The sequence below is a fragment of the Pteronotus mesoamericanus genome, unplaced genomic scaffold, assembly GCF_021234165.1.
Source record: "Pteronotus mesoamericanus isolate MK-2021 breed Mesoamerican mustached bat unplaced genomic scaffold, CSHL_Meso_final scaffold_232, whole genome shotgun sequence".
NCBI lineage: Eukaryota > Metazoa > Chordata > Mammalia > Chiroptera > Mormoopidae > Pteronotus > Pteronotus mesoamericanus.
In genome coordinates, this window is record NW_026555311.1 from 25,293,129 (window position 1) to 25,581,486 (window position 288,358).

At 36.5% G+C, this 288,358-nt stretch overlaps 2 protein-coding genes and 2 pseudogenes across 2 annotated transcripts; 1 reads left to right on the forward strand and 3 right to left on the reverse strand.

Moving 5' to 3' along the window:
- The first annotated feature begins 2,588 nt into the window (after nucleotides 1–2,588).
- On the forward strand, nucleotides 2,589–27,015 carry SLC10A6 (solute carrier family 10 member 6). The gene is made up of 6 exons (XM_054591558.1): nucleotides 2,589–2,965; nucleotides 16,135–16,253; nucleotides 17,805–17,893; nucleotides 20,370–20,545; nucleotides 23,064–23,221; nucleotides 26,480–27,015. Exons 1-6 carry the CDS (start codon nucleotides 2,589–2,591, stop codon nucleotides 26,692–26,694), a joined length of 1,134 nt encoding a protein of 377 aa, XP_054447533.1. The 3' UTR covers nucleotides 26,695–27,015.
- Nucleotides 27,016–28,477: 1,462 nt separating this feature from the next.
- On the reverse strand, nucleotides 28,478–32,438 carry LOC129085269 (cytochrome c oxidase subunit 6B1-like; annotated as a pseudogene).
- Nucleotides 32,439–33,243: 805 nt separating this feature from the next.
- Nucleotides 33,244–231,594, reverse strand: PTPN13 (protein tyrosine phosphatase non-receptor type 13). Its single transcript, XM_054591769.1, has 48 exons — nucleotides 231,505–231,594; nucleotides 188,071–188,190; nucleotides 160,410–160,588; nucleotides 158,312–158,377; nucleotides 151,617–151,802; nucleotides 147,668–147,755; nucleotides 137,139–137,711; nucleotides 121,843–121,938; nucleotides 121,385–121,478; nucleotides 114,799–115,021; nucleotides 111,362–111,436; nucleotides 111,065–111,239; nucleotides 109,360–109,513; nucleotides 108,953–109,091; nucleotides 108,058–108,210; nucleotides 107,342–107,524; nucleotides 104,342–104,504; nucleotides 99,201–99,618; nucleotides 98,961–99,058; nucleotides 97,344–97,400; nucleotides 87,608–87,697; nucleotides 87,193–87,300; nucleotides 86,892–87,023; nucleotides 81,134–81,597; nucleotides 79,988–80,119; nucleotides 78,738–78,831; nucleotides 75,199–75,284; nucleotides 74,344–74,506; nucleotides 72,473–72,687; nucleotides 72,258–72,356; nucleotides 70,733–71,097; nucleotides 69,621–69,795; nucleotides 68,180–68,338; nucleotides 67,471–67,642; nucleotides 67,160–67,370; nucleotides 64,274–64,344; nucleotides 61,717–61,778; nucleotides 59,319–59,412; nucleotides 58,258–58,395; nucleotides 58,071–58,159; nucleotides 48,807–48,862; nucleotides 44,822–44,925; nucleotides 43,196–43,344; nucleotides 41,623–41,713; nucleotides 39,335–39,672; nucleotides 37,387–37,602; nucleotides 36,265–36,327; nucleotides 33,244–33,710 (listed from the first exon to the last, which is right to left on the reverse strand). The coding sequence occupies exons 2-48, from the start codon at nucleotides 188,183–188,185 to the stop codon at nucleotides 33,618–33,620; spliced, it is 7,464 nt and encodes a 2,487-aa protein (XP_054447744.1). The 5' UTR covers nucleotides 188,186–188,190; nucleotides 231,505–231,594; the 3' UTR covers nucleotides 33,244–33,617.
- LOC129085374 (proteasome subunit alpha type-1-like) lies at nucleotides 46,947–47,689 on the reverse strand (annotated as a pseudogene).
- Nucleotides 231,595–288,358: the final 56,764 nt, after the last annotated feature.

A 288,358-nucleotide genomic window follows, 5' to 3' on the forward strand; every position in this document is an offset into this window, starting at 1 on the left:
TGTCAGTCTTTCAGCGTGATCATGCTATAGACTGCTTTCCAATGCTTCCACTTCAGTGTGCTCCAGGGAAGTGAGAACAGGCTGAGAATTAGACTGGGATTTAAATATTGACGTTAAAATTTGCTGGCTTACTAACCTTGGACAAATCACATAGCCTCAGTAGGCCTTTGCTTCTGTATCTGTGAAGGGGAGAATGATGGCACTTACCTCTTAGAATGGATAGGATTAAATGGCATGTCACGACCCACCTCACTAGCTTGGGGTAGAGGTTTGGTCATACCTTTTAAAATTTTGTAATTGTTGAATTTCTACAAGCCAATAAGTTTAGAATCCCCTATTTAAAATACCCTTTACAAATTAAGCAAGAACCCCGGGGACTTACTCTTCCCAAGGAATCTCCTTCCCAAACCCACATGGAGAAAAACTTGGAAAAGCCTGACCAGTCCTTGGTAGACCCTAGTTTCAGCTCTATTGTTTTTATGGGGATCTTTTGGTCCCACCAAGTTCAGCGGGCCCTCACCCGCTGCTCCCTTCTCAGCCAGATCTGGCCTTTCACGGTTACTTCGCTTCGGGACACCATACACTTGGTCATTGTGTCCTCCATCACCCTATGACAGCTGTACCAGGGTGGCTGGATCCAAAAAAACTTGTTACCTGTCCAGGTATCCCTTTCATGGTGCTTATCAGATGTTGGTATCTTTTCCTGACAGTGGATATCAGTTGGAATCATCTTAATTCAGTTAAGAAATTCTGATAACCATATACGTCAAAAGGGCAGCCACAAAGGTCATCTTTCCCTCCAGGAGGCTCCTTCAGTGCAACATGCAAATGCTGGCCCTTCCTCCAGCTATCAGTGCTAAATACCAAGCAAGTCACTCAAGCTGCTATATTGCCTTTCCTCACTCAAAAATGGAGGCGTTTGTTAAATTTAAATTTGTGTACTAAAGAAGGGCCGTTAAAGTGACTCTTCCAGGAACAAAGGTTTGCCATGGAACTTTTTGATGTTATCCAGAAAGAAATGTCTGACACCTTCTCTTACTAAATAATTTTTTAAAAAGTTCTGCTTCATCAGACACAGCCACAAAAGCATAAAGCACCTGGCATGCCCCGACGCCCTCCTCCGCTCCACTTCAGCTCTACTGCACGTCTGCTTTATTCAAGCGGGGAACATGTAGCTTTCCAGAGATGAAACCATTTCTCTGCTTGACCATGAAGAAATACACCACAGATGGTTCTGGGTTGCCTTCTGACAGGCTCGCCAAGCTCGCTGTAAATGTTGGCTTGTTCTCAGGCATAAAACAAGAATTGATGGCAGCAGCTCATTGCGCTCACCTCTGGTGGCCTCCAGCAAGGTTGCACCTTCAGAGCTGCCTAAGACAGTTTATACTTTCTTCAACTAGTTTAGGTTTTATTTTACATTTGCATTCACCTTGTATTTTTATACAGTAAATATGCCCATTTAGTCATGAAGAATAATTTGCTAATCAAAAAATGAAGAATACATAGCTGATATTCCTTTGAAGACAGGCAGAGGTATTTATGAAGGTAACTTGTCACCAGCTTTTGCCCCACAAATAACCTTTCTGCTCTCTGTGAGAGAGGGCGTGGCCTCTGCGTTTTTGGAGGTTTACTTTCACAGAACCACATTTTCCTTGTCTGGTTTCGCCAGCAGTGCCTCGTTGGTTCACACAGTGGGGCCCCTGGGCCATTGTGGCGAGAGGCTGACCTCAGACTGTTTTCAGACTTCAGACAAACTCTTTACTACATTCCCTTGCGGAATTCCCAGACCTCACCAGGAGGCCCAAGGGTGTGGCCTCACAAAGCCAACTGTATATTCCAAAAGAAAGTGACAGCTCCCTTGAATTACTTTGGGTACAGAAATGAGTTTCCGTGTGTTTCATGAGACACAATCAGGTGCCCTTTATCACATTCTTCTCACAGGTGTTTCATTATTGTCTTTAGAAATAAATTCTAGTAGAGGGAGAAAGAAGAAAAACTGAGACTAATTCTGAACCTCTCTTGAAATTATCCTTAGTTCCCCTGCCATTTCCTTAACTGGCAGCCTTTCGCTTTAATATTTTTAACAGAAATGCTTTGCTAATGCTATGATGCTGGGCTTCGGCTTAATTGCCTTTGTTTATTTCCCAGAAATTAGCCTCCCCCTCTCCAAACCATTGCATCTTGGCTCTTTGAAATCCCCATGGAATTTGGAGAAATTTTGTCTTGGTATCCACCCTCCTTTCCTGGAACACACGATGTGATCCTGACAACAGCCCAGTCACTCCACTTGACAATAAGCTCACTTGTCTTGTTTCACTTTAATGTTCAGCAGTGAGTAAGAACAGAAGTGGAAAGCCTTACTTACCACATGCAGTTTATTATACATGCCATGGCCATGATAATTGCTTTTATAATGACGGTCGTAAAGAAATTGATCAGATTAGGATGAATCATCTGGCTGGCCAATAGCTATTGGAATGATTCTCCTCACGTGACTTTGTTGCATTGTTACAAAACGTGGCAGGACAGATCTGCCCAGCCATCTCGGCAGATGATCATTTGTAATGTTGCCTTAAGGAGAAGAGGAGATGAGAGCGAATTGTTCCAACAGCTCAGCCTGCCCTGCCAACAGTTCAGGGGAGGAGTGGCCGGGGGTGCTGCCGGCACCTGGGAACCTGGCAATTGTTTTCTCAGTGCTGTCAGCTCTGATGATGGGCATGCTCATGTTCTCGCTGGGGTGCTCTGTGGAGATCAGGAAGCTGTGGTTGCACATCAAGAGACCCTGGGGCATTGCCGTGGGACTGCTCTGCCAGTTTGGGCTCATGCCTCTTATAGCCTATCTTCTGGCCACCAGCTTCTCTCTGAAGCCCCTCCAAGCTATTGCTGTTCTCATCATGGGGTGCTGCCCAGGGGGAGCCATCTCTAACATCTTAACCTTCTGGGTGGATGGAGATATGGATCTCAGGTAAGTCATACTGCTCAGGCTTCCCTTGATAGCTCTTTCCCTGGGGGTGGGAGGTAACTGACATCTTCCGTGTTGAAAACATGGCCAATTTTTAGGTGGAGATCCGAGTAGGAAATATTTTATAAAGACTTGTTCAGTCTTGGAAGGACTGTCTTTTCCGAGCTTAAAATTGACTTGGCTGTGATTGTCCTCTGACTGGCAACTACTTTTCTGAGTGGTGGGGCTTGGTTTACATGTAACAGTGGAAGCAGGTCCCCTCCTCACCCAACAGCCCTTCCTAGGCACGAACTCATTCTCACCCTCACTGGCAGCTTTAACAACAGGCTTCACAATCTCCCAGGATGGAGGCTGAGAATCCTTGGAAGCTAACACAGTAGCGCGGAAGCAGTTGCGGTGGTGGCGAGGGCCATGGTGGCGGAGGCGGCGGTGGCATACCCAGAGCGAGGCCCCGCAGCTCTAATCAGCAAGTGTTGCCTGCACACCTACATTACTAAATCCGTGTTTTGGGGGACTGACTGCAGGAGTTTAGGGTTCTGTGATTGACATATCCTGTTTCAAGTGCTGGTGGTGGCCTAGTGAGTTGACTTGGAGATCAACATAAAGACTTATGACTAAAAAGTTCTTTCTTGTTGCTTTTCATATGCTTAACGTTCATCAGGAGAATCTCATTTCTTTTATTTAGGTCAGTGGCTTTATTCCCAATCACAGTGTAAACAAATACCCTTAGGAGACATTAAGCTTTATCACTCATTTATGTTTTAATGAGGATAAATTAACCACGTGTTGTGATGGAAACAGAAGGGAGCATTTAGAAAAGAATAGAGGAGTCAAAATTGGAAAAATGAAAGAGCTAAAAACAGTGGTCTTTCTAGATTCTTTGCTTGGTGATGAACAAACTGTTTTACATTCTGCCCAGGGAAAGAACTACTTATAAATTTAAATCTTCGTTTGCTGTGCATGTCATTTAGCTGAAATTTATTATTCGATGAATGAATGAATCGGAGGTGCTGACTGTGCTTTGTGCTGGGAGTTGTCATTGGTGAGTCAGCTGCAGGTATGGGTTTCTGGTTTCCTGCATGTGCTGAATGTGTAACATATGGAACATATTTCACCTATAAATGTTAATGGGTGCAGACCAACAATTAATTTAATACAGCAATGTTTTTAGTTACTCACCTATCAGAGATTTGAAAAGAATCACTTGATGCATTGCTAATTAAAAATAAGCCCCACTGATACGAATTGCTAATTCAAATTCAATAAAGATGATCATTAATATAATCACTGGGAAATGATAAATATTCTGTATAAAAAGTTCATAAGTCATCCATGAAGTCTGGGATTTTAATGTTTTAGGGAAGAAAAAGGAAACATTGCTGAGTACCTTGGTAAGCATGTGGTAGATGCTTTCATGTATTCTGTTTCTCTCTCTTTTTTTTAAAGTCGTCATCTCCAAAACAATGAGAATTCTTATTATTGACCCCTTTTTCTTCCTGGCTCTCATAATAACCTTGTACATGACCTTTTTTTATGCTGAATTCTACAGCTGAGAAAATTGTGACTAAGATGGGCTAAATGGTTGCCAAATGCTACAAACGAGTATGGCAGAACTCAGGTTTGAATTAACATCTGTTTCTCATCAGATTGTGGTTCAGGCACTTTATTCCATACCATTTGCTAAAACGCTAGCTCTTGTGTTCTAAATAGGAGCGTCAATCTTTTACTAGTGTTCTCAACCACTTCTGTTCTGAGAACGAGAACATTTATTACCTTCATTTCTTATTAGCCAACATTGTAATGAAAACACCAATGAGTAGGAAGTCTATAAAAGATAAAGTTCATTTAATTTCCATTAATTAGCTTTAACTTTGATCAAATTATTTAACCCGTAAGCCTCATCTCCTAATTTTTAAAATGGGGCTAAAATTACTTATTCCTCACAAGATTATATTTTAAGGAAAAAATATATATGCAGAATGTCATGAATATAGCGGGTATGAAATAAATATTAGCTACTCTACCATTTTTCTTTTAAAATTTTGATTTTGAGTCTTAAGACAAAAAAAACAAAAACAAGCAAAAAAATATGTAAGAAACATTTTAAAATGGGGACAATATTAGACTTTCAAAAGCTTATAGATACAAGAGTAATAAAATCTTAAATCTCAGCAAAATTGCAAAAAGGAGAAAATTCAGTGTTATTAAATGAAATAACATCCAAATTCATTATGCTTTTTCCTCTCGGTTACCAATAAAAATAACTCTTCAGCAAAACTTAGTATATTATCATAGAAATTCTGTTTTGCATGCTGGATAAAATTCAGCATTTAGAACAACTTCATTTCACAAATGAGGAAATTGGGATCTGGCTGCCTGTAGATGACCCCAAACATGTTTCTCGTGCCTTAATTCTGTGTTCATTTAACCTACTTGCAGGTCTCCACGTGCTCACCCCACACAGGGCATTTCAGAATCAACATGTTTGAACCAGTTTCTGCTCTCAAGTATCTAATCATGATACCAGTCATTTTTCCAGTCACCTGGGCTCATCATCTTAGCATTCCCCTGTCACTCCCTTCATTCTTGACCTTGGTCACTCAATCTGCTGTCTAGTCCTGTAGCCCATCCTCTAGCATGTCACCCATAGCTATTTTTTTAAAAGAGTTTATTTACTTATTTTTAGAGAGAGGGGAAGGGAAGAGAGAAAGAGAGGGAGAGAAACATCAATGTGTGGCTGCCTCTCGTACAGCCCCTACTGAAGACTTGGACCACAGCCCGGGCATGTGCCCTGACTGGGAATCAAACGAGTGACCCTTTGGTTTGCAGGCCAGCACTCAATCCACTGAGCCACACCAGCCATGGCTCACCCATAGCTATTATTTCCCATCTCTCCCCACTGCCATTACCTCAGGTCAGGCCCTCAGAGTTTCTTTCTTGGCCAGCTGCAATATCTTTACAATGTTCTCTCCACCTTCAATGTCTCCATCAAAGTTTTGTAATAAGTGGATAAGGCAGGCTGTGGGCTCTGATTGCCCATATTTAAATCCTGACTTGGGACCTCTTTCCTGTAACTGGAAATCATAGTACTTTCTTTATGGTATTGTAAGGAGAAAATGAACATGTGATACATATAAAGGCTTCTCAACACCTACTAAGCTGGGTGGAAACTAAGCCAGGTCTAACCTACTTCTCAAGGTTTACTTCCCATTGACCCTTTAAGCACAATTGATCTATTGTCTAATGGGCTACTCAGTGTTCTCCAAACATACCCCACACTGTTCCAGCTTTCTTTTTGCCCATGTTGTTCCTACAGCCTGGAAAGCCAGCTGGCCTCATTCTGTCCCAAGTCAAATGTTTTCCTTCATTATGATTGTACCAGAAATCAATTTTCCCGTATTTATGGGCTGCCCTGGGACTGAGCTCAGCTGCTCTTGCTGGGCTCTATCACATATTGGTGGACTGGTTAAATGTAGACTGGTCTTGGCTGGCCTCAGCTGTGACATCTGGGCTCTCCTCCACGTGGTCTCTCATTCTCCAGCAGGCTCACCTAGTCCTAATCACATGACAGTGGCAGGGTTGGGAAAAAGAGGAAGCTTACAAGGCTTCTGGAGGCCTGGGCTTGAAACCCATTTATCTTTACTTTCATTGCATTCCATTGACCAATGCAAATTTCAAGACCAGCCCAGATCTGAGGAATGGAGGGGTATGGCAGGTCTGCCTCTTGATGGGTCAGCTGCAAGGTCACACTGCAGAGGGCGTGAACAAGAGAGGGGCGAGCTTTTGGATATACTTTTGCAATCTACTAAGGATGGACAGAATTCTTGCCTTTGAGGGTAGAACATGAAAACTAAGATACAAGAAACTACACTGTACTTGGCTTAGGCAACTAAGCCAGTAGTTAAGGGCACCACTCTGGAGCCAGTAAGTAGATCTGTCACTTACTAACTGGGTGCTCTTGGTACATTATGTAAATTTTTTATGCCTCAGTTTCCTCACTTCCAAAATAGGGAGAAACATAACCTACCTTGTGGGGGTTTGTGAGGATTGAATGAGTTTATGTATGTATATAAGTATATATATGTATAGATGTGTATGTATATACATTGCTTAGAATCTCACCTGGCACAAAATGCTATATGAGTTACTCTTATGTGGGGTAGGCAAGAGAGCGCTGTGGTAGGGTCTTTGTTTTAGTCTCTGCTCAAAGAGCTGTGTGTCTTTGAGCAATTTCCCTCTCTGCATATCAGTTATCTCCTTTGTGAATCAGTGGGTTAGACTGTCTGAGGCCATTTTTTTTCTATGGTGGTAAAATACACATAACACAAAATTTACTATTTTAACCATTTTTAAATGCATAGTTCAATGGCCATTTAATACATTCACATTGTTGTACAATAATTGCCACCATCCATCTTTAGAACTTTTTCATCTTCCCAAACTGAAACTCTATTCATTAAACATTAATGCCCCCTTGTCTTTGGCCCCTGGCACCTACTATTCTACTTACTGTCTCTATGCATTTGACGACTCTAGGAATCTCCTATAAGTGAAATCATAAAATATTTATCTTTTCGTGTCTGGCTCATTTCACTTAGCATATATAATGTCTTTAAAATAGATCAATGTTGCTGCATGTGTCAGAATTTCCTTTACTTAAAAGATTAAATAATAATCCACTGTATATCAATCCAATGTGTCACATTTTGTTATCCATTCTTCTGTCCGTGGACACTTGGGTTGTTTCTGCCTTCTGGCTATTGTGAATAATGCTGCTACGAACATGGGTGTGTTAATATCTGTTGGAGTCCCTGCTTTCAATTCTTTTGGGTATAAACCAGAAGTATTAAGTATCTTGTGACAATGGGAAAAGAAAAGCAAATTATAAAGTCTAAGTGTTCCCCACTCCCCACCCTTACTTTGAATGTTTCTCCTGAAAATATTTGCCAGAGATACCTCTCCTCTCCATTCCCATAGGGCCAAATATGTAACTTTTTTTGTCATCTATTGGAAAGCCTTGCAATAGTTGGGCCACTTATCTGCCTCACCTACTAGGTCTGTAAATTCCTTGAGAGCTTGTTCATCTCTGCATGCTCAATGGCAACCTAGTGGTGGTATATTCTTGATAGTCACTGAGTGAATGACTGAAGGAAAATTTCTGACTGCCTGTGTGTTATGAAAACTCCTCTTGAAATGAAATGAGTTTACTGGTGCAACTCAGGACAGCTCCTATGCTTTTAGTGTGACAACGTTTGGAATATGAGGTCCATATTTCCACTGCGCATGTATTTGTGTCCTCTGCTGCAGAGAAAGGATCCTGACCACAGATGGTGGTGGAGCCTGAGGGGTTCTGTGACCTTTGAACTTTAAAGATGCTCTTGGTTCTTCAGCGGAGACTCTGGAAATAGGACTTCAGATTCTTCAGGCTTCTCTGATGTGGTCTGGTGGAGAACTGAAGATCATTTTAAGAGACAAAACTGAGATTGAATCCATGTGACTTTGTGTAAGTTTCTGTAACTCTTTGTACCTTAGTTTCCTCGTCTATACAATGGAAAGAATACCTACACATAGGGTTATTATATACATGAAAAGAGAAAATGTATCCAAAAACATGAGGTATACTACGTAGCAGTTGGTGTTCAATAAATGCTAGTTCTTGTTATTGAGAGGCAACAGATAGGAGCAACATGTGTATTTGGAGATGGAAAACCCGGCCTTGAACTATTTTCTAGGGCGAAGTCTGTTGACCTGATCGTACAGCATACTCCATTTTCATCTGGCTATCCAGATAATTAAAAATTTTTTTCTAGCGGAGAAATGTGTACTTTCATAGTTTTTGAAGTTCAGAATTTCTGATTTTATTGGTTTAAAACTAAAACATCTTAATTATTTAAACCCCAATTGCAAAATGGTATACTTATTGACACTATATTTTAACATAATATGTGTGCGCACGCGTGTGTGTGTGTGTGTGTGTATTGCATGTTTTAAGGGAGGCTCAGAATTTATTTGTTTGTCCAGATTTGCAGAGTCTGTCTCATTATTTATTCTCTATAATAGTTTGGGGACGGTGATGATATTCTTAATGCAAGTGGAAACTCGCTATATCAAAGTCAGATTTTTCCAACAATTTATATGTGAACAGCTGAGAAACCCAGTTAGTCATGTCTTCTGTTTATACTCCGTTGGGATTTCATGGTAGCATAACAAAAGATGTTACTTTCCATTGTGCACACACATGTCCACTGTGTGCTTTTCCAGTTTTGTTGTCATTAATAAGAGTTGGCGGAGGCCCAGGATCATCTGTCGCCATCCTTGACCATTCCTGTGAGCATGATGGGCTTAGACGATTGTATATGGATGGAGGCAGTAACCTACATAATCAAGGATATAGAATCAGTCTTATGTAAACCTTACACTTTCCACAGTCATGAATCTTACCTTTCTGCTATTTGAGCCAAAGCCATTCTAGGGGAAAATGTGCAAGTTCTCCAAAAGTTCAAGAGTAAAATCATGACATATGGAATTCTTTACAAGACTTGGTCAAATGAAGAGCCAAGGAGTGTAGCATTATCACAGACTAAGAATTTACAAAAGCTTCCCAAACACACACTTTTCATGGATACAGAGGTTTGAGAACTGTGGCAAACTGCTTGTCTTCCTTTATCTGCTAGTTAGGAAGACATTTTTGCTCAAAGTGAGCATTTGTAATAGGATAAAATAATTTTAAATTTCATATGGAATAAAATATATGCAAGAACTGCTAAGAAAAATTTGAAGAGAAAAACTTATATAAAACACTGTAAACAATTTGGCATTTGTTAAGGAAAAAACATTTTGAATACACTTGAACACTGAATGGCTAATGAAGTTGGCACTTCTAGGGGAAAATTGTTTATTTAGTAAATAGTATTGACACACTTGCTTCTCAATATAGAAAACAATAGATTAGCTTCATACCTTACATCACAGGTAATGCATGTTTTAGATGAGTTAAAAATATAAATATAAAAATATCAACCTGTTAAAAAAAGTAAAAAGTGGGGGCAATATTTGAATAACCTCAGGATGGGGGAAATCTTTACAAGAAACTGAGAAGCCATAAAAAATGGGCAGATTTGATTGTCTCAGTGTTAATTATTTATTATGAAAAAAGTCATAATATATCTATGTGACTTCATATAAGCTTCTGAAACTTATAATAATATACAATAAGCTTGGCAAAGATATTTGTATTACTCATGATGCTATGTACCCCAGTTTTAAAAGAGCTCCTATAAGAAAAAAGAAAAAATTAGACAAGCAAGATTTTTTTAAGTATATTTTATTGATTATGCTATCACCGTTGCCCTAATTCTTCACCCTTTGCCCCCCTCCTCCAGGTACCCCCATTCTCTCTAGCAATCTCCCTCCTTAGTTCGTGTTCATGGGTCATGTATATAAGTTCTTTGGCTTCTCCATTTCCTGTACTGTTCTTAGCATTCCCCTGTCTATTTTGTACCTACCAATTATGCTTCTTAATCCCTGTATCTTTCCCCACCATCTCCCCTTCCCCCACCCACCGATAACCCTCCAAATGCTCTCCATATCTATGATTCTGTTCCTGTTCTAATTTTCTTAGTTTGTTTTTGTTTTTGTTTTTTAGATTCAGTTGTTGATAGTTATGAGTTTGTTGTCATTTTACTGTTCATAGTTTTGGTCTTTCCTTAACTAAGTCCCTTTAATGTTCCATATGATAAGGGCTTGGTGATGATGAACTCCTTTAGCTTTACCTTGCTTGGGAAGCTCTTTATCTGCCCTTTAATTCTAAATGATAACTTTGCTGGATAGAGTAATCTTGGTTGTAAGTCTTTGCTTTTCATCACTTTGAATACTTCTTTCCAGCCCCTTCTGGCTTGTAAGGTTTCTTTTGAGAAATCAGCTAATAGTCTTATGGGAACTCCTTTGTAGGTAATTCCCTGCCTTTCTCTTGTGCTTTTAAGATTCTCTCTTTATCTTTAACCTTTGGCATTTTAATTATGATATGTCTTGGAGTGTTCCCCTTTGAGTCCAACTTTTTTGGGACTCTCTTGGCTTATTGGACTTGTATGTCTGTTTCCTTCTCCAAATTCGGGAAGTTTTCTGTCATTATTTTTTCAAATTAAGTTTTCAATTTCTTGCTCTTCCTCTTCTCCTTCTGGCATCTTTATGGTTTGGATGTTTGCATTTTGGGGGATGCCCCAGAGTCTTCTTAATCTCTTCTCATCATTTTTTTCCTTTTTTGAATTCTTGTTTCTTCATTCTGTTCTGGTTGATTGTTTATTTCTTCCTTTTGTTCCAAATTGTTAATTGGGACCCCAAGTCCTTCCCTTCACTGTTGGTTCTCTGTGAATTTTTCTTATTGCACTTAGTGTAGCTTTCTTTTTTTTCCCCTTATGCTTTTGCCATACTCAATGAGTTCTCTGAGCACCCTGATAACCAGTGTTTTGAACTCTGCATCTGATAAGTTGGTTATCTCTGTTTCACTTAGTTCTTTTTTCTGGGGTTTTGTTCTGTTCTTTCATTTGGGCCATGTTTCTTTGTCTCCTTGGTATGATAGTGTCCCTGCATTTCTTTCTATGCATTAGGTAGAGCTGCTTTGACTCCTTATCTTAGCACACTTGTTAAGTTGTATGGTGTAGAATGTTAGGTATTTGCCAAAGTGGGGCAGCCCATTTCACCATTTCGTGGCTCTGTGTTGCAGGAGGACTCAGAGAGAGGACAGTGCCACTGCCTGGCTGCTGGAGGCTTGCTCAGCACTGGCTCCATTTCCAGTCACTTTACCCTCTTCCCATGTACGACTAGTGCCCTTCCAGCTGTTGCCCTGGTGGTGGTTCGCAGGGTAGGCGGGTTTGTGTACATGCTAAGACCCTGTGGACCCTTTAAATGGACTCCCCTTAGAGACTGGCAGTTTCTTCCACTGCCCCAGCCCCCACTGGTATTTACAGCCATAGTTATGAGGTGTTATTGGAGCTGGAACCCTAGGCTGCATGATCTGGCCTGGGGCTGGGATGGCTCACTCCCAAGGTATCCCTCCCAATTTTTATCCACCACATGTGTATGTGGGACTGTCCATTCTGCTGGCCCTTGAGGCTGCCGCCTCACCTCCATCACACTGCATCCTGTTTGCCCCAGGTCCCCAACTGTGCCTTTCCTCCATCTGGATGACTATGGCTTCTTTAAGTCCTTGGTTGTCAGGCTTCCATACAAGTTCAATTTTCTGGCAGTTCTGGGTGATTTTTGTTTTGAAGTTAGTTGTGGTCCTTCTTGATGTTGTGCAAGGAGGCAAAGCCTGTCTGCTTATGCCTCCATCTTGACCAGAAGTCAGCAAGACTGTTTAGAGAGGACCTCTAACATGCCAGTGAACATGAAAGAAAACCTGACCTCGGTGAGACTGTGTGTAATAAAATAACAGTAAGATGCATTTTTCCGTACAAGTATGCTTACGAGACTTAAAAGGAATCGGTCACACCCAGTGTAGGCAAGATCGTGAAATGCAACAGTCTTTTTGGAAAATACTCTGGTACTATCTTATAATAAAGAACGGACTTTTGGCATAGCAATTCCAATTTTGTAAACCTATTCCACAGAATTAAAAGAATGGTTTCAAATGAAATATGTAAAAGAATGTTTATCACAACATTGTGTTTGTAATAGAAAAACACCCAAAGCAATTTATTCATTGTTAACAAGGTGATTGAAGAAATTACAGCATATTTATATTATGGTGTATTCTGCAACTTTTTAAAATAATGACCTTAAGCTATACGTGTTGTCCTGAAAGGACATCTATGATATTAAGAGGAGGGGAACAAAAGTAACCCAGTTGCAGAATGATGTGGATTGTTTGATTACTTCAAAAAGAAAAAAAATAGAGAATAAATCTCTATTCTCTGAACAAATATGTATGAAATAGGACTGCTTCATAGAAAAATAAGAGAGGGGAAGGAATGGACACAAATACTTGCAAATTACCTAAGTCTGGATTTCTGAAAAGGGCACCGATCAGATAAATAGCTGCTCCTTAAAATGTTATTCACATTTGTACGTGGAAGAGCATGATTTTAGTTCTGTTCTAGTAGAAAGTCTCTATTCCTCTGGATAGCGATGGAGCTGTCTGCCACTGAATTCACTGGAAAGGGGTCATGTCATGAAGATTTTCAAGACTCACCTGTGGTCATATGACCCATGAAGAAGGCAGAGAGAATATTTTTCTGGCACCAGTATTTTGACATACTGGTTCATCCTTTGATCCGTGTGTTTATCCAGCAAGGATACAATGAACTTCTCCAGTGCTTTATAGCAGGAGGCTGTGCTAGGTTCCTAGGGGTGAGGAGGTCACTAAGCCCTTGCCCTCTGCAGCTCACAGTCTGGGTCATATCGACAAGTACGCAGCTGTCCTGCAGAGTATGGTATGTGTGCAGCACATGAGGTAACATGACAGAAGATGTGTCCAGACTGCAATGGCAGCCGCCACCCAGGAGTGAACACTTGAAGAGCAGATAGGTGCTGAGGCGCTGAGCACCTATACAGCGGTGCTGAGGACGGAGATGCCCACGGCTGGCCAGGGTTGGCAGGGGCTGCTTTAGATGCCCCCACGTAGTGTATGCATAACACTAGATGCAGGACAGAGCCCATCCAAGTAAAATATGACAGAGAAAACTTCACCTAAAAATATTGGTAGCAACAGTGCACTGTCCCCCACATGTTTGGAGGTAACACTTATTTTTATTGTAGAAAACTTCAAATTTTTGTGGAAGTAGATAGACTAGCATAGTGAACCCCAATGCACTTCACCCAGCTTCAGCGGTTACCAACATCTGATCAATTCATTTCATCTCTACTCCCCACTCACCCAATGGCTTATTTTAAGGCAAAATCCAGCTATTATTTTACCTGTAAACATTTCAATATTTATGATAGATTGCAAAACATGGCCAAAAGTCCTTCCATTCTTGCATGACCTTCCTTTGCAATGTAATCAGGCTGGTCTGCCCCTGTGGGGATTAGGGGAGCATGTGTCCCAACCCCTTGAGTCTGGGCTTGTCGGCTGACTCACTGTGATTAATAGGATGTGGCAGAAGCAGCACCATGTATCTTCCAAGTAGAAGCTTCAAGGGGCCTTGCAGTTTCTGTTTTCACTCTCTGGAATGCTGCTGCCCAGAGACTGCCAGGTAAAAAGATATATGAATATGTATCTCATAACTTTGGGCACCTGTGTTTTCATAGTTTTGACAGCACATCTTTGGGATAGGTTCCCAGACATACGCTTACTGGCTCGAAGGGCAAATGCGTGCGTAATCTTGCTAGATATTGCCAAACTCTCGCCAGGGGTATCCATTTTGGCTTGTTACCTGCCATGAATGAAAATGCAGATGGTTATATTCGATATCATAGAAGTAAAATAAATTCTGCTTGGTGGAGAGTATAATAAACATTTTTCTGATAGAAAGTGTCAAAGCGAACACAGATTGTTTCATAAGCAGGGGAATAAGATGGAAAGGTTGGTGAAATGCATTATGAGGAAGGATGACATGTGACCCACAGGCCCGATGATAAAGTGCTGGAAGACCCTCGTTACCTCTGCAGCAGACCTCAGCCCTGGAGAGGCTCTCCTTTCTCTGCTTGGTGTGTGCGGGGCGCTCTACTTCCCCATCTCTCAGCTGTTTGGGCCATGGGAACAGACTGGGCCCATGCTATGTAAGGCAGCCTGGCACGGAAGCTTAAACAGTGAGTACTGGGAAGTTCCCAGACTTTCAAGGCCTGCTGTTTTAGTGAATGAAGTCTTGCTTTACCCTTGGGTTGTGTTGTTGTGGTGTGCTATTTGTGTCAGCCCATCAGGTTGAGCAGCATTCATAGTGTCTGTAAACAGTGTGAACGTGTGTAAACACATTGCGTAATTTTTCCAGCAATTGAAAGAAAATATTTAGTTGGCCTGGAGGATATCTCATTTCCATTTACCTCATTTTCCCTAATTTTACTGATGTATTCTTTCACTGGTTCTACCACCCAGATAGGGAGAAAAAACAGCTTGGGAGTTGGCAGTGGGGGTGGGAGAGGGAAAGGGTCAATTTGGGGTGGAGACACAAAAAATTGCGGGAAAGTTGGATGGTACTAGGTCAACTTCTTTGGTTCTCATCCTCCCTGATGTCTTGTTGGCATTTTACCTTTAGTTGGAAGCTCTCGTTTCTTCTCTTTCATGGAAGGTGCCTCCTGGCTCTCTACCACGTCTCTGCCTGAGCCATCCCTACACTCCGTGCGCTCTTCTCCTGCTTCCCAGGTCAGAGCAGGGGGCCCTTCAGAGCTCTGCTCCCCAGTTCCTGGTCTCTCATTACGCATGCGTATGCATTGTATGTATACTAATGCTTATGTATTTTAATGTGTAACCAAGTGCTTTTCTACAATTAAATAAGCAAAGACTTAAAAATTAAGACCTCGCATATTTGGAAAAATAAAAACAATGTATTACAAATACGTGAAGCAATAACTTATTTCATACAGTGCAATAAAAGTACAGCAATCAAGATAACATTCAGTCATAAAAGGATTGAACTACTGGTACATGCTAAAACATGGCTGAACCTTAAAAACAGGCCATGTGGAAGAAGCCGGACACACATATAATTGAAATCACGAGAAATGTCCAGAATGGGCAATTCTATACAGGTAGAAAGTAGATTGATCCTTGGTTGCCAGGGTCCGGGGAAAGAAGGGAACAGGGGGTGGCTGCTGATGGGGTGCATTTTGTTTGTTTTTTGATAAAAAAATATTCTGGAAATAGGTAGTGTTGTTTTTGCACAATCTTGTGAATATACTAAAAATGCTTTAAAATGATTATTTTATGGTCTATAAATTGTATGTCAATAGAAAAGGACTGTATAAGGGAAAAAACTCTATTAATATAATTAACAAAATGTTTAGGGCAGGTATATCCTGAAATAAATAAGGGTTAATTGACAGATGTCAAGAACTGCTGGAAATCTTTTCTAGACCACAAGTGCAGCCATCATTTATTGAATAGGAGAGGAGTGAGCTTCTAGTTAGTTGCCCCATGTCATCTCTAAGGTGCTGTGTCCAGCAGTTGCTTTGGGTGTGGGACTAACCTCTTCATTTCGAACGCTCCTTCTTCCACATTATTTTCATTTTACTTTCAGCATCACTATGACAGCCTGTTCCACCGTGGCTGCCCTGGGAATGATGCCGCTCTGCCTTTATCTCTACACCTGGTCCTGGGACCTTGAGAAGAATGTCACCATTCCATATCAGAACCTAGGTGCGTATGAGCTTGTGGAATGAAACAGCCACAGGAGTGGCGATCGGAAGGATAATGGCTAATGTTCACTCTGGGCCTCTTTAGGCAGGGGCTTTTATATTATCTAATTTAATTCTCTAAATAACCCCACAATACAGATTCTATTACTAGTTCATTTCCTAGCTTTTTGGGATTAGGGGGGTTAAATAACTTGGCCAGGGTTGCGTAGCTGGTAAGGGCAAAACTGGAATTCTGATTCAGGGATCTGACTGCAAAGGCCAATAATAATAAATAATAAAACTTATTTATTTAAAAAAAATTACCTAATTTACTCTAAAGCAGTTGGGCTCATTATGATCAGAAAGTTAACTAGATCACAGTGGCTCAAATGAGACCTTGGTTTCCACGGCTCCTGACTTCTCTACTGATCAACAAGAATGGTTACTATGGATTATTATTAAAGTGCATCTACACGTCATAACTGCTACTCATATCTTTTTCTTTATCTCTGTTCCTGAATATCATTTCTCATTAAGCCCTGCCCTTCTCCAAGAGATCTCTGTGGACCCACTAGGCTTGGAAGAAAAATTTGGTGAAATTATCTGCCTGTTCTAGTTCTAGTTTATCCAGAGACTTTGGAGAACTGGTAGAACCTATGATTCTTAAAACTCTAACGTGTCAATCTGGAGTCTCAAGTAAGCACCTGGAGGTCTTACAGCCCAAGGTCCATATTTCCAAACCATGACTACAGCCCTCTCCTGATAACAGCTAAAGACCAATGAATTTGTAAAATCTGAGGGAAATCTTCATGATTTCATGTGCAACCTTTTCTGATCAGTAAGTTACTTGATATAGTCTGTTCTGATAACATTCTAAAAACCACTCATAAATGATTAAAACCCAAAATATTGTGAGCAACTTACATAGCTTTGGAGCCAGTATTGCAGGCATTTGCCCCAGTTTGGGAATCGGCCCTGGAAATGTCAGTATACGGATGCTGTTGGCAAGCTGATCCCTGCTCTACTGAGCCTGCCTTCAAAGCCTTTATTCACTTGTGTTAATTAAAAGGCATTTTGTTTTTCCACCTGCTTTTGGGTTACCTAGCCACACTTGGGAATATGAGAAATTGCTTTGGCACGCCTAACAAATGCTCTTTTTTTAATGTCTGAAACAGGTATTCTTACTTTGTGAAGCAAATGACCCATTGTCTTCAAAGAGGGAATAAGAGCTATGGTTGTAGAGGGTGAGCCCAGACATAGAAACAAAGGCTACCGCAGATTAAAAAGGGTCCTCCAGTTTTCTGACCTTTCCATTTCCAGTTGTGTCTAAAGTTCCATGTGACTGTCAGAGGGATTCTGAGAAAAGTGAGGGCCAAGTATGGTGGCATCAGTAGTACCATATGCCCTTCAAAAACTGTCTTCCAACAATTAAAAAAAAAAAAAGAAGGAGGTGGATGCAGAAAAAGAATGCATCTTTAATTAAAGCTTTTTATCTAATTGAAATAGAAATCGTTGAGGACTGGGCGGTGAAGGGGAGAGGGGACCCTGTCTGACCGATTTTTCTTCTCTTCAGGAATTTCCCTTGTGTGTCTGACCATTCCTGTGGCCTTCGGTGTTTATGTGAATTATAGGTGGACAAAACAATCCAAAATCATTCTCAAGGTAAGCAGCTCCACCTGGCAGTTAGCTCAGCCTCAGACTCAGAGACCTGACAGGCAGATGGAGCAATGACTGGAACAAATGAGCCAGCAAATTGCAGTCTCACAGCCAGCAATATTCCTACGTGACCTACATTTTAGATCCAACTGCCATTATTTCCTCCTCTTCTCTAAGCCTTGCTGTCACTCCCATAGATCCATAAACCGGGCATTATGACACCCTGGAAACCGCGGGACTCTTGCAAGAGTGACAGAAAAGCTAAGGCCTGTGTGTGGTCAGAGAGAACCCAGGGTCCATCCACTCCCAAGGCTTCACAGGGGTGCTCTGAAGGTGAAAGCCCTTCAGGTGTGTGTGAGATGGCGCCCAGTGTTCAGGGACTAGAGCTGGTTTCATGGAAGAGCAGGGCAAGGGGCTGTCTTTCCAAAACTTTCCTGGGGGAGTGTCTAACATTGTAGTTTGTTCACAAGGGCAAGGGCTGCTGACCACATGAAGAACTTTCACAGTGAAATCACCCAGGATGCCTTGGGGAATATGGCCATGGAGTAATGGCAAACAGAGCCTCCTATCTCCTCTTGACTTTCTGGGGTTGTCTTGGTCTGTCCTTGTTAAATGGCTTTTAAAAATACCTAGCGGGAGAGAAGACAGTCTCAACAGGAATGTTAATCTCCTGGGCTGCTTTCTAGACTTTTTTCAATTATATATTGTTTTAGAAGATATAGGATTGTCTTATGTGCTACTTTCATGAAGAGTTTAAAAAATGTTTTAGTTATGTTTTATATTTATAAAGAAACATTTGGGGCTGATTGGAGGTTCAGCAAATATATCCGAGTTCACCTGAGTTTGGGGTTTACGGTTTGGTTCAGTTTAAGCTCTTGGTGTTTGGCGGCACCTGGCAGAACACGGCCGCTCCACATGCCTGCACAAATGGGTGCTGCTTTCCCGGGGGGCACAGAACCGAACTGCTCCCACTGTTCCCCCAAGGAGATGAGCGTGATGGGGGCGGGGGACAAGCAGACAGAGAGCTGGAGGAAGGCTTCTGGGCTGTGCATTTGGATGACAAATGAGTGATCTGTTATTTCAGAGAAAATTTCCAATGTGGTAGTTTATAGTTATAATTTTATTTGTAAAAAGAGAGAAGAAAATATGTTTATGGGAACCTCTTACTTTTCAAGTTCTCTACCTTTGATGATTTTCCTTAAAAGGCATCTAACAACAACAACAAAAATCATTATTTTGGTGTTTCCTGACCCTCTGATAGTCTGTCAGTGTCGATGGAGGAATCAGACATATTTTCCATACATCAGTTTTATAATCTGTAAGGAGCAGGTTTAAACCCCCTTTCCTTTGGCTAGCCCATGGGAATTGTGGCAGAAAATATTAGATAACATGCATAAATATTCTAGATCACCTTAGCAAAAAAAAAAAAAAAAAAAAAAAAAAAGGAAATGGTAACATAATCAGTATTTTGGTACATCTTCAATTTCTGACCTTAATCCTTTAATTTTAGATAGATATTTTCTAAACAAATTTCTTTTGGTGAATTTTAAACTTTTAAATCCCTGTCTTGGTGGAAAGATGCAGAGGGATTTTGTAGTCAGAAGTCGTCTCTGTGTGTTCCAGCATCTTCCTGTGCTGGGGGGCCCAGTCAGGCCTTGTATTTGGGTAGCAAAAGTGACTAACTCAATGGTACATTGAGTGGGTTTTGTTACCCATCACTACCTCCTTCCACTTCCAAGACTGATGCTGTAACTAGGTGTATAGTTTTCTTTCTACATAGTATGAATAGGAGCTTGCCAAGATCCTGATTTTCCCCAAACATTCTAGGCCTTGCTTCTTTCCTATCTGATCTAAAACTCAAACCACTGGAAACTTTTTTTGTTGATTTTTCTGTTTCTGCTAAACAACAAAAGAAAGAAACAGTACTCATTTGGGAGAGGATGGAGGTAATTGTTGGCACCTCTCATATTACATTAATTAGCTCAGATTGTCCAATGAAGAATGGGTAAGTTTCATCTGGAAGCGAGAATCAAAGCAGGGATCAAAGCAGTAGAAAGCCATTGTGGTTGAAGGGGCAGTGGGAAGAGAGCGGAGGGTCGTCAGGCCGGTCAGATCTCAGATTAGGGGTTACCAGCGAGGTGTCTGAGTGGTATACGTCGGGGTGCGGGATGCTTGTCAGGTTTCACTTATTTTACAAATATGTCCTATCCAGGGAAAATACTACCCAATCCTTCTGGCCAAATCTTCTACTTGAAAGGGAAAAGATACTGGTCGTAAAACAAGAAGACTTAGATCTGTGTTTCACTTTATCAGTTTCTAGCAGAGCCAAGTCGCTTGGTCACATTGGATTCGGTGGTCCCTAAGTCCTCTCTTTGTTCTAAAACATCTAGGGTCCAAGCTTTTTAGGGTGTTGGTGGACTTCGCATCATAGAACATAAAGACCATGATATTTACATGAACTTATTTTACTGGTTTGCTTTAGATTGGGGCCATTGCTGGTGGGGTCCTGCTTTTGGTGGCCTCAGTCGCTGGTTTGGTGCTGGCGAGAGAGTCCTGGCATCCAGACATCACCCTACTGGCTGTCAGTTTCATCTTCCCTTCGACTGGCCATATCACGGGCTTCCTGCTGGCACTCCTTACCCACCACTCTTGGCCGAGGTATGGTTAAATTATCCATAAACTTTGTTGATGAGACTACATTAAACACACAGCCTTCGGCTGGCTTTGCTGCCTAGCTGTGTCTGGAAACAAAGAGTTTTGACTTACAAGGTGGATGGAACAAGACAGCTCATCATAAAGAGGGTGAAAAGATTAGAGTAATTCTTTATATAAATGAAGCACAGACCAACTTGATAGAAGTTGTAATCTGTGAAATTAGGATTGGGGTGTTAATACCGTGTGTAGTCTGGACACATTTGTCCTCATATTTTAGTACATAGGAGAGGTGAGATGGTTACGCTAAATATAGAGATCACTGTATGACACGGGCAAGTTCAAGAGATTAAACATATATGCATTGTTTGTGCCCATTTTTCAAAAAGTGCTACTTATGCGGGGCAAGAAGAGAAAAGGCAAACTTGAGAAATAAAATAGAAATTTATCTTAACTATTTTCATTACAAGTTGGGGAATATAATTTATAAATGCTGTGAAATATTGAAAACGATAATATTTCGTGTTATTGGAATGGATGAGATGAGCATTAGTTTACACTGTGGGGGTAACATAAATTGGCATAAACTCTCTAAAAGACAAATCTTAGCAACAACCATATGAATATTTATAGTTAACTCAGTGCTTTTGCTTCTAGAACTCTGTCCTGAAGCTATCAGATAAGTGCACAAATGTTGATGTGCAAGGATGTTAATTGCAGTGTTATTCATAAATGTAAGAAATAGAAACAATTTAAATATCTAATACAACAGAGATATTTAATTCTTTATGTGGCTATGAGATGGAGTATGAGTCAATTTTAATGCTCTTGGAAAATATTTAAGAGATAAATTTGAGATAAAAAAGAGTAGAAAAACAGTGTGCATTTTGATTGCCACCTTGCAGAAGGAAGAAAAAGTATTATATGAATGGAAAAAGCACTGGAAGAAATATATGATGTGCTAACAGTGTTTGAGTAGTGGGATTAAGACTAATTTTAGCTGCTTAATATTTTTTGGTATATATTTGATGTTTTTCATTATGTATTACTTTTAAAATCGAAAAAGAATTATTGAAGAAAAGTAAACTATGCACTTGAATTCCAAAGGTGGAGCTTGGGAATTTTTAAAATTGGCTTTCTGATGTTTCCAGGTAACTTGGGAACATTTAGATCGTACCAAATACTGGGTGGGGCTCCACCAAAAGTATCATTTACTTACTGAGCCTGAGAGATAGATATTATCAGTGCCCTCATTTTGCAGATGAGCAAACCCTTCAGAGAAGTTAAATAATTTGACCGAGTTCCTTGAGCCAGAATGTGGTAGAATTAGGATGTGGATCTGGGTTTGTTTCCAAAATTAGGAACATGACGGTTGAGTGGCTGAAATATAATTGGATCTGGAGAGAAAGTATTACTACAGAGAAGTATAGTCGACAATCTTGTTTTTTACACAACTGGCAGCTTAAGTAGGGTCGGGACTGAGATACTGCATTCGGGCAGTGAATGGCCTAGGTGTGAGGCCCAGCCTGTAGCTTAATCATATCGTGTTATTGACTTGAGTCTGGGGAAGTGGGGTTAGCCCCAAGAAAGCAGAGCAAGCAATAGCGTAACTAGAAATAGAGTGAGTCACAGAACTTGTCCTACACCAGTGACGACATTTTCACTCCCACGTCACACACCCACATTCCAATCCAGTTTGCATAGAGATGCTGGTTTACCTTCTGAAGCACCTGTCTCCTCTTCACTTCTGTCTATAAAAAACCTAAAGGCTCCCTTTGTGAACTAGAGACAGATGAAACTGCTTCACCCGGCCCTCTAGGTGCTGCTGACGTCTTCCTTTCTTTCCCTCCTGCTTTTTCTTTTTCAAGTGAGGTTTCTTTTATTTCTTGAAATTAAGAAACTAATAAAAGATAAGAAAGTGGAAAAAACTTATTACTAAACCTTTCACCAAAGAAACCATTTCAGACATTTTTTTTTTTATAAAATTAAAGGTTTACTTTCAAGTGTTGTTTAGCGTCTACTGTTTCATACCTCTAACTCAACCTTCCCTTCTCATCTCCTCCAAGCCTCTGCTCCACACAGGCTGGCTTCAGCCTGTGCAATGCCTCCAAATAGGCCAAGCTCACTCCGGGCCCTGGACCTTTAATTTCAATCTTTGTCCCATATTAAATGCCTCTTCCCCTCTTTCCATCCTTTAATCCCACTTTTCCTTTGTGAAGCCTTCTCTAACCATTGACACCCTTTTTCTACATTTCTACAGCATCTGGTGGTGTTACTGAGCTTTTCCTGTGTGTATAGCTTGACATTTCGAGCAGATTCCCAGGGCAGGGTTCATAAGGCCCTGCTCCCAAGTGTCTCTCAGGAGACCACCTGTAGCGTAATCACTTAGCAAATAAACAATCCTTGAATGAGTAATCATTTTTAGTGGCCTCCACTCATAGCTGACATTTATTGCTATCTGTAAGGGAACATTTAAGAATAGTCATTGCTAGGCTGTAACTTCTGACAACAATTTTTATTGTAGGTGCAGGACAATTTCCTTAGAAACTGGAGCTCAGAATATTCAGATGTGCGTCACCATGCTCCAGTTATCTTTCTCTCCTGAGGAGTTGGTCCAGATGATTAGCTTCCCATTGTCCTATGGACTTTTTCAGGTGTTGGATGGATTTCTCATTGTTGCAGGTGGGTAGAGGCCTCATTGGATACACTTGATTGAAAACTGTTGACCCAACTTACCGACTCCTTTTTCAATCCAAACGTGCATGTGCTGCCCTTGTGATACATTTTTAGCCTGACATTTTAGAGAAAAATAAAGCACATAAACAAGATCCTTTGCCATAAAGTGGAAGTTTCACAGAAAAATATTAAAAAAGCTATGGGAAAGTGAGCTTACAATGATAAGCAAGTATGCTTCACAAGAGACAGTGCACTATCTGTACTTCAATTTCAGGACTTGTTCAGTCTCCATGAACAACCATTTATCTTAAAACTGACATTTACTATGTTTCATCAAGAGCCAAATGTCGATAGGTAGAAACACTTTGCCGCCTTGTACACCCAAAGAAGGACAATAACGAAAAATAACCAGACTGCCAGAAAATCGAACTGTAAGGAAGTCTGACAACCAAGGAGCCAAAGAAACATTCATCTAGATGGGTAGGAGGGGCAGAAGTGGGCAGCAGGGGCAGAGAACTCATGGCAAGGCGGCGGCTGGCGGACGGGGCGGTCCCACATTTGCGTGAGGATAAACCGGGAGGAATTGCTGGGCAGCGAGACAGACCACAGAATCCAGGGTTCCAGTGCGGAAAAGAAAACCTCAAAGCCTCTGGATGTAAAAACCTGTGAGGCATGCGACAGTGGGAGAAACTCCCAGCCTCACAGGAGAGCCCATTGGAGAGACCCACAGGGTCCTAGAATGCACACAAACCCACCCACCCGGGAATCAGCACCAGAAGGGCCCAATTTGCTTGTGAGTAGCAGGGGAAGTGACTGAAAGCCTGCCGCAAGCCCAGCAAAAGAAGCGTTGTTCTCTCTTGGACGCCCCCCCGCCCCCCGCCCCACACACAGGATCACAACACAGGGACTGGGGTTGCCCCACCCTGGCAAATAGCTAAGGCTCTGCCCCTCCCAATGTAGCAGGTGCACTGAGACAAAGACATATGGTCCAAATGATAGAAGAGATCAAAGCTCCCAAAATGGAACTAAGTGATGAAGAGATAGCCAACCTATCAGATGCAGAGTTCAAAACTCTGGGAATAAGGATGCTCAGAGAAATGCTTGAGTATGGTCACAAAATAGAGGAACAAGCAAAGGCTATGCAAAGTGAAATAAAGAAAAATTTACAGGAAACCAACAGTGAAGGGAAGGAAACCAGGACTCAAACAATGATTTGGAGTAGAAGGAAGAGATAAACATTCAACCAGAACAGAATGAAGAAATAAGAATTTCAAAAAAATGAGCAGAGGCTTTGGAGCCTCTGGGGCAACTTTAAACGTTCCAACATCCAAATCACAGGGGTGCCAGAGAGAGAGGAGGAAGAGCAAGAAGTTGAAAACTTATTTGAAAAAACAATGAAGGAAAACTTCCCCAATCTGGCCAAGGAAATAGACTTCCAGGAGACCCAGGAAGCTCAGAGAGTCCCAAAGAAGTTGGACCCAAGGAAGCACACACCAAGACACATCATGATTACATTACCCAAGATTAAAGTTAAGGGGGAGAATCTTAAAAGCACAAGAGAAAAGGAGACAGTTACCTACAAGGGAGTTCCCATAAGACTATCAGCTGGTTTCTCAAAAGAAACCTTGCAGGCAAGAAGGGGCTGGACAGAAGTATTCAAAGTCATGAAAGACAAGGACCTACATCCAAGATCACTCTGTCCAGCAAAGCTATCATTTAGAATGGAAGGGCAGATAAAGTGCTTCCGAGATAAGGTCAAGTTAAGGAGTTCATCATCACCAAGCCCTTACTATATGAAATTTTAAAGGGACTTATCTATGAAAAAGATGAAGATCAGAAGCTATGAACAGTAAAATGAAAACAAATTCACAACTATCAACAGCTGAAACTTAAAAAACAAACAAACAAACAAAGCAACCAACTAGAACAGGAACAGAATCACAGAAATGGAGATCACATGGAGGGTTATCAAGTGAGGAGGTGGAGGGAGTAGAGTGAGGGAAAAGGTACAGAGAATAAGAAGCATAATTGGTAGGTACAAACTGGACGGGCGATTAAGAAGAGTACAGGAAATGGAGAAGACAAAGAACTTGTATGTATGACCCATGGACATGAACTAAGCGGTGGGGGGAATGCTGGTGTGATGTGGGTTGCCAGGAGGAGAGGAATAAAGGGGGGCAAAAAAGAGCCAAATGTCAAGTTATTTCACAGTGTTTTTGTGACTAAAAGTTGTGCTGAATGACTGTGACATATTTTTCAACTCTGAAATATATATACACAAATATTGAAATTGACTATATATATAATATATATATATACACACACAGGGTGGGGCAAAAGTAGTTTTACAGTTGTTCATGTGGAAAATAACATAAAAATAAATAAATAATAATGTAAGAATAACTGTGTTTTGTGTACTCACAGCTGTAAACCTATTGTACTTTCACCCCACCCTGTATGCTTACTTATCCCTACAAATATACCTCATTTTGGAGTCAGTCACTATGTAGATTCACAGAAGGTAAATTAAAAAATTATATATATATATAGCAAGGATTGACTGTGGGATGGAGGTAGTCTGGGCATAGGTGGGCAAAGGGGGAAAAAACTGGGACAGTTGTAATAGAATAACAATAAAAAGTTAAAAAGAAAAAAATCACAGAATAGGTATAAAAAAGAAATTCCCATTGATGAGACATATAAAAAATACATATATGAACACACACTTGTATTTTAATTTTGGCTTGTGGTCATTTTTATTGTTGTCAGGGAACAGGCTCTGAGTAAGTCTCAGTGATTGCTGATATAACTGATTATGTACTGATTACTGATATAACAATTAATATAAGGAATACTTGTGGTTTAATTTTCCCACAAGACAAGAGACTGTGAAGGAAGGAATGCGTCATTCCCTGCAATGTCCCCGGGGTCCGGGAAGCGGGCGGGTCATTGGCCCGCCGCAGGAGGCGCGGACAGACTGACAGACTGAGTGAATGGCTGAATAAGCGGATGGGCCGTCAGTGACCTGAAGACTGTCTAATTCACAAAAGATCCTTTCCGGACAGAAACTGCCCTTCTGACACACTGAATTATTTCGTTTCATAGTTTCCTCTCATTTTCCTTCCCCCCTCCTTTTTTCCTGTGTGTTTATACATACGTGACCCAATGCAAACATACTTGCAAATTATTTACCTGTGCACAACGTCACCAAATTACTGTTCTTACTAAAGTGATTTTTTAATACTTGCATGTTTTAATATCTAGCATATAAGATATACAAGAGGAGAGTGAAGAATAAACACAAGAGAAAGAACCCAGGTGGTGCAGAAAGCTGCCATAACAAGACATCTACCTCTCCCAAAGAGACCAGTGCTTTCTTGGAGGTGAATGAAGAAGTCGCAGTAACTCATGGGCCATCAGAGCCTATGGATCCCCCCATGACTGCCGAGCCAACGGGCCACATCTCTTCATGTGCATAGTAGGGTCTTGCTGGCCTGACTGAACACCGGCTTCCTCCACAGCCAGGAAAGAACGTGCAGGGCTGATGCGTGGATCTCATTGGCAGGGTCTGTGGAAATATTTTTATTTTTGTGGGACTTGTAAATTGTCAGGATCCCCTTTTGAGAATGTACTCTGCCTATTTCAGGGAGTCCTTCTGGGGTTCACACAACATATTTACTAGTTGCTGTGTCTTTGTCTCCGGTGCAGTGAAGAGTAATTCCCATTGTTGTGTGATGTCATCCTCACGTGGACTTTAATCTCTCAAGAGTAGGCAGATGTCACCTCATACTTCAGGGCAAGGACAGAGTCGGAACCCACTTGACTTTGGGAAGGTCCTTTGGAGCATTGGCAAAGAAGCCTACAGCTCTTATTAAAAACGGGGTCTTTTCTCAAATGATTCAAGTCTTTTTGGATCATAGATGTAATACAAATTTAGAGGCAATCTAACGAACACTGAGGTTAAAAGGTGAATGTCGTGTACTTTTCACTCCTCAGTGATAGGCGCATGTGCAGCCTTCTGCTTTTTGCTTACACATTATATCACTTTTAAAATATTGGGATTATCCCATATATACTGTTTCATAAGTCACTTAATGACACGGTATGGAGCATCTTTACATGTCAGTCTGTGTTATCTACCTCATTCCTTAGAACAGTGGCTTTGTGGAAGTGTTTCACTGCATGGAATGACTAACTTATTTAACCATTCCTTACTTATGGACATTTAGATAGCTTTCAACTCATTGGCATTATAATGCTGCTATAAACATCCCTGCCCTTCTGCAAGTATTTCTGTAGGATCACTCCCTACAACTTGAGTTGCCAGGCCAACTGCGCATTAAAACGTTGGCCAGATTGCTCCCGGCAACGCTGTTTGCATAGCCACGCCTGTGAGGGCCTGGTTTCTCCGCAGTCGCACCATCTAAAAGATGGTCAGTTTTGATTTATGAAAATATCTCATTTAAAATTGCATTTTAAAAATTATAAGTAAAGAATTTTCATGACCACTTGCCTATTCATGTCCCTTGCCTCCTCTTCTGTTTTATTTTTCATTTTTGATTGATAAATTTTAACACACATGGATGGTGACCCTTTGTCTTATGTTTTGTCAACATTCTACCTAGTCTTTTATCTTTTGTTTTTCTATAATGTCTTTTGCTGCACAGGAATTTTATATTTTTCACATACTAAGCCACAGTACTCTTTATAAAGATGTGTTTATCCTTGATATCTGTCCAATGTTAGAATATTTATATTTGTATGTGGATTGTGAATTGTGAAAGGACTCCTTTTTGAGAGTGTATTTGGCCCCCTTTTGGGGGTCCTCTCTGGGGGTTAATATGATGTGTGTACTAGCTGCTGTGTGTGCTGCCTGCCATTATAGAACCTGCCCTCCTTCTCTATTCTTATATTAAAAATATTCCCCATATAATTTCTCTGACTTTTATGGACTAAATATGTACATATTTTATTCCATTCTTAATTTATTTTTTCTATATGCTGTATTAAGAATCTAATTGTCCCAATATCGCATACTGAATCATTCATCTTTACTAATTTGAAATGCCACCTTTATCACCTAACTTCCTATATAAATGTGTTTTTGTCAGGACTCCATTTGGTTCTGCTTTCTTCTGTCTGTAATTTTATTTTTTCCAACAAGTATTTATTATTCGTTATGCCATGATGCAGGATCCCAGGGTGGGATGTGCCCAGGTCCCCCTTCACCTCCTGGGGAGAAAGAGGTGGGGTGGAGCCAGTTCAGCTCTTCCCAGGAAATGTGCCCTCTGCCCGGCGGTCATCGCAGGCTGACACCCAGGATATGGGGCAAAGGGACTTGTACACACACCAGCAGCAGTCACACACAGAACCATCACCCCCTTCAGCAGTCATTGCCTTCCCACAGCAGGGGAAGTCCAGATAGTTCTGCTAACAGTTCCTGGTCTGGCTCTGGTTGGGGAAGCAGCTCTCAAAAGGGGCCGTCTTGTAGTTCTTGATTTTGATCTTGACGTCTTCTGCTATGTTGCTGACTCCTCAAGACGCCCCTTGAAGCCATGCGCAGCTCAGTGTCTTCTGTCTATTCTTATTTGCAAGTTTTGAAATGTGTGAGAAAGTGTATTGTCTGAGATAAATCTTTACAGTTTTATTTTGTAAGTATCCCCAAGAACTTGTGGGTTAATACAATGACAATGATTATTATGGTACCATCACAACAATTAAGCCCACCTTTGTGACAGTACAGAAAGAGCCTCATTAGGTGTCACAAGTATATTTATAAGGAAAAGAACTACACAGACTTGTGACATGATTGTTCCTTCTCAAGTGCTGCTTGACCACTTGGGGATCCCCATGTGCCCACCTGACAAACACGGCCATACAGAGAAGCTGGTCTGTGCTGTGTACCAGTGCCCACCCAGCACAAGCAGCCATAATGAGGCAGGAAGGGTTCCTGACCTCATGGGTTATAGTCCAATGGGGAATAGATCATCACAGTGAACAGACTAGGGTTGTGCTTCAACAGATATCCCCAGGTCTAAAATGAGCATTATCATGCATTTTAAAGACTCCACACACAAAAAATGAATTTCTAAGTTGTTTCTCTATGGAGGAACCTAAATAAAATGGTAACATCCAACACTCCACTCTGAAAGGATTAACTATGGTCAACATGGTCAGCATTTACCATAGTCAGGACAATCTGGGGACAGGTCCACCAAAAACCATCCTTTAAGACAGAAACAACACAAATCAATGTAAGGGTGTGAAAGTAGTTACGTCAGAAGACTGTCAGGCCATACAGTAGCTTCAGGGTGAAGAATGTAACTACAAAAAGCTCTTCCTGAATAAACTGCATTCTAACTGAAATAAATAATTATGAGTTCATAAAAGCCAGCGTCTAAATGAATCTCAGAATAAGCTGGGCCAAGAGAAATAGGGTTAAGCAGAATGAGTCTAGCTCCATGTCTGCAAAAGAGCCAGATGGGTGCTTGGGGCAGCATGCTGTCGCGGAAAGAACATGGGCTTTGCCAGGGCTACTTGCTGTCTTCCACCTAAAGAGCTGGAATGCCTCTGGAGTGTAGGTTGAAGTCAGGCAGATCTGGAATCGAATCCCAGCTCTGTTATTTGGGCAACCTTGGGCAAGTGACAGTCCCATAGACTTCATTTTTCTCTCTGGAAAAAAAAGAGACACTCAATCCTAAACACCCTGAAACATATTAGGTAATGTGAAAATACCTGCTGTGATGCGTGGGAAGTGAGCAGTAAGTGTTACGCCCCCTTCTTTTCCTTGTGTAGTCCCAATGAGCCCTAGTATAGAAAGGGCAATTTAGCCTAAGCCAGTTTCATGAATCACATCTTAACTTCTAAGCCAGTTCTGACCAGCCTCTTTGTGTATGTACTTCCCCACCCGGAAGAGCCCCACCTAAATGCCTGGGCTTAGTCATCCTGCTTGAGAGCTAAACTAAAAAATTGGCAACATGGTTTATCAGCGAGTGTGCTGAGTTTGCTTAGCCTGACCTTTAGAATATAATTTTGGGTGAATGGAAAAAAAATGCAAGTTTCTTAACTTGCAATGCTGAAGATTACTTTCAAATACTTCCTATCTATGAATGTCTTTTCAGCAACTGCAGGTTTAGATAGTTCTGGGGTCAGGAAGATTTTAAATATTGACATAGCGTTAGCTACTAAAGAAATGGTGGAAACTGGTAGAACTGGAAAGGCACACAATGCTTGCTGCTCCCCAGTATTTGCTGTTTCCTCTGTCATCATTAACAAAACCAGGCCAGAAATCTGGCTAGCTAAAAATAACTTTTTGAAGCTAGAGGTGGCCATGTGACATAGTTCTTGCAAGTAACATGTGGAAGGCTACTTGTGATTTCTAGAACATTCTGTTTTCTTGTCCTAACTAGGCACTGACTAATCCTTTCTCATGTTATTTCTTCCTATTTCCTTTCGGAAATGTGGATGGAATAGCTGGAACTGCAGCAGCCATTTCCAGACCATGGAGGAAAGGCCAGGATACTTGTTTCTGTTGACGTTCTTGAACCATAGAATCAATCCCAGAAACTGCCTGTTTCTAAACATGGTTTTTTTTTTTGAAAGAAATTTCTAATTTGTGTAAGCCCATGTGCTTGGATTTTAGTTACTTGCAATCAAATGATCAAACGCAACTCCAAATTGATATATTAACATTTATAGTAGCTTAAAAATATGCAGGTGAACGCATCATTTGTCACATTTTTCTCCACCATCATAAAGTACCTTGAATATTTCTGAATTATATGAAACAGGAATACATTCTCTTACTGTCAAGGTATCTATGACCAGAGAATAGTTTTGGTGACGTATTTTTTTTTTTTAAATTTCTTGGAGTCATAACATTGCACTTAGTCATTTTAAAACCAAGAGATCTAGCAAGAATATCATGAACTACAGATGTGAGCACCTGATTTTTTTCTCTCATATCCTCTTCTCTCCTTTCTGTCATGATAATTCAGAAAGATTTCTGTTAATGACATCTACTGAAGTTTTAACTTGGAGGCAAAATGTTTCTAGTCCTGCAATGCTCAGGACTATACTAGGATATCATTCTTTAGAACATACCACTATAGTTCAGTTTGATAAATACTTCCATCTGATGTGTGTTTCCCCTTCTATAGCAGAGTGGCCTGGTCACAGGGAAACACCTGGTTGTTCCAACTCATTTCCCAGCTTCCTTGTCCCGAGCACTGTCTGACCAGTTCCTGCTGCTGGAATGAGCGGCAGTCATTGTGCTCTGCTTCCAGGCCTGCCCAGCTCATACAACCCTCCCACAGGCAGCCCTCCCTGCTCTTTCCCCCTTCTGGCTCGGGGAAAGGAGAAGATTCCCAGGACAACCTCGGAAGCTACGTGCCAATTACAGAATCTCCATCAGGCTGGGCTCCAGAAAATTGGAAGCAGAGCTGCCCTGCTGAGCTCTTCTCCTCCAGAACTGTCAGGCTAGAAATGATTATGTTGAGGGTGTATGTTGTAGTACTTAGTTACTAATGTGGGTTAAGAGCTCAGTTGTATTCATTCATTCATTTGATATATGTATGCCTCCATGTGTCACCCCGGCCCTGTGGCCTTGCCATGCTTTCGAACCAGCGTGCCCCTGGCAAATGGCTCATCTCATTCGGATAGTGGAGCCAGGTCCCAGATGAGGATGGTAACATGTTTACTATCATGACATCTCCAGGGCCTGTAAACCCAAACCTGCATTTTCCTTCCCCAGTTTCCATTTCCTAGCTACATTCTTTCCAGAAGAGGGATCTTTCTTCAGTTTTTCCCTCTCCCATCTCTGTTGACTTCCGATGGTGGATAATCACCTCCAGCTGTACTGGCTCCTAGGGTCCAGCTGGCCTAGCATCCTGTGCTTATGACAGGAAATCAAGGCCTCATGACTCCAACTCACTCAAAACAGGAGTTTCCAAGTATCTTTTAAAGCAACAGAAACTTTTTAAAAAATGAAATCCTCAGCTACAACCCACGTTATAAAAACTGTTCTTAATGAAATGAATATGGTGGTGGTGGTGCCGCTTTTGCCAGATTTGAAGCCACTTCTGAGGTAGGGCTCAAACCAGCTACCTGATGAGGAGTCAAACACATCACCCTTGGGCGCCGTGCATTGGCTGCCTTTGGCTTCTGCCCTCAGGTAGCTCAGGTGCAAAGGAATGGGTCCCAGCAAATTGCTGCACTCGGGCATGATCAGGAATTCAACTTAACCAGCTCAGAATTGGTCGATCCTATGAGGATGAACCGTGCAGTTTCCTTGGTCTCGGGAAGGCACCTGCCGCTCACACTGAGGGGAGGAACGCTGTCAGGAACGGATATAGTAAGATGTGTTCAATGAGGAATGAAGCAGGCTCTTGAGGTGGATCACCTTCCCTTCAGGCAAAACCAAATGTAAATCTCCCAGGCAGTGTGATAGTTATCTTTCATTATTCCTTGCCATCTGAGATATTCTGGGCTTTACCACATCTAGAACTTTAAACTATTCTAATTTTGGCGCAGGAAGCTGGCACCAGTCTCCGGGAGGCAGCAGGGAGACCGAATGTCTTAGGTACGGCCAATCAGTACCTGCCCCTGACGCCAGACCTTGATCAAGACCTACTCTGGTTCCTGGTGACACTGGGTCCCTGAGGTTGGCACCCTTTGGCCCAAGGGGAGAGATGGATATTTGGGGTCCAGAAGTCCTTGCCTTCCCAGGGGACTGGGCATTGTTGAAAAAATAACACACTGAAAACATTTAATTTGTCTGCACATGCTTTGGGCTTGTTCATGTTTTAAAGTGTATTTTTATTTACAAAGTGAGATGATATATAATAAATGGATGATGCAGTTACAAACATCTGATCACTCCATTTTCATGAAAAAGTATATAAATATATTACAGTAAATTCTATATAGTAAACATTAGAAATGGATACAGTAAACATTTGCTACTTTTTTTCCTATGCCAATACTACTATCATTTAAAGCTTAAATATTGGTTTTAAGTATCCCTATAAAATAACTACTTTATTAAAATACTGGAAAAGAATTTTTCTATAAACAAGATTGGTACATTAAAAATAGACTCAGTGTGTCCTTGTAGCAATGTCCACTATAATCAAATGCTGCCTTAATTGTCCCTAAGAGCTGCATTATTCAGTTAGTGTTAATTTTTTAAAAAAATAACTATCACAGGTTAAAGTAGCTGTAAAAATACAGCATTTCATTATTTATTGTCATGAAGAATGCTCCTCTAAGGTAGAGGAGAATGAGCATAACGATACTGTATGGACTTGCTGTCCTGCGGTCTTTGTTTTTAGTTGGGTAACAGGAGCATCTGTTGGAAGCTAAGGTGGGAACCGGAAAGGCACCCAGAAGGCTGGTTTTCAGGTCATTTCAGAGGCTGCGGGTACTCTTTTTCTTCTTCAGCTTGGAGACGTGTCAGGACATAAAGGATGACTTGGTAGCAGAAAATATATTGATCCTATAGAGACAGAGAAGACTTTAGATGTATAATGTGAATATTTTATAAATATAGCATCACCATTATTTGATGTTTGAGTACTTCAGTGTGAGAAGCAGGATACAGAATTGTGCAGTGTCATAAAAATGATTAAAAAACAAAACAGACTGGTAAAACGCGAAGGGAATAGGCCTTGGGGTGGGACGGTGGGAATGGATAGAAATATTTCAGGGTGCTAGCTGAAGGTGTCTCTGATCAGTGGGCTACTTCTATTTTTCTGTGTGATTTGTTTTTCTTATTTAAAAAAAACTTTCTACAAAATTTCTTCTAGATTTATTGAACTTATCTTGATATTTTGAAATATCAAGAAGTTAATACCCAAGAATCTACACAAAATGCTTCTAATATTTGGAAGAGAAAAAGGCAGAAATCAATGTTTTTTGAAAATTAACTTTTTTTGGTGAAATTATTCTTCTCTATTAAGTTGATGGTGCAGGGATCTGAGTTTTCTTGTTATTTGGCAAGGAATTAATGAGTCTGAAAAGAATTAAAATAAATTCACAATCTACTACATAGAAAGTAGAGCTGAATTCACTGAAAGTAGCTGCGTGCGTGTGAGCATGCATGCCTGTGCACTCATGCCTAAAGAATGTGAGAATGTTGCCCAAACACTAACAACTTGGAAGTGTAGAAAAACAAGAAACCCTTTTCTTTTTTTAAAAGATTTATTTACTTTTAGAGAGAGAGGAAGGGAGGGAGACAGGGAAGGAGAGAAACATCAATGTGTGGTTGCCTCTCATACGCCCCCAGCTGGGGACATGGCCAGTAACCCAGACATGTGCCCTTCACTGGGAATCCAACCAGCCACCCCTTGGGTCACAGGCCGGCACTCAGTCCACTGAGCCACACCAGCCAGGGCACACACAAGTAACCCTTTTATTTACTTGCTCCTATGTCTTCCATCTGTCCCACATTTTCTACAAGTTCATCCTTAACCTTCTTTCATAGCACAAACAATGCCCTCGCAAACCCACTTATCTTCTCCCTCTATCCACACCCGCTGCTCCAGTCTGGACCACGTCGGCTGGCCGCCTGACTGATCCCCCGACTTCTACCCTGGCGTCCTCCCCACAGCAAACTGGGACTTGTCTCAACACAGCAGCCAGAGTGGTCCTTTCCAATGTAAGTCAGATCATGTCACTCCATCCTGACAATCCTGCCATGGCCCCATTTTCACTCAGAGGAAACAGACCTGGCTCCATCGCCTCCCTGTCACCTGCCCTCTCCTCCCTCCACCTCAGCCACAGTGGCCGGGAACTTAGACACACAAGGCCCACTCCCACCTCGGACTTCCACACAGGTGGCTCTGTCAGCCTGAAAGGCTCTTGCTCTCGGATACCTGCATGACCCCCCCGCCCCCCATCAGTTTCTCCAAATCTTCGTGCAAGTGTTGTTCTCAGCGGTGCCACCTATTTAAAACAGCTCCTCAACATGCCATGACTCATCCTCTTTACCCTACTCTACATTTTTTCCCTCTAAAGCACGTATAACTTTCAAATATCCTATATAACTTACTTATTTAATGTGTCTATTATCTGCCTTCCTCATCACTATCCTACTAGGGGATCTTTTTTATTCGCTGATGTGCTTTGTGCACCTAGAAGGGGCCTGGTACATGCTAGGCCCTGAGTCGACATCTGCCAAACCAGTGAATGTCCTGGGTCTGAAGAATTGCTTATATGGATCAATGTTTTCTTTGCCTAAAAAAATGTGACTGTAAATCAGCTCAATATTTAGAAGATTTAATTTGAACTAAAAAAGTATAAGAAGGAAAGGTAGGCAAACTCTAATTTTAAAAATAGTAAACTTCTATATACTTCAAGAGGTAGAGAAATGTGAATATATAGATACATGAAAATAGCTTCCACATCCCTCCCCCCAATACAAACAAAAAGGGCAGCCAAACTGCTCAGAGCAGGCAGACACTCTAAGCAATGCAGTTCCTGTGAAGGATGCAAGGCCATAGGTCAGTCGGTGAGAAACTGGTTTGATTTCAGGTGAGTGAAATGAAAATGATCGAAAGAGAAGACAAGCAGACCCACGCTTTCACTCTCTGCACGGGCGTCCTGTCCAAGGCAAGCAACTCAGCCTGCTTTCCTGCCCGCTAGTCAATGCTGCTGAATCCATTCCTTCTTAGGGGATTTCCGTAGCAAGAATGCTGCCTTCTAGTTTTTTGGCTGGCTATGGGGAAAGAATGCCACTAATTATATACGATGTTGTTCCACTCCCCAATTTTGCCCCCAACATGCCAGCTCATACTCTGTAATCTATTTAGTGCAGATACGGTATTTCCTCATTTTTTAAAATTAAAAGGCAACATTTTAAAAGAGAGCCTAGAAATATTTTCACTTTTTTCTGAATTAGCCCTTGTGTTAAAAAAAAAGTGCCTTATTACCATAAATCTTTGGATTTATTCAATAACATGGGGATCCTCAAAAGAGAAGTGGTTTAACTGGAACTTTTAAAATACACAGACACTTCATGGAAATCCTCATTAGAAGATACCAAGACTCACCTCTGTCTGAACCATTCCATGTCTTTGCAGTCTCATGCAGCGCACTAAATCAGAGATGTCAAACTGCCAAAAACAAAACAAGAGTCCATGTGTTAGGTAAAAAGGATAGCCAAGTTTGAACCCCAAAGATTCACAGAGCAGTGGCTTAAACAGATTTATGTACCCCATTCTTCTCCCCCTTCTAGCAGTGTGGGGAAACTATTCTGGACAAAATAAGTTTGTGAACTGACTTTGCCATCATTTGGTAATTTTATTTATGATCTTTCAAGAATTAGGGAAGATTATTCTATCTAAAATCCTCAACAGAAATTCTTGTCCCTCTGAAATTTGGCTAATTTCTAATTTAAAAAAATTAAGTCAATAAAATTCCTGATCTTTTTTATTTTCATTGGTATTTAATAGTTTGAAGCAAGGAGAAGTAGACTGTTTTGTTTTGTCCTACTTAAATTATTCTGGTAGATATAATAGAGTGTGAAGTGCAAGACAGAACTGTTTTTAACTAAAATTCTTTAAAAGGCAAATATTTTAATTATATATTATGTACAATTCTATATTTTAATATTTATGTAAGGCTTATACTAATTTAGGTTTTAAGCAACATCATGCATATTAGCTTTGTTTATTTAGAAATAATTTTTAAATTGGGAGTAACTGTTTAGAGGTAGACTATTTAGCATCAATCTGTTTAAGAAAATTTACATTTCCAACCTATAGGTAACAATAACAACAACAACAAAAGGGTATAAACCTGTTCATTTCAAAATGTACTTTCTTTTGTGCTTCAATATTTCTACCCCTAAAAGTATGATAACAATATTGACTTTATCTTATAGAAGCCTAAAGACTATAACTATAAAGAGTAAAATGCGATACTGCACAAGGGGCTTTAGGGCACATGGTTAAAAAAACCCCAGTAAAACAAATATAAAATTAAGTTCTTTCTTTCTGATTATGGTCTATGCAGTTTTAGATATTTACTAAAATACAATTCTACATAGTAAGAAAATTAAGACATTCATACAAATTGATAAAAAATATTCCAAGATTACAACACATTATTTAAAAATTAGATTCCCCTGTCATTTCTGGTCAAATGCTCACTCAGCCTATAGCTGAACTCACCTCAAGGTCTTGACTGATTAATCCCAGAACCACGTCTATGCATATCAGGGTCCCTGAACGTCCAATGCCAGCGCTGCAGTGTGTGATGATTGGGCCTGATCTGTGAATGTGTCTCATGTAAGAAATAAAAGTGAGCAAGTCATCTGGCTGCGAGGGCGTATCATGGTCTGGCCAGGCAGTGAAATTCAGGTGAGAAATGTGTCGCGCCTCTCCTGTCTGAAATTATACAATAGAATAAGAATATAAAGGCACACTATACTGTACACATATATTTAGTTCTTAATGTTTTGTCCTTTCAAATTTTGACTTTTTCATTGGATCAAATGAAAGGAAAAGTAAAAAGGGACAAAAAGACTCCATGAAACAACAGAGAGATAGAGGGCCTTTATCAAGGAGGCTGCTAGATCCATATTTAATTGTTTTAATTGCTTTATTTTTATTGATTTTAGAGAGAGAGAAGAGGAGGAGGAGAGGTAGAGAAAGAGCGAAAGAGAGAGAGAGACACTGATTTGTTGTTCCACTTATTTATGTATTCATTGTTTGATTCTTGTATGTGCCATGACTGGGGACTGAACCCACAACCTTGTTATATTGGGATGATGCTCTAACCAACTGAGCTACCCAGCCAGGCTTAGCTAGATTCACATTTTAAATATTGGTAAAAACTACTTTTTGGAAATCCTAAAAAAAAAAAAAAAATTTTTTTTTTTGGTAACGACCTTTTTTAAATGACTCCATTTCAAACTCACCCCAGATAAAAGCCAGAGTCATTGCAATGGCTTAAAAACCCTACATAATTTAGCCCAGCTACCCCTCTGACCTAACCTCCTCTTCCTGGCCACTTTGTTCCAGCCATAGGAAGCTCTCTGTGGTTCTTCATAAATAGGCAACACAATTCAGTCTCAGGGCCTTTGCACTCACTCTTCCTGACTGAACTGCTCCCCAGGTATCCTTGTGGTTCATTCAACACCTTCATGGTTTTTTCCATAGCACATTACCGTCTCATCAGGAAGTAGGTTCCATGAAGTCAGGGATTCCTTTCTGTCTGTGTCGCTAAATGCTGAATCCTCAGATTCCCTAACAGGGCATGAGCTCTATAACCATGTGTTGATTAAATAAATAGTTTAAGGAATATTGAACAATTGTGTTAGCATGAGAAATGTAAGCTGGTATAATGAAGAAGATATAAACTTTAATTCTTTGTAAAATCAAAAATCATGAAGGAAATTCTCAGGCTATGTTTACCTGCAACCAGTAGAATTGAGTCAATATGACAGTGTGCTTTGTTTCTGTGAAAGTAAAATTACTCTTTCTTTAAGAAAGCTAATGCTCCAAGAGTGAGTAACACATTTCTCACATCTAGCTAGTATTACTGGGTGGAGGTGAGGAAGCAATAGTATCTTTTCTGAGGTATACCCAATGGTCTAATTCAAATGGTCTAATTCAAAATTAATAAATTCTAAATTTATTCAGTGGTTCAATGGCCAAGTAGGAATTACTTGAATGACAAACATGCTACAATTGTCCATGTATTACCAAAGATGTCTTTATGGAGGAATATCTTCTACTTAAAGATTAAAAAAAAAGTTTTATTGAGTCTACCTAGAGGGTTTGATTTTTTTAAAAAACGGGTTTCCAGCACAAAGCCTCTGAGCCATTCTGCACTATCACTAAGTAAAGTGATGGACAGCCACATTCAAAGACCTGTGTTCTCATTTCCATTTTAATAGAGTACATACAGGAGGAAACGGGAAGAATTTATGAAGAGGGTCACATTTAAACTTATATTAGATAAAAAATAATAGGTGGCATTAGCTCCAATGAAATGGGAACCAAGAAATCACTGGCTTTTTCTGAGAAATACATTGATACAATCATGGCACATGTCCAGGCCTGCATTTCAACTAGGAGATAAGTCTTAGTAAAAGGAAAGATTTAATTCCCTTACCTGAATATCTTCTAGGGTCAATGCCCTCACTACGAAGCCCTTCAGTGCCTGCATTTTCACAAGAGCCAGACGAAGCCTGTCGTTGACCATTGTCGTTTTGCCTAGGACATTGGGCCAATAGCGCTGGCATTTGATTTTTTCCCCCTCTACTTCTTGGGTCATCATGGCTATCACTTTGGATTTTTGTTCCCAAATCATCTGCCAGAAATCTCCAACAGTTGTAGGGAGAGGTCCTTGGCAGGCAATATAAACGAACTCTTCTTTCCCCACTGGCATCTTAATGAAGCTGGCGTTGATATATCCACCTTCATCTCCAAGAGGCACTCTTGTAGCATCATCTGTAAATTTCCCACCACAAAACAGAGCTATGTATCTTATGCATTTTAAACAAGCGCTTTATAAACAGGTTAAGTCAAAGATTATAAAAAATTCCTCATAACCATAGATGAAATCATAAACACTTTAATAAAGGCATATTTTCAAATGGTAGTCACAAGTATATCTAAGATGGCAACTCAGTTTCTGACAGAACAGTTGGTATTATTTACATAGATTTGACTGCAAAAATGAAAATCAACAAACTAATAAATGCATTTAGAAGTTCCTAATAACTAACTAGAGAAAAATACAACTTTGTTACTTGTTTTCTATCCTTATTTTTAATGATGACAATAATGCATTTAATAATGAATGACATGCAGAAAAATTATTCCATAAAACGAAAGTTAGTATCACAGTGAAACTATTAAAGAACTTATTACAAGTGTAACTGACATTAACTCCTGCTCATCTAGTGAAGTTATATCCCTTTCAATAAGCAGCCAAAGTAATAAACACAATAATAAATACAAAGGGAGCTAACTTTATTCTCTAGTCAAACAGACTCTTGTCTTTGTTTAATTCTAATTTCCTATGGTCGAAATACTAATTTTCAAAACAGGCTGCCCCGGTGAAAAGTATATACAAGCTGCTTCATGCGTAAGAATTAATCTGAATGTACTTATACATTAGAAGTCATTTCTTTTTTCAAATATTTATAAACTTAACTGGTAGCTTCTGTGATTACCAAATTATGACTTTAATAATGGGTTTCAAAATCCTACATTAACTGCCTATTACTTGATTTATATCTCTTAGTCCAGAGAAACAAACTTGCTTACTAGTTTTGGATTTATGGCTTATCCTGCTCTGACTCTGAGATAATAGGTTGGCCTCTTTTTTTTTTAACCTGAAATAATTCCCGCCTAACTTTATGCCAAGCCATAACCTATTCCATTTTAAAATGCTAAGATTCACTTGTTACAAGAAGTTTTCCAAAATGAATTGTGTTTTCTACTTTGATTGAAAAAAATGCAATTGTGTTACTATTTATTGCATGATTTGTCACTATCGGTTCTGTTATTTATCTTTAGATTTATGACTTCCTGATGGAGACGGGACAGTGTGTCACATAGTGTAATCCGCTGTGCTTATGCGCGCGCGCACACACACAAATACGGCTGATAATTTTTAGAAGTTGCTAGACATTAGTATTTTGGCTATGTACATATATTCATATGTAATTGTAAAAAAGCAAATGTTTGATAATATGGGTATAAAACATGGGTAAAAAGACTTGCTTTTTTTCCCACTTCTAGTACCTAAAATAATTCAAAGTATAATTCAACCTGGCGGTACCACTATAGCCACATGCATGTAGCCATGTACCATAGACATTTCTCTCAATATAATGAATGGAATAAATAGATGTTCATTGTGACGTGTGAACTAAGAAACTGTTTATGCAGAAGACAATTTATATTGCTAAAAAGACTTTAAAAATACTGAAATGGTATTTTTAATTTTGGTAATTTTAATTTTTTTGGAAGATTTTATTTATTTATTTTTAGAGAGAGAGGGAGGGAGGGAAAAAGAGAGGGAGAGGAAACATCAGCTGGTTGCCTCACACACTGCAACCCAGGCACGTGCCCGCACCGGGAACAGAGCCAGCGCCCTGTCAGTTGGCAGGATGATGCCCAACCCACTGAGCCAAGCCAGTCAGGGCATCACTGATTAATTTTTAATACATTGCTAGTAATAATTCATGAGTGTCTAAGAAATATTTAATATATCTCCAATTGATTTTCACAATACATAGATAATTTTAAAAGAATTCACATTGTATACCTAAATTTGTTACTAATACAAATCTTTGTGCGCTTATGTGAGAGACAGATAAGGTAAAGTAGCATAAAAATTTTTAATCGGTTTAAATTATACATTTGATTTGAAGCCAAATTGGAACTTACAGGGAAGTATATTTTTATATCGGTTCTTCCTTCTGTTTTCCTTAGTTTGTCCAATTAGACACTGATCCAAAGGTTTTAATTCTTGAAGATTCTGAAAGCAAAAATGGAAACAAAGTTAAATCTGTCAAGATAAGCAGTAATTCAGCAGTAACAGCAAATGCTTTAAATGTTCAGGGTGCAAGACTGGCTATTAATCAGGACAGACTTTGAATTAAGAAATAAATTTGTTTTGTCAAGATAAATAAGTCTAAATTCCCAATACTAATTTGATATACCAGTTGTTAAAATATATTGCTGCAAAATCCTTTAGCTGTTATCCTCAAAAACTTTGTGGGGTACCACTTTGTAGCTTAGTTTTATTTTTTCTATTTTTGCCTCAAATATTTATTAGTTGGTTGAATGAATGAATGCATGCACATTAAAACTACAAAGAATCTTGAATACAATCTACATAATCTCCTACAATCACCTGTAAGTACCGGCGGCTGCTGTAACAAATTTATAGAAACTATGAAGCATAAAACAACAGGAATTTATTCTCTTGCTATTCTGGAAGCCAAAAGACGGCAATCGGTTTCTTGGGGCTGAAATGACAGTGTGACCAGGGACACTCTTTCTAGAGGCTCCAGGAGACACACAGACCCCTGCTTCTTCCATCTCCGGTGGCTGACAGTATCCCTGCCTTGTTGCAGCATTCTAATCTCTGTACCTTAATTTTAAATTCAGATGTCCATAATTATAATTTAGAAAAAGATACAACTCATAAGACCAACTTTGGCTTGAAGTCATAAGCAGGAGCAGAATTTCCTGACAAAATTGTCTGTGGGGTCACAGAATATTCCATGTGGTAGAGCTGTAGTCAGGCAGTATTACATTCTAAAGTCAACTATTTTTCACTTTTCATTCCTTCCAACCTCCCATCCACCCATCATCCATCCACACACTCAACAAATATATACTGAAAATGACTTCTATATCCGTGAGGCTCTGTAATGAGTTTTGGGAATACAGATGTGAGGAAAAAAGGTATGATTCTGGCTCTCCTGGAGCTTATACTCTACTGGGAGAAAAAGGCAGTGAAAAAGTAAATGAGCAAATATTGTGATATATGCTTTGAAGAAATTAAGAAGCTGCTGTGATAGAGAAAAATAAAAGATTTACTTTATCAAAGGTTGTGACGGAAGCTCTCTAATATTTAAACCTAAGACCTTAAAAAATAAATCATTTTTGCAAAATTGAGGGGAACAGTATATTCTTGGAGCTTTGTTAAATTAGAAACTGTTCCTAATGAGGAATCATACCAACAGTGTGTTAAGTATGAAGTTTAGTGGATGGCTGGAATTGATAATTCACTTTATCCTTACATATGAAGCAGGGAGAATAATCATCAGGGAGATTTTACCAGGCTACAAAGTGGCTAAAGAGATCCCTTTAAATCAATACTATGTATTAGGATCTTAATTAAAAAAAAATAACTTATTGCTAGGTATTATGAGATGGTGCTTCTATAGCTTGAGTTCTAACTTCTAAAATTTTGTTTGAGAGAAAAATGCCAGTGGCAGAAGATACTTACCTCCAGCTCCTTAGAAGGAATTCCTTGATCTAGTAAACCCCTCAACATTCGAATGACTGATTTCAACTTGCTACCAGTGTATTTACCAGAGGGAAGCACTTTGACGATGGGAAGTGCAGCAAGTTCCTCATTTGTCAGAAAGGGATGACCTAACAAGAAGAGAGCAGTTGATTAAAAAAAAGAAATTTCCCCCAGAGCTGATTTGCCTGGGAGCGAGGGAACTAAATTTAGTTTATTCTCACCTCATCTATTTTATAAGAGTGAGAGAGTGTTTAGAATTAAAAAGGCACTAGAATTAATAGGTAGGCAGATAAGTACAATCAACACAGGCAAATCCTGGCCACAGCAAGGCCCTGGTACTCAGCTTTCAAGGAAACACCACACCGACTGCTAAGAAATTCTTAAGGCTCCAGTGGCTGTTTTCTTGATGAAAATGTATCTAATCCTAATATTACTTTGCATTTAAATTGCGTTTCCAAGCAAATGGGGAAAGAGGGAGGGAAGTGCCTCAGAAATTTGCACAACGGGGCAATACACCAGAAATATCGATCTGCCCTCATCTACCTGCTCCTGGTACTCAGTGCCAGTATCTCTGGTATTTGATATCTCTGGTATTTCCTCCATGCAAGTGAAGCCCTTTGAGTCTTCAGGAGTTTATCAAACAGGTGATATCTAGTCTTAGAATAGACGTGCCTAATTTAGTACCTGCTCTGCAGAAACTTCTTATAACAGAAGGTAATTATTATCCTGAAAAAAAGTAGGAGAGAGATCTTGCTATACTCTGCACAAGTGCAGCTTAACTTGTCAATCAGCTGATTAAAGTATTTTGATGATGCAGCTACTACACAGACAGCAGTAATACGAGGCACTGTGGGGGATACAAAGCTGTACGAGGCACTTCAAGCAGCTTAACAGCTGGCTGGTGTGAAGGCTAGTTCTGAGCACAAAATCCACTCATGAAATAATCACAAACTCTTACAGAGCTGCATGTGACTGCCACAGGAACTTGAGGGTTAAGGAGGAGCTGGTGGGCACTGTCACTGGGCACAGTCTCCCTAAGTCCAAGATTCATTTGGCTTCTTTAATTCCTTTTAATTAAGACTTCAAATTACAAAACCATGCATTTCACTGCATTAGTATAACATTTCCTTAAATGAAAAAAAGAGAGATGAAACTCTGGACAAGAACTTCATTTTTCCCTTGGCTCCGTTATAAAATGAGAGAGGCAGTAATAGGAAGGACAGACCCAGTGACTCCCGCTCCTAAAAAATGAGGTTGAGGTTCAAGGGTAATAAATTCCTATCTTTGAGCTATTCTACCTATCTCACTATAAATAAAATGTGCTCTTTGACTTCTCTGTTCCAGAATGGCAAAATTGTTTCTATTTAACTAGTATTTGTTTGTTTTACACCAAGCCACTGAAAATCTTAATCTACAACTGTGTAAAGTTCTGGTTATAGAAATGAATGCTGATGTTTGCCTGTTAGGTGATTTAACTTTATGTACAGAACCAGATAACGTATACATTTGGTGAAATAACATATCCGCATATTTTGAAAATTATAAAATTTTTAGACCCTTTTTTCTATCCACTGTTTTTGAAAAAAACTGCTAATAAATTCTTGCCTTTATTGGAATCTTTACGGTTTGTTGTTTCTATTGGCAATTCATCGCTTCCCCACGTTATCTCATCATCATCAATCTTCCTTTCTTGTGAGTTTTGAATTAATCTATGAAAATAAAACACAATTGTAAAATGGTAAAATCTTCTTCAGTTTTGTCTAAAGTAAATAAATATAAACATTATGTCCTAGAACCACCAATTTTCTCTATAATTACAGTATTTTTAAATGGGTTATCTGATGAAAAAATCCAAGTTTAAAGTTCTTTTTTGAGATTTTATTCATTTATTTTTAGAGAGTGGGGTAGGGAGGGTGAAAGAGGGAGAGAAACATCAATATGTGAGAGAAGCACTGGTCGGCTGTCCCAACCAGGGACCAGGCCTACAACCCAGGCATGTGCCCTGACCAGGAAGAGAACCAGTGACCTTTCAGTTCGTGGGATGTTCAACCAATTTAGGCAGGCTGGTCAGGGCCTAAATCCATGATTCTTAAAATTCCTCAAACAAATCCCAAGTCTTTGAACCTCAGACCATAGGAGTCTTCTTGGAGACAGAGAAGATGGTTTGTCTCTCCTTCAGCATGGTTGATTGATCGCTACTGTGTCAGGATAGCTCTCTTGCTTTGTAACAAATGCACCTTTAGTTTACTTACAGAAGCCCCTATTGATGAACATTATTCTTTTGCTACAACTGGGAACTAGAATAGCAATCCTGTATATGGGCACTCGCTTAATGTAATGAAACTCAATACAAGTTCTCATTATTCTAGGGGTGCATAGCCAATGCCGTCTTCCTGGTAATGTGGATGGCTAGAAAAGACAAACTAGGTAGAAGAATAATGTTTAGTACTAAGATAGACGAAAAATAATATGAAAGCCTGAATATAATACATTTTTTTACTTCTTTGATATTCAGGGGAACAAAGCAGAGTACATTTGTCCAGCGCTCCCAAAGTGTCAAAACAGGGCAAGTATGCTGCTTTTAGGGTGGATGTTTTCCTCTGCTTCAACTAAATGTGGGTCACAGTTAACATTTAATTTGCAAGTTCTGCATTCATGAGGTTGCTTTTGTTTTCTCCTAAGTATGCCTTGTCTTCAAGGATATATTTTGGAGATCCTTCCATCCGGCATTCACTTCTTTCTTATTCTTTTGAACAACTCTTAGTATTTAATTGTGGAATATACCCTAATTTATTTTGCATCTATTACAGTTTTTTACTACTATAAACAATGTTGTAAAGAATAGTCTTAATGAAGTATCTTTGCACACATATGGTACTGGGACCAATTCTTAGAAAAAAAATTGCTAGGTTTAAGGGTATGTACCACAGTTCTTTGAATTTATGACATCCATCATTTTAAGATGCTCTATTATTATGTATGCATTAAGGAAGAATTAATATTATTATAACTGTAGGACCCTTCATGATTTCAGATGTTAAAAAAGTACACCCAAGAATTAGTAACATGCAAGTAAAATTTATATGTTAATAGTGTTTCTAATTTCTCCCTAAAGTACATTAATTTACCCTTACTCCTTCCTCCCCTTCCATTGCCCAACAGGGTACAGCTGGTATCTTTGTAATTATTGGTGGTTTCCTCAGACATCTGCTATTCTTTTAAGTATAAAACTGTATGCATTTCTACATTAATATGTACCTCCCTGTCTAACTTTACATTGTGAAAAATTCACTGTTAATTTGCTTTTCTAGGAAAATGCAAATAGCTCCCTTCGGCTGTTTGGTTAGCATCCAATATGAAGCAAAATTTATATAGCACTTTGTTGGCCAACCATATATTCAGCTTTTTTTTTTTTAGCAGATGAACAAATTTATTTCAGCTGTCTTTAAAACCACAAAGACACTATATTCTTCACATAAAAACATTAGTACAGGTAACTATACTTTCTAAAAAATGATTATATAGACCCTCTCAAAGAAAAATGCATCCCATTATATGGTTTTAGTCAAATTGCTTGGAAAAACCTCAGAAACTCATATCCGGACTGATTCCTGAAACATACTATTCCATGACTGCATTTTTTGGTTCAAAGTATAGATTATTGTCATCAGTACATGTTCCTGCATTTTCGCACATCTGATAATACACATATGGACCGGGGGATTATCACTTAATGTTCTATTGGTTCACCAGCCTTTTCTGGAGGTTCACCAACAGGTTGGGCAGTCTGCGACTTTCTCTGTGGCCTTTCTTCAAGACCTTCCAGGAATCGAGACACATCATCATCATCATCATATTTTAAGTTCAATTCCAACAGGAACATTCTTTGTAGGTAGGTCCTGTTCTGTAGGAAGTGTCCCTCTTAAAGCCAGCAGACCATGCTTAACCAGTTCATTCAAACTCCACTCCATAAACTCAGACAAAATGTCTCCAAATAGGGCTCCAATGGACATTGCTCTGCAGTCAAAATAGTTAACAGATGGACAGGTTTGGAAAATATGAGGACCCATATTGCCATAACCAGCAATAAGCAGCCGAACACCATATGGTCTTTGGCCATATATTTGTATTGGTATCTGGGTCTTGCTTCCAATTAGAGATGCAAGTTGAGACACAGGAAAAGGTATGTCAAATTCAAATCTGGAGTCCAAAAGCTCCTGCAGCATAAAATTACATAACAATCTAGCATCAGCAGTAAGTCCCACAATCGAGGTATGAATAAGGTTGTCAACATGGAGAATTTTATTCTGATGAGCTGCAAGCTCTGACTATGCTCTCTTCACTGCATGGGTTTTTGATTTCAGACAAACTGGTGGAACCTTGTTTGACAGCTTCCATTGCATATTTGATTTGATGAATCCTGCCCGGAAGGCTTCAAACGGTGACACCACTGTCGTGCTGGCTGCAAAACATGCTCTATGTGAGCCTGGCTGTCACATCCTACAAAGCTAAACAGGGTGGGAGAACCCCCCAAAAAGACCAGAATTATCTTCTGGAGGGTGGGCCCCTTGTAGTACAGGCTTTCTCTACTAGATGAACCCATCTTTCTCGGAACCCATCTGTATCAGTGGACCAGCTGGTGGTGGTCTGAGAGGCTGCATTCAGCTTCAGTGAATTTTTTTTGAAAAGTCTTTTGACACCTCTGCCCATTTCATGATGAGCGATTTTGCAAGCACACCTGCATACACAGCGCTGAGTGTTCAGCAGTTTTTGACCAAAAACTGGCATGTTCTGTACCCTACCCTCCCTATCCATCCGATCTTGCCCCAAGTGATTTTCCCTATATAAAAAAACTCTTCAAAGGGAAATATTTTGCTGATGTGGTAGAGGTGAAACAAAAAACAGCAGAAGCACTAAAAGGCACCTAAATTGATGAGTTCAAAAACTATTTCGAGCAGTGGAAAAAATGTCTTGATAGGTGTATTGCATCAAATGGAGAGTACTTTGAAGGTGCCTGAAGTTTAAACATGTAAGAATAAATGCACAATTTTTAGTAAATTGTGTTTTTAAGGTCCCCCTTATATACAACTGTTCTTGATCCATCATTTGTTGTTACAGAAAATGTTATTTTATATTAGAAACTGTTTTTAAAAAGAAAAAAATTAGTAGAGTTTTAAAATGTTCCTTCTTTGGTTTCATTTCCTTATTAAAGAAAAAAATGTATAAGGTGTACAGAAATACAGAAACAGAAAAACAAGTTATATATATTCCTACCAGAGAAGATAATCAGTATCATCATTGTTGGCACATTTCCTTTTAGACATTTTTTCCATTTTTTTCCCATGCTCAAGAGAATACTGCTTTTTTGAAGCAATGTTATTACATATTGTCACATGTCACTAGAACCTCCTTGTAACAGTATTTTAAAAAAATTCTTAATATTCAGCCATAGTTCCATAACTTATGCAACAATTCTCTTTTTACTGGAAAAGAACAAATTTTTAAAACCAACATCTAAAAGGAAATCTTCAGAGTACTTATAAAAAAAGAATGCAATTGTTATAAATACTTAAACAATTCTTTTTCTTACCTTTCAGTTTTTACTTTTTCTTCACAATATCCTTCACAGCCATTCATTTTGGTAGACTACATTAAAGAGAAATCAAAACCAAATTAGTCCATTGTAAAAAATAAAAAAAAATTTAAACAATCTCATAATGTTCAAATTTTTCCTGTTAATTATTTCCTCTATGTATTATTACTATTCATCTTATTACAAATTCACATATAACATTCAATTAATGCATGCCAAACTGTGGCTGAGGCATTTCCAGTGGCCCAAGAGATTTTGCTGGAAGTTCACCTTCACACTCATCTTGGCTTTTCATTTCTTATGTAAGGGATATTAATGGTATAGCAGTAAGGAAAAAGCAAGATGAAAATCTAACTATTATTGAGATATACACTTTTGGCATATATTTTTACACTACTTCAATTTCAAAATCTGAAAAATGGGCTATCCGGAAAAATCTTGGTAATTTTCGGTGTGTTAAGTTGTCCTCCCTTTTTGTTATTAAAGTGAGGGGTCTCTCCATAGGGAACATGGATCAACCAGTTTTATTGTAAACTGAGTATGGTGTCTCTAAGACCCAAATACTACAGGAGCATTTTGATGCAATTAGAAGATGCTGCATTCTTACATGGATAATACATCTTACATTTCAATCTTTATCAGGGCAAATTGTCTTTTTTCCCCTTTATTTTTATTTTTAGAGAGAAGGGAAGGAGAGAAACATCAATGTGTGGTTGCCTCTCACACAGTCTCCACTGGGGACCTGGCCTGCAACCCAGGCATGTACTCTGACTGGGAATCAAACCAGCAACCCTTTGGTTCACAGGCCGGCACTCAGTCTATTGAGCCACACCAGCCAGGGCAGGACAAATTATCTTCACAAATGAAAAATTCATTTCAAGACCTTGAGTTATCTGGCCTGTCTACCTCTACCATTTATCTGGTTGTACTTTTCCCTCTTTCACTTATTAGGCTGCAAACTCACAGGTCTTTCTTTTAGTTTTTCAGATTCACTCATCTCCTTTTATCACAAAGCTCTTCCTATGGACAGTACTTTTCCTTTATTCAATGTAAGTGTCTTTGCCTTCTGAGACTGCTCCCTGAGTACCTGGTCTAAGGTAGGTCTCCTTGGTCTCTCTTTTGTAGCACTTAAAAAAAATACCAAAACTTCATAGACCTTATCACAACTTGTAACTGTATGTTTATCTGTGTTTATTTGATTATTCTCTCTCCTCCATTAGACTGTAAGCTCCATGAGGGCAGGAATCAGGTCTGTTTACCACTGCATGCCCACACATGCTTATGTCTGAGACATAGAGGGTTGTCTCAGTTAATAAAAATATTAAAAACCTTTAATAAGACTCTTTAGTTACAGACTTTGCAGAGTTAGAAAGTATCTATAATTAAGTTATTCTGATATCAACTTATTTGAGTGAAATGCAGAACTTCTAAGGAAAAAAAATTTGTTTTTATACAGTGACAACTAAAAGGAGGCTTCTTAGACCTTCCCTGTTTCTAAAAGCTGGTCATTTTTTGTCTGGGTTAAAATTTTTCCCAAGTAAACTCATTTGAATTTCCGATTCTCCATCACAATCCTGGTCTAAAAATCAGCTATGTGTGCAATGACTTTGAAAAGTATAAAGTCTTTTATAAGAGTCAAGTGCTATAATTAACATTAAGGTGGGGAGATAAAGACCAACTGGAAAAAAAACGCTTGAGTGATATTTGTATTAAGTAATTTCCCACTATTTTTGCAAAGTTCATCTGTATATGCTAAGGGTATGGTTGGGTTAAGGAGACTGACGTTCAATTTCCCTTCTCATTATGGATTACTAGCTCTTTGGAAGAGAAGACAGCTGTAGTATTGCCTCAAGGAAAACATTTAAGATTTTTAGATTTTCGGTTAAGATGGAGGCATAAGCAGATGTGCATCACCTCCTCACGCAAACATGGAAAGAATTACAACGAGATCTCAAAACTAATAACACCCAGAACTGTCAGAAAATTGAGCTGTATGAAAGTCTGACAATGAAAGATTTAAAGAAGCCTCATTCATCCAGACAGGTAGGAGGAGCGGAGTCCTGGAGGCGGGTGGAGAGGCGGTGTGGCGTGGAAAGGAGGCAACTAAATGAACGGGAGGGAATACCTTGGGAGCGACCAATCCCAGGCCCAGGCCAGCCTGCAGAGCCCAGGGTTCTAGCACCGGGAAGGTGGACACCCATTACCTCTGGCTATAAAAACAAGTTAGGGTTAGGGTGGCAGAAGAAACTGCTGAATTTTCAAGGCTTAAAAAGTGAGCATAGTCTTAGAACATACACAAACCCTCCTACTCTGGGATTCACCACTGTGGCAGCAGCTGGAAGGGCACCCGTTGCACATGGGAAGGGGGTGAAGGGACTGGAAACGGGGCAAGCTCTGGGTGAACAGCCAGAAGCCAGGAGGCAGCATTGTCCACTCTCTGAACCCTCCCCGCACAGCCAAAAAGTGGTGAGGTGGGCTCCCCTACCCTGGCAATTACCTAAGGTTCCATCTCACACAATTTACAGGTGCCTTTTCTACATAGGTCACAATACTAAGCTAGCGAATAAAAGCAGTTCTACCTAATACACAGAAACAAACACAGGGAGGCTGCTAAATTGAGGAGACAAAGAAATATGGCCCAAATGAAAGAAGAGAACTCCAGAAAAAGAACTAAGTGAAACAGAGATAGTCAACCTATCAGATATGGAGGTCAAAACACTGGTGATAAGGATGCTCATAGAACTCCTTGAGTATGGCAAAAAAAAATGAAGGAAAAAATGATGGTCACACTACGTGAAATAAAGAATAATTCACAGGAAACCAACAGAGAATGGAAGTAGCTGGATTCAAACCAATGATTTGGAATCTAAGAAAGAGATAAACATTCAACTAGAACAGAATGAAGAAACAAGAATTCAAAAAATGAGGAGAGGCTTAAGAACTTCAGGGACATTTCCAAATATGCCAACATCTGAATCATAGGGATGCCAGATGGAGAAGAGGAAGAGCAAGAAACTAAAAACTTGTTTGAAAAAATAAGGAAAGAAAACTCCCCTAATTTGGTGAAAGAAATAGATGTACAAGTCCAGGAAGCACAGAGAGTCTCAAACAGGTTGGACCCAAAGAGGAACAAACCAAGACACATCATAATTAAAGTGTCAAAGGTTAAAGATAAAGAGAGAATCTTAAACGCACAAGAGAAAAGTGGATTGTTACCTACAAAGGAGTTCCCATAAGAGTGCCAGCTGATCCCTCAAAAGAATCTTTGCAGGCAAGAAGGGACGGGCAAGAAGTCTTCAAAGTGACAAAAAGCAAGGACCTACATCCAAGATTACTTTATCCAGCAAAGCTATCATTTAGAATGGAAGGGCAGGTAAAGTGCTTCCCAGACAAGGTAAAGTTAAAGGAGTTCATTATCACCAACCCATTATTACAGGAAATGTTAAAGGGACTTATTTAAGAATGAGAAGAAGATCAAGCCCATGAACATTAAAAAGTCAACAAATTTGCAACTATCAACAATTGAATCTAATCCCCCCCCCCCCAAAAAAAAGCCGCTAAGCAAATAGAACAGGAACAGAATCATATCTTAGATATGTGGATCATTTGGAGGGTCATCAGTGGGGAGGGGTGAGGGAAAATGGGGAAGAAAAGGTACAGGGATTAATAAGCATAAATGGTAAGAACAAAATGGTCAGTGGGAAGTTAAGAATGGCATAGGTAATGGGGAAGCCAAAGAACTTAGATGCACAGCCCATGGACATGAACTAAAGGGAGGGAAATGCTGGAGGGAAGTGGGTACTGGGTGGAGGGAGGCAAAGAGGGAAAAAATTGGGACAACTGTAATAGCATAATCAATAACATATACTTTAAAAAAAGATTTAAGATTTTATCGTGGCCAACCCATTTGAAAGTTACTTTGTAATCCAGCAATTTGAAGAGGAGGGGAGATTATCTTCTAGATCCAGGACAGCTACATTATTTATAGTGCTCAGTGCCAAATGAATTTATGGTATCTTAGTGAAAAATTATTAAGAATTTCAAGATGGTGATGGCACAACATTATTTTTAAAATTAGTGTGGGGCTCTTCTAAGCACAGGGCTCTGTTTGACTGCATTGGTTGGATACCCGAGAAACCAGCCTTGTCTGGACACTACAGTCAAGCCTGAATATCTTATAGCTGATGGGAAGCCACTGAAAGTTTAGAATTGATTTTTGATTAAAAAATTAAAAACTTTTTTTAGACTAACTAGAATTAGAAGCATATTGATGAATTTCAGCACAATAATGCCATGTCTTTGATGGACATGCCTTTCTTCCCTTTGTTTTAACTCTTCTGGCTTCAGGATAAAGTGCTTCTACCTCTTTCAGTAAAGAAATCTGCCAAGAGATGTGGAAAGACAAAATTCCTTGGCATGACATATAAGTTACTTCATGAACCCATCCCTGCCTATCTCTAAAGACTTAGCTTTCAAGATACCATGTTATACCCCACTTGCAAGGATTTAATTTCCTGGATGGTCCAGGCTGATCCAGACCTTCATGTCTTTGCTAAGCAGCTACTAAGTATGGAATGCTCTTTCCCATCTTATCTCACCCATCAAATACCTTTAAAATGCTAATCCTCTAAGAAGCCTTAATGACCATACCTATCTACTTCTGTGTAGTCCTTATCATTCCCCAATTCTTTATAACCCTCTCTTCACTCAATATAAATATTTATCCAGACCTGTTTTTGGCATAGTTTTTAAAGTTACATTTACTTATTTTACATTTCCAAAATTGATCACTAGACTGTAGAAGCAAATTTAGGACAGAAACCCTGATATCTGTCCTTACCCGGTAATCCCCAGCATAAGCGGAGTCAAACAAGTTCAGCAATAGTTAAGTGAATAGTTTTGAAACTTTCAACAATAATTTACAATAGTATATAGCTATTCATAGACAATAGTATACGACCAGTATCAATTCTTTCATTCATAAATAAGACACAGACATTGGCCTGAAGTACTTCAGTATGAGGTACTGAAGCGTTGAGACAAAACAAAGTAGAGTGCCAAAGATGATGACTTTGAACAAGTAGCTACCAGAAGGTAATTTTAAAAAAGATGTTTCTATACTTTTTATAATACTAATGGTTAGCAGCTTAACTTTTGGTACATAATTAATTTTCAGGGTTGCAGAATATACTATTAAGAATGAATTCGGTATATAATCTACAATTTGTTTAGGGTGATCCCAAAGTGGCACACTTACGAAAAACTATTTTCAGAAGTTCTAAGAACTATTAAAACTATTCAAATGTAGGCAATATTGTAGAAATAGGAGATAAAACTGCAAACTTTTCCAGAATATTGGCGTAGTCTTCCTTTCAGCTAAGGGGGAGATTAGTCATATTTGTCTCTGGAATTTGTCTGCTTCTGGAAATAATTTCCATAGTGATTTTAATATTTAGAGCTTGATACAAATTAAACCTTATCATGATTTATCTCAGTACTTTGTTTTCTCCTTTCCCAAATTTGTTTACTTTCCTTGTTGGCTTACCATTAGTCAAAATCTCTCCTAAAGCAGGAGTCCCATCAATGCAAGTTCTAATTTATTTTATTTAAGGATGGACTGGCCCAAAATATTTCATCCTAAACATTGTGAATTCTCAAAGCACAAATTTATGGGATCTCTCTGTACTTTGATGGCAGGAGAATTTATATAATTTTTCCAAGTAACTGGAAGGAATATTCTCTCTCCACAAAAGTTAATTTTTAGATTTGTTCTGGATAGTTTTACATCCCAATTTTTCCATGTGAACTTTAGAATCATTTTAACAGACAATCTGTGCCTCTAATGTAAAAAAAACAGTCAAAATTTATGGGTGAATCTAGAAAGAAATTAATTTTTGGGTTTTTCTATCAAAGAACAAGGACTGATTTTCTTTAATACTTCTTTTATGCTTCTTTGTGGAGTTTTAAAGTTTTCCTAGTACAGATCATGTACATTTTTGGTCGAATTTATGTGCAGAACTTTAATTTGTTTTGTAGCTATTATGAATGAATTTTTCTTTAATTGTATTTTATAATTGGTCAAGGAAAAGACTGTGCTATGGACTGAAATGTGTCCCCCCAAAATCTATAGGCCAAAGACCTAAGCCCCAATGTGACTATATTTGGATATAGTACCTTCATGTAGTTAATTAAGGCTAAATGGTGCTCTAATCCAAAGGGACTGGTTTCTTATAAGAAGAGGAAGAGACAACAAGAGTGCACAAACACAAGGGAATGGCCATGTGAGGTCACAGTGAGAAGGCGGCCATCTACAAGCCAAGGAGAGAGGTCTCACAAGAAACTAACCCTGCTGGAACCCTGATCTTGTATTTCTAGCCTCCAGAAACGTGAGAAATAAATTTCTGTTTTTTAAGCCACTCAATTTATCGTATTTTGTTATATAGCCCAGGTGAAAGAGGACAGACTTCAAACTCAAATGCATGGGGAAACCAGTCAAATAATAAAATCCTTAGAAATGCCAGGGTTCAGGAGCAGTGGTGGTGAGCAAGGCTGAAAAATAGGAAATGGTGGGGTCGCTGGAGAAACAGTCATAGCGTATAATTAATTAAAATTTGTAAAATTAATTTTGTCCTGTGAATTCTGAGAGCTCACAGTATAAACGGAAATCTTTGTTGTATTGTTGTTTATACAATAAACTTAAAATCATTAAGATCCAATTTAATAAGTAAAGGTAAATCTGTGCAATAGAATACTGAGAAGGCATTACAAATTAAGAGGCAGATTTTTTTTTTTTTTTAGAAAAAGGATTTTTTAAAATCCTCACCTGAGGATATGTTTTTATTGATGAGAGAGACAGAGAGACAAACATCAATGTAAGAGAGAAGCATTGTTTGGTTGTCTCCCTTATGCACCCCAAACGAGAATCAAACCTTCAACCTTGGCATGTGCTCCGACAGGGAATCGAACCCATGACCCTTTACTGCATGGGATGATGCTCCAATCAATTGAGTCACCAGGCCAGTGTTACAAGGCAGATTTTTAGGTACTCATGTGGAAAGAGGATAATAATTGTAAAGTAAGAACCACATTTAGAACTGTGCATTACAATTTATATTTAAAAAATTGCATATGTGTATATATATAGATATAGATACCCATATCTATATCTATATATATCTATGTATTCATATGCATAATGGATGGGTAAAACCCCTAATTTTAATAATAGCTACCTCACATGAAGATGAGGAGTGGGTAAAAAAAAAAATGCACTTTTAGATGATTCTGTTTAAAATCTTTTTACGATGATAAAATATTTTCATTTAAAATAAAAAAGCAACTTGAATAAAATTTTCTGATATAAACTTGTTACTATAGCACATTATAAATGAGAATCTATGTTATGTTGACAAGTTTTTTTTAAAAAAGGAAAGACATTGGATATGACATTTTTGAAATGGAGATTAAAGATTGTTATTTGTTCTCTTAGTTAAAAGAGGCTTCAGTGCATACATTTTAACGGACACTTTTAATATTAGGAAAATATAATTAAAGTTAGAGTAATTTAAGATGTTCAGAAACCCTATTTTCTGAAACGGGTTTGTTCTATAATAATTAATATTTTTTTTTTGAGAGTTGAATTTTATTTTATTTTTTTAACATATATTTTTTTCTGTAAACATTTTTTAAAAATTTTATTCATTTTTTTAAATTTATTTTTTCAAATACATTTGTCTCTGCCTACCCCCCACCACTTTCCCTTGCCCCCTCCCTCCTTCCCTCCCTCAGCTCTTCCCCTTTGGTTTTGTCCATGAGTCCTTGCTATATGTTCCTTGGCTTGCCCCTTCCCTTCCTTTTCCCCCGCCCCCCCTCTCTCCTTCCCTCTTGTCTCTGTTGGTTTCTTTTCCTTTCAGTGTTGCTGGTCTTATTTTCCTTGCATCTTTGTATTGTTGTTTAATATTCTTATATTATGAAATAACATCTTAAATAAAATCACTATAGTATGATACATTTTGAGATATCCAATATTTATGTGATCATTTTTTTCAGATTAAATACACACTCAACAGATACACATTTCTGTATACTTATACACATTAATTATTTATAAGTGTTTAATAAATTTAATTGTGTGTATGAGATTGTGTATGGGTACATGCATGCTAACTATTATAAGAATCCAAACCAACTTAGTTTTGACAATTTTGAAGATGTTCAGTAGGAAGAGTAAGAGTAAGAGGAAAATTATCCTAGATTACTGAGCACGATCCAATTCATATAAATAGAATGATGCCTAGTTTGAGTAGCTTTACATATAATTTATCTACTATATTGCACTTTTTCTTAGCTCTTAAAGTCTGGTCTTAAAGTCTTATGTAAGAATTTGAAAAGTCCATCATTATGCTTTTGAATACTGCTTCTTCCTTCTCTCCCCCTCGCACCCTTCCCTCCCTTTTCCTCCCTGCCTCTGATTTGAGGAAGCTTGAGTAATGACTGTTTCACTGGGATAGGAGTATTCTTAAATGTAACAAATGAAATTAACCTTCATTTTTACCCTAAATATAATGTTTCAGCAAAACAGGCAATAATGTCAGATGACGTCAACTTCATTTTTTTAAAAATTCAAACTAATTTTTAATAATATATATCGAGCACCAATTCTTGTACAGCTTATTCTTACAAGTTTGGACCCAACCATTCCAATGTATTATGAACAAGTCAGCTGTCCAAGTTTTTTAAACAAGTCTCAACTGAAACCTCAAAGTAATCATAGCAAAAGCCATGTTATAATTGGAAAATTAGATGTTCCCATGGTAATTAAGGCCAAGGATCCATGAGAGGCAGAAGGGAGCTTTCAAAGGCCAAAGCCAAGTTTTCTACCTAGGTTAGTATTAACTGGAATGGGATCCTGGAATTCTCAACTTTTATTTGATATAAAAATAATGACATACCGAAAAAAATCACATGGATTTTTTTTTTTGACACCTTTTTTCTCGAATGGAAAATTTCACCAAAAGAAGTTTTAAGATTTAAAGGCAAGTTTTTCCTACAAAATAAGTAAATGACATTATTTCTAATTCTTACTGAAGTTTGCTAAGCAGCCATCAGGATATTATCGTCATTTCATGTCTAAAAGGGAAATTGGGAGATAGGGAGAGGTAAGGCCTTGGCCAAGAAAGCAAGTTTTAAAGTAGGAAGATAATAATATGCTGCCCAGATATAGCATCTTATGGTGTTTATCTATCTAGGTATTATCCTTACCTCTGTAAAATCTTCAGGTAAAGGTGATCCATCACAATCTGTATCTTCTGCTCTCTCTTCAGGTAACTTCCCATTGGTTTTCAGTGAACCTGGGAGAGAAATAAAGAAGCCAAGAGGAGTTAAAATGCTCTCTACAGGGCTTCTTGTACTCCTTAGTGTACCAACGTATTCCTTCTGGCTCATCTACCTGGAACACAGGCACCTCCTGCCGCATTATTTTGGTTTAAAAGATTCTGGGCTTCCTCATCCACAACATCCAGCAGAGACTGGATAACTTCAGCTTCTTGAGGGTCATCATAAATATCATCTTCTTGTACATCAGATTCTTGAAAAACAGTAATTTACATGGGATTTTACTTTTAAAATATTGGTGTAAGAAAAAGACAATGTTTCGAATAGACTGTACCAGGTCTTTTAAATTTTAAGCATCCACTTTGAAAAGCAGCCAGGACTTGGTAAGTAGTTCACACTAATGGGGCCTAATCATTTTCAGTTCCAGAACTACTCTGGCTGCTCTGACAAAAGGCCACACAAGGCAAATAACAAAGAATAAACCAAAATCAGTGTCTGTGATACACCTTTTTATGAGACACTAATAATTCAATGCTTATTTTCCTAAATTAATCCCAAATTATTAATTCATTAAAGAAACTCAAATTATGTTGCAAAGATTAAGGATATGATAAAGCAGCCGAAACATCTCCAAGAAAAAAATGTCTGAATTACTGTGTAGCCTATAAATTGCTCCTTTAAAAAAATACAAGAAACACTATCAAACAAAACAATTATCTTTTTAATTATTAAAAAAAATTTTAATCTTAGAGATGAGAATGAATCCTGGACATTTGTACAGTGATGCAGTTAACAATAATTACTTTTACATTGTCCTTTTGTTTATTTGAACAACAATCTTTCCTTTTAAAACCAACTATAGGGCCCTGGATGGTGTGGCTCAGTGGACTGAGCACCGGCCTGCAAATCAAAAGGTCACGATTCAATTTCTGGTCAGGGCATGAGCCTGGGTTGCGGGCTGGGTCCCTGGTTGGGGGCTTGCAAGAAGCCATGATGGTTTTCTTCCTCCCTTCCCATCTCTCTAAAAATAAATAAATAAAATCTAAAAAAAATTAAAATAAAATCAAATCAACTATAGGGATATGTAAGGCAAATAAGAGAGGACACCTAATATTTCTTTATTACCTGAATAATTAGGGCATTTAGAGAAACTGGATGACTGATTTGGAAAACTACCTTTGGAAAGAATCAAATTTGTTGATCCCTTCATCTGATTAGTAGAGCATTTTTCTTCAGGGTACAAAACTTCAATTATTTCCTCCCCATTAACCTAGAGTATAAAACCAAAGCAAGTCATTAGTTTACTATGTGATTAACTTCCAATGTTAGCGAGGGGCTGTACACTGCCCCTCAGTATCCTTCTCCCCACCTTTCTTAGTACAAAATGCATTTTATATCTCCCAACCTCACAACTGTTTTTAGAAAATACCAGTGCAATAGAATGTGCAAAGGGGATGGAACTTTCTATCGTCAAATATGTCTAAATACCCTAGATTAAACATTACATCAATATTTTTGTCCTAAGATTCTCACAATGTTTACCAATATAAATTCTGAGTTGCCAAAAGAGAGCTCTATTATACAGTATTTCCTAAACTCACTGGACTGCAGAAAACTCTTTTCTGAGGCCTATTTTATAGGACTTGTCTTTCATAGAACTTTTTAGAAAAGTTTAATAGTACTACTAAACTTAGAAAGTGAAGGAAAGGGGGGAAAAATCAACCTTTTAAGTATTTGTCAAGGTAGTATCATGGTCATAAATTCCAGTTTAGAGACCTAATCAGTTGTTAGGTATAAAGATTTTCAAATCTAGTCTAAATCTCATCTCAGTTTAATGGGCTCATAACTATAAAGTACAATAACTATTCATAATAAAAAATAATAAAATACAACTTTCTAACTCAAGGGTAAATTATGAAGTACTTCATGATGTATATAGCCTACTGGAAAAAGAATGACTCAGCAAGAACGCAAACTTAGATAATTAGAATAAATTAAAATAACTTTATGCAAATAAAGGTGTTTGCTCTGAAGATTTTATTCTTTTTATTAAGATAAAAAGTAGAGGTAATAGATGCAACCAAATTATTTCTCCATAAATCATGGTCCCATGGTGTCAAAAAGTTTCACCAGATTGTGAAACCCCAATCTTTATGAGAAATTCATAGTACAGACATTAGTATTCAAGGAAAGAATATTGTTTGAGCAACTTCTTTGAAGATTTTAACTCCAACAAAAAGCGTTTGTAGCTCTGAATAACAAAAGTCATAGTTTCTAGCATTTTATGTTAATTTAAATAGAAACTCTACCTTCTCCCTTTCAACAACATGCTGATATTTAAAAAGAAAATAAGCACCATAAAGCATGACTAACACTCAAAATATATAAAAATTCAGTCACTTCAGCTATGTTATATTGAAGGCCTTGTGAATAAACAGAGAACAGTGAGTATTGCTGCATCTCAGTCCACAGACAAATACCAAGAAGTTTTTATTTTTGTGTTCTAATCATTTCTGCCGTAACAACTCTTCTGCCGCACTATACGCGCAGGCATTGCTAAGCCATTTCACAAGTTTGAGATAACACAGTAAGATGAAAGGCATAGAATTTGGGCTTCTGGCCACTAAACTAAATTCATTTTCTCCTCCTCCACTCATTCCAGTTCATGTCCAGAAACTTTGTTGAAATGAAGATTTTCGGATTACTAGGAGAGTAATGCCTCAGCTGTGGATTTTACTTGGGAAGACATGCAAGTAATGTGGTTCAGAAAAGGCTGGATGGCCTGTGTGTGGGACTAAACAATCACAACAAATGAAGACCCAGCAGTGATTATTTTGGAATGTACATTACATGTCAAAAGAAAATTACTCAACAAAGTGTTAGCCAAACAAATGGGCATACATGGAGCCTTAAGGAGAGAGCCCAAAGCGAAATTTAGCTATGTGATAAAATAGTTTTATTAATGATTGCGGAGGGAAGCGGTACGGGTGGAGGTGAAGAGGATACGGGGGGATAAATGGTGATGGGAAAAAACCATTCTGTTCATCACCACGAGGTTTCTCGGTGCTGATCTTAAATGATTTAGGCCCTCTCCTTTTATTACTGGTAAAGCATTTTCTATGTCTTTCAAGAAGCAAGTAAGCCTATTTCTTCTGCCACTACTGTTTTTTTTACTAGTTCCAGAGATTCATCATTTGATAGTCACTGCTGATCAACACTAACCCACTGGACCAATTTCATTCTTAATTACATTCTTCTCTTCTCGGTATCTAAGACAACCAAAAGAATTGTGCACATGAATAAAAAAATCCCAGCACTAAAGCTATCTACTTAAGTAACGAGCTTATTTAGAGGCCAAGTGTGTGCAAAACGAAGTAGGGTTACTGGTGTGGGCCTTGACAATGTGAGCTTTACTTAGCAAGGCCTATCAGTTCACTGAAATATATTCCTATTATCAATATATGTTTCCAAACAAGGCAAATAGTTAAACGTGAAATCAGTTTGGTTCAAGACACCAACGAGCTGGTTATTTAGATAAGGAAGTAGGACATAAAAAAGGCAGCCTTTTACTTACCTTGGAGAATGAATTATTAGGAGTGAGGGACGGTTTGCCGCAAGGTTCCAATGTGTGGTGACCTCAAAGGGACGACATAGAAAGCAAGCGATAAGCCCATCGGAGGCACAACAGGGACATCAAAATGATGAAAGAAAACCACATATCTGTACATGCTCTTATTTTTATTAGCACATTAAAAAAGGTCATGTCACAAAGTGATTTAAAATCAACTAGATGGAATCAAGTATTAGAAAAGGATCTTTCCCAAGAAAAAAGCCAGTTTCTTAAAAGAAAACAGTTTGCATAAAAGCTCAGTTCAGGCTGAATGGCTCTGGTGTGAGGTATGGAATATGAATTATCTCAACCAAATGAGACATCACAGGCGATAAACTACATTCACTTTACTATTTAAGAGAAGATAGCAAGCATTTTGGACTATCGATTTAACACAGTAAAATAAATTTTGGATATAACTGGATAGGACTTTTAATATGTGTCTAAATCAAATGTTAATTTGAACTCTTAGCTGTCAGTACAAAAATTCAATGCATATATTAAAATAAGATTACGTTTTTCTTACAGTTAAAGTTGTATTTAAAAGTAATTTGAGTCATTAAATTGTATTTTAAAGAGATTTTGAAAGATATGGAAAGATATAGAAAGTTTGGAAAAGTTAAAAAGAAAGAAAGAAAAGAAAAAAAGAAAAAATACAAATAAATGTATTCAAGGACTTCTACTTGAAAATGACCTAACAATAATACCACCTAGAAAGATGAAGATTGAGATAAATCTTTTGGGATAAATTTCTATAATTTTCTGTATGATGTCACAAAGAGCCCAAGAATGCCTTTTATTTTTACTTCCAGGAGATACAGTATACTATTAAACTTCTAGGAAAAATAATGAAAAAACAGACTAATAATAAACCACTGGTTCAAACTAATCATATTAGAATAGTATAAAACACAATGGTTTATTATTTGTAATTGTTTCCTCCTGTTCCCTGAACTGCCCTCTTCCCTTCTTTGTCTCCAGACAGCCACTGATCTGCTGTTACTACAATTAGCATTGTCTATAATTTTGAAAAAATAGGATAACACAGTTTGAATTCTTTTTTGTCTGGCTTCTTCCACTCATAATTTGAGGTTACTTTAATTATGTTGCTATGTGTATCAACAGACCATTTTTATTGTTGAATAGTATTCTGTTGTTTGGACATATTACAATTGGTTTATTCATTCAACAGTTTTTAGACAGTTGAGTGGTTTCTGATTTGGGCTATAACAAAGAAAGCTGATAAAAACATTCCTGTACTGGTTTTTGTGTATGGATAAATGCTTTCCTTTCTCTTAAGTGAACAAATAGGAGTGAAATGGCTAGATCATATGGTAGGTGTATGTTTAAATTTTGAAGAAACTATCAAAATGTTTTCCACTATTTTATATTCCCCTCTCTGTGAGTTATTATTGATATTATGTGATTTTTCAGAATTCATAAAGAGATTAGATACTATATCCAAAAATGTAAAAGTTCAGTTATGTATGAAGTACTAAGTTTACATTTCAAATAAACTAATTTCAACCACTTTTCCCTGTGCTTAACATTCTTATTACATTAATACTAGCATTAAAAGTTAGAATTACTGCCGTAGTTGGTGTGGCTCAGTGGACTGTACACCGGCCTGAGAGCCAAAGGGTCATGGGTTCGATTCCCAGTATAGGGCCTATGCCTGGGTTGCAGGCCAGGTCCCCAGCTGGGGGCGCGCAAAGTGCAACCACACATTGATTTTCTCTCCCTCTCTTTCCCTCCCTAAAAATAAATAAATAAAATCTTTAAAAAAAAAGTTACAATTACTGTCCTGACCAGTGTGGCTAAGTAGGTTGGGTGTCACCCAGCAACAGGCAAGCTCTCTGGTTTGATTCCCATTCAGGGCACATGCCTGTGTTCTGGGCTCTGTCCCTGTTTGGGGGTGTGAGAGATGCAACTGATCTACGTTTCTCTCTTTCTCCCTTCCTATCCCTCTCTCTAAAAATAAGTAAATAAAACCTTTAAAAAAAAGTTACAATTACTGAGCCCAATTATGTAAATGAGAGTATGGAGTCAGATATCCTAGGTTTAAATTTTGGCTCTACTATTTACTAACTCTATGAACTTGGTCAAGTAATCAAACTTTTCTGTGCCTCAGTTTCCCCTTCTATAAAAGGAGGATAATAATAACTGCAGCGTAACTGTATGCCACGCAACTACTAATACTACAATCTACATTACTATGCTAAAATATAAGAGAGATACTTTGTTTACTCGTGGCCATATTCACGATGCCCAGAGTAGTGCCCAACAGATAAAAAATTAAATAACTGACTGAATAAATTTTTATGTGACCATCGATGTGATGTTTCATATATATTATTGCATTTACGCCTCATTATAATTTTATAAGGCAGACAGAGATCTTGCAAAAACACTTTGGAAAGGCAATAAAAACACTTCTAATGACAGTCTCAATACCTGCTTTTGAGAAAAATTTATTTACCTCTCCATAACTACTTGTGTTATAAAATGACTGTATCCTTACCATTGGCTTTGCTTGATTCTGGAGTTGAAACAGCAGACTTCTTGGAACTTGGGGCCACTGGCTGACCATCTCTGTGTTGTAAACAAAACGAAAGGTCATAGTTCAAAGGTAACTTAGAAATCCCAGATCACTAAGTTCTATGACCTTAAAGCTCTTGATGTTTTACTTTTAAGTTATTTAAAGTGAAAATCTAGAATACACACACACACACTCTCACACACTCTCTCTCTCTCACTCAAAGGATCATAAGAATAGTACCACCCAATGTGAAAAACAGTAAAAAAGACCGCACCTTGGAAACAGAGGACTAGCATGCAATCTTATTGTTGCTAATACTTGATAAAAAAGGGAGGCTGCCTAACACACACAGTGATGGGAGGCAATTTACCATAGGCCGTAAGCATCCCCGCACATTCTTCCTGGCTACCCCAGAAACACAAAGCCATGACCACTTTTTATCCGGGCCAGTTCTCAAGGCTATGATTGTAGTGAGCAAGTCTGAGGGATGGCACAACCTCTTTTCCCAAACAAAAAGCATGCTTTCTGCCAGGATGCCATACTATGGTCAGAGATGCCAAATGGAGTTTCCAACCTTTTGGCATCTCTGGGCCACACTGGAAGAAGAATAGCTGTCTTGGGCCGCAGATTAAATACACAACTCTAATGAAAACTGATGAGCAAAAACAGGTTTTAAGTAAATTTATGATTTTTGTGTTGGGCCACATTCATAGCCATCCTGGAATGCAGGCTGGACACCCTTGCAAGAGTCAGGCTTCTGGGATCTTCTTAACATATTCCTCTCCTGTCCTACAACCCCCTGCATGGGCAAGAACCCACTGGGCCCACATATGTCATCTCCATGGGACTTAGAGGACATATAGAAGACACCAATACCATCTGTATAAATATTTTGTCTCTGATCCAGGAGTTTCATATTCTACCTGCATGCAGGAAACAATAAGTGGCTAACTTACTAGTTTGCAAGCAAGCTAAAATCAAAGATCCTTTACAGTTCTTGACATACAGATAATCACCATAAATACACACCCCTGCACTATTGCTGCTCTGTGGATGTTAAAGCAGCAGATATACAGAAGAGTGGAGAGAGAGCTGGGAGAAAAACAGAGAGGGAAGCAATTGTGACTACCACTGCTGTATCTTAGTGACCGCAGAAAAGAAAAAGTAGAAAGAAAAAGAAAGTAATTTCAGAGCTAGGGTAAAGGGTACTCTACTGATCTTGAGGCAAAAATATTCAGCTAGATCTGTGATTAATGGAGCTGTTAATTTCACAAACAGATTTTCCAGGTTGTTTGAATCCTTTCCTTCACCACTAATTAATATTCAGCTACATCTATGAAAATAACTTTATGACAAAACTATTTTTTAGAAATATTAGAAAATCCAGTCAAGAATTACATTCAAGGAAAAATGCACACAAACCGACTTAAAGGTTTAGAAGGAGCAAATAAGTTTACTATCAAATGATTTAATTAATAGTTCCTATATTTTGAAAGACACACTGTAAAACTCACCATGTGTTACAGTTATACACGTGCAGTTTCCCCTTGTAGAGTATAGGCCTGTAATCTAGAAAGCCTGTATTTATATACATGGTGGTAGGCAGAATAACGCCGCCCCCTGGCAGGTGTACAATGTGACCCTTGGAACCTGTGAATATTGAACCTTACCAGGCAAAAGGGATTTTGCAGATGTGAGTAAATTAAAGATCTAGAGATGAGGAGATTATTTTGGATTATCTGCGTGGGCTCAGTGCAATCACAGAGTGCCCTGTAAATCAAAGAGTGAGGCAGCAAGCCAGATAGCGAGATGTGAGGACAGAGCAGAGGGTGCTGGGATTGCTGGCTTTGCATATGGAGGTGGGTCCGGGTCCACCCGGACGGGCTATCTCTAGAAGGTAGTAAAGGCAAGGAAGTGGATTATCTCTTCAGGCCTACAGAAGGAATGCAGCTCTGTCTTGATTTTCTGCCCATTTCATATTTCTGACTTCCAGAACTATTAGGACAATAAAATTCTGTTGTTTTAAGCCACTCTATTTGTAGTAATTTGAAACTAATATACACATTTTTTCAATTTATTTCATTTTTAAGTGAAAGAAAAGTTGCTATTAGCATTTCTTACAATGTGAAGTTGTTATGAGGTATATTACCACATTCACTAATGTGGTAATTCTATGCCTCATTGGTTGCAGACATGAGGTTCAGGTAGGACTAACTGTCCCAACACTGAGAATGGGCCAAGACTGGCCTGGGCCAATCAATAAATTCTTATCCTTTTGCTTCAGTTCAGAGACTGGCCTTAATTTAGACAACCTAAATGAAGACAATCAGCACACAGTCCTTGCTTTATACCACAGTGACCAGTGCGACTTTTGGTTGAAGATTGCTCTGGAGGGTGTAGGACGGAGATGTGAGGCAGGAAACTGACAGACATGTGACTATGATGACGGAAACACATACACAGAGCAGAGAGTAACGGAAAACAGCAAGGAAGTGGAGCCAAAGGCCTAATCAAATTTTACCTGATGACTCCATAATCTTTTTAACCACATAAGGCAGAAAATTCCCTTTCTTGTTTAAAACCAAGTTGTGTGGTATTTTTCGTTACTTGCAACTGAAACCATCCTAAATGACAAATGTAACCACCCGGTTAATAACTGCAAATATGTATCCAAATGCTAATCCATTTAAAGTGCTCTGAGAATCTCTTGTCTATCAGAAGGTTTGTTAAACTTCATTAAATCCTGCCAGTTTAGTCTGTGAATTACTAATTCAGTAATAATCTTTTTTAAGAGAACATAAGTAAAACAACAGCCCAAAATGTGAGAGCATGTACAAGCAAAACCCACAAATAATTGCAGGGTGGTACCTTGTTGCTTTTAACACCACTGAAGGAAGTGACATGTCTAATACTCTCTTAGCTTCTTCCAAGGTCATGCTTTGAGTGCTGACTCCATTCACATAGTGGATGACATCTAATAGCTGGAGATTTCCCTCAATTGCTGCAACTGACCTTGGATTGATATCACTAATATATATCACTTGGTGAAGGCTGTTGTGAGCTCCGGATAAGGAAAAACCTTCAGGGAATAAAAAAATATTTGTTTTCTTAGCCTTAAGAGTACTTATTTTTAATCCAGCCAAGAAAAATCACACTGTACAAGCTTAAATTTGCATTACCCAACTCCTCTTTGTGACATGTTATTGTAATGTCAGGTAGCAAATGAGGCAGCACTGGCATCTTGGGTAATTCTAGAACTCGTCCAAGAACTAATCTGACTGTTTTGGGTGCAGTTCGGAGCAGATTCACGGTATCTGTGTGAGTCATGTTTGTAACATCTGTGTCATTAACCTAAAAAATGAAAAACGGGAGAAGCAGAATTAAAATTTTTGGAACAGAGAAGTTTCCAAGATAATACAGTAATCCCCCTAACTTTTTAAAACACGTTATGTATTAGCCAGTAAAAGACTCACAATAAAGAACAGTTTCTAATTTATTGGTAATTCCTTGTACTGTGGAAATCATAAACACAATGATCAAGTAAGTGAAATAATAATGTAAATACTTAACAAATGCATCATACTTTTGCTAGTATAGGAAATGTATCCTCATAGTAATTTAAGAAACTTTTTGTCCCTGAAACCCAAGATAGCTTGTTTAATGCTTTAACTGAGATTAGAAGGACTTCCAGATTAAAAAGATAACTTTAAGCATTTCTAAAATGTTTAATTGTATAAAGGCCTTTATTTTTAAGAGGTGGAGAAGGAAAACATAAACCAAACAGAGAAACAGAGTGTTACGTTAACTCAACCTTCTTGTTCTTCCTTCTCTCACCCTGGCTTGCTCTCTGGCCACATTTACACAAATTCATTCCATTTAATGTCTCACCTTTATGAGCCGGTCCCCAGGTTTTAGCCTTCCATCACTTTTGGCTGGATCCTGAATGACATCATGAACATAACAGCCAATACTCTGATTGCCTTTGGTTACTGTAAAACCCAGGCTTCCTTTTTCTGATTTAATTAGGGTAATGATGAGTTCTACTTCCTAAGGGAAGAAAACAGTGATTCCTTTAGGATGTCTATTTTGCCTTACAAACAAAATGATGACTATTACTTCCACTGAATAAAAGAGGAGGAAAACCAACCTTAAAAGGTTACTTATCTCATCCAAATGAAGAAGCCAGGTCTATTCAACTCTAGGTAGAATGCCTTCCAATGTAAAAGTTGGGTTTAAATACAACATTATGTGTGTTTTAAACACAACATTCTGTGAGTTTTTGGAAAGAACTCACTCATGCTTCAATTATTGTATTTTCAGGATAAACAAGGATACATTAGTGGTTATACCCTGATCATCAAAGAACACTTTTTGAAGAGAAGGTTCAGAAAATTCTTCATATATTTCTAGACAACCAAGATACATGCCAAGAACCACAAAAGAAAGGTTTTTGTTTTGTTTTTTTTTTAAAAGAAGACTTTGGGTAATTAAATAGTACAACTTCATGTATTTGGTTGTATAAAACAATTTTTTAATAAGAGATTTTAGCTGAGATATAAAGCCTGCTTTATAGGTGTGATGACAGATTTCTAAGGGGACCATTCAAAGACTATTTTCACTCTATTGCTGAGAATAAAAGAGAAGATATAGATGACCACACACACACACACACACACACACACACACAGGCAAAAAAAGTATTTGCAAAAATTTACTCCCAAATGTTCATGGTTTTTGGGTGGTGAGGCAATAGTTTTAATCTTCTTTTTCTTTTCTAACTTTCCTACAATAAATATTTATTACATGATAATAAAAACAGTACTAAGAAGATTGCCTTTCAATCAGTGTAAAACACATTTTCTTGAAAATTTGATTTCCAAACTGAATTTGGAGGATTAGAAGTTCTAGGGCTATCAGTATAATGTAAAGAAGTATATTTAAGCACACAAAAACAAGTGTGAAGGGGGAAAAATTACATCCAATCCTGATTAAAAATTAAATAGGTAATTCATCAGAATTTAGCAAATAGCAGATATTTAATTAAGTTCTCTATTTGTACTATGCCATTTAATCCTTACCACATTGCACGAGGTTTCTGGCCCTATTTTATAGCCAAAAGTACTAAGACTCAGAAGAATTATGAATTTTTCCACTGGTAACTATCAAATGGCAGCAAGTCAGTATAGAAACAGGATTTGCTCCTAGGTCTTTTTTGCCTTTGTCTCTTTCCTGGACGTGGATATGAAGGTGCTCTAAAGGACAGTCTTTTCCTTAAAGGGGAATTTTATGTGTACTATGGAATTTTCTTAATACAGAGGAAACAACTCACCAGCTCTAAGTCTTCCAGGTGGTTTTCCAAATCATTTTTCAAGGATGTCAAGCTTTCTTGTCTAGTTGGTTCAGAAGTGTGATGTATATAATATTTATCTGTTAAATTAGTGGAAACAGATTCTGTTTCTGCTGGCCCAGGAGTCACATCCGGTGGTAAAGGGGAAGGAGGATTACTACAGAGACAAGGAAGCAAGAATTTTTTCAAATACGTTTCAATGTTAATACGTAAGTTTGTGCCTCAGACAGAAAATGTTTAACAAGTATTCATGTTTGCTTTTGACTGAAATCCTAGCTGCTTTTTATTGAAATCTAGACTGGGAATTTATTTCACACTTGTTATATGGTAACATTACCAATTTTTATTCTCTTTCTAGGTTCTATTTTGAAGCTCTTTAAGATGCACAAATCAGTAAGACAGATTAAATAAATATATTTTTGATCCCTAACTGTTTATTCAAGGCCAAAGCTAATGTTTTCAGAAGCCCAATGTTTGTTTCAATATGGGAGAATAGAAAAAAATTTCTTATTCCTGTGGTTATTTTGGATGCTATAATAGAAAAAAAATACTTGAATAAATATGATTAGACCCAGATATATAAAAGACATAGCCAAACAATAAAATATATAAATAACTATTAGAGGTATAGATGTAGTCTTTCTCTTTTTATTCCTCTATGCTTTCAATTATTTCTTCTTTCCCCATTTCCTGTAGTCTTCTATATCCTACCGTTTGCAAACTCTCTATCCTTTCCTCCATACCACTTCCCTTTATATTTCTGTTCCCTACTCTCCCACCCTATCACTGTCTAAACAGGTTTCTTCTCTTTCTGTTAAGTAAAATGAATGATGGTGAAATACAACTTCCCCAATTTTTAGTAAATATGCTGAAGAGAACAGTAAGGTTCAGGTTGAATGGCTGAAGAGCTTACTGGTTTGCTGACTAAAACTGTCAGTTACAACAGTTAGATCATCAATAGAGTCATGATCTACTTAATCACTGAGAAGTTCACATACAGACACACTTCATTCTTAGAGAAATGTGGGTTGCTGCTCCTGTTACTGACAACAACCAGCTGCTTTGAGTGCTGTGCATGAGAATACTGACAATACCTGTGCTCGAGCCCTGGTTTACTGGGTGTTGTCTGAGGATAGTAAAACATGGTGCAATTGGTATCTTCTCGACTTTTGGTCACTTCGTGTTGATTTTGTGCCTGTGATACCACGCTGCCTGCAGTCTGCTGCAAAGCTGAATTCCAGCTCGTACTTGGCATCTTTGCGGGAGCTTTCACTAAGTCTTCTTCTCCACTCCCGCTGCTGTCACTGTAACTGTCTCTCCTGGAGGAGGACGTGCATTGTTTCTTGGTTTTGTCAGACATTTCATTTTCATCCGAGCTGGTGCCTTGGCCCACACACGCAGGCTGAGAAGGGTCTTTACTGTTGTTTGGAAGTCCCTGCGCTGGAGAATGCAGTGGAGTCTGTAATAGACACATTTAAAGAGATCAGAATGAGACAACTTAGGTTAACTTTAGGTTTTTATGAGTATTTTCTGAGGCTCTTAAATGTGCTTTGAAAGCAACTGCATAAAACTGTATAATAATCATACAGATGGCTATACTGTTAATTTATTTCAGAATCCTCCTAGTGTAAAGTTTTTCTAGCTTTACACCATTAATAGAAATCTAGAACTTCTTTGTATGTAGATTTTCACTTTAGTTTCTCAGTATTTCCTTGTAATTTTCTATATAATGGAAATAGAATTTTCTACAATCAGCACATAGGATGTTTTTAAAGACCCTGTTAAATAGTTTCAGATTGCTTTCCAGAAAGATCGTACCAATTTAAATGCTCATCAAGAGAGTTCCACCAGTTCCCAGGTGGTGTCTCAAATCAATGTAGTCTCTTAAAATGCTACTTATAATGAATCTTAGAGAAATGTTACTTTGATATTTATGTCCTTCTAACACCTTCCTCACACCCCCTGATATAAGGGCTAATGTTTCTCTGGCCAGACACTCCTGCCTTTCATACCCAGGAGTTGTGTTCACTGGTAATGGAACACTATTTTAAGTAGACAGGACAAAAGCTATCTTTCTTCATTTGCATGATTGTTCATCTAGGTATGGATTCTGACCCAGCGGTATGCAATTTATACATAATCATCAAAATAGATTTTGGATCCCTTAGCTATTCTTTGACATAAGAAAGGGAAATGAACAACTATGTTGCTTACTCTGTGATTTCAGTTATTAAAAATAAAGGTAAAAAACCTTAAATAATTCTCATTTTTCTCTAGCTCAGAAAGAGCATCATATTTCCCACTTTGGTTCAGTGAAGACATAAAAGATTTTTCTAACCATTATTTTATGTCTGTTTCTACTTATGCTTAGAAAACACATTTTTAAAATTCTAGAATCCTGGAATTCTATGACTGGAAGGGAGAGAAGAGAAGGTGAACTAAATTATATTACAAATATAGAATGTGCTCAGAGGTTAAGCGATACACACAAGATAATACTCTTAGCTGAAGTAACTGGGATAAATCCCAGGAAATCATGCAATGATGAAATCACTATAGTTGAATTAATCACTCAATTGATATTCTATAAAAACATAAATGACTTTTCACAAGTCTCACCAAAAGAGCAGGGTCGATTTCTGGTAGCACACCAGGTGGAGGTCTACAGAGAAGCAAGGATACTTCTGGAGATGTTCCTCTGAGAGTAGATATAACTTCCTGGGGGTACAATGAATGACAAATGAAGCTACAGTTAAACCACCATAATCAAATCATTCTGAAAAGCCGATCAATCTCACTATTTATATGATACACTTCACATGCTGGGGGCTCACCTGCTGAGACAGTCCTTTCAAAGAGGCTCCATTCACTTTCAAGATAACATCTCCCACATCAATTTTTCCACTTTCAGCTGCTGGCTGTCCAGGAAAGAGCTTTTTAACCCTTACTATGCTGGTATTCATTTGTTCAGGTATAACATTATCTTCTCGAGAAAAACTGAACCCTAGGCCTGAGCTATTTTTAAACAATTTTACCTCAAACGTATTCTCTGCAAAAAAAAAACCAACAAAAAAAACATATATATATATATATAATTTAGATATTCTTAACATGCTATCCATACATATGAACATACAAACATTATATCCTTTTTAGACACATTTTTAAAAGCCCATTTTCCCACCGTATTTACAGTTTTACATATACTTACTGAACTATTATTTTATAATCAAATCCTATTTCATACTCTTTTATCAATGAGAAACTAAACCTAATAAACTAAGCTCCATGGCTAACTGCTGGAAAAGAAAGTAAGATTTTGAAATCAGATTCTAAAATGAAATTAAGCTTTAATCACATGTTTTTAGACTGTAGAATGAGCCCTGGCTGGTGTGGATCAGTGGACTGCGCGCTGGCCTGTGAACCAAAGGGTCGCTGGTTTGAATACCAGTCAGGGCACTTGCCTGTGTTGCAGGCCAGGTCCCCAGTAGCGCGTGCACGAGAGGCAACCACACACTGATTTTTCTCTCCCTTTCTTTCCCCCCTCCCTTCCTCTCTGCCTAAAAATAAAATGAAATTTTAAAAAATGCTGAAAAAAGAATGACCACCATCTCATATCATATAATTAGATTTGAAAAATAAAAGATTACAATGACACAAAAAGAAGGAAAAAATATAGGAGAGAAAAAGAATAAGAGGAATTCAAGTACACCATGGGAGACAAATAGTAAGAGCAAAACAAACGTTAGAGGTGGGCATGGGAAAGGTGGCATTCTAATGTTTTCTAATTTTCTTGTACAGTGTAATATAATCCAGTAAATTGCAATGATATTATGATAAAATTCTCATCAACAACAAAAAAAATTAAAACCATAACCAGAGAATAATTTTTAAAAAGATATTTAAAAGAATGATAGAAGAAAAAAAGAATATAGGGCAGTGAGATTAACTGGGTATACTAATTTTACTTTCATAAACAGGAAGAATATAAGCTGGCTTATCTTTGGGACTAATTCAGAGTTGCTGATATTTGTGTAATCAAATAAGAACTTGAAATAAAAGACAATCACTATATATTACCATCATTATTTATAAAGTAAATGATATTTATGTCCTTGAAAAGGAAGATAAATGGAATCTGAGAATACAGAAGACTTCTGTACTATGAATATATTTGGCCTCAGGAAAAACTCACTATTAAACTATTCTTAATTTTCTTATTTTACTATCAATTAGTGGTATGTCCAAGGGCTGTCAAAGTTTATAAGAAAGACCAGTATCTGGTATCTATTAGGTTAATTTCAGCTCAGGGTTAGCTTGACAAGTCCATGAAGTTAAATGGAAGGAACTACAGAAAATGTAAGAGTCAAGGTTTCAATGTGTTAGAAGCCATTTTCAGCAATCATTTATACATTTTTGTATTTTTTCCCTTCCAAATATGATTTTGAATTTTACAACTATTTCAGGCACTATTATACGATGATAACATGTTTCATGCATGACTTCATTATCCAAAGTCTTGCAGACTCTAAAAGCTGCAAAAATATCTTTTAAAAAATTCAGTGTAATGCTGCATTAGATTATTTACATTTGACAAGAATAATTAGAGGCATGAATTTTGATCCACTATGCAAATCTCAAATTTTGAATAAGCCAGGAATAAGTGAAAGCTGAGATGGCAGTGTCCCAAGGCCACTTTTGTTACCTTCAGTAACAAAGCTGTAGTCTTTGACAGGAGTCATTTTCTTCATCATTCTTTCTGGGACTTGACCTTGGCCATCTGATTCCAGAAGGGTGCACTGTGAGGTTACAGGGACGTGTTCTTTGGATGCTGGAGACTGTCCCTTTTCTAACAACAGATGGACCAACTGAACAAATGAAAAAGCACTTCATTAACTAAAAAGAATTATAAAAAAGTAGATAAATTTTCAGGACTTTGTACATAATTGATGGTATAAAGTCATTTCAAGTAAATACCTAGTCTACCAAAATATAGGTAGAAAAAAAAAAAAAGAGGGACAAACGCAAGGGATTAAAAATTTCAAAATCAAGTTTGTATTATTTTCAGTATAAAAAGATAAATGATTAAAAAGAAAATATTCTATTATAAAAAACATATTATAAAAAATTTAGGTATTAGAATAAAATCAACACTGTACTATAATATATAGACCATTATAAATAATGTGGTAAACTCCGTGACTCATAATGTAATTGAGCAAAAATGAATTTAGCCTTTGGGATAAAGAATGACTAGAATTAAAATCACTAGATATTTGTAGACGCTGATGGAAAAAAAATGCAATCTCCACCATTCCTCCTGTCAGTTCTCTGGTAATAGTAGGGCTAAAAATGATATAGAAAGCCAGTTTCCCTAGTACAAAACAATAACAACAATAAAAACAAAATTTTGTCATAGTACTTTTTCTTTGGAAGGAAAAAAATGACTAGGATGTGTGTGTAAATCAGGCTTGGTTTCTTGACTAACAAATGTGGAGATCTCACATGTTGTTATGTTCTTCTAAGGTATACGAAAAAATTTAGCATAATGATCTATTACCTGTCCTGTATTTCTCAGTGTTTCCACAGCTTGCTTATGGGTAGCTCCCTCCAGGCTAACTCCATTGACAGCTAGGACACGATCACCTATAAATTCGGAAGCCATTGTGAAAGAAGCAAATCATAAAATACAATCATGTTCTTTCTTACCCTATGGTCTTATTTTGTATTAATTTGTTGAGGAGAGACTCAGACAAATTCTGGGTAACACTGTGGCATAGTTTCTTTAATGTGTATTTAATTTATTTCCCAATTCTATGGCCAGTTTTAGGTACATTTTAGTTTATATTTTTGTAAAATTTTTATTTTAATTATTTATTTTTCAAATATATTTTATTGACTACGCTATTATAGTTGTCCCAACTTTCCTCCTAGCTCCCCTCCTCCTCTGGAATATCCATTCTCTCCACCAGTCCCTTCCCTTAGTTCATGTCCATGGGTCATGCATCTAATTCTTTGGCTACTTCATTACTTATACTGTTCTTAACATCCCCCTGTCTATTCTGTACCTATCCGTTTATACTTAATCCCTGCACTTTTCCCCACATTCCCCCCTCCCCCAACTGATAACCCACCAAATGATCTCTGTATCTATGACTCTGTTTTTGTTCTGCTTGTTTGCTTAGTTTTTTTTTAGGTTCAGGTGTTGTGAGTTTACTGTCATTTTACTATTCATAGTTCTGATCTTCTTTTTCTTAAATAAGTCCCTTTAACATTTCATATGAGTGGCCTGGTAATGATGAACTCCTTTAGCCTCACTTTGTCTGGGAAGCACTTTTTCTGCCCTTCAATTCTAAATGATAGCTTTGCTGGATGGAGTGACCTAGATTGTAGGTCCTTGCTTTTCATCACTTCGAAGACTTCTTGCCAGCCCCTTCTTGTCTGCAAGGTTTCTTTTGAGAAATCAGCTGATAGTCTTATAGGAACTCCCTTGTAGGTAATTGTCTTTTCTCTTGTGCTTTTAAGATTCTCTCCTTATCTTTAATTTTGGGTCATGTAATTACGACGTGCCTTGGTGTGTGCTTCCGTGGATCCAACTTCGTTGGAACTCTCTGAGCTTCCTGGGTCTCCTGGAAGTCTGTTTCCTTGGCCAGATTGGGGAAGTTTTCCTTCATTGATTTTTCAAGTAAGTTTTCAATTTCTTGCTCTTCCTCTTCTCTTTCTGGCACTCCTATGATTCGGATGGTGGAACATTTAAAGTTGTCCCAGAGGTTCCTAAGCCACTCCTCATTTTTTTTTGAATTCTTGTTTCTTCATTCTGTTCTGGTTGAATGTTTATCTCTTCCTTTTCCAAATCGCTGATTCGAGTCCCGGTTTTCTTCCCTTTACTTTTGGTTCCTTGCATATTTTTCTTTATTTCACCTTGCAGAGTCTTCACTTTTCCTCCATTTTATGACCATACTCAACCATTTCTCTGAACATCCTGATTCCCAGTGTTTTGAAGTCTGTATCTGATAGGTTGGCTATCTCTTCATCACTTAGTTCTGTATTTGGAGCTTTGATCTCTTCTTTCATTTGGGCCATATTTCTTTGTCTCAGCACGCCTGTTACATTGGGAGGGGTGGAGCCTTAGGTACTCACCAGGGCGGGCCAACCCCAGTCTCTGCACTGTGATGGTGTAGGTACGGGAGGGGTCCGAGAGGGAACAATGCTGCTTGCCAGGCTTGCGGCCGGCTTTCATTCACTTCCCCTGCTTCCCACAAGCAAATTGGGCCCTTCTAGTGCTGATTCCCACGTGGGTGGGGCTGTGTACATTCTAGGACTCTGTGAGTCTCTCTAACAACCTCTCCTGTGAGGCTGGGAGTTTTTCCTGCTGCTGCATCCCCCACTGGTTTTTACAGCTAAAGGTTTTGAGGTTTTCTTTTCCTGCACTGGAACCCTGGATTGCATGGTCTGTCTTGCTCCCCAGCTGGTTCTCTCAGTTTATCTGCACACAAATGTGGGACTGCCTGGCTGCCAGCTGCCACCTCTCCTGCCTTGGTCCTCCAGTAGCCGCCTTGATGCACATCCTCTCTGCCCTGGCTCCCCGTCTCTGCCCCGACTGGTGTGGATGAATGCTTCTTCGTTAACTCCTTGGTTGTCAGACTTCCTTCCACACAGTTCAATTTTCCAGCAGTTCTGATTATTTTTTGTTTTTAAATTTGTTGTTGTCTTTCTTTTGGTTGTGCGAGGATGCACGCATGTCTACCTACACCTCCATCTTGGCCAGAAGTCATAATTCGTGTTTTGAACTTTACATCTGATAGACTGCTTATCTCTATTTCGTTTAGTTCTTTTTCTGGAGATCTGTGCTGTTCTTTCATTTGGGTCATATTTGTTTGTCTCCTCACTTTGGCAACCTCATCATATTTGTTTCTATGTATTAGGTAGAGCTGCTTTGACTTCCTGTCTTAGTAGTGTTGCCTATCATAGAAAAGCACACCAGACAGTTGGATGGGGTGGAGCCTTAGGTAATTGCCAGGGCAGGGCAACCCATGTTGTTACTTTGTGTCCCTGTGAGTTGGTGGGGGGGCTCTGAGAGGGGACAATGCCACTGTCTGTCCTCTGGAGTTTTGTCCAGGAGGAAGCTGTCTCCCAGCATTCGCCCTGATGCCAGTCACTTCAATTTCTCCCCGTATGTCACTGGTGCCCTTCCAGCTATTGTCCTGGTGCTGCAGCCCAGAGACAGTGAGTCTGCATAAGTCCTAAGTCTGTTGTAGGTCCTTTAAGAAGAGACTTCTGAGAATCCTGCAGTTTCTTCCACCACTGTAGCCCCCACTGGTTTTTACAGTCAGAAGTTATGGAGACTTATCTTCCTAGTGCCAGAACACTGGACTGGGTGGTCTGGTGTGGGGCTGGAATCCCTCGTTCCCAAGGTGTCCCTCCCAATTTTTATCCACCACACATGGGTGTGGGACCAGCTGTTTTGCATGTTTGCCTCTCCTACCCGCCTACATGAATGTGGCTTCTTTAATTCCTTGGTTGTTGGACTTCCATACAACTTGATTTTCTGACTATTCTGGGTGATATTTGTTTTGTAGTCTATCTGTAATTTTTGCTGTGGTTGTGTAAGGTGGCAAGCAGTGTTTACCTACATCTCCACTTTGATTGGAAGTCTAATCTTAGGTACATTTCAGAACAAGATATTGTATATATTGTGAAATTTTTAAAAATCATGGTAAAAGATAAATTGAGCTACAAATGTAATGTAGAGCAAATGGAGGGAACTAACCTAGTTAGTTCTTATTAGAAATGTAGATGTCAGTGTTTTTATAAGGGCACTATCCCACTCCCATTCTCTGGTAATTTGCATCTTAGAAAGTACAAGACATGAATTAAAACACTGTCAAGATAGTTTCTGATACTAGAGAATGAGCTTGAGAGAAGCAGTTTTGGAATGATATCAAGTAGTGTTTTAATGCAGAAGTCTTAAAATAATTGCGCATGTTCTTATTTTATATTATGAATAATTTGAAGGTTTTTACCAACTTTCTAATTTCTTATTTAATTATTGAAGCTATAGTCCTATATATAACTCCCATACACACACAAATACTCTACCTTTGTGAATTCTACCATCCAACTCTGCTGCTCCCTTGGGAATAACAGCTTTCACATAAATGCCACCATGTCTGACACTGGTATTCACACCTCCCTAAGTAGAAAAGGACAAATAAAATAACATTTTGTAATACAAAAAGGTTTGCAATCCATTTTTCAAATCAGAGAACTAGAACACATTCAATTTATCAGCAAAAGCAGCTGCAGCATGTCAGCACATGCAATTACTTCAAACCCCAGGAATATTTCTAGCTAAGTTTTCCAAATGTTAAAGTAGTTACTTTTTAGGAAAACTCCTTATTCAGAAAATAACAGACCTTGACAATATAAAGAATTATTTTTACTTTGTAAATCTACACCATGCATTATAAGCAATCAGAAAGCACAATCCATCTTTGTAAAATTAGTGTGAGAACTTAATAGAAAAAATAGCATATGGAATAGAACATTTCTGATCATATATGCTAATCTGAAAGCAAATCTCATGAATTAAGGAAAAATTTTTTTTTCATTTTGAAAGATTTTGAGAGAAGTTTGCTTATATTGCAGATGAGTGACGATAAAATTCTAAAGAAGTGCAAAAGGAAAAAGTTATATTTTTATAAGTTCTACACAGTTATGTCTTTTTGATATTGGTATACTAATAGTTCAATTTCTACAATGTTTCTAAACTGCGTTTCATAACCAATATCCTTTAAATATCGTGATACTGTTACCATTTAGGGTATAGGATATTCATTAAAAGAATTCTAAAGTAATTTTAGCAAATAGCCTATGCTCATATTTATAACTACCTTAAAAATATATATATTCCTTGGGAACCTCTAATTTTAAAATACTAACCATGTTTACAAATTAAGATATATTAGAGAAAGAAAGGGCATATGTATTAGACTTGAACTGTTTATGATTTATGTTAAAACATACTATTCCATGCTCATATAGAAGCTATTAAATGTCTGCAGAGCATACTTGTTAATTTTATATTTTCCAAGTTTTACGTCAGATTAAGCAAGTATGAAATCTATGGGGGGAAAGGCAGCATTTGTCTAATTTCTTTAAACCACAGTAAAAAGTGACTAGCACACTCAAGTTTTTCAAAAAGTTTTAAGATATGGTTCAATTTCTGATTTTGAAAGTATTTGACAAGTTTCTTTTTTGAAGCAAAATAATTCAATTAATAAATTGGAATACAATATGCTGCTGGAAATGGAGAAGAGAAAACATTTGAAAACCTTGTCAAACAGTACCGTGACACTTATCCCCAAGCTGTTATCATTTTTAGTCAGTTCAACCTCAAAGGTATCTCCAGGTTTAGGAGGTGATGAAGGAAAAGTTTTAAAATTCATTTTGTTGGATGTATTCACTGAGGAGGAAGATTCCTTAACAAAGAAAAACAAACAAAAGGATTTCTTGTTAGGCTCAAAATGAATTACTACTGGAAGATTCAATATGTATTTTTGGGGAAGATTAAGAAAAAACAAGATATTAAAGGGTAGAGTGGATTAAAAGATCATGAAGGTTGGAAGTGATCTTCTAGATCATCTAATTCAATGCCTTCATATTTTATGTTTTGAGGAAATTGAAAGTCTGGAGATTAAAGGGCTTGCTTCAGGTCAAACAGCCAGACATGGCAGAGGGAAGCCCAGAACCCAGGTCAAACCTGGCTTTTACATAATCCTTGTTCAAAGCTTTTTGAAAAGCATTCCCATTTCTTTTAAAAATCAATATCTATTAAGCAATAGCTTCTAATTTAGAAGATTTTAAGATGAGTAGGCTTTGTGTTTACTCTATGTTTATAAATCCAATATAAACATAGGCACAATAGCTGAGTCCCATTTATAAGGACACAACCCTCTTATGAAGAATGTTGGTTTTTCAGTAAAAAAAAAAAAGGCTTAAGGTTCTTTTCTGAATTGGCTTGTAAGTGTTAAGTTTAAGTTTATATCATTTCTAGGAAATGAGCAATTTTCTATGTTGTTGTTCTTACTGCTACACATCAAAACTTCAGAAGGATTTAGGTTATCTATAATAAAGTCAACTGGCCATTCCATGAACTATTTAGGAACACTATTTTTCAGATATTAAATTCTCTTCTAACAGGAAGTATGCAAGAGATAAATAACTTGGAGAAAACAGTCATACTCTGATTATTAAATTCCTTTGTGTTATCAGGTAACAAGTTCCCAGAATAATAGCCATTTTAGAGTTAGTATTCAAAGCTGCTAATTTCTCTGAAAGTTAGCATCAAATGCAGTAGCAGTTAGTAGCATAATATATAAATCATTCCTTCTTTCCAGAATAATGTAAGTAGTTCACAGCAGGTTGTCCTGCTCTACAATACATTTTCTGTTTGTTTTGCTAAATATAAAATAAAGATTCAAATTAAACTATGCCTTTTTTGATGTTTGATGATCCTGGCTGCTGGAGTAAGTGGCTTCATCCATGTCTGAATCTCCACGATCAGAGTAATCTGTTGCATCAGAAATGCCTGGTTTTTTAGCTTTGCTTTGGTTACTGTCAGTAGAAGTCCTTTTCTTTTCAGTTGCTTTGGATATCACAGAAGGGGAAGGGCTGCCATGCTGGGATTCTTGCCAGGTTCGGTCACCTACATGGCTCGCAAAGAACCCATTGACCTGGCTCTGGGACAAGCTGGCACTCTCAGTCCTGGAATCTTGAGAACTCAGGCTTCCTTCCCGCAGACCTCCAGACAGCCCAAAAGAGCTCTCTGAGATGTGCCTCAGGGTACCACGTGGCCAGCGGTGATCCTCGGGAGAATCTACAGCACTGTCTGGCATGTAGGAAGGTTTCTTCATGTAATTTTTCATGCCGTTGGCGATGTGCACAGGGGTAGAAGGCACTGAAAGTCAAAATCCATCAATGAAAATAACGGGTTAATGACATATATCTGTGCTTACACACCTGCACAATGTTCCCTAATGATTGATGGGAGGATTTTACACAGGATATCACATACACCACACCTGACCCAGGGCCTATTTTCATGACAAGAACCCAACAAATGTTGCAGATGCTTTCTATTTGCTTTGCTCCTCCTTCTGGTCATTCTTGAGGCAAACTTTATTGAAATGTGTACTCCCTTCACCTTAAATCTCCACTTCCACCTATTTCAAGTGAGTCTCCTCTGCAAAGAATTTATTGATTCCCTAATTTGGGTCTCCAAAAATCCTTAGGGTTTTTTGTTTGTTTGTTCAATAGTATTTTATATAGTCACACGACTGCATTTCTTGGACTCCAAATAACCATCAAGAAAGACAACTCTAGATTTCCTATATATGGTTCTTAACAAAAGCAACTTAAGAAGGTTTTCCTAAGATACCAACCATATGGGACATTTGCAAAAGAATTACAGGTGCAAATTTATAAGAAACTAAAAGTTTTCTGTAGCAATCAAAGTCAAGGAAAACTAAAGAGTAATGAGCAGCTAGAGAGAAAATATTTGGAACAATAAAAAAATAATCAAAGAGTTAGTATCTTTAATATACACAGAGTTTCTAAGTCAATAAGAAAAAGTCTAGAACTCCTTTGGAACAAGAGCATGCTACGTAAATTGGAAATTAGGAGTAAAATCCTCATAACTAATAAATATATGAAAAAACATTCTCCTTGTTGACCAAGGATATGCAGTTTAATGCAGTTTTCTTCCTCTTTGCCTAACAAGAATGGAAACGATAATTTCTCACACCACTGATGGTGTGAAGAACACTATCATTATCCAGTTGGTTGACCATAAACTGATAAAACTTGGGCAAACTGATAGCATTTGTCAAAAATTTAAATGTGCTTGAAAGACATAGGGTAGCTGAATGGGTAAGAAAACGTGACCCACACATATGCTGCCTACAAGAGACCCACCTCAGAACAAAAGATCTACACAGAATGAAAGTAATGGGATGGAAAAAAATATTCCAAGCAAATGGACAAGAAAAAAAGTGGGGGTAGCAATACTAATATCAAACAAAACAGACTTCAAAACTAAGGCCATAAAAAGACACACAGAAGGACACTTCATAATACTCAAAGGAAGAATCCATCAAGAAGATATAACCATTGTAAACCTATAAGCACCCAACATAGGAGAACTCATATATATAAGGAAAATCTTGGAGGACTTTAAGAAAGATATACACAGTAATACGCTGATAGTAGGAGTTTTTAACACTCTGCTGACAACAATGGATAGATCTTCCAAACAAAACATCAGCAAGGATATTCTGGAACTGAACGATGCATTAGATCGAATGCACATAACTGACATATATAGAACCTTTCATCCCAAAGAATCAAAGGACACATTTTTTTCAAATGTACATGGAAAATTTTCAACAATAGACCAGTTGATAGGATACAAAACAAGCCTCAACAAATTCAAGAAAATTGAAATAATAACAAGCATTTTCTTGGACCACAAGGGGCTTGAAACTAAAAACCAATCTCAAGGAAAAAACTGAAAAACATTCAAACTCATGGAGACTGAAGAGCATGCTATTAAACAATGAATGGGTCAATAATGAGATCAAGGAAGAAATCAAAATGTTTCTGGAAACAAATGAAAATCAACACACAACAGTCCAAAACCTAAGGGACACAGTGAAGGCAGTCCTGAGAGGGAAGTTCATAGCAATAAAGGCCTACCTAAAAAAGATAGAAACATTTCAAATAAACGACCTAACCCTACAGCTTCAAGAACTGGAGGAAAAAACAGCAAATGAAGCCTAGAATGAGTAGAAGGAAGGAAATAATCAAGATCAGAGCAGAACTGAATGACTTAGAAACAAAAAGAACAATTCAAAGGATCACCAAATTCAGGAGCTGGTTCTTAAAAAAAAAGATAAACAAAATTGACAAGCCTTTAAGCAGACTCACCAAAAAATAAAAATAAAAAATAAAATAAAAAAATAAATAAATGAAGGGAGAGGACCCAAATAATATCAGAAATGAAAGAGGAAAAATTACAACTGATACCACAGAAATACAAAGGATTGCAAGAAATTGCTATGAACTATATGCCAAGAAATTTGAAAACCTTGATGAAATGGACAAATTTCATGAAAAATATAACCTTCCAAAACTGAATCAAGAAGAAGCAGAAAGTCTGACAGCTGGTGAAATGGAAGCAGTAATCAAAAAACTCCCGGCACAAAAAAAGCCCTGGACTGGATGGTTTTACAGGAGGATAGCTAACTCCTGTCCTTCTCAGACTATTCCAGAAAATTCAAGAAGAGAGAAGACTCCCAAACTCTTTTTATGAGGCCAGTGTCATCCTAATCCCAAAACCAGATAAAGACACAACAAAGAAAGAAAACTACAGGCCAACATCGCTGATGAGTATAGATGCTAAAATCCTCAACAAAATATTGGCACACCTTATGCAGCAATACATTAAAAAGATCATCCACCACAATCAATTAGGACTCATCCCAGGGATGCAAGGATGGTTCAATATCTGCAAATCAATAAACATAACATCACATTAAAAAAAAGGAAAGAAAAAAATCACATGATCACATCAATAGATGTGGAAAATGCATTTGATAAGGTACAGCACCCATTTGTGATAAATAACACTCAGCAAAGTGGGAATAAATGGGGCATACCTCAACATAATAAAGGCCATATATGAAAAACCTACAGCCAACATCATACTCAATGGGCAAAAACAAAGCTTTCCCACTAAGCTTGGGAAGAAGACAAGGATGTTTGCTTTCACCATTTCTATTCAACATAGTATTGGAAGTCCTAGTTACAGTGATCGGACAAGAAAAAAAAAAAAAAAGACATCCAAATAGGAAAGGAGGAAGTAAAACTATCATTGTTTGCAGATGACGTGATAGTGTACAGAGAAAACCCCACAGACGCCACCAAAAACTACTTGACATAATATGTGTATTTGGCAGAACAGCAGGATACAAAGTCAATATTTAAAAATTGAAGGTAGTTTCGTACACCAACAATGAAATATCAGAATCAGAAATCAGGGAAAAAATCCCATTTGCTATAGCAACAAGAAAAATAAAATACCTAGGAATAAACGTAACCAAGGAGGTAAAAGACCTGTACACATAAAACTACACAACACTGAAGAAAGAAATTAAGGAAGACACAAATAAATGGAAGCATATACCATGTTCATTGACTGGAAGAATTAACATCATCAAAATGTCCATACTACCCAAAGCCATTTATAGATTCAACTCAATCCCAATTAAAATACCAATGATGTAGTTCACAGATACAGAACAAACATTTCAAAAATTTATATGGAACGACAAAAGACCCTGAATAACCGAAGCAATTTTTAGAGAGAACAACGTAGGAGGGATCACAATATCTGATATCAAACTATATTACAAGGCCACCATAATCAAAACAGTGTGGTACTGGCCTAAAAACAGACACATAGATCAGTGGAACAGAATAGAGAGTCCAGAAATTCAGGCAGAAAATGAGTTTTTTCTGAATTCATGTTTCTTTTGCCAGAATAATGGCGAGTAATGGAACCCAGTGTTCTGCTTTTTTGGGTCTTGGTGGCTTAAAACTCAGAGATATGCAACAACATTTTCAACTGTAATCATCTTCCTTTGCTTGAGATTTAGACTACAATCAGATTACAGGCTCTTTTGGGCAGTGGTGGTTTTTTTTTTTTACCTGTTGTGTGTCCACAGTAAACAAGTGCTGAAAATATTATTTATATATGTACATATTATATGCATACCCACAACAGACATGTAAAATTTAGTGAATAAAAGAAGAACCCAGCCATCTGCATCTACACTTGATCTTCAGCTAATATATTACTATTTTTTATATTTCCCAGTATCTTTGGAATCCAAGAAATTTACATGTGTCTAGTATATTAATGTTTTTGAAAAATATTGCTAAAAATGACAGCTGAAACCCACATTTAAGTGCTCAATATGTACCAATGTGACAAGTCTTCACATGCATTATCTTATTTAATTTTCACAATCTACAAGATAAGCACTTTTATATTCACCATTTGATATAGGAGCACAGTGAGGCTTAGCAAGTTCAAGCCATTTACTCCAGGTATGTAGTGCTAAGTGGTGTAGACAGAATCGGATGCTAGACTCTAGCCCTTCCCATTGCCCACTGCATCGCGCTAGGCTGGACAACATGTGCAGTGTGTGCTTCTTTCATAGACACCCTGTACCGTTTGACCCTCATGATAACTCTGTGCCAGGCAGACAAGGCAGGCCCGAGATTGTCTCCTCTTTAAAGACAAAAACTACTGTGGCTCAAGAGGACTCATGTCATCCAGCTAACAAGTAGCTCAGTCATGGCTCAAACTTAAGTTATCTGATCCTCATCAAGTGGTTTTTCTCCCACAATATGCCAATGGCAGGGATTGAGACAAAATCATATAATTGTTTTGAAATTTTTAGTATGTTGTTATCCTTTCCTTTCTATAACCTGGTTGAGAACAGGATTTCACAGACATTATATTTCTATCTGTTGTGTTTTGTATTACATAGGCAATGATAAAGAATTCCATTTCTGATTTGGCCTAAGTGATGGAAAACACCAAGTACTCAGGAGAATTTATTCAGTATTTAAGTGCCATCAATTTTGTACAGCAAACCCATTTTTATTCCGATACAGTTGACCCTTGAACAACACAGGTTTGAACTGCATGGGTCCACTTACACAGAAATTTTTTTCAATAAATACTTGTACCATTTTTGGACCATGACTGGGAGTTTGCAGATGTGGAGGACCGATTGTATGCATTGATCTATGCCATATTATAAAAGGGACTTGAGCATCTGTGGATTTTGGTACCCATGGGGGGCTCTGGAATCAATCCTCTAAGGGGAGACAACTTAAATTTTTGGGGAGTCAAAAGTTAGACAGGGATTTTAAATTGTGTGAGTGGTTGGTGCCCCTAACCCATGGGTTGTTCAAAGGTCAACTGTATTACTAAAGAGGAATGAGATAGAAAATCTTAGAATAAATCAAAAAGTTATAGTGACCCATAAAATTAATGCAATCAGAACTATACGTCTAAAATTTCCAGAAAGGAAATAAGGAACTTAAACCTAATTATTGGACCAAAGTACTGAAGTTCTTAAGAAAATGAAACAGAACACAGTTAAGCAACATTTATATTACCTTTAGATAGCTTTTCTTTTGGCTGAGAGATAACAAGTGTCACATCTTCAGGTGCATTTTGCAAAATTTCAATTGCAGCATGGTGGCTGACCCCCTCTAAGCTCACACTATTTACGGATATCAAACGGTCTCCTGTAAAAACAGACAACCAGTATTTTCAATAACAAAGAGAAATTCATTCTAAATATTGGAAATGTCACTCCTCTCATTATTTTTGTTTTGCCCAAGTTCCACTTTTGACATCTGTGTAAATTGGTGCCAATCAGTAAAATATTCAGGAAATTACCTAAATGTAAAGTACCTGGCTTTAAGCTTCCATCCAAGTCAGCTGGTCCTCCGGGAGTAATTGAACTAATAAATACACCTAGATCCAGTCTTCCCATCTTCTCCCCACCAATAATTTGAAATCCTGTGAAACAGCACATTTTAAAAAGATCTTCATTATACTGGTTGTTTTCAATGACTAACGATTAGCCGGTCTGATGCACAGAAATGTGGAGACTGTCAAAGCAAATGTGATTAATAGGTCATGTATGTGAGATGGGACCACTAAATTTGGTGAAGGTATTGCTTGTAAGCATTTCATCTTTGGTATTTCCTGACTGGGCAAGTGGGGTGAGGTGTTATGAGTGGGCAGCCAGTGTCCTGATCAGAAGTATGTTGTGCCTCTATGCCAACTCTATACTATGGGCTTTAAGAATTTCACAGTGACTCACCTAAGCCATACTTTGCGTCTTTTTTCAGGTTCACCAAGGTGATCTCTCTTTCTGGTGAAGATGCTATGCTCCATCGTTTGTGTAGTCCATCTATTGAAAATGTTAATTTTAAGAGAAAATAAACATAACATGCTCAGGCATTAAGACTGTTTGTTTGTTCCAACTTAAATGTTAACAAAGCTCATTAATAGATTGCTCATTCATTATAAATTTATATTTTAAATAATATAATGCCATCATCTTATGTTTGGATTGAGATTCATAGTTTACAAAATGACTATGTTATCACATTAATTCCTTATGATTCTCTGTGAAATAAATTATTTGTTAGAAATTAGTAAATAAATCAGAAGTAAATAAGAGGTTAAAGAATTTGAGTGGGCTTAACTCAGCTAGTACTGGCAAGAACTGAATCTTAAAAGCTAGGTTTTCGGACTCCATGTCTTTTCTGCTGCTGTTGACTTCCTGAATTTGACAATGCTCAATCACTGTTGACTTCCTGAATTTGACAATGCTCAATATCTATGGAATTTCCTATTAATAAGTAACAATTAATAAGCAGTTGACATTTTTGTTTATGAGTAAAATATTCATGGTAATTTGTGGAGTTAAATAGCAATGAAATGATTTATTTTTAGAAATTTCAATAATGACTTGGCTAGCACATTTACATTCTCCAAGAACTTTATTTCTTATTTTATTTGTGGAACAATCTCATGAGGTAGGTAAAGAGACTTTGAATCAATATTTTGTGGATGAGGAATAAACAATTCATGACTGGTTCAAAATCACAACTAGTATCGCTGCCCAGCAAAATGTCATCAGTACTTGATAAATGCTAAATACTACAATTAACTTTTTATTTCCACTTGGTTTAAGCAGGTAATCATTCATAAATAGCTCCTAAATTAAACAAATGTCACTTAATTGTCATTTTAATAACAATTCATCATCTACTTAGGAATCCAATAATTTGAAACACACGCACCCTCCTCTTCTTGTTATGAGCTGAATTGTGACCCTTCTCTCCCATGTACCCCGCAATTTATATGTTAAAGCCCAAACACCCAGCACCTCAGAATTGAGCAATTTGCAGACAGGTTTTTAAAACAGGTAAGTTAAGTTATAACTCAGTTAAGTTATAATGAGGTCTTTAGGGCAGGCCTTACTCCAATATAACCTGTGTCTTTATAAGAGGGAAACTGAATACAGACATGTGAAGACATGTGCATACATGTGAAGACAGAAAGAAAAGATCATCGCCTACAAGCCAAGGAGAGAGACCTTAGAAGAAATGAATGTTGCTAACACTTTGATCTCAGACTACTAGTGTCCAGAACTGTTAGATAATAAATTTGTTGTTTAAGCCACCTAATTTATGGGACCTTGTTATGGCAGCTCTAGCAAATACATACCTTCTTAATGTCAATTATAATTTTATAGTTCAAACTGAATCTGTGTATGTGGTGGTGGTAGTGGTGCTAAGTGAGTTCAACACATTCAGAAGAATATTTTTGTAAACTAAATCTTCAAATTCATCTCTACACAGTTCCTAAATATATTTGAGCTTTATAAAAATTAGAAATTACCTTCCAACATATGATTCACCCATGGTTTAAAATTGTACTGTTATAAACAAGTAGTAAGTTTACTGTACAATATATATATTAATGCTTAAATGATATATCTGATACTTCATATTCTAAAAATAAATTCCTCTAATTTCAGAAAATATCATTTGCTCTCTGAAGTAAATTAACCTTGTCCCTTAAACACCAAGCATCAGTGCATATTTGCTAACTCCCTGTAGTATACATGTCCCTGTTTTGTTGTCCTTTGACCAAAATTTAGTTATAAACTTAGTTATAACCAATAAGAATAAACAGTAATTGAGTATTCCTAACTTATTAAAATACCTCCCCCTAATCACTGAACAATGTTGTGAAGAGCCTTAATATACATATTAGGTATATATGTATAAGTATAAACTCTGAGTTACTTAATGCCTAGCTTAATATTATCATCTAAACATCCACGATGCTTTTATCCTAAAATAGACAATTAACTCTAATTTTCAGCTAGAATCAATACAAAATACAGCAGAACGAAACCCATAAAATAAAATAAAACAAATAAGGGAGTGAGGTCACATTAGGTATTTAAATGGGAACTTTTGTGCCCATTGTGAAGACAAAGTTCATTTACTTTATATAGAGTGTTTTTGCCTTCAATTATAAAACTGATAAATATTCTCAGTGTTCCTCAGGAGTATGTGCTAGAAAGTCAGAGATATCAATTCAAAGAATAAAAATGCCATTTTCTTTTCCAACATACACACTAATAAGATTGGTTATTAATATTGCTTATTTGGCTGGTAAGTGTGTGTATGTTAAGATATATCCTAGGTAAACATTACTGGATTACACACAGACACACACAGCCCCCCCCCTTACTAAATCTGCACTATTTTTGCATACTTAGTTTCTTATAAAGAAACAATGCCTAAGCTCTCTATTATACGAGGACTCACCAGTGAGATTTGAGTATTCATTTATTCAATTATTCTTTCATCCTTCAAATGTTTACCAAACAATTTTCTTGTCAAAGTCCCTCACTAGGCAATTTGAGAACATAAAATGAGATAATGTACATGAAAGCCGCTAGCATAGTAAATGTGAGCTGAATCAGACCAAACCTGTGCAAGAGCAAAGATCTAGCCTGACTGACAAAGAGAATGTTGTTCAGACTGTTAGTGAAACAGCTGCAAAACAAAGGCATGAGTAAGGCCTATAAGAAAGTAGAGGCTTCTTCCTGCCAGAAATAAAGATGTCAAGAAAATGGAGTCAGATTTTAATAAAAGGATTATGGAGATGGTTCTACAGCAAAAACTAAGGCATTAGCAAAAATTGAGATGGAAAGAAGGCAGGGAGAGTTCTGGGGAAATGCCATTGATGAGTTTGGCGAATATAAGACTTGAGTAGGGAGGAGCTGACTGTTCTCTTGGAAACAGAAACTTTGCTATTCACTTGTTAACGTGAGGGCAGAAGGAAGGAAAAATGTTGGTGTGCAACTACATGTTACTAGGTAGTACTGTGCACATGCCAAGTTTTTATTTATCCTTGTATTCTACTCACATAGATTTTCAAATATTTTTCCATTGGTTTAAAGAAAGAGGGAGGAGGAAGAATCTGAGAGTATATAATACATGACAATGAAATTTAAAGGTATTTATAGACTTCAATGAAGACTGAATAGAATTTATGGATCTCTGAAACTGAAGGTAGATATTTCAAGTACCAAGGCATTTCTGAGTTAATTACTATATGGAAACAAACAGTAATATTCAAGGAGTACCATACTGTGCCATGTATAATGTGCTTCCATGTATAATGTGCACCCATGTTTTTGGCCCAAAGTTTCAGGAAAAAAATCTTTTAAAAAATTTTTTTAATTCAGTTATTTATTTATATATAGATACTTGTTTTTTGTACTATTAAGGAATTTTAGCATTTATTTTTGAACATAAAAAAATTTGTGGTACAAGAAATTTTATGTTACAAATAACTACAAAACACAAGAACAGATGAAAGGTATTTCAGGTACTACCCATGTATAACACACATGCTTATTTTCCCTCAAAAATTTGGGCACAAAAGTGTGCGCTATACATGGAAAAATACAGTACTTATCTTTAAATCCTTAAAATAATTTCCTTTCTCAATTAATGTGCTATATGATCCAGCAAATTCTGCAAATATTTTAAAGTAAAAAAAGAGCCTCAACTTGAAATTTCCACTTCTCTGAGTGTTTTTCCACTTTTCCTGCTGTATTACCACGTTACTATCAGTGTCATTTTCAATAATGTACTTGGAAAATATCTAAATCTAATAGATGCATAATTTAGAGACAAAATGTATACCGTGTCTGCATTAGACTGTTGTTCCAATGCTGCCTTTCTCTTCTCTCATAAGGATCATGTGGACATCTAGTCCCTAATTAGAGTAACCATAGATACGAATAATACATTTATCTATGAGTAAATTAATTGAATTTTCTAGTAAGATCATCTCTAATAAGGCCAAAGCCATACAGGATGGGGCAAAAGTAGTTTTACTATTGTGTGTATGGAAAATAATACAATAATAAGTAATACAAGAATAAAGTGTTTTGCATACTCACAGCTGTACCTACTTTTGTCCGACCTTGCCTAATCAATCTAAGTATGAGTCAACATCTATTTTTTTTGCAAGAGAAACTAATTTCTTGGTTATAGATATAGACCCTGGTCAATTATAGGGCAGCTCCATGTCATTGATTCTAAGCTTAACTGGACTACAGGTAGAGAAGACTCTGGATAAATCCATCACTTACCCTAGGGGGAAAAACCCATTTCAAATCCTGGGGATGATGGGTCAGTAGCACCATACTGGTGTATAAACAAAGAGGTATTTTTCATTGTTATACTACTAATACAGTAACTGCTCTGGTGGTAGTTAAGGGGATCATAATGGAAACTTTGGTGTTTTATTTCTGCCAGTACTAAATATCTGACTGTTTGGGGCCATATAACATCTTGGGGACTCATTTAACTCATCCATAAAATACAAAGACTTGGTTTGGATAGACTTTTAAGTTCCTTTTGGTCCTCAATTTAGTTGATTTTATTTTTTACTTCTGGTTAATTCCCATATCTGTTGAATCTTTTGTGAGCACTTTGTACTTTTTATTATAATTTTTAACTTTTTATATATTCTAATTAAACCTTAGGTGGAAAAAAACAGCATTTAAAATCACATTGCTCCTCAACATTTGAGTAAACAAAGTATGTTTTACAATCTCACTTGTTTGTACAATATTTTATTACTTGGAATAAATATTTACCGTAAGAAGATGGAGGTGTAGATAAAAACGGCTTGCCTCCTTGTACAACCACAGCAAAAATTACAACTAAACTACAAAACAACTATCACCCAGAATCATCAGAAAATCGAGCTGTATGAAAGTCCAACAACCAAGGAATTAAAGAAGTCACATTCATTCAGATGGGTAGGAGGGGTGTAGATGCAGAGATGTGGAATGGGTGGTCCCACACCCATGTGTGGTGATAAAAATTGAGAGGGATATGCCAGGAGCAAGGGAACCCGGCCACACATCAGACCACCCAGCCCAGGGTTCCAATGCCTGTAAAATAGGCCCCCATTAACTTCTGGCTGTAAACACCAGCAGGGGTTGGTGCAGCTGAAGCAGCTATGGGATTCTCAAGCGCCTCCTCCTCTTAAAGTGTCCACAATAGACTTAGGACTTATGCAGACTCACTTCCTTTGGGCTGTAGCACCAGGGCAGCAGCTTGAAGGGCACCAGTGTGATACAGGGAGAAAGTGAAGTATCTGGTATCAAGGTGGGTGCTAGGAGAGAGCTTCCTCCCAGACAAAACTCCAGAGGTCAGGCAGCAGCCACTGTTCCTTTTCTGAGCCCTCCCCCATACAGAGCCACAGAGTGATGACACCATATCTGAGACTTCATCAACTTGGTTCACATGGGTTGCTCCGCCCAAAGATTACCAAAGGCTCCACTCCACCCAACTTACTGGTGCACTTTTCTACAGTAGGCCACACCACTGAGGGCATCAAGGAAGCTCTACCTAACACATAGAAACAAACACAGGGAGGCTGCCAAAATGAGGAGTCAAACAAATGTGGCCCAAGTGAAAGGACAGACCAAAACTCCAGAAAAAGAACTGAACAAAATGGAAATAAGTAACCTATCAGATGCAGAGTTCAAAACGCCGGTAATAAGGATGCTCAAGGAACTCACTGGGTACTTCAACAGCATAAAAAAGACCCAGGCAGAAATGCAGGTTACACTAAGTAAAATAAGGAAAATTACACGGAATTAATAGTGGAGTGGATGAGTCTGAGAATCAAATTGATGATTTATAACACAAGGAAGAAAGAAAATTCAATCAGAACTGCAAGAAGAAAAAAGAATCCAAAAAAGGATAGGCTAAGGAGCTTCTGGGACATCTTCAAACATACCAACATTCACATCATTGGGGTGCCAGAAGGAGAAGAAAAAGAGCAAGAAATTGAAAACTTATTTGAAAAAATAATGAAGGAGAACTTTTCTAATTTGGTGAAGGAAATAAACATACAAGTCCAGGAAGCACAGAGAGTCCCAAACAAGATGGACACAAAGAGAACCACACCAAGACATGGCATAATTAAAATGCCAAAGGTTAAAGATAAAGAGAGCATCTGAAAAGCAGCAAGAGAAAAGCAGATAGTTACCTACAAAGGAGTTCCTGTAGATTGTCAGCTGATTTCTCAAAAGAAACTTTGCAGGCTAGAAGGGATGGACAAGAGGTCTTCAAAGCGATGAAAAGCAAGGACCTACAACCTAGATCACTCCATCCAGCAAAGCTATCATTTAGAATTGAAGGGCAGAAAAAGTGCCTCCCAGGTAAGGTAAAGCTAAAGGAGTTCATCATCACCAAGCCATTATTAAATGAAATGTTAAAGGGACTTATTTAAGAAAAAAAAAATCAAAACTTTCATTGAACATTAAAATGGCAATAAAGTCACAACTATCAACAACTGAATCTAAAAAAACTAACTAAGCAAACAAGCAGAACAGAAACACAGTCATAGATACGGAGATCACTTGGAGGCTTATCAACTGGGCGGGGGAAGAGGTAGAATGGGGGAAAAGGTTCAGGGATCAAGTATAACCTGGTACATAAAGAACAGACAGGGAGATGTTAAGAAGAGTGTAAGAAATGGAGTAGCCAAAGAACTTATATGAATGGCCCATGGGTATGAACTAATGGGTGGAGGGTGCCTGGAGGGAATGGGAGGTACCAGGTGGGGGGGGGGCCCAAGGGGCAAATGTTGGGACAGCTGTAATAGCATAATCCATAAAATATATTTTAAAAAGATTGGCCATAAAAATAACCAGATTTAATATTAGAAGAAAAAACTTATTTTACTGTCTGTACTAAGTTCCTCTGCACCAGAATAACCTACTTCACATGACAGTTTTGTGTTTTACATTTTAAAAAAAGATTTTATTTATTTATTTTTAGAGATAGGGAGGGAGGGAGAGAGGGAAAAAAGAACATCAATGTATGGTTGCCTCTTGTGTGCCCTCTCCTGGGGGCTTGGCCTGCAACCCAGGCATGTGCCCTGACTGGGAATATTTGGTTTGCAGGTTGGCATTCAATCTACTGAGCCACACCAGCCAGGGTGCATTTTGTTTTTTGTTTTAAGAGTGTTTGACCCCATTTTTGTGGTTTGAACAGGAAAATCTAGATAAAAATTATTTTCCAATTGTATAATCCTGAATTATAGTAAAATGAGAAACACTAAAAACCATTTTTACATAATTCTTGCATAAGTTCTACATTTTTGTTTTTACTCTTAGTAGGAAATACAGTGTGTTTTTTGAAAGATTAAGCAACTTTTTAAACAATTACAATAAAAAATTGGAATCCTTTCTGTATCTGTTTCATGCAATTAGAAGATCCATGCCATTTTAATTTTCTTTTTCAAGTTTCACCTTCTTTAAAGGTCTCTGAAAGTCGTAAGTTTAAAATTAAATTTTATTTGTTGGTCTTTATATTAAGTGATGAATAAATCAATATTAATTGATGCTGATATCTAATTTTCTTCTAATACTCTTGACTAGTAAGGAAGAACATTGACAATAGAATAAGAGGCCATACATTTGACTCATGGGCAAGTACTTAACTTTTTGATCATCGGTTACCTTATCAGGAAAAACACGTTTGCCGTGCTTTATTATGTGAAAATTCAATTCTCAACAGAGTACTAACTCAGGCCTAACTGGGAAGATTCAAAGATAATTTTGAAAAAACCATGTACCTTGTGTGCAAAGCAACTGAGGCACACATCAAGCAAACCTCTACAGGAAGGCAGATCAACCCTTCTTCTGTAGGGGACAGGTGGGAAGACAAAGTTTCTAAAGGTATAAACAGAGAATCTACTCTGCATATACTCTTCATATGGTATACAATATAAATTCATACTCTTTTTCATCAGAAGCTAGGTTAAAACACTTTTCAAGTTCTTACCCCTGAATAAATTATTATCCAGCTGCTTTAAAAAGCTTAGCTGTTAGAATAATACCTATAAATATAATTAGGCATTACTATTCTAGGAGACAGTTTGAAGAAGAATGAAAGCATTGGCTTTGGAAATAGACTTCCTGCATTCAAATCACAGCACGGGCACTTGCTAGCTCCATGACTTCCTGTACAATTCAGCTTCTCTGTGGTTTGGCTTCTCATTTGTGGAAAGGAAAGAATAATTAGCACCTGCCTCATAGGGTTGTTGTGGAGATTAAATAAACAAAGCATTTGGTACATAGTAAGCACTCAATAGCTGTTCGTCAATAATTACCACCATTACGGACATTTTAATAATTGAGCTATTTAGGTACACAGGTATTCTAAATTCAGTCCACATAGGATACTTGATCATCACAAAGATATATACCAGGGTCTCAGTAACTAAGGCCCAAGTATAAGTTTTTTCTTTAATGATATGCCCCTCAGAGTTTTCAAGACTGATATATTTTTAAAAAAAGAAGATGAAAAAATCCTACATTTGCTATGAATATGTAAGATATTGTGTGTATTTTTATGTTATGACACAATTTCACTTCTAAGAAAAATTTTTCTCTCTAAAAGAACTAGTATGTGTATTTCTATTAGAGAATGAGAATTATAGAAAACAGCACTCTTGCTTGACAGTTTTGACCTACAAAAACAGCAGTTTCATATGGTTCAACCTACTCTCATGCATACATTTTTGCGTTGGTGTTCAGGCAAATTAGGACTGAACTTAAAACATCATCAAGTTTAACTATATTAAAATATTTGATTAGCATATTTGCTTCTTTTTCATCAGGCTTCTGATTATTTCAGGTTCAAGAGTTTGAGGGTAACACTGAAGCATTTTTGGAGGAAACTAGTGTATACACAGTAACAAAACATTCTTTCTACCCATGAAATGTGCTAGAAAAAAATCAAATAAGATAATGTCCATGAAAGCATTTTGTAACCTGAATTCTAAAACTTCTGAATCCACTGACTTTGAAATCACTGCACAAAGTTTCTTCCCATAACTTTGTTTCTTCTTAGACTTCTAAATATAAATCTCAACATTTTACATCTTCAAATTCTTCCCATAATACTTAGGATAAGATTCAAAGCTGGTCTATTCTGCTCTTGCGCTTCAATTTTGTCCTCACACGCCTCCGTGCTGAGATTCCTGCAATTCCCTGAATCTGTTATACCTTTCCACATGTCTCCATGTCTCTGACTATACTGCACTCTTGGTCTGGAATGCTTACCCACACCAGTCTATTTGAATAAATCCTTTTATTCCAAGATTCAGCTGAAGCATCTTGTTAAAAAACCCACTTCAGTTAAAACTCTTTTTAATCAAAATGACCTCTCACCTGAATTATTTTAGCCTCCCAATTAGTGTCCATATCTTTAACCTGCCATTTCTCTAGTTCATCAACATTAGCCTAAATTACAGGTCCCATCACATCACTATGATGTTGCAAAATACAATTCTACTTTGACTCCAAGGTAAGGCCTAAAATCCTTGGCACAGATTTGGAGAAACTTCATTATTAGGTCTAAGACCAGCTCATAAGGTACAAGAGAAAAGATGATGGAAAGGAGGGGGAAAGCATTTTATAAACCTACCATTTTCGTTTAAGGGTACTTGGGATGAAGAATTTCCAGAACTATGCAAAGTCATTCCTGTGGTATAAATTAAATTATTAGTTTATAAAATGGTCAGATACTAGATATATAAGTAATTTCTTCTGATAAATTCATGAAAAGCAATAAAACATTAAGGTGCAATGTTTTTTTCTATTTATACTAAAAAATTGTGTCTTCCAACAATGGGCTTACTATCTTTAATGTTCAAGTTAAGCATATCAACTTGTATTGCAGAATAAATTTAAACACACATGTATTATTTCTGACAATAACACTGATATGCCAAATATGAAATGATGAAACTGACATGAGTTAAAACACATTTCTCCAAATGTTAAAAGAAAATCAAATATTCAGTAAGAATAACTTAGTCAAAAAATAACTGCAGAAAATAAGTTTCCTTTCATGGGTGAGGTTTATCTGTGTTTTTCTATGTAACATTACTACTCTACACCTGATATGTGATGGTTTTTTACATAAACCAAAGCCTTCCTAATGAAAATAGCTTTGACTTGATAAGAGATCCAATATTACTGAATATACTTTGAAAAGTGTTCTCTAAAATACTGAGTCAGTATCTTCTTAGGCTATTTTTAACACAAAAGGGTGATGTACAGGATGAAATCTTGCCTTTTTACTGTTGAAAAGTTTTTTTTAAAATCAATTCAATTAAAATTGATGATAGTATAATCTCTGAAAGTTGTAGAAGCCTATATTAATAATGTTACTTTCCATAAATATTTATCATCTAGTGTAAAGTTCTCTTTTGACTTCACTTATTTTACATATCCCCAATCCAATTACAGGGTGAAAAAATACTACTTTCTTACTTTGTGAAATTAGAGTTAAATGATCAAACTTGGGTCTAAGGGAGAGATAATTAGTATTGTTTGGTTGAACAAAAGCAGAAGAGGGTTATTCTTGTTTCCCCTTTTTGTCTTCCCAGTTGTTCCCTATTTTAAGTAATTTTCCAGACCTCTCTGCTTTAATGTCTACTTTTCTGAAAGATCGATTCTGTGCATGTCCCTTTTAAGATGGATGAAACAAGAAGAAACCTGAATTATTTACCTTACAAGATAGTAAGTGTTTATAAACACACAATCTCTCCACTTATATTGTTAATAGGCCCCAGCTAGCTGGAAGAATTTGAAAAACTTAAATCAATTAGGAATTTCTACCTACAACAGTAGCACATTCATAAAATTATCCGTTTTTAGAGACAATTCCATTCATGCTAAGCTGAAAGTACCCTAAATAGACCTTTCTTCAAAAAATACAGCATTAGTGGAATCTACTCTCACAGGCTTGTAAGGAAAATCCAAAGCCATGTGTTCTCTAAGTTCTCTTGGTAATACTGTCACGGCTTTTAACTACCACCAAGAGAAAGCTAAGTCTGTGCTATGAAGCAATCATTTGCTAAATCATTTTTTGATTTGACTTGGCATTTTAAGTAGCCTAAAGTTTTATATTTGCAAATAGTTTTGGCAATTGGGACACAGAACCAAAAATTATTTCTTGGTAGATTACACTATCTTGTTCACTTCACTATGAGCACCAGGTATGGGGGGAAAAGAAGGTAATCTTGTTTATGCTGACCTAGAACATGTGCTTGACCAGGGTCTTCAAAAGATGAGAAGTCTGATTCATGTTTCCTCCTTTCAGGACTTCTATTTAAACTTGCAACAGACTTTGAACTAAAGAGGGAAAAGGAAGGTAGGAGGGGGATGTGTCAATGTAAAAAAAAAATATGGTGAAAATAATAAAACGCCAAAACAAGAACAAATGTATGAAATGCAGAATTTACAAATATGTAGTCTGGGTTAATTATGTTCTTACTTATTAGGTTTTGTGACTCCTGTCAAAGATTCTGTATCAGATCTTGTCATCTGGTGAAATGGTTTTCCTACCAGCTCCACAATGGTTTGTGATGGGGACTCCAGGTTAACAAGAACATTTTTCCGATGAGGATAGAGAGAGGCCTGACTGAGATCGTGGTATGATTTACTCATCCCTCTAGGCTTTTCCTCCCATGAAGATTTCTCACTCTTCTCTTTTGCACTTTTTTGCAAAGGCTGGTAAAGCGACAGCTCTGAGCAGGATAGCCTCTTCAGAATCTCAGCTTGAACTGACAGAGGTCGAACGGCAAGTTTGTTCAGGGTGCTGCTGGCCAGGCTGCCAGTGCTGACTGCTCGTCCCATATTAAATCCTCTAACGGACTCCGCTTGGAGATTCAGGCTCCTAAACGAAGCTCTCTCTACAAGGAAATAGGATTGCTTTACACGATGGAAACACTGCAGTACCTTTATGAGAAGAGTTATTTTAATAAATAAAATACAGCATGCAGTTTTTAATCATTTTGATTGTCAGCATAAGTAGAGAGCTTTCAAACTGTGCCAATCCAGGATTTTAAAAAGGAGGTTCGCAGTTCTTGGTTTTCATACCATCTCTCCATCCTTGTAGCTTTCTTACATCCAGGGCCTGGTCAGCATTCCCTAGTTCATCTAATGATTCCCTTGGATCCAATAATGTTTGGGTTTCAGGCTTGCTGACCCCAAATTCCCAATTATGGGTTTCAGTTAAAAATGAGAATGATATTTGACAGAGAAATTTTCAAACCTTGTGGTGTGTCTGCTAAAATACCAGCAAACCAAGGATGGGAGAGGGAGAAATGAAACCTGGATAGGCCAACATGGTGAGGCGATGCCTAAAACAGAACCTGTGCCGAGGAGTTCTGCCCAGAGATAAAAAGTTCTTGATTATTACATTTTTTAAAGCTTACAGCAAATTGTGGTGATGGTTGCACAACTCTGTGAATATACTAAAAACCACTCAACTGTACACTTTAAGTGAGTAAATTATATGGTATGTGAATTATATCTCAAGACTGTTACCAAAAAAAGGCACTTATGGTAAATTATTTCTTGTGTTATTTTATTACTATGCCAATCCCATCATGCAACCCTATTGACTTTTCATGATTTAACTGAGGCACAGGAGCCATGAGAGTGTCAAATATTGCTTTCTCAAGCTTGGTTTCTGTTAATTAACATGATCAAGGAGCTGGAGTCTTCTTCATTCTTAAATTCCTCTCACTCTTAAATACACATCCGAAGTCTTCTCTTAGAGGCTAAATTTAGAGATTCCTTCTAACAAGTGCTTAGCTATTCTACAGGGTCTGGCACAAATAACGCCCTTTTTTTAATTAAAAATTTCTTTTTAAAGATTTTATTCATTTATTTTTAGAGAGAGGGAAAGGGAAGGAGAAAGAGAGGGAGAGAAATATCAATGTGTGGTTGCCTCTTGTGCGCCCCCTACTGGGGACCTGGCCTGCAACCCAACGATGTGCCCTGACTGGGAACTGAACCAGCGACCCTTTGGTTTGCAGGCCTGCACTCAATCCACTGAGCTATACCAGCCAGGGCCATGTTACAACATCTTTTATTACAAAAGCATAAGCATGTAATTCTGTAACATAACACTATCAGACTCAAGCACATTATATGAAATTTTAGGTGAAATGTTCCAATTCAAACTATAAATTATTACACCCATATTATTACCCCATCGACCATACTCAAGCAGGCGTTACTTCTGCCTGACCCTGTATTTTGTACAACCAGTATGTCATGAAAGTATTTGAACATGTGAGGCTATTAACAAAAGCATTGCGTCACAGAATTTTTGCATCAAAATCCTTTCATGTAAATAAAGGACTGGGAGCACAGAATTTTAAATGATTTAGTTGTTCATGCATTAGTAATCCACGTCAAAGGTGCCCCACTTGCCACCCCCGTGTCAAGTATCAATGCTCTTGCACTCTAAGGAATACAGCTTGACTATTATGTAAAATGGCTATGAACCTTCCTTTTAAAAAGAAAATGTCAATTGTTGCTGGCTTAGATTTTCAGATTGTTTCATTATCTTCTAATTCCTAGGAAGATTAATAATTAGTACTTCATTTCAGCTGTATACAGATAGGAAAACATTAAAGGTTTGTAAATAGTATTCATGCATTAGGATGGAGTTTAAATAAACATTTCTCCTTGTCATCAGAAAAAGCCAATGTTCTCTCTGAAGCAGAAATGGACACCAAATTAAAACACAATTTAAAAAAACAAAACAAAAAAATCTTTGGTTTAAAGATTTCCGGAAGGATCTTCAGCTTAAAACAGAGTTTTTATTAGAGCAGACAGTATTATTTCTATTTTCTTCTATTTTGAGAACAGACTAAAGATGCCAAACTGAGTCTTCCAAAGATTCAATTACTAGCAAATACCTTTACAGCCAATAGATTCTTTACCCTTAAGGAAAATGTAGACTTAACTTTGGCAGGAATAGGGACAGTTCATTTTAGGATATATCTCTTTTGTAAACATCAAGGATTATGCTATTCAAATATGCTCAGCCTACTCTAGGGTAGCACTTAAAATATTGCCAATATCTATGGGATGGAGTCATACATCATCCAGTTACCTGGTCTATCCTACTGCTTTTCACCTGGAAAAAACTGTAACATAGATCCGATGGGATAAAACATTAGAATGAACCTACATATTAATATTAACGTTTCAAATTTGAACTCAAAGACTTGCTAGTTCTACACTCAGTTTGCACTCCACACTTCCTAAGCTTTGTCTGTGCTATTATTCAGTGCCTTTTACTGTGTTGTAATTCCTTATTATGTCAACTTAACCATATGATCTTTTGAGAGGGACTCCGGTTATTTTTGTTATCCCACAGCAGTGAGAATAGTGTCTTACAAATAGTAAGTGCTCAACAAAATGATTATCTCAGTTTAATTCCATGCAAATTAGTTCTTTGGAAGATCTTCAAAATAGAAAGAGTAATTGGATTAGGATTTAAGAGATCAAGGTTGTAGCCCTGTTTGACCTGATTCTAAGGCTGGGTGAAACACTATCTCCTATGAACCTGTTTTGTCATTAGTAAAATTTTGGACTTACTGGCCTCTAAAGTTGTTTCTAGCACCAAAATTCTGTAACTCCAAAGAAGTAATACACATCTGTTAGCCTTTCAACATCCTATAGAAAACATCAGTAATTTTCCCTTATCTAGTACAGATAGTTAAGTGAGAAACTAATTTCTTTCAAGGCTTAACAAAATCTGGGGGAAATGTGGATAATACCCTCTTAAAGTGCTTTCAGAAATGAGTTCAAGGATCCACAGCTGTTGTGTTCCTAGGGGCAAACCTGTGAGATACAGAGAGCATTCATTCCCCCTTCATGGATGAAGAAAACTGAGACTCCAAAAAAGTTACTTATTTTCCTATGGTCATACTACCACTACTACTGCTGCTGCTGCTGCTGCTATGAGTAATAGTAGTGGTAAAACAAAGTTGACAGTGGTCATGATGATAATAAAATTTACTCTATAATATGCCAGGCACTTTTCAAGTATGTTTATTTTTGGAACAACCTTCTGATGTAGGTATTGTCATTAAAATAATGATTTTACAGATGGGGAACGAACACAGAGTTTCAGTAGCCTGCCACTTGTAAGTAGCAGAGTGAGGTTTGAATTCTGACAACTGGCTTTGTTAAGATCTAGACTATATTGTTCTTCAGTATACGAACAGTTAAGCATGAAAAGCTGGCTTCATAGTTTGTCTTCTGATTCTTTTTTACTATAGCACACTATACCACATCTATAATGATGCAACCTTCAATTGTTCAATTCTGGTTTGTACTGATCAGAATACGAGTCCACATAGACATACTGATAGCCCTAGGAAGTTTGATATTTCTCTATACTTTGAAAATATGTAAGAGCACACAAATTTTTAAGCAGAGCAAAGCAGGGAAGGAAAAGGAATAATGAGATTATAGCAGTAGTTATCATGTTTTAGCATGCATAAACAACATTACTGAGGAAAGCCTGTTAAATTACAGATTCCAGGAACCTAATGCCCAAAGACTGGGATTCACCACACTTCAGGTAGGTTTCTGGAATCTTCATTTTTAATAAGCATACGGTCCCTACCATCCTGATTTTGAAAGGCTGGGAAACATCTATTCATAGGTTGCCATCACCTCATTCTGATCTCACGAGGAATGTATTATTTGTACGATTTCAGGATGCGAGAAAGTTCGAATAAATGTGCAGAGCTCTGTTGCATAAGATCATGAGTGCTACTCCATTAAAAATTTTAAACAAAGTCTTCAGAGTGTTTAACTTGAAATCTGTAACAATATACTATGCAGAAATACATTTTGTATAACTTTAATTTCTATGTGTTGTCTTGCAAAATGACCTTTAAATATCTTGATTCTAACTGAGATATTCTTTCGGAACTGAATTAGTTTCTCCTGGCTCCTTTTCAAAAGAAACTGAAACCCCTCTCCTGACCATTTAAATTGGGTACTGGGGTTATGCATCTCAGTCTCAGAACAGGGATGCACCCAAGCAAAGCTAACAGACAGGAAACGTGCCACCCCCAAAACTGTTATGGTATGTTACTTCACCCTGCTGAGTGCACACTCCTCCCGCCCCCTTTAAAATTCCACTTCAAGTGCCACCACTCAACTACCCTAGTTTCTGATCTCCCTCTCCTCTTGGAGTGGTCACAGAGTCTGTACAATATAACCTGTTATTCAAGTTTTGGCCCGCTATTGCGTATTACTTATTGTTTCATGCATATTAGTCTTACCTTCCCAAATAGAGTTTAAGTTTATATGGTAGAGAATATGATCCAAACTTTTATAATATTTACATCAGCCAGTCTAATGATAAGCACAAAATAGACATTTCAACAGGTATTTTCCCTGACTGATTTGGGGTTATGTTGTCAAAATGAACATGAAGTTGAAATCTGGGCTTCACTGGTGATACTTTTATAAACTTGACTTAGACATTTAACATCTATATATAATTTTCATCCTAAATATGGAATTCTTTTAAAATTTGTGGCAAAAATCATGCATATATCCTGGAGTCATCTGTCATAGGTTGCTTCTCCTTACCAATGTCTTGGGCATCTTGGTTGCTCTGTCTTGCTCTCATCTGCAACTGGAACTTATGCTGGGAAGAGCAGAGGTGCAGCAGGTACTGGCATACCTTACTGTTGTCTGTCTGGAAGGCATGTTTTATTCCATCTGATGTATTCTGCAATGTGATTTTCTTCTTCTACAATATTAATCAGGGGTATTAATAATTAGGATATTTTCTTACTACTTCATAACATCACTGAATTCTGTAAAAATATTAATATGTAAATACTATTTTTATTTCACATTAAGTGTTAGTATTCCTTCACCTACATTTCATACAAGTATAGAAAAATATAAACCTGTATTATTACAAATTCAGGAAGTATAAGATATTAATATTATTTGCTAGTTTCAGAAATTATAGCCTACAATAGACTATACACCAGCCACCAGCAAGGAGTGCATACATTCCTTTAATGCGATTTTTGATGTTTTTATTTTACTGCAATGTTTACAAACACCTAAACTATTTGAAAATGAAAGTACAAGACATGTATGTTCTACTCTCTTGGATCAAGAAAATTAAATAATAAAAAATTAAAGAAACTGCTTGGCTGAAAATGAGTATGTCAATGTTTAGAGACAGTGATTCTTGCCAAATTCAGGGAAAGAAGGACAACCTCAATTAGTCTTATTTCTCTGAGGTTTCTTGAAAAACTCTCTTATCCGTAAGAGGGAATCCCAAAATGTTACAACCTATGTGGTGAGGCCTGAGGTGATGTGTGTGCCTTTCAGGTCTAGCAGTCAGCATGCCAGGATCTAAGACTGATGTCCCTGGAGAGCTGCTTAAGTCCAGCTAGATTCTACACTAGCTCTTGGCTTCTTTTATGGTGCAAATTATTTTCTCTACTTCAAGTTCCTTGTCTTTACTTCAAATGCAGAAATAAGCAGAAAAAAAGTCAAATTTGGTGGGCTCACCAGATACAACACAGTATGTATTACTCAAACTTCATTCATGCGGATGCCATTTTCATAATTTCTGGACTTTTTAATAAATTTTTATATTGACTTTGTTTAGTTATATAAATTCACTTAAAGAAACTGTATCACAACTGTAAATAAAAAAACCAGTACCATAAAAAGAATCCAGTTATAAAAATATGTAATAAATGCAATAAAAACAAAATAAGATGCTGTTGCCATTTGAAATCTCTAGGATCCTGTTCTCTTTATTAAAAAAGGAAACAGGCAAGTATTAGAGAGGATTTAAAGATGTAGTACCACCACACTAGTACCTTGACTATCAGCAGCATACCTAGTAATTCTTTTTTCTCCTAACATTCCATGTAACCACTGTTGAGTAATTTCCAAGGATGTTGACTTCCATAGCTATGAAGCTACTGAGATTTGAAACAAATTATAAGAGTAATTGATTCTAAATGTTAACTGATAGACTGGACAAGAAATGTGCCCAACAGTATTCAGTAGTGAGAGATGAGAAGGGTATGAGAAAGGTGATGTTTTCACCTCCCCAGAGGCTAGTGGAAGAAAAGAAGGAGGGTAAAAAAGAGAGCTCTGTGTAAGGGCAAGCACTTTAGATGAACTGGCTAAACATAGGAATAGTTTGCATGGGAATGTGGTCTGGTCTCCATTACTGGAGATCTTTAAAAATAAGCTAATCAGCCCTGGATGGTGTGGCTCAGTGGATTGAGCATCAGCCTGACAACCAAAGGGTTGCCAGTTCGATCCCCAGTACAGGGCACATGCCTGGGTTGCAGGCCAGGTCCCTGGTAGGGGATGCGTGAGATGCAACCACATCGGTTTCTCTCCATCTCTTTCTCCCTTCCTTCCCCTCTCTAAAAATAAATAAAATCTTAAAAAAAAATAAGCTAATCATGGCTAGTTCTATATATGGCAGAGCTGGTGTGATAGTTCAGCATAATGACAGAGATCTGAATGATGAATGATTATTTGATTTGCTTTTCAAAACTGATCAAGATTTGTATTTAATTAATCTAAGGTTTCCTCCAGATACCTGCTCTGTTAGCATTTCCACCGAGGAAAGTAAATTAAACCCAGGTAAGTTTTTGGTCTTGACAATCCTGAGAAGATGAGAATGGTCTGGGCTTTCCTGAGAGAACATATTATTATCTGGTAATCTTAGTGTTACAACCTTAGGGTTTCAGAGGAAACCAATCAACTAACCATCAGTTCTAGAACTGATTCCAAAAGTCTATAGTTTGAAAACTACCCATAGTCAGTTGAGATCTCAACATTGATATTTTTATAAACAACTGTCCTAGTGAGACCATATTTCAGCTCAACTATAAACTAAAGATGTCAGTAGTTCCTGAATGCTGTTTGGAAAATAAGTACCTAAATATATTTTTGATTCACTTCTAGGTTTTGCCAATTGCATCTCAATGTTCAGATTTTGCAATTACATTCAGAATCACAGTATGGTTTTAGATCTGACTATCTATTATAAACATTATTTTCTAAAAATCATTTTCTTAACTTCATGTCTACGGAAAGTATACACTAAAACTTAAAACTGCAGAAAGTTCTGGGATTCATTCATAAAATCCAGTAAATCTCTGGACCACTGAGATTCAAATACAGTTGCTATGAGAGACCTATTATTGAGCAAGACAAAGTTCACTGTGATTGAGATAGTTATCTTTGTTAAACACATTAAAAGGGTTTCACCATGTGAGAAGTTAGTACCCTAGAATAAGTTCTGAATTAACAGAGAAGTCAACTAGGTTGTAATTTAACCTAAGTTAATTGAGCATGTAACCAGCTAGGAATGTGTAATATTTTTTTAAAAAATCACCTCCTGAGAAAACCAAAAATAAATAAACCTCCATAATACTTCCTGCAGCTAAGAAAGAAGAGCAAAAAGTATTAAGACATATTAGCCCTACTGAATAGGGTTTAAAGCTTACTGAGGTAATGTCAATTAATATGTTACATTTAAAATTGACAACACTTATTAAAAAACATAATCAAAAGGGGTTAAATTGGACATACTGAAAAAGAAATCTTCTTGGTTTCCCTCCATGGAAAGCGAAGGACCAGTGTGCGAACTCCATTGTGAACCTCAAACACAAGGACACCTTTAGAACAGACTCCTAGCAATATTCCAGTTTGTGACTTTTTCTCAGGGTGCACCCGATGAAAATGAACTCCATATTCTGTCAGTCTTTGGCAGACCTGTTGGAACAATACCATACACCTTGCTAAAAGGTGACATAAAGATATAGAACCTGTACCTATGTAGTTTAATATAGAAAGGATAGTCTTTTCAACAAATGTTGCTGGAACGATTGAATATTCACATGCCAAGAAAAAGAATCTCGACCTCACTTCATCCAATATATGAAAACTAACCCAAAATGAACCACAGACCTAAATGCAGGAGTTAAACTATAAAACTTAGAAAATCTCTGTCATTGTGGGCTAGACAAAGATTTCTTAGATGGAACATTAAAAGTATGAAGCATGGAATTCATAGCTGCATTGATATGGGTTCAAATCATTGTTCTGTCCCACATAACAGTCACTGACTTTGTGAACATTCCATTTCCTCTTTGGGCCTCAGTTCTCTCTTTTACAAAATCAGAATTAAAATAACATGGTTTTAGTCAGGAATAAATAAAGTGAGATAACACATAGTGTTATTTATTGGCATCTTGCTTACTATGATAAAGATACAAAGCTTATCATTTGTAATGTTACAGCCTTACCTTTAAAAATTCTAACTCTGTCTCTTTTTCAGAAGCTCCCACATAGGTATTATGCAATTTGGGTAACTCTTCTTTAACGTAGGATAAATCAAGTTTCTCCATCACTCTGGGAGGCAAATAATGCTCCAGTCTGAAATAAGACACACCGTGAACCTAGAAAGGAGAATGATTCTATAAGCAATTCTGTTTGCCTTCTTCCTCTTATTGTAAAAGTTTTGCATCGACCAAAAGATAAGATACTTCTATTTATAGTTCTCTCTGAGGAGTGAGTTTCAGAGGAAATGCATTGGTCTTTCTCTTTTATTCAGTGAGGCAGAAGGACTGAACTGACTGGCAAAGTTGAGGAGAGACTGACAATCAAGAACCAAGTATCACTACAGTTAAGGGTTAATGTTGTGAAGGATGCTGCTTGAGTGGCACAGTCTTCCTGCCTCTTATTTCTTCTTAGATCACTTGTATTCTAGAACATTTGGATTTAGACATCTCTTCTCCATACAGTGAGCTCTGAGAGGTTCTCAGCTCATCCCTACTGCATGGATCTATATGGAAAGTAGAAGACTCTTTTAATCCAAATCTGGCCAGTAACCCTGTGTCTAGTATCTATCAGTTAGAAATTAGGAACAGAGAGGGTAAGTGCTAGATATCCCAAAACTCTGAAATACAATAATGGGAGGAAGGGAGGGAGGGAGGGAGGAAAGAAGGGAAACCCCACATTGTATGATTTTTTATAACCAATGTACATAGGGAACTTGGTCATTTTGAAGTATTAAACTAGCCTCAAAAATCTCTAGATCTAAACAGCAAATACCTCAAACAGGTTTAGTTTAGTCTTTAATTATGCTGAGGATAAGAACACCAATTCAAAAGTGGTCCCAGAGAAAACAATAAATCCCACCTCTGGTTGATAATCTCCATACTCAGCCTGGAGAGCCAAGGATGCCAACAGTAAAGAAGTCTCATCATCACAGTGCATCTTTTCCTCTAAGATATCTTTTCGCAGCTGGAGATAATACTGATGACAGGTCAGAGTATGTCTGGAAAATAAATACAAAAAGAAGAGATCTAGGCTTTATCCTCAATCTTGGGATAATTTTTATTATTGACAAGTAAGTTTAGTTTCCGAAACAGTTTATTATTAAGATTTTAAGCCACAATAACTTAATAAATTATGTTGAAGGAATTCTTTTATGATAAAGAAGGCATCATCACTGATCAGCTCAACTAATTCAATGTCAGCATACTAAAGGGTCAAAAGCCCAAGGGTAAAAAATAAGAGAAAAATAGAAACTCTTGTGTACTCACTGTATTAGACTAACATCATCCATGAAAAATTTAATTCGGAAAAACAAAGTAAAATTAACAGTGGCTTTGTTCTTTTTCTTTGGTTCTTCTTTCCATCCCTCTGGGGCCACTTTGGTTAATTTTAAATCGGGATCAACAAAGAAATATTCATTATCTAGAAGAATATAAAACATCCAGATAAAATACTTTAATGTTTTCTTTCAATTTTTTTTTTTTTTTTGTCATACTGGCACAAAATACTCTCACAAGAGAATAAAATAAGATTACACAGAAGTACGACAGTGAGCTCTGAGGTGCTGAATACGGACGGGAGGCAATAGAGCTCAGCCTTTTGTAAGAATGTACAAAGGTAAGAATGAGGGGTCTGCAGACAGACAGACTTGGATTCAATAACTGGCTACATCACTTACTATCTGCATGACAATGAATATATTTAACCTTTCTGGACATCAATTTTTTCTTGCCTGTAAAATGAGGTCAGTGCTATTTCCTGTGACTCCCACTTTATAAGGTTGTTGTAGGAATCGAATGGCGTAATAAATACAAAACATTTGGTAAAATATTTGGCACATGGGTAAGCATTCAATAAATATTAGTTATTATTTATTATTATTATTGAGCTATCAGCTGACATCGAGGAAGAACAATAGTCATCACTTTACTTTTATTTTTTTAATGTCATCACATAAGTATTATGGACTCTCTCAAAATAAGATTATTCAGTTAAATCTGACTTACCCAGAATGTGTAAGAAATTAGGTGAATTATAGAAATAGAAATTCTAGTTAATTGACTATTTAGATAGTATTACCTGTTTAATCTAAAATTGTAATTAGTAAAGTGACAGGGCATCAGTAGGCATTAATTGAATATTTATTAAATGACCATACAAAATGAACCATTAGTTTTTAAGAAAAGAATTCAATTAAATAAATTGAAGGAAATACTTCTCCTATGAAGATATTATCCTGATCTTGTAGGATTTCAGGATGATTTGATCCTTCAATTATAATTTATGGTACTTTCTTGTCTAGATTTCTAAATTAAATTTTGTGGTAAACAGGAATCTAAATATTAAAGAGTACTTTATAAATATAATAATTTAAAGAGATTTATTAAAGCCCATTTACAAAGGACTTTTTATTGATGTAGACAATCTAACCAACAAACAGGAGCAGCTGCTACTGAAGCTGTGCTGTGAGACCACTGAAGATGTGCTAGTCACAGAGTTCAGGGGATGTAATGCTGAAAAAATATGCAAAATGATGTATTTTCAGTCATCAACTGACAACATTTTTAAAAGACAGTGTATATTTTTGGATATAGGCTAAAGAAGTTGATGTGAAATTCAGAAATAGGGTCCTGTTATATATTCAAATTCATATTAGCAAGATATTAACTTCTAGAGTACATATGTAGGCATTTGACATCTACAATTTTGCCCAAAACATAACAATTAAAATCTATTTTTATATTGCCAAAGCCAAAGAAAAAATCTTCACGGTCAAGTGCAGAAGAGGCAAAAAGACACAGCTCTTAAAACAATGCACCTAGTTACAATAAGGAAGGGAGTTTCTAACTCCTACTTCACCATGCTGTGTGTTCACGTAGCTACTATCTTCAAAACAAAGTTGGACGAAACGGGTTTAAGAAGTCAACTTGTCAAGTTTTCATATTGTACCCTGAACTTAAAATGTCTTGGTACCTTTGAGGGTAGCTAAAGCAAACAAATGATGTTCCACTAAGCCAATATGGGCCACAACCATATCAAATACATCTTTACATATAGTTTTGGTATCACAAGTTAGTTCCAGTCTCTGCCCACTCAGAAGCATTACGTTTACTTTTCTTCGGTTATCCTCATTCTTCCCTTTCTTGGTCTGTAATTGAAAAAAAGTGAATGGCATCTATTAAAGTAAACTTTTTAAGAATTTCAATGGTTTTTAAAAAAATCATGACAAATTATTTTCTAAGAGTGAAACAAACTGATTTTATTACTTACAAGGATAGACTGTGGCAAATCCAAAGATATAAAAGGTTCAATCGTCATTTTCACAAACTCAGGGCCAAAGAAATTCTGCAAATCATATAAGTAAAATTAAACTTTTGTTCTTTTTTTCCCCAAAAGATTTTACTTATTTATTTTTAGAGAGAGGGGAAGGGAGGGAGAAAGAGAGGTAGAGAAACATCAATGTAGGGTTGCCTCCTGTGTGCCCCCTACTGAGGACCTGGCCTGCAACCCAGGCAAGTGCCCTGACTGGGAATCAAACCTGGAGACCCTTTGGTTTGCAGGTGGGCACTCAATCCACTGAGCCACACCAGCCAGGGGAAGTTTTTATTCTTTATTCTAGGTCTTTCCTTGAAAGTAAATTACGTAATAATAAAAATAAACTACACGTAAAGCCACCTGATTAGAACTAGGCGACCTGAAACACATGTAGAAACTTTTAATAAAGAAGTACAGTGGTATTTACCAAGAACAGGAATGGAAGGTTCCTTACACCAAATGTGAACAGCTCTGTTTTCTACCAGTGATGTCAAATGTAAAGCTGCGTTTTATACTGTTTTACAAGTTTTTCATTTTCTGGACTCCAGATAGGCTCAACTCTCAAAACAAGAGTAATCTTAATTGTTGAAGGAATATATACAGTTATCAAACTCATGAAGAATATGGTTTAATATTGCTAATGTGTGAAGCGATTGCACAGAATCTCACTGTTTTAGAGAGTGATATTCAACTTGTCCTAAAACAAATCAAATCATAATTAAAAAAGAAAACATACAAATCCATCTGTAATCATGTTCTTGGCACCCAGTGACACTGTTCTTTTATTCTAAGTAGTGACAACTACGGATGGAATAAGTATCACAGTCTCTGGCTCCCACTGTTGCCTCAAGTAAGAAAAATAGTTATCTCAGGGGCCAGCAGGGTGGTGTTCAGGAGTGGGAGAAGGTGGAGTCTATACCCTGTCCTTACTGCTGCTCAGTCTACTATTTCCTTTGACCCCATGTATATCCAGGGATTTCAGCCAAGAAGGAAGAACTGGTTGAGGAGACAACTTAAAACAAGATAGACTCCAGGTGGGAGCAGGATCAGAATAGACTGGAAAGTTATGTGCAAATGGGCAAAACGAGGAAGAATGCAGGGCTAACCTTGAGGTCAAAGGCAGCTGGTGTGTGGTTTTGAACTAATGGAGGTTACTGAAGTTTTATTTGTTTCTTCTTTGCATTTGGCGATACAGCTCATTTGGTTAGTTGATGTGGAAATTCTAGCCAATTAACCAAGTGTGGAACATGTGACAGGTATCATTTAAGTAAAAGTTTAACATTATGGGTTTGTTAATAATCAACCAACAAGAATAGAAATAGAGCAGCAAAAATGAGAATGGTGTGCCATGGGGCAACAGGGTATGAACAAGTTAAAATGTATCTGCACCAAGAGTAACATAGAAAAAAAATTAACTACAAATTTATGTGTTGGGAAAGAACATTAATTCAGTTATGAAATTGTTCCTCCAAATTCAGCACTCTTCTTCAGCTCCCAAAACATACCCTTCCTGCTCTTTTCAGAAGACAACAATAGAAATACACCACTATGTGACCCTTTAATGACCAGTAGTTCAAATTCTCTACTAAATTTGAGACATAAAGCATGTCTCTGATAATGAGTTTTTGAAATAGCCAGATACTAGCTGCCTGTAAGAAAGCACAGGTTTTTAGAGAGAAAACACGCAGTAACTGGCATACTGTCTGTAAAGGTATGGACTACCATTTATGAATCTCTAATGAGCCAAAGTTCTGCATTAATTCTATGATTTAGGAAAACAATGTGTATTTATGCTTTATGTGTGCCTTTAATTACTGGAAGCCTATGCTAGTATGACATCCTGCCTATTGCTTAATTTTGGCAATTAATAATAGATTGATGAAGTCTTATTGAGTACCTTTCACCCTAAAACAAAATCAGTTATGTTTTATTGGAATTTAATACCTTTAAAACTGGACAGTGTCTTTTTTTTTTTTTTACAACCTAATTCCACATTTTAAAAATTAGCACAACTGAGGCACGAACAGGCTTATAAGTTTACATAAGGTCATAAAGTAGCACTGTTAACAATAGAATTCAAGTACTCTAATTTGTACTTTGAACCAATATTTACCATCCAATGCTGTTTCTTCTGCATAGAAAACAATGAGGGGAATTTGAATTTTATCAGCATCAGGGCATACAAATATGCTTTCCAGATAATTCTTTAAAACAACCAACAAAAAACCAACAATACAGAACAGGGTAATACACTTTCTTAGGGCAGAACAAAAAAAAAAAAATCATTCTGAATGTTATCACTTTTACTAGTATTTATTTTGCTTTTAAAGAACTACTTGTAAAGGAACAATACTAATGAGAATCTTCATTAGTAACTGAATTAGTAATTGAATAGAATTCTCATTAGTAATGAGAATACTAATGAGAATACCAAATTAGTGACTACAAAAAAGTGTATTATCTAGAATAGGTAAGAATATGGTGAGACAGGCATGAATTGGTACAAACTTTTTGAAGAGCAATTTGGCAGTATGTGTCAAATGTCTTAAAAGGTGTTTCCCTTTGACTTGGCTATTTTACTTGAAGGAAGGTATCTACAAAGTATGAGATATAGAGGTGTGCATCAGAGCACTGCTTGCAATAACAACAAAAACAGCAGTCAATTAGAAAAAAATTTAAATGTCCAATAATTGGAAACTTATTAAAGAAATTATGGTACATGGTAAACTCACTAAGCGGAGTGCTTTACTGCCATTAACAATAATATTATAGGAGTTGTAAAATGTTCAAGATATTTTACCTGAAAAAGTCTGCTCATTTTGAGCCTATGTTTAAAACAAAAATAAACTAATCACATTAAAAAAATCCCCCACACTTAATGTAAGATAGGAGATGCACATTGTTTTTTCCTTTTGTTTGGATATTGTAAGATGAGGCTACAGTGCTTGGAGCTAACATGACCATAAAGCGAATTACTGTCATAATTATGAGAATGACACAGCAGAAAAACGGAATGTCTTTGATAACATTCTTGACCTTCTGAACCAAACTTCAACATCTATCTCTGATCTTCTTGGTTTGTTATTATTAAAAAATAATCCCCACAATACTGAATAAAGCCAGTTGACTTTAAGGATCACACAAATGCTTTTAAAAATACAGTTAGGATACTTTAAACTCATCTAATGTTATTTTTAAAATTAAATAATAAAAAGAGCTAAATGTTTATTTTAATATCAACCTACAAGCTACTTAACACCTATAAAACTAACATGTGATTTCAATGTTATCTACAGGCAACTTTAGGATACCTGTAGAATATTTCAAAGTTCTTTGCAAAACATTTCCCTGTGAGACCAAGTTCCGATGCAGTAATTTGAAAATCAACTTACTCTCAGTTTTCTTTGGGTCATGGCTGTTTCTAGGGCCATTTCTCTTAAAGGATCCCTGGTAATATCAAGCATAGAAGCTTTGATTGTGTCTCCTGGATACAGGCTCAATCGAGACTGTCTAAGGGCCATTCTAGCCTGGAGCTGCATCATTTCTTCTTCTTGCCTTTTTAGCATGATCTCTTGATTAATTAAGTTGCCTTCAAGGGGTGTTTCATATTGTCTGCTATAGAGAAGAGAGCAGGATAGTTAGGGTTGGAAAGAAAACAATTATTTCAAGTCTAATCAAGAAAAAACCATATGAAGTAAGGAATCAAGAATTTAACAAATTTTACTTTTGTCATGTCAGAAGAACCCTTGCAGTAACATTTCAGTTCTACTTTTAATTATTGATATAATATGCTGTCCCACTCTCAGTGGGTAGATCTATTTCTTCCACCTCTTCTCTGAACGTTCAGTATCCTATGAAAATTGCTTCTCCTGCAGTTCTCTCAGACTGGGGATTTTTATTCTTATAGTCCTGAACTACTGGGCCTGGGGATGGGTTTGAGATCCCCCTTAATACTTACCGTATTTTCCTGTGTATAATGCACACCCATATTTTTGGCCCAAACTTTCAGGAAAAGAACTTCCATTTTAATTTTTTAATTTTTTAATTTGTATTTAGATACTTGTTTTTTGTATTATAAAGGAACTGTAGCATCTATTTTTGAACATATTATGGTACAAGAAATTTTATGTAACAAATAATTACAAAATGCAAGAACATACGCAAGGCATTTCAGGTACTACCCATGTATGGGTACATACATACCCACGTATGATGTGGCATGGCAAAATATGGTATTTCAGCTCCCACGTGATTGTCAACTCTCCTCCCATAGCCCCTAGCCTCTCCGAAGTACATGCTATGAATCGTACTATCCACTACTCTGCTTTGCTCTAGACATTTATTGTCCTTTTGGTCAACTCCTCCCTTACTCATTAATGATTGAAACGCCTGGCTCAGTCTCGTTCTTCACCCCTACTTCTGTCACCATTCATGGTGTCACACAGACAGGCTGAGGAGTCCTCCAACACTCCAGCCTCCTCCACTGCAGCCAGCAATCTACTCCCATGGTCATGCTGGGGATGAGCAGTAACACCCTGCCTCTAAAGTTTCCTATTTCTATCCTCCAATACCCTCTTTATATAATCTTTATTTTTTCTAGTTCACTTCCTCTAATAATCTTCTTCAAATAATTCACTGACTCTATCAGGAATTTTAATCCATTGACACCATCACTTTCTCTCTGGCTATTACCCCTCTCTAGCCCTTGCATTGCTTGAAATCGGAGGCCCATCATTAGAATCACACTTTTGCATAAACTTGAACTCTGGTAAAACTGCAGACCATGCTGACTGATTTCACCTGGCTCTCATCACTACCTGGTGACTCATTTTCTTATGGAGAACTATTTCATATTGTCTTCTTTTCCTTTCCTTTCCTTTTTTTTCCTTTCAAAGCTCCAATATTACCTCCCTTTTCCTCCCTCAACTGATGACTTTTCCTCAGTTTTCTTGGATAAATAGGAAGCAATCAGGATATAACTTCCTCATCCTTATACCATCAAACTCCTTAAATCTACATCCATATGTTCTGCCTTCTCTTCTTTTACAATGGATGGATGCTCTGTACACTCATGCAGGCCTAAAGCCTATATCGTGCATGGGATTCCACCTCCTTTCCCTACTCAAAGGCTTCTGTGCCTGCAATTACCCTCCCACGTGCATCAACAGTCTGGTACACTAGGTTATTCTCCTCAGCATAAAAACATGCTGTACTACTTCCTACTCAGAATAACATCCTTTTTAGACTCTATCCCATTTTCCTGCTGCTGCTGAGAGTAAACCTCTTCAAAATTGTCATTTAAATTTTATCTCTACTTCATCTCCTACTCTCTCAGACTCTGATCAATAATTTTAGTTCTCATTATTCCACCGAAACTGGTCACAAAAACAACTGACCTCTACATTATCAAAGCCAAAGGATAATTATCTACTTTTACTTTACTTGATTTCTAAGCACCATATGACATAGTTCTTCAATCCTGCCTCTTCTTGAAACACTGACCTCTAGAAACCACACTCTTTTTATTTTCCTTCTGTTTCACTGGCTCCTCCTTCCTCATGTCTTTTGCTGGCTTCCCTTTCATTTACAGTCTCTTAGTGCTAGACTACAACAGTGCTCAGACCTCCAGATTTTCCTACTCTCTTCCTGTGTTCCATACCTATATCTCATCTAGTTACATGGCCTTAATTACCGTATGTGCTCCTAAAACTCCAGGCTCTCCCCTGATTTCTAGCTCTATCACTTGCCTAGGTGAGTGTTCAACTTTGATGTTAAAATACATCTTTAGCCTAATATGTCTAAAACCAAATTCTTGATACTCACCCCCCCCCCCCCCGGCCGGCCGCCCCCCTCCCCAACCTTTCTCTCAATCATTCTCTGGTTGCTTAGCATACAACTTGGTGTCATTCTTGATTCCTCTTTCTTGCAAATCCCACATCCTATAGAGCAGCAAATCCTGAAGGCAAACCTTAAAGATACCTTTTCTATCACTAAGGACACTGCGCTGCAGCCATCTCCCAGGGAGTGCTGTGATTGCCTCCTAACTGCTGGTTTACTCCTGTAAATCTGTTCTTCAAAGAACAGACCTACTAATGCCATTAAAATGTAAATTAGATCCTAGTTCTTTCTGCTTTCAAACGTTATACTTAGAATAACATCCAAAGTGCTCATTTCAGTTTCTGAGGTCTGCAGATCTGGGTCCTGGTTACCATCCACTCTGCCTTTCTCTTTCTGCTATAGCCACGCTGCCCTTCTTGCTATTCCTCTGATCTGCAGCACATCTCCCACGCCTCAGAGCCCCTGCTCTTTCTGTTCCTTTTGTCTGGAACCCTCTTGCTCCTGATATTTGCATGGTTCACTTTCTCGCTTCAAACAGTTTACGATTCAAGTATCACCTCTTGGGAGACACCGCCTCTGATCACCCTGCGGTGTAAAACAGAACACACATCATACTCCTGCACTTTCTATCCCTTTATTTATTTTTCTTCAAAGCAGCAACACTATATAATGGTGTGTTACTTACTTGTTTTTAAAGGGTTTATTGGCTATGTCTCAGCCCTAGAAAGATCCTTGGGAGACTTTTTAAAAATTTTGTTCATGACTCTATTTCTAGTATCTGTAAGTGCCCAGTACATGGTAGGTACTTAATAATCATTTATTGAGCAACTGACTCAATATAATTTTATTGTTCATGAATCTCATTTAATGGGAGTCAAGGATAATGAAGAGAATTTGAATCTAAACATTTTAATTCATGCCTATTATTTTTCATCAAATAGTATCCTTCTTCAAATTATTTTATACTGAAAAAATATAAAGATTAAATTAAAAAAGGAAAGAAAACATAAAAAAAGTATTTTATACCAGAGCTACAAATAGGTAGCAAAACACTGGTTATCATTTATCTCTCCCAACACATTATTTGGTAGAAGTTCCTATAAAGACTGAAAAGTCTGAGTAACAAACAAAACAAAAAGCTCAGAAAATCTGAATCATTTAGGAATGAATAAAGAGGTTGTTTTGACTCAGAAAAAAAAATGTTGCCTCGTCAAGCAGATAGGCACAGAAGCAGTGGGAATTGTACTATGTATGAACTGTACTTCAAAAGTTAACAGGAAAAAACTTAACGATGCTCTTTGGCAGACAGCTTTGAATATCCTTTCTGATCACTGAAAGACACTTTTGATAGCTCAGAATCCAAAAATTACTCATTCTGTGGCATCTGACTCATAATTTCCTGTTCATTTCCCTCCACCCCCAGTTTTACAAATCAATAGCACTGTCTGGATCTGTTTTTCCATTTTATTCTAACTAAAGGGAATGGAAATTTTTATGAAGAACCATGCAACATGTTTAAATACAGCACTATTTATAGATCTCACAAATATGTGACCTAAAGAACAAAACAAGATCTTCTGATATGTACCAGCATGTTAAGGATATTATCAGAAACTTCAGTACACATTCAAAAAATTCTGCACTTGAATAAGGGCAGTAGTTTAGTTAATGTGTTTTTTTTTTTTTTGTGGGCAAAATAAAGGAAATGGGTAATCTCATTCTAAAAGTAGAGTTTAGCATCTTACATTAAACATAACATATACAGAGACCTAAAATCTAACTTCTTGAAATATTTTTATTTCACCTATACCTTTTGTCTAAGGCAGATACTATGAATACCACATTGGTATTCACCACATTTCACACTCTTAAAGTTTGAAATGCAAGATATCAGGTTGGCCAAAATGTCCGTATGGTTTTTTCCGTAAAATAAAAGACACATTTTTTTCATTTTCACCAATAAATTTATCGATTTGGATATTTTTGTTATGTCGACTATCTCCTGCTACTGGCTTCTACTGGAGGCCAGGGGTGCTGCCAAACACCTTCCAATGTGTAAAACAGCCCCACAGAAAAGAATTATTTGGCCAAAATGTCAATAGTACCAAGAAACTTTGCAAACTACTTTTGGCACATTTGATCAGTCACAGCATCTTCTCCATACATTACACAAATCTTTTCTTGAGTTTCAGCTGCGTTTTTATGTTTCTTGAAAGAATACAGAATAATACACTGAATATGTTGTATCTTTATCCACCTTCAAAATTAAAATGGCTGCACAAAACACTGATTTTGACAAGTTTTTTTAAATGCACGCTGAAATGACAGTGGTCACTAATAGAATCTAACAAAATTGTTTCAAATGAAGTTAAAGACAACTAAGCACTACTAAAGCCATCATACAGAACAAATATAATGGACTTTTTTGGCCAACCAAGTAGTTTACCAGTAACACATGATTGATGAGCTAAGATGCCTTAATGTTTCCTATATAAACCCTGGAAACAGCATAACTAAGATACTCTCTTAATCTTGATATTTTTGAGGTACTTTATCAAGAAAATGGAAATAAGACACACAAAATGATTTAATTTTATTTGGAGGAATATGTTTTTATGTGACTAACAGACTCTATAATCAGTCATTTTTAAACACACAATTTCAATAGTTCTTTCAGTTGTTTTTTTTTTTTTTTTCTACTCCTACTTTTGGTCAAGCTAAACAGGCATTATATTAACTATGTATAAGTTTTCTCCAAATTACATCTATAGACAAGGCTGATTTTCTCAATTCAACAGAGAGCTTAGTGCAATCCAATATTTGCTTCTTACTGGTGTTCATATCTAAACACTTTTGCTTCTTTGAGAAAACTGTGTAGTGTCAAGCACAGATCTGTCTTTGTCTCTTACTTCTTTGTTCAAAATTACCAAAATGAAGTCATCAGGTTACTATTACCACATGGGGTTATAGTAATATAAAATATTATTATGCAAATATAACATCACTTTAGGTAAATGAATACTTATTAGAGCTTTCCTCAAGTAAAATAAAATGCCATGGACCATTTTAAAAAGTATGAGAGAGAAGATAAAATTACATGAATTTAATAAAAACTGGAACATTAAAGATAATTTTAGTGCAATGTATTTAATTACCGGGAGTCTAAACCTTTAATCACATGGCTAGGGTTACCTGGTCTATTAATAGTTTATGGGAATGAAACAGTGTCTGCCAGAATTAATTAGCTAAGGGGCAGGTTTTTGTTAATTTCCAAATGATTCTTCTGTAGATGGTGGCACTTCAATTAAACAAACTGAGATATTGAATTTAAAAGGATTCTCATAGTTTGGAAGTAAATTCTGAAGCAACCTCTGGTTGTCTAATGATCATAGTACAAATTTCAAATTAATCCTTAACATCAACAACATGCTTTTTTTCATGTAAGGGACCTGGGCACATATGAAAAGAAAACACATCAATATATTCACTATTGCCTTGACACTTTTTCAGTTTAAACAAAGTAAATCTATACACAGCTACAATACCATCATCCTAAGTACAGAGCAAGAATAATATACTGTATAAGAAAGCTGAGCATTTCAGTATGAAAATGAACTCTAAATAGCCTAAACTGGCCTTCAAAAAAAATACAAAATAACCTATTTTAAACCAGGAAAAATGTAGTAAATAATTAACTTTTCACATAATAGATTACTCAATAGTAGCCTACTTATTATTCATTCAACAAATAATACTCAGTGAAATCTTGCTTGCTGAACCTGTTCAACCTTTTGAAAGAGGTATTAATCTCTACCTTCTCACATATGTTTAATGCCATGCTTTCAGAATTTCCTGTTGAAAAATTATTTTATATTCATGTTGACATTTCAAAAACCAAGCACAGACTATAAATAATTAGAGCCAATTCTACTTTTAAAGGATTCCAATAACTCAAACTTGAACTACCACAATGCCTTTCACGTAACTGAAGACATTTTTGAGAACTTAAAGAGGATGAGTAGAAAAAGGAAACTTGAGAAAATAGAGAAAAGAGGGTAATTTTTAATAATTCTACTTGATTCAAACTTTTTAAAAAACCTGTCATTGGAAATATGTTGTTACTTTTTCAATGTTACCTACCTTGGTCTGTGTGACTGGCCTTGACCTGGAGTTTCATCTACTCCTGGGAGACCACTGTTGGATTCAAATCTCTTTGAAGCTTCACTTTTTCTCACTGATTGTAAATGAAAAAGGAATGGCACAGATGATAATAATATGAAATAATCTTATTTGAAACTCAAGCATTTCATAGTCAAGTCATATTCATATAATAAAATTAATGACAACAGCATAACACTGAGATAAGTCATGTTATTTTTAAAGGCAATGAATTATTTTATATATTATGAAAATGAGTACATTGTTGTTTGATGAACCTGCTATAAAGCTCCTATAATATTGTTAAAAAGAATAACTGGCAGCTTTTTACAATTCTTAAACTTTATATAGAATTATTCTTTTGCCACCTTGTATTTCAACATCTGAAGAAGAACAACCATGGTTTCTTAAAAACATTTTGTTTTTGAGATGCCTCTTACCTTGTCTGAAATCTGATTCAGAGGAAATAATAGATGGACTTTCACTGGAGGTACTAAAGATATCACTGTGGTAAGTTTTGTATCTTCGAATTGGTTCTAGAAGGATTAAAACAACATTAGAAAGCAAACTCATTAGCTGTTCCACACAAATCAAATAAGATATTATGTTTATTCCTGCGAGACTAGAACATTTTAAATAATGCTTTAAATTTAGAGATTCAGACAATGTGATTTCAGTTTTGAGGCAGTTTGGACTCCAACACCAGGTTACGTGGGGTTGACTCTCACTCCACTAATTGCTAGGTGCATGGCCTTAGGCAGGTAATTAACCGTTCCTGTGATTCATCTTCTTTTCAGCTGAAAATTGGGTAAATAATAGCCCACACCTGGTAGGGTTGTTGTGCGCATTAAATGCATATATGCAAAGCTTTTAGAACAGAGCAGGTATTATATAAAAATCATCATTAATACCCAGTTTTGAATGTTTACTATGTGTAATTCTCTGAGTTAGGTGCAATAAGGGAGAGAAAATCCAAAGACACAGTATCAAGCTCAAGTAATTTTAAACGTAGAAGAACAAAATTCTTCATTCAAGATAGGATGTTTAGTTTCACCAGGGTGAAACGAATAAATAAGCATTAGGAGTAAGGGAGACGGTATAGGTTTGGACAGTGTGTGCTGTAGGAGGGGGCTGGACCCAACTAAAATCTCAATTCCACCTTCAAAATGTTTCTTCCTTGCCCCCTCTTCTGCAGACTCACCATAGCTATCACAGACCACTATTTATCTCATACCTGGACTACTCTGTTGTCCTAGATTCCCATTTCTGTAGCCTTTCTCATCTCATATTATAATCCACATTACAGAAATTGAACTTTTCAGGAAAAAAAAATTTGAGCACATTGCTATATTTCTTAACCTTCTTCAAACTAGAGTCTTCAAGATAAAATAAAAAGCTCCTTAGCTTGATATTCAAAGCCTTATATAAACGGCTTCAATTACATTTACAGATATTGTAAAGTCACAGGTTCACTTGCTAGAAACAGATTAAAAATTTAGACCTCTTTCTTCCTACTCCTCAAAACATACATTTACACAAACATTTAAACAGTACTTTAAAAACTCAACGCAGGCAAAACCCTTGTTTCAATGGCCTCATTGCCATCCACTTCCCCAGACAAATAATGCACTCATGTTCCAAATTCGCAAATATATAACCAAAAGCATATAAACTTTTAGGTTCCTTCCTGAAAGAGACCCTCTCTGCTAGAAATGCTGTCACTTACCCCCCTACCCACCTTTTTTTTTTAACCTAGATATTTGTTCTTTCCCTTTAAGACATGGGTGTTCAAACTTTTGGCATTTCTAGGCCACACTAGAAGAAGAAGAGTTGTCTTGGGCCACACATTAAATACACAAACACTAACAAAAGCCGATGAGCTAAGAAAAAGGTCTGTGCATAGTTTTCATGATACCTGCCACCAGAGGTAAGCAAAAATGGCCTCATATTAAAAACCCTAATTATGCAGTGGCACTTTCGATAATCTTTTAAAATCGTTGAGCAGGTCCCAAGTTTGTGATCGTCAATATAGAAAATGTACATATCTAAGTAATAAAACTAAGTAACATTTTAAGTAAATTTACAGTTATGAGTTGGGCTGCATTCATAGCGATCCTGGGCTGTATGCGGCCTGCGGGCCATGGACTGGACACCCCTGTTTTAAGGTAAGCCTTACCTTCAACACAAAAGCTTTCATGGCCACCTAAAGGCCGAGTTGGACAATGCTTCCCTCATTTTCATATTGCTTTACACGTAACTCTTCTACTACCTAGGAATTCTCGAGTTTATTTCCTTTACCTAAATACTAACTCTGACAAAAAGGACTGTCTTTTTTAGGAGTGCCTCTAGTATCTATGAAGTGTCTGCTAGCAAGCACAAAGTAAATATTTCTTGAGTGAATATGAATGAATGGGTGAATGAATAGATGAATATCAATGTTATACAAAAGTCACTGATGACCTTTGAAAGGGAGTATTATTTCCATTGCACAGACAGGTCAGAGGTCAAATCAGAAAGGGTTAAAGAAGGGCCAGCTGGTAAGGAATTCAGTAAATGAGTATACACTATTCTTTCAATTAGTTTAGAGGTTTGAGAAAGGAGAAAAATTTTTAAAAAAGACAATGATTACTCAGAGTCCTTTTGGCAGAGTGAAACGTCTGAGCATGATTTTTGGCAGTGGTTAATAAGCCTGTAGACTGGGGGAGATTGATATTGTAAAGGACAGTGGGAAAAACTAATGACAAAATGTGAAAACATTTTAGATGAAAAACTGAGGAAAACAGGAGATATGAAAAAACCCAAACACATGTGGGATGGTTAGATGGCCAGGCAAAAGAACCTTAGCTTCTTACGAGAAAGAGATGATGGACAAGAGAAAAGTGAAAATATAGAGGGAATTCCAAGATACTCATCTTAGACAGTTGGCTTACTCCTAGTAATAGAAAGTGAATCACTTCCTGGGAACTTGTTTGGCTGGGAGCTTGAAAAGAGTGTAGAATGTAGTAAGTCAGCAAAAACCACATGAAAGATTTTATATAGTCATGAGAGTTTAGGCTAGAAAGTATGAATTGTATTGAAATCAATGAGAATGATTTTGTGGCTTTTCTTGGCACTGAAGGAAGTAGACCATGGGAAATACCTGGATCTGAGGAGTGACGGAATGTATGGCAGCAGATAATCAAGATATTTGAGGGATCTCATATCACTATTTTGCAAACTGGAGAGCAGGGACTTCACAAAATGAAGTATTCCTTGAGCTACAAGTTGTTCAACAGAGATTCTTAAAAGGAAAGGAGATGAATGAATGAATGAATTAACTACTTAAAAGACACTGAAAGAATCAGGCTTGTAGAACAAGGACTGAAATAATGGCTGGAAAAATTGGGAGATCATGCTGAGACAAAGCTTTAAATGAAGAAGAAAAGAAGGATAAATGACTGGCCATGGATTTGATGGCAATGAAGACAATGTTTACCTGGAGAGGTAAGAATAACACAGCAGACTCCTCCTTTGTCCAGCTTTGTATATAGAGTCAACATGAGTATCAGATAATATTATAATACATGGAAAGAATGTTAGAATTGAAAATCCAAGCATGTACTAGTTAGTGTTTTTTCAAAAATGATTCCCTTGTACCACAGAAAAATCTAGAAAAATACTAATTTTTAAAAAAATCTTCCGGTTTAAGATGAGATTTGAAAGGACTGTAGATTTCAAACAATAATTTTATCTAATACTATTTCATTTTAATGAATGTAGTTAAATGATTACTTAAGAAGAATGGTTATGTTTTCCAAGGGGCATCAAAGAAGTTTTTATTTTTACAGAACTCCCATGCTAAAATTTTTGAAGAATTTTCCCAAGGTAATTTAACCAAATTACAAAGCCAGCATTGCAACATGCAGAGCAGTAAAACCAACAAGGCCAAGGAGAGGCCCAGATGTGCGGAGGCAATATAGTTTCATCCAACAAAGTAAAACAGGAAGTCACAGTGAGTCTACTATACGACTGAAGTAGAAAACTCCAGTCACTGGGATGTTATACCATGCTACCATAATTTTACATGTCATATTATATGAATTTACTGTTTTATTACTATTTCTGCAAAGTGGCTGTAAGATAGTAAATAAATTTTAATTTCCATACTTTGGTGGTGCTTTAGTTGTTCTTATATTATTTTATGTGTCCATATTTCCTCTCTCCTGCTAGCCTGTGTTTTGTTTCTTTTTTCTTTTTTTAGTTTACTCTGACAATACTAGTAAACTTCAATTCTTGCGTTGCATCTGTAAGACAAATTAAGGTAACTTTGACTATCTCCTCTTAAAAGTATAACAATAAATCATCTTCCCTTGATGAACTATTGGTTTGTAAATGTTCTCAGTACCACAGCTGGGAGCAGCAGAAACAGAACTTCCTTATGATGCTTTACTGCTTTATAGAAATAGGGCACCAGCACTCCCAAAACACAAACTGAATGACTAGCTTGGCAGGACTATTAGCGGTAAGAAGACATTTTCCTCCCTAAGACTGGGGTAGGGGTGGGTATCTTTGTTCATAAAAGTAGTAGGAATATTTTTTGTGAGCTTCTGTATTCTGAAATGTATCTATCAAAATGTTGTTAGCCACGTTCCTTTCATGTAATGCCATGGCAGATATAAGCAAATTAAAGTTCCCAGGCAATATTTACTATTCAAGTCATGCTTGTAAGAATGTTATAATCAGACTGACATTCTCAGCTAAAATTTACTACTTACTCATGGTTAAATGAAAAGTTGGCCCTTGTAAGTATAGGCTTTCCATTTCTGAATTAAATAATAAATTAATGATTTCAGAAATTATTATAAAATTAATGTCATTTACTCTGAGTATCTTGCATTACTGGTGCAGAAAGAGTAGCATATTTTCATGTTTACAGACCATTTGTGCAAGAACATTTACTGGTTTTTTGAGATGTTCCACGTAAAGGCATCCAGTAGACACTAACCAGAAAGTGAGCAGCCTTCCTCCTCTGTTCTGGTCTGCAGAAGGGTAATCTCTAATTTTCCATGAGCTGTCCTAACATTACTAACGACTTTTCTTTTTGGAGGATCCAGATACCACAAATGTTTTCTATCTATATTTAAATGTATAATATTAGCACTTCAGATTTGTCCAGATCCCAAAAATGTGCTATTAACTGAGTGATTAAACAAACAAACAAACTTTTTATTGTAAACTCCTGAACAGACAAGAATAGAAAGCAATAAAGTCCTCACATAGCCATCTCCAAGCATCAACAAAACCCAGTGATGGTATTTTAATTAGAAAGTGTCAGACTATTTTTTAAACAAAGAGATGCGCCTAAGTATTTATATAGCATTACAGTTTTTTGAATGCCAAAATTCTTAAACACGTACAATGCCTGTATTAAGAATATTCAGATACACACTTTATAAATTTAAGCTTTCATTATTACAATTGCAGAACTGAATTTATTTGCCTCTTTTGTGATAAAATTAGACTCAATACCTAATTTTGGCTTGCAAATTTCTTAGCCAATAAATATTTCAATGAATCCTACACTGTACAAATCAGTGTACTAGGGTCCATTTAGGATCATAATCATTCTTTATTTCACTAGACAATTTCCTTCTCGACCTCCAGTGAGTACTTAGGTTGCAGACGTGCTAAAGGAAGTGGTAGGAAAGAATCTTAATGTAGAAATAATAAAAAGTGCAAAAGAACAAATAAAATCAGTCTGGACACATATCACCAAATCAGAAGCATGAAATTGGGTGTGTGCAAATATATGTATATAAACACATATAACATTTGGGAACACATTCTCTCCAAAATACATTTTGTGGAATAGTGGTGAGAAAAATAGGGACTACAGAAGAATGGCTTAAAGAATTAACATTTGGATAGGAATCTAGTAATAGAGATTTCATAATCATACATTGATATTTAAAGATATCTTTTTAATTTCTTCTATAATTAAGACAATACTAATTGTGTCAAATACAAGGCGTAAAAAACCCTGACATTATCCTTTAACTGTAATCTGATTCCCTAAACAAAATTCACTTCAGCTCTAATACTGTAATGACTCCACTTAAATAGTTACAATAAAAAGCAGCTTTTCAGTAGGCTAGAATGGTTTGTCCTGAGTCCTTGACAACTAAGTCATGATTTCCACTACCATTTAACAATAGTATAAACATACAAAGTTGTGGCATGTGATCATAAACACTATACTTTTAATGTTTAGATTATAAAGATTTGCACAATATCCTAAGCTTACATAAAACCATTTCAGATGAAATATTCAAATCTACAATCTTCACATTAAGAGGAATATAAATCAGCAAAAACTGCAATTTAATACCACCATTTCCTTTATTTAAAATATATTTCAAATATAAGGCCAGCTTTTACTTATGTGACTAATTCGTAAATTAGTTCTTAATCATGTAAGCAATATTCACAAATCCTTATCCCTCCATAAATGCTAGAATTTTGACAAAACTCTGCATCTAACCACAAGGACATCATCTCCTGTCTCAATTCCCACCCAAGGTAACCACTAGGCTGAATTTCATGTTCATTCCTTCCTTGATCTCCTTTTTTAATGTCTTATTGCATCTGTATACAAAGGGGGATGCCTCCCAAATGGGAATTTATTTATAAAAAATTGTGTATGTACTTTTACATGTTTACACTTCAGTCACCTTCAGCGCACTATCCATTTGAGACAATACACCTATCGAGACATTTTTTTCCAAAGCTCGGAAGAGTTTTTGAACTTGTTGATTTTTACGCCTTTTAGTGCTGCTGTTTTTGCTTCACCTTTTCCACATCAGCAAAACGTTTTCCGTTGACTTTTTTCATCAGGGGGAACAAAAAGTAGTGTCTTGATGAGAGATCAAGTGAATAGGGAGGATGGGGCACAGGGGTCAGGCCATTTTTGGTCAAAAACTGCTGAAAGCTCAGAGAGGTTGTGCGCAGGTGCATTCATAAATCACCCATCATGAAATAGGCAAATATGCTGAATGAGTCCTAAAAAAATTCACTGAAGCTGAACACAGCCTCTCACAACAATGCCAGCTGGTACACTGACATAGATGGGTTCCTAGAACACTCACCTGGCAAGGGAAGCCTGTGTACTACAAGGGGCCGCCCTCCAGAAGATAATTCCATTTTCTTGGGGGTACCTCCTAATTTTTTCCTAAAAAGTATGTATTTTTATTTTGACTGTTTTTAACATCATAAAATGAGTAATCATGACATAGGTGGTTATTTAGAACATTCTTTACTTAACATTGTAATTTAAAGCTTGTCCTCATAGTCTATGTCACTATAAAAAAATAAAAACACCACTTACAAATGACACATATTCAAGCTCAGACAAGAAACATGCAAAAAGTAAGACTGCCAATTGCAACATTAAGAATTATATAACCGCTTTTTTCTTGGAATTTATTTATCTTTAATACATGACTCCAATTACAGATAGGAGCTTCAAAGAAAAAGGCACAAAATAACTAGTTTTGTAGCTTAGAATTATAAAAATTTAAAACTTTGCATATTTTAAGATTATGGACCCTAACAAATAAAATATTTTAATTTTCAAATAAAGCAGAGAAACAAAAATAATAACATTATGTATTCACATATGAAATGTTTTTGTATACGCTTTCAAGGAATTAATCTATGGAGATTAGAAATTGTACCTTTTACATGTTCACTGGAGTCCACTGCATTTAATTATACCTTGCTGCAAGATATATGAATAGAATACTCTAAATTCTTTGAGAACGAGACAAGATCAGTAAAAATTTTAACCAGGAACATAGCTTATGCAAGTATTAATATACATAAATGATGAAGAATATATGGAGAAATGCTCAGTGAATCATACTTTATGGATATAAGATTTGTGTAGAGTAGAAATGGCAAGAAGAATGAATAGCCTCCAAATTCCTCTTCTCTATGGGAGTCTTGTGTAATGTAGTAACCATGAGTCTGGGCCATGACTTGCACCTGGGCTGGCTGTACCACTTTTCTAGCATCCCCTAGGATCCTCTGTTGTTATGACTTCTCTGCCTTTTCTGAAGCTTCCAAACAGTACAGAGTTCTAAAGGAAACTGCATTTTTTTGTCAGGCTATGATGAGTATGTGATTTTTCTCTTCGAGTAGGACAAGAAAGAGGAGGAGGTAGATTTCTCCTCACCATAATTCATCAGAGAATATTGTTGTATCCCATACTGAAATAGCACCACTGAATATACTAAATATTTAATATTAATAGCCACAATGCAATACTAAGTTTATATTAACAATTATAGGTAGGGGGCAGAGGCTGGGTGGAGGTAGGCAAAGTGGGGAAAAATGAGGAACATCTGTAATAGTGTCAACAATAAAAATTTTAAGGAAAAAACAGTTTGAGTATCTATTATATGTAGATGCTAAGGACACAGTTATGGATTGGACTAGGCCAAATAATTGATGTCCTACAGGAGGTGAAACAAGCTCTTCAAAATAAATAATTTCAGTGAAAAACATAAGCCATCATCCTAAATTGGGAAGCTGAGAGAAAGCTTCCTAAACTAGGCAATGATTGAAAGCTTTGATAGTCTCAAAGCGTAGAGCTGCATGAATAAAGGCACAGAAATATAAAATTGCCTGAATCAAGGGAGGGGAAGACGGAGAGAAGAAGAAGAGACAGAGAGAATGTGTACAAGGTGTTGGTGTAGGATGTGTGGCGGGAAGTGCTGAAGGATGAGACTCAAGAGATACAATCATGGAAAGCCTCATACACCATGATCTAAAAGGAGCTAACATTTTATCCTGTTCAGGTGATGGAAAATTATTAAATGACTGAAGGCAAAGAAGAAATGCGTGGCAGGGACACGGAGGACAAATTGTAGCTGTGAGATCAATTGAGAAAGCTATTTCCATAGTCCATGAGAAACAGAAGGTATTGACAAAGATGGAATAAAAAAAATATTTTGGAGATTAAAATTGCTGGGTCTTAAAAAACATAATGATACCTACTGCTAGTAAAATCCATTTTAAACCTGTCTTAGAACATATCAATCCAAGCTTTTCAGCAGGTATTGATATCAAAGCTAAACTGGGTCTATGCTAACTAAAGAGTCTGGAACCAATAGAGCCCCTTTTTATTACAAAATCTTTTATGACAAAATTGTAAGCATGTAGTTCTGTAACATAACAATATCACACAGAAGCATGCCATATGACATTTTAGGTGAAATATTCAAGTTAAAACTATAATTATTACACCCATATTATTACCCTACCAACCACACTCAAGTAGGCGTTACTTCTGCCAGACGTTGTATGTATGAGCTAGATTCAAATTAGGTCCTTAATTTCTGAAAATGTAGTCTATGATTTCTGTGGACTTCAAAATCAGTATTACGTGACTATGAATATAGACAATGAAAAGTTTGTACTAGTTTCACCTCTAATGTTCTTTAGTTTCAAAAATGCAATTTAATGCCCTGGCTGGTGTGGGTTAGTGGCTGGAGTGCTGGTCTGTGAATCAAAGGATTGCTGGTTCAATTCCCAGTCAGTGCATATGCCTGGGTTGCAGGCCAGGTCCCCAGTAGGGGACGCACGAGAGGCAACGACACATTGATGTTTCTCTGCCTCTCTTTCTCCCTCTCTCCCCCCCACCCCCTCCCTTTTCCTCTCTCTAAAAATAAATAAAAATCTTTAAAAAAATGCAATTTCATTTTTTCCCCTTGGATAAATCAAAAGAAGTAAATGTCTATTCTCATTTGTATTTTAAGTAAAAAATAACACTGCACAACTCAAACCACTCTTTCCTCAATTGAACATTAGCATTTTATACTGGAGTAACATGACATGAGAATGCTCTGAACCTGCACTATTCTAATGCAGTAGCCACTAGCCACCTGTAGCTATATAAATTTAAATAAAATATTCAGTTTCTCAGTTGCAGTAGCCAAAATGCAAGGACTCAATAGTCATATTGTGGCTTGTAACTACTGAGTTGTACTTGGTAGACAGAGAATATTTCCTCCACTGAAGGAATTCTATTGGATGATGCTGGTCTAAACCATAAAACTCTTTATAATTCAGCCCTGGAAACACAGTAGGCACTTATTTCTGGCTAAGATGTTGAATGCATCTGTAAGAGTGTGCTCTTTGGAGATACAGAATATATTTGTACCTTAGTAGTATAATAATTAAATCATTAATATCCCTGCTTATTCATTTTTACTTCTGTGGAACTGATAGCTAAAAATAAAATCTGAATATTAACGTTATGTTAGTTCTTAGAGCATCCAAGTAACAAATCAATCGTATCTTTTTTTCCTATATAAAGGGAAATAAGGGGAAGAAATACAAACTGAATAGTTTATCTTTACCAGTTCTGAATTTTTAGAAGTTCTGAAAAAATTTTCCTTCTCTGTAAAATGTCACTAGACGTATCATATATGACAAACTGTAACATTTATGATTACATCTCTTGCTTTTCTCAAATGTAACTAACAATGTATGAATTTTCAAATTCGATCATCTCATGGAAACATTAAGATACCTCAAAAATGAGAACAGACTCACCTACTTGAGTGTTTATATGTTCCAGCTGTAGAACACAGCCTTGAAGCTGTATTCACAGGGCAGTCACAGAACTGCAAAACTAGGCGAGAGCAGAGGTCACCGCATTGAAGGAAAGGAAATAATACTTTGATGTAAACTAGATTGCCTTAAAACTCCTTAAATAAGTATATTTAACAACACTCACTTTTGTAGGATTTAATTATATCTGTTATTCATACTTTTCACTCCAGTATTATACAGAATACAGTGAAGTTTCAACTACTGGAAGCAAAATGCTATTCATGGTCCCCACTCAGGGTGTGGAGTGCTGTTCATGCTACACTCACAGTGCTGGTTCCAAGTCACTGTCTCATAACCAGGAATGTGTTGCCACCCCACAGAGCAATGGATAGGGAGAGTATGGTAATTACATCGCAGGAGAGATGACAACAAACACTCCTATTAGAAAATAGACAGTTGTCTCAGATCATGAGATGAAGTAGAGAAAGGTAGAAAAGAAAAAAGAAGAAAAAAAAAAGAGTAGAATAGGACAGTCCCATGGTAAGGTGAAAAAAGTGGAAAAGAATAAAGCAATAAAAGAAAGTGACATCAAGCTTTCACAAGAGAAATCTGATATGTTTCTTCTTGACCCTTCCCTACTGCTTTATGTATATAGAGAAGTATCTGAGAATTTAACTTAATCATGGTAATAACGTTATATTTATAATCTTTATACTTCAACTATTGTTTGTTTCCTGGGATCTTTTTTGTTGTTAACTGTTATTTTGTTTACAAAGAAATCAGAGCACTCAATGCCAACCACTGATTTCAGATACCTTAGTCCCTTATCTTGCCAGCTACAGGATATCCATCTTGCAGATCCTACCTTAGTAAAGCCCCAACAAAGCACTATCCACCGCAACATAGCATGCGTCACAACAGGGCTCCTTCTTAACCCCCACCCAGTGTGGTTTACTGTTGAAAGAACCAAAAGTGCCTCTGTTCGAACCTGTTTTTCATAATACCATCATGTTTTCCTGCATTTGAAAAGATACACTTTTATTAGATTAGAAAGAAACTTAAGGGGTTCGTTAGGTGGTTAGTTGAATGTCCAGCTTCCCTGACAGTAAAAAAAGTTTTTCTGACAAATGTATCTGGTTTCTGCTTGAAATAAGAGTAACAATGGAAAAAATCTTATTCTGAGGTTTAAGAGACCTGAATTCCAAATACAGCTCAGTTATGAATTATTCATATTCTTTGGCAAACAAGTTTACTCTGGGCCTCTGAAAATAGGTGTTTGGTTTAAATGCTATCCAGTTTCCTTCCAGTACGAAACTCTTTGATTTTAAGGCCTATTCTCCCCCTGATGGCCTATTAGCTCAATGAGCTTCCTCAAACTCCCAAAAGGACGAAATAAAATTTTGTAATTTCATTTCCTCTGATTTTTATATTAACCCAATGAACACTGGTATTATGCTAAGTGAAATAAGTCAGACAGAGAAAGACAAATACCATGTGCTTTCACTTACATGTGGAATCTGATAAACAAAATAAATGAACAAACAAAACAGAAACAAACTCAGAGATACAGAGAAAACACTGATGGTTGCCAGATGGGAGGTTGTGGTCTGGGTGAAAAAGAAGATGGGTTTGGGATGTACAAATGGGCAGTTACAAAGTAGCCACCGGAATGTAAAGTAGAGCATAGGAAATATAGTTGATAACATTGTAATCACAATATATGGTGTCAGGTGTGTAAGACTTATGGGGGGCAGGGGAATCACTCTGCAAGTTATATAAATGTCTAATCACTATGGTGTATACCTGACACTACTATAGTACTGAATGTCGACTGTAACTTAAACTTTTTTTTTAATTAAAAAAAATTAGGAAATGACATGTAGTGGGAAATCCTTAGATTGGAACTCTGAAATCTATGATGGAAATCTATAATATCCCATAATGATGAAAACTCTATCATTAACTTGTTATGTGATCTTGAGTACATAATTAAATCTTCACAAGCTGAAGAACATGTACTCTAAAGCCTCTTCTCATTCTAATATTACTGATACCCAGTAGCAAATGCCAAAGTTGAAGATTACAAAAACTGTACAGAGCATAAGCAATATTTTAAAATGCTTTAAAACAAGAATATATACATTTTAATTTTCATTCTGGAATACAAAGCTCTTTTTAATTAAAATGTAGTTGATTTACAATATTATATTGGCTTCAGGTGTACAAAATAGTTACTTGACATTTATATACCTTATGAAGTGGTCACCTTGAGAAATCTAATAACTATCTATCACCACACAAAGTTACTGCAATATTACTGACTATATTCATTAAGCTGCACGTTACATCCCTGTGACTTATGTTATAACTATAATTAAGTCTGTACCTCTTCATCTCCTTTGTCTTTTTTGCCCATCCTCCCACTGCCCACCTCTGGCAACTATCAGTTTGTTCTCTGTATCTATGAGTCAAACAAGAATATTTTTTAAAAAAGAAATGTGTACAAGAAAATGTGTACATTAATAACATCCACTGTTCTGCTTGATACACCACACATAAAAGGGATCTGTGGAACCTGCCTTTCATGAGAATTAAATGGGATAAATGGGATATATATTATTTTCTGTTCTTTTCCTATATGCTAGCTAAAATCTTCTATTAACAATCTGCACTTTTGTTTGCACAACAAATTATCTCACCTTTAGAAAAAGAGCACAGTACAAAACCAACAAGTTACTCAACTAAATAACTAAAAAGAATTACTGCTTTTGAATTCCAAACATCAAACATTCCTTTAGAATAAAGCAAATATAACTTAATACAACTTGCAAGTTTCTATATAATAGCAGAGTTTACTTAAAGTAGTGTAAGCATTTCCATTATAAACCAACATTTTTAAGGTGTTTTATTTAACTTGGTTATAAAATATATTCTGCGAAAAATACATAGGTTCTTTGTGGGAGCAAATGCTGTTGACAGCTCTTCAATAGCAAAGAAAGGTTTCAGGATGACAACTGTCTTGTATCAAACAATTCAAAGCATATTTTATTTTTAAAAATAATATTTTTCCTCTTCTCATAACTCTTGCAATGAATCTGAAATTTCTAAAACTGGAAATTGTGCTTTATAACAAGCTACCATTTTTAAAAAATAAGGGTCTACAAACATTATACACCATCCTTGCAAATATATATGCATATTTGGAAACAATTTGGTTTATTTCAGTTTCCCTAACACACATGCATGCACATATAACCTGAGGAAAAAAAACGCTTTCTCAAACTTCACTAATCCCCACTACCATTAAGTTACCAAGCATTAAGTCAATCTTTTGAGAACATTAAAAATTGTGATTTTATTTGCAATATTCTCATGTTAAGAAAATATATTATTCAACCCCTTAAATGTTATACATCGTAAGCTAGATTGCCGTCTAGCTTCACTATTTATATTCTGAGACTATTATGGTTTATCTATTTAAATAATTTAGGTTTTGTTTTTTTTATTCCACAATGGGCAAGATTTCTTTACATAAATGTATCCGTGAGAGCATGCTCATAAGAAAGTCAGGCTAAAGTACTGTTCATATGCTAGCTGTTGTGCAACAGTAAGCAGTCATGAAATACAACTTCTGAAAGGGGAGAGTGTTTTAAGCTACAGGATGTGCCTATTCTTTAATGTCAAAACTCTACAACTTCACTCATCAAAGTTAAACAGTGAAATCTGCATAAAACAAACTTCTAAGTTTTTATTTTCTGAATTTGAAAGTTTTCAGATCAAGGTTATATATGACCATCTCATAAAGTTAGCTAATGTGTTTTAAAACACAGTATATGCAAACGTGTAAGAGCAATTAAGGGTTCAATAATCTGCTGCAATTTAAAATTATTTACTCATTTGCAATTCCTGAATTTAAAAAACAATCGTGAAGCTTCTTTTACTAGAAGTAAGAAGTAAAGCACAATGTGGGAAGTATGTTCACTTCCAGAAATATGCTTAAAACTTACAGAACGAACAAATGTTTAAAGGCAGAGTATTTTAAAGGCAAGCAATGAGTCAGAAATACTCTACGAGAATAATCACCCTAAAAATGAGTATGACCCTTGATGATGGGACCACTCTCACAAAACTAGAAAGCTCCTTTAAGTTCCCCTTCATCAGCTATGTCCCAGAGTGTGTCGAAGGCGAAGGGTAGTTATAAAAGTTTAATCCTAAAAAGGTAGAGGGTGAGATCAAAAACTCTGTCTTATTTTGTTTTCTCTTTCATCTATCTATAGTAAAAATAGCCTCTATCCATACGTATGTCTAGAACACAAGTTTATTCCATTGAGTATATTGAGCTTTTTATGTGAATCGGATATTGTTGAAATAGAACTTTGCCCTGCGAATAAAAATTGATTATTTATAAAGATATTTTTATGCCTCTCATAATAATGTAATAATATGATTATTAGTCATTTTACATTCGTTACCCAATTACTCTATTTTTGTTAAGAACATTTTACAGATGGGGTAACTTAAGAGTGATTAAGCCCAACTGCTAAAATAAGGTTCACACAGCTATTAACTGGAGTAAATAATTTACACTTAGGCTGTCTGTCTCTAAATCTATAAAATCAAATACTATGATTTAAAAAACATAGATTTAAAACTTCATTTTAAACAAAACAAATTATAAGCTCCATGAGTTGTATCCCAAAATTTCTTTTCTGAAACTGGTGGTTTGGGAACCACTGCACTATCTCCGCACTACTCTGCCTCCACCTCATTTTTATGAACCAGACGTTTATGGAAGGCTCCCACAAAACATACAGTATTTGGAGAATTAAAAAGAAGTAAAAAACATGGTGCCTGTCCCCAAGAAGCTTACAAACCAAAAATATACTACCCAAAACATTGAGACTATAAAGCAACTGGACTGGGCATGCTTGGTAGGGATGACTTTGTGGAAGCAGTAGTCTTTGATTAGGGTTTTGGTAGAAGGGAGAACAGAAACTGATAGAGAAATAAGCCTGACCTGGGTACAAAGATTTGGCAGTGGAAATAAGACTTGTGGAATGGTTTAATAACCCTCTTTATTTCAAAACACAATGTTAAGTATTTCAATTCAATTCTCTCTCAAACACACAAAATTACTAACCTTCTACATTCATGGCTTCTCTCAGAACCTGAAGTTTCTTTTGCCTCTCTCGGATTCGGTCCAAAGCACTTGATATGGCTGAGGAGGTGGGGAATTCTCGCCTGTGAAACACAGGATCCATTTTCTGAGGGCCAAAGATATCCAAGGCTATGCTTCCATCTGAGTATCTTGCCTCCTTTCTTCTAGGAGCAGTTGAAGACCGCACTGTTACTGCCTCAGGGAGACAGTGTTGGTATCTGCCTGTCTCCCCAGGAGAGAAGTCTCTGTCAGCTGTGCAAAGCAAGTCCATGGACGAAGCCCAGACCTTCTTCTTGGGAAGCACATCAATGCCAGGGATAGCTTTTGTTTCTGGGCCACTAGTTTTGAACTGGTAAGGAGAGCAGGTATTTTCAGAATCTTCATGTCCAGAATTATGATCTGACAAAAGGTCCTTGAAATAATCTTCCTCATCTTGTGTGTCTCTGATGGACAGAAATCCCATAGATTTACTAAGCCCTTTGTTAAGAAAGGTCTGATGAGAGAATGGAGAAGGAGACTTGTGTATGTCTAGTACATCAGAAGTAGAGCTTCTTCCTGGAATGATAAGAATCTATCATGTATGCACAGAATTGTTAGAAAATAACTGGAATGTAACCTTCCTATCAATAATGAAAGTGGTGAAAATTTTCTAAATTCTCCAAACGGAGGATCAGAGGTGGGATGGTGATGGGATGGAATGGTCATGGTGGCGTGACAGTGGAAGTGAAAAGCGATGCCATGCTTGCATAACTTCTCATAGTCCAACGTTTCTTATCTAATGAAATCACTGTTTTGAATTTAATTTTTTGGGTATCATTTGATATTCATCAAAGGCGAATTACTGGTTTTTTAAAAATAGATAAAAGCTTCGGATACTATCCAGTTTGGCAAAATATTAATTATCCATGAAATGATTTGGGGTAATAGAATGTATGGTTTACTCCTTTAACTTGTAAAGGTATAACTCAAACATGTATTACTTCAATATGAAGCCCTGGTATACTGTGGTCATTTAAATCAATATGCTTAAAGAAGAAACAAAGAGTCTTGCTCTATTCTAAATGGAAAAAAAAGATTGTAGCATTTGGAATTCTTTAATATCAAAGTTTTATTAAAATTACATGTATATTCAGAAAATTTGATTGTATTTGAAATCCAGATAATCTGATTCTGTTTAAATTATGTAAAAAACTTATTTTCTTTCATGGTAGACTACCATGTACTAACATTTTCCTCTCTCTAACATAATGTATCAATTATTTGTCATTGAAATAAAATATACCAATTCTTACTTATTCTTCAAACTTTGATAAAATTCAAACCAGTAGGCCATTCTAATTTTTTAAGGTAGTAGGCTGTAAATGCATTGAGACATGGCAAAAATGCCCAACCAGGATTAATTTTCTGAATCTATTGTTCAACAACAACAAAAAATCACATACATGGTCTACTACTGAAAAAAGAAACATAAAAGAATACATTGTAGTTACTAACCCAACAGCCCATAAACACTGAAGATGTGCTGTGCGGCCACCTGTGATCATGGTTTGATTACTTCTTTGCTATGTATACAATACAAAATAATGACTAAAACCTTCCCAGAAATAAGGAGCTTATTAATTGATTTGAATAAGTCAATTGCTTCTTCAGGGTAACAGTTACAAGCTTTAATTCCCCAATCACAAAATTTACCTTGGAAGTCTTAGAAAAGTGAATTCATTTCAGCATGGTAACAAGTATTTGCTTACTTGAGAATCTGAAGGTTCAAACATTTTACTTTCCCTACAACTAATCCTTTCCTGCACATGGATCCACTTAAGTGCAAATAAGGATAACGACATTTGGGACATGTCATGTAAAGAATACTGAGAAACACACCATGCCACACCCAGACACATAGATGTGTGTTTATAATTTTAAAATTAGGCTAGAAGCTAGAGTCTGTGACAGTCTACATTACACTATTTTAGGGGTAAATTACATTCTTAAACAGCCACATATTGAAACTCAATTTAAAATTTTATTTTAAAATAGAGAACAGAGATATTCTTAAAATTAATAGATAAAAAATAAGAATTGAAAGGATTTAAGGCTCATACCACCAGAGATAAACTCAACAAACTGTCTTCTTTTACTAATTGATTACCAACATGTAGTCAAAACAGAGAAAAATCAAACAAGTGAATATACTGGCAATATCATAAATTCATGGTCAACCACTCTAGACAATTAACGTCACGTGTTAATAGTAAGTTCACTCACTGCCCGCAATGACTGCTTCACTTTTCCTCATTCTTCAAGTTTCCCACCTCAATTCCCTCTTTGCTTTTATCTGATGATCTTGTCTCATATTCCACCAAAAAATAGAAGCTCTCAGACTTAAGAAGAGGGCTTTCTCATTTTTTCCATGACTAATTCTACGCATCTGGGTGGGTCTCCAAATCTTTTGCCTGTAGCCTCAAAGGATGACATTTCCTATCAACTGAAGGCCAGTTTCCAATACCTGTTCAATCCCCCACCCCTTTATTTTATTAAATATTTCACTTCTTCGGTTAACTTCTCCCCTCTTTGCTTCTATCGTCATTACTGCCCTTTTCTACTGAGTCATTCCCATCAGTGAACAAACTTGTGCTAATATCTGTGTAATAAAAAAAAAAACAAACTAAACAAAACCTCTCCCTAAGTTACAATACAGGGATGGGCAAAAGTAGGTTTACAGTTTTGAATATGCAAAACAGTTTATTCTTGTATTATTAATTATTGTATTATTTGTTTGTTACAACATAAAACTTCTTTTGCACACCGCTGTATTTCCCTCTAGTCACTGCTGTCTCCAGTTTCTCACTTTCCATTCATTACTCTACTGTAGTTAACTTCCAACTCTTCCACACCTTGGCAACGTTTATCATGTATCACCATTGACCTCCATATTGCCAAATCTAATAGACATTTTTGTATCCATATCTTACTTACCAGCAATAACTGTTAGTGATGACAATTCCTTAATGAATCACTTCTCTCTTTACAAGTCTAGTTTCCTCTTACTTCTCAGACTGCTCATTCTTAATCTGCTTATTCCTCTTCCTCTACTGCACATCCAAATGTTGGACCCTCAGATTCCAGTTTTAGAACCCTGTCTTTTCACGGTTTCCTTATACAATCTCATCATTAGAAGGCTTTTAAATATTATCTACACACTGACATCTCCCAAATTTATATTCTTGCTACTGACCTCTTTTGGGAGCTCTAATCTTACATTATTCAAACTGCTACTGGTATATTAACAGAAGCACCTCAAACTGAACATGCTTAAAACTAACCTTTTACTTCCCACATCCAGAGATGTCCATTCTACCCCAGTCTTACCAGTTTCAACAGGTGGTACAATCACCAAACTGACTACTCAAAACGGAACAATGTGCACCACCCTGAAATCCTTCTTTCTTATTCGCCACATTACATCCATCAGCATACGCTGGCCATTTAAATCTCAAAGATATCTTGCTCCTTGTGTTCCTTCCAATTCCACTGGCATCACCCTATTCCCAGTCACTTGACTAGATAATTGCAATGGCTTCTGAATGGGCCTCCCTGCCTCTTCTACTTTCTTCATCCAACTGCCTTTCACTCAGCAGCCAGAGTTATTTTTCAAAATATAAACTGCATGATTCCACTACCCTGTTCCATAAGTCTCAAAGGCATACAATTACATTCTAAATAAAATCTAGACTCCTTTTTGGTCTGCCACTTGAATTCTTTTCAGTTTCATTTCCACTTCTCTTATTCCATCCAGGTCACAGGTTTTTCTCTGTTAAGTTTTCTTATATGTTAAAGGCCTTTGTACACACTTTTTTCTCTGCCCTGAATGGTCTGCTTTTGACCTTTCTCATGGTTAGTTGTTTCTTATCCTATAGTTTTATTTTAAACATGACTTCCTCAGTGAATCCTACCCCAACCACTACTGAAACAGAGCACTTGCCAAATGTATCATAAGTCAATTCCATTCGTAACAGGCACATTTATCATTCTCCTCTAAGTCATTTCTAACAATATATCAGTGGGCCGTGGTATCCTGAAAGAACCATGTCTTCTCACTGTCATGAGGTCTAAGACTAATTGTTAATAAGGTGTCTCTTGGATAACTACTGCTTTATAAATGTTAGGTTTTTATTGTCATATTAATGATAGTCACTATTTTTACTACACAACTAGACAGTAATTGTTTAATACTTCACAGGTGGATACCATATATAGTATCACATGGAGCAATATAGTATCATGGTTGCTTCATGTTGCTACAGCATGAGGGAACAAATTTCACTAATCTGAAAATTCCAAGTGAGAGTTCCAATATAGAATCTGGCCAGATAAATGAGAAACATGAAACTCTAGGTTCATTTATTAGATGCTTAGGTCCACTAGTCCAGTGAAACCATGTACTTAAGAGCAGTATTTGAGACTAGATAAGATGCAATGTCTTCAACTGATTTTCAGATCTTTCCAAACATGACCCAGGCTATTATAATTATTTTAATATAATAAACGGCACTGAAATCATTAATGAAGTACACCTACCTAATGGCTGTGCTCACTATCCATTTTCATCAAGGGAAATGTTATTTCTGAAAGCAGGGCTGTTGAAGCTACTCTTTAAAAGATTTCAGGTGAAAACTTCCCTGATATTCCCCCATCCTGGTAGAGTTAGTATCTCCTTCTTCTATACTCACAGAGCATGCTGGACCTCTATTAGAGCATTTCTTTCACTATATTAAAATGATCCATTACGGTGCGCCTTCCCTCGCTGGTGCGCTCGCCTTTCCCTTCCCCCTCACCTTCCCCCCAGGCATGTTACCTTTGCCCTTCTCTAGTCTAAGCTCCAAGGGCCCTTCTTTTGCTTCTCTAACTTGTTCTGTGAGCCTACAAAGCCTAGCTGGTTCACTTCTACTACCTCTGTAGCTTTCTAAATAAACTTTCTCATAATTTGAATGAATGAATGCCTGAATAAATAAATAATCCATTATATTATAAATCTGTCATTGCTCCCACTCGTTTCCCGCTCCCACCCCCACCTGGAACAATAACATAAGGGGCCAAATTTTATTTGTTTTTGTATTTCCAGTTCTTGATAAAAGATTTCAAAAGAATGCTGTGGGATCGTGACTGATTACATATTTTTTTGAAACCTTTTAAAGCAATAGCTTAATCCACCATAAAAATTGCTGTCAAAAAAACCTGGATTTTAATTCTATCTTTACCATTCAATCCATGATCTTGGACAAGCCACTTAATATCCATGTTTTACACTTCCTTCATCTACAAAAATGTGGTCATAATTTGTTATGCCTTCTTCTTGGAGATGACAGAATAAATGAACTAACTAATATAAACTATTATGAGCTCTTCTCAACAAGGGCAACATAAAATTCTCATTTTGTCTTCCTTTGTTTTTGTTTTATTTTACTCAGTATATAATTATCTACTGAGGGGGAATTTAAAAGTTCTTTTGAAGGAAGTCATGAAACCTGAAATCAAAAGATCTACTACAAAATTTTTAGGTTTATCCTACAATTTTAAAAATTCACACTAGTCAAAATAGAGTAAGTGGTGATTATGGGTAGATTCCTATGTCTTGATAAGACTGAGTTCAGAGTGAGTTTACAGACAACATTAGATTACATACAATTATAGGCATCCAAATTTAAAATGAAAACATTTTCCTTTTGGAGAGTACAAAGCTTGCTAAGAACTAAGTGGAGAACAATAAATACATTTTGAAGAACTATTAATAAACAAATTCAAGAACATAATGGAAAAAATCTTCCTTGTAAAGTACATTGTATTTTAACTATTTTTTCTTATAAATGATTAACATTGTCTCTAACTGGATATAATATCATCATTTTCACCTTTCCCTTCACACACAGACTCAAAATATTCATAGCATCTCTTAGAAGCTAACTTCAAAATGGCATTTCAGTATTAAAAGAGGCTCCTCAGTTCCCCATCTGTCTTCACAAATGTGTTCAAGTACATAAAAAAAAGAAACATGATATTATCAATACTCCCAAGTTCTGAAGCTATATCATGCTGATCTGATCATGGTGTAGGTTTCCACCTTAAGCTTGGCAGGAAATGTTTGCTTTCTTTCTGCTTAGTGAAGCCATTTTATCAGCATTGGCAGTATTAAATAACAAAGTGGGGGCAGACAGCCCACTAGTTTGGGCCTTAGCTCCTGTGACAGACCTCAGAGGTAACATATAAGGAGTGAACCTTTAAGGTTGTTTACTCATAGATAAAAAATTTTAAGTTTTAGTTGAACAATCAAATTACATAGATACACGACATTATCCCTAAAACTATTTACCTCTTTTAATCTAAATCTGTGTCTCACTGGCCTCACTGCTCATTTTGATATTTTATTTATTAAAACTTGTGGTCAGGAGCCTAATTAATAAACTAAAGCTATCAATATATAAAGGTTTTTTCTGGTTTATGTCAAAGTGAATATTTCACCACTAATCTAGTATGACATGGCTGCTCTGCTGCAGGTGACCACTGACGGTTGACAAGTGGCACCGCCCAAAAGTAACACCAGTGTCCTAGAGGAATATTTCTTCTTCATTAGGCATTTTTTCCTTTAATCTTAAAGCTTTTATATTATTACATGCCATTGACTATTAGCTACTCATTGCTTTTGCCTGGTAATGGCTGTCATTGCTATATTATTTCGATTCTGTTTCTGAGATGTGGTTTTATAAATTTGTTGAAGGTAAATAAAGTCCTTGAGGAGTACTATTGTAGAAAGCTATGGGTAAGACAAGCTGAGGAATCTTCTTCCATTATACTGGATCCAAAAGACTTGTTTCTTTATGTACAGGGTTTCTAATTCTACCCAAAATATAAACATAAACATAATTTGGTTTATTCTGAGTGACAATTAATTCTCTTGAATTTAGATATAGGAAAGATTTCATTCTCCAACAAAGAGATAGGATTATTAGAGAATGAAATCAGTGGAGAGTCTATTTAAAGATTTCTGTTAATTTTAAAAACATCATTACCATTAATCCTAGATTATCTGCATTTGGACAGTCGATTAGTCATAGAATTTTAAAGAGCTGTTAAAAAAATAATACTCATAGTATTAAATCTTTTTCAATATTATATAACAAAGTCAGAAATAAAAGACAATAATTTGGTTTAAAACTTCTGATATATGAGTCAATATGGTGAACTCTAGTTTTTCTTTTTACTTTGCATATGACAAGGTTTAAAAAATAAATCATAGAATCATATATATTTCTTTATGAAACCATTAAAATTATATTACAAACGTATTACTGTATGAAGTATTTTTTAAAAGCTTTTCTCCACACCCACTCAACCAATGAGTATTCATTAAACACCTACAAAAACTAATGTACTTAATACAGTAGGTTTTCCCTATCCTTGGCATCTACATGTCTAGTAAGCTTTACTTTTATATATGGCTTTTATTTAAAAATATATGTATATATGTAAGTGACAAGTAAATAACCTGCTATTTAAGGATGTTATACAGTAGGTACAGATTCAGCTCAATCTCTAATTCTTACCTTTAAAATATTATGTAATAATAAATGTCTATAACAATAAGCCTAAATCATTGAAGGTGATATAATATAAACTATGTTAACACTTAAGAGTCTTTAACATTTAATAAACTACACATGGCAGGATGATACTTTTTTCTTTTCTATAGATTCATAATGGATAGGGATAAAATGGGGTTCTTCTATATATAACATTTTTTATTGTTAGAAAAAAGTTTAAAAATTAATAGTTAACGAAATAACATTATATTTACTAAGTAAGTATCAAACTAGCAAAAAAACATCAATTTTATGACATGATCACTTAATTGATAGGAAATAGAAAGGAATTCCAGAAAGAGATTAAATAAAGTACAGGAAAGAGAAATAAGGAAGCAAGGAGGAAGGGAGGGAAAAGCGAAGAGTACAGAGAGGGAGAAAGAGAAAACGAGGAAGAGAAAAACAGGTCGGGGAGAGAGACAAACCAAAAAGATTATGAGTAAGGGAAACAGAAATAATTTCTTTTTAAATCTAGTGTTTCAGTTATTAAAGTATTCATTATATCTGCTTAAAAAAGACTCTCTCAGTTTGCCACTGACATTTCGCCTGTTATTTTCTGCTATTATTCAGTTCTAAAACAGACTGACTGAAAATCTGATGAATTAACAAAGCACTGCTATTCTTAGTGCCAAGGTTCACGCTGTATCTATTTCAAATCCTAGTATATTTTTAAAATAAGAGGAGACAGATTTTTACCTAGAAGAAGGTGTGTCTCTCTCTATATATGGTAATATAAGTACATTAAAGAAACACAAGAAAGGATTAAAAATTCTTCTGAATTGCTATCATAGCATTGTAAAAACTAAGTTAAACCAAGTCTTCTCTTTTTTTCCCCCCCTTCCCATAAGGTAATAATGTATGTATTAGAAAAGGAACCTTATATAACCAGAAATAAATTGATGAAAGCTAAGGAAACTTTTCAGAAAAAGTCATTATTCACAATAAGTAAAAGTACCCGGAAAGACCCTTTAACTAACTGCATCATTACAGAATCACTCTATTAGAAATGACTTTCTTGCTTTTCTTTGACTTCTTCAAGAACAACAGTATACTTGTTGAGGGCATATTCTTCCCTCTTAGATCCAAGAACTCTGAATTCTGGAAAACATTTGGTCCAGATAACCAATTGTCTATATTTAGTTTTCACATAAGAGTTTCTCATAGGTTTTAAATTAGGTGGTTGTGTTCTGATTATGTGATTGAACTGAAAAGTTAGGTATCTTAGCTTTCTAATCTAATTATATCAATTAGAATGACTTATTAGAATATATTTAATCCATATTTACATTTACTTCTCCCCAGCCCCCATAAAACAAAATATTTTACCCACAAAATGATTTTGTTAATATTTAGATTATCATAATTATTGACATTGATAAGAAGTAGAGAACATATATGATTAGCCAAAAAACATATATGCATAACCCACAGGCACAGACAACAGTGTGGTGATGGCCAGACAGAAGGTGGGGGGCAGGCAGGGGCTGAATGGAAGGGGTAAAGGGGGTTGAAATAAAGACATCTGTAATAGTGCCAATGATAACAATACAGGAAAAAATGTAGAAAACAAAGACAATGAGAAAAACAAAAATTCACTTTATAAATAAGCCAAACCTAAAACTTAATTTTCATTTCTCATGTTTGGAATTTCTATTCATTTCCTTAAAGAATAAATTTAATCCTGGCTGGGCAGCTCAGCTGGTTAGAGTGTCAGCCCAATACACCAAGGCTGTGGGTTTGATCCCCAGGCAGTGCACATACAAGAATCAAACAACAAATGCATAAATAAGTGGAACAACAAATCTCTCTCTCTCTCAAGCCAATATAAATTTTAAAAAATAAAAAATAAACTTAATGATTATATGGAACCCATAACAATGAAGGCATAAATCTCTCTCTTAAACCATTTTTTTTTTTTTTTTAAAGAAAGAAAACTCCTTTGTGTTCATTCCTGATTCCATCTGGGTCCTGGGCCTGGAAGGGTTATACACACACAAGAACATGACCTTCCTTAGCTAGTACCTTGCTTTTTTTATTTTTTTAAAGATTTTATTTATTTATTTTTAAACAGAGAGAAGGGGGGGGGGAAGAGAGGGAGAGAAACATCAATGTGTGGTTGCCTTTCATGCCCCCAACTGGGGACCTGGCCTGCAACCCAGGCATGAGCCCTGACTGGGAATCAAGCTGGCGACACTTTGATTCACAGACCAGCACTCAATCTACTCAGCCACACCAGCCAGGGCCAATAAAAATTTTTAAAAATAGAAAATAAACAATGATTATATGGAACCCGTAAGTATCTAATGCCATTGTCAAAGAGCAAAACCATTCTTCATCAGCTTTTTTTTTTTTTTAACTAAGCATTATATAACCTAAGACAGTATTTATAACTGCAAGTCATTAAGTTAGTTGGTCATGGAATCAATTTAGTGGATTGTGACTAACATTAAAAAAATAAAGAAATACAATAGAAAATAAAGAGCAGTGAGAATAAAGTTGCTTTGAGAAACTCTTGTATCAGTAGCATTTATGTCAATAAATGCATATGTTATGTTTTTCCTCTTGCTTTAAAATGCATATTCAATATAAAATACTATGATAAAGTAAATCATTGATATTATTACTATAATAACAATGTGGGAGAGGAAATGATTTACTGTGGGGTGTTGATTATATTAATACTGTTTTCTGCATAACTTTAATGGATTGATATATTAATAAAGTTAGCATTCCTATCTTTTCTCTGCCTCTACTTTGCACACTTATATTCTAATTATGGTCACAAATACCAGATTTTCAAGCCAGGTAAATATGATATTGTAAAGGAAACAATAAAATAAGGTTAAAGCCTAAATATTTCCTACTAACATACTTTCTTACCTGTTGGTAATCCTTTTCCTCTCAATCGGTCACGAATAGCCTGGCTTCGATCAGGCTTTTGTTCACTGTTACAGGAAAGCTGATCCGTCTGTACACAGGTAATCAAAAATCAAATTTCACAAAAGAATCTCCACCTTTTTTTTTTCACAGAACAAAACTAGACAATTTTTGGAGAGTGTAGCATTAAGTAAAGTCACTCCACATATTTGCTATTGTTAATCTGTATTCCTTGGGTAAGAGTTATGTAGCTCAGTTCTGGCTAATTCTCAGGAAATAAAGGACAAGAAACAGTTACCAGAGAGTAATCTGTTAACCAGGGAACAAAGTTAGCCAAACTCAAATAGTTAAAATGAGTTCCATTTGAAAACAGTAAATCTGAAGTCTTCTTTTCCCAAACTGGTAACTACTTTCATCTCTCAGGTTAGATTACAACTTTAAAACCATATTAATTCTGGTATAATAAAACTTTCACCTGATTGTAACTATGCATTGAGGGCACTGATTTAAATTATTTCCAAAAATAATTTTCTAGGTTTTTCCTGCCAGAAATTACATCAGAGAAATGCTTCAAACTAAGTGGACATATTGAGAGATGACAATTAAATTTAAATTAATGCTCTTTTGAGTTCCCTTTATAACAAAATGTTTCAGTAGTCTTAAACTTTAATAACTTTAACTGAGGGTACTCATTTAAAATAAAGCATGTCAAATTAAATTGAATTCCATATTACAAGGGATGAAAAGTTACAGTGTTGCGTTTATTCAGATGATTACTAGAGTGGAAATTTCAAAAATAAATAGAAGGAGAAAGAACGGTGAAGAGAAATTACTTAAATCTGGCACCAAGAACATATATACACATCTGTTTACACACATATACACATTCTAACATGCTATTAGCAAAAGTTGTTTATGAGTATGGTTTAAAAAACTTTAAGGTGGTATATTCAAGGCATTACGTTTCTTACCTATAAGAAGGTATCCACTTAAATGGATATATTCTGAACTGATGTTATCATTTGAATTACATAAATGATATTAATCCAGAGTGTACTCTATGTCAGTAACTGAAGAGATAAAGAATATCCTGCAGCTTGGGAATCCCTCTATCGACCCTACTATTAATAATAGCTGCCATTCACTGAGCAATTAGTATAAGGCAGACACTACCTTAAGTGCTTTACATACTTCATGTTACTTAGTCCTCAAAAAACCTATTCTCTTATTATAGATAAAGGGAGAAATAGCAAGGAAATTCCTAATAACTTTGAAGCAGCTCATCAATGCTCAAATAATTTTATCTTCCTAACTGCTCAGTAATATCTGTAGATGGTATGCACTATTCTTCCTATTTTACAGATAAGTAAAATTGAGGTAAAAAAGGTTGTAACATTAAACCAGTGGAAGAACTAGGACAAGTAAGCTGGCCTGCTGACTTTTCCTCTATGTTAATTAATTTAAAATAAGAATTATGGTCAATTATAATCAATCTCACACTGAGTGAAAGACCAACTCATTCTATCAGCTACTGGGGCAATGACAGCTGCAGAGAAACATAATGGCTAACAGTATGGCCTCGGGAGTCCAGATCCAGGTTCCCACTGGGTCTTCTTCATTTACCATGGATGTGTCCACGGATAAATTACTTAATCTTTCTGGGCCTTAGTTTTCTTATCTTTAAAGTGAAGATAACATTACAATTATCTCTTGTAACCTGGGGCTGTTATGGTAAATAGATGTGCAAAAGCACATAAGCCACTTAGCACAGTGCCTGGCACGAAGTAAACACTTAAAAATTTTAGTTGTCAGGTTAATTTTATCCATTGATGTCCAAGAGACTAGCAAGAGCATTCACTGGAAATATGAGGAGAGCATTATTGTTTCTATTTAGCAAAAATTTGCCTCTTGAAAGACAGGCTTTCTATATATTGATTTCAATGGACCCTTCATTATCCTCCTTTCCAGTAAACAACCCCACAACACACCCATACGTGACTTTGTAACTGTTCCTTAAACACACCTCACTCCTTCCTATTCCATAACATTTATTCAAGTTTACTTCCTTCTGCCCGGGTCACTCTTTCTATCTTGTCTATAGGATCTACTTAAAGTTCTATTTTTCAATGTGGTCATAACTTGTATTCTTTTTGCTCAAGATCTCATAGCTTTGAAAAATTTTATTATGTTACTTTTCATAACTGTCTTTGCATTTTATAAGTAAACACATGGATGCACAACTAAAGAACTCTTCGAAGGTAGGGTATATTCTATTCAAATTTCTATCTTCGATAGTATCTAGCACAGATTTGATATATAGATGAGCAATATTAACTATTTTAATAAACTGAACTAAATACTAAAAGGGATGGAGATCTTTTATTTAATATGGAAAATTATTGGATGGATAACAGAATTACATGGAGGAATATTTCTTCATGGAAACACAAGGAAAAAGTATTTCTAGCAATTTTACCATAGAAGTAAAATCAGAAAACAGGACAAAAGTCTTAGAGGAAGTGTGGTGTAATAGAAAAGTCCATAGGCTGACTAACAAGAAACATATAAGTCCCATAAATTATGTCTCAATTTGTTTATTTATAAAGTGGAGGAGTTAATATTGATAAACATTTCTCAAAGAGAGTGTTATGAGAAGATCTGAAATAAGACCCAAATAAGTTTGGGGAATGTTTCACTTTCATGCCTATCTCTCTTGAAGGTTAGTAATACAGTCTACTGTAATAAAGGCTCTAAAAATACTGCCGTGAGAACACAATTTCCCTTAGTTTTTCCTCAAGCTTATTTAATCACAGAGGAATTTCTTAAAACAAAAATGTGTTTGAAAATATGTAGGAAACCTTGGTTTGGATAGAGGACTTTCAGATTTTCAGTAGCTTTATGTCTGTCAAAAAAATCACATGCAGGAATATAAACAAATAAATCAAAGTGAAACAGTTGTAATTAAGGAGGGGAAATAAGCAGGCAAGAACTCCAGTCACTCAGCTTCTACTTCCTGCATTCCCCTTCATCAGAGAATCGCCAAGGCTCCATGGGGTATATTTTACCAACTATTTACCTAGAAGAATCTCTGAGCCTGTTTCTTATCAAGTGTATGGAATTTGGATACATTCCTGCCAGCCATATGACATCCTAATTAAGATGGCAAAACTACACCCATAGGGATGAGGAAGCCAGCAAGAACATGTGTGACACTGGTAAATATGTAGCTCACACAAAGGACAGGGACTTCTACTCAGGGGCCATAATTCTAAAGGGGTAAGAACACATAAAGTTTAGATCTAGATCAGGTATCAAAACCCAAGGTGTATCCAAACCAGTGCAGAGGTGGGACTATTAGACGTAGTCTGTCATTCTTAGGATTCTTCATGTCCAAGACAAGAGGGAAAGTGGAAGAGTCTGGGTTCGGGACCATATGGCACGAGTACACACATGTACCCTCTAGCCCATCCCCTACACACACACGGTACCAGTGTCCAGTGAAGGAGAGGAGGGTTTTGGGAACACCTAAAGAGACCAGACAAATGAGTGGCCAAGAAACAAGAATGAAGCAACAGAAAGTGCATTTAAATAATTCTAAAACCCATTTTGCATATCAATGCATTTTTCACAATAGACAGAACTATGAGGCAAGAGCAGACATTTTCAGCTCTAATATGCTGTGATTCTATGACACCTGCTGAATTAAAGGTCTACATAAAGGCTAAGTCTCACAAAATCTAGGATCTTTAAAATCAAAAACAAAGTTACTGCACAAGGCTTGTAAGTTTTAACTACTGTTTCAAATAAACAATGAACATTAGGAAAAGCAATTCAATCTCTTATTCCTAGTCTTCGGTGAGAAAGTGCTACCTATAAAATATCTTTAAAGAAAATTCTGTGGCACACTAAATTTAAAATATGACTATATTTACCAATTAGAACTGTAGCTTACCCCAGAAAGATTTCCCAGAACCAGTTTTACCAACTGTTTCACATAGGAAAATGAAGGTGCACAATTGCTATTCCTAATGTGGGCACTGCAAGCATCCAGGACAGTCCGAACAGAAACCCGAGCATAAATAACATCCTCACACATTCCAAGCAGTATGCTGTTGAGATGATCTCCAAGCTTGATAGGCTGAATATAAAGAAAAGAGAAGCCACATTGATAAGTGTGAGTAAATCTTACAAATTTAATGAGACAAGCCATTCCAGTAGTCATAGAAACCACAACAAAACACACTTCAAATACTGGGAGGGAATTAATTCCTTCTCTAGCAGTATACCTATTTTACTGCATTTCACATTTTGACATTCCAAAAAATTATTAACAGATCATTAATATACATCTCCCAACATAGGAAGTATTACAGAAACACTCTGGGAGTTTTCTGTATGAAAAAGAAATGGGATTCTTTAATTATTCAAATATTTTAGTTCACAGTTACTGCATATACACCATTTCAGGGAAATATACAATTTCCTATTATTCAATAAAATATAATATATTCAATATATATTTAATATAATTTGACACTCATGAAAACTTAGAAGAGATTTTATATATTGCAATGATTAAAGATCATTTAAATATAAGCTTTCATTATGCTGGTGAAATCGAGAGGATAAAATGTGAGATTTTTAAAATTAGCTGAAATAATTTGTAGATTATATTGAAATATCCAATAAGCATACCAAGAAATGCAAATTTAAATAACAAAAGGAAGCCACTACACACTTGATAGAAAGGTTAAAAATAAAAAGAATGATAATACTAAGCACTGCTGAGGACTAACTGGAGTTAAATCCAGTTTGGTTTAAACATATGCTTTCCCTGTGACCCTTTCACTTCTCCCACATTTGAGCATTATGTAATAGTTTAGATACAACTTTGATGCAACATTTTTTATATTCCAACCGCTCAGGTCTAGTTAGCAACTCTAACTCTGGTTTTACAAAGTACCCTTTATTTTCCCTTAAACAGCATTCATAACATTGTGCTGTAATTGGTTATTTGCTGTATGTACCCATGAATAAGAAGGATTCTGCAGGCATGGCCCATTTTATTCCTAGTGTCCAGCACAGTGTCTAAAACAGGTGTGCACTTAATAAATACTTCTGAATTAATATTAAATATTTACAAAATAATTATTATTTCTGATAGCAAAATACAAGTAAAACTTTATATAGTCCCTCTAATTTATATATTATTGACACTGACTTTATTTTCAGTTACTAGAATAAAAAAGTGTTAATTTTAGGCTGCGATCACATTTTACATGTAAGTAAGGTATATAATATATGACATCAATATGCTCAGTAATAATTTAACTTTCTCTTTTATATTTAGAGAATTGAAACTGAGGAAAGCAAATACACAGTATTTTTCATGATGAAAAATGAGGCCAAATCAAGTTGAACACTACCATTCATTTTTCATTTTCTTAAATACTTAATTTAATTGTTATTGTTATTTTTTTCCATTACCACTCAGTCCCCTTACACCCTCCCGCTTCCCCAGCAACCACTACACTGTTGTCCACGTTCATGAGTCCTTTTTCCTTTATGCCCAATCCCTGCAACCCCTAACCTCACTCCCCACTAGCTGTCATCTGCTCTTTATCTATGAGTTTGCCTCTGTTTTGCTTGTTAGTTCAGTTTCTTCATTAGATTCCACATATAAGTGAAATCATACGGTATTTGTCTTTCTCTGACTGGCTTATTTCACTTAGCATAATGTCCTTCAGGTGCATCCATGCTGTCAAAAAAGGTAAAATTTTTTTCTCTTTTGCAACCAAGTAGTATTCCATTGTGTAACTGTCCCATAGTTGTTTTATCTGCTTATCTACTAATGGACACTTGGGCTGATTTCATATCTTGGCAATTGTAAATAAGGCTGCAATGAATACAAGGGTGCTTATATTCTTCTGAATTACTGTTTTGGGTCCCTTGGGTATATTCCCAGAAGGAGGGTAGCTGGATCTAAAGGCAGATCCATTTTTAATTTTTTGAGGCATCTCCAAACTGCTCCACAGTGGCTGCACCAGTCTGCATTCCCACCAATAGTGCAAAAGGGTTCCCCTTTCTCCACATCCTCACCAGCACTTGTTGTTTGTTGATTTATTGATGGTGCCATCTGACAGGTGTGAGATGTTATTTCATTGGGGTTTTAATTTCCATCTATCTGATGATTAGTGACTTTGGGCATCTTTTCATATGTTTATTGGCCATCTGTATGTCCTCTTTGGAGAGGTGTCTATTCACGTCCTTTGACCATCTTTAAATTGGATTTTTTTTGGTGTTGAGTTTTGTAAGTACTTTATAAATTTTGGATATTAACCACTTATCTCATTCTGTGGATAGTCTATATATTTTGTTGATGATTTCCTTTGCTATACAAAAGCTTTTTAGTTTGATGTAGTCCCATTTGTTTATTTTTCCTTTTGTTTCCCTTGTTTGGGGAGATGTAGTCTATAAAATATTGCTATGAGCAATGTCTGAGAGTTTGCTGCCTATGTTTTCTTTTATCTTTTTTATGGTTTAGGGTCTAACATTTAAGTCTTTGACCCACTTTGAACTTATCCTTGTGTGTGGTGTAAGAAGGTGATCTAGTTTCATTTTCCCCCATGTATCTGTCCAATTTTCCCAACACTGGTTATTGAATAAACTCTCTTGAGCTCATTGTATGTGTTTGTTTCCTCTGTCAAGTACTAATTGACAATAAACACATGGTTTATTTCTGGGCTCTATATTATGTTCCACTGATCGATGTGTCTGTTTTTAGGCCAGTACCATGTTGTTTTGATTACTCTGGCCTTATTGTATAGTTTCATATTAGGTAGAATGATTCCTCTAACTTTGTTCTTTCGCAGGATTGCTGTTGCTATGTGGGGCCTTTTGTGGTTTCATATAAATCTTTGAAATACTTGTTCTAGTTCTGTGAAATATGTCATTGGAATCTTGACAAGAATTGCACTGAATCTATAGATTGCTTTGGGTACTATGGACATTTTAATGATGTTAATTCCTCCTATACATGAACATGGTATGTGCTTCCACTTGTATCTTCTTCAATTTATTTCTTCAGTGTCTTACAATTTTCTGAGTACAGGTCTTTTACATCCTTGGTTAGATTTATTCTGAGGTATTTTATTCTTTTTGAAGCAATTGTCAATGGGACTGTTTTCTTCATTTCCCTTTCTGTTAGATCATTATAGGCATATAAAAATGCAAGTGATTTCTGGATATTAATTTGTATCCTGCTACTTTGCTGATTCATTTATCAGTTCCAGTAGTTTCTTGGTGGAATCTTTGGGGTTCTCTATGTACAGTATCATGTCATCTGTAAATAAAGACATTTTAACTTCTTCCTTTCCAATTTGGATGCCTTTTATTTCTTCTTGTCTGACTGTGGTGCCTAGGACTTCCACTACTACACTGAATAAAATAGGTGAAAGAGGACATGCCTATGTTGTTCCTAATCTTAAGAAGAACACTTTTTGTTTTGGCCCACTGAGTATGATGCTGGCAGTGGATTTATCATATATGGCCTTTATTATGCTTAGGTATATTCCCTCTATTCCCACTTTGCTGAGAGATTTTATCATGAATAGGTGCTGGATTTTATCAAATGCTTTTTCTGCATCTATTGATATGATCACGTGGTTTTCATCCTTCATTCTGTTTATGTGGTGAATCACATTTATTGATTTGTGAATGTTGTACCAACCTTGCATTCCCAGAATAAATCCCACTTGATCATGGTGTGTGATTTTTCCGATGCATTGCTGTATTCAATTTGCTAATATTTTGTTGAGGATTTTAGAATCTATGTTCATCAGGGATATTGGCCTATAATTTTCTTTCTTTGTAGTGTCTTTATCTGGTTTTGGGATTAGTATAATGCTGGCCTTGTGAAATGAGCTTGGGTATCTTCTTTCCTCTTGAATTTTTTGGAATAGTTTGATAAGAAGAGGTATTAGTTCTTCTTGGAATGTTTGCTAAAATTCCCATGAAGGCATCTGGCCCAGGGCTTTTGTTTGTTGGGAGTTTTTTGATTACTGCTTTAATTTCACTAGGTGTAAGACATTCATCTTTCTTAGATCTTATGTTTAAATTTTATAATAGAAACCTAAAATGTTTGTAACTTCTTAATTCAATATCAAAAAATCTCATTTTTTTGACTTCTAAATGCCTATAATAAAACCTAAGTCTAATATGCTACATCTTTGCTTTGATGCAATATACTGATTTTTAAATTTTCATTTTTTTTTTTTTAGTATTTACTACTATTTACTACTATGTTTACAAAGTTTTCAGGAATCAGAATTATTGTAGAAAATAAAGACTAGAAGCAGCCCAAGGGTCATAAGATCCCAAGACCTCAGTGTTACTTTGATCTGTGTCTGCTGCTCCAAGAGCCATGAACTATGACATATGAAGTGAAAAGAAGTTAATGTAACAAAGTATGAACCATACTCTGAGACACAGAGTTACTATTCATACAGTTTTTGCACCAAAAAATGTAAGAATGGATCATCAAAGACATTTACATAATGTGCTCCAGGTCCATCCATTATGCTAAGTGAAATAAGCCAGTCAGAGAAAGACAAATACCATATGATTTCACTCATATGTGCATCTAATGAACAAACTAAACTAACAAGGAAAATAGGGGCAGACTCACAGAGGAAGAGTAGGTTGATAGCTAAGGTGGGGGTAGGGAGTAGGGAGTAGGGGATGGAGGGATTGGGCAAAAAGGAAAAAGGACTCATGGACATGGACAACAGTGCGGTAACTGCTGGGGGGCGGGGAGTATAAGGGGGTTAAATGATAATGGAAAAGAAATACAATGAAGATTAAATTTTAAAAAATGTCTGTGTCTTAAAACACACCAGAAGAAAGTGAAAGACAACTCATACAATTGGAGCAGAACTTTGCAAATCATATACAGATATAAAGGACTTGTATCTAGAATATATAAAGAGCTATTATAACCTAAATAATAAAAGACAAATAACCCAGTTAAAAAATAGACCCTATCAATAGAGTGAGAAGGCCTGAAAACAGGTATATAATCAGATAATTATACACCAATATTAATATAAGCATTATTCACAGTAGTCAAAAGGTGGAAGCAGCCCAAGTGTTCATCAACAGACATACTGATAAACAAAATGTGGTATATCTATACAATGGAATATTATACAGCCATAAAAAGGAATAAAGTACAGATATATGCTATCACATACATGAACCTTGAAAACATTAAGTGAAATAGGCCAGATACAAAAGGATCATATTGCATAATTTCAATATTGTATGAACATATGTAATTTGTATAAACTATCTACAACAGATAAATTCATAGGGAACAGAAACTAGATTAGAAATTACCAGGGGCTGATGGGAGGGAAATGGGGAGTTATTGCTTAATGGATGCATAATTTCTATCTGGGATGATGAAAATGTTTTAAAAATAAGAAGTGGTGATGGTTGTAAAAAAAAAAAAAAGACATCTACAGTCCTTCTTTATCATCATTAAATGAGAATAAACAAAATACACTCTTATTTCTCTTGCTATAATTTTTGAAGAGGCTGAATTTGTTGAAACCTGGGCAGTGACTGCTAAAGTTCTAAGAACATTTAAAAAAAATAATAATTTCTTTAGTACTTTATTATTATTTCACTTGGAGAGTGTGGCATTATTAACATGAACAACGAGCACAGAAATGATGGTATGCCGGAGAGTATGCTATAGAACACAAAAAAATATGTGAAAGACTTTTTTATAACTTTATTTTTCAATTACAGTTCACATTCAGTGTTATTTTGTATTTGTTTCAGGTGTACAGCATAGTGGTTAAACAACCATATATTTTACAAAGTGTCTTCCTCAATATTTCTAGTACCCACCTGGTACCATATGTAGTTGCTACAATATTACTGACTATTCTCTAAGCTATACTTTTTATTTTTAAAAGTTTTATTTATTTATTTTTAGAGAGGGAAAGGGAGGGAGAAAGAGAAGTAAAGAAACATCAATGCGTGGTTGTATTTTGCACACCCCCTGCTGGGGACCTGGCCTGCAACCCAGGCACGTGCCCTACACTGGGAATTGAACCAGTGACTCTTTGGTTCGCAGGCCAGTGCTCAGTCCACTGAGCCACAGCAGCTAGGGCTCTATGCTGTACTTTATATCCCTATGACTATTTTGTAACTGCCAATTTATACATCTTAATCCTTTGACCTTTTTCACCAGTCCCCTAATCCCCCCACCATCTGGTAACCACCAGACTGTTATCTCTATCTATGAGTCTGCTTCTGTTTTGTTTGTTCATTTATATTGTTCTTTAGATTCCACATATAAGTGAAATCATATGGTATCTGTCTTTCTCTGACTTATTTCACTTAGCATAATACCCTCTAGGTCCACCCATACTGTCACAAATGATGAGATTTCATTGTTTTTAAGGCCAAGTAATATTCCATTGTATATATGCACTCCACAGCTTTTATATCCGTTTGTCTACTGATGGGCACTAGGGTTGCTTCCATATTTTGGCTATTGTAAATCATGTTGCAATGAACATATGGAATAGTTTTTTAAAAAGTGTACACTTGTACAAATGTAATGATTTGACTTACTTGGCTCTGAGGTACTTCATGATCAGCACCCCAATACAATGTCATTCCAAGAGAATAAATATGGATCTAGGAATAGAAGTTTTTAAAAAGTCATTTTATGGTAAAACAAAATTTAAAATTTTAAAAATTTGTTAAGTACTGTATATTCATGACATTTTGTTCCAAAGAAAGTTTAACACATGAAAAGGAAATCACAATTTCATATTTTTTGTAAAAGTGAGAGCTTTTAAAATAGAAAATAAAACTAGAAGTTATTGAAACAAGACTCCCCCACCCCCTATTCCCCAGCCCATCCTCTAGATGTAACCATTTTTATAAGTTCTTATTTACTTTAAAGTTTCTTTATGCAATCTCAAGCAAAAATGAATATACATTATTCTTACCTTCTTTTCAGAAAGGTCAGGAACTTTAAAAATTACTTGCATTTTTAATTTAGTAGGAGAGATATTTCCATATCAGTGCTTACAGATTCTTTTTTAGTACTACATAGAACTCCATTTTGTAGCAGTACCACTGTTTATTTAGCCAATCTGTTATTAAAGGGCAATTAGGATTTTCCTAAATTTTGGTATTTTAAGTAACGTTTCTGCAAACAGTCTTGTGATATGTTATTTTGTACATGCAAGTATTTCTCTTGAATTGATTCTCTGAAATTATGGATAAAGGGTGAATCATCTGTAGTTTTGACACATATTGTCTGATTTCCCTACATAGAAACTGCATTGTTCAGCATTTCTACTAGTAACATTTAGAAGGTTTTTCACAAGCCTTGTCCATAGAATGAGTGATGAATATTTGGACTTTTGACAATATGAAAAGTGAGAAAAAAAATCTCATTGCAGTTTGAATAGTACTTTTTTTCCCCTTACTATGAATATAGGGGATAGCAGATGGAGAATAAAGCAGGGTCAAAAAAGATCTCATACTTTTTCATTTAACAATTTTACTACTAGCAACTTATCAGGTTAATCTTCATGCTTCTGTGGAATGCTGCATGAGAAATTATATTCATAGCCAATATTGAATGTCTAAAGTTTCATATCTAAATTATTACAGCCTGCTACATATATGTCCCTTTTTTTCCATAGCCTTGACAATGAAATCAGATCTTCTGATGTCAACAGGATCTCATCCTCAGACTGAATATTTATATCATAAACATTTCCTTCTTCATTATTCCATCAAATGGTCAAACTCTGTCAGTTTTGCTTCAACTGTATCCTATATCCAGTTCTTTTCCATATATTATTAAACTCTCCAGTTAGAATCACATACACAAAATCTTTCATCTCACCTAGGTATCCACTTTTCTCAAACTTACTCTCTGAAGTTAAAAAAAAAAAAAAAAAAAAAAAAAAAAAAGGTCACATCATCTCACTCTCCTAAAAATAGGATAACTCACAACTGACTCAGAACGAAGTCTCAGGTTCTGTCATTTGGAGTCTTCTTTACTCAGACCTACAGCTTCCCTTTCTTTCCCTAACAACAGCCTTTCCAGGTAGCTAATGCTCTAACCTAGTTGATCTAACCAAACATTGCCCCATCACAGTGGATAATTTCTTACCTGTCATTCCACATACTAATAATCCTGAGTGAAATGCCTATTTTCACGTTTCTAAATTCTACTCGTTCTATAAAGCCCAACATAAATACTACTACCTTCTCTGTCATATCGCTCTACACTAAAAATTAATTGTTCCTCTTCTAGATTCCCAAAACACTTCATACCTCTATAGAACATTTACTTCACTTTGCCATATATTACAGATTGCTCTATACATGTTGATCAGGTTCAATTTTCTAGTTATTTTTTATCTTCCTTATGAGCATAATGTTTTATACACAGCAGGTATTAAATAAATATTTGTAAACATCAGCTAATAATGATGTACATTTCTTCATATTTTTTTAGACCTGTAAATTTTTATAAAACAATTTTGAATTCTTAAAATAAAAATAAACTTCTTAAAACACAGGATTACTTTAAAATCAATGCATTTTTCTTCCAAGGGTTGAGATAGGGTAGCCCAGTGTCTTTACTTTTCCAACCCCCAGCAAAGCAGAAAACAAAATTAAGCCAAAAATATTTAACAGTTACCTTTTCAACATCTGAGAGAGAAGTTAATGACTGATTTTGAAGAACCTCTGGTGCAGTGAATGCTCGAAGATCCTGATTGGAAATATTTTCATCCGTAAATGACACACTACCAGATGGCAGCAACAACAGAGACCATGGAGAAATGATGAAGCCAAGGGCAGCAGGATCAGCTATGCTTACTGGTTTGTAACCACACAAAATAAAAAGAAAAAGGAAAGATAATTGCTCAAAATTATAAGCAGAGGAACTAAAGATCACTTAAATGAGCATCCCGGCCTATTTATATTATATGGTAACTGTAAAGTTACATATACAAAGTCAAAGAAGAGTTTCATATATCTACTACTGCTAACATTATTAACAATATCTTGATTTGGCTTATTCTTTCAAAACCCAGATAACAGATCTTAGAAACTATAGAGGACTTTCATTGTCAGTCATAAGACTTAAACTGGTTTAAGTACTTTATCACAGTGAGATAGGTAGATATAAGGATCTTAAATGCTGGGGGAGAATAATGGATTCCTTTGAGAATATGGTGAACACTATGGTCACTTTTTTAAGGAAATTGCCTATAAAAACAAAATTCTGTATAAAAAAGGGGTTTAGATCTTGTAGCTCATTTATTGACCACTGATTAAGATGCCCTGATTTAGATTATAGTGGTCTAAACTGATGGAAAATAACTCAATGGATAATTCATCAGATTTGAAATTAGTAAAACTTCCAACTACAATGAAAATTTCTTTTTTGTGTGTCAAATATTTGTCTGAGCTTGGATTTTGTTTTGTTTGCACTTGTTCATTATTTCACTTGAATTTCTGGCAGCTTATATATTATCAAATGCAATAATGGTCTGTAGTTTTATTTTAATGTTTGCCTGTATGGGTGCCTAACAGCTCTTGCTCAAGAGCATTAAAAAAAAAAAATCCTTAAGATTTCAGCAATCATCCTTCCAAAAGCAAAGCTATACAGTAGGCTCAACAAAACACACTTATTAGAGGGTACTTTATTTTGTTCACCCTTTTCAAAATTAACATTGGGATTTTCTACATTAATTTTTAAATTATATTTTCTTGAATATTCTTTTACAGTTGTCCTGATTTTCCCCCTTTGCGTTCCTCCACCCAGCACCGCCCAACCCTTCAGGCAATCTCCCCACCATTGTTCATGTCCATGGGTCATGCCTGTGGCTACTCCATTTCCTATACTGTACTTACATCCCCATGGCTATTCTGTGACTACCTATTTGTACTTCTTAATCCCCTCACCTCTCCACCCATTTCTCCACACCCCTTTCCCATGTGGCAACCATCAAAACGTTTTCGGTATCCATGATTCTGTCTCTGTTCTTGTTTGCTCAGTTTGTTTTTCAGATTCCGTTGTTGATAGATATGTATTTTTGTCATTTTATTGCTCATGCTTTTTCTTAAATAAGTCCTTTTAACATTTCATATAATAATGATTTGGTGATGATGAACTATAGTTTTTTTTTGTCTGGGAAGTTTTTTATCTACCCTTCAATTCTAAATGATAGCTTTGCTGGGCAGAGCAATCTTGGCTATAGGTCCCCACTTTTCACATCTTTTATATTTCTTGCCAATTCCTTCTAGCTTCTAAAGTTTCCTTTGAGAAATAGCTGACAGTCTTATGGGAACTCCTCTATAGGTAACTAACTTCTTTTCTTTTGCTGCTTTTAAGATTCTCATTTAATCTTTGTCTGCCTATGCTGCCATCTTGACCAGAAGTCTTTAACATAGGTTTTAAGATAACTGCTAAGTGAACTGGATTGTAGACTCAAGAAACTGCTATAGGAAAATAACAAAAAGCCTATAACTACAATGCTGTTATTATTCGATCTGAATGGGTTATACTGATATTTTTGTCGAATCATGAGAAATTGATAAAAGTCTTTGGAACAGTTTATCAAACATACAGTACCTATGTGTTCCTAAAAACTACTTTTATTAGAATTGAATCATTTATCCTTTCTGACTTTTTAACCTCTACCTATAGCCAAGATTCTGATCTATATGTAAATAAAAAAGTAAACTATTAAAATTCATCCCTCCTTTAAAGATTGAAAAGCCAACTATATATGTTCTCTTGTCTATTTATAAACCTGAAACAGGTCTTTAATAACAAGACCTGTGTCAAGTAAGAAAAATATGTTTGAATGCATCTTTTGACCAGTCAGCATATCTTATGCTGCACTGAACCTGAGTTACAGACAATGGTCCTCACAGTATGACCCGTCCACATAGCAGGCTGCTAAAAAAAAATGTGACTAATAATTCTTATGGCAAAATACGTTTCAATGAATCATCATAGCTGGTAAGCATAGGTAGAATGTTACCTTTCACAGCCACTTTATGCATTTTCTGTTAAAAACTTCTTAAGTATCTCAAGAACGAGTCCCACACAATCTAGCTAGAGAAGAACTCAAACAAAGCAGAACAATATTTTTTTTGCCAAAGAATGCTATTCAAAATATTGAGGTATCTCACGTCACAGCACTATAAAAGCATCTACAATAAATTCCTTTCAAATTAGCAACTGAAGGGAACAAGCACCAGGAAGCCAACTGGAAAGGCAGTGCACAGTTAATCTGGTCTGAGATGATGATGGCCTGCAACCAGAGTGAGAGCAGCAGAGGCAGCGAGAACCTGCAGAAACGCGATTGTATTTGAGTTGAGAGAGAGCAGTAGAGGCAATGACAACTAAGTTTTCTGACAGACTGGATGTGAAGCAAGAAAGAGAGGATCAGGATGAATCCAAGATTTTGTTCTCAATAATGGAAAAAAATGGAGGACCATCAACTGTGACAGAGAAGATTACGGATAATGCAAGTTGCTGAGGTAGGGGGTTGGGAGATGGTGGTAGGAATCAGAACTGTACTTTGGGACATAATAAGATATCTGTCAGACACTGAAATGGGGGTGTCAAGTGGGCAGCTGGATCTGAGATTTGAGAAAAAGGTGTCAGAAGACATATTTTGGAAGTAACTGGCCTAATGGATGCTATTTAAAGCCCTGTGACTGGATGAGATCACCAAAAAGTGAGTTATAACAGAAAAGAAGTCAAGACCAAGGACTGAGCCCTGGTGTATTCCAACTTCAAGAATGCTCCTCAGTCTCCCCCACCCCCCGCCCCAGGTTCTCTTGGGCATCCATGCAAGTAGGGTGCTGTAATCTCCCTATCATACTTCCATTACTCATCGTCAATCTCCATCCACTATTTTAATTAATTCTTTTTATTATGTTTCTGTCTAGTTGCCCAATATCCAGGCCTGAACCTATGAGAAGCCGATGGAATTCTAACTCTTATGCTTAATTCCATATTTAGGGACAGAACTATGATTTCTGTTATACTTATTACCATTTGAATTTATAAATTATTGGGGATCACAGATAACAGAGGCATGAATGCCTCCCAGGAGTCTAAAAGCTATGTCCTGTCCTGCCATCCTGGATGCTGGTGTTCACTCAGAGCAGGAAAGAGCTTGCCACACTCTTCCTCCCGATCATCCCCAGCCACAGACGATACCTCCCTGACAGGGTGGCATAGAGCTGAAACTGAAGGTGAAAGCAACCCACAACTGCTTATCATTCTGAAATCACTAAGAGGTTTATTCATTTACCAGCACAACAAGGTCCGCAAAACTTATTATTCTGGCAAGAACGGCATCTTTTAAAATTTTGCTCTATGTAACAGGTGGGGGTTTTTTTGTTTGTTTTTCACTAAACATCTACAGTAAACCTAATTTAAGCACTATCCATATTATACATCTTCTCAACATTATAGGTCACTGTTCACAGAGTCCACAGTACTATCGAAAAGTTTAAGTACATATGTGTATGTGTGTGTATCTCTATCTATCTATCTAAAATAGGAAGTATAAGGTATCTAACAGAGAAATAGGAAATATAAAAGGGATTTAAAGGATAGCAAAATTATCTGAACTACAATGAAAACAGCCCTTTTTTATATGTTGCCCTTTACATGAGTAAGATTTAACCATAATTAAGGCGGAGATTCCAAAAATAAACAAGAGCCAAAACAAAGGCATGTGTATGGAAATTATTAAGTTTATAAACAGAGAAGCAGGAATTTTGGACAGAGCAATGATGAAGAACAGTGAGAAACAATTACCAAGGTGGGTCATATTTTTGCTTGTTAAAACACATACACACAAATGACACAAATATTTTCACTGTTTTCATATGGGATTTTTAAATGTCTTGTAATAAAGCACCTGTGACAACAAACTATATGTGTTCCCTAAACACACACATGACTTTAAGTATGGAATACTTTTTTCTTTTTCTTTTTTAATCCTCACCCAAGGATATGTTTTATTGAGTTTAGAGAGAGAAGAAGGGGGTGGGGGGAGTGGTTTGACATTCATGTGAAAGAGAAACATGGATCAGTTGCCTTCCGTGCCCTCACTGGGGATCAAACCCACAACCTAGGTATGTACCCTGACTGGGGATTGAACCTGCAACCCTTAGTGCACAGGAAAATGCTTTCACCAACTTAGTCACCCATCCAGGGCTGTACTGAATTCTTTAGAAAACAATTAAACCACAAAATACATGTTTGAATTGTAAAGTGTTATGCAAACATATAAGTGAGTAAATTTAGAATCGTGACTAGAATACATTTAATTTACTCTCATCTACAAGGAAGGATTTAAAGCAAATGTATTCAAAATCCTTCAAAGAATGCTAACAAAAGAGTATTTTAAAATGGAATTGTAGAAGAAGCTTGTAATTTAATGTCCTATAATATTTTAGTTGTGTGATGACTGTCTCGAAGAATGCTATTATTATGGAAGAGTAAATCTGATGTGAACTGATCCCAGTAGTCAGATGATTCTATTTATAGACTTTACCAACATTCCACAGAAAAAGTTGCTTAAACGGAATTTCAAGCAGCTAGAACCAAAGTTAGAAATAAACAGAAATATGATATGCAAAGAAACGTCTTAGCACTTCCTTCCAATGTTCCTTTCAACTAAGACCCAGCTCCACATATTTTTTTCCTGAGAGCTCTTGCCATTTCCTTTAAATGGTTCCCTTCATTTTATTTTTTGGTTTTCCACGTATGGTATGAAAATTTGGAAATGATCAGAACTGGGTAATAAAAATAAGAAAATACCCATCAAAAGTATCATGAAATCGTCTTAAGACTTAGAACAACAATGACACCCCTTTGACCTGAAAAATCCTTTGCCTATTCAAGCACAAATAGAGAAACTCTAGTCTTCCCACTTTACCTGTGATATCAAGGTTCTTGGCAAAAATTTATGCAGAGGCCACTGTTTCAAACCGTGAAGGATTTGATGAAGTCACACTATAATATGGAATTTTCTCAAAAATTTAGTTCATGCGAGCATAAAAACATATACATTATTAAATCAATCATCTTGTGTAAGAATGCACAAAAATAAATTGTTCAGAATATTTGCCTTGTATTTTAATATTTTCTTGATAGTAAAGCTTTGTGATAAATTATTTAAGGCTCATTGAAAATTATAGTACATGCTACAGATTGATTCCCAATTTAAACTTATTAATTCCCCATAAATTCTGTTACTACTTTTTAAAATTTCACTTTCTCTGATGTGAAACAAAGTAGAATAGCAATCCCAATTTGAAAATAAAATTGTGTAAATGATTGAAATTAAGATATCTACATAATGTAAATTGATAGTGATAGTCTTTTAAAAGACACTTTATACATCATGTAAATTTTCTTTTTTAAAAAAGATTTTTATTTATTCATTTTTGGAGAGAGTGGAAAGGAGTGAGGAAGAGAGGGAGAGGAACAGCACTGTGAGAGAGAGAAACATGGATCAATCCGTTGCCTCTCCCACATGCCCCCAATCAGACCAACCTGCAACCCATGCCTGTGCCCTAACCCAGAACTGAACCGGAGACCTTTCACTTTGTGCGATGATGCACAATCAACTGAACCACACCACTCATGGCTAAATATCCTTGATACAGCCAAGCATCCAACAGCATTTCAGAAACTCTAAACAAGCCTTTAGTCCTCCAGGACTTACATTCTGATGCAGTAGGTCCCAGACCTTGCTAATCATACAAATCTCTTACTTAAAGTCATATTGTATATACAGATGACTTAAGTTACAAAGAATCCTAAAATAGTACTAATTTTTTATTTTAATTCCCTGGGGAATATACTTCTATAGGTGTTCTCTTTATTACATGGTATTCCTAGATAACCTAGATCCTCAATTTACAAAAACTGGTTTAAAATTTTACAATCACGAGGGGCAAGATAGCAGAGGAGTGAATGGAAGTCACACTGACCTCCTTCACAGACCAATCTGGAATTACAGCTAAACTGGAGAAATCACCTGTAATAAACCACTGAACAATAGCAAGAGAGAAGCCTTATAACATCAGACAGACAGAAGAATCAGTGTTAGCACAACCTAACTGGTAAGGAGTGCGGTGGAGACTCAAGGAGGCTGGCTGAGTGCCCACACGTAGCTGCGCCAAAGGGATATTTAAGCACCCAGTTGGATCCTCCTGAGAAGAGCGGTGTCTAAACCATAAGCAGGGATCTCCAGCCTACAGCACCAGAGCCCAAAAAGTACACAGATAATAGCCAGCTGCAAAAAGCGGAAGGGTTGCGCTCTGCCAGAGACGGATGACTGGCGAAGCAAAGAGCCATTTAAAGGGCCAACACATGGGTTTTTATTTGCAGCCACTTACCCTAGGCTCTGGCAAAGGCAGGCAGAGTGGGCCAGAGATGCCTGAAGAGAGACTGGGGATGGAGGCTTTGGGGAGAGCATCAAGAGAGTAGCCAGCTAGATCCCGGTGCTGACTCATTCCCCATATGGCTGCAGTAACCTTGCTCAGGCAAAAGACTCCCCTCCAAGCAGCTTGAGGGGAAACAGCCCCGCCCCCAGAAGGGACTCTGCCCCGCCCTATGATGCTTAAGCCTGACTGATAAGTGCAGAGTAACTACATGAATACCTGAAGGAGATAGCCACAGACAGTAGATCCCTGGAAGTTTTGAACAGGCTGCCTAAGGTCATACGGAGTCAACATCTAACATCACCAGAGGCAAACCCCTGCCAAAAAAAACTAGCAAATAAAAGAGGCTACCAAGAGGAAATCCACTGTGGTCTCCACGATTTGCAATATTTTCTTTACTACATAGCTTTTGAACATTTATTCCTTGTCCATCAAGTTTGTGGACATTATCGTTAGATTTTATACTATACTTATTTCTCTCCTTTCTTGTAATAGTCTTAATCTCCTTACAGCCTTATTAATACTTGTTCATTTACTGTTGATAGCAGGGTGCAGTGGGGAGTTATTTTTGAGAATGTGGGTTTGTTACCTGGGCTTTGTGGTTTTGTTCTGGCAGCACCTGCACAAAACAACAAGACATGGTGGTAAGAGTGACCGTCAGTTAACCAGCTGGAGGGAAGGACCCACCGAATAAGGGCTAAACATCAATCAAAACCCAATTACTTCCAAAGAGCCAAGAGAAACAGCATAAAAGGCATCCCAAGAACATCAAGTTCAGGAGATCAGGAGACTGCACCACTGGATCTCACAGGTGTCCTATCATAGAAGTTTACACAACAGTCAGGAAGTCAAAACAGATCAATTTAAGAAGCAGAAGCAAAAAAAGAAGAATCTCATAAATAATGGGAAGACAAAGAAACAACCCTCAATCAAAAGGAAAGGAGGAATCCTCAGAAGGAGAACCAAATGAAATAGAGGCAAGTACACTATCAGATATTGAGTTCAAAACAATGGTTATAGGGAAGCTCAACCAGCTCACTGACCTCAGGGAGAATTACCAGGGAAACTACGAGGAACTTACTGCAGACTATATCAGCATGAAAAAGGACATAGAAACTATCATAAGAGGCAAGAGGAAATGAAGAATACAATTTCTCGATTGAAGAATAGAGGAGAGGAATAAAAGCAGGCTAGATGAAGCAGAGGATAGAATCAGAGAGCTGGAGGACAAAGTAGAAAAACACTCCCAGAAAGAGAAAAAAATGAAGAATCAAAAAGAATGAAGAGGCATTTAGGGAAATGCAGGACAACCTGAAACATAATAATATTCATATAATAGGGATACCACAAGGAGAAGAGGAGGAGGAAGGGATAGAGAACCTGTTTGAAAATGTTCTAATGGAACATTTGGAACTAATGGAAAATTTCCCTAATTGGAGGAGAGAAAAAGGCACACAAGTCCAGGAAGCACAGAGGGTCCCATTCAAGAGGAACCCAATGAGGCCCACTCCAAGACACATCAGAATTAAAAGGGCAAATATCAAAAACAAACAGAGAATCCTAGAGGCAAGCAAGGGAGAAACAGGTAGTAACATACAAGGGTACCCCGGTATGGCTAGCAGCTGACTTCTCAACAGAAACACCACAAGCTAGAAGGGAATGGCAAGATGTATTCCAAGTCATGAAAAGCAAAGGGCTGCAACCAAGACTACTCTACTCAGCAAGGCTTTAAATAAAAATGGAAGGCGAAATAAGGAGTTTCCCAGACAAAAGAAAGCTAAAAGAATACATCTCCACCAAACCAGCACTGCAAGATATGCTAAAGAGACTGCTTTAAGAAGATGAAGAAAAGGAGTGAGAAAAACAGGAACACAGGTATAACGGGAAAAAATTAAGAAGTATCTATCACTAATAACTTTAAATGTGAATGGATTAAATGCTCCCATCAAAAGACATACCATAACTGAATGGATAAGAAAACATGATCCGCACATATGCTGCCTAAAAGAGACCAACCTCAGAACAAAGTACTGACACAGACTGAAAGTAAAGGGATGGGAAACAAAATTCCAAGCAAATGGACAGGGGTAAAAAAGCAGGGGTAGCAATACTTACATGAGACAAACTAAATTTCAAAACAAAGGGCATAAAAAGAGACCCAGGAGGACGCTTTATAATACTCAAAAGAACAATCCATCAAGAAGACATAAACATTGTAAACCTATATGCATCCAAAATAGGACCACTCAAATATATATGGAAAATCTTGGACGATTTCAAGATTTTTCCTCTTTTACTCCTTCTGGTATCCGTATTATATGGATATAATTACGTTTCAGGTTGTCCTGCATTTCCCTAAATGTCTCTTCATACTTTTTGAGCCTTTTTTCATTTTCTTCTCTTTATGGGAGCTTTTTTCTATCTTGTCCTCCAAATAAAACATCAACAAGGATATTGTGGAACTGAATGATGCATTAGATCAAATGGACTTAACTGACATATATAGAACCTTTCATCCCAAAGAAGCAAAATACACAATCTTTTCAAATGCACATGGAACATTTTCAAAGAGAGACGATACGATAGGACACAAAACAAGCCTCAACAAATTCAAGAAAGTTGATATCATAACAAGCATTTTCTCAGACCACAAGGGCTTAAAACTGGAAATCAACCTCAAAGAAAAAACTGAAAAACATTCAAACTCATGGAGACTGAATAGCATGCTACTAAACAATGAATGGGTCAATAAAGAGAATAAGGAAGAAACCTAAAAGTTTCTGGAAACAAATGAAAATGAACACACAATAGTCCAGAACCTATGGGACACAGCGAGGGCAGTCCTGAGAGGGAAGTTCATAGCAATACTGGCCTATCTAAAAAGGATAGAAACATTTCAAATAAACGACCTAACCTTACAGCTTCAAGAACTCGAGAAACAAGAACAAACAAAGCCCAGAAAGAGTAGAAGGAAGGAAATAATCAAGACCAGAGCAGAACTGAATGACACAGAGGCGAAAAGAACACTTCAGATTATCAAGAAACCCAGAAGCTGGTTCTTTGAAAAGAAAAACAAAATCGACAAGCCTTTAAGCAGACTCACCAACAACAACAAAAAAAAGAGGACCAAAGTAATATCAGAAATGAAAGACAAGATAAAACAACTGATGCTAGAAATATAAAGGATTGTAAGAAATTACTACGAACAATTACAAGCCAAGAAACTTGAAAACCTCAATGAAATGGACAAATTTCTAGAAAGATAGAACCTTCCCACACTAAATGAAGCAGCAGCAAAAAGCCTGATCAGACGAGTAACAGCTGGTGAAACGGAAGCAGTAATCAAAAAGCTCCTGGCACACAAAAGCCCTGGACTGGATGGTTTCACAGGAGAATTTTACAGAACATTTAAGGAAGAGCTAAGCCCTGTTCTACTCAGAGACTATTCCAAAAAATCCAAGAGGGAAGACTCCCAAACTCATTTCATGAGGCCAGCATCATCCTAATCCCAAAGCCAGATAAAGACACAACAAAGAGAGAAAACTGCAGGCCAATATCGCTGATGAACATAGATGCTAAAATCCTGAACAAAATAATGGCACACCCCATACAGCAACACATTAGAAAGATCATCCTCCGTGATCAAGTGGTATTCATTCAAGGATGCAAGGATGGCTCAATATTTGTAAATCAGTGAACGTAATACATCACACAAACAAAGGAAAGACAAACATCACGTGACCATATCAATCGATACAGAAAAAGCATTTGATAAGGTACAGCACCCATTTGTGATAAAAACACTCAGCAAAGTGGGAGTGAACGGGGCATATCTCAACATAATAAAGGCCATGTATGAGAAACCTACAGCCAACATCATACTCAACAGGCAAAAACTAAAAGTTTTCCCAGTAAGATCGGGAACAAGACAAGTATGTCCGCTTTCACCAATTCTATTCAACATAGTATTGGAAATCCTAGCCACAGTGATCAGACAAGAAAAAGAAATAAAAGACATCCAAATTGGAAGGGAGGAAGTAAAACTGTCATTGTTTGCAGATGACATGATAGTATACAGAGAAAACCCCAGAGACTCCACCAAAAAACTACTTGACCTAATGAGTAAATTTGGCAAAACCACAGGATACAAAGTTAATATTCAGAAATCAAAGGCATTTTTGTACACCAACAATGACATGTCAGAATCAGAAATCAGGAAATAAATCCCATTTGCCTTAGCAACAAGAAAAATAAAGTACCTAGGAATAACCTTAACCAAGGAGGTAAAAGACCTGTACTCCGAAAACTGTATAACACTGAAGAAAGATATTAAGGAAGACACAAATAAATGGAAGCATATACCATGTTTATGGATTGGAAGGATTAACATCATTAAAATGTCCATACTACCCAAAGACATTTATAGATTCAATGCAATCCCTATTCAAATACCAAGAACATATTTCACAGATATAGAACAAACATTTCAAAAATTTATATGGAGCCATAAATGAACCTCAATAGCCACAGCAATTTTGAGAGAGAAGAACAAAGTAGGAGGGATCACAATACCTGACATCAAACTATATTTTAAGACCACTGTAATCAAAACAGTCTGGTACTGCCATAAGAACAGACATATAGATCAATGGAACAGAATAGAGAGTCCAGAAATAAACCCATGTTGTCTATGGTCAATTAATATTCAACAAAGGGAGCAGAAGCATAAAATGGAGTAAAAATAACCTCTTCAACAAAGGGTGTCGGGAGAGCTGGACACCTACATGCAAATAAATGAAATTCAACCACCAACTTACGCCACACACAAAAATAAACTCAAGATGGATAAGTCTCAACACCATAACAGTCCTAGAGGAGAACAGAGGCAGTAAACTCTCAGATATCCCATGCAGTGATATTTTCACCGATATGTCCCATACAGCAAGGGACATAAAGGAAAGAATAAACAAATGGGACTTCATCAAAATAAGAAGCTTCTGCACGGCTAAAGAAAACATCAGCAAAATGAAAAGGGAACCAACTGTATGGGAAAATACATTTGCCAATGAAATCTCAGACAAGGGTTTGATCTCCAAAATACATAAAGAACTCACACAACTCTACCCCAGGATGACAAACAGTCCAGTTAAAAAATGGGCAAAGAACTTGAACAGACACTTCTCCAAGGAGGACATACAGAGAGCCCAGAGACATATGACAGAATGCTCATCATCACTAGCCATCAGAGAAATGAAAATTAAAACCACAATGAGATACCTCTTCACACCGGTCAGAATGGCCATCATAAACAAATCAACATACAGCAAGTGCTGGTGCAGTTGTAGAGGAAAGGGAACCCTAGTGCACTACGGGTGGGAATGCAGACTGGTGCAGCCACTGTGGAAAAAAAACAGTATGGAATTTCCTCAAAAAGCTAAAAATGGAACTGCCTTTTTGACCCAGCGATTCCACTGCTGGGATTATACCCTAAGAACCTCGAAACACCAATTCAAAAGAACCTATGCACCCCAATGTTCATAGCAGCACAATATACAATAGTCAAGTATTGGAAGCAACCTAAGTGGCCATCAGTAAATGAGTGGATCAAAGAACTATTATGCAGTTACACAATGGAATACTACGCAGCAGAAAGAAAGAAAAAGCTCCTGCCCTTCCAGACAGCATGGATGGAACTGGAGAGCATTATGCTAAGTGAAATAAGCCAGGGGCTGAAAGTGAAACACTATATGATCTCACCTATAATTAGAAACTAATCCAGAAAACAAAAAAGCAAGCAAAATATAACCAGCAACATTGAAATAAAAAACAAAATGACAGTAACCAGAGGGGAGGAGAAATGGGGGTGATGGGGAAAAGAAGGGGGAAGGGTCAAATCAAGGACCATGTACAAAAGACCCATGGATAAAGCCAAAGTGGGGAAGGATTGAGGATGGGAGGTGGGAGTGGGTGGGGCAGGGGAACGTGGTAGTGGGAAAATGGATACAACTGTACTTGAACAATAAAAAATAAATTTAAAATAAATTAATTAAAAAATAAAATTTTACAATCAAGCCAATTAGTACTTATTAAGCAACTACACATATGAAATAGGTGTTTCACTGTATCTTATCATTATTGTTAGGTATAACACAAATTATCAAAGAAGATATTTCTTTGAATGTACATATATAAACTACAGCTTCAGCATATACTTTTAGAAAAAATGTTATTTGTAATAGAAGTTATAACATTTTGATTAACATGAAATTATGCAAACTTGTCATTCCAAATTAATATTTTATGAGCTTTGCTTTACTAGGAAACAAAAGATATTTTTATTTTTAGTAATTATACTTTGTTTCACAAACACAGGTAGTATTTTAATTTTTATTCCTTTTTTTTTTTTTTAAACACTAAACACTTACAAGCCACCTATCCAAGCCACAACCCCTGGAATCTTGGTATGACTTCTGATCAATTAGGCTTCTGGTAGTTTTGTTGTATACTTGTAAGACTCAAGGTAATTCCAAACCACACATTTTGGTAACAAAACACTAATGAGACCTGAGTTTAACAAAAGTGATTTACAGGCAACCCTGGCTGGTGTGGCTCAGTGGCTTGACTGTCAGCCTGCAGGCTGATAGGTTGCTGGTTTGATTCCCAGTGGGGGGCACATGCCTGGGTTGCAGGCCAGGGCCCCAGCTGGGGCATGAGAGACAAAATTGATCATTATTTCTCTTACACATCATGTTTCTCCCCCTTTCTCCCTACTTTCCCCTCTCTCTAAATATAAATAAAATCTTTTTAAAAAGTGACATACAGGCAATCTGTATTAGGAAAACTAAATTGGTTATGATTATTAAAAGCAACAGAGATTAAATGGCTGGACAACATGGATAGAAGGAAGTGAGTCTCCAAGAATTTGCTTTCTTCTTCAGCAATTCTCCTTGGCCACCTGATCCAAGCAGTATGAAAAAAATAGTTAGCAGTTCCTTTCATTTCTTCTTGGCACCTGTATCATATTCTGAGGAATCTGCCCACTTCATTACTTTGATATATTAAGTTCCTCCTCTTTGTTTGTCCTTTGGTTTCCATGTTTCCCACTAACCCTCTGTATTCTCAACAATAAAAAGTACACACTCCAAAATACTAGCCAAATTACTTAACAAAATGCTTTTGTAACTCTTTTCACATATTTCTTCCAGAATATAACTGGCTTAAGGATAAGAATTAGAATCTCCTAAAGATCAGGTACAACGCCATTTTAGCAATGCAATTGAAAACTTAAAAATAATGAATGTTTACAATTCCAACCATAGTCCATCGGTCCATAACCTTTTAAAGGTGTCCTACTCTACTCTGCTCTGACAGTAACTTATCAATTCAGATTTTGCTGGTATTTTAGAGCTCCATTATTAAGAAAAACAAAGTTTTCTTTCAACTTTCAAACACCTAGAATTCTAAATCATTCGTTGAGAGAATATTCTGGGTCTTTAATTTTATTCTCCAGTCTTTACTACTTTTAGTTATTTTTTTTAAGTATAATTCAAAGGAAGTGTCAGCATTGTTAACTGTAACATTGAAACAGAAATATTTCCAAACCATCTGGACTTTGGGGGCAAGCCAGAAAGTGTTACAAGTAACTGTTTTATCCAAATTATAATAAAGTAATTTCATACTAGAGAGGTAAAATAATTATCCAAAATAACTTTAAACTAGAAATGAGATCTCAATAGCTTTTCTCTGTTTATAAGGAAGAAGCTGAATAAATGACACCAAACTCAGGATGTCATTCACTATGCATTTAGGAATAAATTGGCATTCCCACCTAAAAAAATTATCTTTATTTGGCTTTAAAAAAAATTCCATTCCTAAAGTAAAACAAACTACAAATGAACTGCCTACACATTTTGGGTTTTCTCTAACACTTTCTATAAATCAATTAAATCTATATTGTATTTCCTCAAGTGCTGGGGGGGGACCTTTGCTCTCTTCCACCCCATCTAATATATGAATGTATTGCTAAGTATACAACCAGTACCTAGAAAAGATTCTGAGATTAACACCAATTTCTGTTTTTCCAAGGAAGATCCAAACTTTATGAGCAAAATCACTCTATATCAATGTAGTATTTTAGGCAGAAGACTTCTAAAAATTTTTGTTCTAAGGTAGTTTTTTTCTTAAAATACACAAGTCATATTATTTGACTATCCTATTCAAGCAGTTATAAAAATGTTAATCTTGAATGGTAAAGTCTAGTTAAAAACATGATTTTATTACTAGTTTCTTAAAGCACTGGCATAATTTTGCCACCTAACAACTTCATGACAGGCCCTGTAGGTCACACAGCTGCCACATTATATTTGCCAGAACAAAACAAAATAAACTATAACTGATACAATTAGCAACAGAAATTAGTTTTATGGTAAACGTTTTTTATAAAGCAGCAGGTTTTTGGGGTTTTTTTTCAATAGGAAGTTTCATGTTAAAGGAGATCTTCCACCCCTGCTATCTGCGAAGCTGGTTGGCGGCAGGGGAGGGATGGAAACCAAAATTCAAAAAAATGACCTCAGCAACTTCTCTTCACTTTCAAGGGCCTGGAATCTATACAAAGACTGGAAAACCAGTACTAGCAAGGGGTGACTAGCATTTATCTCATTTTTGGAGAACCGAATAAAAAGTCAATGAAAATAAGTATATGTTTTCAGTTTCCAGAGAAAGATGGAAATACAGTTTTCGAGAGAGGAACTTGTTTATTTAAGATGACATGATTCCACATAACGCTGACCTGTAACTGCTTATGAAAAATATTTTTGTTATCACTAATGACATTCTCTCTTGCTGTTCATACCTCACCCCCCATTTTACATTTTTAATATCTTTTTCTCTCAAAGAAAAAAGGGGGAAGGAGGTTTGTTCGAATGATAAACTATTCCATTTTTCAAAAAGAAATATTAAGTATACATTGCTCATAAAAATGTTAACCATAATTGGTGCACATCACTCTAGAAAAGCAAAAATCCTAGCTTGTTACTAAATGATGCAAGGCACAAAACCACCTTTTAATTTCTTTACTTGAGAAAAAGGAAGTAATTGTAATGTGTTTTCTTTAAAAAGCTTGGTTACATAAAATGGATAAATCTCAGAATGCTGAGTAAAAGAAGGCAGAAAATATGAGAGTTCACACTGTACAATGTTTATTTTCAGGCAAAACTTAATCTATGTGATATGTCATAAAAATGTTACTCAGGTAACCCAGAGTTGACTACCCTGGAGCATGAAGGAGTCTTCCGGCACCCATTGGTGGTTGACGGTGGTATTTATATGAGTGTATATATTCATAAAATTCATCAAGCTGTACAATTAAGAATAATGTTTTTATATGGTATACATTATACCTCAGTATTTTTAAAACCCCTATACACATATAAATTAAAACAATAAATATAGTGAATAAAATTACATATATCTGCAAATATGGCACTAGAGGAGGGCATAACCAATAGCAACTTTTCTTCTAAATGTATGATTCTTTTAATTTATAAAATGGTCTGTTTATAAAAGCTAGAGTCAAATAATTTCAAATCGCAACAAGTGCTTTGACTGTGAATTTATAGGAAAAGAGGTTTACTTTAAGTGCTTCATGTACTTGTTAAGCAACCCACATTATTCCTTTTTAAAATGCCAGATATTAAATTAATTTCATGTTTTATAGTTTGTTCCCAAGGTACAAATGCAGTAATTTTATCAGGTTCAAACACATTTAACTTGAAGAACCTGTTAGTTCTGGCCTTGTGAATGCAAGGCAAGATGTAGCATGTCAAAGACAACTGATGTACCCTGTCAAACAACAAATTATGATTGTAGATCATTAGAAATGTAATACAGATGAGTTTGGCTTTGGTCTCTTAAAAGCTGCATATGCTATACAAATATTTACAGAAAAGCTTTTAATTCATAAAAAGTTTGTTTTTTAATAAAGGCTTTAAAAAAATCAGGAATTAAATTTTAAAAGCTCAGTGCTTTGCCTCCCTTCTCACGCCGTTACTTATTCTCCTTTGGTTCTACCAGATTGAAAGTTTTATATTTTCCTTCTTTGGTTTTATGATTATCCTTCCTTCTGCCTGAAATACATCTTTTAGTAATTTGTTCAATGAGGGTTTTCTTGATGGTAACTACTCTCAGTTTTCATATGAAAATGTATTGTTTTTACTTTTTTCTGGAACCAGAGTTTGGCAAGACAGCAAATTCTATCTGGACATTCCAGTGCAGAAGTCATTAGTTACATGGGGCTTTTGAGTGGGAAACATTTTCTTTTTAAAAATAACCAGTTTCAAGTTAATAAAGAAAAAGGTTTAAAGCTTTAAATTTAAAAACTAAGCAATTTTTAGAAAATATGATGTATTTTTAAAAAGTAGCTTTAATTAAAATGTAGATGACATAAAATAACTGCAGATACTTAAAGACTACAATTTGATGTTCTGACATGAATGCAGTTGTGAAACTATTACCATAATCAAGATAATAAACATATCCACCACCCAAACATTTCCTCATATACTTTTGTAATCCTCGCTTCCTAGCCCCTTGTGTAACTCTCATCCCCAAGCAACCACTGATTAGTTTGCATTTTTAGATTTTAGATTAGAATCCTACAACATGTGTTATTTTTGCCTAATTTCCTTCAGCTGGCATAATTCATTATTTTGAAATTAACCTATGTTGTTGCATGTATCAATAGTCCACTCCTTTTTATTGCTGTGTAGTATTTCATTACATGATGTACAATTTGTTTATTCATTCACCTGTTGATAGACATTTGGTTTGTTTATAGCTTTGGCCACTGTAAATAAATTTGCTATGAACACTCACATACAAGTCTTTGTATGGACATATATTTTCATTTCTTTTCGGTAGCATGTGTATATTTAACTTTTTAAGAAACTGTTAAGTTTCCAAGATGTAAAACCAAACCATTCTACATTCTCACTAGCCATGTATAAAAGTTCACTTGCCGCCAAATCTTTGCAAAGTCTTGGTTATGGCAGTCTTTTAAATTTTAAACATTCTAATAGACATGTACTAGTATTTCTGTGGTTTTAATTTGCAATTTCTTTATGATTAATGATGTCAAGACTTTTGTTTTTCCCTGACCACTAATAATTTCATGTTATTATTTGAAATTTGAAATCTGTATATCTTCTTTGGTAAAATGTATGTTAAATCTTTTGCTTAAAATTTTTGGGGGGATTATTTGTTTCTTACTATTGAGTTTTGAGGGTTATGTAATCTGGACATAGGTCTGGTATCTGTTATGTAACTTGCAAGTATTTTCTCCCACCCTTTGACTCCTCACTTCATTCTATTAACAATGTGTTTAGAAGACATGTTTTTAATTTAGATAAAGCCTGCTTCATCATTTTTTTCTTTTACGAATCATGCATTTCTATCATATCTAAGAACTATTCCCTAACCCAGGGTCACAATGACTATCTCCTATGCTTTCTTATAGAACTTTTATATTGTAATTTAAAGTTTTATGTTTAGATCTATGACCCATTTTAAATTAGTTTTTGTATGCAATATGGGGTCAAAGTCAAAACTATCTTTTACCCAATACTTTTTTTAGCATGTGGGTAGCTAATTGGTACATCGCCATTCATGGAACAGACTATCCTTTGCATCTTTCTCAAAAATCAATCAACCCTGTAAGTGTGGATCTCTTTCTGGACTCCACAATGTTCCACTCATCTATTTGTTTATATCGATTAATGTAGCTATATATTTTTTAATGTAGCTCTATTAATAAATATTCAAATAGGGTAATATAAGCCCTCAAACTCTGTTCTATTATATTTCAATGTTTTGGCTATTCTAAGTCCACTGAATTAAGGATTTTATAATCAATTCATAAATTCCTACCAAAAAAAGGCATTGGGATTGCACTGAATATATAAAAATTTAGAGAATATTGACAGCAATACTGAGTCTTTCAATCCAGAAACACAGAATTGCCCTCCCATTTACTTAGGTGTTTTCTAATTTCTCTCAGCATTGCTTTTTAGTTTTCATTATAGAAATCTTTACATCTTCTGTTGGGCTTAGTCCTGACTATTTCATTTTATTTCATAATTCATATTCTAGATTTATACCAACTTAAAGTAGTATTTTACAGGGGAGCAATAGGCAGCAGCAGCCTGTACCAGGCTAACCCCCGGAACCTGTTTCCAAGAACCCTTTTTCTCTGACCTCAGTGAGTCAAAGCAGCCCCGCCTAGGCCCCCTCCAGTTGTGTCTGCTACCCTAAGGCCTTCCTTGTTTCACTGTTCTCTGCTTTGATAAACATACTCCCAAAATCACTTGGACTCGTATCATGAAATTTTTCCTGTGCAAAGTCAAAAACCCACATACTACAGGCCTGCCTGAGGCAGACTGGCTCAGGCTGGGTCCCTGTCCAGTAACATTCCATCTGAAAGGATAACGTAAGATCCCAGACAGGAAGAGGCAGTCTTCACAATTTCATAGATCTCAACACAGAAAAATCGCAATCTTAGCAGGAAAAAGTACCACAGTTAATTGGTGGTGTTTCTCATGGCATGGGATGAAAGAGGGTGGCATTTATGCCATGCATCTGCCATTCCTCATCTAGACAGCCTTTAGTTTTCCAGTTTTGTTTTGTTTTGTTTTTAATGGGCAGACACCTCTTTAGGGTCCCCAATTATAGAGCACGATGATGATTCAATTAAGGAAGTCCTGCTCTGGGGGTTTAGCACTTTCCTTTCCTAGTTGCTTTCTGGATGGCTAATGCAGAAAAAGTTACTTTTCATCTTTCATTTCCTACCAGGTCTAATTCTTTGTTCACAGAGAACCAGCTAGACTATCTCAGACCCTCTAGCAGAAATGTATGATCTGGTGTGGCTCAGTGGATTGAGTGCTGGCTTGAGAATCGAAGGGTCACTGGTTCAATCCCTAGTCAGGGCATATGCCTGGATTGTGGGCCAGGTCCCCTATGGGGGGGTATGAGAGGCAACCACATATTGCTGTTTCTCTCCCTCTCTTTCTCCTTCCCTTCCTCTCTCTCTAAAAATAAATAAATAAAATCCTTAAAAACAAAACACTATGATCTATCAGCAATTATGTTTGCAAAACCCTGTGTGCTTTGGTTCCACACATGATTCAGAGGCGGATCAAGAACACTATCTCAACTTCTTGGAGTTGCTCATGTGTGCTTCAACTCATCTCTTCACTCTCCTCACATTCTACTTCTAAAATTCTTGGAACATATGCCATTTCTGCCTCAGATGGCAACATCCTCCACTCCTGCTTCCCGACTCCAATGTATTACTACCTGTGAAAACACCTCAAGCTTCTTCCTCATCAGAAGCCAAGTTTCCTCATGAAGGGCCTTAACCCTGATGAGACCAAGGAGAAGATCAAAGTTGTGCTGCAGTTTAGGAAGCAGAAGGCTTTTCAGAAACCAGTCACTAAAGGCAACTCGAGACCCAAAGCTCAACTCTCAGAGTATAATTCAATTTCACTTCTCATTCTTCTACTAATGGACCTTAAGAACTGATTTGAAATTTCTGGTGGGGGAGCAGGCCAAGTGTGTAAATATAACAAGGAATAATTTTACTTTGTTCAGAAAGGTTACCTTCCTGTGGATGAAAATAGGGAATCTATGGAAAATAGCCTCAGAGGGCGATCTGATCATAAATTCTTATCTGGGCAGGTTATGGTGGGTAGTCACGTTCCAAACATACAGCTTCTTTACTAAAAGGCTTATCATTGCCTTAAGCAAGCCCTGTCCATTGTTTCTGTGTATTTAGGTTAACATTCCTTTCAAGTGCCCCCTTTCAGGCCCCTCAAGAGAACACATAATTACAACCCAATCTTCACATGGCCACCCCTCAGAGAGCACATAATTTTAACTACTTTGCAATCCCACTCCTGAGTTGCTTCCTCTCTCCCTGTAATCTTCCTTACCTTCTTTAATTTCAAATGCATAAAAGGAGATGCAAAACTTACTCTCCGGGGCATTTAAGATTTTGCTCCTTGGCATACATTTGGCTCAAATAATCTCATATAAAAATTCAAATAAATAAATAAGAATAAAATAAAATGGTATTTTAAAATTTCCAGTTGTTCACTGCTACTATATATGGATACAACTGATTTTTCTATATTGATTTTGTATCCCACAACTTGCTGAACTCTGGGTTCTAGAGACTTTTTTTGTGGATCCCATCAAATTTTCTATGCAGACATTCATGTACTATTCATATAAATACAGCTTTACTGTTTTCTTTCTAATCTGGTTGCCTTTAATTTCTTCTTCTTGCCTTGCTGCATTGTTTAGAACTTTGAGTACAATGCTGAATATAAGTAACTAGAGCAGAAATCCTTACTTTGATCTTAGGGGGAAAGATTCAATGTTTCACCCTTAAGTATAATGTTACCTTTAATTTTTTTGTAGGTGCCCTTTATCAGGTAGAGCTAGTTCTTTTTTTACTGGCAGGTTTTTAAAACAAACCAGGAATAAATGTTGGATTGTATTAAATTATTTTTCCTGCATCTATTGAGATGATCATATGGTTTTGCTTATATTTAGTTTATAAGCAAAATATGGTGAATTATACTGCTTGATTTGTGAATGTTAAATCAGTCTTGCACTCCTACAATCTACTTGATCATGATGTACTATCACTTTTATATATTGTTGGATTGAATTTGTTAAAATTTTGTTAAAGACTTTTTGCATTAATGTTCATAAGCTATATTGGTCAATAGGTATATTTTCTCTAATGTCTTCGTCTGATTTTGATATTACAGTAATGTTGACCTCATGGAATGAGTTTAGAAGTTTTCTCTCATTTCCAATCTTCTTCAAGTATTTGATATAGAATTGCTTTTTCTTCTTTAAATTTTTAAAATTCCCTAGTGAAGGACTATGGGCCTGGAATTTTCTTCCTGGGACATTTTAAACTATACACTTAAATCATCATAATAGATACAAGCAATTCAGATCATCTCTTTTTGTGAGTGAGCTTCTGTTAATTTGTGTCTTTTCAGGTGTCTATTTCACGTAAGTTATTAAATTTTCCAACAACTTTATTAATAATTTTTCCTTATTACTTTTTTAATAGATGTATAATATAGAGATGTCACTTTTATCACCAGGTTTTTAAAATTTTTATTAATTTATATTTCAGAGAGAGGGAAAGAAACATTGGTTGGTTGTCTCTTGCATGTACCTGACCAGGGACCAAACCCATAATCCTGGCCCTGACCTGGAATCAAACCAGCAACCTTCTGTTTTGCAGGACAATGCCCAACCAGCTAAGCCATACAGATCAGGGTGTCACCAGATATTTTTCTAAATATTCTGTTGCTTTGCTCATAAAAGAAATATCAATTTTAAAACTTTAATCATAAAGTATACATAAAGTGAATTTTACAACTCTAAATAGGTACTGCTCATAAAGACTTACTTTAAAAATAGTTACATTATTTCTGTTCTGCCAGTATTAATTCTTATAAGTCATTGGAACTAGGCTTTGTTTTCTTATTCCTAAACATGATTAGTGAAATGGATTAAGATCTTTCCAGCTCAAAGAGTTTAATTTCATAAATAACAATATATAAGTATGTGTGGTTCTGAGTTATATATTTCATATATATATATATATATATTTCCTTTCAATAGTAAGGGTATTTCCCTAAAAGTATTTATTCATTGAAAGCAATTCTATAAAAAAAAAAAGGAAGAAGTTAATATTTCATGTAATTCTGCTGATAAAATAATAGATCATTCTCTAGTAAGATTGTTTAAACAAATACCTGCAAATTCTAATTTTTAAACACCTTTTAATGAGTGAAGAGTAGAGACATTTATTTGATATTTGTCCCAGTTATCTGTAGTAACTTGTAGTTTTCACTCTTGCATATAACAAGTTAGCATTTATAATGAAATACAGCCAAAGGATTCATATGCCCTGCTCTCTGCAACCATATCTAAATTTGTTTTCTAAAAACAATGTGAAATGTAATGTGGTCTTCTCAATTTTCCCAGGACACTTGCTGGTAACTCCGAATTTTTTTCTTTATTTAGACAATGAGCTTTGCTTGGGTTTTTCTGCAGTACTTTTCTTTATCAAAATGCCTTATTATATTATCTTTTTAACTGTTTAATTTACAAATTTCATGAATTTATTATTTATTGAACAGGGAACCAGAAATGACAACAGGCATAATAAAAGGGATTTATAAGGGATTTATATCCTTGCCTAAGCAAGGGAGATTGGGTCTTTTCCTCATTAGTTATAAAGAGGCAATTTTCACAACAACCAATCAACTACTCTAATAGCTTAACATCCCACATTCAAAAGATTTATTTTGTGCTAATAGTTTCTTAATTTTTAAAAATTTCACCATTTGGGGCAACTAACAAAATTGTAAGCTAAGTTTTCCAAGGCAGCAAAAATTTCAGTTCTAAAGATTATCTAGAATGTGTATGAGAATGACATTTTTTTTTAATAATCTAGGACCACTAAGCACCTGCATTAGTTTATCCATGATGTAAAAGCTAAAATCTTAAATGTGTATGTTTTTTTGGACATAAGCTATGCTTCTCAATCAGTCAATCAGATGAAATGAGAAGCATATAATTAGGAAGAAAGGACCCTTAATAAAATTTCTCCAGAATTTTTATTTAATTTTTGAATTAATAGCATTTCCTCAGCTGGGCATAAAAGGAAAATCCAGCTATCTACTATTTGTAAGAAATGGTTTCAACATGGATCATTTGAAAATGAAGAAAAGATATTCTACATAACTGGCACAGAAAAGGAGCAGAAGTGGCAGTAGAGTACTACACAGCAGTAAAAAAGGTATTCTTATGTTTTGCTACAGCATGGATGGAACTAGAAACTATTATGCTAAGTGAAAAAAGTTAATGGAAGAGAAATAACATAGGATCTCACTTATAAGTGGAATCTTGATGAGTAAAATAAACTAACAACAAATACCATATGGTCTCACTTATAAACTAACAAGTAAAACAGAATCAGAGGCATAGAAACCTGTAAGATGGGGGAGTGCTGAAAGAAGGCGAAGAACATATATGCATGACCTGTGAACATGGATAATGAAGGAATGGGGGTGGGGTGGGTGGAGGGGAGAAAAGGGGGAAAAATTGGGACAACTGTAATGACATAAACAAAATATAAATAAATAGATAATATAATAAAGGGAAAATTAAGAGCATACTAGATAGAATTTCCAGTAAATAAGAAAAAAAGGGATGTTTTATATCGATAGAAGATCCAATCCATTTAAATTAGTCATTAGCCATTATACATATCACAAAAAATTGCATGAAAACACATGGTAACAGTAGTAAGACAGACAAAAATATAATTATAAGGATTTGACAAATAATAAAAACACAGAAAAATTTTCAAAGCATAACCATGAACAAGCTTAAGTTATATCCTAGAAAGATAATATATTTTTTCCAAATTCCCAGAGTATTTACAAAAAGAGACCACATGCAAGACTACAACCAAATCTCAAAAAATTCTAAAAAGTAATCACACAGATTACAGTTTAATAGTAACAAGACAATAAAACTAAGAAACATATATAACATAAGGGAAACCAATTATTATCATCACCATTATCTAAATGTTTAGAATTATACATTTGAAAAAATTTTTACATGTTACCTCCTCTGAGGAGAAACTCATGTGAATATGGTGTCTTGCAACAAAGTCATGCTTAGATATGATTATCCAATAAATAATAACCACAACAAGTTTGTTTTAAAAAAAGGCTAAAAGCTTTAAATTGCAGGGAGGCCCAAAAAGATGAAGAAATAATTTTCTTGACCCTGTGTTCAATAAAACCCCAGTAGAAATGTTTATTACCTCCCATTTATCATAGGAATGTCCACTTTCACTTAAATACTAAAAAACACACCGGAACAACATACAAATTCGAAAGATAGGAAGAAAAAGCCATTCATAACCAAAACTGAGACAGAGAAAGACAAAGAAAACCTAGAGAAGAAAACACATTTTAGAAAAACAGACTTCTTAGAGACCGTTGTGTTTTACCTGCTTTTATCCCTTGACAATACTAAGCATTATTCACAAGGGTGTTTACTGGAGAACCATGACCAACACCATTCATCCACAAAATAAGCAAACTAATACAGGCGTCCCTTGCTTTTCAAAGTCTGTTTTAATCTACTTAGCTCTTATTAAAGATCTATATTAACACGTATTTTCGCTAACTGAAAGAAATTTGAAGAGGACTGTTCCTTCTGCAAAAGAAGGTAAAAATACCTTTCAGCACTTGCTTTGCAGAGAGCTATTACAGAGGCAGTGCACCTGGGGCACAGAGTGGCATTGCCAAGCGCCTACCCAGTGAAACCAAGGGTCCTTATAACTTTGATTAAATTTAGTTTTAAATCCCATCTCTAGAAATCATCTCTCTCTCTCTCTCTATTCCTCAGAGACCTAGGCTTTTCCCTGGATAATGAGCAACCCCAGAAGCAGCACAAGACAGTAGCCTGGATCTGACTAACGTCAAACCATCCAGCCCTCTGACAGGCTCAAGATAACATCTTGACTCAGTTATGTTTCAGTGCCTGGGCCCTCAGGTAACAGCCCCGGGGCTGCTCTCCCTTGAGACCTGATGGAGGGACACTGAAACACCACAGAACTCTCCTCAACACCAAAATAAATGATTTTTTACTTTTCCTCCTCTCCAACCAATCAGTTCCCAACACGATCCCAAATTCCCTAATCTATAGTGTCTCCTGATTTTGCCCTATATACTCTGTAAGCTACACACCTTTAGGGAGTTTGGGCTTTAGAACATCAACTTCCCATTCTCCTGACTGGCACTTCCACTGCAGTTCTCAGCATGTTGTGTTTGGCTCTGTTAGCACCACATGGACGAACTCTTTCTGTTTTATAATACTGGGGAACCACACTCAGCATCAAGCTCCTGTCGCTTTGAACTGCGTCTGTGAGCGTCTGTGCGTCTGTGCTTTATCTCCATCTACTTTGTGTATCTAGTTAAGTCTCTTTATTGTATTGTGCCAGTATCGTTATGCAATAATTGCATCTCAATGACAAGTACTTTACATTCAGACCTTCAATCTCTATTAAAATTACGAAATTTGAAAGAAAGAAAACCCTCCGGTACTCAGAGTATGCAAAGCGCTTTACATTCTGAGTCACAGACAGGGCCGTGATCCTGCCATTAGCACAATGAAAGGAAGTATTCTCTCCTCTCCTCCGACCTAACACCTGTAGTACTTACTGTGTCTATCATTCATTTGGCACACTCTTTAGAAGTAGTAAATTTTTTACACGCGTCTGATCTGAATAAATCCCTGAAGGGCAACGGTGACATATTGGGATTTTCCATACAATACTTCACAAGCAGACGTTTCTTAAATATTAATTGACTATTGTTAATTAACTGACTAATGCCACCAACATATCCTTTCTTCCATACCACCTTTGGCTCATGGCTACCTGTTCTAAGTTCTAGAGTGCCTATACTTTTAAATTTTCTGGAAAACTAAAAAAAGGGAACAAAGCAACAAGGTCTATTAAAATAGCTAGATTTTAGGTAAGTGGCATTAAATAAAATGAATTCATTTTCTTTAGATTTATCCTAATTCTAATCAAAGATCTTCAAACATCTTGGTTATAGCAGAATTGGGTGGAGTGGGACCTAACATCGTTTTAAGTTCCAGTCCCTGGATTGGGAAACAACAGCAAGAAGAAGAATGACAACAAAGCTTTACCATCTGTCCCCAATCTATATTCAATCAGTGGTCACCCCTACCACTTTTAAAAGGTTCCCACGCTCTTGGTCTTTAGCAATTCAAACTTATCATGGTTCTCAAACTTTAACATGCATCAGAACATGTTTAAAAACCTGTTAAAACACAAATTGCTGAGCTGTGCCCCCAGAACTTTTTATTCAGTTAGGTCTACAATGGGCCTAAGTATTTGCATTTCTATTAAGTTTTCAGGTGACACTGATGCTACTCATCCAGGGACCTGACTTTGAAAACTATTGCCTCATCTATTTCTGTTATGTTTATTGTTTCTGATTATTCACTCAAACCAAAGATCGATTCTCCCTTTTCAGATGAAGCTTGGTCTCTGCCTACTGTTCTAAACAGGTGTTGGTCATATAGATATGAGAAATATTATATTCATGTGGAGCTTTTCAGTATGCTATCAAATGTTTTTGGACAACCAATGAGTGACTCCCTCAAATTTCCCACTCCAAAATGCCACACAACCATTTGGAACAGGCAACTACCTCTACAGAGAAGTGCCTAAGTAGTTATTCTGTATACATTATCCTGATTTACAGTTACAGTGATGCACATATTATTGCCTCTGCCAGGAATGTTTTTCCCTCCCTCCAATTTGGTTAAGTTCTTTTTTTTCAGGTCTTAGCTTAGGGGTGACTTATACAGGGAGGCCTTCCTTTTCCTCCTCATGATCATGTCAAATCCTATTATGGGTTCTAGTGAGTCTGTGAATCCTTTCCTGTGTGGCCCTTGACATGGTTCAATTTTTTACACTTGTTAATATAAACATTTTATTAATAGCTATTTTCCACACTAGACTATCAGCTCCCTACCAGCAGAGAATGTTTTTGGTTTTGATCATCATTATACCATATTTTCAGTCCTCAGCACAATATCAGGCACATCAAAGATGTTCAAATAGATCTGAGCTTTTTTAGCCTTGAGAAGTAAGTAACTCTTCTACACTCTGCCCCTTTATCTATTTTCAGCTACCCAATATTCAAAATTAGTGGGGAAAAAAGACTTACCTTTCCTGAATAATTCTTGGAGACTTTCAGCACTTTGATTTAACACAGCCCATATTTCTTCTTCCTGCAGGGGTCCACCCCGAACCTCCAGGGCCTCAGCTAATGACACGTGCATATTACCTGCAAAACAAAGGTAACAGATGGGCTATACATCAACAACTTTACTGTACTTGGCAGTAGTGAGAGTTCTACGTCAGTGATGAGAGACTGAGGTCCCTGCCTACCTCATTTCTCAGTATGACTTTCAAGCAAGATGAAATTCAGAGGGTAAAGGAAATAAAGGAAAAAAAAAAAAAACAACCTTCCAAACCACCACTTGCCCTAGCACAATAGAGGCAACCTTACAGACAGAACTAGAGAATAATGTGCTGACTATTTCATGAGAGAAGACAGAACTTAGGGTCCCAGGAGGCCAAAGTGCAAGTGCAGATGGTTAAACTGAAGCAGCCTTTCAATCTGGAAGTGAAAGCCTTTCAGATTACAGTTCCAAGTTTCATCCTATCCATCTGGGTAAAAAGAGTAGGAGGAGTAGAGAGGAGACCTGCAGCCATAGTGGGAGAAGGCAGATGCAATACATCTCTTCCATTTGTTGACTGATTTCTCTATCTCCAGTATATGCTATAACTATAAATTGTACACTGAATGGACTTAACTATTTCTAGACCCAGCTTTGCTGCTCAAGAGGTTCAGAGCTGGCCTCCCCAAGATGTGCCACTTTGGCACATGAATTATTTGGAGCTGATGGCAATTGAGACCCTCCAGCTTTGTGAGAAATTTTTATGTCTCCTTGAAGAATTTAAATTTGGGGACTTGCCCATAGTAAGAGTTACTATTAGAGACTACTTTTTTTTTTTTTTTTTTTTGACTTATCTAGAGGACAGGGCAAACATTAATTACTGACATCTGCTCTTAGTGTCCTTCATATGGCCTTCTTCCCCTCTGAAGCCCCAAGGTGCCTTACCTCATCCTTAGTTCAGAATGCCATACTGTATCTTGTTTTAACTTTCTGTCTCTGAACCTCTTGTGATTGTGAGGTCTCTGACTCTCTCATGTATGTAATTAAACTTGGTCATTTTCTCTTGTTCATTCCTCATGTAGATTTAATTATTACATTAACCAAAAGAACTTTAAAGAGTAAAGTTTCTTCCTCCCCTACACTGCTAATTTACCATTTGCCCCAGGAACACCATTTCACCTCTAAATCTCAATTTCTTATTTGTGACCTAGGAATAATAATAATAATGTTGTTTTAGGGTGACTATGACAAAGAAAGAGGTTATGCCTATAAGCATGCTTCATAATCTATGACTACAAAAATTTAGAGAGGTGCCTTTGTTGGAATATTTTTGTAGGGTCAATTTTTTCAATGGCATTCAATTAAGCAGGTGATATACTGATAACCTTTAAGGTTTTCTATGGGTTTCAATAATCCTATTTAAATTTTGGAAGGGAGAAATGCAGCTAGTCAAAACCTCCTGAATAGATTTTTGTGAATTGATAATTCTTGAAAAGAAAATTGCTCTTTACTAAGATTTCTATTGAGACCAAACCAACTTAAGCATAATATGCAATGTGTATGTTATGGTAGGCAGAAGCAGATGCATTGAGAAAAGAAGCTAGAGGGAATAAACAATGTTAAATAGTTATTTTTCTGTAATTATATCTTTTGTTAGATTTCAAAATTAACCTATAAAAGGGTAACTAACAAAAAAAATCTAATACTTTATTTTTATTTACATTTATGATCATTTAACTTAGACTAAAAAAAGCAACTCCAGATACAAATGAAGTCAGCTTTGTCCTATTACTTTCCTTTTCAAATGTTTACTATAGCATTTTATGCTTAGAGTCTGCCTTGAGGGGGTGTCTCTTAAATGTATAATGTGGTAATTAAAAGGGAAGATAAAAGATTGCTTTGAAAAACCAGAAGTTTTTATAAAGCTTGAGTAAGAAGTATGATTATTTATGCAGATCCCTTCACGACCACCAAAACTCTCTAGGTCTTTCTTGTACTTTATTATAACAAAAAGGAAAAGACATTAAAAAAATTAAATTTATTAAAGGGAAAAATAAAAATTTCATTCTCTTCTAAGAGATAACTGAGTTATCTCTAAGAGATAAAAGAGATAATAAATAAGACCCTGTAAGTTTCAACAGAGGCATCAAGATACTATTAGCAATCAGATACTAACATGATTTGCAAAAAAGACTATCCTGTTGCAAATTTCTAAGGTAATATGTCTAAGAAGCAGTTAGATAGCTCTAAAGCCAACACACAGGTATAAAGAATAGAGAGAGCACTGCATAAGGAGAGTTTCTTTGAAGAGAGTTGTGATTTTTTTGTTTACCCAAATAAGAGGGGTATGGGAAAGCGTCATTGTTTCACCTCAAGCCAGTGAAAGAAGCTTCAGTGGGACACTTTGAAGTGTTTGATATGTGTCCCCTAGAGTTGGGGGGACACTACAGACTGATGCCTGATACTTTAGGGATGTAAAGGCTTATATATCACTCTGAGGCAGCAGCTTGTGGGGAAGAGAGGGCACGCGAGGGAGTCAGAGTGAGGTGGCATACAGTGTTGGGAGCTACTACTCTTCTATTAGTAGAGGAAAGGAAGTTGGGAAGGGGGACAGGGGGCAAGAAGCACGGCTACACAGAGGGTCAGCCTGGAACTAAGGATTCCTATCCATATAATTTAAAAGGTCCCCAAAATTCATATTGTGATAGTTGTTCTACCACTCTGTGTTTATACTAAAAACCATTGAAGGCACATTTTAAAAAGGTGAATTTTATAGTATGTGAATTTCAATAAAGTTCTTTAAAAAAATCCTATCCAGGGTACCACTCAAGGGTTCCAGAGTACCACTGAAAGAACAGGGGAGGAGGAGAAGGAGGAGGGAAGAAAAGGAAGACTGAAGGGAAAAAAAGAGAACAAGGAGAAGAGGAGGAGAAAGAAGAATTAGGTATTGGCTAGTAGGAGGAAAAAAATTAAGTATCACAGGTACTTTGGTTCCAGTGAAGGATCCTGAAGAACTCACAAAAGTACAAACAAGAGAAAGACTCACCCTTATCATATCAAGTTCAAAAAGAATGAAGCCATTTTACAACGGGAGTCAGTTAAAAAATTGTTTGCCTCTCTACTTTTCTTCCTTCTCCCAGGTTAAGTCCTTGTGGAGTCAGACATAGCAACTTGCCAAGTGGATGAGGAGACAAGTAACAAAATGCGAAGCTAATTTCACTGGGTTCTATCTACATCTACACCATATCCTAGCTAGGGGAGGGGAAAGTTTTAGTTTTGAATGGAGATCAAACTGTTGATTAATATACTGACTAGGCAGCTTTTAAAAAATTTTATTTTACTGATTTGAGAGAGAGAGAGAGAGAGAGAGAGAGAGAGAGACATCAGTTTGTTGTTCCACTTAGTTGTGCACTCATTGGTTGCTCCTGTAACCAACGTGCCCTGACCGGGGATCAAATCTGCACCCTTGGTGTATCAGGACAATGCTCTAACCAACTGGACTACCAGGCTAGGGCCTGACTAGGCACATTTAATTATGGAATTGACATTGTGTTTTCCAGTTAAGTGACTGTAGTTATTATTATTATAAAAGGGTAAAAAGAGAATTATGGACCTGGGTTTTTACATAGAGGCAAGGGAAGAATTTCCCCCTGCAAAAGAAAGAGAGTGTAAGAGCAAGAGTGAGAAAAGTGATGGGTGAAATACTGGTAAGCTGTTTTTCTGTACTATATTATGAAACAAATTATAATGTACTGGATGGGGCAAAAGCTTACATTTCTGAGTATGCGAAACAGAGTTTATTCTTGTTATTACTTATTAATTATCTCATTATTTTCCATACAAACAACTGTAAATGTACAATACTTTTGCCCCGCCCTGTAGTTTTAAATCTTAATATACAGGTTTTGCTTATTTTTAAATAAACTGTTGTTTTAAATATATTTTTTCCTATAAATAAGAAAATGAAAAAGTAAAAGTAACTTCCTAACACAATTTTTGTTGCTTGATTCAGTCAGGTCTTAATTATTTTCTTAATTCTCTGTTAATTTTTATTTATAAATTTTTTTCCTATTCAGTAAAGGATATTTATGCATCCCTGGCTGGAACGTGTTAGAATTCTAAAACATAGAAGGAACATTTGTTTTTGTAATGCAATGTCATTAGCCAAAAGAAAAGATTTGGTATTTTTGATTTATAGCTTTGCTACCAAATGTTTAAGAATTTTGCTCTGGCCGGGTGGCTCAGCTGCTTGGCGCGTCATCACAATATACCAAGGCTGTAAAGTTTAATCCCCTGCCAGGGCACAGGCAAGAATCTACCAATGAATGCAAAAATAAGTGAAACCACAAATTAATATATTTTTTTCTCTCTCTCAACATTAGTCAATTACAAAAAAGATTTAAAAAATATGCCACACCTCTGTAATCACTGAACATCAAGATTTAATGTAATGTTAAAGCAGCTTTCTAAAAATCAAACAACAAAACTATACCTTATAAATCGCCTGCCAACACTATCTTTGACAACTGCCTACCATACCATTATCTTCTCTCTCTGTTAATTGTATTCACCTTTATTATAGCTTTCCAGATTCATTACCTCTGAATAAAAGAAAAGGGAATGAAAGAAATGCAGAAGTGGAGGAAGGATGCAAAAGGGAAAAAAAGGGTGGAGAAAAAAATAGCTTGAAGTTAACCAATAGACGAGGGTAACAACTCTAAAGTCTATTACTTCAATTGTTTACTTTAGACACAGTAGTAGATAACTTGGGGTACAAATATATGACCGGCATATTTTATTACCAAAATGGCCCTGCTTTACAATAAATATAACCATATTGTCCACTTTTATTTCCTTGAAAGTTTTGGGCTATATAACTAGACAGTTTTTGGAAAGACTTTCAAATAAGAAAAATAATTATATTACATAACCAGAAAAATTAGTATATTTTTTGTTAACATAGGTATTACTGTCATGACCTTAAAACTGTGCCCACAATAAGCAAAGCCACAAAAGGATTTTAACAGACGCCATTTTAATCTTGAAGGATTTGGGTCCCTCACAGGTAGAAAAGTCATAAGTGATTTTAACAAAATGAAATAGTGAACAAATTAACTGAATTCAATCAACTAGTACAAAAACCTGTCTATGAGTAAACTAATGAATTAGAAATGTTTAAATTGATTCTAAGGAAATAGGGCCATAAGAAGACCCTGTTTCAAGAACAAAGCTATTATAAAATAGAGCTCTTGTGTGGTCACTAGTTTGGGGCAAAGATCTACTCAACATCCTAGATAAGAACTTCCTGAGCAGTAAGGAACCAGTCATTTTAGAAGGCAGCCCCCAAAACTGTAAGCATCTTTTACAAGAAGACTCACCATTCAGCTTATAAAAGTTTAAGAGAAGCAAACTCATACGTTAGTATTTTTTTTAATTAATGAATCTGTACATATTATGTATTTTAGCTGTTTATAATAAGAGAATATGGTCAGTTAGAATAACAGATCAGCCTTGTGATTCCAATTTAATGCTAAGAAAATGTGCTGAGGTATTTTATTAAAGATTTTATTTATTTATTTTTAGAGAGGGGAAGGAAGAGGGAAACATCAATGTGTGGTTGCCTCTTGAGCGCCCCCTGCTGGGTACCCGGCCCACAATGCAGGGATGCGCCCTGACTGGGAATCTAACCTGCGACTCTTTGGTTTTTAGGCTGGCATTCAATCCGCTGAGCCACACCAGCCACCGCAGGTTGAGATATTTTAATGTGTAAAATATCACTAGAGCATATAACAGAACTTAAGTCTTTACATACTTATAAATTTCCATTCATTAGAAGATTTATTTAAGTACTTGGGAAGGTTACTTTGTCAGACTACTAAATACTTTAAAAAAGCCTTTAAATTATTCAAGTGCAGTTTAAAAATATTTAAGGAAGTTTGACAAAGTTCAAAAATGGGATAATACATTCGATTAAAAAAAATAAACAACCCTTCAATTGACTTAAAATTTTCTACCTGCAGAGTAAAATAATAAAATTGACCTTACAGCTTAAGAACCAGGTTTTAGAATGTTTCATTAAGAATATTTATTTTTAGATAATTTGCAATTAAGCTTTTATGTGTTTAATACCTGGGAGGCCTTTTTTCTTAAGTTAGGAGAAAATCACTGTAATCCTAAATAGACAAAGTTTTCTTAGATATGACACTAAATGTGTGATCAATAAAAGAAAAAAAGATCAATTGGGCTTCATCAAAATTAAAACCTCTGTTCTTTAAAAATAACTGTCAAGCCCTGGCTGGTGTGGCTCAGTGTTCTGAGTGCTGGCCTGCGAAACAAAGGGTCACCGGTTCGATTCCCAGTCAGGGCACATGCCTGGGCTGCAGGCCAGGTCCCCAGTTGGGGGCGTGCGAGAGGCAACTATCGATGTCTCTCTTGCACATTGATGTTTCTCTCCCTCTCTTCCTTTCTTCTTCCTTCTAAAAATAACTAAATATTTTTAAAAATAACTGTCAAAAGACTGAAAAGACAGCCTACAAATTAAAGGAAAATATTTTCAGATCACATAACTGATAAATGACATGTATCTAGAATATATTTTTAAAATCCCTGAAAACTTAATAATAAAAAAATAAAGAACCCAAATTTTCTCAATGGGCAAAAAATTTGAATATAGCTTCATCACAGAAGATGTATAAATGGCAAATAAGCAACTGAAAAGATGCTCAACATTATTAGTCATCAGAGAAATAAAAATTAAAATAATAAGACACACAACTAGATAGCTATCAGAAAGGCTAAAATGAAAAAGAAAGACCATACAAACTGTTGACAAGCACATGGAGGACCCAAAACTCTTACACATTGCCAGTGGGAATATAAAATGGTACTCTTTAGGAAACTGTTTGTTTAAAGAATTTCTTAAAAAGTTAAGTATAAGTCTATAATATGAACTACTCATTTTACTTCAAAGTATTTTCCCAATAGCAATTAAAGCACACAGTCACACAAAGACTTACACATAAATGCTCATAGTAGTTTTATTTGTAACAGCCAAAAACTAGAAATAATCAAATGTCTATCAACAGATATTATTTTTAAAATATTCTTAAAATCACAGATATTGTTTTAGTATAATTGCACAATGGGATACTAAGCAACAAAAAGGAATAAACTATTGTTGATACATACAAAAATGGGTCTCAAAGTAAGTATGATGTGTCAAGTAAGATAGACAAAAGTATATGTTTTATGATTACCTTTATACAAAATTATAAAAAATACAAATTGATTTGTATATAGTTAGAGAAAGCAAATCGATTGCCTGAAGGTGGCACTGCCTTATGAAGAGGCATGGAAGAGTGATTACAAAGGGACATGAGAAAATATTTGGGGATGATGAATATGTTCATTATCTTGATTGTGATAATGGTTTCATGGTGTGTGTGTGTGTCAAATTGTATGTATGTATGTATTAAATGGTACACTTTAATTATGTACAGTTTATTTTATGTCAACCATACCCCAATAAAGCTGTTAAAAAGAGAAGAAAATAAAAACTAATCCGTATTCCTCTTCCTTGTTCCATGAACCTGATTGGCTTATTTTTTATTGTCAGGAGAAGCCAAGCCCCAACATCAGTTAACACATAGTTTTGTTTTTTATTGTTTTAAAATGTTTTTTAAAAGTTAATTTCTATTCTTTAAAAAATGTACACAACTAAAGAAACCAAAATCCATGGCTAAGGTCTCAGATCTCTTCTCCATAGACAAACAGACAAAGCCCATCAAGATGTCATGTGTTTATAAAGTTGGAACTTGTGGATTGGTGACACAGTCATCGTTTTAAAATCCATTACTCAAAAGAGCAATTTCTTGTTTTTCTCTCACTTTCTTATTTACTAAGGATTTAAAGATAAAATGACTACAATAAACTCCAGAACAATTTAAATAATGTTGTTATTTCTACATTTTAACTTTTGATCCATAATAATCAAGGTAAAGACAGATGTATATAAAGTATAAATAATAAAAGCACAATTAGAACTCTTAAAGACTTTAAAAGCTAATCTCTCTGATGAAATAAATACATTAATATTTCTTTCCATTAGGGGCAGGTATAGATCAATTAGTAGAGAAAAAAATTATTGCCTACCATAGTTAGGGAAGACTAAGAAAGAAATGGGATTTTAAAGAGAAGAAGAGAGAAGACTTGGTGCTTTAATTGGATGCTGCATGCGTTTAAACATTTTTATTGAAGCTGGAGCAATGCACAATATTTGTCAACTTTTCCATTGTACTTTCCCAGTGAGAGAAAAGAAACTAAAACAAACACAAGTTTAAATTGCCTTTCTGGGTCTCTGGCTCATGTCAACTACTTATCTAAACAGAAATCATATATGCCTGCTCCCTGCTTTCAAAGGACAGCTTCAAAAAATCAGAAGAAAAACTCTGGAATTCTTCAATCCCTCTCTTTATCATTTAAACTGAGAAATAAAGTAAAATCCCGAATTTTACATATTGTATTTCTCCATACCAACTGAGAGATACCAACAAAACAATGTAATGGTAGAATTTTGATTTTGAGAATTGTCTTTGTATAGCAACCCCCTCTCTACACCCAGTGACTTTTCTTAAGGTTGGTTTTAGGAAACTTGTTGGTCTTCTTCAAGAAATACAGACTTAAGCCCTGGCCGGGTACTTCAGTGGGCTGAGAGCATACCCAGGCTGACAGCCAGCAAGAAAATGGGAACTTCATTCAGACCTGTTGCGGCAAGGAAATAAATCCTGCCAACAACCAGTTAGCTTAGAAAAAGACTGTAAGGTTCAGATGAGATTTCTGATCTGGTAAATACCTTGATTTCTGCCTGCAACAACCTTATCCTGAATTTCCAGTTAACATGCACCTGGACTTCTGACCTACAGGAACTATAAGAGAATAAATTTGTGTGGTTTAAAGCTACTAATTTTGTGATAACTTGTTACATAGCAACAGAAAACAAATACAAAAAAAATAGAATATAGATTTTGGTATAGGTTTACCAAAGTAAACCATCTTATTATATTTCTACTCTTAGGTTTTCTGGATAACGTTTCAGACCATTAAACAGGATCTTCTAAGACTGGGAACATTCTGGATAAGTTAATCATTGTCTTTTTAGACCTCAAGTTTTTTACAAACCTAACACCTCACATTTTAATTAATGGAGCAATTTGCACTGAGGTTCCTTTCATCATATTCTCTCTGGAATGTCAGGTGAGATGTTCTAAAAGGTTGACCAAAACTCACTCCACTTCAAAGTAAAGTAACTAACATAAGCAAGACAAACAGTGACAGTCTATTACAGAGTTTCCTGGTACTTTTCTGATTTTCTAGCATTTAGCATTCCCAAGGTCAGGTGACATTTCTGGTCATGATGTAACAGATAAGCAAGAAGTCAGCTTAGGTATTAGAAGGCAGAAGGCACCAAACACTATCTACTAAAAAAAACCCCAAAAAACCTCAAAAAACACAGAAGTTTAATATTCAAGGTTAAAGTGATGTCTATCTTTGCCTCTTGTTCTTCCTTACAAGTGTATTAAATCTAAAAAGTTTTGGGTAAATTTATATTGTGGTAAAATAAAATAAGCAGGTATAAATTCATTTTAATGTGGAACAAAATCAACCCTAATTCTACAGAACACAAATGAGAACAGGAAGCCCAAATAACTACAAGTGATGGATGGAGCATAGTGAATCTAGGCATACTCCAGTAATTGCAAGGACAGTTTCAACTTAATATTTGAAGACAGTCAAAATTTCTACTCTAAATGTTCCAGTCTAAAAATGTTCTAGTGTTGTCAATTTGCATTTTGAAATATTACATTTCAATTTTTTAAATATCTAATTTTATATCTAAGCAGTTAAGAGATATTAATGGTGAATATTGTTCATTATGCAATTTTCATATTATATCACTTATTGTGACAACTAAATCAGGTTATTGCTTATAATTTAAATAGTGACAACTTGCAAGAACAAATAAACTTAATCTCAAACCATGTGGTTTGAGCTACTCCCTTATTTTGTGGCAATCCAACTAACTCTATAAAGATGTGTTTCTCAAGGTAGAGCTATTATACCTACAATTGTCATTTTAATTAATTACACAGCACTGTGCAACTGTCATAAATAAGAATCACTAGTATGTAAAAATACTGGAGCTCTTTTCACATGAGAAGATGAAGCAATTCTTGTTTGTAGACAGATAATGACAAAATCATTTTGGACACTTATTTAAACATAATGTATTCAGATGAGAAAAACTGGAATAATGCACTCCTCTACAATTCACTTAAAATTATGTTAAAATTATGAATTTATCATTATACCACATCATCTCCTTTAACTCTAATCAATGTCATTCAAGTAAAAATTAATTTTTAGTTATACAATCTGCATCCATTCTCATAAAGCTAGTGTTCTCTATATCCAGTTTCTAAAGGAGAACTCATCTGCCATTAAGGCTTTACCTAATCACCTTAGGGTGGATTATTCCTGAATCTATCTGCTGCCTTGAGATAGCCTTGCTTCAAATTCTAGACTTGCAATTTTAACTATGTGCTGTATATTTTTGCCTGGATAGATACAGTCCTCTTATACCAAATTCAATAAATCTAAAACAATTAAACAACCTTTTTCTCCAAATTAGCCACTCTCACTATTTCAAACAGATAAATGGGACCACTATTCCTCTAACTACCAGACTCAAAACCCTCTTCTTTCACTTCTTTTTCCTCCCCTTTCCCTTTAGTCTTGTCACTAAGAAATGTTTCGTATTCATTCTTAATCTCTTCTCAAATTAATCTTTCAAGTCTCATTTTCTCTACTATCCATTTCCCCTCTCATTTTGTACATATATTTTTGAGTTTTTTAAAAATAGTAGTTATTCGGCAAATATGCTTCCATGACCTGCATTCTTCACTTCAAATTATATCATGAGATTCATCCATGTTCACTTGTGTTGCTTATTCACTTTCACTATTGGTTAGGATTCCATTGTTGGAATTTGGACTGTTTCTGGTTTTTGCTGTTGTTGTCAATAAAAGTAATCTTGCTCTAAACATTTTTGTACCTGTATGCATAAATTGAAGAGAAATTCAATGATTATAAAGTACATCTTGGCCCTGGCACAGTTGGTTAGAGCATTCTCCCAATAGGCCAAGGTTGTTGGTTCCATCCCAGCTTGAGGCACATACAAGAATCAACCAATAAATGCATAAATAAGTGGAACAAATCGATGTTTCTTTCTATTTCCATCTCTCTCTTACCCAGGCACACGCACACTCCCTAAAAAAAAAAATTAGTAAATAAAAAAAAATTTAAATAATAAAGTACGGATATCTTTGACATTTGGGTAAAGCAAGTTGCTTTTCTAAGTGACTATACCCATTTATATTCCACCAACTAGTGTAAGAGACTTTGTTATATAAAATTACAGTGCTATATATTCAGAGTTTTTGATATAAAACTGGTAGGTAAGAAATGGTATTACCCTGTAGTATCTTTAAATATTTATCTACGTATTTGTTTATTTTTTTAGAGAGAGAAGGAGAGGGAGAGAAACATCACACTGGTCAGTTGCCTCTCTCATGTACCCTGACAGGGGACCGAACCCACAACCCAGGGATTCAATTTCTGACCAGAAATCGAACCAGTGACCTTTCACTTTGTGGGACAATGCCCAAGCAATCGGGCCATGTACAGCAGGGCTAAACCTGTAGGGATTTTTAAACATATTTTATTGATTATGCTATACACTTGTTCCAATTTTACCCCTTTTCCCCCGTCGACCTGGTATCCTCCATTCCCTCTGGCAATCTACCCGCTCAGTTCATTTCCAGGGTCATTCATGTAAGTTCTTTGGTGACTACATTTCCTGTACTGTTCTTAACACCTCCGTCTATTCTGAACCTACCAATTGGTACTTCTTAATCTCCACACCTTTTCCCCTATTCTTCCTCTTCCCCGATCCCAACTGATAACCCTCCAAATTATCTCCATATCTGTGATTCTATTTCTGTTATGCTTGTTTGCTTAGTTTGTTTTTTTAAATTAAATTGTTGATAGTTGTGACTTTATTGTCATTTTACTGTTCATAGTTTTTGATCTTTTTCTTAGATAAGTCTCTTTAACATTTCATGTAATAAGGTCTTGGTGATGATGAACTCCTTTAGCTTTACTTTGTCAGGGAAGCACTTTTTCTGTCATTCAATTCTAAATGGTATCTTTGCTGGATAGAGTGACCTAGGTTGCATGTTCTTGCTTTTCATTACTTTGAAGACTTTTTGCCAGTCCTTTCTAGCCTGCAAAGTTTCTTTTGAGAAATCAGCTGACAGTCTTACACGGGAACTTCGTTGTAGGTAACTATCTGCTTTTCTCCTGCTGCTTTTCAGATTATTTCTTTATCTTTAACCTTTGGCATTTTAATTATGACATGTGTTGGTGTGGGCATCTTTGTGTCCATCTTGTTTAGGACTCTCTGTGCTTCTTGGACTTGCATGTTTATTTCCTTCAACAAATTAGGAACATTTTCTTTCATTACTTTTTCAAATAAGTTTTCAATTTCTTGCTCTTTCTCTTCTCCTTCTGGCACCCCTATGATTCAAATATTGCAGGTTTGAAGATGTTCCAGAGGCTTCTTAGCCTATCCTTGTTTTTTTGGATTCTTTTTTCCTCTTGCTGTTCTGATTGAATTTTTTCTTCCTCATATTCCAATTCATTGATTTGATTCTCGGCTTCATCCATTCCACTGTTGTTGGTTCTCTGTAAATTTTTCTTTATTTCACATAGTGTAACCTTCATTTCTGCCTAGGTCTTTTCTATGCTGTTGAAGTACCCAATGAGTTCCTTGAGCATCCTAAATAACCAGTGTTTTTGGCTCTGCATATGATAGATTGCTTATCTCCATTTTGTTTAGTTCTTTTTGAGTTTTGTGCTGTTCTTTCACTTGGGCCATATTTGTCTCCTCCTTTTGGCAGTCTCCCTGTGTTTGTTTCTATTTGTTAGGTATAGCTGTTTTGACTTCCTGTCTTAGTAGAGTGCTCCATTTTATAAAAACACACTGATAAGTTGGATGGGGCAGAGGCTTAGGTAATTCCCAGGGCAGGGCAACCCGTGTGAATCAGGTTGATGGTATTGCTGCTTTGGCGTTCTGTGTCGGGGAGGGCTCAGAAAGGGGACAATGCTACTGCCTGGCCTCTAAAGTTTTGTCCAGCAGGAAGTTGTACCCCGGCACTTGCCCTGACGTCAGACACTTCAATGTCTCCCCATATGCCACTGGTGCCCTTCCAACTGCTGCCTTGGTGCTAAAGACCAGAAAGAGTGAGTTTGCTTAAGTCCTAAGTCCAATGGGAGCCCTTTAAGAAGAGACTCCTGAGAATCCCGCATTCTTCCACTGCCCCAGCTCCACTGGTGTTTATAGCCAGAAGTTATGGGGGCTTATTTTTCTGGCACTGGAACCTGGACTGGGTGGTCTGGTGTAGGGCTGGGATCCCTCGTTCCTGAGGTATCCTTCCCGATTTTTATCCACCACACATAGGTGTGGGACTGCCCATTCTGAGTCACCACATCACTGTGCTCCTTCATATCGCTGGCCCTCCTACCTGTCTGGATGAATGTGGCTTCTTTAATTGCTTGGCTGTCAGACTCCCATACAGCTCAATTTTCTGATGATTCTGGGTAATACCTGTTTTGTAATCTAACTGTAATTTTTGCAGTGGTTGTGCAAGGAGGCAAGCCATGAAGTCCACCCTGTAGTTTTAATTTGTATTTTTGTAATCACTAGTGAACTTGAACATAAAGTTTCTGAGTTTAGTTACTATATTAGATTGCTAGGGCTGCCATAACTAATCCCACAGCCTGGGTGGCTTAAACAGAAACCTATTTTCTCTCAGTTCTGGAGGGCAGAAATCCAAAATCAGGATGTTGGCAGGGCTGATTTCTTCTGAGGTCTCTCTCCTTGGCTTGTAGATAGCTGTCTTTTTCCTCTGTCTTCATTGGTCTTCAATAACTCACTACTTAAACCTTTACAGACCACCTCGTATCTAGTAGGTTATATACTGAGTCCTGGGATAAAAAATTGAAAGTGTGGTGCTTGACTTTTAAAAAGAAAAAAAAATTCAACATCTAATGAGAGAATAAATTAACAATTATAATATATTGTGTTAAATGTTATGATGACTCAAAGTGTTATAATGGCCATGAGATTCAAAAATAGTGTTTAATCAGACCAGAAAAAAAGATTCTAGAAATTATTCTGAGGTTGGTGTGAGGCAAGTGACTCAAGTTAATAGAGGGGTATAAACAGGAGGAAGACAGATGAAGAGAATAAAAAGGGGTTATTATATTTAAGGTCCTCCAGAGAGAGAAAAAAACTGGTATGAAAAGAGATATGAAATATTAGAAGGTGTTCAAATTCTGTAGATTATCTAGAAAAATGGAGGGGAGATAAGAGATGAGGCTACAGTAGTTTGAGCCAGACCATAAAAGGTATTTTTGTGATTTGGTAAGTACCATATTTTGCTGTATATAATGTACTCCTTTATGTAATGCGCACCCATGCTTTTCTATGCATTACACATGGGATTATTATACTCATTCTTATACCCATGGTATGTAATCATTATACCCATGTATGATGCACATCCTTATTTTTCCCTCAAAACTTTGGGCAAAAAAACTGTACAATATACACAGCAAAATACAGTAGTTTGAATTTTACAGTGAAACCTATGGACAGGCACTGATAAATTTCAGGGTGAGGCATTAAAGTGATGAAACATGAATTCTTTTAAAAACCATTTCAGTCCTAGCTGGTGTGGCTCAGTGAACTGAGCACTGGCCTGCAAACCAAAGGGTCGCTGGTCCAGGTGCCCAGTGGGGGGCGTGCAAGAGGCAACCATACAGTGATATTTCTCTCTTTTTCTCCCTCCCTTCCCTTCTATCTAAAAATAAATAAATAAAATCTTTAAAAAATAAAAAAATTCAATTACAGAACTAATTAAGATCTTGAACTATAGATCTGGAAATGATCAGTGTGCAAGTGATAAACAAAATCATGAGTTTGAAATAGAGACACTGGGGAAGAATATATATTTTTAAAAAAGTCATATACAGAGACCTAGAAAACACTTGCATTTCAGAGTGAGAGGAGGAAAAAGTATCTGCAAAGGTCCTACCAACCAATAGCCAGACACACACACACACACACACACACACACACACACACACACACACGAAGAAAACCAGAAGATTGTTGCATCAGAGAGGACGGAAGAAAAGTTTAGAACCGGAGATTGGTAGAACATGAGATTAAGAATATGGATTTTTGTGCCAGGGTGTCTGGGCTTAAAACACTAACTCTGTAACTTCTTTTATAGGCAAATTATTTAGTATCTCTAGGCCCAGTTTCCTTCTCAAAACAACTTATAAACAAGTTCCTTTCTCACAGGATGTTGGCAAAAATTAAATTGAAATTCATATAGTCTTTGGTTCCAGCCCTGATAGAGAATTTAAAAATCAGTAATTATTATTCATCATCATCATTCTCAAATAACACAGAGGAGTCATGTAACAATATAAGAACATATGGATTTGCCTTTAGGGATGTCACAGTAAGTGTACCAAAAGAAATTTTAGTCAAAGGAGAGAAACCAAGTAGATGCAGGGTGAGAAGCAAATAGAATCTTAAGTGCTGACTAGTTTCTAGACGCCTGGGTGGCAACAGAAGTAAAGTTAGAATGACAAATTTGAAGGTGAGGGTTGGACGGTATTTGCTTTGATTTTAAATATATAAGGGACTTTTGTGTTTCTATGTGAAGGGAAAGAACCAGTACAGAGGTTGGAGACACAGGAGGAGGTCGACCACTTATAGGCAAGGTCACAAAGGCTGCATCAGATGCTTCACCAGGTCCACTGAAGTCCGTGGGAAAGAAGCTTGTATACAGATGAAAATAAGTTATGTGGAGGACTTCTTGACTAAAGGCTGCATTGGCTGAGTAAGGCAGTCCTCATAACTTTTTCCAAAATGCTTAGTATACATGTCTATTTGCTTATATACCCCAGAGATTAACTTTCAGGGTATTTTCAGAAATCTGCAGCTCCACAGGTAACTTCCATACACAATAATGTTAAGGAATCACTGCACTAAACATTTTTAGATAAAGCTTTAATTCTCAATTCAGGTAACTCCTTTATTCAATTTTGGTAACAATTCTAGAAAGGGAGCAGTCAATGTCAGACTTTCCCTATGACTCAGAGTTTAATCATTTGAGTACTTCCTTACCATGCTCACCTTAGACTTTTTAGCAATTGGAGGTTCTTGAACTAATGAATAAAGGGTCATTTTAAGTGATATCCTTTCAGCATGGAAAACAGAAACATTAACCAAAGCAAAGGAACTGCTGGCATTGCAGCATATAGCTACAGAATCATAAATCATCCTGTGATGAGAACACTGGTCCCTGGGTGTTCTCTTTCTTTGCTGCCCCTAAAGCCAGAGGTCAGATCCTCAGCTTTTTCCTCATTGCATTTAGCAACCAAAGAATAGTAACAAAGAAGCCAAAGTTTTGCTCCAGTGGATATGGTAGAAGAGAAATGACTGAAAGCCACACCAAGAGTTGAGCTATGGACCATGGACCTTGGAGTTTTATTACTCCAGGTAATAAAATAAAATAAAGCTAGAAGTCAAATATATGGGAATAGAATGGGTTGATCCATCAATTAGATTATTTAATCATTCATTCTTTCCTTCAAATATTAAAACTCAATGTGCTAGGCATTATTGTTAGATTTTTTGTTCACTCAACCAACAAATATTTACTGTGTACCCACTGTAAGCTAGACACTCTTTTCAGCACTTAAGATACAGTAATGAACAAACCAGACAAAAACACCTGGCCTCATGGAGTTCATGTTCTGTTAGAAAAGACAGACAATAAGAAAATAGACCATCATAAGGTGATAAATGCTACAGAGAAAAATAGCTCAAGGAGGGCTAGTGAAGAATACCAGGGATGACAGAGAGTACATATTTAAAATGAAATAAGGAAGCCATTTGTTGAGAATATGTCATTTGAGTGAAGATCTGAAGGAGGTAAGAGAGTAAGCTGTGCAGATATCCAGGAAAGAACATTCTGAGTGAAAAAAAACCTAAAGCAGGACACTGTTGCAGGAATAACAAAGAGGAACACAGTAAGTAAGAGGAAGAAAAAGAAGAAGACAAACTACATACAGTATTCTAGGTCACTGATAAAGCTCTTGACATATACAGATATAAAAAGCTCACCAAAAGATTTGAGGAGTTATGTGATCTAATCTGTTTTAAAAAGAATCACTCTGGCTGCTGTTTTGAGAATAGACTATGTAAGGCCAAAGGTAGAAGCAAGGAGACAACTAGAACGCCATGGCAATAAATCAGGCAAGAAATCATCGTAGCTTGGCCCAAGATGGTAACTGTGGGACAGTTGTAAGTGACCAGATTCTGGGAATATTTTGAAGTGAGGACCAAATGAATTTGCTGACATAGATTCTCTTTGCACTAAGAAACTGACAGGATAATGTTAACAATAAGTAAATTGAGAAGACTGTGTGAGGAGCTTGTTTGAGGTGTTTCAGAGTTCAATTTTATACATGTTAAGTTTGTGATGCTAATTAGACACTCCAATAAAAATGTAAAGCAGATAGCTAGATATGAATCTGAAATTTAGGTCTGGAAGAGAGATAAATATTTAAATGTTGTCAGCATACGAGATCTGTCCAGAAGATACCCAAGCTGCCAATCACCAGTTGCCCACAGCTGCAGCCTTCTGAATCATCTGAATAGTTTCTACAAAGGAATTATCAAGCTTAATGCAAGATTTGATGCAGATTCATTGCTCTACTCACCCAGTCATTTTCAATGGAACAGCCACACAGTATACATGCCCCCACTGATTAGTACAGTGAAGTAGTCATTGTTCATGCATGTGCATTCCAGTAGACTCTCCTTGGCTGCCAAGTTACAGTGATGTCATGCAAACCATTCTCATTATATTTACAATGGCTGGACTTTTTCCAGACAGACTTCTCATATACTGACTGTGTATTAAAAGAGGAGGAAAAGATGGCGAGGAAGAAATCAACGGGTGGGGGGAGAAGAATATGACAAAGGGACAGTAGCAAAAGAATGAAAAAGAAAAAGGAGGAAAAAATCTAGCTTCCATTGTCTCTTATGTATACTCCTGTTTATTACATACAAGGTCACATCCACTTTTGAGAGACTGGGCTAGTTCTGTTTTTGTAGTGATAGTTTCTCAGATTTTAGAAGAGTAATGCAGTGCTTACACGTTATTTTATGGAACAACTCCAGCAAAGGTCTAGGGCAGCATCCAGTAATCAAACACATCAGCATTTCTGCAGCAAATCTATAATATTGACACTAAGTGGGATAAATAAAAACTAAAATAGTTTTATAGTTCAAGTCATGTTTTGTCACCAAAAAAACTCAGGTCAGGAATGCCTTCAAATGAGTTACAAAGACTCTTACTTTTTCAGTCATTTTTGTATTTTGGAACTGCAGATAAGAAACTGTGAATATGTATTTCATTAAAGAGGCACACTAGCCTTATAAGAAATTCTAATATCTTTGGGAACACTATCGCGTAATTCTAAGAACTTGAGAATGGAATTGAACTCAAAATTTATATAATAAAGTCAAGATTATATTTAAGGGCTATCCTTTTTTAAATGCAGTTTAAAATTTAAAACAAATATTCTACTGCCTATTGTGAATATAAGAGTTTTTGATCCACTAATTGTTAAAGAGATCACACCCCCAACAAAGGACTTTGTCTCCATTCACGGTACCCATGTGTACCCCTGCCCAGGCTTTGTCTGCCTTCTGAGTTTAAAGAATTGAAGAAGCCAGTGAGAAAGTAGGACCAGAAGATCCAGTTAAAGGTAGAAGGTAGTCTACATGACATAGGGTAATGTTGTAAATCTGTGTTTTAGGGAGAGATAGGAGAGGCCTCAAGAGAAACAGAGAGACTTCCAGAAACAACAGATACCTAAACAAAAAGAAAGAAATCTTCCCTGTGATCAATTAATTGTAAACACTCTGGTAATTAGAGGGAAATAGCTGGGGCTGCAAAGTGGTAATATATGTTTGACAAATATTTCTGAAATCGCCTCCAGAACTGTTACTTTATCTATTTGAGAATATCTAAGAGTACATGCAAATGGCTATGGCTCCAGTAATCTGGACTGTACAAACAAGACTTAAACAATGGCATTTAATTAATGAGGATAGTGGTGCATTAATAATATTCAGTATTCATTACCCAAGGAGTATGTAGCCCAATATATATGAACATTAAGATTAAAAGGATACGATGCTTGCCCTGGCTAGTGTGGCTCAGTGGATCAAGTGCTGGCCTACAAACCGAAAGGTCACCAGTTTGATTCCCAGTCAGGGCACAAGTCTGGGTTGCAGGCCATGTCCCCAGCTGGGGGTGCGCAAGAGGCAACGAACTGATGTATCTCTAGCACATCGATGTTTCTCTCCCTCCATTTCTCCTTCCCTTCCCCTCTCTCTAAAAATAAATAAAATTTTTAAAAAGAAATATGTTTAACATCTTCTGTTTTCTGTTATTTACATTACATCAATATGTAATGTTAGTGATGTCATAGTGTAAATGAATGAAACTCCCTCTAAAAAGACTTTCGTTGTACTCAAGTAAATCAAGAGTTCATGTATCTAAATGGATGAAATGTCTGGTCATTTTCTCAACTTTCAGTACTCTCCTAGTACAGTTCCAATATTATATACTCCTAAGAAAATCATAATTAAATTTTGAGTTTTTCCTACTCATAACAGAACAAGGAACCTGTCAAAATGGCCAGTAAGAAGGCTTTTTTGATATCTCCCAAAAAAAGGAAGTGCAGTATCTTTGTTCCTTTCAGCCCTGTTGGTGGTGGTGGTGAAAATCACACCAGAATGTTACCGGTGACTGGACCTCGGTTCAGCAACCTCAGAACTTAAGTTCTGGCTAAGAAAGAATTCAGAGTCAAGACTCAAACTACAAGAGAGAGTTCAGTTAGAAAGTCACAGAGGTAGAGGAAGTGAGTGGTACAAGAAACTGGCTCAGGAAACAAGTCACAGAAGGGGAAAAAAAGGACCCTTGGAGCTTAGGAAAAAGAAGGGTAAAGGTAAGGTGTCTGGGGGGAGGAGGAAGGAAGGCACAGAAGGCTTGGGAGTCCTCCTAAGAGGGAAAGCACTGTGTCCTCAACCTAATGGCTTTTAAGTTTGAGGATTTTGGGGGAGGATCTCAACAGAATATTCATCAGCTTTCCAGGCGTGTCCTTTCAGGGTCGTGGACTCCACTGACTGGTCGGTGCTGTGGCAGAGGATCATTAGTCACTGCATCTGGTCTTGATGCCAAGCCACGGTTAATTGTAGCTTAGAAATTTCATCACCAGAAGCACTACTTGGGCATATATTACCTTTTCTGAAGAGCCATGCTCTTCAATCACATTTTTTTCATTTCTCTCTTGGTTTTAGCCAGTTTCCCTTAGGACATTTCTTTGTCTTCTCTGAGACAAAGAGATCCTTTTTGAAGAGCAATATTTCACCAATTTGGAAAATCAACATTATAATATTGTAGACAGAAACTCTTGTGTGACAGTAAAATTTCAGTATTATAATAAAGAGCAAGTCCTTTAAATGAATGAATCAACTATCAGCGCAATTTAGAGGAGGGTTACTTTGTTTATAAAGAGGTGTAATATATGACTTTGTTTTTCAGTTCAATTTATTGATAAAGATTTTTATGTCTTGTACATTAGAATACAACAGAAACTACTCTTAAAAACTGAAAATTTGTTACTATTGTCCTTCAAAATAAAAATAAATGACCATGGCACTCACTTTTCCTAGCTATATATCTCTTAGGACCTCACTCTTAAAAATACTGGGATTGACCATTATGAGTCAGAAAACATTCAACTTCCTAACGGACATTCTTCCCCAACTCCTACTGCTCTTCTTCCTTTTTGGCAGAATCTGTCTTCCACTATAAAGGCTGGAAATGTCAAATATTTAACATCCTAGCCTTGCTGCAGTTAGGATATAGGCAACAACCCAACCTCACTTAATGGTACTGAGACAGATTTTAGTGAGACGGAAAACAGAAGAGATTTTCCTTCCTAATAAAGAAGATACATGAAATGTTTTTAATCTTTGTCTAGCTATCCAGAAAAGAATTAACAAAGCCAGCCTCATGGAAAAGTTTGTCTTTGGCTGAATCTGGAAACTTAGATTTTAGAAGGATTCCTTCCCATTGTTTCCAGAACTCCTAAGAGTATCTCACTATATCTAAATTGTTTGTGCACACAGTGTGGTTTATAGTGAACATACGCTTTCCTTCTGGGAGTCTGTAATTTTCATACATGTTAGTATGAGTTACCCACATGATCAATCCCCAGTAAAAACCGTGAGCAATGAGAGTCTCATAGTGAGCTTTTCTGATAGACAACATTTCGCATGTGTTGTAACAACTCTGCTGAGGGAATTAAGCACCTCTTACTCGAATCTACTGGGAGAGGACTCTTGGAAGACTGCGCCTGGTTTCCACCAGGATTTGCCCTGTTGCCTTTTTCCCTTTATTGATTTTGCTCAGTGCCCTTTTGCTATAGTAAATCTATTATGCTGAGTCCTGTGAGCCCTCCTAGCAAATCTTGGAACCTCTACTGGTGTTGGGATCCCCAAGACACAAGCCGGTGAGTTATATATAGGCAATATCTGGAACCGTGGGAGCCACAGTTCTCACAAGTACTACGATAAGCCTTCAAGATTCAAGATAAGATTCAGAAGAACAGTAGGGGGAAAACATGGTAAGCAATAAAAAGCTAGAGACTTTATGAAATGCATGACTGAGCCACTGAACAAACCTTCTAACCTCCTACCTCAAGACTTACATTCAGCATTTTAAAATAAGATATGTTATCATCCGCAAAGAAAGAAAATGCTTATAAGTACTTTCTCCAAGGATTCTAAAAAACTGATTACATAACAGTAAAATAGGGATACCAGAAGACATTATTCTTGGGTATTTTTACATTTTACATTAATTTCTCCAGAAAAGTAGAAAATAAAAGAAACATGGTCACGAGATTTTCCATTCTATAACATCTCTTTAAAGAGTAGTATCTAAGGTTGGAGAGTACCTGTATTTCAGTAGGTTGTTCAAAGCATTGTTCATTTCATCTCAGTTGTCAAATTTGTTGGCATAAAATTGTTACGTCCTTTATTATTCTTTTAATAGGGGCAGAATCGGTAGTGATGTTACTTTTCTCATTACCGATACTGGTAATTAGTGTCTTCTCTTTTTCCTAATCAGTTTTGCTAGAGGTTTATACATTTAACTGCTCTCCTCCAAGAACCAGCTTTTGGTTTCATTAATTTTTTTTTTTGTTTCTTTGTTTCCCAGTTGATTTTTCCTCTGAACTTTATTCTACCCTTCTACTTACTTTTCTTTTACTTTCTACTTTGATCTTTTTCTTAAGTGAGAACTGAGGTCATTGGTTTGAAACATGTAGTGCTGTAGTTTCCCCCTAAGTGTGGCTTTAGGAACTTGCATGCCACACATTGATAAGCTGCATTTTCATCTGTATCCCAAACAATATACTTCCTCATTTTCCTCTTTGAGCCATGTCTTATTTAGTTTTCATACATTTGCAGACCTCTCAGAGATGCTTTGCATGACTTGAATAAATTTAAATGCATTAAAACCTGTTTTGTGGCCCCAAATATGAACTATCTTGGTAAATATTCTCTGTGCACTAGGAAAGAAAGTGCATTCTGCTGTTGTTGGGTGCAGTGTTCTATAAATTTTAGATCAGCTAAGTTGATTGTGTTGTTAAAGTCTTCTATAACTTACTGATTTTCCTACTTGTTCTGTCAGCTATTGAGAGACATACTGAAATCTCCAGCTGTATTTGTGGATTTCAAAATGTCTTCTTACAGTTATATTTTTCTTTGTGTATTCTGAAGTTCTGTCAAAGGGGTATAAATATTTATAATTATTACATCTTCTTTATGAATTGACCCCATCGTCGTTATCTAATATTTTTTCACCCTAGTAACATTCTTTGTCCTGAGATCTGTTTTGTCTGGTATTAACACAGCCAGTTGTTTTTTTAAATTAGTGTTAACATGATACACTGTTTCCATCCTTTTACTTTTAACCAAGACTGCATATAGTTGAGTTTTGGTTTTTCAATCTAATCTGACAAATTCTGCCACTTCATTGCAGTGTTTATGCCATTGACATTAAATGTGATTACTGATATAGTTGGGTTTATTGTTTTGCTATTTTTCATTTGTCCCTACAGATTTTTTCCCTTTTTTCTTTTTCTGCCTTTGCAATAACAATTATTTTTCTGATTCCACTTTATCTCCTTCGTTGGCCTTTAGTTATAACTGTTTTATTATTTTAGTCATTACCGCATGGTATACAGTATACACTTTAACTTACCGTAGTCTATCTGCAAGTGATATTATACTACTTCATATAAGAAACTACAACTGTACTCTTTCATTTCTCCCTTCCCAACCTTTGCACTACTGCCATGCATTTTAGTCTTACATGAGTTATAAACTCGATACGACAGTGTTATTTTTGTTTAAAGTTAATTATTTAAAAAAATATTGTAAAATAAGAAAATATATGTACATTAAAAAGTTCCAATCTTTACCCATAGGTTTTTTTTAAACTATTCTCATGTAATTTCAAATTATTACTAGTAGTACAAATCAGATTACCCAAACTTAACCATTCTTTCCCCAGTTAGCTGATCTTGTAAGTAAAGCCATGAAATGTTACAACTACTATTAAAAATGAAAGAGAAAAGCTGTTAAATCATTTAGGTCTATAGTCCAACCAGTTGGTGAAAGACCTGGCTGAGGTGAAAGACCTCCCTGAACAGAGGGTTAATCACCTCCCTGGGACATATGAGAATATGTTTTTCCTGATTTCATAATGGCCAAAGGCACATTCTGAGCTTTGTTAAGCTTGAAAAGGAGACCTGGACTCACTGCCTCCCACAGCTGTGAGAACTCTGAACTTAAAAGAATATTACAGTTAAAAGTGCCAATGTGGGTGGCCTTGACCATCCAACTGGAAACAATCTATGATACATGTGTGAGAGACATGACATCTGCCAAGTCGTCTGCCATCTCTTCTTTATTCCTTCTTCCTTGACTCTTTCCTTGATCCTCTTTGACTTAGCGCCTGTTCTGCATTATTTCCTACTGCCCTGATGACAATGTGGAAAAGCGGTCAAGTACCTAAGGTTTAGAGTCAGAGAATGAGTTTACTCCCAGCCCATTCATTTAATAGTTGTGTAACCTTGGACTAGTAATTTCATCTTCCTATGGCTTAATTTCCTCCTTTATAATAGAAAAATAATGGTAGTTAATCATAGGGTTGGTAGATGGATTAAATGAAATGATACCGGTAAAACTCCTTGCCCATTAACAGTGGTCAAAATGTTAGTCATTATTAGTGCATTTTGAGATTCTTGTAAAGTGGGCCTATTAGTCTACTTTTCTCAGCCTTTTATCAATTTCATTTTAAAGACATTTAAATAAAAATGTCATATCTATTTTTCAATGTAGTTAGCATTTCCAGTATTCTTCCATTTGTTGTGTAGGTCCATTTGGCATCATTTTCCTTTTGCTTTAAGGACTTCAACATTTCTTGTATTGTAGGTCTCCTGGTGATGAATTCTTTTGGCTCTTGTATCTCTGAAAAAGTATTCATTTCACCTTATTTTTTAAAGATGTTTTCATTGGGTAGTGAATTCTAGGTTGGCAGTTTCAGTACTTCAAAGATGTTGCTGCATTGTTTTCGTTTGCTTGTTTCTGACATGAAATATACAGTCATCCTTATCTTTGCTCCTCTTCATACAATGTCTTTTTTCCTTTGGCTGCCTATAAGGTTGTTTTGTTTTTTTTTAAATTACAGGCTTTGAACAGTACCTGGCTGTAATGTTCCTCACACTTCTTACCCTTGGGCTTCACTGAATCTGAATCTGTTGGTTTATAGTATTCATCAAATTTGGAAAACTTTCAGCCATTATTTATTCAAAAATTTTTTTCCATTATGCCTTCTTTCTCCACTTCTCTGTTAACTCAGATGTCATGTATATTAGGCACCTGAAGTTATCCCAAAATTCCCTGATGTACTGTTCATTTTAAAATTATTTTTGTTTCCTTTTGAATAGTTTACATTACCATGCCTTCAAGTTCACTAACCTTTTCTTTTGTAATGGTTAAATCTATGAATTCCATACAGTATAATTTCCATCTCAGCCATTATAGTTTTCATTTTTAGAAGTTCAATGTGCTCCTATTTAACTTTTGAATATTTGGAAAATAGTTGAAATAATAATTTTAATATACTTATCTGCTCATTCTAATCTCTGTTAGTTCTGAGTTAGTTTGATTTATCTTCTCATTATAGGTCATATTTTTCTGCTTATTTGCATACCTAGAAATTTCTGATTGGATGCCATAAATTGTGAATTTTATCTTGTTAGATGCTGAGTACGTTTACCAATATTCTTGGCTTTTGCTCATGGATGAAATTAAATTATTTGAAAACTGGAAAGTCTGATCCTTTTGGGTCTAGCTTTTAAGATTTGTTAGGCTGCCTTGGTCCCGACAATGCTTAGTCAAGGGCTAATTATCTCTCACGTCTAAAGAAAACTTCTTCTGTGTACTCTACCTAGTGTCCCATGAATCTTGAGGTTTTCAGTGTGGTTTGTGAAAACGGGCACTATTCCTGGCCGTGAATACACAAGTACTATTCCCTCTAATTCAGCTCCAAAAGTGTCAACATATGTAAGTGCTACTGAGTACTCAGCTGAATACTCAAAGGAGACCCCTATAGCTCTCCAGGGTTCTCTCTCTGTGTAATTCTTACGTCTTCAGTACTCTGCCCTGTTAACTCTAGCTGCCTGTGTCTCCCTAGATTTTAAGAAACATATCCTAAATTCAAAAAGTTTACCATTCTTCACATGTTTTCCCACACCTTGCATGCACCACAGTCTAGAAAGTCTCTTCAATTTACCTGCGTAGTAGGCAGAGACAAATATATTTGAAAAAATAAATTAAAAAATAATAAAAAATAAAAAAAATAAAAAAAATTTACCTGGGCAATCTTAAGGCTCACTTTGTTTCTGACTCTCAGGGATATATCACTGTCTTTCATTGCCTGATATCCAGGGTCTTGAAAACTGTTGCTTCCCATGCTTTGTCCATTTTTTAATTGTTGTGGGTAGGAGGGTAAATTCTGTCTTTATTACTTCAAGTTGGCTAGACGCAGAAGTTTCTCTCACTTATTTTATTTTTTTCTGTACTGAACCACTATTAATGGCATCTCAATCAATCATCCCTAATAGATTGGGGTTAAATCTTATACGGTTATGAGGCTGCCTGTCTAGATTGTTTCTGTATGGGTTTTTTCACTAAAAGGTAGTCAGTCATGCTGTTTAAACAGCACATTTGAAAGAAACAATACTAAAGCTAAGGAATTTTAATGCTATGGGGAAGAATGTCTTAAAAGTTTGTGCAGCTTAGTAAGTCACAATGTGATTTTCATTCTATAGTTTCTATAGGAAAGTTTTCTCTTTTATAATTCTTGCAAATGAAAAGAACATACATGGGGAGAGCAGGGAGATACTGAATGTGGAGGCAGGAAAAGGAAGAATGGCAGATCTTGGGAAAGAAAGAAGTTGAGAATAAAATTCTCATGGAAGCCAAGCCTGAGACATTTCCACATAAGACATTGTCTCTATATATTTTGTTCTTTTCTTGCTTCCTACACAAAATTCCATTTACTTAATATGGTAAGGTGAAATATTAATTAAAACAGCCAGCATTATCATTATTATCCCTTAATAAATGTCAAAACAAAATATGACAAGTTCATGCAAGAGGAAGGTGGTTAAGACAATCTAGGGCTTAGCTTGCACACTAGTGCCCTCAGGCTTTATTTGGCCTGCAGTCATATTGTATTTGGCCTATAAAGTGATGGCCCGCACCATATTTTACAAAAGCGTAAACTTGTGGCTAATATTTATAAATTAGATTTCACAATTAGAGGGATTTAATGTAAAAGCCTTAAAGAAAAAGGAGATATAACAGTGCTCAGTTGGGTAGCAGAATCTGAGCCCTTTAGTTAACTACAGTGTCTATCATTCATTAGTGTTTTCCTCCTCCTCAACTATCCCTGGCCCTTCTTGGCCCTAAAGGTATTTTTAGGCTAGTGATACCTGTCAAGGGTACATATAATAATATCCCAACAAATTAACTTTGATTTTTAAACTTACAGAACAAATGTATAAAATCATGAACGAAACATCTATTATTTTTTAAAGGGAAGATGGGATTTCTTCAAAGATGCATTGAAAAGAGCACTTATTGTCTACTAATTGTAGGAAAACTATAGATTCCTGGGGGTCTAGGCAGTGTCTCAAAATGTTTATTTTTAACAAATTCATGGGTACTTTGGACATAACTCACTTTGGACACCACAATGTACCCTACCTTTTGACTACATTTCAAAAGATACACATAAAAGGAAGCATACCTAGAAAGAGTTAAAATAAAGTTATTAGAAAATTATGCACACTTTTCATCCCAACACACTCTATTTAAGCAGGGGAAAAAAAATCTGAACTTTAGGTACATAATAAGCGTAACTCTGTATATAGTCTTCAGCACTCATCCTTAAGCCATGAAAATTAAAATAGCAAGCATGTTTTTAAAAATTGCTACATACCATATTTATATATATGAAAAATTTCTATATATCGGGGTTTCTTTGCACCCCAGTGCTCTATAAAATAGAATATTTGAAATAGATCTAAATATACATTTCATGAGTAAAATGATCCCACTTCAGTTATACCCAATATTTGCCAACCTCAGTTAAAAGAAAATTTTCAGCTTCACAAACAAAGCAGTATGAAGACAGCCAGTTTACATTTATAACTAACAGATTTTTAACAGCTAATAAAAGAATGTAGATTAACAGGTCAAAACTATGAGAAATGTCTAATGAGGTGATCTGAAGGGGAAAAAAATCAGAAACATGAAGATGTATTTCAATATATTTAAAAAAAGACTTTGTATACATATATTTTCTTTCCAAAAGCAAAGAACTTTTTTACATACTTTTTTGATAGAGGACATGTAAAATTCCACATCAGCTTAGCATAGTATTCATAAATGTTTCCTCTTGGCTTTGGTAATGTTACTAAAAATGAAGGCTACAGAAGAGTACCTCAGGGAGAGGAACTGGAAGTAGAAATAGAAAGATGATGTTTCAGTCTTTGTACTTTTAATCTTGCACAATGTTTTGCCTATTCTTAAAAAAATAAGTACTTAAAAATTAAAAAAAACAGGGTAGTTGAGTTGGTTCAAGCATAGTCCAGATACACTAAGGTTGCAGGTTCAATTCCCAGGCACATATAAGAGCCAACCAATGAATGGATAAGTGGAACAACAAATTGATCTCTCTCTCTCTCTATCTCTCTCTCATTCTCTCTCTCTCTTCTCTACACACACGCACACATCCCCAACTCTGTATGTCCATCTCCTTAAAAAAATCAATAAATAAATGTTTTTAAAAAGAAAAGAAACTTTACTTGCTTAATAATTAAAGTATGCACAACTCATCCCCGTCAGAGGACAACAAAACTGTTACTTAATAAAAGAACTTCACCATCATCTAAACCAGCTGCATGAGAATATGATTCTTTTAAGTGAAAAAAAAGGTACTAAAGACAGTTAAGGGAAATGGTTAATAGTGATTTCAATTTTACGTCTCAAAGAACTCTAAGATACAAATTCCACTTCCCCAAATAAGAGCAAATGTCAACCAATTATATTGTGAATGAATTTTTAAAACCGTATGATAAACTAAAATTTAGAAACTTCTGTAGTTCCCCTTGCAGACACTTTTTATACCACCACATATAAAGCACCTAAGCCTACTGAAAGCCTTGACTGAAAGAAGAAACTCTGTTAGCAGTTACCAACAGTCTGGGGCTCTGTAAGTAATAGCTGTCAATCAAACCAAAGGATACTTTTTAATGCACTAAAAATGAAATAGAGAGTTGGAACATAAACTATTCTTAATGATCATTTCTTCTAACCCTGAATTAAAAGTTATAGATAATTTTTAAAATTAAAATATTAGTGTGTAGTGATTAAGTATACAGGCTATGGGATCAAGATAGCATAATTAGATTCAAAATGTTGGTTCTCCCACTTAACTACTTAACTACATATCTATTTTATTTGGGCAAATTAGTCCAACTCTACCTCAGTTTCCTTATCTGTAAAAATGGAGATATCAGTGGTACCTACCTTAAAGATGTTTGGGGAAATTCAGTTTTTTGCTACATTAAACAGTACATTTTATGAGTGTATATTATCATTACAATTATTACTAAATCATCCAGCAAAGCAGTAACCTAGGCTCAAGTACAACTTCTAGTTTGTCTGAGGTGTTGCCAAGATAATTTGATGCACTATCATTGTTAAGGCACTTCCATATTTAAAAAAATCTTGCGGCAAAATACCATAATTTTGTTTCTCAACTCAGCAGATGCTATATGCCATGAATCATTCACAGTCTAATCCTTCTATTCCTAAAATAGGTTGGTTTTTCCTTTATATATCACCATTTTGGGGTTTTTGGATTTTTTTTGTCTTTTTTGAAATCAAAGTTTTCACAAAAAACAAAGCAAAACAAAAATTGTGAATATAATCATGCTTTATTTACTGTTTTATCTTTTTTCTATTTAATATATATCTGTTTTATAACAATCTGCTCATCAATCTAATTTTTGATGATCACAGCATTCCACTGGAGGGATACTTAGGCCACTCCTTTTCTGTAAGCTATTTATGTTGTTCCCAATTTTATACCATTACAAATAATGCTGTGATGAGCATTTAAACATTTTTTAGAAGATTTTTTCAAAAGGACACTTTATTATCTTTACTCAACAGTTTATTGTAACTTGATGCTATGAAGACCACAGTTTAATAGAGGGAGACCTTGGGGGAGAGGGCTGAAAATACACTACATCTTTGCAAGAACAATTGTTTTAAGGGCTCATGACAATTTCAAAAATTTAGATTCCAGCACAGCCTGTGGAGATCTCTTACATATTTGCTATGTAAACTGTAATATTTTGCTCCTCCTTGATACTGTTTGGTTTGTGGGTTTTTTTGGTTAAAATTTTAATTATTTACTTTTTAGAGAGGAAGGGAGGGAGAAAGAGAGAGAGAAACATTGGTGTGAGAGGCACATCGACTGGCAGTCTCTCGCAGGCCCCTAACCAGGGCCCTGGCTTGCAACCCAGGCATGTCCCCTGGCTGGGAATTGAACTGGTGATCTCTTGGTTCTCAGGCCGGTGCTCAATCCACTGAGCCACACCAGCCAGAGCAATACTACTCTTTTTAAAAAGATACTATTCACATGAGAAGCTATGGTTAAGATAACTGACTTTGAAGTCAGACAGACATGGATTCAAAACCCCTCCTCTACCACCAACTAGCTGTGTGATAACGGTAACTCATGAAGCCTCTCTAAGCCTCAGTTCAGTCGTCTGTAATAAGAATAATAGCATCTATCTCACAGGATTGTTTTAAAGATAAATAATATCCTACGTGTCAAGTTCTTAAAATAGTGCCTAGTACATGGTAAATACACAAATAGTCCCCTTCATTGTAGCCATTTTCAATGTTCATTTAGGTGGTTTGAAAGATATAAACATATACTATATGTGTGGCTAAGGTATAAATTATTAGCTTAATCTACAGATTATGATGGCACAAATGCATATTTGTAAACTGCTGCCTCATAGCTTCTAATATACTGTTCATTCTAAGAAGCTACTTGTTAAAATACACAGATATGAAAATACAATGCTTCTCATTAGGGTTGTAAAAGAGGAGTTAAATAACTTTTTAAATTAAATAACAGTTTTAAAGGAAGCATAAACATAAATTTTGCTACTTATATAACACCATTGAAACAGTTTCTCTTGAAACAAAATAAGAAATTCTTGATTTAGTCTTTTTCACATGATTAATAGGTCAAGTATATATAAAAGCATGTGTCTAAGTGAACTAGGAGTAATTTATAAGCTAGTATAACATTATTTCTTCTGGATTTTTTTTTCTTTTGCTTAGAAGTATGTGGTAAGAAGTACGTGGTATATAAAAACTAGCAGAAAAGAAAAATACACCAGTCAGCATTCTGTGTACTTTATTAATTAAGGCAATGGCGGTTCATCCTTTCACTACTTTTAGAGGCCTACACTGAATTTTGCTGTTAGTTAACAATCAAGTAGGTGACTTTAGGCAATCCACCATTATTTGTAGACAGCCAAGAAGTTTTATAATATGCTACGTCAGGAATTAAAAAAAGAAAAAGTCCTGAGTTGGTAAAATAATATATATGTTTGAATTGTACTTACATCACATTAGTTATAGCAAATAAAACCCTTATGTGAATTAAAAATGGAAGGATGGGGGTCCTTTCAAAACTTTGTATCTGCCAAGTATGATACTAACATCTAAGAAGGGGATAGAAAATTCTTATTTAGCCAAAGCAATTTGTAGAAAACATTCCCAATTAACTCTAAATTTTAAATCATAGTGGAATAAATTAGGTTAACAGCAAAGTCACACTGGTGGCAAAAAAAGTACCCCACTACTATAACAGAATATTAAACTACAGGATGAGATTTTTATTAAACACTTTTCCTGAATTTATAGCTTAGTTAGCTCATTTTAAAAACAATCCTCAACCCCAGTTAAGTCAACCAAGCAGTAACTAATCCATGAGCATTTTCAGTTGAACAAACACCAAACACACTTTACTTAGAGTCAGGATCCTTTGTCAGCTTGTTCTACCAAAGTGGCATGGCAGATAGCAGCAAATGATAAATATCTTTGACTCAATCAATAGCTGGCTTATTGAACAATTTCAGAAAGTGCTGAATAAAATCACTTTCCACTTCATCTAATTCTCCCTGCTTCAGCAAGGTTTCCTCCTTACTGGAGAGCCCATATATTATGTGACCATCCCAGAAGGCAATAATCCCTATACCTCCCATCCAAGTACTAACCGGCCTGATTCCGCTTAGCTTCCGAGATCAGACAAGATCGGGCGTGTTCACGGTGGTATGGCCATAGGCAATAGTCTCTATACCTTACTCTTATTTTCTGCAGATGTGGATTTAGGCCATCAATATTCAAATTATTCAACTTCAAATGGGTAAGACCTATAAATCCTTTATCAGTCTCCCAATACTTTCCCAACAGTGATGATTTCTAATTTTTACCTTGCTCCTCAAACTTCCAATTCTTCACCACTACCCAAATCATACTTAAAAGCAGGTAATCTTGCCTCCTCCAACAGTGGGTTCTGAAGATAACAGCAGCATTAAGTGTAAATTCTTTTACAGAACCTTATTTTCATTTCTACTCATCAATAAGCCCTTATCTATATGTGTAGACTTCCCTTCAGTCTTATGAAAAATGTTGCTTTCTCATGACTAAACCTAACAGCCCTACCTAGAGCTCATTGCTTTATATCCAGACAGAGCTTCATAAAAGGAAATTACTCTTTTTCACTCTTTCTGGCATTTTAAATCTCTTACTCTCATAGAATCTAAAAAATTTTTTCTGACCTATGAAATCTCATCTATTTTGCCACCAAATAGCATCCTCCAATTTAATGTCCTTGCTTTTCCTCTCTTTGTCAGTGCAGTTAAGTGGTTCTTTTGATGGCAATAACATTCAACGGATCACACTGTTCTGTACTTTAGTCATCTTTCTTTGGCGTGGCATCTAGCACTATTGGTCCCATATACCTTGAGAGACTCTCCTAACATACTTTCCTTTCTACTCTTTAGTCTCTGCCTCCCTACTTTTCTCACCTTCATATACCATCTTTACTCACTCATCTTTAATTCTATTCTATGATACACTGCTAGTTTCCAACATCTAATAATGTCTTCAAGACAGCTCAAGCTCTATTGTCCAAGTGAATCCTAAATCAAGCTACACTTTCTTCCTTAAAAGTTTTATTGCACTTACTCATTGTTTTGTAATATATAATGGTTTCCTATCTTTCTTATTTTTTTTTAACCTAGATTAATAATGTTTTAGAGCCCTACCTGGTGTGGCTCAGTGGATTGAGTACTGGCCTACAAAGCAAAAGGTTGCCGGTTCGCTTCCCTGTCAGGACAACCTTTTCCATTTTGGGGTGAACAAGGGGCAACCAATTGATGTTTATTTCCCCCGTCTTTCTCCCTCCCTTCTCCTCTCTCTGAAAGTAAATAAGTAAAATCTTTAAAAAAAATAAAGTGTTCTATTAAAAAGTATTTTTCTTTTATTCAGTATTTCTCAAAATACAGAAAACAGATGTGAACATGGAATAGTAGTTAGTCAAATACTGTAAGCTGTATAATTAGTTTAGACAAGAAACAAAAGATTCAAAACAAAAATAAATTTCTATTACTTATAAAACATTTCTAATAATTGCTGTTAACTATAGTCAAACAATCCTATGGATATTTTTTCTACCAATTTCTGTATTTTTTTCCACATATTGAAGAGGACATGGGTAGATTTATCCATTTTATTTCTTTTAAAATTTCAACCATTTTAGTCTTAAAGTGGCCCATATGTACTTACCTTGTCTAAAAAGATATTACATATACAGTATAACAATCTAATACAAGCATAGTCAGTGACCTAATCAAAATAATGTATATTAAAGAAGCTAGTAATACATTGGCTAGAGCTAAGCTAAGCCATGCTGTTTTCTCAGTATTATTAATCATATTTCTTAGGTTAATATTTCCCCTAATATATGCACCTGAAGAAATAAATGAAAGGTAAAGAATTATTATAAACAATCAGTGGGCTGCGCCCAATCATTTTACATGTGTAGTAATTCAGGAATACAGGTCACAAAACTGTATGACAGGTATTACAGAGAGAGATTAAATTACTTACCCAGAATAACTAAAAGAGGTAAAGCACAAACCAAACACTGTCTAAATTCAAAATCTGTGTTATTTCTACTACATTATGCTTCCTATTTTATGTTGAAGAGTAAACAAACAAGTCATGACACTACCTAGATTTAGTTTTCACAAATGTAACATTTAAGAATGGATATAAATACATCAACATTTTTCCTGTTAAAGGTTAACAATAACTCAATATTTTAATGGTAGATTGAATAAAGATTTTTGAAATTGTATACATGAGCTATATTATTTCAAGGAATTAAGTATCAAACAATGCACAGAAAGTGAATCCAGTTTCTTAAATATGCTTTAGGTCAAGACACTTCAATCAGCATCATTTATGTATTAGATATCAAGTGGGAAGTCAGTAACATCAAACCGCCCAACTATGTGTCTTACAACCAAATTCTACCAAACAGGAAACAAATGGAGATTAGATATTAGGAAGTCTAGAGAGAAAAAAATTGGATCCCCAATACCTACTTTCTCCAGTTACTTTTGGGACAGCCAAATGCCCAGGAAAAGCCTACAATTCCCAGTTTCCCTTGAATGTAGAGGTAGCCAATATAAACCAAAGTCACTGGGAAAGGCTCTCAAGAAAATTCTTCACAAGCATCTGACTCAGCTGGAAGACATGTCATGCCCTTTCTGCCATTTTTCCCAACTTCTTCCATATTCTGTCTTCCTGAAAGGACATTTTGAATAGAACTCTAGGAGCCCTTTTGTGACCATGAGGCCGTCTTGAGGATGAAAGCCATGCACTGAGGAGGTGGAGAAGAAAGCTAAAAGATGTCTGGGTTCACTGCCATATCCTGAAATTGCCAAACCAGCTCTAGGGTATTATGCCTGGACTTTATGATATGTTAGAGGAAAAATAAATACCTACCTAGCATTGTTATGCTAGGTGTCTTGTATTAGCAACCCAATGTAATTTGTAACTGCAAGAAGCAGAACAAATCATTGCAATGGTCTTGGGTAGGGCACACACAAGGAATATCTCAAGCAGCATTTCCCAAATCAGTGCTCCTGTTATGAGAGATGTTAAAAAATATGCTATGAATTCTGTAAGTAAATTGTCAAATAAATGAAAAATTATATATATGAAATCATCTTGGAAGTTCACAAGGTATATTAACATACTATAGGTTCTAAAGTGTCCATAGCATCTCTTGGGAAATGTGCCACAAATGATTTCTAAACAATTTTAGGTTATGCTACACAACACTTACTCCCAGAGGCCTTGCAACTAAGATTCACAAATATTAAATAACTGTTGTCTGTGAAACTGTGAACATGCACATATAAATATATACTAGAATTTCTAAGTCTGAGAGTGTTTACCACCTTTCAAAATACCCACTTTGGGAAGATACATATCCATGTCTTTGAACATATTATTATTAAAAATATTTCTGGGACTGTACTTTCTAATTATGTTTAAAGCCATATTTTAAAAATCACTCCTTTTGCCCTCACTGGTGTGGCTCAGTGTTTTGGGCATCTTCCTCCAAAATCAAAGGTCTCTTGTTCTATTCCCAGTCAGGGCACATACCTAGGTTGAGGGCCAAGTCCCTGGTTGAGGGTGCATGAGAGGCAACCAATAGATGTTTCTCATCCTCTTTCCCCCTCCCTTCCCCTCTCTCTAAAAATAAATAAATATATAAAAATTAAAAAAAAAATCCTTTTACTTTATAATCATTTTTCATTTAAAAAAAATTTTTTTAATTTATTTATTTTTAGAGAGGGGAAGGGAGGAAGAAAGAGAGGGAGAGAAACATTAATGCGTGGTTGCCTCTCACACACACCTCCTGCTGGGGACCTGGCCTGCAACCCAGGCATGTGCCCTGACTGGGCATCAAATCAGTGACCCTTTGGTTCGCAGGATGGCACTCAATCCACTGAGCCACAACTGCCAGGGTCATTTTTCATTTTAATTCAAATACTCCTTACCACTCACCTTTCTAAAACATGAGTAAATACATTATTTAATTGGCTCAAACCCACTGAAAGAACAGGTGTGCCTCTAGAAAGATATTCAAAACCACACGCCATATGCTCTAAAAGTAACCCCCAAAACAGAAGATGTACTGTTCTTAAAATGAGCAGTTTGAAGAGGACATTTATTTTCACAAGTTCCATGAAATGAGTGTAAATCAGGCACATATTACATATATCAAAAAGCCCAAGTAATGAGTACAAGAAACATGTAGCCCAAGGAACAAAGTAGGGCCACAAGTTTAAAATAAAAAAACACATTTTAGTTCATATATCACCTTTATTCAGTGTTTTTAAAAATGGCATAAATCAAATATACACCAAAAATATTATAGCTAATATTTATGAAATGCTTGGTATGTACCAGGTACTACTCTAAGTGCTTTATATCTATTAACTCATTTGATCCTTAAAACAATCACATAAAAGAAGCCTGGTCATTATCCTCATTTTGCAGATTAAAAAACTAAAGCACAATGAGTTTAGGAAACTTGCGCAAGGTCAGAAAGTTGGTAAATCAGAGTCAGAAATCAAAACCCAGGCAGCCTGGCTCCAGAGTCTATGCTCTAAATACCGTGCTGTACTGTCTCTCTGAATCAAACAGGAGTGGTCAACACAGCATAGACAGCTATGTCTGAAAACAAATCATTCATATTCAGATAGTTATCCATGTGTTTGTACAGTTTTACAAAGCAAGTTTACATGTTATTTAATTTTCTGTTCACAGCTGTTTTGTGTCAATATATTCTGTCAATGGATCAATGTACTTGGCATGAACTCAGGTGATTAAAGCTATGTGGCCAGACTATTCCATATCTGCTGTCTTGGAAATGTGTCCTTCCTGTGAATCACCAGTGCCTAGTAAAGTGCCTGGAAGAATATATGAATTCACTGTATATTTACAGAACACAGAACAATTAAAAAGGGAGCTGGGCATCAGATGTGGGCATCAGATTAGTCCAGATTCATTACTGCTACTAAAAAACAGTAAACTAATTGGTTTGGCTCACCAAAAGTGATTCATTAGTATCCCTGTAGGTAGAAGGACAAATTTTCAATTAAATCTTAGTATCACAATACAATCTTAAAATCCCTTTGTAGTTAGAACTCTTGGTGTACTAACAAACATCAAGAAAGACTCCAATGAAATTTCTAGAAACAGCTCAGTTTGGTCTTTAGTTACACAATGAGTATGATATATTATGTGACCACATTACAATATTTTCTTTTATTTAAAAGTTGAAGGCAACCCTCGCCAAGTAGCTCAGCTTGTTAGAGCATCGTCCTAATAAGCCAAGGTTCGGGTCCATCCCCCATCAGGGCACATATAAGAGTCAACTAATGAGTGCATAAATAAGTGGAAAAACAACTGTCTCCCTCTCCCACTCTCTCCCTCAATCCCTTCCTCTCTCTAAAATCAATTTTTAAAAATTAAAAAAATAATTTTTAAATAAGTAAACAAAAATTAAAAAATAAAATCTGAAGGAAATTCCCATTAACATTTAATAATAGAGAATGACATAGTCTAGATTTTTAAATTCTAACTATTAAGAATTATATAACCACCCTGGCTGGTGTGGCTCAGTGGCTTCCACGCAGGTCTGTGCACCAAAAGGTCGCTGGTTTGATTCCTAGTCAGAGCACATGCCAGCGTTGTGGGCCAGGTCCCCAGCTACGGGCAGGAGGGGGGCAACAACCAATCAATGTCTCTCTCACACATTACTGTTTCTCTCCTCTTCTTTCTCCCTCCCTTCCCCTCTCTTTAAAAGTAAATAAATAAAATCTTTAAAAAAATAAATAACTATTAATATTGGAGGATATATCTACTTGAATTGTAACTGAAGTAACAGTATTGCAGGGTACTATATCCTATTTGTTACTCATTACCATATACCCCAAAGCAGTGCCAGAATTTCAAAGATCTGATTGAACTCAACCAAATGGTTTGTATTTACAATAACAGTTTTATCTAACTTTGATTTGATAATTGAATGTTCCTGAACAAAAGTTTCTATTATATTTGTTATTTTTTTAATTATTAGGTTTTTGTTTTGTTTTAACAAACTGGCTAGTCCAGTTTTAAAGTGCAGCTATAAGGATACATTTTAGCTTTGGTACATTTTCACACAGCACATAGAAAATTGAGACGTGTTACATTTGAATCATTGCCTCAAGCTCATTCTTTAAACTAAGTATAGAAGGTAGCATCAGAATAAAATTAAAACAGATTGTGTAAAGAATGAGTTTAATTAATGATATGTTCAAATAATTCCACAAAATTACATCTCAGCACAAATCAAGAATATGAAAGACAATGAAGAGGAAATGAATCTATCATTCAGAACCTTACAGTAAGGGAAATTCCTGCTCCAAAATACTAATTATTTCTTTTCACTTCAAAAACTGAATTATATTTTCCAGAAGAGACAGATATCTGACTACATTAAGACCTAAAACAATTAATCATTCTTTAATAATTTAAATGTTAATTTTTAAAATTACACTTTTCTAGAAAAAATGCTTAAGTGATGCATAAGCAGTGCTAAGAGAAAAGAAAGTTCTCTAAAGAGTTCCCTTATTTTAAAAAATTTCCAGGCTACATTTTCTTCCAAAAACCCACCAACTTTGATGTTTTTACCAAATTCTCAGGTTATAAAATCATTCTAACCTTAATTGAAGTTATTCAACAAGAATGTTTCTTTAAAAAAAAAAAGATTTTATTTATTTTTTAGAAAAAGGGGAAGGGAGGGAGAAAGAATGTGAGAGATACATGGATGTGTGAGAGAAACATGGACAGTTGCCTCTCACGTGCCCCCAACTGGGGACCCGGCCCACAACCCAGGCATGTGCCCTAACTGGTAATTGAACCAGAGACCTTTTGGTTTGCAGGCTGATGATGCTCAACCCACTGAGCCACGCCAGCCAGGGCTATTTTTATTTTTTTTATTGTATTTTTTTCTTTACTGTTTATGCCCCCTTATACTCTCCTCTCAACCTCCCCACCCCCACAATGGGACATCCTAAAAAAAAACAAACCCCACAACATTCTAGATTTGTCTTATGTGAACAGATAAAAAAGCATACATGTATGTAAAAAGAAATGTACCATCTACCGATAAGGAAAAAAAATAAAGAATACTTAACTGAAAACAATTTCTTTCCATTTCTAATCAGAACACACTAAATCAACAGAGCAAACTGATTTCTTTTTAACACATATTAAGGAGTTGTTACAGATGAGATGACCTAGGTGGTACAGTTTCTTCTAAACTGTGTATCAGTAGTTAACAAGTGGCAAACATCATTAAAATTTATGACATATTGTTCCTTTCCAACCATCTCAAATTGTTCAGAAACCTTGTATTTGTTGAATGGGAAAAAATAAAGTCCCTTGTGCATCTGCATGCTCATGTTAAAACTAATGAGATGATTTTCTGTTGAAAAAAATCAGTCATATCATATCCCAACTAAGAGTCTCGATTTGTTAAAAAGAAGAAGAAAGAAGAAAGAAGAAAGAAGAAGAAGAAGAAGGAGAAGAAGAAGAAGAAGAAGAAGAAGCAGAAGCAGACAGAAAAACCTTGAATCAAATTCCATCACTTAAGTTAAATGATGACTTTCTCTGTTTCCAGACCAGGAACTGCTGTAATACGCAAGGGCAATTTTAAGCCACTGGTTAGATTCAGAGCATTCTAATATAAAAAATAAACAGAAAGACACTAAAGTTTCTCCTCTCAGTGAAATTTAAATAGGAAAATCTGACAACTAGGTGCCACATACTAAGGAAAGAGGTCATGTAAAGATCAAAAATGTATTTCCCTTACTTAAAAAACTATCAAAAATATATATTTTTAAATTATAAATCTGAAGGAAATGACTACCTCTATTCCACTTCAGATGATGAGAAATTATAATACAAATGTTTATACCTGTAGGTAATACAGAATTTTCTTTGATGATAACTAATACAGTAGCTACCAGCCACAAGTGGCTATTGAGCATTTAAAATAGGGATAGTGGGAATAGGGAACATATTATATCACTAATTTAAATTTAGTCACTTGTGGCTAGGACTACTACATTTGACAGTGTGGTCCAAGGAACTGGAGGAAAATGTTTGTATCTTAAATTCTGATTCAAATTTTAAAAAGTCCTGTAGATGGGCATATACATAGATGGTTCTGAGATACAAGTTCATTTTTTTAAAAAAACTTGTGATTTATATAGAGAATACTAACAATATAAAAATGTTGTTGCGTTTGTGGAAATCAAGTTTTCTATACTGACTCTCTAGAGAAGACCAGAACATTGTTTCACAAGCTGGTTCCATGTTTAATTTCTTAGGGAGCTTCCAAATATATGGACATGGGACTCACCCTCCCCACACCCCATGCCAGAAGTTCTGGTTTCATTGGTCTAGGTTGAGTCCTGGGCATGAAGATATTTCAAGCTACTCAAGGGATTCTAACATGCAGCCACTCAACTAGATATAAAATAGGAAACTGTTTATTAGGCATACATGCAGTATGCAGGAAAAGATATTTCTTTGCTGGTATAAGACTCATTTCTTACATTGAGTATGAAACTTCTTTATCTGAGACCATTTAAAGTCCTATATTACTTTACTCATTAAAAGCTATCTTTTGAAAATCCAGTTCCTGAGTTGTTCAGTCCATCTTAATTTTCAAATTAAAAGAGGAAGTTTCTCAGAGAAAAATTGGGAAACCCAGAGCAATGGACCCTCACCTTTTGCCATCAGCACTAATCCTTACTTCCTGGGGCCCAACGACTTTTCTCCTTTCCAGGCCCCTACCTTGTCAAGTGACACTAAGTTAAATGAGTCATACTTGGTTACATCAGAGTCCAAACAGAATACTTTCAATGAATTATTCTAAAAAAATAGCATAAAGGACATGCCAAAACAAAAATATGTTGACAGAAGTAACTCTTAAAGGCACTGACTTGGAGTATGGTAGTGTTTCTTGTCAATTTCAAATGATTAATTACAATTATACCACAAAAACTGTTTTGTAGTTTATTTAAAAATTACAAACTGTCAAAAATGCAGAAGAAGCAGTGGCAGCTTACCCCCAAGTCTTTTTTCTGCAATATGTTTGAAGCTGGGCAATGAGATGAACTGGGAAAATATATATTCAATTGATATAGGAGAAACTACAATGCTCTCGCATCCCATCCTTAACCTATTGGAAATGAAACAAAGCAAAGATTCAACCTGTTTTTCTTAATAAAGAACACATAACTTCTATTCCTTTAAAGATTGACACTTATCAATCTTTAAAACAAGACAAATGATTAGGCAATTCTCAAATTAACTTCCTGCATTTGAGGCATGCCTACAGAAAAATATAATGTAAGCATTTACAAATTTTGATTCCTACAACAGTATCAGAATCTATCCTTTAAATTGACACTGATTTTAATGGTTTGTGTATGTGTGTTACTTGTGAAATGAAAGGCTATTTATAAATATTTCTGAATGCTGGTAATCACCCTTCAAAACATAAGTAGCTTTTACATGCAAGTAAAAATTTCGGTGGGACAAATGTAATTCAAAAAACAATCCTACCAGGCCCTGGCTGTGCAGCTCAGTTGCTTAGAGCTTCCTCCCCATATGCCAAGGTTGTGGGCTAAGGTTGTGGGTTTGATCTCCGGTTATAGCACATGCAAGAACCACTGAATGCATAAACAGGTGGAACAACAAATCTATGTCTGTCAGACTCTCTCTCTCCCCAGCCTCTTTTTAAAATCAATAAATTTAAAAAAAAAAGTTAAAGACAATCTTACATAATGGTAAAGTCACAATTCCCCAATTGTAAAAGTGAAAGACTATGAATTAGTCCATTTTCTTAATAACTAACCCTAGTTATTTTTGTTTTTAATGCCAGCTTCCATCCTACCCTCTCCCCCGCCCACTCCCACAAAACCTCTACATCAAAGTTAAAACACAATGTTACTATGAAAAAGTATAATAAATCTAGAACTGAATGATAAAGCATTCAATTTGCCTCTGTATGAATTTACTGAATCAATATATGCATGCATTTAATTTTGAAATGATAATGATATTAAAACTAGAAATAATTTGTATCACAGGAGTACCACCAGCAACCAATGAGCATGAAGCAAGTTTTCACTTGGACCCTGGGAACCCAGTCATCAAGAGTTGGGGAAAATATCAACGCTTGTTTCATAATATAGCGACGTGTTTTTTTTTCCCCGTGTCCTTTAGTAAACTCTGTAGATATAAATTTTAAAATCGTTCTAATTAGTTACCAGCACCCTTCAGCCAGAGATCAGGTGTCCTACATCTTGTTTAGGTCCCCGCCTTGAAAACAAACCCGATTGCCCCATTTTCTGAGAGGTAAACTCAGCTCTGGGCAGCTCCCTATGAAGTCACCGCGTTTGTTGTTTCAAAGATGCAATTAAACGAAAATGACACAAGGCTGTCTTAGAGATTAGCTGGAAGTGTGTGGAGGTGTCGATCATATATGTGCTTAAGGCCAATGAAACCTTCATTGCTTGCTGTGTAAGTCTATTTCAGTGGTAACATTTTTTTTTTTGACCATTTCCCCTCCTCCAGTAAATTCACAGCAGAAGGAAATTAAACTTCGTAAGAACTTTGACTTTACCAAACTTTAACTTTCCAGCTTTCCGTACCACAAAATCAAGCAGAGAGCGGCGGGGGCGGGGGAGGGGAGGTGGTTAACTCGCGCAAGAAGAGAAGCAATAAAAGAGCTTGCATCAAGCAGTGTCTCTCCCTCTGCCCCCACTGCCCCCCGTCCTCACCACCACACCCCCTCTTCCCCGAGCCCTTACATATACACATTCCTTTGGGCGGCCTCTCGCCACACCATGTCCACAATCATTTACAAAAATTAGAAACAGACTCGGAAGCCCTTCCTTAGCACGCACAGAGCAGAGCTGCACTACCATGATGGGACAATGTCACTTCCTATTACCCCACGATCTCTTACTCGCCCTCTGGGGTTTCATTCCCCAGAATCTGGCTTTCTTCCGCGGAAAAGGTGGATCTACATACTTCAAAATGAAACTTCATCTCATCTTTCTCCTATCCCCACTGTAACATACAAAAACACCCCACCACGAAAACCAAAGAAAAGTTTCTTCCACAAGGACAACAGAGGAGTTGGTTTTAGAGGCTGGAGCAAAAGCACAGAGAGGAGGAAGAGGGCGAGCACGGTGCACTTTGCTTTGCACGTCTGCACACCCAGTCCACAGCCCAGGGCCGCGCACGTCCTTACCCGCTCGTCCAGAGACCGGGTCCTGCTACTGGAGCGCGGCGCGAGGGCTGCGGGGACGCGGCGTCGGGGCGGGCCGCCGGCAGCCACCGCGGGCGCCGAGAGCCACCACCTCTTCTCCCCCAAGCGGCTGCGGGCGTGGGCCGAAGGAGCTGGAGAAGGAGCCTGGGGAGGGGGAGAAGAGGAGCAGCATCTCCTCCTCCACCACGCCTCGGAAACGCCCCTCCAGCGGCGACCCCGGCCGACCGCCTGACCCTGGAACGCTCGCGCAGCCTCTCCGCCCTTCTGTGTTCAGTGCGCCTCCAAGGGCTTCGCCAAACCCCTCTGGCGCGGAACGGCTCAACTCCTGAAGCCGGCTCCGAGTGCTGCCGAGGTGGCTGAGGCAGGCTGGGGAGCGGGCTGCTCGTCAGCACGACGGTCTCTAGGGTCCGTGATCATAGCGTGTCAACCTCGCCGCGCCGCCGGAGGAGCGACTGGCACAACTCCGGCTCCACCTCAGACGGAGCGCCGGCCCCGCCCCCGTCTCTGTCACTCAGCCTTTCCCCGGCTCCTGAAGGACAGCAGATCTCCAACCCCTCGGCCTGATTCGCCCACTGGCCTCAAGCCCCGCCCCCTCCCTAGGGACGAGGTCGCCGGGGAGACCTGCGCTCTGGTTCCTATGACAACCGGTGCATTCGGCCTGGCTTTCGGGATCTTCGGAGTAGTCAGAAGTTCAGGTTGTTGGCCTCCTGGCAAAGTTCTTAGACCGTGCCTTGTGGACTTCAATTTTAGGCCAAGTTGAGGATATAGCAACTCGCCCCCCAACCCCACTTCCAAATTTAGAAGCAGAACTTTAAGGCCCTGGGAAATGAGAGAGAGTGAAACATGCCTAACTGATTCTCTTCCCCTATCAGTCTAAAGAACCCCTCCCCCCTTGCCCTCTCTTGCCTCGAGCCTTGTTTCCAAATTCTCACTAGGCGGATTGGGCTTTGAAGGGGTGAGGCTAAAGAGCAAGGCTGTGCCCGCTCCCTGCAGAAATATAGCAACTTGGAAATGGCGGGGTCAACGAAAACAGAAAACAGTTCTGTAAGTTTTCCTACTGTTGTAATCTTAAAAGGTGTGGTGACAGCACTTTGTCAACTCCAAATGCCCTCTGGAAAACTGAAATTCTCATATTTTTGAAAAAAGTATGTAAGTTCTTGTCCAGTTATTTTTCCTATGGAACTGAAACAATCTTAAAGTTTAAAAATTTAAGTAAAGTATTTAACATAATCTAATAAAATAACGGACATCCATTTTTATTTTTCTTTTCTTTATTGTTCAAATGTATTTGTCTCCATTTTCCCTCCACCACTTTCCCTTGCCTCGCCCCTCTCCACCCTCAATCCTTTCCCACTTTGGCTTTGTCCATGGGTCCTGTATACATGTTCCTTGATTTGACCCTTCCCCAAGAAGATCCATTTTTCTATGTAGGACTACACATTACAATTTAGCAAAGGTGTGCCCTAGCGTCCCCCTCCTGCAAGCTAAAAGATTTGGGTTTCAGCTATTTAACGAAGTCTTGCTGCATTTATGAGCAAAGGATATCTTCTCATTTGAGTTTCAATAGTTTGGGTTTATTCTCAGAGAGACAAGGTAACCTGGTCCACTCTGGGAAGGGGACTTGGGGTTAATTTAGTCTTGGGTGCCTGGTGTTGGGTCCTTGATAAATCTAAACTCATTGTTGGCTCCAAAATGGAGAGGTCAGGGACAAAGTTAAAGCTGCAATCCTAGGTACCCTAGCAGGTGAGGCTGCTGTACATTATGATGAATGAAGGAATTAATAACAACGATCTACCTTTGGCAAGCACTTTAATTTCATTCTCTTATTTATTAAATGAATAACTGTGATGAATGTCTTCAGTCAAATATGCCTTGCAAGTATTCACTGGATGTGTATACTCACAATGCTTAAACACAATGGGAAATGCCCAGCAGAATTTTAAGATAAGTTACCTGCCCTCAAGGAGCTAACCACAAAGCCTAAGGAAAAAAAACTAGCACTCTTAAAACAGTCTGAAAATAATTATGGCTAGTATGTACAGCCGACCTTTAAGTATGTTAACAAATGGAAGTCTGTGGTATGTGGAATGGGCTAGATTAGTTAGATTATGGAGGAAGGAAATTTAAACTGGGTTGTGAAGGGTAGGTAATGGGATAAATGAATCAAAGATGAGGAAAGACAGTCGAAGGAAAGAACAGAAAACCAGAGAGCAGTAGCAGGAAGAGTGGTGGAAGTAACAGTGAGAAGACCCACCTACCTGAACTGGAGACAGAAGTGAAGGTTTGGAGTTCTTTTCCCATTTTCTGATATAGGAGTTTTTAAACGTTCTGGTTCAGGTATCAAGCTGCTAAGGTAGAGAGGGTGAGATAGGTTTGTGAGAGTTAAAACCTTCATGGAACATCTGCCTCTGTCACTGAAAGTTCATGTATTTATTGGAAAGAAAAGCAGTGTTCATAAAACTTAGAATAGCTTATAAATTCATGTCAGGAAGAAAGTAAAGAGTATGGTGTTGGAAATTTTCACAGAAGTAGACAAAGAGTGTTGCAAGCACTTTTTCTTTTCTTTTCTTTTTTTAAAATTTTTTTTTGCTTTAAGATTTCAAGTGTTTGCCCTCAAGGTTTTTTCACCAGTAATCCTTCTGTTTTGCATGAGTTGAAAGGCTGGTTTTTAAAGAAATGACTATGATACCAAAACCTGATAAAGAGTACACAAAAGAGAAACCTACAGGTTAATCTCCTTCTAGATATGATATAAAATTAAAATACAATATTAACAAATAGAACCCAGAACTATACTGCAAATGATATGCCAATTAGCCTTTTCCAATTTTATAGGAACAATGCTATCTCATTACCAGTGTAATTTTTATTCCTATTATGAGTATATTTTTGTATGCTTTCAAACCATTTTATTTCCATTACCAAAAATATTCTCCCATGTTTTCTTCTAGAACTTTTATGCCTTTAGTTTTCATACTTTATCCTTTGATTCATCTGGAACTTATTTTGTTGGTTGCAACAGCTACCCAGTTGTCCTCCAAAACCTTAAAAAAATTGTAAATTTTACCACATAAAATATAATGCTTCTATATAGTAATAAAAACAATCAGAAATTTACAAAAAAGAAATTCAGAAAACCAATAAATAATTGAAAGTCAAACAAGTGTATAAATTAAAATTAAAACAAAAATGAACTATTGTATATAACTATCAAATTGGAAAAATATTTTTAAAGACTTATGTGCTGTTGGTGAAAACATGTGAAGTATGTAATGACTCATGATTTTTGGTAGGATTATAGTTTAGCTTGTTTGTTTTGGGAGTGCAATTGCAATGTCTTTCATAATTCATAATGTTTATATCACTTAACTGAGTCCATTTTAGAAATCTATCTTAAAGAAATATTTACACATGTGCGCAGAGATGTGATCAAGAATATCCATTGCAGCTCTGGCTGGTGTGGCTCAGTGGATTGAGCACTAGCCTGCGAACCAGAGTCACTGGTTCCATTCCCAGTCCAGGCACATGCTTGGGTTGCAGGCTAGGTCCCCTGTTGGGGGCACTTGAGAGGCAACCACACATTGATGTTTCTCTCTTTCTTTTTCTCCCTCTCTTTCTCTCCCTTTAAAAATAAATTAAAATCTTAAAAAAATAAAGAATATTCATTGCAATATTGCTGGCAATTATAATATTTCAAAAAAATAGATGTCCATAATAGTGAAATGATTACATAAACTATGATCTATTCATGTATGCTATCTAGTGACAAAACCACTTTGCAGTACAGTATGATCTGATTTCTGTTCAAAAGTTCAAATATCTGCATATGACAATATTCATACTGTTAACAATGGTTTCTGTGAGGAACAGAATTATGGGACACAGTGCATTTCTGAAATTTTTTTATTTGGAATCTTTATAACAAGCATGTGTTACTTTTATTATAAAAAGTAAACATAGGTTTTTACTACTAATAATAAAGAAAGTAGATAGCTGACAATAACACAGATTTAACTGGGTTCCCAAGTGGCCCATGGACCTCAGAATGTTCATCACTTAGGTACCACACTTGCAACACAATCTAAGTCAGTAATATTTTATGTGGAACCCATGGATCACCCAATAATGGACCCCTTGAAACTATATTTCAAGTATGTGTGATTATACATTTTTCTAGGGAGATCACCTATATGTTTCAATAAATTCAGAAAGGGTTTTATATCTCTCCAAAATGTTAAGATTGTGTTCTTTAAATGTCAATGATTTAAAAATACCACTTTTACCTCAAAGGCTGAAATGAATTCTGGGCTTTCTTTAATTTAATCTGTAAATAGCAATGTTTTCCCAGCTGGCTTCTTGTGTTCATCTCAAGGGGAAATATTTGTATTTGGCTTGTACCAACTATGTTAGTGTTTTCCCCCTTTAAGCCCAGAAACATGTTATCCTTTCTTGCTAACAGAGTAAGAACTATGATGGGAACTTTGCCCAGGTGAGAGCAGAAGCCAGATAAGTAATCCACAAAAACATGAGCAGGTAATTGGAGCACAAACTCTGACAGTGCTTAAGGAAGACTTTGTGAGGCAGTGCTAACACTTCCAAGTGAACCAAGAATTAGCTAGGCGGGGGGGAAATGCTGCGATGGAAACCAGATAGGACTACAATTACCCTCAGGTCTATTGAATAAACAGGTTATTTTCTTTTGGTAGTAGTCTCTTCAAAATGTGAGAATTCCCCTGGGATGTAGAGTTACATGACAGCAATGGCACTGATAACTCTAAATATTGGGAGGCAGCCTGGTAGCTCGGAACAATGAAAGAGTACACACAGCATCCGCACTCAGAATACCCAAGTGCAAATCTTAGCAAGCCACTTAACCCCTTTGTGCATCGTTTTGCTCAGTTATAAAGTGAAGGAAATAAGAATAGCTGATAATAGCCAGCAATGTTCTTTCAGTATTCAACAGGATTAAACAAAATATGTAAATGAAAACTATGTATAAATTTAAAGCATTATTTTTAAAAATCAAGCACCAGCAACTATAGTTGTACAGATTCGAAATAGTGTTTTAGACTTACCGAGAAACTTTTTTTTTCAAATAATTCCTTTTAGTCTGAAGAGAAACTTTTAAAAAATATTTATTAGGTACCAAGGCTAGCTAGTGCTATGAAAGGTTAAGTCAGAAAATTTTAATTGTGGTGCTCCTGTAAACTTTCACTTTCTTTGCCAACCAAAGATTCTTAGCTCTTTTCTAATTTTTCTCTGCTGACCCCAAATGGACCAGGGCTTTTTAGTTACACTGAATAGGGCTGGCAGCCTATTAGACTAAAAGCATTTATCACTTCTTATTTTATTTGCCAGGTGCTTAATCGCTCTACCTGAATAAAAATATTTCTCCTGAATGCTTCTGCTGGAAATTCTCACTTCTAGGCTCTCTCTCTCTCTCTCTCTCTCTCTCTCCCTTCCTCTCTCTCCTCCTAAAATCAATAAATAAAATTAAACAAGAAATTGTCTCTTTTAGTTACTAATGAGTTAAACTCCAAAGGTGTTAACTGTAGAAAGTCAGGTTTAAATTCAGTTTACCTTTCAGCTTTCCCTCTTTGAATATTAGTGTAGATAGGTTTATCAGATTAGGTAGTTGTCACTTTAAACCCTGAGGGCGAAAGATACTGGAGAGGTAAATTTTAATTCATGACCGGGGAAAGAGGAGAGAGGGGAAGCTAGTTTCTGTGTGAGTGGAAGAAAAACAGGAAGAGAGAGGAATTTGGGGGGGCAAGGTATGCAGTATGAGGTTGACCCTCAGGGCGATGATACCAAGGGAGAGGATCAGGGAAGTGTATGTAGTACTAAAGGGGTGTGGCACTGAAGTCAAACTGCCTAATTCACAATTTTTACTTGGGCTGGTTCTGTCTGACTCATTTCTACTGCTTGTCCTGGCAAGTTATGTAACCGCCTATTCAATTTGGATGAAGGGAGTATGGCAAATAAGCATAACCCCTCTGTTGTTTGAAACTTAGCCATGTTTGAACATACACAGAGTAATTTAATATGAATATGCAGTCATCTAAATCTGACCTACAGGGACTTGCCTTAGGGTTCATGCCTGCTAATCTTGACTTTTTAAAGTGTTCTCAGAAATGGAGGCCAAATCAGAAGTCAAGCTTTCTAGTTAATGTTCACTTTTAAAAAGGGTGATTTCACACTGAGCTGGGTGCTATGCAAGAAAGTTGATCATTAAAGGCTTTAAGTGAAGTTGGAGTATTAAATAAAACAAAGCATCACTTCATGAAAAATTTCTTAAAAGCTGAGTGTCTTGATTTTTGCATTTTCTTCTATAATGTCTAATAGAAAACTTAGGAGGAAAATGGTCTTATCTACAGAAACTGATTATCAATTTCAGGCCAAAGCCAGACTGATGATATTCATTTAAATGGAAAAAATGCTTTTTATAATGACACGAAGAGCGGAAATATGTCTTAGAGAGTTGAAGGTGTTAGGATGAGTAGTTCTTCAGCTCATCTAAAAAGTTACTGTAAAGAACTATAAAAAATTATACATGTGTAGCTTAACTATTTTGTTTTTACAAAAAACCTACCATATGCATTTATTAGCCAACCTTTCCATGCTGCGCTAAGGCATGTCTGAATATAAATCTACTGTTGAGATTTCTATGTTGTCTTTTTCACCTAAACTCTTCCTAAATGTAAAAGCTACAATGTTCTGTTTCGGTTTTTATTAGAGTAAACCTAGAATTAGAGGACATGTGTGAGATACTATGAATTTAGAACACTTCTGTATTTATGTAATATATTCCAATTTTCTTGCCCATGACAATTTGTGGCAATAATTTGTCTTTCCACAACATTCAACTCTACTTTTTAAAAACTGTGGTAGGCCCTGGCCAGGTAGCTCAATTGGCTAGAGCAGGGGTTGCCAACCCCTAGGCTGTGGACCAGTACCAGTGAGTGGTGGGCAAGAGAGCAAAGCTTTGCTTACATTACTGCCTGAGCTCCACTGTCCCCCGCCCCCACTCCCTGCCATCGGTGGAAAAATTGTCTTCCACAAAACTGGCCCCAGGTGCAAAATGTTGGGAACCACTAGGTTAAAGCATCGTACCGATAATCAAGGTTGCAGATTCAATCCCTGGCCAGGACCTAAACAAGAATCAACCAATGAAAATGTATAAATAAGTGGAACAACAAATCAATCTCTCTCACTCTCTCCCTGCCTTTCTCACTCTCTCTAAAAGTCAGTAAGTGAATATAAAAAATTTTTTAAAATAAAAAAATAATTAAAATTGTGGTAAAGTATATGTATAAATAAGGACAGGATTTTTGTTTTATTTACTGCTGTGTCCTTAGCTCATAGAAAAGTACTTGTCACATAGTAGGTGTTCAGATGCTATTAAGGGAATGAATGACTCCTGGTAGTTAGAACTCAAATGAAGGAAGCATAAATGTACAGGTATATTATGATGTAGCCCATCAGTAAGCACTCAGAGGCCATGGGCATTTATCTGTGTGTTTTATAGATAGAATGGGGAGGATTAGTTAATCTAGTGGTTTGACTGAGTGGAAGTCATTTAATAGAGCTGCTATTTTATTTTGAAAAATCCCCTGCCCTAGCTGGGTAGCTCAGTTGATTAGAGCATCATCCCGATATGCATAAATCAGTGGAACAAATCAATGACTTACTGCCTCTCCCCACTCCCCACCCCCCTGCCCTTCTTCTTTCTCTAACATTAATAAGTAAAGAAAAAAAATTAAAGATAATTCCTCACAGAGTGCTTCGCACTCCTTATACTTGTTCTGTAAATACTACTTATCTTGATTGTTGTTTTTACTCTGGGGAGAGAGGGAGGGAGAGTGCAAGTGGGAGGGAGATTAAGAGGAAAAAAGAGAAGGAAAGGGGAACGGCAAAGAGAAGAACTTTTGATATTGCATGCATAATCTTGGAGTGTGGAGGGGAATAGAGAGTTTTCTGCTCTCTCAAAACAATTACTAAAGTATGCCAATAATATGAACTCAAAGCAGAACGAACTCTATTCCTATGACCAGAGACTATATGCCAATTACTCAGCTTTCAATAAGCATTATATTGCTTCATTGTTGTTTGAATGATCCTCCTTTCTCTAGTTCTCTTAATGTGGAAGTCTTTTCAATACCACTAATGGCAACTTGAATTAAATGAAGAATTAAAGTTAGCCACAGAGCTCTGTTGGCCCAAAACCACCATCTTTAAAAGCTTGCCAGTTTGAGCTATGGACTGAATTCCATTTACATTAATAACTCAAATTTAGCCTCATCTGCTCTTATAGGACCTCCAGACTCCTGAAAATTTCTCACCTACTTCCTGAATATACTGGGTTCCTCAAGAGATAGTTCATGTATGTTCTGTAACGTTGGCCTTTGTTCTAGTACTCAAACCTTTCCTGAAAATCTAATGCTTCAGTATCACTTAAAGTAAGGAGCTTGCCACATCCACTGTTGCTGATACCCTCTGTGAGAGGAACACTGTGGGTAAGGAGGACATTGTCTCTCAGGGCTCCCATAGCTGCCCACCAATGAGCCAGAGCTGGGCTGGGCCTAACTGCAGAAGCGAGGCCATCGCTGTGCTACATATACTTTGTCACCTGGTTCTTGAAGCAGCGCTGTTTGTGTTCATTATTATATCACAGATTTTCTGATGAAATTAACTAGTTTAAGTGAATGGAGGTGAAGGAAGAAAGTCACCACGCAAACTTTTTCTTTTACTGTCATCACCCTATACACATGCACGCACACACACTCACTCCAACTCGCTGTTCTTCAGCCAAAAATGAAAGTACTGCTCTCATAGAGATCCTTTTAGAGGTTACCAGCCCTCTTTCAGCACAGCCAGGCTCTGATCATCAGAATATTGCAGAAAGATTCAGTGTGTGGGTACATTCTCTTCAATTAAGAGAGATATAACAATAGGCATTTACTTGGGCATCTGACCACGTTTTTCTCAGTAGAATATGAACTCTTTAAAGATAGTGCATCAGAAAGACCATTCCAAGAACTAGAATATCTGATAAGCAGCAGCTTAAACAGAAAGGGTTATTTTCTGTGTTAGGCAGCTGCTTCTGATGTGTAAGCCAGGGTCATTGCAATTCTCTTTGCCTTCCTCCTACATAGGAGGACTGCTGCAACTTTAGACATCCAGTTCTCCTTTAAGACCAAAAGAAGGATGGAAAAGTGTGTTCATATATATGTGTAAAATTTAAAAGTTTTCCCAAAAGACTTTGCTCCAGTATTCTTTCACCTACACGTAAATGGCCAGAATTGTGTCCTTCTAATTACAAGGAAAGCAGGGAAGAGAGTGGTTAGCTTTTCTAGCCTATAGTGAAGGCAGGCATAGGAAACAGGGTGTGGAAATGTACATTGATTTATTTAGGCCATAATCAGTATGTGTACTTGAATATTCCCAGCATGGGCATACTGTAGGCAGAGTTACCAGTAAGGTTCAGGGGTTGGTTAGCATAGGGTGAGCAGGTTATACAAATCACACTTTCCATGAAATCTTAGTAAACAAATGAACTTTATAAACTATTTAAATGTAAGACAAAATTTAAGTGAATTATTTTAAAAACAATACCATATTGCTCTAGCTGGGTTGCTCAGTTTGTCAGTGTCCTGATTTGCCAAGGTTACGGGTTTGATCCCCAGTCAGGGCACGTACAAAAATCAACTAATGAATGCACAACTAGTTGGAACAACAAATTGACGTTTTTCTCTCTCCCTTCCTCTCTCTCTAAAAGTCAATAAATAAAAAAATTAAAATAAGCCCTGACTGGTGTGGCTCAGTGGGTTGAGCATCACGCTGCAAACCAAAGGATAGCTGATTAGATTCTTGGTCAGGGCACATGCCTGGGTTGCAGGCCAGGTCCCCAGATGGGGGCATGTGAGAGGCAGCCAAGTGATGTTTCTCTCCCTCTCATTTTACCTCCTTTCCCTTCTCTCTAAAAATAAATAAATAAAATCTTTTTAAAGATTTAAAAGAATACATTTTAATAAAATATATTGATATTTTACATCACCTCAACAATTGTATTAACATTTTCAACTAACACTACAGTAATTAAGATTAAAGTATAAATGTAAGTTATCAACTAAAATGAACAAATCTTATAAGACAGGATTAAATTTTATGTAAAATAACATTGGTCTCAGTTACTACATAGAGTTTCCTATCAAATTACTAGTTTTCAAGATCCCACAGTTTTAGTTCCCAATTTCTTTTTGATGGTCATCAGTGCCACACCACTGCCTCTCTCTTCCCCCACAGTGTCATATAATCGTGTTTTTTTAGATGACACAGATGATTACTTCAGCCTTGCTCTAGTTATAGATTAAGACTCTAAGGTACAAGAGGTCTATTTTGGAGGGAAAACAAAGAGCTAAAATAGCTAATTTGATATGATCATGATAAAAAAAATTTGTATAGTTTTGGTAAAACCAAAGTTTTGAATTTATATTTGCATGAAATGTGCAAAAACTTATTTAATTCTGTTTTGTACTGCTGTTGTACTCATTCTCTGAAAAGCATGTATTTATATTGGTAATATGGTATCTTAGCCCTTGAAAATAATAGAATTTTATACTGTTCTTAAATAGAAAGAAAAATGTATTAGCTAATTTAGCTTGGACGAGTTCTTCCCAAAAGGGGCTGTTTATGACTTTGAAAGAGCTAGAGAATATAATACTTTTAAGTTATCTTCTGTATTCTTTCAGAAATAGATTTGATATTTGTCTTTACTTTCATATTTACAGAGGATAAACAAATATTTATTGTACTTTTGAAGGCAAAGAAAAAAGCCTATAGATTTACTATGAAGCTCATGATAATTCCATTATACTTGGCACCTGACTAATAATATTTGAACAGAACATAAATTTCTATTTGGATATCAGTTCTACAGTTCACTTGATTTACATTTCACCTCAGTATCTGAAGATATGCATGAACAACTTACCATGTTTTCATAATTTCTATAAACTTTCAATTCCAGATAATAACAAACAAGAACATGCAATTAAGTTGTTATATTGTACTTTATTCCTACTAATAATGTTATTTTAAATTTGATATTCTTTCAAAGATGTATGGATATAGGTTGTATAAAGCAGCAGTCCCCAACCTTTTTGGTACTAGGGACTGGTTTCATGGAAGAAAAATTTTCCATGGATGGGCATAGGGGGATGGTTGTGGAATGATCCAAGCGCTTTCCTTTCAAGTTCACCTCTGGCTATGCTTCCTGGTTCCTACAGGCCACAGACTGATACTGGTTCTCAGCCCAGAGGCTGGGTACCCCTGGTAAAGAATTTCAAGTTCTTACATCTTACCTTCCTCAAAAAGTAGCTGATGTACACACAAAACAAACAACTCAAAGAAAGATAACTTGGTTATGCAAAACTGAACAAAAGAAAACATACAAATTTGTTCAGCCAGAACACCCCCTGCGAGGATTTGATGTTAAAATATCATTGGTGAAGTTTTGATGAAGTACTTACAGTTTTTCTTTGTTTTTATTTTCCTGTTTGTGACTATACAAAATTTTCGTAGCAGAATCTTGATTTAACTTTCTTAGAGAGTTGATATAATCTATATTTGACAGTTTTTCATCATGTTCTTGATGGCACATTATTATTTTTTGACCTATGGAAGGTTGGAAGGGGCACATGCTTTCCTTGCTTATGGTAGCTATTCAATAGATATTTAACTTCTAATGATTTACACATGTAGAATTTTTTTCTTTCCCCATTTTGAGGCATGCATCTGGTCTTTCCATTTTTGTAGACTTTTTTTTTTTAACTGGATGTGTGACCCTGGACAAATCACTTTAGCTTCTTTGTGCTTCTGTTTCCTCATTTATAAAACGGATGTTAAAACAATACCTATCTCATAGGGTTACTGTAAAAATTCACTGAAGGAGTATGTGTCATTTGCCAGGGTCCCCAGCAATTCAAACTCTTCAAAACTGTGAGTTCCTGGCGCTGCTGCAGCACTGGTGTTAACACCTACCTTCTAGGCGTTTGCTTTCTAGAAGGGCAGTAAATAATACCTGGAACAGTTCTAGCTTAGTGCTTAGTGTGCTCAGCCTTTGTGTAGTCTTTTATCTGAGAAAAGGTTATGTCCATATGCCTCAAAAATTTACTTATTGATTTTTTTTTATAGAGAAAAAAAGTCAATTTGTTGTTTCACTTATTTACGCATTCATTGATTCATTCTTGTGTGTGCCCTCACAGGGGATCAAACCTGCAACCTTGGTGTATTGGGACGACATTCTAACCAGCTGAGCTACCCAGCCAGGGCTGCCTTAAGAAATTTAAACAAACATCATGCAATGCTCTCTAACTGTCTGCTAGATTATCTCCCTATGTTCTGGAAAGTAAGTTGAATCCATAAAAGTCAAAGTAATCTCTTTTCTCACTTGAAAGAGAAGAAGGCTAACAAATTTAGTATTTACCCCAAAGATTTTATTAATTTAGAATAAAGGCCCACTCATTAAAAAAACCATTGACCATAGAATAGTTATTTACCAAAGGCTTTTTCTCTGGGAGGGATCTTACAAAAAGGCCACAGAGAACCTAAGTGTCCATCAATGGACAATTGGTTAAAGAATATGTGATACATATAAGCAATAAATATTACGCAGACATAAAAAAATGAAATCTTACTATCTGTGACAATGTGGATGGACCTAGTGAGTATTATGCTAAGTGAAATAAGTCAGAAAGAGAAAGGAAAGTACCATATGATTTTACTTACATGTGGAATCTGAAAAACAAAATAAATGAACAAGCAAAACAAAAACAGACTTATAGATACAGAGAACAAACTGGTGGTTGCCAGATGGGAGGGATTTGGAAGGCTGGGTGTAAAAGGTGAAGGGAGAAAGAAGTACAAATGGGCAGTTACAAAATAGTCATGGGGATAAAGTACATTATTGGGAATATAGTCAATAATATTGCAATAACTATAGTTAACCAAAATTTACTGAGTCAGCTCTTATGAACTGCACTTTACTAACACTTCTAACATATCAGAAACAGTTATTAAGCTGAAAATGGTCTATAATCTGAATGTTCACAATTATTTTAACATTTAAAAATACATTTATTATAGTCCAAGTAATTCTTCTTCAAGTCTTTTAAAAGAAAAACAAAGAGCAAAGAATAACAACATACAACACTTAAATAATCCACTAGACTTTATTCCCTCTCACAGGTAGGCACTAGACTTATTGGGAGAATCACTTTGTAAGTTACATAAATGTATAACCACTATGTGGTACACCTGAAACTAATATAATAGTAAATGTCAACTGTAATTGAAAAAAAGAGGGAGGACCACAGAGAAACTCACACTCTCCTTTGGTGACACAGTTCCAGGCCAAATTAGCCGGACTGTGAAGCCCTGTAAAGAGGTATATTCTTGGGTTAACTTGGTAGATGGTTGTCATGTGCTGCATCTTTCTTTCTCTCCTCTATGATGTCCCCACTCAGAGCTCCAGGCAAAGAAATGAGCTGTCCAAGATGCCTAGGGGCGGAGGATGGGAAGCAGGTGGTAGAAAGAAAGATGGAAGGGTTTAATGATTTATACAATTCCAAGCCCCTTCCCTTACCATTAAAATCTGTTGAAAAAAATTTTATTTTGTGTGATTACTTAGACTTCAGCATTTGCTGTATTATCTTTGACTATACTAAGATGGTATTTTTAAATATGAGACATTAAAATATTCCATAAAGCAGTATATTATTTAAAATTTAAGTAATTGCTTTTTAGGAGTACAAAAAAATGATACAAAAGTTAGTTGAATTAAAACTACTGATTTATTTTTTATGCAAGGGATACTGTTAGGTCTCATTATGAATTTGTTTCCAAACATACTATTTGGTACAAATTAGGTACAAATTTTATTTAAGATGGCTGAACTAGAAACTTTTAAAAACACCCTAAAAACATAGAAATTGTACACCTGATTTAAAAATAGTGTTTTTTCTTTAGTGTACTTGAAAACTGAAAAGCTTTTAAAAATTGTTAAGTAATTATTATATTATGGCGTACTAGAGAATCCTAAACAGGTACCAAAGGAAAGAAAATAGAGAGGTGGGGAAGGTAACTAGAGATGGGGAAGATTCATGCAGGTGGCTTTTGTTTTCTGTGAGAGTGAAGAGTGAGGTGATCTGCTGATCCAATGTTTTGCTGTAGTAATGACATGAACTTGGTAACTTTCTTCCTTTTCTCTGCATTGTATCCTATTAAAGATATATTGATACTGGCACAAAATATTGGAAACTGGATGGAATTCCTGGTTAGATTTGTATTTTCTATATGGATTTTTAAACATTGTGTGATATTTGTGACTTTAAAAAGTTAGTAAGAATTACAGTGTCATCCTTAGTTGCTGTCAATGTTTTTAAAAATAACTTAATTATTACCCCAATATGGATTTTTTTATACATGTACTGATAGAGTTGGTAATCTGTCATTATCTAGTAAAGGTATTTTTTCTTGTTTGCCTATAAGGTCTGAAATAGTTTTCTATTAGGAATCTGGATCGTCAAGATTTTCTGTCTGAAATGTTTCATTATGTTGCAAGTTGGAACTTGATGTGCAAGATGACAATCAAAGCAAAAGTTCTCTTTTTGTAAATTCTGTCCTCTATGAACATTTTTCTTCTTTTCTTTCATTCAACCAAACCTTACCCAGTCAACTCATAAGCTGCATTTTACTGACACTTCTAAAATACGGGAAACATTTAAAAATAAATATATTATGGTCTAAATAATTCTGTAAGTCTCTTAACAGAAAAACAAAGCCAAAAAAATCCAATATACAACACACACAAAAAATAGTACACTAGCCTTTATTCCCTCTCCCTGTTCTCTCTGTAGAGGCAACCACTTTAAACTTTTCTAGCTCTTTCTTCTGATACTAACCTTTATGTTTCTAAATAACATCCTTAGGTTGCTATTGAGAAGTGGCATAGAAAGGTGGTCAAGAGCTTATAGGATTCAAACCCTAGTTCTGCAGCCCACCATATCTGTTTATCTTGGGCAATGTTTCTTAACAGGCAGAACTGACATTTTGTGCCAGATAATTTTTTATTGTAGGGAGATGTCTTGTGCATAGCACCCCTACCCCAGCTATAATAACTAAAAATGTCTCCAAGCACTGCCAAATGTCCCCAGGAGGAACAAAATAGCCCCCAATTGAAAATCTCTGACCTTGGGGATGTTAACTAAGTTTTTGTGACTTTGTTCTCTCATCAGCAAATTGGAATTAATAATACCAACTCATAGAGCCAATATGAGTTGTAAGTAAATACCATTTGTGAAGCATTTACTGCCTAGCACATAGTAAGTATTTTGCAAATATTTGCTAAACAAATACAATATATTTTAATTTTTCGGCTTTATGTTTTATCCACTAGACTTCTATTCTTCCCATTTCTGCAGTGCAATCATTACAATTTTTTTAAATTTTATTTATTGATTTTAGAGAGGAAGGTGGGGCGGGGGGGGGGAGAGAGGCAGAGAAACACTAATTTTTTTTGTTGTTGTTCCACTTGTTTATCCATTTATTGGCTGCTGCTTGTACATGCCCTGACCGGAAGTCAAACCCACAATCTTGGTGTATTGGGATGACTCTCTAACCAATAAACCTACCTGGCCAGGGCCACAATTTCTGTATGTCAATATTTAGCCTTTATAATGATTATGACCATGTAATTATTCAAAACTGAGTCACATAGTATATTAGGATCTTCATTTATATTCAGTATATTCATTTTCTTGTACTATTTTCTTTTCCTTCTAGAGTAAATAATTGTCTCTTCTTTATTTGTTTGCTTTGTTTTCTGTGTAGCTAAGTATCCCTAAACTGTATATTAGAAACCTACAACTAATGTCAGTAAGATTGAATACATGTGGCAAATTTACATACCACCCCAGACATTCTTCCTAGAGCTTTGCATTCTCTGCTTCCATATGGAATTATTGCTCCCTAGGCCTGCTGCATAGATTGCACCTGGAATTTCTTTGCACCATTTTCCTGAAAACTGAAAAGCTTTTAAAAATTGTTAAGTAATTATTATAGTATTTTCCTGAGATTCCTTTTACCGTTATTATGTGTGTTTGATCCCTTATTTCTGGATCTTATGCCTATTTCTAATTTACTCCCTTGATTTTATGGAATACATCTTCTATTATACTCTTTGAGTGTCCAGCTGTACAGTGGAACCTCATTTCTCAAACTTAACTTGTTCTGGAAAACTGTATGAACAGTGATTTGTTTGAAACTGAATCTCATTTGTTTTCCCTTGAGAGACACATGACTGATCATACAGGATCAGCATGAAAGGGCTGTCGAGTAGAGAATTAAGACCCAAAGTTTTGTTAGACAACTAAGAAATTTTTTTCTTTTTGTGAACAACCTGTTTGAGAACCAGAATGTTTGAGAAATTAGATGTTTGAGAACTGAGGTTAGACTGTGTATTTATTCTAAATATAATGTTGAAAATTATTTCCCCTAAAAATATTAAAGGCATTGTTCTATTGTCTCTTAATTTTCAATGTTGCAGTTGAAAATTTTGATGTCATTCCAATTCTTGAGTTTTTGTATGTAAGTTATTTTCCCTCAGTGGAACATTTGGGATCTCTGTTTATTTTGTCTGTGGTGTTCTGAAATTTGACAATAATGAGCGTAATATAGATCTTTTTGATATTATGCTGGGTACTGGAAATTCAGGCTTTTTAGTTTAGGGGAATGTTATTGTAATATAAGTTCATTAATTTATCTGCCCATTCCCCCCACCCCCCTCGCATATATCTACACTCTCTTTGTGGAGCTACTACTTATCATATGCTGAACCTCTAATTTTCTTATGCCTCCGGCTTCCTGCCTTAATTTTTTTCTCTTTCTATTTTCTGCTTTATTTTCTGAGAATTTTTAAAATATCATATATCCTTTTTTTAGCTTATGTTTTTATACAGGAGCCGTCTTAGGTTTTAAATGATCCTTTTAAAAATATGCAGTGTGATGTTATTCTTCCTAGCATGCTGTATCTTCTCATCTCTCTGAAGGTAATAATGATACTTTTGAATATTTTCTCTGTTCATTGTTCTCTCTTTCTTCCAAGTTCCTTATTTTATTTGTTTATTTTGGTCTTAGTGTTCATGCTAGAAGCTTCTCTCATGATCTTTGTCTATCCTTTCATATTTAAAAGAGAGTTACTACATCATAACAAAGTGGGGGTTATAGAAGATTGCAAAGTTGGTTTGCCATTTGAAAACCTATTGATTTAATTTACCATATTAACAGACTAAAAAAGAAAACCCATATGATCATCTTAGTAGATGAAAAAGTGTTTGAGAAAATTTAACATCTATTTATGTTGAAAAAAATTCACTGAGCAAGTTATGAAGATTCCTCACCATGATAAAATAGAAAAAAAATCCAGAGCTAAAATCATATTTAGTGATGAAAAATGTTTACTTCTCCCTAAGATCAAGAACAAAGAAATGATCTCTCTTCTAACTACTCTTCTACTCCTGTTTAATGTTGTATTGAACATGCTTGTCAGAGCAGTCACACAAGAAAACAAATAAAAGGCATATGAACAGGTGACATGATTGCTGACCCCGCATCCCACGAAAGTCACAAAAAATCTACGAAAATTAATTAGCCAAGGTAGTCAGGTAACATGATACAAAATAATTTATATTTCTGTATACTTGCAGTGAATAATTAGGAATGGAAACTTTAGGCCCTGGCTAGGTGCTCAGTTGGTTTGAGTGTCATCCTTACATGCCAAGGTTGTAGGTTTGATCCTTGGTGGGCACATACAAGAAGCAACTAAGAAATGCATAAGTAAGTGGAACAAAATAGATATTTTTCTTTCTCTCTCTGTCCTTTCTCCCTCTCTGTAAAATGAAGAAAAGTATTTTGATTGAAACTTTAAAATATTACAACAGCACATGAACATTAAGGGACAAACCTAAGAGAAATATGGAAGATTTATACACTGAAAATGATGAAACACTGGAGAGGGAGATAAAAGAAAGACCTAATAAATAGAGAGATACATCATGTTCATGGATTGCAAGACTTGCCCTTTTTAAGTTGTCAGTTTATCTCACATCTATAGAATGCATACAATTCAAGTAAAAAATCTAAGCAGGACAGATGTAACTTGCTTATCTTGTACTACCTTTGAGTCTCACTAAACTCTCATGTATCATAGGTCTACTAGAGTTATGTGTTTATGAGGCACATAACTGGGTAGAAATAAGCAGACATACAATACAATGTATTTGGAAATGCAAAGAACCCAGTATAGGCAAAATTATTTTGAAATAGAAAACAGTATGAGGTCTCCCTCGCACTACCTGGGTTGAAAAGACTTATTAAAGCTATAGTATTCAAGACAATGTGCTACTGGAGTACAAATGGATAGACATACAAATAAAGAAAGTTGAGAAATATGCCCACATATACATGGTCAAATGATTTTCAACAAAGGTGACACAGTAATTTAACAGTGTAAAAGATTTTCAAAAAGTAGTGCTGGGGCCTTGACCAGATAGCTAAGTTGGTTAGAGCATCATCCTGATACACCAATGTTGTGGGTTTGATCCCCATTCAGGGCACATACAAAAGTCAACCCATGAATGCATAAATAAGTGGAACAATAAATCTCTCTCTCTAAAAAAAAATCATTAAAAAAAGATGAAATAAACAACTGAGTTAGATTTATGTAATTTTTCCACTGTTTTGGTAAAAACAAAATACACTGCACATAAGAGCTACAAAATATGAATTGTGTAATTTTAATTCTTCTGTATATTAATTATATATTACATGCTCTCATATATAATTAATTAAATGCTCTCATACTTGCATTCAAAACTGACATTGCACAATATAAAGATGAGTGGTAAAATATGAGCTAATAATTTAAAATTTTTCTTAGATAAATATTAAATAGCAAATAAAAAAACACAATCGGAAGTTGAAAGAGTAACTGAAGAAGAAAAGAAAAAATATTTTTAAAAAACATATTTTATTATTTTTAGAGAGAGGTGAGATTGGTTGCCTCTCACACACCCCCAAATGGAAAACTGGCCCACAACCCAGGCATGTGCCCTGACTGGGAATTGAATGGCAACCTTTTGGTTGGTAGTCTAGCGCTTAATCCACTGAGCCACACCAGCCAAGGCAAAAAAATCTTTATATTTTACTGTTTTTAAAATAAATTTATTTGGGTAACATTAATTAATAACATTATATAGTTTTCAGGTGTACAGTACTATAATTTAACATTTATGTATTCTGTTGTATGCTCTCCACCCAAAATCTAGACTCCTTCCATTACCATACATTCGACCCCCTTAACCCACTTCACCTCCTCCTCTTCAGAGCCTTTCATTCTGGTAACCACATTTTGTTGTTGGTATTTATGAGCTTGTTTTGGAGTGTTTCATTAGTTTGTAATTTTTTCTTTTGTATTTCACATGTAAGTGAAATAATATGGTTTATTTCCTTTTCTGCCTGGCTTATTTCACTTAGCATTATACTCTCAAGATTTATCCATAATTTTAAAGATTTTATTTATTTTTAGAGAGAAGAGAAGGGAGGGGGAGAGAGAGAGAGAAACATCGGTGTGCTAGAGAAACATTGATCAATAGCTTGCCCAACTGGGGACCTGTCCTGCAACCCAGGCCTATGCCCGGACCTGGAATAGAGCTAACGATGCCCAGCCCACTCAGCCACACCAGTCAGGGTTATCCATGTTTTTTAATGACACTTTTTCCTGCTTTTTGAACAAGGAACTTGACACATAATATAGCTGACTCTGTATACATTTATTATACATTTAAATTAGGTGCTTAGCCCAAGCTGGGTGGCCCAGTTGGTTAGAATGTCATCCTGATACACCAAGGTTCGGAGTTCCAACCCTGGTCAGGGAACATGTAAGAATCAACCAATGAATGCATAAATAAGTGGGACAACAAATCAATGTTTTTTTCTCTCTCTCAAAATTAAAATTAAAAAAATAAATTCTATGCTGAAAAACATATACATTAAATTGTACACTTACCATATAACCAAGATGGGCTTTAATGGAGGATTTTCAAGAGATAACCAGCCAGACATTCGAGAATGCACATGTAGCATTTTGGGAATTAAGTGGTAGAACCAAGTTAACTCTCATCATTCAGAATTCATATTTAGGTTTTGCCAAATTAATTAGATTCTTTTTTTTATTTTTTACTTTTCAAATACAAGAAAAAGTTTATTTAGAAAGTTACAGAGGTAGAAGAAGTGAGCCAGCTAGGCTTCATGGACTGGGGAAACAAGTTACAGAAGAAAAAGAAAGGCTCTTTGAGCTTAGGAGAAATGAAGGCAAAAAGAAACCCCACCTGTGGAAGGAGAAGGGGAAAGGTGTGGACGTGCTCCAGAGAGAGCACCTGGGAAAGAAAAGGGAGCACAGGCATGTGTGAGAGGCGGGGGGAGGGGGGGTTAAGGGGTGCGGCGGGGGGGGGGGGAGCGGGATGGGAGCAGGGAGAGAGAGAGAAAGAGAGGTGCTTCTTTTTAAAAGATTGTTTCAATTACAGTTGACATTCAATATTAGATTAGTCTCAGGTATACAGCCTAGTGGTTAAATATTGATATAACTTTTGAGGTGATCTCCCTGATAAATCTTGTACCCATCATGGGTTCCCTCTCACATGGCCCGAACTGGGGACCTGGCCTGCAACTCAGGTATGTGCCCTGACTGGGAATCAAATCAGCGACCTTTCGGTACTCAGGCCGGTGCTCAATCCACTGAGCCACACCAGCCAGGGCACAATGTTGTTGACTATATTCCCTATGCTGTGCTTTACATCCCCGTAACTATTTTGTAACTGCCAATTTGAACTTCTTAATCCCTTCGCCTCTTTCACCCATTCCTCTAACTTCCCCCGCCATTTGACAACCTTCAGTTTGTTATCTGTTTGTATGAGTCTGTTTCTGTTTTGTTTGTTCACTTATTTATTTTCAGACTCCCACTATAAATGAAATTATGTGGCATTTGTCTTTCTCTGTCCTACTTATTTCACTTAGCATAATACTCTCTAGGTCCATCTATGTTGTGGAAAATGGTTAAAATTTCATTCTTATGACCAAGTAATATCCCATTGTGTATATGTGTAACACCTTTTCTTTATGCATTCTCCGTTCGATTGGAGCATTTGATCCATTTACATTTAAAGTAATTATTGTTAAGTATGTAGTCATTGCCATTTTATTAATTGCTTTCTGATTGCTTTTGTAGTTCTCTGTTCCTTTCTTATTGTCTTGCATTCTTCTTTTGTAGGTTGATGACGTTCTGTAGTGTTGGTTTTGGATTTCTTTCTCTTTATTTCTTGTTTATTTCTTGTAGATTTTCGGTTTATGGTTACTAGGTGCCCCATATATACTAAGCAATTTATAGCAGTCTGTTTTAAGTTGATGGTTTTTTAAATTTGAATACATTATCAAATCACTACCATTTTTACTCACTTGTCTATGTTTATGTTTTTGTCATTTTTTACGTCTGTGTGTATCTGTTTGTATGTACCTCTTAATTTACTGTTGTAATTACGCATGATCTCCCTACATTTGCCTTTTAAACTTTGTACTAGCTTTAGTGTTGGTTGGTCTACTGCTTTTATTATGTGTTTGCTTTTGTCAGTGGGAATATTTTTTCTTTGCACTATTTTCTTAGTCATGTTTTATTTATTTTTTTCTTCTTTGTAAAGAAGTTCCTTTAACATTTCTTGTAATACTGGTTTGGTGGTGATAAAGTCCTTCATTTTTTTTTTTTTTTTTTTTCTTTTCTGGGACTAGTTTGCTTCCTGACTCTTCCAGGGACAAGCACTTTCAGGTTCTCTTGTTTCCTAAGAAGTCAGTTACTACTTACTTGACCATATGCATTTTAGTTTTCAACTTATGTTTGACAGTTCTCTCTGCTATGTTCTCTGCAGTTCTCCTTTTCCTGGAGGTTTTATATTTTTAAAAATCTCTTTGCTGCCATTATTTCTGTGATGTTATGGGAAGGAGAGGGGATAAGTGTATACAGATGTTTTATCTGTTATTGGAAATATGTATTTAAAATTTGGATGCTACTGCAAAGACATTTATGGGTTTTTTTTTAATTTATTTTATGTTCTACAGACTTCTATCACAAAAAATTAAGTATTTTATTCTTTTATAGAAAACAATGCAACTTTGCCCTGGTCAGGTAGCTCAGTTGGTTAGAACATCATTCTGATATGCAAAGGTTGTGGGTTCAATTCCTAGTCAGGACACATACAAGAATCAACCAATAGCTCTGGCTGGTGTGACTCAGTGGATTGAGCGCTGGCCTGTGAACTGAAAGGTTGCCAGTTCAATTACCAGTCAGGGCACGTGCCTGGGTTGTAGGCCAGGTCCCTGGTTGGGGGCCTGTGAGAGGCAACTGATATCTCTTACACACTGATATTTCTCTCCCTCTCTTTTTCTCTCCCTTCCCTTCCCTCCCCCCCTAAAAGTAAATAAATAAAATCTTAAAAATAAGAATCAACCAATAAATGCATATATAAGTGGAACAACAAATTGACATCTCTCTCTACCTGTTCACCATGTTTCTCAAATTAATTTAAAAAATTTAAAAAATTATAAAAATAAAAAATAAAACAATGTACCTTTAACAAGTGAATAGTGAACACATTAAAGTCAGGATAAGCCCACAGAGATCAGAGAATATACTCATATAACCAGGACACCTGTCCATAGGAGGGATAGAGGTTATGGTGTACTCTCAGTAGGGATCTATAGCCCTACTCACAAAGCACCATCACATAGCTGGTAATAGTTGGAATTGAGTCTATGGTAGGGATATAGAGTTAAAAGTCCTCAATACCTGAAACTAATTATATCTAATCTCATCTGAGCATCTGCTTATCTGAGGACAGGAACTGACCATGGGTGACTAAAGTTTCCCTACCAACCACTCTTGGTGACCGCTCTGCCCATCCCCCTTATCTTGTTTACTTTTACTTAGCTTTCCAGACTCTTTCTGATGCCATCTATTCCCAGGAGTCTGCTCTGGGAGTAGATCAAGCTGACTCAGATGTTAATTCCCAATATTTTTATAATAACCAGAATTCTGAAGTTACATTCCCTGTCACTGTTTTTACCACGTTATATTTTAATTATATGTTTAATTATTTCAGGAGTTAGCATACATTTTCTGTAAAGTTTACAGTTAGTAAATACTTTAGGCTTTGCAGGCCAATAGGCAAGATCAAGACTATTATGTAGGTTTTCTACTTTGTGCACATCATGAGAAAACAAGGTTGTGTCCCATTTTGGCTTCATCGTAAGGCAGCATTCCTTGGAAAAGACAATCATGCTGGGAAAAATGGAAGGCAGGAGGGAAAGAGGAAAACCTAATACGACATGGATTGACGCCATACAAGAAGCCATAGGCATGAGGCTACAGGAGCTGAGCAGGGCTGCTGAGGACAGGAGACCCTGGACTCACTCATTCAGGGTGTCACCAGGAGTAGAGCTGACTCAATAACAACAAATTATATGACAATTTAAAATATAATACTTGAGTACAGTTTTTTTTGTAGTACAGATAAATTATCAGAATGGATTTTTTTTTGAGAGGATAACATTTATCTTAACTATGGTTCAAAGCTAGTGTGTCCATTCATCAAATTGACTGCAAATGTTTATCTGTAAAAACCATTCTTAGCTCATGAGCCTTACAAAAACAGGCAGTGTAGCTTGTTGACCTTTGATCTATTTGTTTAACTCTTTGTCTCTACTATATTTTGAGATCTGGGACCCATCCTGGGTCTTATTTATCTTTCAATTCCCAGGCAAAGCTCTATGTGGCACATTATAGGTGCTTAATAACTTTTAAAAAGTTTTTTTTTCCCCTAAGCAATGAGGAGATTTTAGTCCTTGTTATCTCAGACTTTCATCTTACTGGGTAATACCTTGACTTTATGTACTACTTTTCCTGTAAGGATTTTCACATCTGTTATATCTATTATCTAATATGCAATAAGAAAAAGAGTGGTATTATTATTCCCATTTTGCTGATAGGAAAGTGACATAGTAGTAGAGCCAAGACTAGAATTAAGGAATTGTGATCCTCAGATATAGATGGTTTTCAAAGGATTGCAGAACACTTTTTCAGGTATGTCTATCTCCTATCCACTTCAGGAATTATGAATTATCAGAGAACTCAGAGGAGTAAGTAAACCATCATGAGTTGGCATAGATAAGGAAATTACTATAGCACTGAGGAAAAGGCATTAAGAATTTGAGTACAGCAAATAAAATCCCATAAACAATATTCTCTACTGAGTTTTCAAGCATGACACACTATACTTTTGAATATATTTATGTATAGTGTGCAGTATAGGTAATTTTTAAATGCAGACCTAAAAGTTGTATACCAAACTGAATCTTAGGAGGATATAGGTGATTGTTGGTCAAATCAAAGTATAAGTTACTTTTATATTTATTGAATTTAGGAAAGAAACAGAGTGTTTTCAATGAGGTAAACTTGTGGTTGTGTGTATGTATGTGTGCAGGGGGCCAATAATTTCCTAAGAGATTCCATCCTAGTCTGTTTTCCATAGGGCCATCATCATCATATCACTATTATCAGCAACAACACTTGAGTACTTTTTAGTTCTAGTTTCTGGGAATAAAATAGATAGGTGACCTGAACCTTGACCATGGGAAAAAGGAATAAATATGTGCAACATAGCAATGGATAGAGGAATTTAGTAAAGGCCAAGTGGTTGTCCAGGCGATACCTGCGAGAAGAATATAGAAAAGGTATGTTCCACATGAGTATGAATGTGTGCTCATCTGTTCGTTGGGAAATGGCTGGGAAAGGCTTCCTGGAGGAGGTAGCACTTAAATTACATTTCAAGAAAGTAATAGAGAAGTGAGAAAACACTTGGGGAAAGGACTGAATGAAATCATGAAGGCAGAAAGAATGTGAATGATGTGTTCAGGAAATAATGAATAGATCAGTTTATCTTGAGCAGGAGTTCTAGGTAAGGGAACACCTAGCTACATTTGAAATGTTACAAAGAAATGTGAGAATAAAGGATCATTGACGGAGCTTGAAAGTTTAATGTAAGAAATGGTGAGCTGTCAAAGAAATTTAAACAGGAATATGAGGATAAAACATGCAACAAGTATTGCAGGCAGGCTGAATCTTATCTATTCCTGGGTTGAAGCACTGAGAACTGGATCAGTTTTGGAACATAAAGTGTCCTATATAAAAATGTTACATCCATGTACTTGTTTTTAATTGTGCATGTATAACCAATCACAATTTTATCTCTGATGATTCCGAAGAAACCTGAAGATCTTTCAGTGCTTCAATGTTATGTACTATTTTTGGATTAATTATTGTGGATGTGCTGAAGTGCTAACTTTTGGAGAAAATTTCTATCTTTGAAATTATCTTTATAGTCTATCATAGTATTCAGAATTATTTTTTAAAGTTGTTTAAAAATCATTACGACATAAAGTGACAAGAATTAAAACTTACAGTTCATTTTTAAATTAATCTTAGAGAAAGAGAGGAAGGGGGGGAGAGAGAGAGAGGGGAGAGAGGAGAGAGAGAGAGAGAGAGAGAGAGAGAGAAACAATATGTTGTTCCACTTACTTACGCACTCACTGGTTGATTCTTGTATGTGCCATGACTGGGGGCTAAACCTGCAACCTTGGCCTATCAGGACAATATTCTAACCAAGTGAGCTACCCAACCAAGGCCTGAAACTTTTAGCTTATTTTAATATGGATTTATTCTTCTAAACAGAGTGTGAAATGAGTGTATATGTAATTTGAAAATATACAGTACTCTGGATTTCCTTATCTATTCCTGGGTTGAAGCACTGAGAACTGGATCAGTTTTGGAACATAAAGTGTTCTATAGAAAAATGAGGTATTCATCAATAAAGAGGTATTTCTCTGAGCTATTAAAAAACAAAGTTGTACAGAGGTGAGTTTGATTTGACTGTTTTGTTAGTGTTCAGTAGGAGGCTCATCCATTTTCTCTTGTGTCCCAACCACCCCTCATCTGTTGAGTGAACAGGGGAGGGAGGGGCCATCTGGCTCCCACATGGACAGCCAGCTCCATTCTCAACAGGAGTGGGAAATGTAAGAAAAATTCTCAGAGAAACTCATTTGTAGAGTTAGACTTCCTCCCGCTAGTCCAGATAAGTTCTCAGGATGCCAAGCCATTAAGCACACTTTCCAGTGTGGGAGGCCCTTGAACCTCCCCCATCATCTCCTGCTTGAATAAATGCAGATTGTTCCACAAGCCTAGGCAAATACTTTATTGTGTTATTCTCCAGGGTATTTTGACCTTGTATGCTTGAAAAATTCCTCCCCAAGATTATACTGCCCTACCAGAAATTCACCCTTTTCAAAGCTTTGAGGCCTAAGTAGAGCCTAAAGAACATTTGCTTGTTTTATTTCTTTAAAGTGGTAGCGGAAGAGGGGAAAGGATCTTTTCTCATGGATCCACACCTGGGTGGGATCACACAGACTTCTCTTTATTGCAAAGCAGGGAGTGGGAGAATGGGGTTCATTTGGTACTGTCTCAGCATTTCTTCGTCCATAGGCAAATAAACACTTTACACACTGTTTCTTACTTTCTAGCATCCTTTTTGAATCATGTATTTTACTATATCTTAAGAGGAAAGAGAGAAAGACTGCAATGGGAAAGCAGGCGGAAGGCTTCAAAACCAGCTCCTTTTAAAGGGAGGCAACTCCTGTAGTACTTAAAACAATCGCAGTCTTTTTCCTCTTCTCTCCTTCTACATCTTTTTAAAAACACCATATATCCAATACCTTCTAGTGGTCAGGAGATGTTCACCTCAAAGCTATGTGAACCAGAAGGAAACAGGTAATATGTATCAAGCAATCAGAAAAGTTACTACAATCCCAAATGGGCCTACTTACCACAGTGACACCATAAACATAAAAGACAAAAGTAAATAGATATTTCAACACATAAAATCTGGTAATTTAATTATCTGGATACAAATAATGCTGCCACTTAGAGCAAGTTCTCTTTCAGATATTCTGATTTTGCTCTCTCTCGGAATTTTCCAAATGATTTTTTTTTTACCCACTGACCTCAACACCTTTGCATAACTCCCCCATATTTTGTAAACGCTTGAATTGTTTATGTGAGAAATTGGAAATTTCTTGTATGGAAACTATAAATCAAGATACATTTATGAACAAAGTTTCTTTCTTTAATATTAAAGTTCCACTTCTTTTATTTTTTGTTAACAAAGCTTTCCCCAACATTTATCTCCACCTACATATTTGTTCCCATCTCTGCACACTTGTGTGTTCCTCTTACTGTATTCATTCAACACCTCACACATGTTTACTAAGTGCTCAATATATATGACACATGCCAAGAGTTATGTAGTTGTTTTTATATGCTTCTAAGAAAGAAAGAAAGAAATATAACAATACAATGTAGTATTTGACTGGCACCATAAAAGTGATACAAAGAAAGAGCTTAAAGCATTTGGATGACATTGAGAGAAAGAGATCAGTTTCTGCTGGAGGAATTCTGAGTAGGCTTAATAGAAGCAGCAGTATATGAATTTAACCCTAGGTGGGTAGGATTTCAGGGAATTCTGAACACCGGGAACACTGTAATTCAGGGTAGAAATGTGGAAAGGTGTGTGTGATATACAGGACACTGAGTAGTCCTCAAAACATGAGGACTGAAGCTAGACTGAGAAATTAAAACTTTATTCCACCCACCCCTGGCCAGGTAGCTCAGGTGGTCAGAGCATCATCCTCATATGCCAAGGCTGTGGGTCCAATCCCTGGTCAGAGTACATTCAAAAGTCAACCAAAGAATATATAAGTAAGTGGAAGAACAAATTGATGTTTCTCTCTCTTCCCCCTCCCAACCCCTCTCATCAATAAAATAAAATTTAAAAAATAAAAATAAAAATACAACTTTATTCCAAAGGCATTCATTCTTGAACATTTCAAACTGGATTGTACAGTCCTGTATGAATTCAATCCACATAGAAGTTAGGATGAATAATCAATCCAGGAAGATCAAGAGGGTGGGTTTACCAGAGCCTGAGGACCTTTTTCAAGAGACCACTGTAGTGGTCTAAGAGGAAGTGGCAAGTGCCCAAACTAGGGAGATAAAAATTAGAAGGTGGTTTTGGGACAATAAATGATTTGTCAGGAACTGCAAAGGAAGAAAACATTTCTATTCTGACTAGATCATCAGTTTTCCGAGAGCAAGGATTGTGCCTGTGTCTTGTCTCCTTAGTGCTTGGAACATTGCTTGGTACAGAGAAATGTTTTCTGATGAATAAATATCCTCCTTAATTATCAACTTCATCCACTTTAGTACTGTCTGCTTTCAAGTATATATAAAAATATATATATTAATATATACATAGCACAGCTGATTTTCCATAAAAAACAGACTTCAATAATACCAGAGCAGTTTTTCATTCACTGTAAGTCAACACAAGAAGGAACAATGAAGAGTTGATTCTGGAAAAGAGGAGATTTTGGTGAATTACATTCTGTAAAAAATGAAAGAGCTTTTGAAACTGAGCTCAAATATGCCTGGAGCACATGAGGGTCTAGTTTATTAAGGCATGATAGAATGTTTATTAAAAATACTGCCATTACTACAGTTAAGTATTATATTGTTCACATTGTATTATAAAAAGTCATGCCACACGGCAACTGACAGTCATCTAGGAAATTGAATAAGGCTTTTTCTACAATGTGAGAATTTAATGTGCTTTGCTCTATTTTTGACATGAACTTTAAAAGAGAAAAAAGGCTTTATTTCTTGCACAGCTCATTAAATATACTTTATGATATGTCCTAATATTTCACAGGAAAGAAGCTACTAACTCTAAGAAAATGATTTTAAGATCCTTTATTTTGAATTGAAAATAGTTTACCTAAATCAGTAGGGCTTATTGCAGTTTTTTTTTTCTTTCTGTTTTGCAATGCTAAGTTTATAGCTTGCTGGATGAGTTAAAAGGAGGAATGCTAATATATTACTACTTAACTGCTTTAGATTAGCTGTTAGAGAGATAAGGGTGATGAATGGTGCTTAGCACCAAATGGTGAAATTGACCCAGTTTTAAGCTACCAGATAGAACAGGCAGGTTTATCAACTACTCCCTAAAATAAATATTTGGAAGTGTATGACAAATAAGTATAACTGATTCTATCCAAAACTTAGAATAAGAATTCCATTATCATTTGCAATAGACATCAAAAGATGTGAACTTCTTTTGAAAACTGTCATTTGAGAAAAATAGAACATATTTTTATTTTAAGAGGAAAAGATTTTGTAACATGTCCAAGCTTACATGGGCACTGGTGGACTTAAAAATATATTTAAAATACCTGACAACTGAGATTGCTTAACAGGACTCAATCTGACCCTGAGACTTGGAGCAATTCATTTATTTTGAAAAGTCTTGCTATTTTTCTCAAACCCGTGTGTGTATGTATAAACTTTATATAATGAGGTGAACTTCATACTATGATTTAATTTAGTATAGCAGAATTTTAAAACGAAATATTTACTGCTGAAATCATTTGACTAAAAACATCCTAAATTTAAAAATTGGTGATTTTTACATAAGGCAGGTGAGTGGGCATGAAGGGTGAAGAATAAAATATTTGAATAATGTAGTTGCAAAAGTTTCAAAATTAAAATGGTGTATTTTTGCTTTTCCTATTTTTAACTGTTCTACAAAAATTGTCATTGCATTGTGTTCTATAAAAATGCTTCAAAGCAGACCAAGGAAAAGAAAAAGAGTTCATTGTGAAGAGAGACCATTTGTTGGTAGCATGATCTGATACAATTAATGGAGTAGTAGGATGTCATAAGAGAACCAAGCAGCATAAACAAATCAATTTTAGAATAAATCTAATAATAGAAACATCTCCCAATAAGCATTTTCATCTAGACAAGGCAATTAAAATATAATTTTTAAGATTCTGTGGTTATTTTTTTTAAAGAAAAGTGGCATTATCTCTTTTAATAAGAGATGCTAGTCATGTAAGGGGTAGGAAAAAACCCCCACAGTTATTGCATTTGGTTAAGGCTTAAAATAAGCTTTTTGGGATGTTTTCCATAAAAAGAGAGAAAAAATAAGTTATAGAAAAAAGTGTTGATTTTCTTTTTTCATTTTGCTTCAGTAGAAGATATTTGCCAGTGGACTCTAAGAGAAAAATGGATATGCAGGTTTACTTTCTCAGTCAATGTGAGGCATAATGTAATAGCAGACAAACTAGTTGTAACTGGGCTTATGGCAGGTCTTCAGTTCACAAAGAACACAAGCTTGAACAAGCCAACATGAGTCACTTCATGAGGTTGTATCATAGCACTATTACTATAACGATTTCTAGATGAATGGCCTATGTGGACTCTAAAATGTCCCTATGAATGACCTGATACTGTAGGTTAGACATTTCCTGAAACTTTTATATGTAACTGTAAATAATGCCTAATACAATTTTCTCAGAGTACCAGCTTGTACATTTTGTTACAAAACATCAAAGATCCATTTTGTAGCCAAGAGAAAACAATAAAATAAATTTTCAAAGAGGCAATGTAAATTTTTCAGTTAGAAAGCAGTTCAACTTAACTGTGTTGCTAAATGAGACCTTTTTTTCTGTTTAGGATGTTAAAGCATTGATACTGATAGGAAGGAGAAAGGAAGAGGCCAATAGCATGGCTGTCTGCGAATTTTGTAGTGCACACTGAAGGAGTTCCTGGTTTGTTTTCTGTCACAGGGCAGATCTCACACTAATCTCTTTTTGTCTTTGTTTCCTCAACTATAAAAAGGAGATAATGATACCAACCTGTCTCAGAGGGGTGTGGTGAGAATTAATTAAGGCCTGTAAAGGGTTTCAAAGGCCAAAGATGAAAGACACCCTACTAAATACAGAGCCTCATCATTAGCCCTGAAGTTGATGGACTATAAAAATTCACTTATCGATGGAAAAACACTGAAACATCAAAAAAGAGTGCATTTTCCATGTGACTTAAATTTATGAATTGGTTCATAGATGTTTTATGGTCCTCTATATTTAATTTTTCAACCTAGGCTAAATGAAGAATTTAAGAAAATACTAGTTTGAAAATAGGATATATAATCCTTTAGAAGTGACTGTGTTTTGCCATGTATATTGTGCACTTTTTTGCCCAAATTTTTGAGGGAAAAATAAGGATGTGCATTATGCATAGGTAGTACTACTTCAATATCTATATATATATTTTTAATTCTTTTGTTTATGCTTATGGGTTAAAAGTGTAACTCTCAAAAGTAATAGCAATATCTGTATGCAAAATAATACCCTGCAATTCAATAATTGGTTTTGTTTCTAAATATAAATAAATAAAATATTGAATTAAATGATCAAAATGAAAGATTTTCTTTCCTGCAAGTCTGGGCCAGAAACATGGATGCACATTATACACAGTAAAATATGGTAATATATAGAAAATAGAAAATATAACCATTTAGAATAATATATATTTTATATATATACTTACTTTTAATTTCACTTCTATATGTCATAAATAAGCTAATCAGGTGTTTGTTTCCAAAGAATGACTGAGTGTAGGAGAGCTTCTTGGAGGTACATGAAAGAACAAAACATTTAACTTGTTGCCAACATGTCAAGGTGATACAATTCAGTTTAGAATAAACATGTCATTAAATTCTACTCAAGTCAGAACATTTAATTGAGGGAAGTATGTTTCATGTTTCTGTAAACACCTGAATTTAGGAGCCAATAGACAGTATAAAAATAGCAATTTCATTTTCAGATATGACTATTATTGTACCCTTCCATGACATACTGAATGTCTTGGATTTCAAATGACTAATATGAAAACAACAAAAAAAATGTGATGAATCAGTTACCTCCATGCTCTGTAATAAGAAAAATATGTGTTACCTACTTTTGCCTGAAACTAAACAGCATTTTGGTTTCATTAAATTTCAACAATTATTGCTGAATAAATGAACAATTTTATCCTTTGAAATATTACTGAATTTATCAGTAGTTCGCAAATGATTTCCAGTAGAATAAGAGCCTTGAGATATTATATTTTAATTAAATAATTGCCTTTAGTTGGATGAAATCTCGTATGACATAAGTTAGCAATGAAATTGTCATACCTCAGATTTAAATGTACTAGTTTTCACTGCGGTCATTCCTGAGGTTGGTTCATGGGAACAATTCATTACTGATGTTTATTTTGCCTTGGGTTGGGCTGTAAAACTACTCTACAATAACATAACTCAGAGGTTGTTATTTTAGAATTATTATATCCTATACTGGTTGTGGTCAAGAAAAAGACAGACTGGAAAACAAGAAGCAATACATCTTTAAAACATTTACTACTGCCATAAAAAAAAAGATTTAGTTTCACTGTAGTTAGAATTTCATTAATGGTCCACTTCATATTTCTTTTGTTAAAAACTAAGTTACCCTCTATCCTAAATTTTGAATGTAAACATTAACTGTCAAGATTGATAGCCATGCAATTAACCAGCTTAATTTTGGTTAGAAGATGAATGATTCACTACTTTTTTTGTCTGATGAGTAGGCAGAGCACTGTATTTAAAATGGCTCTGTCCCAGAGGGTGAATCTTATGGGTTTCACTGCCCAGCCCACTCAGAAAAAACAAAAGTTTGTAGAGGTTACAGCTAAATACAGACTGAGTATGAAATTGTAAGGACATTTTATAACTTGATTATCTTGCCAGTGTTTTAAGAATGGTTCTCATTTTATACATTGTTAAATTTTAAATTTTAAGAGACTTCAGAAGATATTTTCCAAGTTGTTAGTTACTTTTTTTTGCATCTTGGACTTAAAAGGGCTCTGTAGTAAATAAACACTATAGTTTTGCTTTGTTCACCATCTAATTCTTTTTGCAATCACAGCTCTCTATTTTGTGAAACAAAAACATTTCTCTTTTCTTTGGGGTCTGTTTCATGTACTATCTCTTTTAGTTGACAGAAATAAATTCCTTTCATCTTCAGTGACTGAGTCAGCAATTAATTTTCAGGTTTCTCTGCCCAAGATTGTCTAAAAATATGTTTCTATTTCTACTAAATATCACATAAGAGAAAAAGCAAGTCTTTTCATTCTTTTTGATGCACGCATGTTATATTTTATTATATCAGACAATGGATGAGTATGCTTCATTAAAATATCATCTCAAACTTTGTAAGCAAAGAGTGAGGCTTTCATTTAATACAATTCTGCAAAGGTATATTCATAATGGTTTACCTGGAGAAAAGGCGAGATGGATAAAAGCTCTCTGTCCTCAAGGAACTTGTAATTTCCTAAGATAGCTAATATAGATAACTCAGATTTCTTAAAGTTTTATCAACCTATGGATACAGACCAGCACACATTCAATATAAAAACACATGTTCCCTTGGTATTTTCCCACCCTTCTTTATGAATTGCTTCTTGCCCCTCATTTACCACCTCTGTGTTTCTGAGATAGCATAGGAGGTACTTGATAAATTTGATAAAATGGCCAGATAAAATGCAGTGGGCTGTAAAATGTTATGGCTCAAACCAATGAAATCGACACTTTGAACAGAATATATATAAGCTTAGTAGCCCAAATATCCTTTTGGGATCTTCAAATTGAACTCATTTTATTAATGGGGTTCTTGATATTATAAGGCATACTGTGATTAGTAATACTTTAATATCTACACAGAATTGATTTTTCATAACCTTAGGGATGCATGGATAATTCATAGATGCTTCTCATCTTAATTTAGCTATTAGTTTAAATATTTTCCATTATCAAACCTCAAACTTTTAATAAAGAACAAACTTTAAACTTGTTTTTCCCTATGTGATAGTTCATTATGTTCATTTAAATAACTAAAATGAACTTATTGTGGTAATCATTTATTATACAGATATCTAATTATTATGTTGTATACCTGAAACTAATAGAGTATTAAATATCAATTATAACTAAATTTTAAAAGAACAAAAAAGTAAACAAAAATAGAAAAAATAACCAAAATGAAGATTGTCAATAAATGAAATTTTCAAATAATAAAATGTATAGAATATAGAATATGGGAACTATTGAAAACATCAGCACTTAGTTGGTCAACAATTGATTCCAGGCCAAGGCATTTATTGGATCCTGCTTGATATGAGAAATTAAGTTATTAAATCAATAAGCATTTGTTCATCCATATTCAAGACATTTGCTGAGGCACCCAGGACTCAGAAATGAAAAACCTATGATCGTTACTCTTTAAAAAGAAAAAGATTTTATTTATTTATTTTTAGAGAGCGGGGAGGGAAGGAGAAAAAGAAGGAAAGAAATATAAGCACGTGGTTGCCTCTTCTGCACCCGCTATGGGGGCCTGGCCCGCAATCCAGGCCAGGCATGTGCCATGACAGGGAATCAAACCAGTGACCCTTTGGTTTGCAGGCTGACACTCAGTCCACAGAGCCACACTAGCCAGAGTTGATTCTTACTCTTAAATAATTTAGTCTAGCCTTGGCTAGTGTGGCTCAGTGGACTGTGTGCTGTCCTGTGAACCAAAAGGTCATCCATCGGTTTGGTTCCCAGTCAGGGCATATGCCTGGGTTACAGGCCAGGTCCCCAGCTGGGGACATGTGAAAGGCAACCAATTGCTGTGTCTCTCACATATCTGTGTTTCTCTCCCTCTCTTTCTCTCTCCCTTGCCCTTTCTCTAAAAATAAATAAATAAAATCTTTAAAAAATAATGAAGATATAAATTGAAAACAGAGAAGTAACATCTGTGGTAGATGCTAGGGACATCAGGGAAAGCTTGACAAAGGAAATAAACTCTGGATATTCTTAAATATAGAATGGGAATTTACTATATACAAAAGAGGAAGAAAGGGCATTTCAGGCAAAGAGAATAAAATGTGCAAAGGCATAAAGTTTTGAGAAGATATGTGAGAAGTTCATTGTGGTTTGGAGCTTAGGGTTGTGGTGGGGAGTAAAAGGAAATGAAATTGGAAGAGTATATTAGAGTTACATCATGAAGCACTGTACCCAGACAAAAGGACTTGGCCTTTATAGGGCAGCTAGTGGGAAATAAGGGGAAATTGTTCAAAAAAAAAAACCAAAACAAAAACAAAAAAAGGACCAGTAAAATTATATTTATTTGATAAGAGATAATTATGGCAGGAATGTAAAAAATGGATTGTAGAGGAGAATAATGGGGGAGAGACGAGATAAGGTGCTGCGTCATTAGACTTGGATAGAGATCATGAGAGCCTGAGTTGAATTAGTCATAGTAGAAATGGAGAAGAATGGTCATATTTGGGAATATTTCTGAAAGAAAATGGGTAAGATTTGGATGTGGATGGTTAAGAAGAGGAGCGACTACAGAATGAGTTTCTTACTGGGAAGATTTCAGGATGTTGACTCTATTATCCATGTTCGGAGAGGAGGAAATATTTAAGGAGATAAAGATTATTTCAGCGTTTTGTTTTGTTTTTCAATGTATTAGGTTGATGTGCCTGTGGAAAAGCCAAGTTGATAAGCTCTTGGAAAAAAACACTGATCTGGAACTCGGTATGTTAGAACTGGATATACAGACTTGAAACCCTAAGCATACAGATACATTCTACAATATGGATGAAGCCATATATCTAAAAGTGTAGAAGAAAAGGCCACCAAAGATGAAACTGTGGAAAACATGCAGACTTATGACGGTGTCCCTCATTCATTTTCAACCCATGCCTCCTTTTGAAAATATAACTATTTCAGCTTACCTCTAATCATGGCAATGCGGGTATTTTCCCTTAAAGGCTGATGATAGCCTTCTCTTCCTAATTTCCTTTAACTTCTAGTTTCATTTAAGAATTTCTAATTGAACAAATGGTCTGAGAAGGATTCATTGAAGAAAACCAAGGGACCCTTAAAGAAGTAGAAGTCAGGAGTAAATAGGGTTCTAGTAAAAAAGGTCATAATAGCTTCATATCTTTACTACAAACCTTGACCAAATCATATAAATTGAATCTGGCCAGTCTTTCCTCTTGGCTCTGGGTAGGATGGATGGCTTGGATGCTTACGTCCAACAGAACCATTGAAGATTGAGTCCTTTACCTTCCTTAACTTCCCCAGTGTACTTGGAAGTGTGAATAGACATAGTTTTTGTTCCCTTTGGGGATGGGGAGACTCAGCCCCACCTCCAGTTATCTTTCTCTTGAAAGCAGCTGAAGTCTGGGTAGAGGGGGTGGAAGGAGGAATCTAGGATGCGTAGAGAGAAAGCGGCTCTGTGCCGGTAAGTAAAGTACATTTACTTTCCATTTTGAGTGACTGAGAGGCTGCTCAGGGCTCAGCCAAAGGCAAGTTCCAAAGCTTTCAGACCACCCAAAGCCCTCTTATCAGTTTGGGGATTCCTTGACCCTTTCTCTTTCCTACCAGAGGGGAGAGGACAACAACTAAAGTTATCATTTAGGTGATTTGTTTCAATCTTACCTTTTGCTACTCGGACTCTAAATATTCGTGACCAGGTAGCACAATGGGAGACTCCACTCCCTACCCCCGCCCTCCATCTGCCTTTACTTCCTGTTTGGGGAAGAACTTCACTACTGGGTCCTGGGGAGTCTTCTTGTAATCCCCAATTCAGTCCTTAGGATCCTTTGTCTTTTTTCTTCCAGAGAGCCACGTTGATTAGCATCCTATTCTTGTCGCCAAAAACTGAAAAACTGTCGAGCTACTTCTCCACAGTTTTGTGGGTGCTGGCAAAAAAAAAAAAAAAAAAAATGAGACTCCCTGGTCATAGAAAAAGGCCTTTATTCTCATAACACGTCAGGCAGCATATCATTCATGAGTCCATGGAGGTGATGTGCGATAACTCACAGGAGTGCTACGCATGCAGCCGAGTACCCCAGAGCACAGGAAACCCCAGTCAATTACAAGGGGGCTGCAAGCAAGTCTGCCTTACCTTTACCGCAGGGGAAAACGTTGTCTTAATTATGCTGTGCAGCAAACAAACCGCTCCCCACTTTTTAAGAGATACACTCCTTCTGTCTTTCAAGGTTATTCTCTGTAAAACATCCTTTAAAAGATAATCCAGAAAAAAAGTCAGTTCCTCTGCTTGCATGACATGCAGAAATGTGACAGACACGTGGAGAATTGTTTCCCAAAAAGTAGTTTCTGTTTATTCTTTCTTCTCCCTCTGTTAAACCATCTTGTTTTGTGTTTCTTATTCCCTTAAAAGATATAATTTAATCTACTAAAATTGTTTTTTAAAATAGGTATCCTCTAATGACAAAATTAATCAGAAATAAAACTCTATCTTTAAACTTATTAAAATAAAAATCAGGCAGGAAAAAGTTAAAAGAGAATACTTGGAAAAATAAAAACTCAGGCTATTTTTTGAAGTATTTATTTTACTAACCTTAATGAGAAGTCAAAATCAGGAATGATCTTTTTGATGAAACTTTACTGACTGGTTATAAGATAAGCCAATTACAATTTTTCATTGAGTAAAGGTAATTCCTACAATCACAACAATATTTTCATCTGGTTTTGCCTAGTTAGAAAATTTGTAGGCAAAAAGCAAAAAAAAAATCTTAAAAATTAAGTCCAGCTTAAATAATATGATTATTAAACAGTAAAAAAACAAATTTCTATAAAATATATGAATGAAATACGTAGTTTTATTTGATGGACTAACACACACACACACACACATACACACACAATTTGTTTAACTGCCCATTATTTTTACTATAAATTATAGAACATCAAAGTCAAGCTATACAAACTGCCATAAATCTGGATGATTGTAAGGCACTATGGGTAGCATTATTGCTGTTCACTTAGTTCTTTTTTTTTCCCTCTATTTTCTGGCAAACAAGAGTATTGTGCAAGGAAAGTATTACCTTTCTCCTTGAAGTGAGGTATAACCATGTGGCTAGGTTTGGCCTATAAATTGTGTGTGGAAGTGAAGTGTGTCACTCTCAGAAGGAAGCATTTATTACCAGTACTATGGAAGCATGGGCTCAGTGGAAGGTGCTATAATAAACATCAAAGTAGCCTAGAAAGTGGACCAACATGCAAAGAAAAGCAAGCCTCAGAGGACTTGATGGGAGCAAGAATTAAACTTTATCTAATTCCATTAATTCTATTTGGGGGTTTTCTTTTTCCTTTTTTTAACTGAAACTCCACTTTATAATGATGTTACTGCATCTTTTTTTTTTTTATTCTAAAATCTAATGCATACTTAATGCTTAATAAGTAGATATAACAGAGGAAAAAAATACAACTGCCCATTGTCATGCTTTATGCCAGTGATCTCAGATCTCATACGATCTAGTGCCCTAAGGGGCTACGGATATTAGTTCTATACATGTACTCTTGTGTTCTGAACGAATTAGTGCACCTTGGGTATAAGCTCAGAATGTTTGTAAGAAAGACATGTCTTAGTATATGGTTACATGGGAAAGATTTTTTTTGTCTTTGAAAGGTGCTGATAGTAATACATGATAACTTACAGATCACTTATGAGATTTATTTATTTTCTGCCCTGAGAAGTTTCAAGGAGCCTGACTTTTAGGGTATAATGTTTTGTGTCTTTTTTTCCCAATGAGCTCTTCTTTTTTAAAAAAAAATTATTATTAATTTTTTTTGAGAAAGGAAGAGAGAGGGAGAGAGGCATCAATTTATTGTACCAGTTATTCATGCATTTAGAAGTTGATTCTTGCATGTGCTCTGACTGGGGATTGAAGGCACAACCTTGGCATATCAGGATGACACTTTAACCAATTGAGCTACCCAGCCAAGGCCTCAATGTCCTCTGATTTGATGGGGATATAATTTTAAGAGAGATATTTTATTTATTCATTAATTTTTTTAAAATAGCACTATTTTATTTAAATAAACTTAAATGCACTTGAAATGATATGTTATAATGCATCTGATCCTTTTGTATGTCAAGTATTTAAAATAGAATGTTTATGAATGGGAAGAACAAATGAAAATTCATTAATTCTTACAGCCAATATTTACTGACTACCTATTTTCTACTAAAAACTGTGCATAGCACTAGGAATATGAGAACAAAATCAGATACAGCTCTAATTTTCATGTAGTCAGACATAAATAATCACCATTATAATAATGAATATATAAATGTAAACTGAGATTGTAACCTGAGAGAGAAATACAGTCCTGTGAGAACATATAGTGAAGAAAGCTAGCCTAGACTGTAGGTCAGAAAAAGTGTTCCTGATGTCCAAAGTATGAATGAGAGTCAACTAGGTATAAAGAGAATGAAGGGGAGGCACTGAGCACATTCTAGACCAGGAGAACAGCATTAGACAAGGGAGAGAACAAGGGAGTATGGCACAGTCCGTGTAGCAGGAATGCAGGGAATAAGGAAAGAGTGAGCCAGATGTGTAGAGCTCTATGGTCCGTTATTTATTTGTTTGTTTATTTATTTATTATTTAAATTTTTTTAAAATTTATAAATCATGTTTATTCTATTACAGTTGTCTCAATTTTTACCCCTTTACCCCCCTCCACCCATCCCACCCCCACCCTCCTGCTCCCACGGTCAATTTCCACTCTGTTGTCCATGTCCATGGGTCATTCATACATGTTCTTTATATAGTCCCTTCCCCTTCTTTCCACCATTGTCCTCCTTCCCCATCCCCTCTGGTTACTTTCAGTCTGCTCCATGTTTCTGTGCCTGCAGTTTATTTTGTTCGTTAGTTTATTTTGTTGAATGGAGTCCACTTATAGGTGAGATCGTATATTAGTGTTTCATCAACTGGCTTATTTCACTTAGCTTAATATTCTCCAGTTCCATCCGTGCTGTTGCAAAAGGTAGGAGTTCCATGTCTCTCTCTCTCTCTCCTTCTTTCTTAAATGAAGATTGATTTTATTTATTTTTTTAGATGTCAAAGTTAATTATAGAATATTAAAAAAATTTAAAACCATTATAAAGTCTCAGCAATTAAACCAACCTGACACCAGCACAGAAATAATCAAGTAGATCAATGAAATGTAATGAGCATTCTAGAGACAAATGTATGTATCTAACAATATATATGATTAATTTGATATTTCAAATTAATGGGTAAAATAAGCCTTATTCAACAAGGTTCATGGACCACTATTACTTGAAATAAAACAAATAGAGAGCCCTGTTTCACACATTATACAAGAAATATTCAGGTGAATTAAAAATCAATATGGGGAATCTAAGGAGTTTTAGAAGAAAATAGAACTAATATTTTTCATGACCTGAAGTAAAATATTCAAACACAGAAGTTATACATTTAACATGTTAACATATAGTAACATACATATAAAAAGTTAAAGAACAAGGAATAGAATAGAAAAGTATTTGCAACACATCTAAAACAGGGTTAATGGGTTTTTGTTTTTTTTTAGGGAAAAAAGTTCTACAAACCTTTAAACAATAAATGGATAAATGACCAAAAAGTCACTTAATGCTTTAAAAAAAATAGAAATAGGCAAGAAATATACAAAAGCAGGTTTAGTTTCAACAAATAGTAAAGAAACAATTAAAGTAATACATCAGTGTCACAATCAGATTAATGAGTATTAAAAAATATTGGTAATATCAAGTATTGGCAACTCTGAAAAGAACTGGGTATTCACAGAAAATTTTTCTTCATCTTAAAGCAGTCCCTTTAGCATATTTTGCAATGCTGGTTTGGTGGAGGTGTAGTCTTTTAGCCTTCTTTTGTCTGGGAAACTCCTTATTTCACCTTCCATTTTAACTTAGAGCCTTGCTGGGTAGAGCAGTCTTGGTTGCAGCCCTTTGCTTTTCATGACTTGGAATATTTCTTGCCATTCTCTTCTGGCTTGCAGTATTTCTGTTGAGAAGTCAGCTGCTAGCTGTATTGGGGCTCCCTTATATGTTACTGCCTCTTTCTCCCTTGCTTGCTTTAGGATTCTCTGTTTGTCTTTGATATTTGCCATTTTAATGATGATGTGTCACGGAGTGGGCCTCATTGGGTTCCTCTTGAATGGGACCCTCTGTGCTTCCTGGATTTGTGTGACTTTCTCTCTCTGCCAGTTAGGGAAGTTTCCCATCATTACATTTTCAAACAGGTTCTCTATCCTTTCCTTCTCTTCTTCTCCTTCTGGTATCCCTATTATATGGATATTATTACATTTCAGGTTGTCCTGCATTTCCCTAAATGCCTCTTCATTCTTTTTGAGTCTTTTTCATTTTCTTGCTCTTTCTGGGAGCTTTTTTCTACCTTATTCTCTAGCTCGCTGATTCGATCCTCGGCTTCATCCAGCCTGCTTCTGATTCCTTCTACTGTGTTCTTCAATTCAGAAATTGTAGTCCTCATTTCCTGTTGTGTCTTATTGATAGTTTCTATGTCCTTTTTCATGCTGATATAGTTTGCGGTAAGTTCCTCATAGTTTCCCTGTAGTTTTTTGTAATTCTCTCTGAGCTCACTGAGCTCATTGAGCTTCCTGAGAACCGTTGCTTGGAACTCAATATCTGATAGTTTACTTGCCTCTATTTCATTTAGTTCTCTTTCTGGGGATTGCTCCTTTCCCTTCAAGTGGGACATATTTCTTTGTCTTCCCACTATTTGTAAGACTCTTCTCTTTTGCTTCTGCTTCTTAAGTTGATCTATCTTGATTTCCTGACTTTGTGGTGCGAACTTCTGTGGCTGGAGATCACAGTTTCTATTTTCTGGATCTGCCTCTGATGGTGTCAGATGTCATCCCTGTGTGACTTTAGGCAGTCTGTTTGAGACTTCCAGAAATCTACTGTCTGTGGCCGTCTCCTTCAGCTGTTAATCTAGTCACTCTGCACTCAGCAGGCCACCTTAGACAGCTTAGGGCGGGGCGGAGTCCCTCCTGGGGGTGGCGATATTGGGTCCACTCATGCTGCTGCTGTATCGGGGAGGAGTCCGCACTGGGATCCTGATGGCTACTCTCTCTGTTCTCTCCTCAAAGCCTCTGTCCCCAGTCTCTCCTCAAGTTTTGCCAGACCCCTCTGCACCCGCTTTAGCCAGGGATCTACTGTCTGTGGCTGCCACTCTGCTCTCAGCAGGTGGCTTAGACAGCACAGGACGGGGTGGAATCCCACCTTGGGACAGGGCTATTGGGTCCTCTGACGCTGCTGCCGCTCAGGGGGCGTGGTGTCTGCCTGAGCAACATGGCTGCTGCCACGTGGGCGATGAGTCAGCACCGAGATCCCGCCGGCTACCCTCTCAGTTCTCTCCCCAAAGCCTCCTTCCCCAGTCTCTCCTCAGGTGTCTCTAGCCCACTCAGCCCCTGCCTTTGCTGGAGACCAGGGTAAGTGGCTGCAAATAGAAATTTATGCATTGGCCCTTTAAACACTTCTTTGTGTCTCCAGCCGCCTGTCTCTGGTAGAGAACAACCCTGTCGCTTTTCTCAGTGGCCGTCTTCTGTGTACCTTTTGGGTTCTGGGGCTGTGGGCTAGAGATCCCCACTTTTGGTTTCGACTCCGCTTTTCGTAGGGGGTTCCCACTGGGCCTTTCAATATTCTTCTGATGCTGTCACCTGTGCGCGCCCTGCCCACCTTCTCTGGTCTGTACCGCACTCCTTACCAGTTAGACTGCGCTAAAGCAGATACTTCTGTCTCTGAGGTTACAAGGCTCCTCTCTCGCTATTGTTCAGTTGTTCGTTCCAGGTGATTTCTCCACAATTTAGCTGTAAGTCTCGGTTGGTCCTGGGAGGAGGTCAGTGTGACTTCCACTCACTCCTCTGCCATCTTGATTCTTCTATGGTCCTTTTAATGGGGATTGGTGGGGGTTTTTTTATTTTTTTTAATCCTCGTCTGAGAACATGCTTATTGATTTTAGAAAGAGGGGAATAGAAGGAAAGAGAGAAAGAGAGAAACACTGATGTGAGAGAGAAACATTGATTGGTTGCCTTTTACAGGTGCCCCAACTGGGGACTGAAACCTGCCACCTAGGCATGTGCCTTGACTGGGAATCAAACATGTGACCCTTTGGGTTATGGGACAATGCTCCAGCCAACTAAACCATACTGGCCAGAAAGAGATTGGTCTTTATCTTAAGAGCAATAAGAAACCATAAAAATATTTTAAATCTGAGGCTAGTGTGATCAGATTAAGTTTTTGAAAGGAACATCCTATTGGCAGCATCAAAAATGTATTGGAAGGAGGCCATGCTAGATGGTAAAGGAGACCAGTTAAGAGACTATTATGGTAGACCAGAGAAGAAATGAAGGTGATTAAGACTAGGGTAGTGGAAATGATGGTGGACTACTAGAGCTGAATTTCAGATTCAATATCTAGAACATGATGGATTGGGTATGCTGAGTGAGGGAAAGGTGGATATCAAGGAAGACTCCTAGTTCCCTGTCTTGCATAATTGAATGGATGGTGACAATTTTCCCTAAGGTTACAGTGGAAAGAAACTGGTTTTAATGGGGTGTATGTAGGGAAGAATCATGACTTCAGTCTGATACTTGTAAGTTTGAAATGCCTTTGAGAATTATCCAAGGGGAAATTTTCAGTGAACATTTGAGAATATACTTGGAGGTCAGGTGAGCGGCCAGAGACTTAAGATAGAATTTTTAAAAAGTGTATTGTAGATAATTCATTAAAGTTAACTTCAACTGTGACAGAAAATCCAAACTAACAAGAGCTTAAGATTTATCCCCACATAAAAGTTTAGGACAGTGCTGTCCAATAGAAATGCAATGTGAGCCATATAAGTAATTTAAAATGTTTAATTAACCATGTTTAAAAAAGTAAAAAGAAACAGTTGAAATTAATTTTGATAATATTTTATTTACCCAATATATACAAAATGTTATAATGAACATGTAATCAATATAAAATAATTAATGAACTTTTACTTCTTTTCTCACACTGTCTTCAAAATCGGATATGTATTTTATACACACTGAGTACAGCTTAGTTTTGACTACCCATATTTCAAATGCTCAATAGATACATATAGCTAAGGAGTACTATAAGGAACAGAACAAATGTAAAGGCAGGAGGTCCAGGACTGATGTAGGATTTCACAATATCTGGGACCCAGGCTTCTGCATGGCCTCTAATTACAAGGTCACTTCTTGGCTATAATGGCTGGTGGAGCTCTATTCATCAAGTCTGGATTCTAGTTAGCAGAGAGGAAGATGAGAAAAGAGAAAGATATGTTTTTCCCCCTTAAAGGCTACTTCCAGGAGTTGTGTATACCACCTTTATCTACATTCTCTGGGCCAGAATTTAGTCATATGACTTGAAGACCACGTACTTAACTGTACAGAGGTTGGGAAATGTAGCTTTTAGTTCAGGTGGCCATATGACTAGATAAAAATCAGGAGTCTTATTGCTGCAAAACCTACTGGGTTACTAATCATCAGTCTTTGACAGTGTCTACTCTTTAGACCATCTGATATCACTGGAATGTTTTCTTCCTACACAAATAAATAATACATTATCTGCTGTCTTTCTAAGAGAGACCATTCAAAATTTCAGTCAGATTAAAGTCTCAAAGTCTAGGACATAAATAATGCATAGTCTTTTCTACCAAGTCCAAAATTGGCTCCTCTTGGTTCAGTGACCCATAAAGGATCAGTTTTTTGCTTCCCTTTTTTTTTTTTTTTTAATACCACAGTGGTATAGGAACAGGGAACTAAAATAGAAACACCCATATGGAAAAGGAGAGAATGGGTATTGCCCAAATCCCAATATGCAGAAATAGGGAAGACAGTCTTCTCTGAAAGTAGAGCAAGCTTCTGGGTTAGCCCTTGCTCCTCTCCCCCTGCGCCCCTTGACTGCAAGCCCTGATTCTGCTCTCTTGGAAGAAGGCCCTTGCCCCTCCTCCTCTGTAGCCCCTGTCACTGCCCTCTGGAGATTCTCCCCTGTGCATTATCTTTCATGGCCACAGCTGAAGCAGGCATTGGAGAGCATACTGCCTCTTATTTGTCACTTTTGGCTAGTTCAGATTTAGATAACCAGTGTGCTTTAGGAGCTGAATAATCACAGCATTTTGCAGGCTAGACTTGTGGGAATTCTTTGGTAAAAAAAAAAAAAATTCTCAATAATTTAGTAGACTTCCAATCAGTTTGCTACTTGGCCAGTTTCATGTGCCAGTAACTGCAACCAAAATATTTGTCTAGACATAATTTTTTGATGAAAATTCTGGTCTTTATTTGTAAGTTGAGCTCATTCCCATTACTCAGCTTAATGGTGGCTATGAAATCAACTAAAGCAATGGGCTGGTTAGAGAAGGAAAATGTTTTTAAAGATCTATTTATTTAGTTTTAGAGAGAGGAGAAGGGAGGGAGAAAGAAGGAGAAAAACATCAATGTGAAAGAGACATATTGATTGGTTGCCACTCACATACCCCCAACTGGGAACCTGGCTCACAACCCAGGCATGTGCCCTGACCCAGAATTAAACCAGTCCACAGGCCAGTGCTCAATCCACTGAGCCACACCGGCCAGGGCAGCAAAGGAAAATTTTAAATCCAGCTCTTTAAGTATCCTTGGTATGATGGGGGCATATGTACTATTTTTTTTAAAGATTTTATTTATTTTTAGAGAGAGGGAAGTGGAGGGAGAAAGAGAAACATCAATCAGTTGCCTCCTGCATGTGCACCAACCAGGGGCTGAACCTACAACCCAGGCACGTTCCCTGATTGGGAGTCAAACGAGACAACCCCTTGCTTTGGGGGATGACACCCAACCAACTGAGCCACACTGGTCATTGTTAAGATTGCAGTTTCTAAGACACTGATTACAACTGCTTCAGTTGGGGGATAAAAGCCTTGACTTTTTAATAGTTTAGTTTTTTTAATTGATTTTGGAGAGAGAAAGGAAGGGAAGGAGGGGTGGCTGGGGGAGCTTTGCAGGGGAGAGAGACAGACAGACAGACAGACAGACAGATATTATTTTTGTTGTTCCACTTACTTAGGCATTCATTAGTTGATTCTTACATGTGCCCTGAGTGGGGATCAAACCTGCAAACTTGGTGTAAAAGGATGATGCTCTAAACAACTGAATTCCCAGCCAGGGCGAGGCTTGGCTTTTTTCAAATATGGGGAGGCTCCAATGCATTAGATTTTCAGTTTCCTTTGATTGCATGTTGTAGGCAGAGTAGGCCTCTTTCAGCAGAGCTGAATGAAGTTCCTTCCCACCTTTGTTTGAAGTCTGGCTAGCCTAGCTCTAGCTTATAAGGATTTGATGCAGTCAAAAAGTACCAGTACCCTGATTTTTTTCTAACCATTTCCCAAGTACTACATTCTTAATTAGCAAGTGGTCTGCCTTCTAAGCTATCATAGGTAAGAGTTTTGTTACATTTTTTTAAGACATAAGAAGAGTTGCTACTTTTCTAGCTCATAGGAAAGCACTCCAACCACTTTCTTTGAGCCAGTGTCACATATTTTAGGCTCTGTATGTGAAAGAACACACTATGTGCACAGAATTTTGTATTTGACTCTGAATGGCCAAAAATCTCAAATAATAGTGGGCTAAAAATAGTTTTTTCTCTGTTGTAAATGTCTTAGAGTAGTTAATATATGGCTGGTTTGGCACTCCATGGTGTCAGGGATCTAAGTTCCTATCATGTTCCATTGTGAATTGGCCTCCATTCCCAAGGTCACCTCATAGCCCAAGCTGGCTACTGTAAAAGAATGAAAAATTAGTTGATGATGGAGGCTTATGTTATGCTCTTTGTCATACTGTGCCTGCCTTAAAATGGAAATATTTATTAATTCCCACTGATCTGAAATTCCATTGTGATAATTCTAACCTCACGTTTTTGTTACTACAGAATATCTCCAATTTTCTCAAGGATAACTTTCAAATTTTCAAAATAAAATGAACTTTTGTGTATATGTGAGGGGCTGGATTACAAAATCAAATTAACCGTAACAATTATGGTAAAGCTGATGTTTTGTAACCTGCTACTTTTCTATGTAGTGATATTTGTAATCCCCTATATACTGATATTTTTGCTCATGTAATACCATTCTTATTTAAAAAACTTTGATATCTGAATCATTTGTGATATGATATCAAGATCAAGGACCCAATTCAATTTATACAGAAAACCAACTCTACTCCAGACAAGTGTATGTTTATGTATCTCAATAAGCAGCCATATTGCGGTATTGCTAAGCTTCTATAGTGAAATTAATTCTTATACCAGTTCAAAGATTTTTCTATACCAGCAGAATATAAAAATAATAGTTTTTTTAAAATTTATTTATTTATTTTTAGAGAGAGGAAGGTAGAGAGAGGAAGGTAGAGAGAGAGAGGAAGGTAGAGATAAAGAGGGAGAGAAACATCCATGTGAGAGAGAAACATCGATTAGTTGCCTCTGGTATATGCCCCTTCTGGGGACCAAACCTGCAACTCTGACCGGGAACTGAACTGGTAACCCTTCACTTTGTGGGATGACACCAAACCAACTGGGTCACACCAGTCAGGGCTAAAAATGATAGTTTTAAAAGTGATGTAGCAAGATCTAAGATGGTGGTAGAGTATGTAGACGCTACACCAGTCTACCCCAAGGACTAACCTGGAATTACAACTAAATTGTAGAGAAAGCATCCTGAATAACCAACTGCACACTAGCTGAAGAGAAGCTTTATAACCAAGGACAGACAGAAGAAACCACTTTACCACAACACAACTGCTAGGGAGTGTAGAGACATGAGAGGGCTGACTGGGCTCCCATGGGTAGCTAGAGATCCAGAGGGATATTTCAGTGGCTAGGGGTTCCCATAAAAAGCGAGGGGTCTAAACCCCAAGCTGCTCTCCTTAGCCTACAGCACCAGAGAAGGAAAGAAACCCAAATAACATCCATATGTGAAAAGCAGCAGGATTTTTGTCTGCCAGGGAGAAATGGCTGGAGTCTTAGAGAGCCTCTTAAGGCACAAACACACAAAGTTTTGTTCGCAGCTACTTACCCTGCACTCCAGCAAAGGGAGGGCAGAGTGGACTACAGATGCTTGAAGAGAGTTCGGGGTTGGTGGCTCTAGGGAGAGAACTAAAGGAACAGTCACCAGGATCCCTGTGCTGAGTCATCCCCCATACTGCAGAAGCCATCTTTCTCAGGCAGAGCACTCCTCTCTGAATGACCTCAGCCTGAAGGGAAGTAGTAGCCTCACCCACAGGAATTAATCTGCCCCACCACATGGAGTTTAAGACAGGGTGCTGATTACAGCATGATTAGCTTAACAATCAATAGGTTTAATGGCTGACTAATTTAACAATGAAGGCAGAAAATAGAAAGAAGCAGGCAAAATTGGAAGACAAAGAAACAGATACTAAATGAAAGAACAAGAGAATCTTTTAGAAAAAGAATGAAATCAAATGGAGGCAAGCAATTTATCCAAGAGTTTAGAGTAATAATTATAAGGATACACAACAGCATGAAAAAAAGACATAGAAACCACAAAAAAGAACCAGTCAGAAATAAAGAATGCAATATCTGAAATAAATAAGGCATTGGAAGGAATAAACGGTAGGTTAGATAAAGCAGAGGATAGCATCAGTGATTTGGAAGACAAGGTAGAAGAAGACACCTGGGCAAAGCAGCAAAAAGAAAAAAGAATTTAAAAAAATGAGGAGAGTTTAAGAATTATTTTATACAAAATAAAGCTGAACAACATCTACATCATGGGACTAACAGAAGCAGAAGAGAGCAAGCATGGGATCAAGAACTTATTTGATAAAATAATGACCAAAAACTTCCCTAATCTGGTGAAGGAAAAAGACATACAAGTCCAGGAACCTCACAGAGTCCCAAAGAATTTGGACCCAAAGAGGCCTACACCGAGACATATAATAATTAAAATGACAAAGCTTAAAGACAATGAGAGAATCCTAAAACCGCAAGAGAAAAGCAGATAGTTACCTACAAGGGGGCACCAATTAGACTGTTATCTGATTACTCAACAGATACATTTCAGGCAGAAGGGAGTGGCATGAAATATTCCAGGTTATAAAAAGCAAGATCTACAACCAAGCTGCCTTTACCCAGCAAAGCTATCATTTAAATTGACGGAGGAACAAGCAGCTTCCCAGAGAAGAAAAAACAAAAGGAGTTTGTTAACACAAACCAAAACTGCAACAAATGTTAAAGGGCTTGCTTTAAGAAGAAGAAGAAAAAGAGAAAGAAAAAAAAAAACAGAGGAAACAATAAAATGGCATTTCATATGTATTTATCAGTAATCACCTTAATTGTAAATGGCTTAAATGCTCCAATCAAAATACATAGGGTAGCTGAATGGATAAGAAAATAAGACATATATATGTTGCCTACAAGAGGTACATCTCAGGTCGAAAGATACACACAGACTAAAAGAAAAAGGATGAAAAAAGATATTTCATGCAAATGGAAAAGAAAAAAAAAAGCTGGGGTATCAGTACTTATATCCAACAAAATAGACTTTAAAACCAAGGCTATAGTAAGAGACAAAAAAGGACATTACATAATGAAAAAAAGAACAATCCAACAAGAGGATATAACCCTAGTAAATATTTACTCACCAACATATCAGCACCTAAATATGTGAAGCAAATCTTGATGGATATAAAGGGAGAAATTAACAGTAATGCAATCATAGTCAGAGATTTTAACATACTATTGTTTTCAATGGATAGATCTTCCAGGCAGACAGGAGATAGTGGCCTTAAATAACACCGTGGATCAAATGGATTTAATTCATATCTTCAGAGCATTTCACCCCAAAGCAGCAGAATATATACACTTTTCAAGTGCACATGGGACATTCTCTAGGATAGACTACATGCTAGGACATAAAAGAAGTCTCAATAAATTTAAGAAGATTGAAATCATATCAAGCATCTTCTCTGACTAAAATGCTATGAAACTAGAAATCAATCACAAGAAGAACACCAAAAAACACACAAGGACATGGAAGCTAAATAATATGCTATTAAACAATGAATGGGTCAACAATGAGATCAAGAAAGAAATCAAAACATAACTTGAAACAAATGAAAATGAGGACATAACAATTCAAAATCTGTGGAAAACTGGGAAAGCAATCCGAAGAGAGAAATTCATAGCATTATAGGCCTATCTCAAAAAAACAAGAAAAACTCATATAAACAATCTAACTTCACATTTAAAGGAACTTGAAAAAGAACAACAAACAAACTCCAAAGTAAGTAAAAGAAAGGAAATAATAAAGATAAGAGCAAAAATAAATGAAACAGAGTCTCAAAAAGTAATACAAAAGACTAGTGAATCCAAGAGCTGGTTCTTTGAAAACAAAACAAGATTGAAAACTGTTAAACCACACTCATCAAGGAAAAAAGAGAAAGGACCCAAACAAATAAATTGGAAATGAAAGAGGAGAAATAACAACTGATATCAAAGAACTACAAAGGATTTTAAGAAAATATGAAAAACTATATGTCAACAATCTGGACAACCTGGACAAAATGGCTAAATTCCTAGAAATATACAATCTTTCAAAACTACTCAGGAAGAACCATAGAATCTAAATAAACATATCACAACTGGTGAAATTGAAGCAGTAATCAACAAACTAAAGCCCTGGACCAGATGGCTTCACAAGTGAATTTTACCAAACATTCTGACAAGAAATACACCTCTACTTCTCAAACTACTTCATAAAATTCAAGAGGAGGGAAGGCTTTCAAACTCATTTTACAAGGCCAGCATTATCCTAATTCCAAAATCAGATAAGACACTACAAAGAAAGAAAATTATAGGTCAATATCCCTGATGAACATAGATGCTAAAATCTCCAACAAAATATTAGCAAACTGAGAATCAAGATGGCGGAGGAGTGAGTGGAAGTCACACTGACCTCCTCCCAGGACCAACCACAACTTACAGCTAAATTGTGGAGAAATCACCTGGAACGAACAACTGAACAATAGCGAGAGAGGAGCCTTGTAACCTCAGAGACAGAAGTATCTGCTTTAGCGCAGTCTAACTGGTAAGGAGTGCGGTACAGACCAGAGAAGGTGGGCAGGGCGCGCACAGGTGACAGCATCAGAAGGATATTGAAAGGCCTAGTGGGAACCGCCTACGAAAAGTGGAGTCGAAACCAAAAGTGGGGATCTCTAGCCCACAGCCCCAGAGCCCAAAAGGTACACAGAAGACGGCCACTGAGAAAAGCGACAGGGTTGTTCTCTACCAGAGACAGGCGGCTGGAGACACAAAGAAGTGTTTAAAGGGCCAATGCATAAATTTCTATTTGCAGCCACTTACCCTGGTCTCCAGCAAAGGCAGGGGCTGAGTGGGCTAGAGACACCTGAGGAGAGACTGGGGAAGGAGGCTTTGGGGAGAGAACTGAGAGGGTAGCCGGCGGGATCTCGGTGCTGACTCATCGCCCACGTGGCAGCAGCCATGTTGCTCAGGCAGACACCACGCCCCCTGAGCGGCAGCAGCGTCAGAGGACCCAATAGCCCTGTCCCAAGGTGGGATTCCACCCCGTCCTGTGCTGTCTAAGCCACCTGCTGAGAGCAGAGTGGCAGCCACAGACAGTAGATCCCTGGCTAAAGCGGGTGCAGAGGGGTCTGGCAAAACTTGAGGAGAGACTGGGGACAGAGGCTTTGAGGAGAGAACAGAGAGAGTAGCCATCAGGATCCCAGTGCGGACTCCTCCCCGATACAGCAGCAGCATGAGTGGACCCAATATCGCCACCCCCAGGAGGGACTCCGCCCCGCCCTAAGCTGTCTAAGGTGGCCTGCTGAGTGCAGAGTGACTAGATTAACAGCTGAAGGAGACGGCCACAGACAGTAGATTTCTGGAAGTCTCAAACAGACTGCCTAAAGTCACACAGGGATGACATCTGACACCATCAGAGGCAGATCCAGAAAATAGAAACTGTGATCTCCAGCCACAGAAGTTCGCACCACAAAGTCAGGAAATCAAGATAGATCAACTTAAGAAGCAGAAGCAAAAGAGAAGAGTCTTACAAATAATGGGAAGACAAAGAAATATGTCCCACTTGAAGGGAAAGGAGCAATCCCCAGAAAGAGAACTAAATGAAATAGAGGCAAGTAAACTATCAGATATTGAGTTCCAAGCAACGGTTCTCAGGAAGCTCAATGAGCTCAGTGAGCTCAGAGAGAATTACAAAAAACTACAGGGAAACTATGAGGAACTTACCGCAAACTATATCAGCATGAAAAAGGACATAGAAACTATCAATAAGACACAACAGGAAATGAGGACTACAATTTCTGAATTGAAGAACACAGTAGAAGGAATCAGAAGCAGGCTGGATGAAGCCGAGGATCGAATCAGCGAGCTAGAGAATAAGGTAGAAAAAAGCTCCCAGAAAGAGCAAGAAAATGAAAAAGACTCAAAAAGAATGAAGAGGCATTTAGGGAAATGCAGGACAACCTGAAATGTAATAATATCCATATAATAGGGATACCAGAAGGAGAAGAAGAGAAGGAAAGGATAGAGAACCTGTTTGAAAATGTAATGATGGGAAACTTCCCTAACTGGCAGAGAGAGAAAGTCACACAAATCCAGGAAGCACAGAGGGTCCCATTCAAGAGGAACCCAATGAGGCCCACTCCGTGACACATCATCATTAAAATGGCAAATATCAAAGACAAACAGAGAATCCTAAAGCAAGCAAGGGAGAAAGAGGTAGTAACATATAAGGGAGCCCCAATACAGCTAGCAGCTGACTTCTCAACAGAAACACTGCAAGCCAGAAGAGAATGGCAAGAAATATTCCAAGTCATGAAAAGCAAAGGGCTGCAACCAAGACTGCTCTACCCAGCAAGGCTCTAAGTTAAAATGGAAGGTGAAATAAGGAGTTTCCCAGACAAAAGAAGGCTAAAAGACTACACCTCCACCAAACCAGCATTGCAAAATATGCTAAAGGGACTGCTTTAAGATGAAGAAAAATTTTCTGTGAATACCCAGTTCTTTTCAGAGTTGCCAATACTTGATATTACCAATATTTTTTAATACTCATTAATCTGATTGTGACACTGATGTATTACTTTAATTGTTTCTTTACTATTTGTTGAAACTAAACCTGCTTTTGTATATTTCTTGCCTATTTCTATTTTTTTTAAAGCATTAAGTGACTTTTTGGTCATTTATCCATTTATTGTTTAAAGGTTTGTAGAACTTTTTTCCCTAAAAAAAAAACAAAAACCCATTAACCCTTTTTTAGATGTGTTGCAAATACTTTCCCATTCTATCACTTGTCCTTTAACATTTTTAATATATATATATTACTACATAGTATTAAATGTTTAATATAGTCATATTGTCAACATTTTACTTTATAGCTTCTGGGTTTGAATATTTTACTTCAGGGTAAGAAAAGTATTATTTTGTATTTTCTTCTAAAACTCCTTAGATTCCCCATATTGATTTTTAACTCACCTGAATATTTCTTGTATAATATGTGAAATAGGGTTCTATATTTGTTTTATTTCAAGTAACAGTGGTCCATGCACCTTATTTGTTAAATAAGCCTTATTTTCCCCATTGATTTGAAATATCAACTTAATCATATATTACATTGTTAGACATAGATATACATTTGTCTCTAGAATGCTCATTATATTTCATTGATGTACTTGATTATTTCTGTGCTGGTGTCAGGTTGGTTTAACTGCTGAGACTTTATAATGGATTTAAATTTTTTTAATATTTAATAATTAACTTATACATTAAAAAATAAATAAAATTAATCTACATTTAAGAATGAAAGAAAGAGAGAAAAAAACAAGAGAGAGAGATGGAACTCCTACTTTTTGCGACAACATGGGTGGAACTGGAGAATATTAAACTAAGTGAAATAAGCCAGTTGATGAAAGACAAATACCATATGATCTCACCTATAAGTGGACTCCATTCAACAAAATAAACTAATGAGCAAAATAAACCACACACATGGAAACATGGAGCAGACTGAAAGTGTCCAGAGGGGATGGGGAAAGAGGACAATGGTGGAAAGAAGGGGAAGGGAATAGACAAAGAACATGTATGAATGACCCACAGACATGGACAACAGAGTGGGAATTGACTGTGGGATTGGGGGTGGGGGTGGGATGGGTGGAGGGGGATAAAGGGGGAAAAATTGAGACAACTGTAATAGAATAAACATGATATATAAATTTAAAAAATAAAAATAATAAAGAAAAAATAAAACAAATGCAATAAAAAATATTAGTAAACTGAATATACCAATGAATCAAAAAGATCATACACCATGATCAAGTGGGATTTATGGGAATGCAAGGTTGGTACAACATTTACAAATCAATAAATGTGATTTACCACATAAACAAAATAAATATAAAAACCACATGATCATATCGATATTGCTGAAAATGCATTTGATAAAATCCAGCACCCATTTATGATAAAAACTCTTGGCAAAGTGGGATTAGAGGGAGCAGACCTAAAGGTAATAAAGGCCACATATGGCAAACCCACTGCCAGCATCATACTCAATGAGCAAAAACTACAACCATTTCCCATAAGATAGGGAACAAGACAGGGATGTCCACTTTCACCTTTCTTATTCAACATAATACTGAAAATCCTAGCCACAGCAATCAGACAAGAAGAAGAAATAAAAGGCATCCAAATTGGAAAGGAAGAAGTTAAACTGTCTTTATTTGCAGATGACAAGATACTGTACATAGAGAACCCCAAAGATTCCACCAAGAATCTACTAGAACTGATAAATGAATTCAGCAAAGTAGCAGCATACAAAATTAATATCCAGAAATCAGTTGCATTTTTATATGCCAATAATGAACTAACAGAAAGGGAAATGAAGAAAACAGTCCCATTGACAATTGCTTCAAAAAGAATAAAATACCTCAGAATAAATCTAACCAAGGATGTAAAAGACCTGTATCCAGAAAATTATAAGACACTGAAAAAATAAATTGAAGAAGATCCAAGTAAGTGGAAGCACATGCCATGTTCATGTATAGGAAGAGTTAATATTATTAAAATGTACATACTATCCAAAGCATTCTATAGATTAAGTGCAATTCCTGTCAAGATTCCAATGAGAGGGGGGAGATTAAGATGGCAGAGGAGTGAATGGGAGTCACGCTGACCTCCTCTCAAGACCAAACTGGAATTGCGACTAAATAGTGGAGTAATCACCTGGAAAACAATGGAACGATAGTGGGAGAGGAGCCTTGGAGCTGTGGACAGTGGATTCGACTCTCACACATCCCAACGGGTGAGAAGTGCGGTGGAGGCTCGAGAGGGTGGGCTGGGTGCCCATGGGCACTAGCACCAGAGGGACATTGAAATGGCCAGTTGGCTCCCCCCGAGAACGGGGTCTGAATCATAAACAGGGACCCCTAAACTACAGCAGCTAAAACCAAGAAAATACAGACAAAATGCAAACCCGAAAAACTTAGGGGCACTCTTTGCCAGAGACAGGTGGCTGGGGATGCAAAGAGACATTTAAAGGACCAAAGCAAAAATTGCAGTGGCAGCCACCCTCCTTGATCTCTGGGTAGAGGCGGCAGCAGGGTGGGCTGGTGTCTGGGAAAAGACTGGTGAGGAAAACTTTGTGAAGAGAACTGACAGGGCGGCCAGTGAAGTCCCGGTGATAACGCACCTCCCACTCTGCAGCTACCATCTCCCTCAGGCATAAGGGAATCAATTAACCTGCCTTTTGTGCGCTCCGCACACAGCTTGTGCGTGTGAGCTGGGGGACTGAGTGCAGACTGGCTGGGAGAGCCTTGAGGAGAGACTGGAGACTGAGGCGTTGGGGAAAGAATGGGAGGAGGAACCGGGGAGTCCCGACTCCCTCCCCTTTCCATAGTCTCCATTGTGGGCTGGAAAGGTGCGACCCCAAAGAGGCAGAAGCGGGGCGCGCATGAACCAGACTTCCTGCGATTGAAACGCAGTCCGCACAGGGGTTGGATCCTCGGCCGAAGGGGTCACAGAACAGCCCAGAGACCCCTGAGGAGAGACTAGAAACGGAGGCATTGGGGAAAGAACGAGAGGAGGAACCAGGGACCCCGACTCCTTCTCCTTGCCGTAGTCTCCATTGTGCGGGAAGAGGCCACACCCCGAAACAGCCAAAAGCTGAAGAGCACACAATAGAGAGCCCAAAACCACCCAGTGCAGGCGCACACACTTGCGCCAAGTGACCGGCAAGGGTTGGCAAGCGTGTGTGTGCCCTGTGCCCGCTGGCCAATGCTTGAACCAGCCCGCAAGGCCTCCCACAGACTGGCACCGATATGGCCAGTGAGGGAGCGCACAGAGCGGCAAGGGCAGGTGTAAATTGACCCACCTGGTCCGCGATTGCGGAGTGGCTCACGGAATTAGTAGATCCCCAGACGAAAGGGTCACAGAGCTGCCCAGAGTCCCTGGAGGAGAGAGGGGAGACAGGATTAACAGGAGAGTCCTGGAGCTGACTTCCTCCCATTTCCGTAGTCTCCATTTGGCGAGGGCAAGTAACGCACCCAAAGAGCCAAAAGCGGGGGAAAACACACAATAGAAGACCCTAAACTGACCAGTGCTGGGGAGCTCCCCGGCCAGGGAGGCCAGGCGAGTACGCAAGGTTGCGAATAAGCCCCCGGGTCTGGAGCAAGCACATGTGAGTCCAGGCAGGTGGGGGATCCTGCCGCGCCTGGAAGCATGCTCAAGGAGCCGGCATGAGAGTGTTGAGCGATCCCAAAAAAGAGTCCATCCCTGACCGAAGGGGTCACAGAGCTGC

Excerpts from the sequence above, each read along its gene's own strand:
- SLC10A6 (XM_054591558.1), top strand. The coding sequence starts at position 2,589 with ATGAGAGCGAATTGTTCCAACAGCTCAGCCTGCCCTGCCAACAGTTCA. Across the intron at positions 2,966-16,134 it reads GATGGAGATATGGATCTCAG|CATCACTATGACAGCCTGTT; the intron begins GTAAGTCATACT and ends TTTTACTTTCAG. Across the intron at positions 20,546-23,063 it reads ACCCACCACTCTTGGCCGAG|GTGCAGGACAATTTCCTTAG; the intron begins GTATGGTTAAAT and ends TTTTTATTGTAG.
- PTPN13 (XM_054591769.1), bottom strand. The coding sequence starts at position 188,185 with ATGCACGTGTCATTAGCTGAGGCCCTGGAGGTTCGGGGTGGACCCCTG. Across the intron at positions 109,514-111,064 it reads TGCTTTAGCTACCCTCAAAG|ATAATGAATATTTCTTTGTT; the intron begins GTACCAAGACAT and ends ATATTCTTCTAG. Across the intron at positions 59,413-61,716 it reads CTAATAATTCATTCTCCAAG|GTTAATGGGGAGGAAATAAT; the intron begins GTAAGTAAAAGG and ends TTTATACTCTAG.